The sequence below is a fragment of the Budorcas taxicolor genome, chromosome X, assembly GCF_023091745.1.
Source record: "Budorcas taxicolor isolate Tak-1 chromosome X, Takin1.1, whole genome shotgun sequence".
Taxonomy (NCBI): Eukaryota; Metazoa; Chordata; class Mammalia; order Artiodactyla; family Bovidae; genus Budorcas; species Budorcas taxicolor.
In genome coordinates, this window is record NC_068935.1 from 127994740 (window position 1) to 128283097 (window position 288358).

Genomic DNA, 288358 nt, shown 5'->3' on the forward strand with positions numbered 1-288358 from the left:
TCAAGGAGTTCACGGTTCACGTATTGCTGAAGTCTGGCTTGGAGAATTTTGAGCATTACTTTGCTAGCATGTGAGATGAGCGCAATTGTGCAGTAGTTTGAGCATTCTTTGGCATTGCCTTTCTTTGGGATTGGAATGAAAACTGACCTTTTCCAGTCCTGTGGCCACTGCTGAGTTTTCCAAATTTGCTGGCATATTGAGTGCAGCACTTTCACAGCATCATCTTTCAGGATTTGAAACAGCTCAACTGGAATGCTATCACCTCCACTAGCTTTGTTCGTAGTGATGCTTTCTAAGGCCCACTTGACTGCACATTCCAAGATGTCTAGCTCTAGATTAGTGATCACATCATCATGATTATCTTGGTCGTGAAGATCTTTTTTGTACAGTTCTTCTGTGTATTCTTACCACCTCTTCTTAATATCTACTGCTTCTGTTAGGTCCATACCATTTCTGTCCTTTATCGAGCCCATCTTTGCATGAAATGTTCCCTCTTGACCCAGACTTACCCTTGTCATGCCTCAGCCTCACTGAAGTAGGAGTGAGCGTTCCTTCATCCATATGTGCACAGGCACCGTGCAGCATACTTATGCTCATTCTTGCTCGTGCTCAAACTGAGTCTTTTGTTGTACAGTTAAGATTCAGTTAGTTGGGTATAGAGCAGGATTATAAGCCAGTTACACACAATTTTTGGAGGTCTTGTGAGATAAACAAGGCCAGCGTTTTTGTATGCAAAAACAGACCTTGAGGAGTGAAAGTTTTGAGGCAGGATTTATTTCTGGGGTTCCTATACTTAACAGCTTTCCGTGTGTTAATTGTATGAAATCATGAGGTTAGGTTTTCGTCTGCTCAGATGACTCTGTCACTCCTGTCCGACTGTTTTGTAACCCGTGGACTGCAGCACTTCAGGTTTCCCCGTCTATCATCCATCCATTCTCGGAGCTTACTCATACTCATGCCCTTCGAATCAATGGTGCTATCTAACCGTCTCATTTTCTGTCATCTCCTTCCTCCTCCCACCTTTTGTCCTTCCCAGCATCAGGGTCTTTTCCAGTTAGTCAGTTCTTCATATCAGGTGGCCAAAGTATTGGAGTTTCAGTATCAGCACCAGGTCTTCCAATGAGTATTCAGGACTGATTTCCTTCAGGATGGACTGGTTGGATCTCCTTGCAGTCCAAGGGACTCTCAAGAGTCTCCTCCAACACCACAGGCCAAAAGCATCAATTCTTCAGCGCTCAGCTTTCTTTACAGTCCAACTCTCACATTGTATATGACTACTCGAAAAACCATAGCTTTGACTGGATGGACCTTTGTCAGCAAAGTAATATCTCTGCTTTTTAATATGCTGTCTTGGTTGGTCATAGCTTTTCTTCCAAGTAGCAAATGTCTTTTCATTTCATGGCTGAAGTCACTGTCCTCTGTGATTTTGGAGCACAAGAAAGTAAAGTCTGTCACTGTTTCCATTGTTTCCCCATCTATTTGCCATGAAGTGATGATACCGGATGCCATGATCTTTGTTTTCTGAATGTTTAGTTTTAAGCCAAATTTGTCACTCTCATCTTTGGGATTCATCAAGAGGCTCTTTAGTTCTTTTTTGCTTCCTGCCATAAGGGTAGTGTCATCTGCATTTCGGAGGTTATTGATGTTTCTCCCGGCAGTGTTAATTCCAGCTTGTGCTTCATCCAGCATGGCATTTCACATGATGTACTCTACATATAAATTAAATAAGCAGGGTCACCATCAGAGAATTCCCTCCACATGGTCCTTTACTCTAAATCTGTTGTAGGATTTTCCCCTCATCCAGTGTGATGACATATATTGACCCATCTTGTTCTTTTCTGATAACCATGATGAGCAATGACTATACTTTTTCCAGGCTAAAGCTGAAACGCAGCAAGACTAACCAGCCCCTCTAAGAATTAAGCCTGTTCTCAATAACGCTTTGCGGAGGGGCTGGGGGTGGGTGGGGGTCGCTAATAGAGTGCGTCTGGCAGTGCTCTGTCATGTCCCACTCTTTGCAACCCCATATAGACATTGGATCAATTCATAATAATGGAGGGTTTTGGTGACTACGACTCAAGTATCCACGTTACAATCACAATAATAGTCATTAACGTCATACTATTCTCCACCATTACTGCACTCCAGCAATGCAAAAATCCACATGCAGCAAAAGGGCCACTTCACTGGACAGTTTTCACTCTGTCACGGCGACTTACTGCAGAATAGAAATGTGATGTGAGGACTGAGCTAAATCCTATGCCTCTGCCAAATGAGTGTGGCACAAAAATGCTATGTTGTGCCACTGTGGGCTTCGTTACTCAGATTAACAGAAGACATGCTTATGAAATTAAAGCATGAAAATAGACACTATCCAGAATCTAGACAACACACAAAAGTAACTGCATAACAAGGACACGGGACGGATTCCGGTCCAAATATTACCATGCTGTTATAAATGGGCTAAACCAGTGAGCTGCTTAGCCGAGAACAGTGACTCTGCACTCCAGAACCACTTAAGAGCTTTAAAAATGCTGACGCCCAATCCCCACACACAGAGAGAAAAATTTAATTGGCCCAGGGTGGAGTCCTGGGCATAGGATTTTTAGAAACTGTCCGACTCCTTTGGTGGACCACCACGATTGTGAAGCACTGGGCCCTGAACAAAGAGGCCCCAGGGAAAGTCAGACTTCTTTGGGCAAGATATTCCAGTAGGGGGCGCTCAGCTGATTCCATGTTTCTTAACGTCCATCCGTGTCCCAAGAGTTAACCAATTTTCAGAGAGGCCTTTCTAACATAGATACTACTCTAATTGTTTTCAAAGTTTTACAAAATTTTCTAAAAGCAACGGGAATTCCCTGACGGTCCAGTGGTTGGGACTCCACTGCAGGGGCAGAGGATCAATCCCTGAACGGGGAACTAAGGTCTCCCAAACCCTATAGGGCGGCCAAATAATCATTATAATGATAATAAAATCTACAGTATCTTCACTTCCCTGGTGGCTCAGAGATTAAAGCGTCTGCCTCCAATGCAGGAAACCTGGGTTCGATCCCTGGGTCGGGAAGATCCCCTGGAGAAGGAAATGGCAACCCACTCCGGTATTCTTGCCTGGAGAATCCCATGGACGGAGGAGCTTGGTAGGCTACAGTCCACAGTCTCGCAAAGAGTCGGACACGGCTGAGTGACTTCACTTTCACTTTTCATCTTCGGATTTCAGGTTGAATATGGCAGATTAAATATATCCATTTATCTCTACTCTGTCCACAAAACCCCACTAAATGACAGTAAAAGAATCAAAAGAAAAGATATGTTCTTATTGACAAAACAGGAGAGCAGGTAACAGCAGCCAAGGGGGGACAAGGACATTTTAATGCTTCAGAACCCTGGAAAGGTTCAGGAATTCTAAGCTATCTCTGAAGGTTGAGGAAAAATTGGTATCAGAGTGGGCATCTAGCCTGTCTGCTACATTTTAAACAAACGAAGAAACAGCAGTATAAGCATACTATGAGTTATAGAAGCAAACAGATGAAACCGCTAAGGATGTAAAATGGTTGCTTCTGGGAAGTGGAATCTGGGATGGGAAAAAGCATTTCTGGGTTTTGCTCTTCTGAGAGCCCTGTGTCATTTGGCCTTTAAAATTAAATTCTGAAAGCAATCATCCTTCAATTAAAAAATGAAAATATTAAGTATATACAAAACTTAGATTTTTTTAAAAAGCTGCTTTTGGAATGCATTCAGGAGTAGAGGTATGCAAATACTGTAGATAAGAATGTAAAATTGCAAAATCTTTCCAGGTGACAGGTGGGCAATATGGATCTAAAATTTCAATGTGTGGAACATTTAGTCCAGCATTTTCGCTCTAGGAATTTGTCTTCAGGAAGTAATTGGACAACCACTGCTTTGATTATAAAACAGAAACACTGGAAACTATCTACAAGCCCTACACCAGAATTTTGATTTGAACAAGTGATGGCTCCTCCATACAGTGAAATTATATGTAAATACTTTAAATGATGGTTTGCACACGTCCCAGACGGTCAAAAATTCTAAAAGCCTGAAAACACCAAGAGTTGCTGGGCATGTGAAACCGCGAAATGTTGATATAGTGCCATTGAGTGTGCACTGGTACACTGTCTTTGGAGGAAAAGCAAAAATTGGCAAAACATAACTGAAAATCACGGTGGTGTGATCACTCATCTAGAGCCAGACATCCTGGAATGTGAAGTCAAGTGGGCCTTAGAAAGCATCACTACGAACAAAGCTAGTGGAGGTGATGGATTCCAATTGAGCTATTCCAAATCCTGAAAGATGATGCTGTGAAAGTACTGCACTCAATATGCCAGCAAATTTGGAAAACTCAGCAGTGGCCACAGGACTGGAAAAGGTCAGTTTTCATTCCAATCCCAAAGAAAGGCAATGCCAAAGAATGCTCAAACTACCGCACAATTGTACTCATCTCACACACTAGTAAAGTAATGCTTGAAATTCTCCAAGCCAGGCTTCAGCAATACGTGAACTGTGAACTCTCTGATGTTCAAGCTGGTTTTAGAAAAGGCAGAGGAACCAGAGATCAAATTGCCAACATCCGCTGGATCGTGGAAAAAGCAAGAGAGTTCCAGAAAAACATCTATTTCTGCTTTATTGACTATGCCAAAGCCTTTGACTGTGTGGATCACAATAAACTGTGGAAAATTCTGAAAGAGATGGGAATACCAGACCACCTGACCTGCCTCTTGAGAAAGGAAGCAACAGTTAGAACTGGACATGGAACAACAGACTGGTTCCAAATAGGAAAATGAGTACATCAAGGCTGTATATTGTCACCCTGCTGATTTAACTTCTGTGCAGAGTACATCATGAGAAACACTGGGCTGGAAGAAGCACAAGCTGGAATCAAGTTTGCTGGGAGAAATATCAATAACCTCAGATATGCAGATGACACCACCCTTATGGCAGAAAGTGAGGCGGAACTAAAGAGCCTCTTGATGAAAGTGAAAGAGGAGAGTGAAAAAGTTGGCTTAAAGCTCAACATTCAGAAAACTAAGATCATGGCCTCTGGTCCCATCACTTCATGGGGAATAGATGGGGAAACAGTGGAAATGGTTTCAGACCATTTTGGGGGGCTCCAAAATCACTGCAGATGGTGTCTGCAGCCATGAAATTAAAAGACGCTTACTCCTTGGAAGGAAAGTTATGACCAACCTGGATAGTATATTCAAAAGCAGAGACATTACTTTGCCAACAAAGGATCGTCTAGTCAAGGCTATGGTTTTTCCTGGTCACGTATGGATGTGAGAGTTGGACTGTGAGGAAAGGTGAGTGCCGAAGAATTGATGCTTTTGAACTGTGGTGTTGGAGAAGACTCTCAAGAGTCCCTTGGACTGCAAGGAGATCCAACCAGTCCATCCTAAAGGAGATCAGTCCTGGGTGTTCATTGGAAGGACTGATGCTGAAGCTGAAACTCCAATACTTTGGCCACCTCATGCAAAGAGTTGATTCATTGGAAAAGACCCTGATGCTGGGAGGGATTGGGGGCAGGAGGAGAAGGGGCCGACAGAGGATGAGATGGCTGGATGGCATCACCGACTCGATGGGTATGAGTTTGAGTGAACTCCGGGAGTTGGTGATGGACAGGGAGGCCTGGTGTGCTGTGATTCAAGGAGTCACAAAGAGTCGGACACGAGTGAGCGACTGAACTGAACTGAAAAGTTAAATATACACTTTGATCAGCAATTCTCATAAGGAGTCTAAAATGACTCCCATGATCTATAGAGTGCATGGAATTCTCCAGGCCAGAATACTGGAATGGGTAGTTGTTCTCTTCTCCAGGGGATCTTTGCGACCCAGGAATCAAACTCAGGTCTCCTGCATGGAAGGTTGCTGTTTTACCAGCTGAGCTACCAGGGAAGCCTGAGACTTTCTACGGATTTTTACAAATATTACATCCTGGGGTGGGAGGGGGGAGACGTGAACGAACACACCTACCTACATAGGTTTACGACCTACCTCCGTTAAGTTTATGAACAGAGAAAACGAACCTGTATGAATAATGCAACTATGAAATTTGACTACCACTAAATCCAATAGTAGTAACTGTGAATTGGGATTAAAAAAAAAAAAAACACGAAAAACGTGGCTCACATAGTAAACAATTTGCCAGCAATTCAGGAGACCTGGGTTCGATCTCTGGGTTGGGAAGAGGCAATGGCACCCCACTCCAGTACTCTTGCCTGCAAAATCCCATGGACGGAGGAGCCTGGTAGGCTGCAGTCCATGGGGTCGCGAGGAGTCGGACACGACTGAGCGACTTCACTTTCCCTTTTCACTTTCATGCATTGGAGAAGGAAATGGCAACCCACTCCAGTGTTCTTACTTGGAGAATCCCAGGGACGAGGGAGCCTGGTGGGCTGCCATCTATGTGGTCGCACAGAGTCGGACAAGACTGAAGCGACTGAGCAGCCGCAGCAACCACTCCAGCTTTCTAGCCTGGAAAATTCCATGGACTGCATAGTACATTGGGTCGCAAAAAGTCGGACACGACTAACTGACTTCCATGACCAAACCCGAAAGGGTAAACGCACAAAGCTTCAGAGTCTGAAATAACCGGCCGAAACCAGTTACTTCCCAAGTTCTACTTTTTGACACCAAAATATTGGTCTTGTTTGGTCTCACAAGACCTCCAAAAATTATTGGGTAAAGTAAAATTTTCTTTCTTGGTTCTACTTGACTTAGTCTGCACGGTGGTACCAGAGACTAAGCTCAAGTAGGACCAAGAAAGGGAGCACAGATACCGGACCGGGGCTCGGCGCGGACCGTTGAGAGGAAGTGCACTCCTAATACACTGAGGATGAGAAAAAAAAAACACACACAGTCCCAGTGAAGGGGTTGTAGCAGATCTTTTCACGTTAGTGGACGAAGGCTCATTCTTCGAAATACTATGTTTAAAGGAAATCTACGATAAATTCAAATATTTGCGTGCAGTGCGTTGTCGTTATGCAAATGAACGCTGAGTCCCCGCCCCCGAGATTCACGCCTGTCCCCGCACCGGTTCCCGCGAAGCCAGCTTCCCGTCCCTTGTTCCCAGGCCCCTGACTCCATGTTTTCTCCTCCTCGACACTCTGGGTCTGATTTCTTTTGAATAAGGCTTTTCTCGACGGCTTAAGATAATGCTATATGGGCGCTGCATTTGACACAGAGAAGGTTCACTATAATGTCGAATGAAATAGAGTGCCGAACCTATTCAGTTGTGCTCAGACTATTTGTGACCCCATGGACTGTAGCCCTCCAGGCTCCTCTGTCCATGGAATTCTCCAGGCAACAATACTGCAGTGGGTAGCCATTCCCTGGTAACCATACCCAAATGGGTAGCGTCTCCAAATTCTTCCCCAGGAGTGCACCTGGGTCTCCCATATTGTAAGCGGACTCTTCACTGTCTAAGCCACCAGGGTGACTCTAATCAGTAATTTTAAAAAAAAAATTGTCTACCAATATAGGAGGAGCCAGTTCCATCCCTGGGTCATAAAAATTGTCTAGTTCCTCTGCTCAGTCATCTCCAAACAGTTCTCCTGGGGCTTGTTCAAACACATGACCACCGAGACAATGGGTGCTATATAATGAATGAGTCAATGTCATCCCTTTCATCTCCTCTTTCACTTTCATCAAGAGGCTGTTTAGTTTTTTGCTTTCAGCCATAAGGGTGGTATTATCTGCATGTCTGAGGTTATTGATGTTTCTCCCAGAAATCGTCATTCCAGCTTGTGCTTCATCCAGCATGGCATTTCACATGATATATTCTGCATATAAGTTAAATAAGCAGGGTGACAATACGCAGCCTTTACGTTCTCCTTTCCTGATCTGGAACCAGCCTGGTTTTCAAAGTCCAGTTCTAACTGTTGCTTCTTGACCTGCATACAGATTTCTCAGGGTCAGGTCACGTTGATTGGTCAGTAAGATTGATTGGCCTTTGGTCAGTAAGGTTCTCATAATCGTGAATGGGTTTTCCAGGAGATTTTTCTGGTGCCGGGAAAGATCCAAGACAGGAGGAGAAACGGACGACATTGGGAAAAACGATTAGATAGTATCACCTACTCGGTGGACATGAGTTTGCGCATGCCCCGGAAGTTAGCGACGGTTAGGAAAGCCGGTCGGACAGAACTGAGCAAATGAAGTGGACAGTTTTCACGACCCTGGGATGGAACCTAGCCCTACTATTTTGGCAGTCATTTTTCTTTTCTTCTTCTTCTTTTTTTTAATATTGATTGCTGCTGCTGAGTCACTTCAGTCTTGTCCAACTCTGTGCAACCCCATAGATGGCAGCCCACCAGGATGCCCCGTCCCTGGGATTCTCCAGGCAAGAACACTGGAGTGGGTTGCCATCTCCTTCTCTAATGCATGAAAGTGAAATTGCTCAGTCGTGTCCTACCCTCAGTGACCCCATGGACTGCAGCCTTCCAGGCTCCTCCATCCATGGTATTTTCTGGGCAAGAGTACTGGAGTGGGGTGCCATTGCCTTCTCCAAATATTGATTAGCATCACGGTAAAGAGTCCACTTAAAAAGCGGGAGACCCAGATTAGATCTTGGGGAAGATTCTCCTGAAGAAGGGAATGGCTACCCACTGCAGTATTGTTGCCTGGAGAATTCCATGGACAGAGGAGCCTGGAGGGCTACAGTCCATGGGGTCACAAATAGTCTGAGCACAACTGAATAGGTTCGGCACTCTATTTCATTCGACATTATAGTGAACCTTCTCTGTGTCAAATGCAGCGCCCATATAGCATTATCTTAAGCCGTCGAGAAAAGCCTTATTCAAAAGAAATCAGACCCAGAGTGTCGAGGAGGAGAAAACATGGAGTCAGGGGCCTGGGAACAAGGGACGGGAAGCTGGCTTCGCGGGAACCGGTGCGGGGACAGGCGTGAATCTCGGGGGCGGGGACTCAGCGTTCATTTGCATAACGACAACGCACTGCACGCAAATATTTGAATTTATCGTAGATTTCCTTTAAACATAGTATTTCGAAGAATGAGCCTTCGTCCACTAACGTGAAAAGATCTGCTACAACCCCTTCACTGGGACTGTGTGTGTTTTTTTTTTCTCATCCTCAGTGTATTAGGAGTGCACTTCCTCTCAACGGTCCGCGCCGAGCCCCGGTCCGGTATCTGTGCTCCCTTTCTTGGTCCTACTTGAGCTTAGTCTCTGGTACCACCGTGCAGACTAAGTCAAGTAGAACCAAGAAAGAAAATTTTACTTTACCCAATAATTTTTGGAGGTCTTGTGAGACCAAACAAGACCAATATTTTGGTGTCAAAAAGTAGAACTTGGGAAGTAACTGGTTTCGGCCGGTTATTTCAGACTCTGAAGCTTTGTGCGTTTACCCTTTCGGGTTTGGTCATGGAAGTCAGTTAGTCGTGTCCGACTTTTTGCGACCCAATGTACTATGCAGTCCATGGAATTTTCCAGGCTAGAAAGCTGGAGTGGTTGCTGCGGCTGCTCAGTCGCTTCAGTCTTGTCCGACTCTGTGCGACCACATAGATGGCAGCCCACCAGGCTCCCTCGTCCCTGGGATTCTCCAAGTAAGAACACTGGAGTGGGTTGCCATTTCCTTCTCCAATGCATGAAAGTGAAAAGGGAAAGTGAAGTCGCTCAGTCGTGTCCGACTCCTCGCGACCCCATGGACTGCAGCCTACCAGGCTCCTCCGTCCATGGGATTTTGCAGGCAAGAGTACTGGAGTGGGGTGCCATTGCCTCTTCCCAACCCAGAGATCGAACCCAGGTCTCCTGAATTGCTGGCAAATTGTTTACTATGTGAGCCACGTTTTTCGTGTTTTTTTTTTTTTTAATCCCAATTCACAGTTACTACTATTGGATTTAGTGGTAGTCAAATTTCATAGTTGCATTATTCATACAGGTTCGTTTTCTCTGTTCATAAACTTAACGGAGGTAGGTCGTAAACCTATGTAGGTAGGTGTGTTCGTTCACGTCTCCCCCCTCCCACCCCAGGATGTAATATTTGTAAAAATCTGTAGAAAGTCTCAGGCTTCCCTGGTAGCTCAGCTGGTAAAACAGCAACCTTCCATGCAGGAGACCTGAGTTTGATTCCTGGGTCGCAAAGATCCCCTGGAGAAGAGAACAACTACCCATTCCAGTATTCTGGCCTGGAGAATTCCATGCACTCTATAGATCATGGGAGTCATTTTAGACTCCTTATGAGAATTGCTGATCAAAGTGTATATTTAACTTTTCAGTTCAGTTCAGTCGCTCACTCGTGTCCGACTCTTTGTGACTCCTTGAATCACAGCACACCAGGCCTCCCTGTCCATCACCAACTCCCGGAGTTCACTCAAACTCATACCCATCGAGTCGGTGATGCCATCCAGCCATCTCATCCTCTGTCGGCCCCTTCTCCTCCTGCCCCCAATCCCTCCCAGCATCAGGGTCTTTTCCAATGAATCAACTCTTTGCATGAGGTGGCCAAAGTATTGGAGTTTCAGCTTCAGCATCAGTCCTTCCAATGAACACCCAGGACTGATCTCCTTTAGGATGGACTGGTTGGATCTCCTTGCAGTCCAAGGGACTCTTGAGAGTCTTCTCCAACACCACAGTTCAAAAGCATCAATTCTTCGGCACTCACCTTTCCTCACAGTCCAACTCTCACATCCATACGTGACCAGGAAAAACCATAGCCTTGACTAGACGATCCTTTGTTGGCAAAGTAATGTCTCTGCTTTTGAATATACTATCCAGGTTGGTCATAACTTTCCTTCCAAGGAGTAAGCGTCTTTTAATTTCATGGCTGCAGACACCATCTGCAGTGATTTTGGAGCCCCCCAAAATGGTCTGAAACCATTTCCACTGTTTCCCCATCTATTCCCCATGAAGTGATGGGACCAGAGGCCATGATCTTAGTTTTCTGAATGTTGAGCTTTAAGCCAACTTTTTCACTCTCCTCTTTCACTTTCATCAAGAGGCTCTTTAGTTCCGCCTCACTTTCTGCCATAAGGGTGGTGTCATCTGCATATCTGAGGTTATTGATATTTCTCCCAGCAAACTTGATTCCAGCTTGTGCTTCTTCCAGCCCAGTGTTTCTCATGATGTACTCTGCACAGAAGTTAAATCAGCAGGGTGACAATATACAGCCTTGATGTACTCATTTTCCTATTTGGAACCAGTCTGTTGTTCCATGTCCAGTTCTAACTGTTGCTTCCTTTCTCAAGAGGCAGGTCAGGTGGTCTGGTATTCCCATCTCTTTCAGAATTTTCCACAGTTTATTGTGATCCACACAGTCAAAGGCTTTGGCATAGTCAATAAAGCAGAAATAGATGTTTTTCTGGAACTCTCTTGCTTTTTCCACGATCCAGCGGATGTTGGCAATTTGATCTCTGGTTCCTCTGCCTTTTCTAAAACCAGCTTGAACATCAGAGAGTTCACAGTTCACGTATTGCTGAAGCCTGGCTTGGAGAATTTCAAGCATTACTTTACTAGTGTGTGAGATGAGTACAATTGTGCGGTAGTTTGAGCATTCTTTGGCATTGCCTTTCTTTGGGATTGGAATGAAAACTGACCTTTTCCAGTCCTGTGGCCACTGCTGAGTTTTCCAAATTTGCTGGCATATTGAGTGCAGTACTTTCACAGCATCATCTTTCAGGATTTGGAATAGCTCAATTGGAATCCATCACCTCCACTAGCTTTGTTCGTAGTGATGCTTTCTAAGGCCCACTTGACTTCACATTCCAGGATGTCTGGCTCTAGATGAGTGATCACACCACCGTGATTTTCAGTTATGTTTTGCCAATTTTTGCTTTTCCTCCAAAGACAGTGTACCAGTGCACACTCAATGGCACTATATCAACATTTCGCGGTTTCACATGCCCAGCAACTCTTGGTGTTTTCAGGCTTTTAGAATTTTTGACCGTCTGGGACGTGTGCAAACCATCATTTAAAGTATTTACATATAATTTCACTGTATGGAGGAGCCATCACTTGTTCAAATCAAAATTCTGGTGTAGGGCTTGTAGATAGTTTCCAGTGTTTCTGTTTTATAATCAAAGCAGTGGTTGTCCAATTACTTCCTGAAGACAAATTCCTAGAGCGAAAATGCTGGACTAAATGTTCCACACATTGAAATTTTAGATCCATATTGCCCACCTGTCACCTGGAAAGATTTTGCAATTTTACATTCTTATCTACAGTATTTGCATACCTCTACTCCTGAATGCATTCCAAAAGCAGCTTTTTAAAAAAATCTAAGTTTTGTATATACTTAATATTTTCATTTTTTAATTGAAGGATGATTGCTTTCAGAATTTAATTTTAAAGGCCAAATGACACAGGGCTCTCAGAAGAGCAAAACCCAGAAATGCTTTTTCCCATCCCAGATTCCACTTCCCAGAAGCAACCATTTTACATCCTTAGCGGTTTCATCTGTTTGCTTCTATAACTCATAGTATGCTTATACTGCTGTTTCTTCGTTTGTTTAAAATGTAGCAGACAGGCTAGATGCCCACTCTGATACCAATTTTTCCTCAACCTTCAGAGATAGCTTAGAATTCCTGAACCTTTCCAGGGTTCTGAAGCATTAAAATGTCCTTGTCCCCCCTTGGCTGCTGTTACCTGCTCTCCTGTTTTGTCAATAAGAACATATCTTTTCTTTTGATTCTTTTACTGTCATTTAGTGGGGTTTTGTGGACAGAGTAGAGATAAATGGATATATTTAATCTGCCATATTCAACCTGAAATCCGAAGATGAAAAGTGAAAGTGAAGTCACTCAGCCGTGTCCGACTCTTTGCGAGACTGTGGACTGTAGCCTACCAAGCTCCTCCGTCCATGGGATTCTCCAGGCAAGAATACCGGAGTGGGTTGCCATTTCCTTCTCCAGGGGATCTTCCCGACCCAGGGATCGAACCCAGGTTTCCTGCATTGGAGGCAGACGCTTTAATCTCTGAGCCACCAGGGAAGTGAAGATACTGTAGATTTTATTATCATTATAATGATTATTTGGCCGCCCTATAGGGTTTGGGAGACCTTAGTTCCCCGTTCAGGGATTGATCCTCTGCCCCTGCAGTGGAGTCCCAACCACTGGACCGTCAGGGAATTCCCGTTGCTTTTAGAAAATTTTGTAAAACTTTGAAAACAATTAGAGTAGTATCTATGTTAGAAAGGCCTCTCTGAAAATTGGTTAACTCTTGGGACACGGATGGACGTTAAGAAACATGGAATCAGCTGAGCGCCCCCTACTGGAATATCTTGCCCAAAGAAGTCTGACTTTCCCTGGGGCCTCTTTGTTCAGGGCCCAGTGCTTCACAATCGTGGTGGTCCACCAAAGGAGTCGGACAGTTTCTAAAAATCCTATGCCCAGGACTCCACCCTGGGCCAATTAAATTTTTCTCTCTGTGTGTGGGGATTGGGCGTCAGCATTTTTAAAGCTCTTAAGTGGTTCTGGAGTGCAGAGTCACTGTTCTCGGCTAAGCAGCTCACTGGTTTAGCCCATTTATAACAGCATGGTAATATTTGGACCGGAATCCGTCCCGTGTCCTTGTTATGCAGTTACTTTTGTGTGTTGTCTAGATTCTGGATAGTGTCTATTTTCATGCTTTAATTTCATAAGCATGTCTTCTGTTAATCTGAGTAACGAAGCCCACAGTGGCACAACATAGCATTTTTGTGCCACACTCATTTGGCAGAGGCATAGGATTTAGCTCAGTCCTCACATCACATTTCTATTCTGCAGTAAGTCGCCGTGACAGAGTGAAAACTGTCCAGTGAAGTGGCCCTTTTGCTGCATGTGGATTTTTGCATTGCTGGAGTGCAGTAATGGTGGAGAATAGTATGACGTTAATGACTATTATTGTGATTGTAACGTGGATACTTGAGTCGTAGTCACCAAAACCCTCCATTATTATGAATTGATCCAATGTCTATATGGGGTTGCAAAGAGTGGGACATGACAGAGCACTGCCAGACGCACTCTATTAGCGACCCCCACCCACCCCCAGCCCCTCCGCAAAGCGTTATTGAGAACAGGCTTAATTCTTAGAGGGGCTGGTTAGTCTTGCTGCGTTTCAGCTTTAGCCTGGAAAAAGTATAGTCATTGCTCATCATGGTTATCAGAAAAGAACAAGATGGGTCAATATATGTCATCACACTGGATGAGGGGAAAATCCTACAACAGATTTAGAGTAAAGGACTGTGTGGAAGGAATTCTCTGGTGGTTAGGGTTCCATGCTTTCATTGCCAAGAGAGCGGGTTCAGTCCCTGCTGGGCGTCTAAGATCCTACAAGGTGAGTGAAGCACCCCCCGACCACCCAAAAAGATGGTGACTGGGTTGTAGTGATCTTTTATAATGAAGGACACGTTACTGAATTTGAGAAGTCTACAGTGAAAGTAAAATGTTTTCTTAAGACTATCTAGGGCAGTTGCAATTCTAACAACAGGAGCTGACAGGGTCCTCTATACGAGGAGAGAATTTTTAGTTTTCAGGAAAAACGGTAACATTTAAAGCTTAAAGAAATCAGGATGCACTGAATAAATGCTATAAAATATTGTAGTTTAACAACTGAAATCATAAATGGCTTTATCTGAACAGATCCCTCAGTGTGAAGATCACACAACCAAAGTGATTTGTGAGAAATGCATAACTGCATGAAATTAAAGCTTCATGAATACATGTTATCTGCCATGACTTACTAGTTTTCCAAGCATCTTTGGGGCACTGTAACATGCATTTTGTCATTTTATTTTCTCTTATCAACATAGTTGGATACTTTCATGAACTAATCATTCATTAAAATAGTTGGTCTTCTCCCAATGAAACTGATTGATTATATTAACTAAATAAAAATTTCTACCACATTTTTTTAAAACTCAAAAATAATTTGTTAAAATTGAATGCATCTAATTTCAGAGTTGAAATATCTGTATCTTTACTTTAAAATGGTGGGAACATTTACCAGAAAGAACAACCGACCAAATAATCACACTATAGAAGCACATGCAGAGTCCTATTTTTTAACGCCTAAAGCAGTCAAGAAAGCAAAGAAATAGTTGCAAGTTGGATATAATCTTGATTTCTTTTGGTAAACTTTAAAAATATTCTGTGAATCCAATTCATATTATTTTTTTAATGCTCAAAATTGTAAAAAATATGGGACGCTTCTCCGAATTTGTGTGTCATCCTTGCGCAGGGGCCGTGCTAATCTGTGTATCATTTGAGTTTTAGTATATGTGCTATCAGAGATTCTAGCACTGTAACATTGATTGTGCAAAACCATCTTGGTTATAATGGGGCATCTAAAAGCACAATGAGTACAAATAGCTGCTTTATCTCCTCAAAGATAAGCTTTTTAAATTTTCAGATATGACACATTGGGCCTTGTCACTTGGTGTAAGTTGGCACTTCTGCGTATAGGAGATTCTGCCACTGTGCCGAGTGCATGGTAGCAGCACACAACCTCCTGAGATTGGCAAGGTCAGCTGAGGATTTGACTTACTTGCCATCAATTGATGTAATCGCAAAATAGATGGATATTGTTAATTCTTGTGTGATATTGTCTCCGTGCACCTAAAATAGGCTTTAAAGACTTAGTATCATTCGATGCTCTATTTACCTTTTAAATGATTTTTGTTATTTAGGTTTATTTGCATAAACACATCATCCAGCCTTCACAGCCTTCAGGGTGGGCACATCAGCCTAGATGCTGCCCGAGAACCTCAGAGAAAGCTCGTGAACATGCAACATGGTTCTCAGAAAGCCTTGCCTCTGTGCTTGGTAGAGCGCACACTCTGAAATGTGCTGTGAGAAATATCTGATTTAGCAGGATTATTCATTATTCCCCTGGGAATTTGGATCCTCTTAATTTGGGCCTGTGGCAAAGGGAGTGGGCAATGGGTAACAACTGGAGGCACTTGCAAGTCAGTGTCAGCTGAGGATGCTACAGGAAGAGTAAAAAGCACCAGAAAGTTCTATCACCCTGAGCGCATCAGTGCATTGGTGCAGCGCCGTCAACTGCTGCGTGCTCGCTCAGTCATGTCCAACTCTGCGACCCCACAGACTATAGCCCATCAGGCTCCTCTGTCCATGGGATTTCCCAGGCAAGAACACTGGAGTGGGTTGCCAGTTCCTTCTCTGAGCTTGTGAGGTCCATTCTAATCCCTGGGGGTCTTGGTACCATGCAAGACCCTGAGCCAGGAGGTCTGCGGTGGTGCGGGGGGAGGCCGCCTGAGACCCTGCATATCTAACCCCTTATTTCTGCTTCCTTTTATGAAGCTCTTTTTCGTGAAGCTCATGTATTTTTATGCATAGTTTAACTTGTTGGCTGACCCCCAAGCATATAATAAATACTGAAAAATTTCCCATCAAACAAGTTAAAATTATTATGCCCTTTAAAAGAATACTTCAGGGAATTCCCTGACAACCTAGTGGTTACGATTCTGGGCTTTCACTGCTGTGGCCCCAAGTTTAATCACTGTTCGGGGAAGTGAGATACTGAAAGCCCCACAGTGCAGCCACAAAAAGAAAAGAAAAAAAAAAAAAAAAGAATAACACTTCAGTTACCTGTGTAATTTACAAAAGCAGAACATTTCACCCACGGATGCATCCATAAAACTGTAACCTAACTGTATTTTTATGCTGTGTATAGGAGCTCCAGTGGTGCAATCAGTTAGTGTACTTATACGCTGCATATAAAATCTTATTTTATCCTTTTATTTTCACAGGGGAACATACAATTAAGCATTAAGACTGTCATGTAAAACTAATAGCAACAACTGTAACATTTCTATTTTCATTTTAGGGTTTTTAATTTTTAAAGATATTATTTATTTATTTATTTATGACTGCACTGGATCTTTGTTGCTGCACAGGTTTTTAAAAAATTTATTAGTTTTAATTGGAGGATAATTACAATATTGTGGTGGTTTCTGCCATACATCAACATGAATGGGCCATGGGTATACATGTGTCCCCTCAATCCTGAACCCCCCCCTCCCTCCCCACCTCATCCCCCTAGGTTGTCCCAGAGCACCTGCTTTGGATGCCCTTCATACATCAAACTCCCACTGGCTATCTGTTTTACATATGGTAATGTATCTGTCTCAGTGCTGTTCTTTCAAGTCATTCCACCCTCTCCTTCTCCCACTGAGTCCAAAACTCTGTTCTTTCCTTTTGTGTCTCGTTTGCTGCCCTGTACGTAGGATCCAGGTGGCGCTAGTGGTAAAGAATCTGCCTGCCAAGGCAGGAGACATAGGAGATACAGGTATGATCCCTGGGTCAGGAAGCTCCCCTGGAGGAGGGAATGACGATCCACTCCAGTATTCTTGCCTGGAGAACCCCATGGAGAGAGGAGCCTGGTGGGCTACAGTCCCTAGGGTCACACAGAGACGGATACGACTGAAGCTACTTAGCGTGCATGCTCCTTTGCTGCCCTGCACATCGGATTGTAGGTACCATCTTTCTAGAGTCCATCAGTTCAGTTCAGTTCAGTCGCTCAGTCATGTCCGACTCTGCAACCCTATGAACCGCAGCACGCCAGGCCTCCCTGTCCATCACCAACTCCTGGAGTTCACTCAAACTCATGTCCATCGAGTCGGTGATGCCATCCAGCCATCTCATCCTCTGTCGGCCCCTTCGCCTCCTGCCCCCAATCCCTCTCAGCATCAGGGTCTTTTCCAATGAGTCAACTCTTCACATGAGGTGGCCAAAGTACTGGAGTTTCAGCTTTAGCATCAGTCCTTCCAATGAACACCCAGGACTGATCTCCTTTAGAATGGACTGGTTGGATCTCCTTGCTGTCCAAGGGACTCTCAAGAGTCTTCTCCAACACCACAGTTCAAAAGCATCAATTCTTCGGTGCTCAGCTTTATTCACAGTGCAAGTCTCACATCCATACATGACCACTGGAAAAACCATAGCCTTGACTAGATGGACCTTTGTTGGCAAAGTAATGTCTCTGCTTTTTAATATGCTATCTAGGTTGGTCATAACTTTCCTTCCAAGGAGTAAGGGTCTTTTAATTTCATGTCTGCAATCACCATCTGCAGTGACTTTGGAGCCCCCCCAAAATAAAGTCTGACACTGTTTCCACTGTTTCCCCATCTATTTTCCATCAAGTGCTGGGGCCAGAAGCACAAGCTGGAATCAAGATTGCTGGGAGAAATATCAATAACCTCAGATATGCAATCGACACCACCCTTATGGCAGAAAGTGAAGAGGAACTAAAAAGCCTCTTGATGAAAGTGAAGGAGAGTGAAAACGTTGGCTTAAAGATCAACATTCAGAAAACTAAGATCATGGCATCTGGTCCTGGGTTGTATGGTAGTTTTATTCCTAGTTTTCTAAGGAATCTCCATAGTATTCTCCACAGTGGTTGTATCAGTTTGCATTAACCTTCTTCACACCCTATCCAGCATTCATTGTTAGTAGACTTTTTGATGATGGCCATTCTGACTGGTGTGAGATGATACCTCATGGTGGTTTTGAGTTGCATTTCTCTAATAATGAGCAATGTTGAACATCTTTTCATGTGTTTCTTAGCCATGTGTAGGTCTTCCCTTGGAGAAATGTCTGTTTAGGTCTTCTGCCCAGTGTTTGATTGGGTTGTTCATTTTTCTGGTATGGAGCTGCATGAACTGCTTGTATATTTTGGAGATTGTCAGTTTTGTTGTTTGCTGTTGTTTCCTCCCATTCTGAGGGCTGTCCTCTCACTTGCTTAGTTTCCTTCGTTGCGCAAAAAGCTTTCAAGTTCAGCCAGTTCCCATCTGTTCACCTTGTTTTTACTTCCGTTACTCTGGGAGGTGGATCATAGAGGATCTTGCTGTGATTTATGTCGGAGCGTGCCCTGCGCGGGCTTTCTTTAAGTGCGATGAGTGGGGCTACTCTGGTTGCAGTACGCAGGCTTCTCACTGTGGTGCGCCTCTTGTTGCAGAGCATGGGCTCCAGGACGTGGGCTCAGTAGTTGCGGCACAGGGGCTTAGTTGGTCTACAGCATGTGGGGTCTTCCTGCATCAGGGATCGAACCCGTCTCCTGCATTGGCAGGTGGATTCTTTGCCATTGAGCCACCACGGAAGCCCCAGGTTTTTAACTTTCTCTGAAACCTTTCCTTTTTTATGTTTATTCAACATTCGTCAATAAGAATTTTAGTGCATATACTAAGAGCCAACTACTGTCATATTCTGAGCTGCTTATATCTAGGATTTTTAACTACTTAAAAACATTTAACATTTGTTTCCCTATAGCAAACTCTAAATTCTTAAAAATTTTCCTTTCAACAGGATTGCCTCAGAAGTTGCCAGACACCAGCTCTGAGTAATCAGCAATTGCAGACCCACAAGTGGAAGTCTCTTGATAATGGTTTCATTGAATACAACCCAAGTGATTCTAGCTGAGGAAGTCTGGCTTCTTTGCAGGAGCATATCCCAAACTACAAACTTAAACAGCTAATTCTTGTTGACTATAGACTAGTTTTTATGGGATCAAGAATATAAATAAGTACATGTTTCTTATAAGAACTGTGTTAATTCTCTTCCCCTTTATGAAATAAAGGCTTTCTGAAAAACCTGAAAGGTTCAGGAAGCAAACACTGTGGAGTGTTCTGGTATTCAGCCATCTGTCCTTTTCAAGTAACCACATTCTGTGAACAGTCCTGCTAGTAGAGCAGAATCCAGGCAGGATTGGTCAATAAAGTTCCAAAAGTTGTACTCGGAGAACACAATTTTATAAAGACTGACCCTTTAATTAAGACAAAAAAGCAAAAACATGTATTATATGTGGAGACGATTTAAACAACATGAGACTTTAAGGTGAAGGGGCTTCTGACAGTCATTGATACTTAAAGGATGAAAGACCCTGCTTTCTACAAAAACCATGATGTGAAATTTAGGAAACCATTATTAAATGTGGTATAGATTTTTTTTAAAAGGCCCCAAAGAAAGACAAGTATTTTTACACAGTATTTCTCAGTGTCAAACTGTGTGATGCTTAGTCATTATAATCAACATAATTATTTTATCTTTTGGCTTCCAGATGGAATTTTAGAAAATAATCTGCAAGAAAATAGTTCAGAAAGTGCTTCCTCTCAAGTTCTTTGGTACAATTTGGTCATTTTGATAGTTATTAATCCATTAAGTACTTTAACATATATGTATCAACAAAAATGCAAGAAGTACAAATGTTTAGAAAACCACAATTGAAGAATATATTATATTTTGACCTCACAGAAAACTGCACTCTAAGATTTTGTGTTTCTGAAACATGTCTGTACTGACTACCAGAAAGATATCTGTACTGACTATAAGAACATCTCTAACTAGATTTATATTAAAGGAACATTACCTAAAACATCCCTTTTTGATTATTAGAATAAATGTTCTTGTCCTGTTTTTTTAAGTAGAAGAGGCAAGTTTCAGCTTGAAAAGAGAAGAATTTTGAATTTAATAAAGTTATATTCCTTTGCGCCTTCTGATTCAGTGAGTCTCAACATCTAGAATTTAATGTCAGTTATAGCATGTTAAGGTTTATTTTATTTCAGGAGACAGACAGTTAATTTTCCTCCTTCAGCATTTCCTCTATTTCCTTATCCCAGTTTTCATCTCGTTTTTCTGATTCTGCCACCACTTCATATTCCTGAAGTTCCTGCTGTAGTTCTTTCTCCCAATCTACAGAATCCTCTAAAAGAAACAAATGAGAAAAAAAAAAGATTCTGAATTCATCATGGTGGTCTGAACAATGCAGTCCACTATACTTACCTGTGTTAAGTCCTAACCACAGAAATATTTACTGTCTCAGGCTTTGTTCAGCACTGTGTATGCTAAGAAACTGAACAGGTTTTAGCTGTGACTGAAGAGAAATATGATAAGAAAGATACATTTATTAAATGCAGAAGCAAAGGTATCAGATGTTGTTAGTAAATTTTGCGTGTTATTTTCCTTTACCTAGGCCTCTGATTTTCTTTCTATTTAAATAGATAATTGATAATTAATATTGGCAGCAAAAACAGCTAATGTTTCTAGAGCATTCACTCAGCCAGATGAGGGCTAAGTGCTCTCTGCATATCACTCTTTAACCTTCAGAACAATCCGTGGACTAGAGACACAGTTATACACATTTGACAGATGGGGAAGTGGAGGTTTAGAGGTTAAGTGACTTGTCCAAGATCACAGAGTGTGACAGTGACAGACATACAGATGGAACCTGAGCTACAGGTGGTTCACCTCTGGGAGGCCAGCTTTATCAACAGTGCTTTCTGCACAACGGTGGGAATAGCTGTCTTCCCCGATAGTAAGTCTCTGAAAGCTTCATGAATGATGAAGCCTTTGTTTGTCATCCAACAAGAAGCCAGCAATCTGTCGTGATGTGCCAAAGAAAGCAGCCCCATCATTTGCACTTTTTTCCTACATCACCTTAAATTAATTTGGTTTTTAAAAGGCAGCCTGCTTCTTCCCAGAAGTGATGTGCTCGTGGCACACAGCAGCTGGAAAAAGTCTTGAACCTACAGTATAAACTCCAGCAGGATGCAGCTTTGAAAGCAGAAGGCTGGAGGGCAGCATCTCCACAGGAAGGGCTGGCTTTGGTGCCCACTCCTGGCCATATATCCTCAGGGCTGAGATGCCTCAGAAGAGTCACTTAACCTCTGTGGTCTGTTTCTCCTTTTTACACTTCTGTGCTTAGGGCAGAGGAATGGGAAGTCTGGTCATGTGTACCAGAATCCACCTTCTAGTGTGGAACACAGAGCAGTTTTGATGCAAAAGTTACAACCTAGTTTTGTATATCTGCTCCAAAATAACAAAATTTTCTAAGGTCAGCTTCGGCACTGGGGATGAGAACAGTGCTGTCGTTCGCTTTGTACCTTCCAGTGTGACTGTCCCCTCCTCTTTTTTGTCCAGCACCAGTTGCTCCATTTCCTTCCTCAGATCCTCCTGATCTAAGTTACAGGAATCGAAGGCATCACTGACAAACTCAGAAACACATGGGCTGGTAGAAATCTCCTCTTCGTCCTGAAAGGCAATACATGAGCCCTGAAAACGGCTTTTGAGGTGACATAGAGATTAGAGCTCGAGTTTAGTCATCTACCGACTTACTGCAGCCTCACTTCCATTCCCCTCCTCCACCAGTCGGATGGCCGCTGTGCTCCAACTCCTAACCTGCACACTGGCTTGCTGCCACAGAAGTGACCACCTGAGTCTCTCCACGCACTCATGGTTTGGATCACTCCAGTCATTCTGTCTAGTCCCAGAGGATCGCCTCAGGTCTCAGCTGTAGGTCTTTTACCCTTCATATACCAGATCCCTCTTCTTCAGAACAGATAACACCCGTATGCATAAGCAGTTTTGAAATGGTATCTAAGCTAGTTGACAGAGTTACTTCATTTCCAGACATTAACTACTAGGTAAAAAGTAAGACTATTACCTCTTGAGTTTTAAGCTGAGATTTGATTACAACAGGTGGTGTTTTGGGCCGTACTGCCTCTAAGAAGTGAGAAGAAGAGAGTCAAGAATTGCTTGATTTAATTCTGAATACATATGACGATAACAACTAAATTATTCATGAGCATGATGATACTAAGTAATTTTCAGAAATGAGTTTTTAATGTTATGCTTTCTGTTTTTCTGTAATTATCATAGGAACTACCCAGATGAAGCCATCTCAACCTCTTTCTTTTGGGGATATGTTTAGTATATATCATCATATTCTAATACCCCTTATGTAAGGTTTCCAGCAGGAAACAAATTTTGATTATTAGCAAAATGCATTGAAGAATAATTCTGCTCTTTCAAAATAATGAGAATTAAGTTTTTCTTCTGTCACAAATGCTAGACAGCACAAAGTATCAATAAAATGTAACACTCAGTCACAGCAGCTCTCCTGTTATGCCCATTTTGATACACACACAGTTTTGGGTAAAATGGCATTTTCCAATAAAATTAATAAAGAAGAAATACTAAAGTATGAGAGACAACTGGGATTCATATTAACATCTACATGCAAAGCACCAAATGTTCTTGTGAGAGCAACTTCATTATGTTTCCTGACCCTAAATGCAGTTGTCAGGTGCCTTCCTAGTGGTCCATACAACCGGTGCCTTAGGATGCACTGTTTTACATAATGACTTAAAATTCCATGTATGGATAAGTCTCCAGCTGTAACAGGTACCTATACAGAGCAGGTGTTCATTAAACATTAAAAATATGACACAAGATATATATCTTATTTTAATAATTATTACAGGTATTAAATCAGCGGTCCCCAACCTCTGGCCCATGGACTGGCACCTTCTGTCAGAGCAGCAGCAGCATCAGATTAGAAATAAAGTGCACAGTAAGTGTAATGTGCTTGAAACATCCTGAAACCATCCCACCCCCTCTCTGGTCCTGGGGAAGAATTGTCTCCCACAAAACCGGTCCCTGGTGCCAAAAAGGTTGGGGACCACTTTTGAAATCATTGCTGATATTATAAACCACCTTCCCCAACAACCAGGGTAAAACTGTCACACTAAGGAAGAGTCACATGTGTCACTGACTGAGGTCTGATTTCAGGCTGGCTGGTTGAGCTTAGCTCTACAGACCAGAGAAGGGGACATGAGCAGGCTGAATGGAAGACTGAGAACCAAAGGAAAGTGGGGAACTGAGTCAGCGGAGAACAGAAAGCATGAGAAGGGCAAGGAGAGAGATGGGAAGATGACTGGTGATGGAGGGAGAAATAAAAAGGAAGAAATAAAAAACCTAAAGAATGAGAAAAAGCACAGTAAACGAAAACGGAGGGAAGACAAGTGGGCAGGGTCAGGGAGAGGGCAACAAGAGAAGAATGAATATCTTCTCTGGAAGGAAAAGGATTTTCCCTAAGATAATGATGACATTTCTGGCATGTGCACAATGCAGGATCATGAGAATCTGAGTATTTTTAAAGGAATGTTTGTGACATTTGCCCTGCAGAGCGAAGCCTTCTTGAATATACCTGTCAGCGGCAACTCATTCTGTCTGCCGTGGTTCTTCTCCTCCTTCTCAGCAGCCTGCTGCTGGGCTGCCAGGGCTGTGAGCTGGGCCGACTGCTTAATTAGGGAGACACGGTAGAAGTAGTTCCTCCAAAACACGTCTTCCTTCACACTTTCAAAGACAAACAACAACACACTTGAGAATACACACAAACATGTGTGCAGGGCTTATCTGTTCCAGTGGACATTGGAATAGGTGGTTTTTACAGACAGTTTCGAATCGGAATGAGGCTCAAAGGAAATTCTCACTTGCTTTCGAATTGAAAGCTGAGTAATAGGATAAAAAGAAAACTATCTTCTCCACAGCAGCAAAGTTTATAATGCACCAATGAATCCTCAGTGTTTCTTGGTATTTTAAAGATACTGACACTGCCCTCAGCAGAGGGGAGTGGGGGACTGCTGTCAAAAGTACCATGAGCAGCCTGGGAGACTGGAAGTACAGCAGGTCCCCAACAATTATCTGCTGTTTACCAAAGGATTAAATGCTTTCAAGCAGTGAGAATAAAGGATTGTGGGTGGTTTTCCTTATGAGAGGACATGTTTGGCAGCTTGCATATAACTAGCAATCAGCGACAGTAATGAAGCGGTGACGACTGATAAAAAGACTGAAGTGCAGTTCAACCTGAGAACTCTCAGTGGGTCTCAAACCTGGCTACACACTCGCCACCTGGGGTGAGGTGTCGGCACCCAAGAAGGGCAAGGTGAGTACCCACATGGTGGTGGCCTGGAATGCAGGGACAGGAGGATGTCTAAGCTGGGGAGGTGGTGGTGATAAAGGAAGATTGGTCACTCGCAAGAGGATTGACTGCTTAAATAAAATTACTAACAATAGTGGAAACTGGGTTTCTCACCATCAGAAAAGGGAGTTACAATCGTGGAAAGGAAAAATTCTAGAATGATCCTTGCTGTGGAGTATCACTGTGACCATATGGTTTTTACTCAATAGAGATGCAAACAAATGCATCTGTGTGTATATGAGCACACTAGCTCTTCCACTGAGTGGGCCAAGGAGTAGTGACACCCCAATAACAAAGAGCGTGCCTAATGCACACCACTTTCCACTAAAAGGAACCAGAACCCCTGGGACAAATGGCCAATTCCAGGGTTATAGCAGGGGAAGTACAAGGTGAGCCTGGAGGACTATCTCATACTAGAAAGGAAGGGCTCAATGAGTGAACAGGATGAGTTAAAAAGACATAGAAGCCAGCTTGAATGGGCTTCCCCTGGCAAATAGGTGATGATTTGAGCATCAAAACAAATAATGATAGCAATGGATTATAACCATTGCATAAAACAGGACCTTGAGTCCATACAGATATACATAAATATATGAATACATGGAAAATTTGAGGAGGAATGACATATTTACAGAGTTTCAAAGTACCTCCCCAGAAAATAGTTATTAATTTCAAAGAGGGGAGGAGTAACTTTATAGTCAAGAAGTCTGGCAGACACCACCTTCATCAAGTGGCAGAGACTAAGAGTCGCAGTCCCTGCACTCAGGGACAGCTGGCGCGGCTGAGAACAGGGGCTCCTGGCTGTACTGAAGCCACGGGGCTCAGGCTCGACCCGCTGTTCCGTCTACAGCCAGCCCAGGCTGAGGAGTCTGCTCACGGCTACTGAGCTGCCCCGCCTCAGTGGCCCAGGGGAGCACACAGCCCCAAAGAATGGGTAAGAGAAGCCTCCAGCATGAACCACAGAACCCAAAGTCAAGACGCAGAGAAGGCAGAGTGAGAAGGCTATCTTTAGAAAGCCAGACTTTATGTCCTTAGAGAACAGGAAGATAACCCCATCACACAAGAAGAGAGAGGCATAAAACAGGAACATTCAGCGAACACCAAAGACACTGACGTTAAAAATGGGGCAGATTCAAAAGAAGGTAGAAAAGGTGAGGAAGAACTCACGGTGGCAGAGGAGAAGGGAGGGGGCCTCTGTTGATCGCCACACCACAGAAGACACGATACACGTGCTGGAGCTTAAGGGACAAGCAGGGATTTGTGGAGGGAGAAGCCTTGGATGGGAAGAGAAAGAGGCCACTGCCACAGAGGAGCCTGAGTGGAGAAAAGGCAGCACCATGTTCTCATGTACCTTGGGGATCTTGGTTTTATTCAGGAGGGTGCAGGTGCACGTGTGTTTTTCATAGGAAAATTCTTTCCACCATCTAACTGGGGATAAAAGAGCACATCTCATTTGTACTCCAAAATTCCCCAAAAGTCCACCCTGAGTTTTGATTCTATGGCACCCTGTGTGTGGGGGGTGGGGGTGGGTGGGTACTGCTGAAGAGCCGTAGAGCCCATTTTCATGAAGAATGTCTGAGAACATCCTGGCCCCCAGCCCATGCCTGTTTCCCATCAGGCTTGAGAGCCCAATGCTTACAGTTTAGGAACGAGGTCAAATCTCATCCTGCTCAGGAGCTCGTCCTCTTGGAGCATGACCAGTGCGACGGGGTACATCTGATCAAAGTCAAAGTTAAACTGCACCCCGGCTGGAGGGTCACGAAGGAAGTTCCTCTTGTCCTTGAATAAAAAGAGGAAAAACATGGGGGAAACCATAGACTGCAATGGATAGGTAACAATGCATCAATGATACGACACATTAAATTCCCTAAATGCTTCAGCCACCAAGTGCAATGAGCTGTCATTAACTTGTCTGCCTTAGAGAGAGTGGAGAAGGATCAATCCTTTCATATATTCTTTAATAGTTTCAACTGGAGAGAGCGTCATGGGAGGTCAGGAAATTCAACCTGTTGAATTTGTTGAAATTACATAATTTGAAACCATAGAAAAAGACTTCTGTTTTGGTATGTGAAAACTAGTATAAAAGAACCCAGAGTTGCAGTCAGCTAACCATGGTGGTCTTATCAGAGAAGTAAAACCCATGACCCAAGTCATTTCTTAAGTGTGCACAAACCACACTTTAGTCCCATACCTTCTGATGGAACGTGCGAGCCCACGCTCTGCCTGAAATCTCTGTTAAGCTCTGAAGGTCAGTCCCTGCACTGAGGGCATGAGAATGCAATGGTGGCTGAGACAGACACAGAGCAGCTTCTCCACAGAGAGTGCCAGGCATGGAAAGGCTTGCTGTTGGTTCACTTGGGGAACCTTGGCTGAGCACGTGCTAGGGCCAGGGCCCCCACCCGACACTCCAAATCTCCCTCTTCTGGGGAGAAGCAAGTAGATGTGTGATGTCAATGTCAAGTTTGACTGTAAGGTGGTCATCAAAATACATGGTGTCCACAGTGAGCTTGGAATTGGATCCTCAGGCCTTTAGGGATTTACTAATGGGAAGGAAAAAAATGCCCTGGGGCAGTGGAAGGGAAAGCCCAGCTCTACATTTGTTTTCTAGACCAAGGTTCCCTTTACGACTTCAGTTTAAAAAAAAAGTAGGTTAAAAATAGAGCTTGAAAATCACTGATATAGTGAAAGCCTTATGCTGGGTGCTGAGGACAGAGCTCAAAGCCAGCCTCTGCTGAGAGTTCATAGCCCAGGATAGACAAAGATAAGGAGTGAAGGTCCCATCTGAGAGTATTGGTCTCCATACCTGCGCAGCGGTGATGAAAGCCCCTACCTACCTCACAGACAAACCAGGAGGCTCAAAAGAGATAATGTGTGAGAAAGTACTTTCTGAAACTGTCAGGTGCTACATGATTCTTAGGTGGTAACACTCTAATATTTTGGGGGCAGCATATGGAGTTTTATTTCTTTCAATTTCAGTTTCAGAGAGATATATATAGTAGTTAAAGAGCAAATTTAGAATATGATCATTTCATTTGGAAGAATTAGAATGCTATCTAGAAACTTCTTAATAGCACTCTCAAAAGACTGTCTTAAAAAAAAGATTGTCTTAATAACAAAAAAAATCCTTTTAAGGCTGAAAGAATTATTTTGTGAAATAGACTAGAAAAGCAAATTTAAAGACATTGAAAAAAATAGTGAAAGTTGAGGTGTACATTCCTAACATCTCAAAATATTTTAAAAAACTGTACAGAAGAAAAACATTCTGCTAAGGGTGAAGTCATGATAGGAAGAAAGTATTCTGGTACAAAGTATCACAAGATACTTACAGCTGACAGGGCCAAGATTTGTTGTTGAATTGTTTCTTCATCATTACTATCAACCCATGGTGGCACTGCTACTTCTAAAAGGTTTTTAATGGCAAAGAAATAAAAACAGGTTACAAGGGTTACATTGTGACACCAGAAACTAACACAACATTGTAAAGCAACTATACTACAATTAAAAAAGGTGGGGAGGAGCCACACTGCCATCTGTGGCTTGAAAAAATGAGAAAGTTTCCACATAACCATTTTAGCAATGTACTAATAAGTTCCAAATACGAACATTCATTGTAATCCTCAGAGTTAATGTATGAATCTTATGCACATATGCATTTGGTAAAAAACGGACTTGCATCATACAATGGAAAAGTTGAACAATGTCTTGACTAGGTGACCAAAATCAGCATCACCCAGGAGAGAGAGATGGCCACTGCAGGCCTCCAGATGTGATCTCCTGAGAAGGATTCATCATGTAGGTAGTCTTCTGGCCAAGCATGCATAATCTGAATCTGATCATGAGGAAATATCAGACCAAGCCCAGATGAGGAATGGTCTATTTTAAAAGAAGGAGCACAACAAAAAGTGCAGTACTGCATCCAAGACTGGATGCTGTACTGAGGGGAAAAAATGTAGAAAGGATGTTACTGGGTCAAGTGACAAAATTAGACTATGAATATTATGTCAATGTTACATTTCCTAAAGCTGGTAACTGTACCATTGGTGATTATATAAGAGAATATCCCTAATTCTTAGGAAATGCATACTGAATGGAACAGAAAAATAAAAGTGAACCTGCCTCCAAACCTTTCACTCCCAATCCATCCAGAGTTCCCATCTCAGAGGCAGCAACTAGCCCTGAGCCAGGGTCAACTTTACTGCTTCCCACGAATCACCAGGTCACACTGCCCTGTACAGTAGTTGACTTGTCCCAGAGAGCCGCTTTCCAGTTTGGGGAAGCTGGGGGCAACAATGCCTCACGGGAACTCAGCACAGGACTAACTAGTTATTTTTGAATTCGTGGTACTGCTCAAACCAACTGAAGTATTTTACACTACTTTTGCCAGATTCAAAGATATGAGGCCAGTTTTGTGTCTGAAAACCACCAAACAGTAAAAGCAGGCATTTTGAGATCCTGCAACTGCAAACACTTAAACAAATATTTGTCAGTAAAGAAATGTGTTGAGTAAGTTCTCCAACACCCTGTGATTTTTCACAGCCCTCTGTCACTTCCCTGGAAAGCCCTTCCTTTTTTGCAGGAAGGGAGCCAACATTTGCTAAGTGCCCGCTAGGTATACATCAGAGACTCTGCTGGACATGTGAGAAAGTGAAAAAGAAAAGCCCACTCTCTCTCCTTCAGAGCCAGCTCCCCAGAAGGGTTACCTCACCCACGTCCTAGCCACGGGGAGAGATTTCCTTCAAGTCCTGAAGGCTTGTCCCCACTAGTCCTTGTGCTGCCTGAAAGATGGGGGCCTCACTTGGACATTTTTGTAATTTCATAGCCTTAGTGGGATGTCAAGCACATAAGCAGTGTTCAGTAAATTTGGTAGGCAAGTAAGTCACGTATAAACCTATACCATACCTGACTTTTTTGTATTCTGCTCCTCAACAAATTTTTTCTGTTCCTTATGAAAATCTCCTATAATTGTCTGTTAAAAAATATACAGAGTTAAATTACTTTTAAAAAGCTTATTATTAGATAAGAATTACACTTGAGATTTGTGAAGTTCATTTGGGACATCTTATTCATTTTCCTCAAATAACGAGACAAAAAAGTGGTATGTCTTCCCTTCCCCGATAAGAGGGAATCTTCAACATTTCTGAACTCTAAGTGTTCAACTGCCTTTATGATAGACGATCTTTTCAAATGCAAAAATAAAAGGATTTAAAGACAGAATTTTTATGTTATTCTATAAAACAATGAAAGACAGGTCAAATCTCATTCTAACAAATAGTACACACAATGAAAATATCCAAATAATAATCTGTCTTAAGTTTAATTGATGACCTCCTTAGTTCAAACAGTTACCAACAGAAATGCAATTCCCTAGGCCTGTACCCTACTATTGCAAAAAATGAACAAATTCACTCCCTAGAGTCTTAAAAGGGTTGTTCCTATTGGCTCAGGACTTTTAAAATGATTCAGCTGAATGAACTCAAATGATTCAAAGGCATAAATGTATTCTGAAATGGTTATAGTTGAAAATTAAACTCACAATATGAAAAGCTTAGTATTATCCAAAAGCATCAATGTATTTTAGAATATATTAAAGTAAAAACAAAGGTTATTTAAATCAGGTAACTTAATAGTTACTTATTATACAAAAAGGAGAGGGGAAAGGGAAAAAACAAGAATCTCAACATTTTTATCAGAATATGATACCCTATTTGGGTTAACAAAGTTCATAAAAAGGGATGATTACATTAGCTGCTAATGAATTTCATAAACTTATATTTCCAAAAGATATTTAAATGTACCTTATCAATGATGTCATCTATCTTTCCTTCTTCTACTGATTTCTTTATTGTTTGTGCTGTTTCAGCAACTGATTCAGTTATTTTTTTTGTAGCAGTGGTTGCAAAGTTAAACAGATAGTCTGTAAAGAATAAAAGAGAGTCTATGCTCCATTCAAGTATGATGGTTATTATATTTGTAAATTTCTCCCTTAAATAGTGCTTGTAAGACTTAAAGCGCAAGACACGTTTCTTGTTAACTGGGACTTAAAACTCAAGGAGTGAGAAGCACCAAGAGTACTCCACTTTCTCAGTGGGCAGGCCATCCACACTGGGCCTTTAATTCACTGCTTTTAAAGACTGTTAGCATGCTCCTCAGTTCACCCCAGCAGCTGTTTCAAAATTATCTTGCCCTTCTCCAGCCTCTAGTTCTAATTTATCTCAGCAAGTCATCTCCTCTCCTACTTTACAATAAGATCAAGGCTCCTTCTTACTTTCTTTCCTTTCTAGACCCTAAGTCTCCCATCTTAATGTTCTCCTTTCCTCTTGTTCAAAAAAAGAAGAAAAAAGCCCCTCCTCTTCCTAGATCAACTCATCCCATGATAAATCTGGGGGAGTTTTTAATAAATAGAAATCTCGGCAAGCCCTAATGTAAATACTCTTCACTAATAATAATGAGCAAATATGTGGAAAGAAATTCAAATTGGAACATACAAACTTCACAAGACAAAACGAAAACACAAAATTAACTTTTCTAAAGACCTGAAAACACATTTGTTATCAGGGCTCTTTTTGCACTACGATGTAAAGGCGTACTTGTAGATAAATAACATTTTGAAGTTCACATTCTACAGAATTTGGGCTGCAGGAAGCGACCTCAGGAAGGTCGTGGTGGGGGATGCTCCCAGGCTTTCAAATTTCATCTCACAGAAAATGCTCCAAAATCTAGGGCAGTCTTCCTCTGTGACACGCACCTGCTGAGAGGGCAGGTGGGCTGACTCACAACACTGGCAGGGAGAAGACCCTGATAAAAACACCCCAGGGAGCCCAGCACACCTGATTAAATCCTCACCCTGTGGCTGGTACCATGGAACATCAAGTGACATCTCGCCCACTTACCACCTCCTTTACCACTAAACAGTCTCCCTTTTCTCACTGTATCTGGGGGTGTTCATCTGTTCCCGGTATTAACACCCATTGTGACTATACCTCAGGACACTCCTTGTCCCCGGTCTCTTTCTCTCTCACCATTCTCCCCCTTCATATGACCACAAGAAATTCTTCGGGATCTCCAAGGAAGCCCCAAATGTGTCATTTCTTGGTTTGAAACACTTTTATCGGCCACCCTCCCTTTACCCGGCTAACTCTACACATCCTGTGAACCTCCACTTACACATCACTTCTCAGCAAATGGACCCCGGCTCCTTGGCCAGCATAGGTGTCCCCAAGAGGTGTTCCCTCACTACCTGTGTTGCCAGATCAACAATATCCATGACACTATATCCATTACGTGTTGAAAGTGTCCTCTCAGCTAGACTAAGCCCCACTGGGGCAGGGACTGAGGTTGTTTGACTCAGTGTATCCCCAGAAAGTGAGCAGTAAGTCCTTGCTGAGTGCATGAAAGGGGAGTGACTAAATGCTGAGCTTTAGGGAGATCCCTGATTTCCTTTTGGCTATGACTAGCTTATTTACACAGAGTAGTATGATAAAATGAGAATACAGCCACATTACTTTGTAAAAATATTCTCTGCAGATAGACAAATCCAAACTTCTAAAAGAGCAGGTTCCCTTTAAGATTTTCTCAGGAATACCTTTGGAATTATTGATAGATTTGTCATTTTGGGCTCTTTTTTTGATCTTTGTTCCCTGACCAGGGATGAAACCCAGACCCCTTGCATTAGAAATGCAGAGTCTTAACCACTGGACTGCCAGGGAAGTCCCAAGGATGCACAGTTCTTGCCCTCAAAGGCTGTCTATTGATAAATAAACCAACAAAGAAAGATTGAAAGACAACAAGAGGAGCGAGATTATTCATTAAACAGAGGCTCTCCAAAAGGGAGGGATGTCTCCCAAGAGTTAATTACTGAGAGGTCTGTATTCCTAAGTCAGAAGCGGGGGCAGTGGGAGACAGGACAAGAGGTTCTCAGGAGAGATGCTCACGAAGACAAGAAGTCTGGAATTGTGCAGAGACTGGCTGACACCAAGTTAAAGACAGTAAAATTGAGACGCAGATAAGAGTTAATAGGAAGTAACAAGAGTACTCTGATGCTGGGAGGGATTGGGGGCAGGAGGAGAAGGGAACGACAGAGGATGAGATGGCTGGATGGATGTGAGTTTGAGTGAACTCCGGGAGTTGGTGATGGACAGGGAGGCCTGGCATGCTGCAATTCATGGGGTCGCAAAAAGTTGGACACGACTGAGTGACTGAACTGAACTGAACTGAACTGAACAAGAGTACAATGTCCATTTCAGGGACTTAGGCACAGGAGGGGGTCTGAACTAAAGCAGCGACCAAAGAAAAGATAGTCTAAGTAAAATGTCTGCAAGTGAATAGACACAGCAACTTTCTAGAAAGAGGGGGCAGATCGCTAATATCATATCTTCATTTTCATCATGTCACAAGCATCCCAGGAAGAGTAGGTATAATTAGCCCAGTTTACAGTTAGGAAAGCTGAGGTACAGAAGATAAATGATTTGTCCATGAAGATGGGGAAGACCTTGTTGCCTAGCTGATAGCCTATCCTCTTCCTCCTTGCCAAAGAAACTACAGTTTTGGTGGGTGCTCATGAAACCTGGGGGTGGTCTTGATCCTCTCTGTTAAAGCCTGTTTGTTGGATTTACTGTGATTTGCAAATGACATCAAAATAAAGGCAGTAAGAAGTACAAGGAACTCAAACACAGGCTACCTGCTTCTAAATGGCAAGCTGGTGTCCCAAAGAAACTAATCTACTCAGTGGGAGTCAGGCACAGAGATGTTTAAAGTTTTCAAAACAAAGATGGGTTTTTTTAAAAGAATATACCGCTTAGGATCACTATGTAAAATAAAAAATATTTGATTGTCTCTCATCTTTTTGAGGGGTTGTGTACAAACTAGGACCTTTACATCTTTTTAAAATCAAATGACTTCCCTGGTGGCCCGGTGGTTAAGACCCCTGCAGTGGTCTATCCTAGGTCAGGGAAGTAAGATCCCACAATGCTGCATCACTTGGCTACAAAAAATAAATAAACAAACTTCAGAGCCAAATGAGCTCTAATTTATTTGGAAACTTTGCATTCACAATGTGTGTGTGGGCAGGGAAGTCCTTCATCTAAACCTTAGCCTCCTAAACCTAAAGAAAGTCTGGTGAGGAAAGAAAGAGATGGGAGTATTTAGTTTCAAAGTTTTCATATTGAAAACATACTTCCTAAAAATACATGGAAGTCTTTATTACTAAATATAAACATGAAGCTTCAATAAAGCCCTGAGTTTTAAGAAGTCACTTTTGATACTCTTCTGAAGATAAATGAAAATGGTTTTCTATGTTCTACTGAATCAAGGAAACAAACACACACAGCCTTTCCTAACGTGGTCCCACTTTTATTTATCCCAGCTACTAACATAGCCTCTCTGCTCTAGTCAAATTCATTTTCTCACATCTCTCAAATATTCCAAGCTCATTTTTTCCCCAATTTACCACAGAGGAAATAGCTGTTCCCTCTTAAGTGATTTCATTGCACAGCACTTAGTTTTATTTTTCCTGTGCACTGTTTAGAGGCTTGGGGCTGAAATTGTGTACAGCTACGATGTGAGATGATGCCTGTTCTCCCTGCCACTCCACCCCACAGTAAACTTTTTGAACGCTAGAGCCTTTCCTATTCAAATGTGTGTTTCTCCACTCTCAGGCTCCAGCCTGCCCTATGCTCTTGCCTTTCAGTATCTTGAACTAAATCCTTTAAAACTGTTTGCTAAATTTCTTATCTCTCACTTCTAGTGTTGTCTGTTTTAGGGCCACCTTCTCAAAGACGTTTTGATTATTCAGGCCTGCCAAGGTCTTTCCAGGAGCAAAATTACTACAGCTTGTGTTTATTTTGCATGTTTATTACTTATACCCTCCTCCTGAACTAGACTGTAAGCTGGGAAAGAGTGTGGATTTTGAAATAGACAGTCACAGATTTTAACTGATGAGACATCGTTCACAAAACATCTAGTGCTGAAACTTGGAACAGACAATAGTTGCCAATTAATAACTTCTCCATCTTAAGGAAAAATGTTCAGCTGCACCTAAAAGGACAGAGCCTACTTGTCACAGGCCTTTAGTAACTCTTCCTCAATTTAACTGGGACGACACATTCTGATTTGAGGGCAAAAAGCTCCTCAACGTCCCCTGTCCTCTCTTGCTGGGAGGCCATGGAGGTGAAAGTTGGCGAGTTCAATAAAAAAGATTCCCCGTCAAACGTAAAGATGTCGGGCCCCATTGCTTTATTGCGCCTCTGCTCTCAGTGTTGACACACTGCAAACAGTGACATGTCACTAGCCACTAGGGACTTCAGGCACAGGGTTTGACTACTAGATGAGGCTTCGGTCTTGCCCAGATCCTCACCAACCTCTCCGGTCCTGTGAGGACCGACCAATCGACAGAGACACCTTCCTCTCCCCACCCCACACTCCCGATCATTGGTGGTCCACACCCAGGGGCGGCAGCAGGGATGCGGGCGCTCTCCGAAACCCTGTGGTCCCAGGGGAGACTCACTGCCGAGGCCCTTAGCCTGATGAAGGAGCTCCTGGTTCCTGGCTAGCTGTGGCTCCCCCTCCGCTGACTCCGCCACCGCCTCGGAGCACTGATCGGGTGGAGCGTGTCCCCTGGGCTGTCCGTCTCCCTGGGACTGCCGGCCACCCGCCGCCGGCTGCTCCAAGCCAAACCAGCTGCTCAAACTCCGGAACATCCCGTCAGCGGGGCCGCCACCGCGGTCCGGGTCACGGGAGACCCTTGAAGGTGCCGCCTACTCTCAATTCCACAAGAAGTATCTCCCAGGAAGATAGCAGCAAGGGCGACCCGGAGCCGCGGCTCCGTCCGTCGCCCCGCCTACACGGCAACTCCGCCACCGCCGCGTCGGCGTCACTTCCGGACAAAGGCCCCGCCCTCCCCTTGTTTCGTAACTCGATGACGCCCGTGGAAACCGGACAAAGGGTTTTCCCCACGTCGCCTAACCCCGCCCCTTTTCCTCCGCCCCCGGGATTTTGTAGGTTCCTGATGTAGGGTAGTAAACAGCGTCTTTGTCACTCAGAGCAGCTTGGCTGGTGACTTAGCCTCGCCTTTTCAGGTTCAGCTGGGCTGGCCCCTTGAAAATGGATATCTTTAAGCTCTTACCGAGTGAGTGAGTGAAAGTCTCGTAGTCGTGTCCGACTCTTTGCGACCCCATGGACTGTATAGTCCATGGAATTCTCCAGGCCAGAATACTGGGATGGGTAACCTTTCCCTTCTCCCAGGGGATCAAACCCAGGTCTCCCGCATTGCAGGCGTATTCTTTACCAGCTGAGCCACAAGGGGAGCCCAAGAGTATTGGAATGGATCTTCCCGACCCAGGAATCGAACTTGGGTCTCATTCATTGCAGGCGGATTCTACTAAGTGAAATATCAGGGAAGCCCTAAGCTCTTCCTGAGTCCACATCAAACCTAGCTCAGGATGGAGGAGACTATTATAGGACACGTCAGGATCCTATAATAGGGGCAGAATCTAGGCTGTGAGAAACCACAGGCAGGCGACCTCATTTTTTCAAATAAATTGAAAGGGGACTCTATAGATTAAGAATGGCTTAAGAGAGGGCCCATGGCAACTTGTGGATTTTATTTAGATCCTCAAATACAATGGGGAAAACTTTTTGACGTAAGAATTGGAAATTTGGGCACTGCTTAGTTTATGAGATTAAGAAACTAAGTTCAAAAAATTCTTATTGTGGTTGTTCTTCTAGTCACTAAGTCGTGTCCAGCTGTTTTGCAACCCTATGGACTATAGCCCGCCAGACTCCTCTGTCCATGCGATTCCCAGGCAAGAATAGTGGAGTGGGTTGACACTTCCTTCTCCAGGGGATCTTACTGACCCAGGGATCAAATCTGCATTGGCAGGCAGATGCTTTACCACTGAATCACCAGGGAAGCCCCTAATTGTGGTAGATAAACATAAAATTTACCATTGTAACCAGTTTTTAAGTGTACAATTAAATAGTATTAACTACATACACATTGTTGTGGAACCAGTCTGCACAATTCTTTTTCTGTTGCAAAACTGAAATTCTTTACCCACTAAACATCAACCCTATCTCCCTTTCCCCGAGTCCCTGGTAACAAAGCTACTTTCTGTCTCTGATTTTTGATTACTCCAGTAACTTCACATAAGTGGAATTATACCACAACTGCCTTTGTGACTGGTTCATTTCATTGAGCAAATGTGCCTGAGGTTCATCCATGTTGTAGCATGTGTTAGAATTTCCTTAATATTCTGGCTTAAAAGGCTACTTTGAATACTCCTTGATATAAATTGTAGCAATATTTTTTTTGACCTGTCTTCTAAGGCAAAGGAAACAAAAGCAAAAATAAACAAATGGGACCTAATTAAACTTAGAAGCTTTTGTACAGCAAAGAAAACCATCCACAAAATGAAAAGACAACCTACTGAATGGGAGAATATATTTGCAAGGGACACAACTGATAAGGGGTTAATATTCAAAATACAAAAACAGCTTATACAACTCAATATAAAAAACAAACACACAACTTGATTAAAAAATAGGCAGAAGACTTGAATAGACATTTTTCCAAAGAAGACATACAGATGGCCAACAGGCATATGAAAAGATACTCAGTGTCTTTAATTATCAGAGAAATGTAAATCAAAATCACAATGAGATATCAACTCACACATGTCAGAATGGCTATCATCAAAATGACCACAAATAACAAATGTTGGTGAGGATGTGGAGAAAAGGGAATGCTTGTACACTGTTGTTGGGAATGTAAATTGGTGAAGCCACTGTGGAAAACAGTATGGAGGTTCCTCAAAACACTAAAAAGAGAACTACCCTGTGATCCCGAAATTCCTTTCCTGGGCATATATCCAAAGAAAAGGAAAACAGTAATTCAAAAAGATGCATGGACCCCAATGTTCATGGCAGTATTGTTTACAATTGTCAGGGTATGGCAGCAACCTGTGTGCATCAACATATGAATGAATAAAGATGTGGTATGTATACACGTACACACACACACACACACACACACACACACCCCCACCCACACACCAGAATACTACTCAGCCATAAAAAAGAATGGTATGTATACACGTACACACACACACACACACACACACACACCCTAGAATACTACTCAGCCATAAAAAAGAATGGAATTTTGCTATCTGAGCAACATGGATGGACCTGGAAGATATTGTGCTTACTGAAATAGACCAGATGTGGAAAGACAAATACTGTATGTCATCACTTATATGTGAAATCTAAATATTGAAATCATTGAATATAATGAAAAAAGCGATCTTGAAAAAGGCTGAATAGTATTCCATTGTGTGTATACTCCACATTTTATTAACCCATTCATGTGTGATGAACATATGGATTATTAATTTTTAAATTGTCCTAATTTTATTGTGTGTATGTGTTTAAAAGAGTTGGAGTTTATGTGTTATTGTGGGAAAATTAAATATATAGAAAACCAACCTAAAAGTTGAGCTTCAACAGTTATCAATCCCTGGCCAGGCTTGTATCATCTGTATCCCCACCTATTTCCCCCTATCCTGTATTAATTTGAAGCAAATGCCAGACATCCTGTTACAATTGTCTTGAAGGGTAGAATTCTTCAAAATTAAAGATTATAAAAGAACATGAGCAGTCAACTTAATCAACAGATTTTCTTTTCTTTTTTTTTTTTTTGCCATATGGCTGGTGGGATCTTAGTTGACCAGGGATTGAGCCTGTGTCCCCTGCAGTGGAAGTGTGGAGTCTTAACCACTGAACTGCCAGGGAATTCCTTTTCTCATTAAAAAAATTTTTTTTATCCCCAATGCTATATAAGCACCTGGTGAGGGAAGACACACTCTGATCCCACACAAGTCAGTCAGTCTTACTCGTGTTATCAAATTTGTTTTTCTCCTCAAATCTTTTCCCATTTTGGATTAATGATACTGGAGTTATAATAATCCCTTTGTATTCACAGAGTATCCATCATCTGTTCGCCTTGTAGATTAATAGAATTAAGATGAGGCCTTATATCCTGTGATGAAGAGTCTGGCTTTGTGGGACAGACTTTTTGGTCAGGGCATTTCACATCTCTAAGCCTCAGATTCTGCAGTATAAAAAAGGGGATCTTAATAACTGTCCTGGTTGTAAAAAGGAAATGAAATACTGAAATGTAGAAGGAAGCCTTACATATGTGGCATGAAGTATTAAGTATTACCATCGATGTGAACCTGTTTCACAAGCATCCTTTGTGCTGGGTCTTCTGGAAGACTTGTTTTACAACAAAGTCCTCTGTGCTTCCTGCCTTTTTATAAGGCGTTTCCTCCTTAAAAAAAGAAAAAAAATTGAATTTTGCCAACCATCCCTCTACCTTCCTTGTTGCTGTTATCTACTAGCTTCCTCGTTGCTCCTCCACGTTCACTGAAGATTTGGTTCCTTGGCCTCGATTGACTCCTCCAATTGTTGACATCCTTCTGGGGGTCCTCAATGTCCCCCACACTGGCCTGGTGAGCCCTAGGCCCAATTCCAGTGACGCCCATCTCACTTGACGCCATGTCAGGGTCAGACCCTAAACTGGATCATCTCCTGGAATTTCTTCCCCTTTGACATCACTGACACCCACAGTCTGGTAACAACTCCTCAGTCCTTTCATCCCCACAGGCCCTCATCTTTTGGTCTCTCTCTCTTTTTCTTGGCCGCGATGTGGTACTTTGTGGGATTTCAGTTCCCCAAACAGGGATCAAACCCCCGCCCCTTGCATTGAAAACGTGGAGTCTTAACCACTGGACCACCGGGGAAGTCACCATCTCTCTTCTTAGTTTCAGTCTACCTGCTCCCTGCTCCTCTCCCTTCCTTTCTTCTGGGGACTAGGCCCCTGGTGTGTCACCGTCGTAACATTCTTTCAGTGCCCTTAACTTCCTCGCTCTCATCTTTCTACTCAACCAGCAAACTCTGGTTTTATCACAATATCAGTATTTATATGTCGACCTAGGTGGGGCTCATTGTACAGTAATGGTTTCCAGACTCCACTGGGTCTTCAGTGATGCTCACCTCACTGGGCCCTCTAGTGACTCACCTGGCTGGCCAGTCAAAATTTTCACCAGTTTCCCAGCCCTTCCATCTCACTCCAAACCCTCCTGTTGTCCCTAGTTAGATCCTTTCTCCTTCAGTGGTTTGTGCATGTTCTTCCCTTCGCCTTAACCTCCTGTGTCCTTTCCTGGCACCAAGGCACCAGCCGTCTTCTTTAAAAAGTCACTCGGCGAAGCCCTGATTGTCGTCCCCCTACCCCCTAGAATTTTTAATTTTTTAATTTTAATGTTTGCTACACGCGTCCTGGCCAGGAACCTTTCTGACTCCAACAGGGGTGTAGCCGTCTCCCCATAGCGTGAGCCCCTCACAGGGCCGCACTCCGTCTGAGCGTCGCCCTCCGTTTGGAGCTCCCGCAGTTCCTCTCCGCGACCCAGAAGCCCTTTCCGGCGTCGAGAGCCTGACGCGTGGGCCCGAGCAGGGTCTGGGCGTGCCGAGGGCCGGGGCGCTGGGACGTGGCGTTCACCCGCGTCCCCGAGGTGCCGGTGCTCCGCCAGCCGCGGAGGGGAGGGGCAGTCCCCGGGGCTGAGCCAGGCCTGGGGCCGAGTGCGTCCAGGGCAGAGGGTGACGGGAAGCCGCCGGCGCCAGAGGACTCACTTTGGGGCCGCTTGTTTCGGAGCGTGGCACAAACCCGGGTGCCAACCCCAAGCTCACCGGAGTGAGTCAGCGGGGCCCGCGGCGGCAGGAGAGGGGAAGGTGGGCTAGGAGGGCGCCGCGCACCCCGAGGTCCGCGCGGGAGGCGGGAGGGACCTTGAGGGAGGCTCGGGACACCCCTGGCGGCGGCCTCTGCTTCAGCCGACAGGTGAGCGCGGCCGTCCTCCGCGCCACCGCCGCCGGCTCACAGGTAATCCCCCGCCGGGGCCTCCGCGCCGGGGCCGCCCGCCTGCCCGCGCCCCGGGCCCGGCGCGCACGTGGGGCCGAGCGCCTTTGTCCCCTCCGAGGGCGGCCGCCGCGCGCGTCCCTGCACCCCGCGCGCTCTGCCCGCGGGCCCACAGCGGCCGGGCGGGGCTGAGCCCTGGGAGCCCGCCCTGGGGCGGCCAGCGGCCCTGGCTCCGGAGCGCCGTGGCCCCAGGCGGCGCTTCCGCGCGCGCCTGGCCTCGGAATCGGGCGCAGGGGCCCGCCGCGTGCCCAGCCCGGTTTCTCCCGGGCCCGGGAGCCCCGAGATGGCGTTGGAGGAAGTGCAGCCCAGCGCCGAGGGAGTGGGCCTTTCTGTCCCGTCCTCCGCCCCGCGACTCTCTCGTTTCCCGGTTCCTAGCTGGTTAGGGCGCGCTGAGCCCGAGTCCGCTGCTGCTACAACATAGCTTGCTTTCTTCAACAGTTTCTCCACATATGGTGTCTAATTTGCATTCAATAAAATGCCCCCATTTTAAGTGTGCAGATAAGGGATTTTGACAAATTATACACCCGCGTAACCACTACCCAAACGTAGACCTAGATCATTTCCATCACTCCAGAAAGTTCCCTCGTGCTCTTCTCCAGTCAATCCACAACTGCCCTCACCCCTTGATTTTCATCAGAGCTTAGTGTTGCCGGTTCTAGAATTTCCATAAAGTGGGCTCATTAAGTAAGTATTGTTTTGTTTTTGACTGCTTTCTAAATGGCCGTCATCGAGAAGGTGTCTCTTTTGCCTCTGATTTTTTTTCAGTTATTCTAGTCCTGCGTTGTCCAGTGTGGTAGCCACTCGCAGCATGTGACTCTTGAGAGCAGGAAATGTGGCAAGTGTGTGAACTGAGATGTGCTTTGAGTAGACACACCTAGTTTCGAAAGACAGTAACAACAACAACAAAAAAGGATGTAAATTATCTCACCAAAATATTCTTATATTGATTATGTGTTGAATGATAGTATTTTGGATAAATTGGGTTAAATAAGATATTATTAAAATGACCTTAATCTGTTTCTTTTTACTTTTTTAATATGGCGACTGGAAAATTTAAAACTACACAAATGTTATGTTTTTATTGGATAGCGGACAGCTCTACACACCCCTATTTTACAGACAGTTGGTTCTGCTCACTGCCTGTGAGTCAATGTAAATAATGTAATTCACAAGAGTAAAAAAGTCCTGATTCTAGCAAGAGCGTGAAGAATCTGCTTTTTCTACTGTTTTAAATTTTGCTTCAGACTTACTTGTTTGCTTAAAAGAGATGGAAAGGACTAGGTGTCTCCTTGATATTAAGTTATATTTTCTATTTTTGAGTTACGTTTTCAAAAAGAACCTTGCAAAATATCTGATGTGCTTAAAAAGTTATCTTGTGCTTTTGAAAATGTGGAAAACATACTTACCTACAACCCAACCACCTAAATATATTAAAATGTAGCATTTTAGTGTGACTTGAGCAGTCTTAATTTTAAAAAGCAGTTGAGATAATATAATGTCTTATATAATAGATAATATAATGCTTATAAGCATATTTTACATGAAAGATTCTTAGGCTTTCTGACAACCACATAATGTACCTTCTCATGAATACTCTTCTGTTTTTATGGCATTTTTCCATGTTGCTAACTTTTACAAATGAGAAGTCATTTTAATAGTGTGACAGTGCTGGAATAAGGTAGTTACAGTGCCGATTATTTGCCCCTTCATCCCACAGGAAAGGTGAAAACCAGGAAGGCAGGAACCTTGATTTTATATTCACCCCCATACACACAGGATCTGGGAACACATCAAGCATGTAATTCTCCTTGAGGAAGAAAATTTTCTTCTGTCCTTCTAAGTTCTTCTGAATTAAATTGACATGAGACAGAATCATAGGAGAAAATTTTTAAAAAGTTTAATAATTCTTGAGAGAGACTCAGGAAAACTGAGTCACTTGCCAAAAGGGTTGAAACCCTTGCCTTTCTTAGTATCTTCAGCTCAAGATGAAAGAGGATGTTGGAGGTAGTGTTTTGGGACTTGAAGAGGGAAGAAGGCAATTAATTTAGAGACAGACAGGCAAATATTTCCCTAAACAAATGTGTGCTGGGCCAGGCAGAGACAGTGGGACCCAGAGTAGATTCTGATCTCTAAGAGCTTCTGACATTACATCTAGCTCATAGTCTCTGAAAATATTGGGTTGATCAGAAAGTTTGTTCAGGTTTTTCCATCAAATGTTATAGAAAAACCTGAAGGATTTTTTTTTTTTTTTTGACAACCCATATCTCTGGTGATAGCTCTATTGGGAGCAGGTTCTTTATCTAAATTCCTTAGGTGGCAAGGGGTGGGCAGTAAAAAAGAAAGACTTACTGAGTCCTTGTTTCTTAAAAATAAACTAAATTAATCCTCATGCCAAAGAGGCACATTTTGGGGTGGAAGCTTTTCCTCCCCTACCTAACAGATTTTCAGTAAACATTTGTTAGCTGACTCAATCAGTGCATAGGTGGCTCTGAAAAATAAGAACTAACCTTCACTCAGCACTTGGGCGCTCTGTTTGGAAATGCCTACATAACTCTATAAGGCAGGCACTGGTATTATTTCTGTGTACTTCCCAGATGGAGAAAATAAAAGTTTGCAAAAGTTGGAGAAGGTGCCCAGGGTCATAGCTATGAGTGACAGAGTCAGCACTTGAACTCGGGCTGTCTGACTCCAGAGGAGGGGCATTGATCAAAACAGAAAAAAAATCAACAGTGGGATGAGTACCGGAAGACTGTGATGAAATTCCCACTCTACCAACTACCTGGGCTAGTAGGAGCGGTAGGAGGAAGATTTAGATACATTTTGGATCCATAGAAGGAGCATTCTGTGTTTGGACTGAGAGGCTTGTAGGCTAAATCTAGCTCAGGTTGGGTGGGTGGATGGCCAGGTGGCTAGTAAAGAGGAACGATGCCATTGAATGTGATCAACTGTAGTGTGTAGAGAAAGGCAGGCCCAGAGACTTATGGAAGCCAGTTGGGATGGGACTTGTATATTTTGGATGACTTCAGTCTACTCACCCTGATGGTGATCAAAAAGAACTCACAGCTCTGAGGTGAGATAACTCTACATCTCTTAAGTTAAGCTAGTTTGTTTTGCAAATAGAGGAAACTACAAAATCAGAATGGGCATTTCGTTGGGGACGACAGATATAGGATAAGCAGGGAACTGAAATTATTCCTACCTGATTGCACTTACACTTAATTTCCAGGTATTTAAAAAAATTGTGAGTTGCAATAGAAAGTGGGATTTATAGTTAGTAGTTTTTGTTAGTGACTGTCTTTTCTTATACTTGCAATTTCTAATTAGTTTGAATTTTTAAATTGTAATTAATTTATTTTAAAATTTTATGACTTGCAATTTTATATTAATAGTTTCACTCTGTTGGCAGTTGGCCTGCCAGGACTGTAAGGCTCACCTTCATGTGCGTGGTGAAATGCACAGGTGCACAGCCCCTGGTGATGCTCAAGAGAAAAGCAATAGTACTCAGAGTAGAGAAAACCAAGTAGCTCATGGACTCCCTGTCTGCCTTTAAAACAAAAGGGTTTGAATCAGACAGCAGCGGCAAAGTCAAATAAAATTTCTTTATGACATAATATTTTCTTTTTTTTTCCTGCTTGAATATGAAATAGATGGGCAAGGAACAGATTCAGTGTTCCACATGCTTAGTTAAGGAGGATACATTTATTATTGATAGTGACATTAGTAGCTAACTTTTGGTGCTGGAGAAGACTCCTGAAAGTCCCTTGGACAGCAAGATCAAACCAGTCAATCTTAAGGGAAATCAACCCTGAATACTCATTGGAAGGACTGATGCTGAAGCGGAAGCTCCAGTATTTTGGTCATCTGATGCTAACAGTTGACTCATTGGAAAGTCCTTGATGAACGATTGAGGGCAGAAGGAGAAGAGGGCGTCAGAGGATGAGATGGCTGGATGGCCTCACTGATACAATGGACATGAACTTCGGTAAACTTCAGAAGATGGTGAGGGACAGGGAGGCCTAGCATGCTGCAATGCATGGGGTCACAGAGTCAGACATGACTGGGTGACTGAACAACAATGACAATATGTTAATATAGGAGTCGATTTGACCCCCTCTAAGCCAGATATCAGCAAACATTTTCCATGAAAGATAATATTTCCGGTTTTGTGGGCCAGAGGCCTCTGTTTTCCCAGCTCCTCAACTCTGCTAGTGTAGCCAGAAAGGCACCATAGACAGTATGTAGATGATGGGTGTGGCTGTGTGCTAATGAAACTTGATTTATGGATGCTGAAGTTAGAGTTTCATATAACTTTTTGTTCCATTTAATTTTAATGTGCCATGAAATATTCTTTTGATCATTTCTCAATCATTTAAAATGTAAAAACAGTCTTAGCTTGGGGACCGTACAAAAATGGACAGTGGGCCAGATGTGATCTGTGGGCCCTGCTTTCCTGACCTCTGATCTATACCTTAGCTCATTTAATCCTCACAAGCACCTGCAAGATTTTTTAAAATGTTGGCATATTTGAATATTGATTTTAAAAATAGACTATTTTTTTAAAAGCAATTTTAGGTTCACAGCAAAACTGACCAGAAAGCACTGAGTTCCCATATACCTCCTGTCCCATACCCACGGTGTTCCCTGTTGTCAACATCTTGAACCAGAGAGGAACATTCATTCGTTAGTCAGTGAACCTACACATCATTATCATTCCAAGTCTACAGGTTTCATTAGAATTCACTCTTGGTGTTACACATTCTGTGAGTTTGGACAAATATATAATGACCTGTATCCACCATTATAGTATCATGCAGAATAGTTGCACTGCCCTAACAAAACACTCTGTGCTCCTCCTATTCACCCTTCCCCAATAACCCCTGAAAACCACTCATCTTTTTACTGTCTTCATAGTTTTGTCTTTTCCAGAATGTCATATAGTTGGAATTGTATAGTATGTAGCCTTTTCAGAGTGACTTCTTTCAATTAGTTACATGCATTAAGTTTCCTTCATGTCTTTTTGTGGATTGATATTTCTTTTTAGTGCTGAATAATATTCCAAAGGAATGGTACTTTTTATTTCATTTCACAGATGAAGAAACAGGTACAGCTTGTACAGATCTGACTACAGAGCCTGATCTCTTAAACATTTTACTATGCCTCTGAATCTTAGAGAATTTTGACTTCTTATGATGAAGTTTGTCACATGAAAGTTGGGGTAAATGTAACATCAGGGTAATGAAGTCAGACATTTTGCTTGCAGAAAGTATCCACAGCTTCCTGAATATTGACATGAAAGAAAAACCTAGAGGATAAGACTTTGTTTCAAATACTTAGATAGAAAAGGTGCTGTCGGCTTTTGAAATTTTGGTTCAACATACTCTTTGCTTTACTGGTTTAAGAACATGTTTCTCTTCCCTGACCATTGATTTTATTACCTTTCAGATTATACCTGGGTGCTGGCACCCAGCCACTCCTCTGCCAATGAAGTACATCTTGGTCACTGGTGGGGTCATCTCGGGCATCGGTAAAGGGATCATTGCCAGCAGTATTGGGACGATTCTAAAATCATGTGGACTCCGAGTGACTGCCATCAAAATTGACCCCTATATAAACATCGATGCAGGCACTTTTTCACCTTATGAGCACGGTATGAGGGAGAACCCCTCCCCCCCACTCCATAAAGCACTGGGTCAAATTGCAGTTCTTTCTTGTATCTGGGTAATTTTAAGATAGCGTTCCAGAAGTAGAGTTGTTGGATCATTATGGATCTGTGAAGGTTCTCATGGTTATTGATACATTTTTAAGATTGCTGATGACATTCCAAATTAGTCCACACTTTTGGAAAGCAGTATGTGAGCATACCATTCTCACTGTACCTTTTGTAGTGTGGATTATTGTTATTTTTTTATCATAAAGGTAATATATTTCTCAACATTTCATTAAGAAAAAAAAATGAGACAATATAGACTATATTGACAATATAGAATGACCTAAAGAAAATAAAAATCATCTATTTCCCACCACTTGGAATAATTATTATTAATGTTGAAATTTTTATGTATATATTCATTATTTTTATTTATTTATTGGCCACACTGCACAGCTTGCAGAATCTTAGTTCCCTGACCAGGGATTGAACCTGTACCCCTGCACTGGAAGTATGGAGTCCTAACCACTGCACTGTCAGGGAATTCTCTATACTAATTATTTTTAAAAAGGCACAAGGCCTTACATACTTTCCTTCTAAACTTTTCACATACAAGCAAGAAAGTGTATAAATCATATGTGTACCACTTGATGAAATGAACATACTGTGTTAACAGCCCCCAAATCAAAAAACAGAAACCCCCTTTATGTTCTTTCCAGTTTCTCCCCATCTGAAATGACCAGGGTAACCACTATCCTGTCTTCTAACATCATAGATCAGTTGGCTTATTTTTGAACATTAAATGATCTGAATCTTACAGTCAGACTAGTTTTTAAATTGAAGTATACTTGACTTACAATATTTCAGATGTACATCAAAGTGATTCAGTTATACATTATGGTGGTGGTTTGGTGATTTAGTCACTAAATCATGTCTGACTGTTTTGACCCCATGGACTGTAGTGCACCAGGCTCCTCTATCCGTGGGTTTTCCCAGGCAAGAATACTGGAGTGGGTTGCCATTTTCTTTCTTTATATATATATATGTACACACTTTTTCAGAATCTTTTCCAGTATAGGTTGTTACAAGATATTGAATATAGTTTCCTGTGCTATACAGTAGATCCTTGTTGCTTATTTTATATACAGTAGTGTGTACCTGTTAATCCTGAAGACATTTTAATAGATTCTATACTTCTAAAGGTTGCACAGAATCTGCACAATAATAGGAAATCATTTCCAATTTATTGATATTATAAGCAACACTGTGACAAGAAACTTAAACAATATTTTTAACATAAATGTCTAGATACAGAATTTCTGATTTGGTGGGCAGATACGTTTTTTAGGTTTTTTAGTTTTTTTTTTTTTTAATTTATTTTTACTTTATTTTGCTTTACAATACTGTATTTGTTTTGCCATACATTGACATGAATCAGCCACAGGTGTACATGAGTTCCCAATCCTGAACCCCCCTCCCACCTCCCACCCCATATCATCTCTCTGGATCATCCCCGTGCACCAGCCCCAAGCATCCTGTATCCTGTATCAAAGATAGACTGGTGATTCGTTTCTTACCTGATAGTATACATGTTTCAATGCCATTCTCCCAAATCATCCCACCCTCTCTCTCTCCCACAGAGTCCAAAAGTCTGTTCTATACATCTGTGTGTCTTTTGCTTTCTCACATAGAGGGTTTTCATTACCATCTTTCTAAATTCCATATACTTTTGCTGAATACTATTCTTTTTAAACTTTACTAACCTGAGAGTAAATGAAAAACCAAAAAAGAGTATCTCATTATGTTAATTTAGATTTCTTTGATTTTCATTTTGTTGGTGAAATGGCTTATTGGAGTCTATGGTAAACCATATATTTATTTGAAACCATCACCCAACTTCCTTCTGTGAGTAAACTTCCACACCCCACTGACTTTGGCCTTTGGCTGCATAGGATAATGAACTCTTCCTGGTTTGTTTGGAACTTTCCTGCTTTTGAAATTGAAAGTCCTGAATCCTGGGAATACTTTTACTCCTGGGCAAACCAGAGAGGTCAGTCACCTTATTTGGCCATGTGGTTTGTTTTGCTCTGTAGGGTTTTAGTGAATATGACATATGCCTTGTTGAAGCATATGCGATGGCATAATTTCACTCAGTCCGTCTTGTGTTTCTGCCCTCTGCTGTTCGAGCTGCCTGCCCCATAGAGAGATTTCTCCTTCAACCCAAGTCCTGGAATAAGAAGACACAGGGTAGACTCACAACTGACCCACAACCCCTACATCACATGAGGGAGAAATCAGTAGATGTTTTATAAATTGCTGAGATGTTAAGGTTGTTTGGTAGGCAGCAAAATTGACTAACGCATGTGTTATAACAATTTTCCTTTGGATCTTTAAAAACGATTTTCAGGAATACTTTGTGCAGAGTATATTAACCTATACTTACCACATGAATATATTTCTACCCTGTTTGCAGTTTGTGTTAATATTACCTCTGTTTGCTGCTGATAAATTTCATTTTACTGTTTATGTAACTAAATGTATCCACTGTTTCCTTTATGGTTTCTGCCTTTGATGTCACCTGTTAGCTTCTCTGACCCAGAAATATTTAAATATCTGTATTTTCTTCTGGCATTTTTAGAGTTTCATTTGCTTTTACTTTATTTTTTTCTTCCAGTTTTATTAACATACAGTACTGTATATGCTTAAGGTATATAGCATAATGATTTGATTTATATACATCATGAAATAATTATCACAATAAGTTTAGTGAATATCCATGATCTCATACAGATGCAAGCTTAAAGAAATAGTGAAAAATTGTTTCCTTCGTGATGAAAACTCTTAGGATTTATGCTCTAAAAACTCTCATATAGAACGTAGAGTGGTGTTAATTATATTTATCATGTTTTACATGTATATCTCTGATAGTTATTTATATTATAACTGGAAGTTTGTACCTTTTGATTGCCTTCATCCAATTCTACACAGTCCTACCCCTGCTTCTGGGAACTACAAATCTGATCTCTTTTTCTGTGAGTTTGCTTTTGAAGTATAATTGACTTATAATACTATGTTCCTGGTGCACAACATAGTGATTGGATGTTTTTTACACATTTCAAGGGCTTCCCAGGTGGCACTAGTGGTAAAGAACCTGCCTGCCAATGCAGGAGACATGAGATGCGGGTTCGATCCCTGGGTTGGGAAGATCCCCTTTAGGAGGAAATGGCAACCCATTCCAGTCTTCTTGCCTGGAGAATCCCATGGACAGAGGAGCCTGGCAGGCTACAGTTCATGGGGTCGCACAGAGGTGGACACGACTGAAGCACCTTAGCATGCAACACTCATAGATTTCAAAATGATCACCACCATTTGCTTTTACTTTAATATCGTTAATACATCTGGAATTTAATTTGATGAAAGATGAAGATGAGGTTAGTAACTATTCCTAATCACAGTTATCAAAGATTTCATCCTTTCTCCATTGATTTGAAATACCACCTTTTAATATACACTAAATTTCTCTCTTATTATTCTGTTCTGTTCAGATCTCTTTGTTTATCCCTGACCACCATATTATCTGGAGTAGGAAATGGCAACCCACTCCAGTATTCTTGCCTGGAAAATTCCATTGACAGAGGAGCCTGGTGGGCTACTGTCCATGAAGTTGCAAAAAGTTGGACACAATTGAGCATGCACGCATACGCACACACACCACTTTAATAGCTATAGCTTTTTATTATCAAGTAAGTCAGAACTTTCCCCATTATGCCTTTTTTCCTTTTTTTTTTAACCTCAAAATGTTAGTTGTCTTTAAGACTAACTTCAGAGACCTTTTATCAAACTTGCCCTTTAAATTTATGAATTAATTTGGGGAAGAATTAAATACTGAAATTATTGACTGGCCTATTCAGGAACTTTATAAGTGGCTTTCATTTTATTCATACCTGCTTTTATGTCTCTGAAGTAAAATTTTAAACTTTTCTTCTTATTGGTCCCATACATTTCTTGAAATTTATTTCTGTGTATTTTACCTGCTTTGATTTGTAATGATATCTTTTTTTGTCATATATTAAATTCCTTTATGTAATAGGGACCTTTTGGGTGTATTTTGATTTTGTGTAGAATTTGTTTGTGCTATCTTATTTCATATTTGTATATATTGAAATATATAAATATATATACATATATATTTCAATCTTCCTGTACTCATTGTTATTTTATGAGGGCTTTTATTTTTATTTACTTTTTTTGTGTTTTATTTTGGTAATCACACGTTTTTCTTCACTGTCAAGTTAAAAAAAATCCGTTGGAATTTTTATTATAATTCCATTAAATTTAAAAAAAAAAAGCTTTTTGAAGACATAATCTACAGCTTTTCTTTTTCTTCTGTGTTTATGCTAAGTTGCTTCAATCATGTCTGACTTTTTGTGACCCTATGAACTGTAACCCTCCAGGCTCCTCCGTCCATGGGATTCTCCAGGCAGGAATACCCGAGTGGGTTGCCGTTTCCTCCTCCAGGGGATCTTCCTGACCCAGGGATCCAACCTGCGTCTTTTATGTCTCCTACATTGGCAGGCGGGTTCTTTACCACTAGTGCCACTTGGGAAGCCCTTCTTTTTCTCCTAGGAACATAATAGATACTACTTTTAAAATTTAAGAATCTAAAATTTCAAGACCTTTGCTGTATACCTGTATTATTACCAAACTGGACTTGGCCTGAATTAACTAAGAGATTTCAGAGATCTTCCCCTATTTGTCAGAAGTTAAAATGATGAAAGTACAAAGACTTTCCCATAGATCGGTGATTCCTAATAAATATTGGAAAGTAGAATTTGAACTAGAAATGGAATTTGGGAAATACAAAATATTGGAGTTTCATTATTTTGTTGTTTTGTCTTTAAAATTAGAGATCTTTCAGATCCCACTGGTACCTTATGAGGAATACATAAATGAGAGTATAAAAGGCTTCAGATTAGGTTCAGAAGCTAGCCAACCTTCCTTTTTTTATTTTTTATGCTGTGAACATCTAGAAATAGAAGTAAATGATAGAATTTCATTAATCAGGGAGAGGTTCATTTCTGGCAAGGTGGCATTAGGACATTGTCCTCCAAATTGATGCCCTTAGTAACACTGGAGACCCAGACGCATAACCAGTAGTCAACACAGGTGCCCGTAGTGTGATTAAGTCTTCATCTATATCCTTCTTGACAGTGCTGTTGTGCAGGTGGTGGCTTATTGCTCACTCTCTTTTTGGCCTCAGTTTCACCAAGTCGCCCTGTGGGCTAATGGAGGCTCTGCTTTTCATCCACTGTCTGTTTAATAGTGTCTTTACTCAAGATGGGAGTCAATGAAAATTTTCTTATGCCAATTTCAGAGTCTAGGATACTGATGCTTCGAAGTCAGTTGCTATTTGTGTTTAAAACTGCTGTTTGAAAGTCCCTTTCTCATATGGTATATGATGAGTTTGGAAAAGCTAAATCTTGAAGACAGAATTTCAGTAAGCATTTAAAAACTACCATTATAGAATACTAGAATTTTTCTAATGCATTATCATGGGTAGATTAGAATTACTCAATTTTCCCATTAAAATAAGGAAATAGTGATAAACTATGGCTTATAAATGTCTTTTACCAGCTTTTTAACATATTGTGTTCATCTTTGGAAAATAATCTACTGGAAGCAAATTTTTAAGTTTTACATTGCCTTTTTATCCCAGGTGAAGTGTTTGTCTTAAACGATGGTGGAGAAGTTGATTTAGACCTTGGAAATTATGAAAGGTTCTTGGATATTAATCTTTATAAAGACAACAACATCACTACTGGGAAGATATATCAACATGTGATCAATAAAGAGAGGCGTGGCGATTACCTGGGGAAAACAGTACAAGGTATTATATTCCGCAAACACTAGAGGGCCCTGTTGGCTGAGCACTCACTGCTTAAAATAGACCTAAAGATGAGGAGGTCCCTGTGCTTTACAAGCTTCAGTCCTTCTCAGATCCCTCTGTTCTTTTCTTTCCTTCTTTTTCCCCACCTCCAATTTTATTGAGATATAATTGACGTACAGCACTGTATAAGTTTAGGGTGTATAGCGTAATGATTTGACATCATACAATAACTTTAGTGAATACCCATCATCTCATATAGATGCAAAATTAAAGAAATTTGTGATGAAAGCTCTTAGGATTTACTCTTTTAACTTCTATAACTTAGAACCATGTTAATTATTAATATATATAATTAATATTGGAGAAGGAAATGGCAACCCACTCCAGTGTTCTTGCCTGAAGAATCCCATGAACAGATGAGCCTAGTGGGCTACAGTCCATGGGGTCGCAAAGAATCGAAATGACTGAGCACACACTCACACATCCATTCCCCCCACCCATAACCACAAATCTGATATATTTTTTTCCCTGTTTGTTTTTTAAGTATAACTAACCTACAACTAACCTATGGGGCTTCCCTGATGACTCAGATGGTAAAGAATCCACCTGCAATGTGGGAGACCTGGGTTTGATGCCTGGGTTGGGACAATCCCCTGGAGGAGGGCATGGCAACCCACTCCAGTATTCTTGCCTGGAGAATCCCATGGACAGAGGAGCCTGGGAGGCTACAGTCCATGGTGTTGCAAAGAGTTGGACACGACTGAGCAACTTCACAACCTACAACACTATGTTAGTTCCTGTTATATAGCATAGTGATTTGGTGTTTCTGTACATTTCAAAATGATCACTACGGTGTCTATTACCATGTCACCATGCAAACTTCAAGTTTATCCTCCATGTTCCTGATTATATTTTCATCAGTCTTTTCTTTGTTACTAATGTCATTGTTTCCATTAGCCCCCTTTTCTGCCCTCTTTATCTTTCTCTAGCTTTTATTTATGAAATCCATAGGGAATCTTCATCACATATCTGATTGGGTGTAGATCTGAGTCAATTTTTGTCTGTCCTTAATATGTTCTTTTTCTACTTTTTTCTTGAATCTTTGCATTGATGATGATTACTTCCTTTTGAAGAATAGCAGTGGGAAGGAACATGGGATTGAACAGGAGGGCAACATGATGACTTTTTTCACCAACCTTTTCCACTGGTCACATGTTTCTGTCAGGTTGGTTTACTTCTACAAAATATCAGATTGATTCTAGTGGAAGCACACAGTTCTTTTATTAAGCAGACACTCCCAAGACATGGGAGCAGACCAACAGCAAAGGGGTGGTAACAACTCCCACTTGGCTTACCTTTTTATATTCCCTATCTCCTTCTCTTGGTTCTGCCCTATGCAAAATAGGGCTTGTACCTACCACCAATCAGGAAAGGGAATGCAAATTGGCATACACACAAGGCTGATTGACAGTTGCGAGTTACATAATAACAGGCTGTATTGTGCATGTCCTTCCCGTAATTCAGTCTGTTATAATCAGATGTATGTATGTATAGAATATTTATGAACCCTTAAAGCTGGCTACGGTTACTTGAGGACACAGCTGTGCATCAAGGGCGCATGTGCTGGAGTTGGAGAAGCCACTGTGATTATTTCTGTAGCATATTGTGAGCTCTCCTGGGTGTGTCTGGGTTGGTGTTTAGACATCAGCTTGCATCCTTTTCACCTAGACCACCCCTCTTGTTCATGCCTAACTTCCTACCTAACAATTCTGATTGTTCTCTTTTGTCGTCTGCAACCCTTGCCCCTTGTATTCATAAGTTCCTATGTGGTAGGGAATAGGCTAGCAAAGTAATGCTCAAAATTCTTCAAGCCAGGCTTCAGCAGTGTGTGAACCATGAACTTCCAGATGTTCAAGCTGGATTTAGAAAAGGCAGAGGAACCAGAGAGCAAATTGCCAACATCCGCTGAATCATCAAAAAAGCAAGAGTTCCAGAAAAACATCTACTTTTGCTTTATTGACTACATCAAAGCCTTTGACTGTGTGGATCACAGCAAACTGTGGAAAATTCTTCAAGAGATGGGAGTACCAGACCACCTTACCTGCCTCCTGAGAAATCTATATGCAGGTTAAGAAGCAACAGTTAGAACCAGGCATGAACCAACAGACTGGTTCCAAATTGGGAAAGGAGTATGTCAAGGCTGTATATTGTCACCCTGCTTCTTATATGCAGAGTACATCATGTGAAATGCTGGGCTGGAGAAAGCACAAGCTAGAATCAAGATTGCCAGGAGAAATATCAATAACCTGAGATAGGCAGATGACACCACCCTTATGGCAGAAAGCGAAGAACTAAAGAGCCTCTTGATGAAAGTGAAGGAGGAGAGTGAAAAAGCTAACTTAAAACTCCACATTCAGAAAACTAAGATTATGGCATCCAGTCCCATCACTTCATGGCAAATAGATGGGGAAACAGTGACAGACTTTATTTTCTTGGGCTCCAAAATCACTGCAGATGGTGACTGCAGCCATAAAATTAAAAGACGCTTGCTCCTTGGACGAAAAGCTATGACCAACCTAGGCAGCATATTAGAAAGCAGAGACATTATTTTGTCGTCAAAGGTCCATCTATTCAAAGCTATGGTTTTTCCAATAGTCATGTATGGATGTGAGAGTTGGACCATAAAGAAAGCTGAGCACCAGAGAATTGATGCTTTTGAACTGTGGTGTTGGAGAAGACTCTTGAGAGTCCCTTGGGCTGCAAAGAGATCCAACCAGTCAATCTTTAAGGAAATCAGTCCTGAATATTCATTGGAAGGACTGATGTTGAAGCTGAAACTCCAATACTTTGGTCACCTGATGCGAAGAACTGACTCATTGGAAAAGACCCTGATCCTGGGAAAGACTGAAGACAGGAAGAGAAGGGGATGACAGAGGATGAGATGGTTGGATGGCATCACCGAGTGGATGGACATGAGTTTGAGCAAGTTCCAGGAGTTGGTGATAGACAGGGAAGCCTGGCCTGCTGCAGTCCTCAGGGTCGCAGAGTCGGAAATGACTGAGCGACTAGACTGAACTGCACTGAACTGCATGGTAGGGTAAAGATGCTAGTTTCCCACCCCGTTTAAATCACCTTCAAGTTGAAAAGCAGGTGGGAAGTAGATAAAGAAACTGGACAGATGGAGCTCAAAAGATCAGCTGTGTTACTGCTGACACTGGATGGTGTGGCTTAGATCTCAACTATTAATGCAGTTGTGCTTTCTAATAGTTTTCCTCTATTGGGAAAACCTGCGGGAGGGAGAGTTTGCTGCCTCATACCAGTCACCTCCCCAAATTAGGGAAAGGGCAAGGTCCCAAACATGGACCTGCAGTCTGAGTGCCTGTGCTGCCCACGTGGAGGGAGAGCTGACTTACCCAGTCCTCACAGAAAGGTGTTGGGCTGGGCATGCTGCAATGGGTCGTTCCAAATGCACCAATCAGAGACGACTTCCTCCCGCCTCGAGTGAGGGGAGGGGTGCCTGGGAGCCCCAAGCTGGTGGGGCAGGTGACTGACTTGACAGGCGCTTCTCCGCGTCAGCTTCCCAGAGGCCCCCATTTCTCCTTCTTACGTCGTATTAGGTTAGTTAATTAGAAACAAAAACACTTTTTTTGGTTTCTTTGGCTGAGACCAGCAGCTGCAGGCTTGCTCAGCACTTAGGTAGCCCAGGGCTTCGTGCTCGTGGAGATGCCGCCTTTTAGCCTCTTCAGCTGAGAGTAGCCGCTGCGGGCCTCTGGTCAGCCTGCAGGCCTCCTCTACATCCTCTCAGTGACTGCTCCCCACTGGCTGGTGGGCTGCCCAGGGTTTGCAGGGCTGGGCCACTCTGTGTCCTTCTTCCCCTGGGAATTCGGCATTCAGCACCCTTAGCGGCCCTCCTTGCAGTTTTTAGTTGGCATTTTAGGTGTTTTCTAGTTGCTTCAAAGATGGCACTTCTGCTCTGTGTTTCTCTGGGGTTGGTGGGTTTCAAGAGAGATGGCATAACATTTAAATGACTAAATCTCTGTTGGGTCAGTGATATTAATTTCAGTGACATGGATAGTAACACTAGGCCTGGAGCTTGTCTCATTTGCCAGGTGGCTTTCAGGTTATTTGGGAGGTCAACAGACGCTAATACATTCATTTCTCATAACCGTGACACTGAAATACTCCTTTGTGCTAATTATTCCCTCTTTCTGCAGTTGTCCCTCACATTACTGATGCTGTCCAGGAGTGGGTTATGAATCAAGCCATGGTGCCCGTGGATGGTCATAAGGAAGAGCCCCAAATATGCGTTATTGAGGCAAGCATGGAACTTTATTTCTTTATAAGTTTGTATCCTTATGAGTTTAAAAAAAACTTTTTTATAGAAAAATGGAACTACTGAGATTTTTATTTTATTTGTTAATTTTTTTTGTCTGCACCCTGTGGACGTGTGGGATCTTAGTTCCCCAACCGTGGGTCAGACCTGCGCCCTCTGCCATGGAAGCAGGAAGTCTTAACCCTTAATGGTTGGACTGCCAGGGAAGTCCCTTCCTTAGAGGTTTTAAAGCAGCTGATCTTCCTTCATTCAAGGAATGTGAATAGATGGTATCATGTGTGCTGGACACCCAGCTAGGAGGTGGGATTATAGCATGGAGCGATATAGGTGGTCTTTGCTCTTTTGGTCACAAGTCAGTGGGCAAGCTTGGCTTAAACTGGATGAGTACTCCTGGGGTGGGCATGTGCCAGTCTGTAAGTGGGGACCAAACAGTTGCAGAATGTGTTCTACTCAGTGCTATTTGCAAAATGCTTTGAAAGTAAAGACGGAGTTAGGGAAGTCCAACCGCAGAGGTAGTTTGGAGGTGAGAAGTGAGTATTAGCTGTTTAAAAAAAGAGCATAGTATTTTTACTTGCCACTTGTTCACTGCCTCCCTTCCTCTCAATGTGCAGAATGAGAATAACATCCATGTACTCCTTATCTAAATGTCAGTTGATCTAACTGCCAGGCAGGAGAGGAGAATAATGAACACTTTTTGTTTCTTAGAGGCAGACTGCCCAAGTTCAAATTTCTATCATGGCCCCCAAACAGTGTTTGGCTTAGTGGTTAAGAGTCTGGAGCCAGACTGCTTGGGTTCATAGCCCAGCTGGATCACTTATCAGCATGGCACTGACACACACAAAAAACTCTGTGAGGTGGAAGTGAGAAGGAGTGCTGGAGGGCAGAGAGGGAGAGCACACTCTCATTTAACCCTGCGAGGGTCTATAGATACTGTTAGTAGCTGGCTGAAAAAAGAAGCAAAAGTATCTCAGGTTAGTAACCAGTAGAATCAACAGTTAAGATTGGGATCTGGGGATGGGGTACCAGAAAGCTGTATCCTTATCGGTCACAGCAGGAAGTACACCTACATCCTTGAGCTGGGGTAAGTCGCTTCAGTCGTGTCCGACTATTTGCAACCCTATGGACCGTAGCCCGCCGGGCTCCTGTGTCCATGGGATTTCCCAGGCAAGGATACTGGAGTGGGTAGCCATGCCCTCCTGCGGGGGATCTTCCCAACCCAGGGATCGAACCTGCATCTTTTATGTCTTCTGCATTGGCAGGCAGGTTCTTTACCACTAGTCCCACCTGGGAAGTCCAAGAGGGTGCCTGAAATGGTTAAGTCAAGAAAGAGCCGAGCTGGATGAACTTTGCTTTAGAGATATGGAGGTCACCAGAAGAAATCCCAACAGAGAAGTTAAAGAACTTGTTTTGGGAATCAAACTTGGGAGAGGGAAGAGTGGGGCAGGGAACTCTTGCTTTTTATTGTAAGTTCTGCTGTACAATTTGTTTCTTTAACTATGTGCATGCATTGTTTTAATTTTTGAAAAAGCACAAATTAATGCCAACTGGAAGGTGCCATTTAACAATCTCAGTATCTTAAAGATCAGTCCAAGACTGATTTTATTCAAGCCCAGCAGAGGGATGGACAAGCCCTCACTCCTTTGGTTTACACTGATTATTTGTTGCAGAGTACCACCTTGTCCAGTACGGTAGCCACTCACCACATGGGGCTGTTGAACACGTGAAGGGAGACCATTCAAACTGAGGTGTGCTGTGACTTTAAAATATAACTGGACTTCAAAGACTTAGTATTAAAAAAAAAAGAATGTAAAGCACCAAATAATTTTTAAAAAATTGGCGATATTTTGAAATGATAATATTTTGGATATACTCTGCTATATAAAATGTAGTGTTAAAATTAATTTCTCAAGTTTAATTTTGCTTTTTTAAATATGGCAACTAAAAACTAAACTTATGTGCATAACTCACATTATATTTCTGTTGGACTGTGCTGGTCTAGTGCTTTCACTGATTTTTGCTGTTGTTCAAGCAACAGGAAGGGGAAAGTATCTTCCCAGAATTGGTCCTGGGGTTCAAAAGTAACAACCAAGCCTGAACATTTTTTATAACTTTTCTATTGATTTTTTTCCTCACTTTTAGGTTTTGATAGGTGAAGGAATAGCTCTTTCTTAATCCCAGGAAAAGTTTGAAATGGTCATGTATATGAATGTTTTGCACTTTGTTCCTTGATTCTGCTCTTATAAAATATATATATATATGTTTTAAATAATAATAACAAAAAAGAGAAGAGGAAATGTATTTTTTAAAATGTAGTTGAGCTGCTGCTGAACTTCACCAAAAAATATAAGCCCTATTTGGCCGTGGGAGAAGTCTTCCTAACACTTCCTTTTCATCTTCTTAGCTTTTCTAGCTATTGCTTTTTGAGAATCCTCTTTGAACAAAGCTTTTATACTGTGCCAAGTTGTCCTCAGCAAAATCCCTTCTCTAATCAACCTTGTTTATATTTGCTTATTGGACACAAATCAGGTATCCTTTTGGGTTCATTTTAAGTTGTGCTCAACAGTTGTGCTTGTGCACAATGTAAGATTTTAAAGAAGGACCACGAAAGCTGATTTTTAGTTTTAAACATGTAGAAGCTGTTGAAATGTCTCCAAAGCCTTTTTTTTTTTTGGCAGATGAGCCCTTTGCTTCTTAGACCAGTGGAACTGACAGACTTTATTCCTATCACTGCAGGTCATCCAAGCATGAGCCTGGAATAGTTTACACCTGACTTAAAGGAATAAAAGATTTCTTCCTTTCCCCTCAAAAGGACTCCTTTACTTTTTTTTTTTTTATTTTAAAAGTTGTCTTAGGGGGATTCCCTGGTGGTCCAGTGGTTAAGACTCTGAGCATGGAGGGAGCATAGGTTTGAGCCCTGGTTGGGGAACTAAGATCCCACATGCTTGTGTCCAATAAATAAAATAAAACAAATTTTTAAAAAGTTGTCTTAATCTTCTTGTATATGTATATTTAATTTTATTGAAGTATAGTTGATTTCCAATGTTGTATTAATTTCTGCTGTACAGCAGATTCAGTTATACATGTATGTAAGGACTCCTTTAGTTTCATTTTTATGTTTTAATTAAAAATTTATGCAGCTTTATTGAGATATAACTGACATATAACATTGTATTCATTTTAGGTATACAACATAATGATTTGATACATGTATATATTGTGAGTAGATGACCATAATAAATTTAGTCAACATCCATCATCTCACATAGTTAAACAAACTTTTTTTCTTGTGATGAGAATTTTTAAGATTTATTCTCAGCAACTTTCAGAGAAAGATTCCTTTCCTTAAAGGTGAAGTGGACATGGCACATCTCATAGATTTTCTTGCTGCTGCTTCAGTTTCGGCTTTGCATAGATCTTAAAATGTTGTTATGGGTGATATTTTCCCTGTTGTATGGGAAGAGAATTAATTTAGGACTACTGTAGTAATAATACTGAACGTTTCTGATCACAGTGAAGATAATGGTGAACCAAAGGAGAGGTAATGGTACTTTCCAAATGGGCAGAGAGAATGCAGTACCAGTATAGGCCATGTGGGGGCAAAAGCAGATAATGTTTACAGTTTTTGCTTCCTTTTCTGGATTCCCTGCTTGTTCCCAGAATACCGCCCCCATCAAAAACCAGAAAATGTCTCTTTACGGTTTAAAGTGCAGACCTCTTTTTTTTTTCCCTAATTTTTTTCCCCATTAGCTTCTGATACATTATAGTTAGGGAGCACTTACACCCCTCACCGACCCCAGCACCCCCGCGACCAGTTTCCTGATTGCACGTTTTATTTCTTGGATTTTCATAATTAAGTTTGTCATTCACTTATAGAATGACCATATATTTCTGTCTGTTCCATAGCCAGGAGAGTTGAATTTTAACTTTGTTTTGTTATCTTAGTTAAAGTTAGTAAAGAATAATTTCTTCTGTAACAATGAAATCCTTGTACATCTTAGTTTGATCCTGTTGTACTTATGGTAACAGGTACTAGAATGCTGTGACCTAGGGCTTATATTAAATTTCGAGACCTTCTGTCCTGTCCTATTAATCTAAATTCTCAGCGCTGCCTGCAGGGCTCTGGGCTAGTGCTGGAGATACGGCAGGCAAGTTCCTGCCCTCAAAGACATTACAGCCTAGTGGGGTAGAGAGTTAGGAGTGGTGGTTTAGTCGCTAAGCTGTGTCTGACTCTTGCAACCCCATGGACTGTAGCCTGCCAGGCTCCTCTGTCCATGGGATTCTCCAGGCAAGAATACTGGAGTGGGTTGCCATTTCCTTCTTCAGGGGATCTTCCTGACCCAGGAATCAAACCTGGGTCTCCTGCATTGCAGGCAGATTCTTTACCCACTGAGCTACGAGGGAAGCCCGAGAGATAGGAGATGAGAACTCAAATAAAATAATGGCACTCTGTGCTGTGTTACCAGGAAGGGCACAGACAGGGTGCTTTAGGTGTGTGGTCAAGGTTGCACTCTCTGAGGGGCATACAGCTCTCTGGGCTGAAGGATAAAAGGGAAGCAGGTGTATATGAAGAAGGTGAGTAGGAGGGCCTACGGGGCAGGAAGGAGGAGCATGGCCTGTCTGAGGACTTGAAAGGCCAGTGAGATTGAAGTGCAGAGGTGGAGGTGGGAGAGTAGGGGGATGGGAAAAGGGCAGGTGGGAGTGGGGACATGAGATGAGATTAGAGACATGTGCAAGGGCAAGATCATTCAGGTCCTTTTGTTAGCTGCCTAAAGGAGTTTAGATTTTATTTTTAGTGAAGCAGTGAGCTGCTGAAAGATATAAGCATGGAAGAGATGTATTCTGAATTTTAAAAGGTCACTCTGCTGCTATATGACAAACAGTTGGTAGGACAGGAGAGGGTGGAAGCTAGGAGGCCATTAAAATTGGGGGCAGCCAACTTTGTAAAGGGCTAGTATGTTTAGTTTTGCAGGTGAGAGAGTCTCTGTCACAACTACTCCACTTTGCCTTTGTAGTGCCCAGGCAGTCTTAGGCGATGTGTGAGTGGGTGGGGCTGTGTGCTGGTACAGCTTCTTGTGTAAAACCAGGCAGCAGGCCATCTCAGCCACCCTGGGCTTAGATGATTGCAGTAATCCCTGCAAAAGGTCATGTTGGCCTGGGTGTCTAGGGTGATAGCAGTGGAGAGGTTTGCAAGCATATTTTGGAGGTACAGCTCACTGGATGGGGTTGGATAAGGAAAAGCAGGTGCATTGAGAATGATTTCCAGACCTCTAGCTTGAACCAGTTACTGGGAAGAGATGCTGTTGCTGAAATGAGGGAGGAAGCACCGAGATAAGCAGGCCCAGGGCTGTGGGGATCAGTTCAGTGTGGGACATGGTAAGTTTGAATACTTGCTGACCCATCTGAGACATCAAGGACAAGTTGGCTTCAAAGCCCAGTGGAAAGAGATGTCAGGGCTACAAGTAGATTTTGGACCCAGTCAAGTACTCGAAGCCAGGGAAGGTGGTGAATTCTGGGCTTGGGTCCACCAAGATCTCTTCTTTCTCAACATCCAGATCATTCCACTTAGTGCTCCAGTTTTATTCTTGCTTATTGTTCTTTGGCTCTGCCTTATTTTCCTCGCTCACTTCTGAGCTCCTCAGGAGCAAGCAGGTTGTCCTAAATTCTTCCTGGGGGCTTCTTTATAGTGTTGAGCCTGTAGTAGATACTCAAATGCTAAAGAATTAATTTAAAAATCTATGTGATAATCTTTGAGTATTTAAATGTGGTGAGGATGAATGGGTTAAAGTGAATTTTATCTTCGTCTAAAGTAAAATGCTTAAGTAACTTTATTGGCAGTACAATGTAAATTAAGTTAACATTTATCAAAGGATTACACTGTCAGGAATATTCTCAGGGCTTTTGGTACTATTTGTTTCAGAGAGCCAGCATGTTTTAATAGTAGTGATTTAATTCTGGTAGTACTACCATTACAGGGAGGCTGTTCTGCTACATAGAAGGGTATGTGTGGGTGTGTGTGTGGGTTCATGCAGAGATAGAGAGAGAATGCTATTTCACACTGGGCAGAGCCAGATGGTTCTCTCCTTTCTCATATTGTCACTGGATTTGAAATCTCCCTTCCAGTGGGACCACTGGTAGAAGCTAACTGATCTTACTCCTGGTGGTGTGTATTCTGAGTCTTTTTATCTGCTTAGAAATTCCCTTCTCTTTTCTTAAAGTGCTCCTTTTCTTTAAAAAAGTTTGTTTCAGTCTTGGTGAGATGAAGGGTTGATAGCCTTTTAGTGATCCCCCATTTTCAGGGGACTTTAGTTCTTATGCTTAGTGTATTAAGAATTGTTCTATTAGGCTGTATACCATGGAATCTATATGATCTCTTGTGTCTTTTTTTCCCATTCCCAGCTGGGTGGCACCATTGGAGACATTGAAGGAATGCCATTTGTGGAAGCGTTCAGACAATTCCAGTTTAAAGCAAAAAGAGAGAATTTCTGTAATATTCATGTTAGCCTTGTCCCACAGGTGAGTTTTCCAGATAAGTATGTAGACAGCAACTCCTGTAGGTTTTCCTGTGATGCTCTGTTTATTCCACCTTTTAAATCAGGGAGCCATTCATTATCCAGAAGAGCCAGATGTCCAGCATACTGACAGTGACCCACTTCTTTTCAGCCCAGTGCTACCGGAGAACAAAAAACCAAACCCACACAAAACAGTGTCCGTGCACTGAGGGGATTAGGCCTGTCTCCCGATCTGGTGAGTTAAGGAGAGTGGGTAAGTTTTGTGCACTAGGACCTCCATTTCCTGACCTGTAGCATCATCTGAATCCTAGCTCTCAAATGGTTTCAGTGACTGAACTTTTTGTACCTGGGACCTGGGGAAGGTTTATTCCGTCATCATCAACTATTGCTTCACACATTTCTAAACTGACCATCTGTTCTTCTCCAGGCCCTCATTTGATTGGCCACACTGACATCTGGGCAAGTGCAGTGTCCTGTCATTTGTGTGGTCCCTGGGTCCTTTGGAGAGAGTTGGGACCTGGGAGATTTCCCTCTGAGCCTGCTAGGTCGGGTTAGCCCTTTTCTTGTTTATAGCAGTAATCCAATTATGGCCAGTAGTCTAGATTAGGGTGAGCAAGTAAGGGCTTGCAAGCCTGCTGCCTGTAAAGGAAGTTGTGCTGTGACACTCTGCTACTCATTGTCCACATTTGGTTATAGCTGCCTGTGCACCATGGCAGAACCATTGAGGAGTCAGGGCAGCAACTGCATGGCTGCAGAAGCTAAAGCTTTTGCCATTTGGCCCTTTAGGGAAGCGTTTGCCTGGCTGGCTTTCTTCTTGTAGTCTTAGGAAGTAATATTTGTGAGCCTCATGTCTGTTCACCACATATGCTGTGACATTTCTTACCAGTGGATTTGTGGTGAATTTGGTTACACTTGCTCGTATTAGTGCTCAGACCAATTTCTAGTAACTCAGTGGGATGCCAAGGATGGAGAAGTCAAGTCTCCATAAAGTCAAGTCAAGACTCGGTCAAGTCTCTCGGAGCAAGATTAACATAGCTTCCTCCTGAAAACCAATGGCAGTGTAAACAGCTCAATAATTCTCGCCTGCTAACCTGTGCATGACTGACTTTGACAGATTGTCTGCCGGAGTTCAACGCCCATCGAAATGGCTGTGAAGGAAAAGATTTCTATGTTTTGTCACGTGAACCCTGAACAGGTTAGTGCTGCTCTTTAGATTTGATTGCCTTGCAGGCACTTCTGCTGATGCCAGTGTTTTACACCTCTTAAATTATCGTATTACTTTTCACAACATTTATAAAAGCTTTGGGGGACTCATATGCAACTATGGCTCCCTTGCTCTTAAGTGAACAGTCTTGACTACAGACTCCTTAAATAGATTGTGTATTTTACTTCTTAAATTTTAATTATAGGTACAAAACCAGGCAGATTTTTTTTTTTTTAACTTGCAGTCCAGCCTCTGGAAAGAGAACCATTTGAAGCCTGCTTATCGTCTCTTTATCTTGTCTTTTCAGGACACTTACAGCTTTTACTTCAATTTCTCTTTTGTACTTGTTACAGCTTAGCTCACCCCAAACCACACATTACAGTGACATTCACACTGTCACTTCTGATTACATCAATGGCCTCAGTTCAATTCGTTGCTACAAAAACTACTGTGATGTAGGTTCAGGTCCTCTGTTCTGTAGGACTTTCCACCTGTGTATCTGAGAACTGGCTTTTCTTTTATCCACTTATCTCTGTCTCTTGTTTGTAATAAGCTCAAGCACAAGGGATTGGAGTTTAAAAGGTGATTTGATGGATGCTCAGGAAAAGGGTGAGGTTTGGCAAAAACCTTTTGTTTCCTTCAGATTATATCGAGGTTTTCTGAAGCCTAAAAACCACCTACTCAGATTTCTTGAGTCTCAGGAGTCAGGCTGATATATTCACTGGCGGATGCTTCAGGGTCAGTGCACAAGTCTGAATGCCTTTGAAAAATGTGATGGCAGATTTAAAGCACTCGTCTGTATCTGTATGTCATCAAGCCATTTTTTTTTTTTTTGTAAATAGTACTTGGTATGGATATCACACACATTTTACCTGGTTTCTGAAATAGGAGGAGGATACAGCTTTTAGAGTTGGGTTGCCAAGACCTCTGAAAACAGATGATACAGTCCAAACTTTCAACCATGTGGAATTTCTTTTCTTTCTTTATTTTTTTTTTGGCTGCGCTGCATGGCTTGCAGGATTTTAGTTCCCTGACCAGGGATTGAACCTCAGCCACTGCAGTGAAAGCACCAGGTCCTAACCACTGGACCACCAGGGAATTCCTGAGTTTATTTTCTTTATAGATTCTGAAGAATGTTATATCTTGTCAGTCCACAGGCTAGCTTATTAGTCATTTTTTTAGCACATTGCTTAAAAAATTTTTTTTATTGAAGTACAGTTGAGTTACAATGTTGTGTTAGCTTCAGGTGTACAGCAAAGTGAATCAGTTATATATATACATATATCCACTATTTTTTAGATTCTTTCTCTATATAGGTCATTACAAAGTATTGAATGGAGTTTCCTGTCTATACAGTAGGTTCTTATTATTATCTATTTTATATTTGGTTGTGTGTATATGTCAATCCCAGTTTTCCAATTTATCTCTCTTCCTTGCCCCCACCCTTGCCTTACCTTCTAGTAACCATAAGTTTGCTGTCTACATCTGTCAGCACATTGCCTTTTTTAACATGAGTTAATTCTCCCATTTCTTAGTTCCTCGTGAACTTGCATTTAGAGCTCTTCTCACTTGGATTGCCGAGGAGGGAATGGAAGGTCACAGGCATCTCTGTGATGTGCTCTGTTACCATGATATTTGAAAAAATGTCTCTGGCCTGGTGGATAGATGAGTAAATAGCTCCACACCCCATGCCTTCCACTTCTGGGAGTTGGGGCTGTCCACAGATTTAATTTTAATTAATAATTGGGATGGAGCCTCATATCAGTGACATCTTGGCACTTTGAATTGCATCAGGGAATGCACAGATGAGACACAGTTGTCTTAAAGATCAAGTTGTCGATGTCCAAACAGCTTAAGAACCCTTCGTTGGATAGCTATGGATTTGGAAAGACTGAACACAAAGAGTTTGCAGAACATTTCTTGGCCTTTATTTAGGATGCGGCAGACCCTTAAATGCCTGCCAGTAGCCCTTTATCTGTACTTGAGAGGATGGTGAAAACTCATTAGGGTGTGAAAAACAACCGTACCACCTGGTATTTAAAAGAGCCTTTCTCCCCTCATAGGTGTAAGTAATTTGACTGTGTTCAATGTGTGCTTATAAATTTACCCAAATGAAGGGCAGACAAAAAAGCAACTATAGTAGCAGCTACAACAAAAAATGAGTGAACGAACAAACCACATACCCATACTTGGAGGACAAGGTGTATATGTTCTAAGTCTACTGTCTAAACCTAGACTTAGGAGATGGTGCCTTGGGCCATGTGTCTTGGATACTGACATATAAAGCATCCATGTTCCAACACCAAATCTCTGACAGCCCTGGGGTTCCTGCACTTCAACTCAGATGCTCAGTACCTAGAGTGAGCATCAGACTCTGTAGGCCTTTATAACACTGCCCTGCACTTCAGACACCAGCCACAGGTTTCCATTGTTCCAAGCCACCCCACTTCTGCCTGGCTGACTACAAAGTTGAAGCTTCTCGTAACCACTTCAGATTTGATAATTCTCTAGAATGACTCACAACTCAGAAAAGTGCTCTGCTTATTACTATTTTATTATAAAAGGTGTAAGTGAACAGCCAGATGAAGAGACACATAGGGCAAGGTCTAGAAGAGTCCCAGGCACAAGAGCTTTTGTTCCTGTGGAGTTAGAGGGCACCACCTTTCCATTACATTTGTATATTCACAGACGAGGATGCTCCCCTGAGGCCTGGTGTTCACCATTTTTATTGGGGTTTCATTTCATGGGCATGACTGAGTAAATCACTGGTCACCTGACTGAACTCGGTCTCTAGCTCCCATCCCCTCCCTGGTGGTCAGGTGGCTGAAAGTTCCAGCCTTCTAATGACTAGCTTGCTTTTTCTTGTGACCCCTATAATCCTAAAGTCATCTCAGTGCCAGCCTTCTTAACCTAACAAACTTATTCCTGTAACTTAAGAAATTTCAAACGTTTAAAATATGTGTGTGTATGTGTGTGTGTATTCTTTGTTCCTAGTTCCTGGCACAGGAGATATATATATATATTCTACCGTAGCATCCATGGTTCCAGGTGTAGAATAATGACTTCAGTGTTTTGTAATTAGATGAAACTAACCTTGTGTTAATTCTGACTCCTGTTTAGGTTGCTGGGTTCTTGGTTTTCTTCTGTCAGTATAAATAAACTGCCATCTCTCTTGAGTTTTGGCTCATTCTTGTGTATGTTTTTGTGGCATATTTGAGTCATTCCATTAAATATGGTGTTTTATCATCATTAATCAGGTCATATGTATCCATGATGTTTCTTCCACCTACCGAGTGCCTGTGCTTTTGGAGGAACAAGGCATCGTTAAATATTTTAAAGAGAGATTGGATCTACCCATTGGGGATTCTGCAAGTAGTTTGCTTTCCAAGTGGAGAAATATGGCTGACAGGTACTGTGAAAGGAATTACTAATGTAATCTTTCTTAACTCTTGGCTTTGGGGGTAGGACTGAGGTCTACCTTAGAAGATGACTATGTAGCAGTCTGCTTTATTTGGGCATGTTTGGTTTGGGAAATATCTAAAGCTCTAGCATATTGTCAGGGTGTTTTGCTGTACTCTGAAGATTTGCAGGGCCTTTGATTTTGCTCTACTTAAAGAAAAGTGAATTGAAAGAACTTGGATTCCAGAATTTAAAAAAGTTTTGGAAGCATTTTGATTTATTATTTAGTCTCTGAATATTTTAAACAGTTTAAAATGCTATAGGCTTTGTTTTGTTTTGCTTATTTTTAAGATTTGGCTAACATTCCTTGAAGGAAATCCTTCTGAATAGGAAGTTTTGGCTGCAGCATTGTTGTTCTCTCCTGCAGTTCCGAACTATCAGTGTTGGTATTAAAAACCCCTGATAGGTTTTAGCTTTAAGACAATCATATTAATTTCAGCAAGGTTTGTCTAATTTGATGTTGTATACAGAGGAAATCCCCATCGCCTATTTTCTTATACTAAATGTTGATGAGCCATGACTCCATAGACTCCTGGCTGCTTCACTTCTCATGTAGCTGAGGTAGAGGCAGTTGGCTCAGTAGTTACAAATGCAGGCTCAGTGTTGCTGAGGAGTGGATCTTAAAAGTTCTCATCATAAGAAAAACATTTATAACTTTGTGTGGTGATGGATGTTAACTAGAATTCTTGTGGTTACCATTTTGTAATATATTGAATTATCATGTGTGACTGGAACTAATTAATGTTATATATCACTTATATCTCAATTTTAAAAAATGTAAGCTCTGGTGTCGGGCACCATAGATTCAGACCCTAGCTTCTCCTTTCACTAGCTGTGTGAGTTTACGCAGATTACTTAATCTGTTTGGGCTTGTTCTCCCATCTGTATATAACTAGGGGATGCTAGTACCATGCTGTGGCAATTTTGAGAGAAAATACTGTGGGCCTTAACTTCACATCAGGCACTATTGGCTACTGATGTCTGTTACAATAATCAAAATATTTGGGGTGGGGGGAGCTTCCCTGATAGCTCAGTTGGTAAACAATCCACCTGCAGTACAGGAGACCCTGGTTCGATTCCTGGGTTGGGAAGATCTGCTGAAGAAAAGATGGACTACTCATTCCAGTATTCTCGGGCTTCCTTTTTGGCTCAGCTGGTAAAGAATCAGCCTGCAGTGCAGGAGATGCCGGAGACTAGGGTTTGATTCCTGGGTCAGGAAGATCCCCTGGAGGAGGAAATGGCAACCCATTCCAGTATTCTGGCCTGGAGAATTCCATGGACTGTATAGTCCATGGGGTCGCAAAGAGTTAGACACGACTGAGTGACTTTCACTTTCCATTTCCCTGGTGGCTCAGTATTAAGGAATCTGCCTGCAGTGCAGGAGATGCAGGAGACTAGGGTTTGATCCCTGGGTCAGGAAGGTCCCCTGGAGGAGGAAATGACAACCCACTCCAGTATTCTTGCTGAGAAAAATCCCCTGGACGGAGGAGCCTGGCAGGCTACAGTCCATAGTGTCAAAAAGAGTCAGCCACGACTGAGTAACCGAGAGCATTGACTGGTTAGAAATGGGACAATTTGAGCTTCCAAACATAATAGTTTTGATTTATCGAAACCCATGAAATGTGTTTAAATGAGCAAATTCATAATAAAACAAGTGATTTGATGGTGACAAAATCATTGACCTTTGATAGGTAACTAGTAGATTGAAAGTTCTTTTGCCCTTTCATTTTAAAATTTAAAAAGCGTTTTAGAGTTTGTGGGGTAAGTAGAACCAGGAATGAAGTGCATTTTCTGAACTTAGGTGCTCCAGTGACTGGTGATACAGTTAAGCCCCTGTCCTCCAGAATGCTTAAGGAATCAGTCACTTTGTGGGAATTTTCTAGGTACCTGGGGCTGATCCTTTTTAAGCATGAGAAACTTTAATATTTTAACTCTGTATTAAAACTAGTTCTAAACTATACTCTATGCCTCTGTGCTTTTTAAAGCCAGAGTTTTGTTTCTGTACTAGTTTCCTGTGGCTGCTATAACAAGTTACCACAGAATGGGTGGCTTAAACCAACAGGAATTTGTTCTCTCACAGTTGTGGAGTCTGGAAATAGGAAATCAAGGTGTGAGCAGGGTTGGTTCCTTTCGGGGCTATGAGGTAGAATTTGCCCTATGTGTTTCTCCTGGCCTCTGTGGGCTAGCTTCCTTGGTGTTCTTGGCTTACGGCCGTGTCACTCCATTCTCTCTCTTTCTTGCCACGTGTCCTTCTCCTTTGTGTCCTCTTCCTTGCTCTTTTATAAGGTTGCTTGTCTTTGCAGTCAGGGCCCATTCTAATTCAGAATGATCTCATCTGGAGATCCTTAACTTAATTGTGTCTGCAAAGTGTTCCCCCCTACCCAGATATGGACACATTCATAGGTTCTGGGGGACATATGTTTTTTTGAGCCACCATTGAGCTTAGGATTCAAGCAAGGGGAATATTGAGCAATAGTCTCTCTGCGTCATGTTGGCTGTGATGTTGGTTCATTGGTCATAAAGGTGTGAAGTGTCCATTCTTTAGACCCCATCCCCTCAGGACAGGCTCTAGAGAGATAGATACAAAAAGGCAAACAGAAGTTAAAGGGGCAGCCTTGATCGTGGAGGTCCAGTGCTGCTCAGAGGCCTCATACCCGGCTGATGGCTGAATGGGGAGCACGAGGGGAGGGAGGCGCTAGACTGCAGGTTCAAGAGTGCAGGAGGGCACAGGGGTGTAGGCTTAGCTTATCTCCCCGGACGTTGGGCTGCCCAGTGGCCTCCCCTGTCCCACCCGGCTGCTGCGTGACTCCTCATTCCCTGGGAAAACAAGCCACAAGTGAGTGGAGAGAGGGGTGTGTGGAAGGAGGGACTGGCCATGCTGACTGCAGCCCTGCATCCCTCTGGCAGTGGAGGTGTGAGAGTGGGCTGAAGCCTCAGCCAGACTGCTGTGCTCACCTGGGCCAAACTCTGGGACAGGATGTGCTCCCCCATCACGTCATCTTGGAATGTTGCCTTGGTACCAACTTGCTTTGTTACCTACGTCCTTTGTATAGCTGAGGTGAAGCGCAGGCAGGCAGTCTCCAGAGCAACATAAAATTAAGTGGCAAGTTAAAGGTTTAGCAGCGTTCTCTGACGTTCTTCAGTCGCCTGCCTAGAAAGTCACCTCTGCTGTCAGTTTTGACTTCTTACTCTTCGTGCGTTTTCCTCCTCCTACCCTGTTTCCGTCATGCTTCTCTTTCACTCTTTGCAGATATAGATATAAAAGAGGAATGTTCCTCATCCCAGTAACATTTTTCTAAGGTGTTTGGGGGAAGAGTTTGCTTCAGAGCCTTAAAAGATCTTCAAGCCCTGAGTGACATTTCCACATACTTAGTACTAGACCACATGTTTTTCATGTACTTTGAACAGATCTCCTGACAGAAGCAACAGTAAAGATTGTATCTCTAATGGCAAATTGTGATTGAGCATCTTATGTAGAATGGAATTTTCTCATAAAAATGATGTAAGTGGCTTATAGTATTTTAAATAGTTCTCTCAGCACCATTCTTCAGGAATGTCATAAATAACTTGGCTTTTGTGGGTCAGCTGGGAATGTAACAATTTTTAATGTAGACACTTTGAATGCATTTTCTCATATGATGTCACCTTACAAAGTTAATATTGTACTGTCTCCTATTGAGAGTACATTTTCTTATACAGTGTCACCTTATAAGTGAATTTAAGGACAGCTCATGTTGATGAGATGGGGAGACTTTTTAATTTCTTATTTGTAATGCTTTTAACTTTTTCTCCTTGGATTTATGTCTGTGCTTGCTCATATAAGCCAATGTTGGGCTTTCTCATGATTTTCAAATATCTTGGAATACAGATTTTTATTCTTTGGGGGTAGGGTGGGAAATTTGAGTCAAGTACATCAAATTCAAGGCACGTCTGTTCCTCAGGTTTTAAAAAGTGCCTTGGGATAAGAACAGTGGCTGTCATTACGCTTGTGATGTGATGTTACATGCATATAACCTTTAAGCTTGTTTTCCTTCCCAGGTATGAAAGGTTACAGAAAACATGTTCCATTGCCCTGGTTGGCAAATACACCAAGCTCAGGGACTGCTATGCCTCCGTGTTCAAAGCCCTGGAACACTCAGCCTTGGCCATCAACCACAAGTTGAATCTGATGGTGAGCCCCTGCTGGTCTTCTGCATGTTTCAGCCATTTATTGTGAAATCTCGTGTTGTGCAGAGGCAGGTTGTGTTGAAGGACCCCCAAGTTCAGTGATTCATCAGGACTCAGAGGACTGAGCGTACAGCTGTACTCATGAGTATAACTTATTTTAGTGATAGGATACAGAGCCAGATCAGCAGAGGAGAAGGCTAGTCAGATGAAGTCTCGGGGAAACCACCTTTAAGCTTCCAAGGGTCCTCCTCCAGTGAAATCACAGAGGATGTGCTTGAATCCCCCAGGAACAAGCTGTAGCAGCATTGGTGAAGTGCTGACTGCCAGGGAAGCTCATTAGAGGCTTGGCACCCAAGGTTTTTCCTGAGGGCTGGTCACATAGGTCCCCTCTACCTCCAGAGTGTCAAAATTCCAGACTCCCAGGAGGAAAGCGGGTGCTCTACGTAAGTCATATCATTTCTTCCAACACTGTAGGCACAGCGAGCCACTCTTATCACATCTTGTTAATAGTGAGCATGTGTGCATGCTCTCATCATTTCTAACTGCGAACTCATGGACTGTAGCCTGCCAGGCTCCTCTGTCCATGAGATATTCCAGGCAAAAATATTGGAGTGGGTTGCCATTTCCTCCTCTAGGGGATCTTACCATCCCAGGTATCAAACCTCTATCTCCCACATCTTCTGCATTGCAGGCAAATTCTTTACTGCTAACCCACCAGGGAAGCCTGATTATGGCGGGAACTCTCCCCAAATCCAAGTTTCCAGATGCCAGACAAGGGCCAACCTTGTAAGCAGGCCTTTCCAAGGATAACAGTCAGGTCTGCCATGCCAACTTTTTTTCTGCATGCAGGTTTAAGGCACAGTTTCTGAAATTAGGCTTTGCACATTCAGGGACATATATACTCCATGCTCATTTAAGTATTTTGTGTTTACTTAATAGAAAAATGGGGCTTCCCTGGTGGCTTAGCGGTAAAGAATCTGCCTGTAATGCAGGAGCTTCAGGAGATGCAGGTTCAGTCCCTGGTTTGGGAAGATCCCCTGGAGGAGGGCATGGCCACCCACTCCAATATTCTTGCCTAGAGAATCCCCATGGACAGAGGAGCCTGGCGGGCTACAGTCCACGGGGTGGCTAGCAGAGGTGAAGTTATATGTATATAGCTTGAGTACACTCTTTGTCTTTGTTAGATACAGAAGTAGTATATGCTCAGCGTATAAAATTTAAGCAAAGCATAATGCAAAATCCAGAAAGCAGAAGATTCTTCCTCCCAGAAATCCTTCTCTTGCTGCACCTGTCGTTCCCAGTTTGATGCATATCTTTCCAGACTTTTCTCTCTATATATAAATGTGTATATTTAATGATAGTCTCTCTAGGTATATCACAATTTAGGAAGGCCTTATTATCTTGATGTAAATGGTAAAACCTTTATATAATGAACCAAAAGATACACTTACTTGTTCAAGAAATTGAGTAATTTCCAGCTTAGGACCTATCTGATTTTCTCTCATCTCTTTGTAGCTTCTTTCTCTAAACACTTTTTGTTTTTGACTTTCAAAGGAATTGTTCCCTTCCTATTCTTCCTATTCATTCAGCTCCCCCAGGCCCTCATAGAAAAAAGAAAGCAATAATAGAAAATCTGTTATAATACAAATTTTATAAAGTAAAATTTTGTATCTTAAGATATATTCAGATAGTAATTTGTATAACAGAAATACTAAAATAACAGGTATATAGGGGCTGTTATGTACACAGGAATTGTCATAACTGTTTTTCTTGTAATAGAATTCATTGACGGTGGCCTCTCCTAAGTCTTGTTTGAATCATGGGCCTGTGCTGTGTTTATCTTGCCTGACTTTGGCAGCAGTTTCCCAGCTGGTTTTCAGTCTTCCCTCCATTTCCTTCACTGAATGTTTCTAAACTCACTCTCTGTTCCTTCAGACCTTTCAGTCGCTTCAAGTGTTCTGTCGCTGCATGGAACTTCTCTGGGCGTCACCAGAGTGGTCACCACTTCTGTCTTTTGTCTGCAGTTTCATACAAGCTCTTCTTTCACCACCACCCCTCTCTACCCCTCCACCCTGCATACCTTACCACCTGTATACCTTCCCACCTGCCTCCCAACTACACACACACAGACACACATACACACACACACACGCTCAGCTTGCATCTGCTCCAGGGCTTAGCTTCTTGGACATCCCCTCCCCCAAAAGCTTCCATGAAGGTGTTCCTTCCCTGCTTCTCTCCAGCTCACCTCTAGCTCTGGTGTGGGTCCTGCTTTCTTCCGCAGTGTTCTCTTCTTTGCCCATGGTAACTCTTATCTTCCTGTGCTGTGGGTGCCTATTTAGCTGGTTTTGTAATCTTTCTAAAAGATTGTAAGAGCCACAAGACTTCTATGCTAAGTGACCTGTACAGTGTTTGCATAAGTAGTTACTGAATAATTGTGTGTTAGATGGTTCTAGTATTTTCCAGTTTTTATTTTTCTGAAATTTTTACATTTGTTGGATGTTTTTAGTATATAGATTCCATTGATCTGGAGCAGACTACTGAAATTGAAGACCCTGTGAAATTCCATGAAGCTTGGCAGAAGCTCTGCAAAGCTGAGTAAGTACCAAGGACTGTCTACACCAGTTAGGAGAATGCTACTGTGATTTTTCCATAATGATTCAACTTACCCCAGTTACTAATTTTTGTACACTTGAAAGATAGTTTGGAGTACTTGTGATTCTGGGTGCTTGTGCTACATTCACGTTGCATTTACTTTGAAACATGCCATGTTAGTATTAGTGGCGCATGCAATGGAGATGGTTTTATTCTGGATAAACACTCTCATTTGAAAACATGAGAGCTCAAGAGAAAACTGGAAGGTCATGTTACCCTTCATGGCACAAAACAATGCCACCCCCAAGAGTTATATTGATTACTTAAAAAAATAAAACCTTGAATCAAAAGATGTGGAAAAGAAAACAAAACCAAAAGAGGAGGGAAGATTGTCATTCTTGCATTGTAACTTTGTACATGTAAGGTCTGTCTCTGTATTTTTCCATAGCATCAACTCACTTTCTCCTTCCCAGAATAAAACCATCTCCACTGCACGTGCCACTAACACTAACATGGCATGTTTCAAAGTAAACTGGTGAAATGCTGCTGCTGCTGCTGCTAAGTCACTTCAGTTGTGTCCAACTCTGTGCAACGCCATAGATGGCAGCCCACCAGGCTCCCCTGTCCCTGGGATTCTCCAGGCAAGAACACTGGAGTGGGTTGCCATTTCCTTCTCCAATGCATGAAAGTGAAAAGTGAAAGTGAAGTCGCTCAGTCGTGTCTGACCCCATGAACTGCAGCCCACCTTTGCAACCCCATGAACTGCAGCCCACCAGGCTCCTCCGTAAACTGGTGAAATAGGCCTCACTAATTACTAACTAAGTTGTAGCACAGCAAAATTTCCTGGCTAGGAGCTGCTTTAGAGACTTGAAGCCACTGCAAGGCCTGAAGGAACAGAGAGTGATTTTAGAATCACTCTGGCTCAGTGAAGGAAAATGAGGGAAGTTTTTACCATATTGATGGGAAAGTGAGTTGATGCTACAGAAAGATGCAGAGACAGACTTTCCATATACAGTTATAGTGCAAGAATGACAATCTTCCCTCCTCTCGTTTTTTTCTTTTCCACATCTTTTGATTTAAGGTTTTATTTTGTAAGTAATCAATAAAACTCGGGGGTGGCATTGTATTGTGAGGGTAACATTACCCTCCAGTTTTCTCTTGAACTGTTATGTTTTCAAATGAAAGTGTTTATCCAGAAAGTCTCTGAAGTGGCTCCTAGCCAGGAAATTTTCCTGTGCCACAACTTGATTAGCAATCAAAAAGGTATATTTCACCAGTTTAACTCTTTCTGATTATGTAAGAGGTCTTAAAACATTTTTATAACAGTACTTTTAAAAGAACCTTAACCTGTTTTTATTCAGATAATTCTTTCAGTGTCATTTTTAACTGAATTGAGTCTCTTAGTTACTATGCTCATGTGCTGTATAGACCTATCAGAAAATATATATCAAGGTCAGTTGTGAGAAATTCACAACTGCTTTATAACATTGGGAGGATTTCAAGAAGAAAGTTCAGGATGTGAAATTGTGTAATCAATTTTGAAAATAGACTCCAAGCATATTCTCTAGCAGTTGTGCCAAGTGTTGAATTTGGGATCAATAAACATGATCTGAAAACAAGAATTTCACAAATAAAAATAATGTCAAATTTCCCCTCCTCTTGTGTTGATTGCAGTGGTGTTCTTGTGCCAGGAGGCTTTGGAATCAGAGGAACGTTGGGAAAACTCCAGGCAATTTCTTGGGCACGGTCAAGGAAGATTCCTTTTCTGGGTAAAACTGACGTTTATGAATCCTGAGTATGAGGTTTTTTTAGATTTTTGATACCTATTTGGGATAACACATAATAGGGTTTGTTAATGTGAAAAGTGTGATTTCGAATTTCAACATTCAGGTGCCAAATAGTTTGCTACAGGGTCTGGAAACTATATTCTACAAGTCTTACCTGGTTCACAGCGTTTTTGTAAATAAAGTTTTATTGGAATACAGCCACACAGATTTGTTTACATATTGTCTGTGGCTGTTTTTCCAATACAGTGGCAGAGATTGAGACCCTACAGCATGCAAAGCCTGAAAACTTTACTCTCTGGCCCTTTACCAAAAAAATTTGTCAACCTACAAGAACTTACCACTGGTCTGGTTGTATAGCAAGAGCCTGGGAAGAGTTCAGTTCAGTCGCTCAGTCGTGTCCGACTCTTTGCGACTCCATGAATCGCAGCACGCCAGGAAGAACCTGTGTTCAAACCTGCCCTTACCTTTTCTGATTCCCACCTGATTCCATCTTTTACCAGTTCAAGCAGAGAACATCTCAATAGGATGCCACAGTGTTATTTCTAATCAGAAAATGCTTAAATTGAAATGTATATACTCCTTCTAGAAAAGATAATACAGAAAAATCATCTAACATTACAGAGACAGCTCTGTCAAGAACTAGAGCTGGGTGTTTTCAATGCTTTTGTTCAAATTAGAAAGCATGGCTTCCTTAGCAATGAAACTGGATGTAGTAGAACACTGATGGGACAAAAGGCAGCTCTGCAACTGGGGGTCCAGAAGGAAGAGGGAGTGGGGAGAGGCCATGTTTCATGCTGTGCTTGCATGGGCTGCTGGGTTTATGAACTGAGTGGACCGGCTTTGGTACCGTTTACTTAATATCAACAGGTTCATTTCCCCCACTTGCCTGTTCTTTGATTAACTTCCTAGACACTCTCCACTAGGGATCCATTTTCAAAAGAGAAGCTAGGAGTAGTTTACCTTGGTACCTTGCTTTGTTTTATCCATGTAAGCTCACCTGGGCCACTGTTTTCTTTCTTTTTTTTTTTTTCACTGTTTTCTTTTGAAGTAATCTTGTTTAGTTTCTGTCTAAACATAATTAGCATTCTTCAGACAGTCTTCACTGTACAGAAATAGTTTGTAGCTCTTTAGCTTTCTCTTTAACACACTGTCTCTATGTCCTAGCTTTGTGGGACTTTCTGAAGTTCCTCCAAAGCACTCAGCTGTTTCACGCTTATTGACTTTTGTTCTGGCATGCTTGGTATATTGATTGCTCTCTCCTTTGAATCCCTGTGTATCTTGGATATATCTGTAAAAGCATCTGGAATGCTGCTTGGCATTTGTTTATTGGAGAGTATTGGTGGGCCACAGTGAATGTGGAGATGGGCGAGGGGTACATCCCTGTGGCAACAGGCCTGGGCCTATGCAGGTCCCTTTCTCTCCTCTCTCTGCTCAGTTCCATTTGGCTTCTCCATTATGCTCCAGCCTGCAGTGGAGGTACCAGCTCCCCCAGCTGCTGCTGTTTCCTTGCAGTGAAGGTTTGGCCTGTTCTGGGCTCAGCAGCTGGGCACAGACCTCCCACTCCCCTGCCTGCCTGTGGGCGCTCCTTGGATCCCAGCCTGCTGCCAGGCAGGGGCTGCCTGCAAACAGAACCCACATTTAAGGCCATGAAACTATCTAGAGAAGAGAGAGTGTGAAGACTCAGCCCACAGAGACTCCCTTGTGAATTGAGGTGTTGTTAGACATTCTCTGAAGGAGTTGGGTGCTCTGGGGCAGCCCTGCAGGCCACACGTACACCTCGATCTAGAGATACATATGGAGGTAGGCAGGTTTGTCTTTTGGACCTTGCCTTCTCATTTCCTGCCCTTTTCCAACTTCACATTTATTTATTCCTACTTCAGTTTGGGTCGTCCAAACCCCTTCCCTGCCCCTGCCATGCCTGTTCTGAGGGCAGAAGCTACAGCAGCAAACATACTGTCTCGGAGCTTGCATTCTAGATGGAGAAGATAGCAAACGAACAGAAAATATGACACAGTACAAAATAGTTTCATTTGTTTTGTATATGTGCTTTTAAAAATAGGAGTTTGCCTTGGGATGCAGCTGGCAGTCATAGAGTTTGCACGAAACTGCCTTAACTTGAAAGGTAAGTCTGAGATTTTCTAAAAACCTCTTAGTGAAAAGCATTCTTATTACTTAAAGAATTTTTCAGCTACTGGTGAGTTACTGAACTCATTTCTTTATCTTCAGATGCTGATTCCACAGAATTTGAGCCAAATGCCCATGTTCCTGTGGTAAGTGGATTGTTTATCTTTTTGGGTTGGGTCATTATTTTGCTTCTGGTTCTAGCCTGTGCTCATAAGGGGCTATTATTATTTTTTTTTCATTATGACATCAGGACATTTTAATTATATATGATTTTGCTTATTCTTATTACTCTTATTAGTTTATATCAAACTACTTTATTCTCCATTGTCCATTTTGTCAGCTGTGTCTTGCAGGAAGAAACGGTCCTAGACTGGTTTCTCTGCAGTAGTTTTCAAGCTGAACATTCAGGAAAAGATTGAGTTGACTTTGACAACAATGTATCAGAGCTGACGTAAACACACAGGCTGTCCTGTCTCTAGACCCATCCTTGGCTGTTCTTTTGCTGCTCCTCAGCGTTTATCAGTTCCTTTTCCCAGAAAATAGTCCAAGGATTTGGCCAGGAGCGAAGGCTACTGTGCTCTGTCACCTGCCGCCCTGCTAACTCATCCCGTGGCATCCTGTCCCTCCACACTTGGAGGTTTAGAGTTGGACAATCTGAATGATATTCCCTACGCCTGAGATCTCTCCTGTCCTACAGCCTCTCTACCCCTGGAATCTCAAAACCAGTGAAGAATTTAATTCCAAAAATAAACCCAATCTGATTACTGATGACTTCCTATTCATCCTGGGAAGCCTTTCCTGACCTCTGCCTTCTATGCCTCGCACCACCTCTATCAGAGTATACACCTCATCATTGTGATTCGTTTTTATTAAGTTTTATTGAGATGTAATTCACATACCATAAAATTTAGCCATTGAAAGTATATAATGCAAATGACTCAGCACATTCACAAATTTCTATAATCATCACCACAGTCAATTTTGGACCATTTTGATTACTCTAAAAAGAAATCCCACACCCTTTGCTGACACCCCCAAGCTGCCTATGCTCCCAGCTGTGGGCAGTCATTCATCTGTTTTCTGTCTCTATATATTTGCCTATTCTGGCCATTTCATATACAGTCAACCTTTGAATAATGCAGGCGTTAGGTGTGACTCTTCGTGCAGTCACATATCTGCCTATAACTGCTAATCACCTCTCCATATATGTATTCCTCCATATCTGCAGATTCAACCAACCATGGATCATGTAGTACTGTAGTATTTGCTATGAAAAGAAAGGCTTGTTTAAGTGGACCTGTACATCTCAGACTGTGTTGATCCACTGCAAGTGGAATCATGCTGTATGTGGCCTTTTGTGACTGGCGTCTTTCATTTAGCATAGTGTTGTCAAGGTCTGTCTATGTTGTAGTGTCTATCAGTACTTTGCTTCTTTTCATTGCCAAATAATATTTAATTATATGGATAGATTACATTTTATTTATCCGTTCATACTTTGATGAACATTTGTTGTTTCCACCTTTTGGCTACTGTGAATAATGCTGCTATGAACATTTGTTTACAAGTTTCTGTGTGGACATATTTTTTCATTTCACTTGGGTCTATACTTAGGAGTGGAGTTGTGGGTCATATAGTTACTGTATGTTTAATTTTTTGAGGAACTGTCAGACTGTTTTCTAAAGTGGTTGCAGCATCCTGCCAGCAGTGTATGAGGGTTCCAATTTCTTCATATTCTCAACACTTGTTATTATCTTTTTTATTACAGTTGACTTTTTTTTTTAAACTTCAGTTTATTTTTCTAGAGAAAACAGCGGTTCTTATACTTTAGTTTGCATTAGAAACACTTGAGGAAACTTTTCCCCCTTTCTGTGTTCATTTACTCAGCACATATTAACTGCAAATATACTGTGAGCCACATATATTCTTTCCTTGGGAAATGATTACAGTTGACTCTTGAACAACATGGATTTGAGCTACACAGGTCCACATATACATGGATTTTTTTTTTGTAACTCTCTTTTAATTAATTTATTTTTTATTGAAGGATAATTGCTTTACAGAATTTTGCTGTTTTCTGTCAAACCTCACTATGAATCAGCCATAGGTATACATATATCCCCTCCCTTTTGAAACTTCCTCCCATCTCCCTCCCCATCCCACCCCTCTAGGTTGTTACAGAGCCCCTGTTTGAGTTCCCTGACTCATACAGCAAATTCCCGTTGGCTGTCTATTTTACATATGGTAATGTAAGTTTCCATGTTACTCTTTCCGTACATCTCACCCTCTCCTCCCCTCACCCCATGTCCATAAGTCTGTTCTCCATGTCTGTTTCTCCACTGTTGCCCTGTAAATAAATTCTTCAGTACCATTTTCTGGATTCCATATATATGTGTTAGAATATGGTATTTATCTTTCTCTTTCTGACTCACTTCACTCTGTATAGTAGGTTCTAAGTTCATCCACCTCATTGTGTGTGTGTGTTAGTTGGTCAGTCATGTCTGACTCTTTGCCACCCCATGGACTGTAGCCCACCAGACTTCTCTGTCCATGGAATTCTCTAGGCAAGAATACTGGAATGGATTGCCATTCCCTTCTCCAGAAGAACTTCCCAACCTAGGGATCGAACCCTGGTCTCCTGCATCGCAGGCAGATTCTTTACTGTTTGAGCTACAGGGAAGTCTGTGGATTTATCCACCTCATTAGAACTGACTCAAATGTGTTCCTTTTTATGGCTGTGTAATATTCCATTGTGTATATATACTACAACTTCTCTATCCATACATCTGTTGGTGGACATCTAGGTTGCTTCCATGTTCTAGCTGTTGTAAATAGTGCTGCAATGAATATTAGGATACATGTGTCTTTTTCAATTTTGGTGTTTTTTTTTTCAATAAATATATACCACAATACTATACTCTTGACAGTAGGTTGAATTTGTGGGTGTGGAACTGTGGATATGGAGGGCCGACTGTAAAGTTATATTTGATTTTTTGACTACTTGAGGGGTCAGTACCCCTAAGCCTTGTGTTGTTAAAGGGTCAGTTGTATAGCCATTCTAGTGGGAGTGAAGTTGTAGCTTACTGTGGCTTTGATTCACATTTCCTTGATGTCTAAGGTTGTTAAACATCTTTTCGTATGCTTATTGACCACTTGTATATCATGTTTGGAGAACTGTCTATTCAGATCCTTTGCCTACTTTAAATTGCGTTATTTGTCATCTTATTAAGTTGGAAGTGTTTTTTAATATATTCTAGGTATAAGTTCCTTATTAGATACATTATTGACATTTGGGGCCAGATAGTTGTCCTGTTTATTGTAGGATGTTCAGTAGCATCCCTGGCCTCTACCATCTATATATCTGTTGTATTTTCCTCCCAACCCCCAACTGTGACACTAAAAATATCTCCAGACATTGCAGAACATACCCTGGGGACACAGGCAAAATAGCCTCCTTTGAGAAGCACTGATTTAGAGAAATCTAGGGGTTTTTTTGTAACTTTTTATTTTATATGGGGTATAGCCGATTAACACTTGTGATAGTTTCAGGTGAACAGCAAAGGGACTCAGCCATACATATACATGTATCCATTCTCCCCCAAACTCCTCTCCCATCCAGGCTGCCATATGACATTGAGCAGAGTTCCACGTGCTATGCAGTAGGCCCTTGTTGGTTATCCATTTTAAATATAGCAGTGTGGACATGTCCATCCCAAACTCCCTAATTATCCTTTGCCCCTAACTTTCCCACCAATAAGTGTAAGTTCGTTCTGTAAGTCTGTGAGTTTGTTTCCATTTTGTAAGTAAGTTCATTTGTATTATTTCTTTTTAGATTTCGCATATAAGGGATGTCATATGATAGAGAAATCTAGTTCTTTTCCTCTCCCCTCAGAACAGTCCCTTCCTTTCCTTATGGCAACCATTAATTCTTTTTCTTTAAAGAGTTATCTTTCCACTAAAAAACATACAAGTAAACACATATATTTGTAAGCCCCTACCCTTCTTAGATAAATGACAGCAGACTCTGCATATTTTTTCTGCCTGGCTTTTTTTCACTCAACATTCTCTGCTGGAGTGGCGATCACTCTGTGGAAGGATATAGAGATATTCTCCACTCGTTTTTATAGCTTGCAATTCAGACTATAATGAACCATAACTTCCCAGCCAGATGGTACTTTTAAGTCTTATGCTCAGAAGACTTAATACGAATGAAGAGTTCCTTATAAGGCTTTAATAGAAACATATTTCCTGACTAATGGCTGAAATGGCTGTGCCAGGCAAACATTGGGATTTCTTCTCTTAGAGAATACTTTGGGGTAGGAACTGACTTTACCAGTAGGTGCCACTGTTAGATAGCTTTAGCAAGGCTTATTCCTTGCCTATCCTTTACTGTGTGTGTGTGTATTTTTAAAATATTTATACACAGGATAAAAAAGTAAAGCCCTAAAGAAAAGGTATAAAACTGCTTTTTACATGCCCCTACCTCACCTCAGTTCCCTTACCCAGAGGTGACTACCTTCATTCATTTCTTTTGTTATTCTGCTAAAGATTGTGTGTGTGTGTATACAAACGCCTACCTGCTTACATATGTGGATATATGTTCCTTTAAAAATACATATGCTGGCATACCTAAGACATCATTCCCCTTGCATTGTACTCATCACTCCACTTCAGTGCACAGGGGATCTTCCAAATGCTTGCCTTGCTGTTAATATATGCATCATTCTTTATTTAAACAGTCTTATATTGATGAATATTTAGGTTGTATCCATTATTTGCTGCTTTAAATCATGCTGCAAATTAGTATCTGTACATATGTCCTTCTAGCCACACATACACACTTCTATAGGATAAATTCTTAGAAGAGGAATTGAGAAGTTGGAGGAAATGTACATTTACATTTTACATTTTGATAGCTTCTATACTCATGAGTGAGATGAGAACAATAAAACCTAATTGCTACTGAACATCTTTATGGCCTACAATCAGTTTGTTGGAGAAAAATAGCCTTAAGAGCCAGCATTTGTGAGGATGGGGAGAAGTCTTATTAAAGAAAAAGACTAAGGTAATAGAATCACCAGGCAGCAAACACCAGGAAGCCTCAGGAATCTCTTAAACTTGAGCAAATAACAGTGACTTACAGAAGGTAATAGCCATTCTACCCCTTCTCACTAAAAAAGTAAATAATTTGGAAACCAGGAGCCTCCTTTAGGATATATTTGCAGCTGAAATCTGTTTCATGGATATGGGAGAGAAAAAATAATTTTCCCTCTACCTTTCTAGGTTTTTGGCTGAGACCCCTGTAACAAAAGGCAGATTAACGGCGGGGATGGTGGGGCGGGGAGTGGTGAACAAGCAGAAGCTTAGTAACATGGATACCTCCAGTGTACCCAGGAAACCCTGAGTAACTCCCCAGAATGGCCCAAGCCACCATCTTAAGTACCATCTCCAGCTAAAGAGTAAAGAAGATGTTGTTATTTATGGGAGGTTTTCAAGGCAAAAGCACAGTAAACAAGGGTAAGGTTGTCATGCAGATTTAAGTCCATGCCTTCTCCATTGTTAAGAGTTTCTAGAGATCTGGAGTTATCTTTCTCTTCCTGGTACAGTGAGGGAGTGAAAGTGAAGTTGCTCAGTCGTGTCTGACTCTTTGCGACCCCATGGACTGTAGCCTACCAGGCTCCTCTGTCCATGGATTTCTCCAGGCAAGAATACTGGAGTGGGTTGCCATTTCCTTCTCCAGGGGATCTTCCCAACCCAGGGATCGAACCTGGGTCTCCTGCATTGTAGGCAGACGATTTTACCATCTGAGCCAGCAGGGAAATCCTGGTACAGTGACACCTTTACAAATGGAAAGTCAAAGTCTCTCAGTCATGTGCCACTCTTTGCGACCCCATGGACTACAGTCCACGGAATTCTCCAGGCCAGAATACTGGAGTGGGTAGCCTTTCCCTTCTCCAGGGGATCTTCCCAACCCAGGGATTGAATCCAGGTCTCCCACATTGCAGGCAGATTCTGTACCAGCTGAGCCACAAGGAAAGCCCTTACATATGGAGGTTTCCTTTATAAATGCAAATGTCTCTGACAAAGGGTAACTTCAACTCTGTTTTTATTTTTATTTTTAATGTTATTTGGTTTGGTTTTGCCTCAGGGCATGTGGGATGTGGGACCCTAGTTCCCTGCAGTGGGAGCGCAGAGTCTTAATCACTGGACTGCCAGGAAAGTTCCCACTAGGTTGTTAGAGCTTCTCCTCTGTCTGCTGTTTCTTAAAAAGAATCAGCCCACTATAATCTTTATGCCAAAGAGACATATTTTGAGGTAGCGAATTCTGCTCCCCTTCACGGGCCATTGTGACCTTCCTTTGGCGTGCATGATTAGTCTTATGGTTGCTTACTAAATCAACAGAGACGCTGGCATACAGGATATCTAAGAGGCATCTCATACACATCAAATGAGAAATGGTTTACTAAGAATGAAGGTAGACTCTGAGTCTGGAAGTCCCAGGAGAGAATGAGTAAAATTTATTTCATTGTGTCATTCCTCTGCTTAATCCACAGGGTGAAATAGAAGGCTCTGGGACTTTGCGGAATATTTAGGTTCTATTATAGCAAGTCTGACTTGTTGTTGAGTTGCTCATTCCTGTCCGACTGTTTGTGACCCCCATGGAATGCAGCACACCAAGATTCCCTGTCCTTCACTATCTCCTGGAGTTTGCTCAAACTCATGTCCATTGAATTGGTGATGCCATCCAACCATCTTATCCTCTGTCACCCCCTTCTCTTCCTGTCTTCAATCTTTCCCAGCATCAGGGTCTTTTCCAGTGAGTTGGCTCTTCACATAAGGTGGCCAAGGTATTGAAGCTTCAACTTCAGCATCAGTCATTCCAATGAATATTCAGGGTTTATTTCTTTTAGAATTGACTGGTTTGATCTCCTTGCTGTCTAATGAACTCTCAAGAGTTTTCTCCAGCACCACAGTTTGAAGGCATCAGTTCTTTGGCAATCAGCCTTTTTTATGGTCAAGCTCTCACATCCGCACATGACTACTGGAAAAACCATATCTTTGACTATAACAGACCTTTGTAGGCAAAGTAATGGCTCTGTTTTTTAATACTCTATTTAGGTTTGTCATTGCTTTTCTTTCCAGTAGCTTCACCTGCCTTCTAGATGATGCGTAACAGGAAAATAGCTGTAGCTGATTTGTATTCTGACTCTGTCTCAATCACATGGATGCTGCTGACACCCTTGACTTTGAATTTGCCTTCAGATCTCTCCAGTTCATGTAGAAGATAGCTTGTGGCATTGTAGAGTTTTTATTTAGAATATTTTTTACTTTTGAGATCTATATAGGAAGAATGATCTCAATCTGATGTTTAGGGATGTGGATATGCATACTTTTTAGCATTTCTTTTCTATTTATTGAAAATAGTAACTGTAAACACTTGAATTTATGTTAGCGATGGAAAGAGAATCTGAAAACAGAATCCGCATTCAAACACATCAACACAGACTTGTGTCAACTAAAAGAAAATTCAGGAGATTTCAAATAAGAATTTCTTTGGAATCTTAAGAATTGCAGTTCAGGAGAATTCCCTGCCAGTGGTTAGGACTCCACACTTCCACTGCTGGGGGCCTAGGTTCCATCCCATGTTGGGAAACTAAGATTCCACAAGCTGTGCGGTGTGGCCAAAAAAAAATTTCCAATTTGGGAGACACAGATTTGGGTAACCCTAAAATTGTGTGGCAATGGCACCCCACTCCAGTACTCTTGCCTGGAAAATCCCATGGACGGAGGAGCCTAGTAGGCTGCAGTCCATGGGGTCGCTAAGAGTCAGACATGACTGAGTGACTTCACTTTCACTTTTCACTTTCATGCATTGGAGAAGGAAATGGCAACCCACTCCAGTGTTCTTGCCTGGAGAATCCCAGGGATGGGGGAACCTGGGGGCTGCTGTCTGTGGGGTCGCACAGAGTTGGACACGACTGAAGCGACTCAGCAGCAGCAGCAGCAGCAGCAGCAAAAGTGTGTTATAAGGAAGAGAAAGAGTCAGGGCTTATAAAGACAAAAAGCCAAGATGTTAAAAGTTTCCTGGTAAGAATTGTGATGTCCTCTGATGTGAATCAGATAATATTTGCCCTTGAGGAATCATAAGTTGTTTTAGGGTAGGGGTCCAATACGTTCTGGCAGGTGTTCTGAGGCTGAATCCAGCCTTTGTACCCCAACACTGAATTAAATCTTGGAGACAGAGTTTTGGGCAAAGTAGAAAAGAATAGCTTTATTGGTTTGCCACGCAAAAGGGGACACAGTGGGCTGATGCCCTCAAAACTGTGTTCTAATCTAGGGGGAGTAGTGAGGTAAGAAGTTTTACAGTAATGGTTCAAAGACGGGGTAGTCAGCTCGTGGGCAGTCTTCTGATTGGTTGGTGGTGAGGTAAGTGGGAGTTAGCATCATCAGTCTTCTGGTTCCATCAGGTCTGGGGTCTAGTGCTTGTGGGCAACACTCAATTAACTTCTCCCAACTGGTGGGGGTTTCCATGTCTGTAAAACAACTCAAAAATATTGTTCTGTGTATCCCTGGAGGGGGGACCAGGACCCTGCCCAAGGCTGCACTATTGTTTCTTTTGACTCTTTCTCCCTTCTCTCTGCATCCCCTCCCTTCCCTAATTAGCATCTGTTTGAACCTGCTCACTGAAACTCAGGGAAGGTCATGGAGACTGAATGAAGCCTATTTCCTGTAATCAAGAAAGGAGAACACAGAAAAGGAGCCCGAAAGGGTCCTGTTCAGTATCAGTTCTGATGACTTCATCAGGTCAAAAGGTCAGATTCCATCCAAGCTGACATGTGCATAAGTCATACTTCCTTAACGGCCTCCTAGCTCCCTTTTAGAGAGTTCTCTCTGTAGTACTGACTCCGTGTTGATTTTCCTTTCATACATGTACCCTTGGATGGTAGTCTTGGTGAGGAAAAGTGAGAAATGTGAATCATTTTAAGCAGATGCAAATGGAGACTTGAGATTGTGGCATTTGATATTATTTCAGTTTTATTTATCATTGATTTGACTTCTTTTACCCCTTTTTGATCCAAGGATTTTCAAAGTCAAAATTAATATTATATCTGACACAGTAGATGTGTGATAGAGTCACATATAATAAAAAATGGATTCAGGTGTGTTATATATTAAGCATAATTGATGCATAACATTTTCCTACCTTTAGTTGTAGCCCTGTTTGAATTATTTTCTACTTTCATTTATTTTTCAACAATTTCATATGGAAAGCAAATTAAGAGGGTTAAAAAACCCAGACAGCCACTTAGAGTAACCTTCCAGGTAACTTTTATAACTTTGAAGACTGCTTTAATTTCGAACATATTATAATGAGCATCTCCCAGCTAACAAAGCAATCCTAAAGAAGTCGTTTGGAGCTTAGTTTGGGCTAAAGAAGTTTTTTCCTATAAAAGTAGCTGTCAGGAAGACAGCTATACTATGGGTAAAATATCTTTTTATGGATCAGTCTGGGAGCCTAATAGTCATTTAATCCTGTCTCTGTGGGGACTATAGGTTCAGAGTTGATATCAGGCTGTTGGTTGGCCATAGTAACTATTTTCGATCTGGGAAAGAAAATTCTTCCAGGCATGATGGCTGCTGCTTAATGGCTAAGGCTTCTTGGGAGTAAGCCCGCATTAGTGAATCAACAAGGGTAGTCCATAATTTTAACAATGGCCAAATGACTAAATGAGTACTTCAAAGCTAATGCATTTTAAAGCTTTTGTACCTTTAGCTCAATGGGAAATGACTTGGGAATAGATATTTCAACAACTTGAAAGATATTTTTTTTGCAGTAGAAATAACTGGATTCTAGTGAAAAGAGATTATTAAGAAGAAAAAAACTCACTGTGCATTTGGCGCTCATCCACTTAAGTACCGTCCTAAATATAGTGCATTACAAATGAGCAGCTGCCACAACCCTACTTGCAGTTTAGTTGGAGACACAAGACGTAAACTTGTGAAATGTAGAAACAAATGTGTGGACAGAATGTGAGTACACCCTCAGTGCTACGAGCCCTGACAACCAGGACTTCTGCCGTGAGAGTGTTCTGGATCTGTGCCATCCTTTATGGCAGCCACTAGCCACACTGGGCTATGGAGCATTTGAAATTTAGCTAGAGTGGCCAAGGAACTGAATTTTAAGTTTTTAAAATTGATTTAAATGTCAATAGCCACTTAATCTAGTGGCCACAGTATTGCACAGCACAGGTAGGCCTTGAATAGTTAAGAATTCAGGGTTTGCGGGGGAAATACTGTGGGTTAAAGTAAGAAGGTAAGATTGTCAAATGCTAGGAGACTTCATTGAAAGGAGGGGAGGCATATGTAGGCTGGAATGTCTAAGATCTGGCCGTAAAAGAGCATGAGCAAAGCACATTGCTCCTGGCGGGAAGTGGAAGGAAATAAAGGAGATTGGTGCTAATTTGTGGAGGTCCTTGAGTATTAGTGTCAGGATTAGTCCTGAAGGCAACAGGGAATGAGTAAGAATAATGCCTATCAGCTGTGACGTATCTTCCAAATACTGAACTCTTGCTGAAGCCTTTCCAATAGAAATGGGTGCTTTAGGAAGATTCAACTAGTGGAAAACAGAGGGATGAGAGGGAAGAAAAGACTCCAGGCAGGGCATAAATCTGCATCACAATCTTACCCTGTTGACTGTGCTTTTCTTGGTCACCGCCCATAACTGACTCTCCCCACCTTCAACATCCTCTTGTCTGTAGTTGAAGTTGGTATTTAAGGTGAGGGTTTTGGACATTTTGGTGAGTCACTCAGTTTTCCTGGGTCTCTCCCATGTATTCACATTATTAAACTTTTGCTTGATTTTCTCCTGTTAATCTGTCTCATGTCAGTGTAACTCTTAGACCAGCCAGAAGATCTTAGAAGGGCAGACAAAAATGGCCTCCTTCTTAACAACTTGATGTTGATTTGATGTGTTTTCTCTCTTTTTCAACTTCCCTGCAAGTTCTCTTTAACGTAGCTCCTACAAATCCCAGTTGAAATACTACTTCTTAGGTTAAGCCTTTCCCTGGCATAATTCCAGAATCATTGACTTAGGATCTCAGAGGTCTGGAAATTTGTATATCTTATGGCATCTTGTATAATGCCTTGCCTATAGTAGGTGCTTTACGTATGTTGGAGTTGAAAGACATAGTGTGTATTTACTATGTGAGGGGCTGATTGAGATTGAAAACATAGACAAAAATGGGAAGCTAGCATGACCTAAATATTAGAACTCAACAAAGCATGTGCAACAAAAAATAAAACTCCAAGCTATAGACTAATGTTGGTTATTAATAAAGATGTAAAAACCTTAAATAAAATGTCAAAGTGTCTATCCCTTAACAGCATTTAAGGGATAATCAGTCATGACTGGATAGTGTGTTTATCCTGGGAATTAAATTGATTAATGCATCATATTGATCAAACAAAAGAGTGAACCCCCATATCATCACAAACACTAAATAGGCAGTGTATAGTATCTATACCCTAGTAGTCACAATCTCATAACAAACTTGAAACGGTACTTCAAATGAGAGAAAGAATATCTTTTAACAAAACAGTACCCAACCATAAACTCAGTGGGGAAATAAAGATCTTCCTCGACTTATGCTGGGGTTATGCCCTGAGTATTGGAAGCTGAAAATGCTTTTAATACACGTAACCTATTGAACATCATAGTTTAGCCTTAAATGTGTTCAGAACACTTACATTAGCTTACAGTTGGAAAAACCATCTCACACAAAGCCTATCTCATAATAAAGTGTTGAAAATCTCATTAAATTGTTACTGAACCAAACTTGGATCCACCTGCTTGATGCACAGCACAGCCAGTCTACTGACACCAGGTTGTGCTGAAGGATGGGAGAGCATTTATTTGCAGGCCTCCAAGCAAGGAGAATGGGCAGCTTGTGCTCAAAAGACCCAAACTCCCTGGTGACTTTTAGGCAAGGGTTTTTAAAGCTAATATTATGGGTGAGGGTCATAGGGTGCCTGATCAGCTCACGGACATTCTTCTGATTGGTTGGTGGTAAAGTAACAGGATGGTGTTTGGGAATCTCAGTCATCAGTCTTCTGGTTCCAACCAGTCTGAGGTCTACATGCTTTTGTGGTCAGCATGTACTCAACATCAGCAACTTAGTTTCTGCAGAACAGCTCAAAGATATGGATCAGATTGTTATCTGTACCCTTCAGGGGGAACTAGGAGTCCTGTGACTATTGTTTAAGCTATTATTACCTTCCTTGCTTGACTGCTTTCTCTTTCTGCATTTTCCACTTCTTTAATCATTGACTGGATCTTCTCTTTGAAATCTGAGGAAGGCCTAGGAGATGAAAGCTTTTTATACAAACAAACAGGGGACACAGAGGGGCTTGTACCCAGGAGGCCCTTTCAGAGTCCTGCTTGGTTTCACAATGTATTTAATACTGTACTGAAAGTGAAAAACAACGGTTGTCTGGTTGCAGAATGGTTGTCAGTGTGTCAATTGTTTCCCCTCTTGATGGTGTGGGTGACTGGAAGCTGTGACTGCTGCCACCCAGCATCACGAGAGAATCATACTGCATATTGTAAGCCCAGGAAAAGATCAAAATTCAAAAATTGAAGTACAGTTTCTACTGAATGCACATTGCTTTTGTGCCATTTTAGGGTTGAAAAATGGAAAGCTGAACCATGGTAATTTGGGTACCATCTGTAGTTGGGAGATTCCTATAAAAACCATAGATGAATAAAAGATGTACACTGTTGCAACTAATGAAGCAGGTAAAATGAAGCTGATGAATGCTGTCTGAGGAGTGAAGCTGGCACTCTCCTACCTGTTTGTGGAAATATGAATCAATACAACTTTTTGGGAATTAACTAGTGAAAGTGAAAGTGAAGTCACTCAGTCGTGTCCGACTCTTTGCGACCCTGGGGACTGTAGCCCACCAGGCTTCTCCGTCCATGGGATTCTCCAGGCAAGAATACTGGAGTGGGTTGCCATTTCCTTCTCCAGGGGATCTTCCCAATCCAGGGATCGAACCCATGTCTTCCGCATTGCAGGCAGACGCTTTAACCTCTGAGCCACTAGATGGTCTCACAAACCATAAAAATATTCATTCTGTCTGGTCAGACATTTACTTCTCAGAAATTCTCCTAAGAAAACCTGATATATTGACAAAGAAGTGAACAGGTATTCACTATAACATTAGTTAGAAGAATCAAAAATGACAGTAATCCTAATGGCCCACAGTGGGGAAATAGTTGAGACCATTAAGGGGTATCCCTACAGTGGAGTATAATTAATCATTAGAACTGTTTAAGGCTTTTGATGCTATGAGAATGCTCTTGTGTTGGATTAGAATGATACAAATTGTGTTTAAACATTCCCTCATGGTGTATAAAAATCTTTGTTTCTTGGTGGAAGGGTTATAACTTGTTTTTCTTTTTCTCTGGTTAAATTTCTGAGTTTTGAAATAGCTTCTGATGCATTTCCCAGAATTTAGATAGTTGTATGTTCTGACTATTCAAAATAAAAAGGAGGATGCAAAGAAGTTCATTGTGAAAAGCAGCAATATGGTATTTTACAAAAGTTGTCTTTTTATTAAAAATTTTCTTTAATTCTTTTTGATGGGCTTCCCAGGTGGCACTAGTGGTAAAGAATACCCCTGCCAATGCAGGATACGTAAGAGACGTGGGTTTGATTCCTGGGTCAGAAAGATCCCCTGGAAAAGGAAATGGCAACCCACTCTGGTATTCTTGCCTGGAGAATCCCATGGACAGAGGAGCCTGGCATGCTATATCCATGGGGTCACAAAAAGTCACATGTGGGTTTGATCCCTGAGTTGGACACACATTCTTTTTGATGGGACACACATCCACAGGGTTGAAAAATCAAAAATGTATAATAAAATATGAAATCAGAAGTGGTTCTCACACCTCTGTCCCTCATCTGCCCAGTCCTTTCCTTCAAACCAAGCAAGGGCTTGTGTGCTGTCTGCACAGAAAGCCAAACTCTGACAGTAAGTATTTGCTGTGAGTTCAGCTCAGTTCAGTCACTCAGTTGTGTCTGACTCTGCGACCCCATGAACCGCAGGCCTCCCTGTCCATCACCAACTCCCGGAGTCCACCCAAACCCATGTTGGTGATGCCCTCCAACCATCTCATCTTCTGTTGTCCCCTTCTCCTTCTGCCCTTAATCTTTCTCAGCATCAGGGTCTTTTCAAATGAGTCAGCTCTTCGCATCAGGTGGCCAAAGTATTGGAGTTTTAGCTTCAATATCAGTCCTTCCAATGAACGCCCAGGACTGATCTCCTTTAGGATGGACTGGTTGGATCTCCTTGCAGTCCAAGGGACTCTCAAGAGTCTTCTCCAACACCACAGTTCAAAAACATCAATTCTTTGGCACTCAGTTTTCTTTATAGTCCAACTCTCACATCCATACAGGACCACAGGAAAAACCATAGCCTTGACTAGACGAACCTTTGTTGACAAAGTAATGTCTCTACTTTTTAATATGCTGTCTAGGTTGGTCACAACTTTCCTTTCAAGGAGTAAGCGTCTTTTAATTTCATGGCTGCAGACACCATCTGCAGTGATTTTGGAGCCCCCAAAAATAAAGTCAGCCACTGTTTCCACTGTTTCCCCATCTATTTGGCATGAAGTGATGGGACCAGATGCCATGATCTTAGTTTTCTGAATGTTGAGCTTTAAGCCAACTTTTTCACTCTCCTCTTTCACTTTCATCAAGAGGCTCTTTAGTTCCTCTTCACTTTCTGCCATAAGGGTGGTGTCATCTGCATATCTGAGGTTATTGATATTTCTCCCGGCAATCTTGATTCCAGCTTGTGCTTCTTCCAGCCCAGCGTTTCTCATGATGTACTCTGCATAGAAGTTAAATAAGCAGGGTGACAATATACAGCCTTGGTGTACTCCTTTTCCTATTTGTAACCAGTCTGTTGTTCCATGTCCAGTTCTAACTGTTGCTTCCTGACCTGCATACAGGTTTCTCAAGAGCAAGGGTTTATTGCAGGTGCCAGGAAAGGGAGTGGGAGACAAACCTCAGATCCTCTCCAACTTGGTCTTCCTTTTAAAAGGCAAGAACAAAGAGGCTGGGGTTAGGGCCTTCCCTAGTGCTCCAGTGCGTGCTTTCACTACACCGGGTTTGGGTTCAATCCTTGTTTGAGAACTAAGATCCCACATGCCATTTGGTGTGGCCAAAAAATAAATACTGGGGTTAATCATTGTCTCGTGACATTTGTTAATCACAGTTTCAGAAGTCAAGATGTCTAAGGTTTCTGAGTCTTTGGCCAGCTGATCCTGAGGAGGGGATGATCTGTTAGCTCATCTTGCCCTGGAGAAACCACCTGAATGCTTTAAGGATGCTATCCACAGGAGCACTTGCAGTCCTCTGACTCTGGTTGATTAGTGTTCAGATAGCACAGGATTGAGCTCAGAAGGGATGAGAAAGGGAAAAAAGATTTTTTTTTAATGTTCTACCACTGTTAAGATTTATGTCTGCTTTATCTTTACTTACTTATTTTAAATTTTTTGGCCACACTGCTCAGCATGTGGGATCTTAGTTCCTCAACCAGGGATTGAACCTTCACCCTGTGCAGTGGAAGTGCAAAGTGTTAAACCACTCAATTACCAGGGAATCCCTGGGAAAAAAGAGATTTTAATAGGTTAGTCATAAACTCAGCAGGGGAATTCAGTTTTAGGGGGACTAAACATGTAAACCATGACCTGCCTGTCTTGGGTTGCCCCGAGGGCATGGCTTAGTTTCATTGAGTTAGACAAGGCTGTGGTCCTAGTGTGATTAGATTGACTAGATTTCTATGAGTATGGTTTCAGTGTGTCTGCCCTCTGATGCCCTCTTGCAACACCTACCATTTTACTTGGGTTTCTCTTACCTTGGGCGTGGGGTATCTCTTCACGGCTGCTCCAGCAAAGCACAGCTGCTGCTCCTTACCTTGGATGAGGGGTATCTCCTCCCGCCACCCTTCTGACCTTCAGCGTGGGATGGCTCCTCTAGGCCCTCCTGCGCCCGGGCAGCCACCACTCCTTGGACGTGGGGTTGCTCCTTACTCCTTGGAAGAAAAGTTATGACCAACCTAGATAACATATTCAAAAGCAGAGACATTACTTTGCCGACTAAGGTCCATCTAGTCAAGGCTATGGTTTTTTCTGTGGTCATGTATGGATGTGAGAGTTGAATTATGAAGAAGGCTGAGTGACGAAGAATTGATGGTTTTGAACTGTGGTGTTGGAGACGACTCTTGAGAGTCCCTTGGACTGCAAGGAGATCCAACCAGTCCATTCTGAAGGAGATCAGCCCTGGGTGTTCTTTGGAAGGAATGATGCTAAAGCTGAAACTCAGCACTTTGGCCACCTCATGTGAAGAGTTGACTCATTGGAAAAGACTTTGATGCTGGGAGGGATTGGGGGCAGGAGAAGAAGGGGACGACAGAGGATGAGATGGCTGGATGGCATCACGGACTCGATGGACACGAGTCTGAGTGAACTCCGGGAGTTGGTGATGGACAGGGAGGCCTGGGGTGCTGCGATTCATGGGGTCACAAAGAGTCGGACACGACTGAGTGACTGAACTGAACTGAACTGAAACATGTTAACACTAACTAACTAACATATAAACACTGATACTCGTTTTTGTGTGTGTGTGTCCTTTCAGAGAATTTTTTTTAGCTCGTGTTCATTGGAAGGGTGATTGGGAAAAAAAATGTGTAATGAGGCTCATTAGGAGGGTGATAATGAACAGAAAGGTCAAGATGCTGATCAAAGAGAATGTGTGCAGCACTGATGATTTGCTGGTGTTTCTGAGCAGAGGAGAGTGGGGGTCAGGATAAAAACCTGGCTTCCATGGCACCACTGTCGTGGGCTCTCATGGCCAGCTTGTACTCATATGGCTTTGTCATTTTAACTGTCAGGTGGGGGGCAGAAGAAAGTTAGTCTCCTCCCATGTTCCCCACTCTCTCCCTCCCTCCCCTGAACTAGACTCAGCTTGTGGAACTGAGAGGGTAACAGGCAGAAAGGCCAGGGGTCTCCAAACGGAGAAAATAGCCTGCAAGTGTCAGACATTTTTATCTCTCTTAAGTGGCAGGAGGAAACAAACTAGCGATATTTTTTCCTTCTCTATACATATTTTAAAGGAGGTTTCTCTTAAAATACCCTGTTGCCATAATGACACCTGGTTTCACCTGAAGTTAACTATTCTCAAACCTAGAGATAACCAATGCCTTTTTCTTATGGAAATGTTTATCTTAAGCTATGCTAATGTACTATGCATTTACCCCAAACTCTGTCTTCAAGTTGGTTCCGCCTTTTGGCTCAGAACTTACTTGATAAACCAGTATGTTATACTCAGATATTGTCCCTCTCATCTATGTAAATAAAACTATTTGTATGGTGATCTGTCCTTCTTCAAGATTGAAGTTAATCATTTTATGGCCCAGGATGAACCATTTGGTGCCAAGATTATCCCAAAATGCATCTTATGGGTGAGGGGCCTGGTGCCATTCTGAGTTTTAAGACATTCCTTTCTTTCATTAGCAGACTGCTAGTGACTATATTCCTGGGTTGGGAAGTTCCCTGGAGAAGGAAACGGCAACCCACTCCAGTACTCTTGCCTAGAAAATCCCATGGATGGAGGAGCCTGGTGTCCATGGGGTCGCAAAGAGTTGGACACGACTGAGCGACTTCACTAGTGACTATATAACCTCCAGCTGAAGACTAGCAGGGGGGTACTTTTTCTGCCCCCTTCTGATGCCTATGTCAGAAGCTTTCTCTATCTCCTCTATATTGTAATAAAACTTTATTACACAAAAGCTCTGAGTGGGCAAGCCTCGTCTCTGGCCCTGGATTAAATTCTTCTCCTTCGGGGCCGAGAATCCCGGTGTCGTGATTCAACAACAACCTTTCAGAACTTGAGGGCTAGCTGCTTATCAGATACCCAGAATCCCAGCAGCATAGGATGCCAGATCTGGAGGGCCCTGCTTTCCTGTCCTTTTTATTTTTCACATCACATACCAGAACCAAGGCCACCTGTTTGGTCATGGAGTAAAGCTGACTCTCTGGACCTATGTTCCTTCTGCTCCCCCAGAGGATCAGTGATTGAAAAGGCACAGCTGGTGCTAGGAGATGACTTTAAAGACAAGTGTCTGTTCTGTGAAGTCTGTTTCTTACTAGCCATTGACTAGAGTGAAATGGGAGTCGATGCTGGGAATGATGTGATCCCCTGCATGGCTGCAGGGTGAGAGCAGGGAGAGGGTTATTCTGGCGGACAAGTGGAGGAAGGGAGTTGGTTTGACTCATCAGAATTCTTTCCAAGTCTCTGCCACCGTTTTTGTGGTTTTGGTCAAGATCATGGAACTATTCTGGGCCCTCCCCCCCCCCTTTTTTTCACTTTATAAATCTGTACATTAGATAAAGGTTACATCAAATTAAGGTTACTTTCAAATCTAGTAAGCTCCAGGAGTCAGTACTTGACAAGGTGAGACATATTTAAGGATTTTTTAATTCAGTAATTAGACCTCAGTGTTGGATCTTTACAATTGTAAAGAATTAAGTGGCGACATTGATGGTTTCGTACAAAGTAGGACCACATCCCAGGCACTCTTCTTCCAGTACTGAGAATGATATTTTATTCTTTCCTTCACTGGGATATCTTTTTCACCAACACCTGGAATTCTTCGAAACTAACTTCTCCATCTCCATTCTTGTCTAGTTCTTCAAAAAGCTCATCGAGGGTGCTTGGACCCTGGTTTTAGACAAAAAGGAGGGAACAGAAAAGGGGGAGAAACAAGTCAGTTACTGCTGCACATTAAATTAGAGACACCGCGTCTATGTTCCAAGAAGGCAACTGAGGTTTTAGTCACGTTACTGACAGTGAGAGATGAAAAAAAAAACCTTAGTTGTAGCATTGGTTCATGTCACAGAGCTGGCTACCCCCCCATTAAAAAAACAACAACCAACTATATCACATTTATTATTTGGAAATTAATAATGTATATTTTAAAATATTTGGTTTCCTTTGTAATCTAAATCATTCTTTTGAGAAGTCCCAGGGCTTCATTTGGCTGCCGAGGGGCCCTGCTCTAAGGTTTCCCTGGGAGCTAGTTCAGCATCCAGCTCCAGGGCTGAGCCAGCATATGACCAGGGGCTTGCTGTGGGCCAGCTCTGTGACAAAGCTTTTCCTTGGCCTGTGTAATTCTCCCAGCTGCCTTGTGGGGGAGATCCACATTACAGATGAGGAAACAGGCTTTGAGACGACTTGCCCAGGGCTCCCAGCTGGTAAGAAGGGGATTGGGGTTCAAACATTGACTCTAGAGCTCAACCCCTTGATTAGTAACCATCCCATTTTTTTCCCCAAATCATGTGTTGCAGCCCACTTCTATGCAAGGTTGACTTTGGCTCAGTGGTTCTTACACCAGGTAAGTAGGCTTGCTGACCTTAGTAAACCCAAGGTGATTGGGGGTTTTACTCCCAGAGCTTCCAGTTCACTAGGCTTGGAGTCAGATCTGAGAATCTATATTTCCAACAAGTTCCTGGGCAGTGCTGATCCTGAGAACCAACCACTCAGAGAACCACTGCTTGTTATCAAAACATCAGATCATGTTCAGCCCAACTCCCTTTTGACTAATGGTATTGCTGTAGTGACTTAAGCAGACTTAATTTTGTCTGTGCTGTAGGGGTGGAAAAATTTCCCTCCTTCCCTTCTGGGTTCTTTGGCTAGTCTATTAATTAAATCAACACAGACAGATTAACAGGAGAACAAGTTTAATTACATACGTATGGGGTACCCCATAAAAATTTGAGACCCAAAGGGCAACCAGGTAACTGAGGCTTATATAACATCCTGAGCTAAGGATACAAAGGGAAGGAAGGCCATTCATAGGAAGGCAGAGATGTTTGGAAAACAAAAGTTTAGCCTGTTATACAAATATATTTCTAAGGAAAAAAGGAATCTAAAGCAAGAGCTCTCTTCCTGGGACAGGCTCCCCTTTCCAATGTAAATTTAGGCAGTTGAGTGGGAGGTAAAGAGCTTTCCCTGAATCTTCTGGGTTTTGATTCCTTTTAGTTCAAAATAATCTCCATGCTTAAGTGGCATATTTCGGGGAGACTTGTTCTGAGCCCCTTCACTACCATAAAACTCTAATTGTAAAGCCATTACAACTCTGAATTTAAGGTAAGGAGTCTCTTTGGCAAAATGGTATCCAGGAAACCTATTGAAATAGCAGTTTAGTTTGTAAGTCAGCTTCAAAAAACTTTTTTGAATTCTGGTAAAAAACACATACGATAAAATTCCCCATCTTAACTATTTTTAAGTATACAGTTCAGTAATGTTAAGTATGTTCACACTGTTGTGCAGCAGATCTCTACATCAAGGTATGTTTTAACCCTTAAGATTCCTACAAAGACATTTGACACTTAGCTACGCTCACAAGACCGCACTGTAAGTTAGCTATTCAACATCTGTTTTACAAAAAGTCTGTATGAAAATACAGTCAGTACATGACTTCATATGTAGATTTTTCATAACTTACCACTAGTCATTCTACCTTTATCCAAATTAGAAAAGTCATATGTGCTTTTTATAGGAAATACATAAAATACAGAAAAATACAGAAAAGTTCACCAATCTTACCTTTAAAAACAACTTGACTAGATTGCCTAGGCTTTCCTGTCAGATTATTATTTTTCTTCTTTTTCTTATTTTTTTATTATTCCTATTATTATTTTTCTTCCTTTTGGAAAAATTTAAGAGTTTTTTAAAAAGTTAAATCTTTCTTAGAAATGTTGGTTTTTAATTAGAAAATCTCTTTTTCTGCTAGTGCCTTTAACTTTTTAAAAGTTGTTTCACATTTTAACTGTGAGAAAATTGATTATAAGGTCATCAAATTCAGCTACTTCGCTTTTTAGTACTAGAAACAGAAACCTCAACAACTGAAACTATAAACCTCATATGTCATATTGGCAAAAGGGACATTTCTGGTTAAAATACGAGAACCAGATTCTGAAGTAAGAGCTAAATAGGGACCAAGTCAAATGTAACAGTTAGTTGCACAGTTGCTTCCATTTTGAAGATGATTTTTAGTTCCAAGGGAAAGAAAGGGTATAGGAGCAAAGAGAATCAGTTTTTCCCTGTTGCTTATTGCCTCTAGATGCATTTTGATTTTGACAACTCTGGGATGGTTTTGATGAGAAACTTTATGGCTGGGGAAATGTAATCCTTTCCTGAAAGTTGTTTAGAAATATATTGTTGCTCATTAACACAAACTTAGGTGCTTAACACAAATGTAAATGCTTTTGAAATAGAAATAGGTGTCGCAGGAGGGCAATTTATCAGCATGAAGCCAGTTTCCTTAACAGATTGCCAAGTAAGTGTTGGTCTAGTTGAGAGATCCTACCTATAACAGAGAAGCACATCCAAGTCCAACTTCTATAATTGTACAGGTCTCTTTGTTTTCCTAAAGCTTGACACAGAGGTGCCGAACCCAGACTGAAGGACTTAGTATGTTTGCTTGGCGACCTAGGGGTCTTCCAAACCTATCTTGGTAAAAGTACAATCGTGGCTTCTGTTTACTATGACTGGGCACCTCGGGAACTGTGTGTCAAGGCTGGGGGCGATAGACGGCAAAGCCCGTTCTTTCTAGGAGCTTGCCATCTGAAATGTAGCCTACCCCAGAGGAGGAAGGCATGCATTCAAGTGTCCTCTTTCAGGTGATGCCCACATCTTGGCTGCTGGGTGCTCTGCTCCAAATGGAGCTCTGATCAGTGTCATTGAGGACCTTAGCCTCTCCCTGAGTCCTCCCTTCTCCCTGTCCTTCCCACCATCCCTGCCCTGTCAGTGGACTCTGTGGTGGTGCACTCACCTTCAGCAAACTGGGGAATTCCGTCTGAAGCAATAGCTTGAGCTCCTCCTTGGACAGTTGGTTTGGATCACCTTCTTTGGCTGCATATTTTTCAAAAATGCCCTTCAGTTCTTCTGGAGACTTTTTGGCACTCATTTTGGTGTCCTGTAAATTGGGAAAACAATGAACTTAACAGAAAGCCAGAGTATTTTATACTGATGATAGCCAGCAGGAGTTGAGTGCTTTTGGGCAAGGTGAGAGAGAACAAAAGGGGAGGGGAGGAGATAAAAAGGAGGAGGAGGAGAGAGGAGGGTAGGAACTGTGGAAATGGCAATGTACCAGTGATTGCTAATGAATGTGTTTTTAAAATAATCATCTTAGATAGTATGTGAAATGTCTGTTCTTAGAGTACATCTGTTAGAAGATGGGCTTTGAAGTTAAATACTTTTACTAGTAATTATGACATTCTTCACTTGTACCTGATCTGCACACTGTAGGCTGTGGTCTTGAAGAAACCTGACCATAGCTTCTAGCCTCTTAAGTTACTGGTAATATCTTTAGATGGCACAAATCCACTTTTTCTCTAGACTATGATCTTTCACACCATTCTGAAAGGAAGCAGAAGGAGCTACTAAAAGTACTAAAAGCACACTTACCTGGCCGTTCAGCAGTGAGGCAGCTAGAAGAACCAAACAGGAGTGTGAGGAGCTGAGCCGGATCTTGTGACTTTTATAGTCTTAACAGACACACCACCCTGATTGTGAAATTTTCCTTTTGTTTGCCATTTAAGGGTAATTATTAATGGTTTTTGAAACCCAATCTTAAGACTGCATGAACTTCATAATTAAGGGCAAGATCCAATAAAGGGCCACCTTGATGGTTACTTAATGGTTCAGAGTCCCAAGGGTACGCTTGGATTCTTTACTCCTTAGATTATATTTTCTCTCCAAAGTGGAATTAGGATATTTTCTCACTGTTCATATTTCAGAAAGCTCAAATATGAAGGGTTGGGTTTTTTAAAATTTAGTTTCCTATTTAGTTTTGAAAAACATAATTTTGTGCACATCAAGAAAAAAATGCTGAAATAAAAGATCAAATACTAAATAGTTTGGAAAAATTATGTACAGCCTTTAAAGTCCCTTTGTGCATATTAGGTGCTTAAATTGTTTATTATTTATTATTTATTTATTTGTTTATTTTTTACAAAGTTTATTCTTTCTTTCTTTATTTTTTACAAAGTTTATTCTTAAATGTTTCCAAGACAGCACTTCATTTTAGCTATAGATGGCAACAGATGTTATGGCAAGGAGTCCACATGTTTACACAGAAATGGAACTAAGGGTCATCATTGCCTCAGACGCAAGGGATAGCTTATTTTTTTCCAGATTTCTTAATTCTACCTGTGACCAGGGAGCCTTTCCCCGAGGCCTTAGCTTTTAGCTCTTATTTTTAGTTTCTTCTACTCCACCTTCTGTTTCTGTTTGAATGCCTTATCTCATCCATCTCCTTGTCTTGCTTCTTGGGCTGCTTCAGGGGCTTCTTGCCTCCTTTGGGACGCTGACATGGCACCTGCCGCCCCTTCCCCAGACCCTGCCACCCGAAGCGGCTTATATTTTTGAATAATAATGAGTAAAGTATCATCAAGAAGCAGGTTTAAGAAGTGGGGTAGGGGGGAGATACACAATAATTTGTGATTTCATTTGGCAAAGCAATATTGCCGAGTAGCATGGTCTTTTTTTCAACTTTTTCATTATTTGTTGTTCCCATATGTGCTTTTTATTTCTTCATTGTTTTTCCTTGCCAAATCTATTTTGTTAACCACTCTAAAAACTTGTGAAAACAGTTGACTTACTTTTATTCAATTGGAATTCCTTAAAACTTTTGGAACTGCCAGGATTTAAAATTGGAGACTAATTTTATTTCTCTTGGAAAGAGTTTCATGAAAGAATTAGGACATTTCCCAGGAGCATTATTCCAATACTGATTGTAACTCATAAGAAGGGGTTCTAGATCAACTTTAAAAGCACTTGCAAGCATTTAAATACTTGTATACATCCATACTTTTATGGACCTTTTCTATTTTTTATTTATTTTTCTCTGACCCTTTGTTATATTATGTACAGATTCAGGATTGAAATATTGCACTATATTTCTCTCTATGCTTTTCAGTTCTAAAATTCTAAGGCCTTATTTACCTTGAAGAACAAATGTGAAATCTTATGTATAGAATTTCTTGAAAGCTCCCACCAATCCTGAGCCTTGATCATTCCATGCATTTTAGCTGTCTTGTGTATGTTATTCTAGCCTTTATTACAGATTATTTGACTATGGTATGCATCAGTGGGGTCCCCTGTGGCTCAGATGGTAAAGCATCTGCCTGCAATGCAGGAGACGTGGGTTCGATGCCTGGATTGGGAGGATCCCCTGGAGAAAGGCATGGCAACCTACTCCAGTATTCTTGCCAGGAGAATTCCATGGACAAGAGAGCCTGGCAGACTACAAACATGGGGTTGCAGAGTTGGACATGACTGAGTGACTGAGACACTTCAATGCATGGTAACTGACTGTGTGTTCACTCACTTGTTAAAGACAGGCATTTTGCTTTTACTTGTAAAATATAAAAAAATAGTGTTCTGATTTTGGTAATATATTTTAATCAAGATTTTAGAGAATTTCTCAGGTTTTTATACTTATGCTCTGTTTTACCTGGGAGGAAGGAGGCTGTTGTTGAATGGTTATGAAAAGAAACATGTATTTCATATAACACATTTTTTTAAAAGATTCAAATCTACAGAAAATTTTTAGGAAAAGTCAGTGAATACCAACCCAACTTTTGCTCAGATTTACTAATTACTAACATTTCCACATTTGCTTTCTTTTTCTATGGACAACCCTTCCTGCCTCAACCATTTGAGAATCAGTTACAGACATCCAGACAGCCACTAAATACCTCAGCATCTTATTTACTAAGGGCAAAAACATCCTCCTGCACAACCACAGTGCATTCATTATCACAGCCTTTATTCACATCTCGTTAATTGTTGATATAGCATCTTAAATCATCTCTTAAATCATCTTAAAGCATCTCAAATTAGCACTTGTGAGCTAAAATCAACATGGTAATTGTTTTATTTCTTGAGTCTATATTGAAGAAATGATTTTTTTAAATATTTACTTCATTCCCCTTGTGGCATTTGGGATCTTTTCCTTGTGGCGCGTGGGATCTGTTTCCCTGACCAGGGATCGAACCCGGGCCCTCTGCATTGGGAGCACAGAGTCTTAGCCCCTGTACCACCAGGGACGTCCCAAAGAAATGATTTAATAATTATATATGATCTTAATAACAGTATATCTATATGATTTTAACAAGTATATATTGTATGACATAATACATATATCTATAACACATGACATATTGTATATATGACACATGTGTGAGCATGTGTGTATATAAAAGTAACTGTAAGAAAAACATTTGAAACAATATTGGTTAACAATCTTTTAGGCTTCATATCTCTAGTTTCAAGGGAGGACCTCTGATTAAAACAGGCCCAGGGCTGCTTGTTGTCAGAAGTTAGGCTTGTAGTAAACGCTAACAGAGAGCTTGGCTTCTCTGGTGGCTCAGTGGTAAAGAATCCTCCTGCCAATGCAAGAGATGTGGGTTTGATCCCTGGGTCGAGAAGATTCCTTAGAGAAGGAAATGGCAACCCAGTCCAGTGTTCTTGCCTGGAAAATCCCATGGACAGAGGAGCCTGGGGCTATAGTCCATAGGGTTGCAAAAGAGTCCGTTGCGACTTAGTGACTGAACAACCACAGCAAACGCTAACAGAACTGGAAAAACACCCCATTGATCCTCTTGTATTGTTACTTGCTCACCTCTGCCAGTGACCTCTCTTGTCTCTTATTTTTCTCATCACCTGTAGACTCAAGCATGGGGGTAAACCTGAAGTGGGAAACATGAAATCCACCAATAGATATTCTTATGAAACATTAACTAAAAATGTATGGAGATGGGTGATAAATACAGGGTGTGTTCAAAAGAGTGCATTTTTAAACCAGAGAAAGCGGAAAAAATGACAGGCACAAGATGGGTAATGGAAAAATGGAGAGGCAAAGGTTATTTCACCTGACTGTTCAATTGCTTGATCTTTGGACAGACTTCAGTTTTTCCTAGGAAAGCTGGGAGTAACTTATTTTACAAGCTTGGGCTACCACAGGCTTTGGTGGCCAGGTTACTCTACTCAAAGGCCACAACAGCAGTGCCTCAGAAAGCACCTCTGGGCTCCGCATAGCAAAATGGGTATGAAGTGCTGTCTCTGGGTTCGTGTTGTCTTTGATGCTGAGGTCTGGAAGAGATCCTGACTTCAAAGTGCTGCTGTCCCTAAAAGGGAGCCCTCTACATGCCTCCATGATGGCATTCACCTTCCACTTCCAGCCTCTGCCCTGGGTTCCTCCTAACCCAATGACTATTGAAGGCTGCTTTTTTTTTTTTTTTTTTAACTGGGCTTCCCTGGTGGCTCAACTGGTAAAGAACCCGGCTGCAATGCAGGAGACCTGGGTTCGATCTGTGGGTTGGGAAGATTCCCTGGAGAAGGGAACGGCTTACCCAATCCAGTATTCTGGCCTAGAGAATTCCATGGACTGTACAGTCCATGGGGTTGCAAAGAGTCAGACATGATTGAGCAACTTTCACTTTTTTTTTAAGTTAAAAAAATTATTTAGTTAGTTTATTTTTGGTTCTACTGAATCTTTGTTGCTGCACTGGCTTTTCTGTAATTGCGATGAGTGGGGGGCTACTCTCTGGTTGCGGTGCTCAAACATCTCATTGCAGTGGCTTTTCTTGTTGTTGAGCACGGGCTCTAGGCTCGTGGGCTTCAGTAGTTGTGGCTCTAGAGCACAGGCTCAGTAGTTGTGTCACAGGGGCTTAGTTGCTCCACGGCATGTAGGATCTTCCTGGACCAGGGATTGAACCCGTGTCTCATGCATTGGCAGGTGGATTCTTTACCACTGAGCCACCAGGGAAGCTGCCTCCACACATGACCTGTTAGCTCCAGAAGTTCTACAGCATCCCTATGAAGTGGATGCTCATGTATGGAGATGGGCAAGGACCCAGTCAAGGTCGCACATCACCGGGAACTGGCAGAGTTGGAATTCAAGTCCGAGGTCAGGCTGCACTCTCAGCTACCATGCCACCTGCCCGGTCCCAGGAGTAGGTTTCTGTGAGGAGAGCTGGTCAACAATGTTAGTGTGAGGCCCAGAGGTAGGACTTAGACTTGTGTCATAATCACACCTGAAGGTATGAGTCTTCTTTTCCTGGTGTAAATAACAGACCTTCTTTACTGATGGAAAAAACCAGATTTCAAAGGCTGGAAAATATGTACATATTTCTGAGACTGCTTAATACTTTCACCTTTGTAGATTCCATCCTCATGCTGCCCTGAGGCTGCAGGGAAGTGCTGGCCCTGTATCACGTGTATCAGGTGAGAGTTGGGCTTGGGCCCAGTGTGCCTCAGCCTCAGAACAGGCCACTGCCCCTCCCCTTCTGTCTGCAACTTGATCTCAGAGACTCTCTATTCCATGTGGGCTCACTGACCAGTCCCTGGGCCTCCTCTGTTAATTTTTAATTAAAATCCAGGGAGGTTTAATGATGGAGTGCTTGATCCGAACCTGGCACTGTGCTGAATTCTGGTGGAGCTAAAGAAGAAAATTTAGTCCTTGTGTGTGAGAACGCCATACCTTAGTTTCTGAGAGGAGATGCATATATGAAATGATTGAAGAGGTTAAAGTTGTATACAGTAAAGGACTGTATTAGATTCCTATCACTGCTGTAACAGATTACCACCAACGTAGTGACAACTTTCCTTTTTTTTTACAGGTCTGGAGCTCAGAAGTGGGTTGGTAGAGCTGCATTTCTTCTGGTGGCTCTAGGGGAAAATCTATTTCTTTGCCTTTTCCAGCTTCTAGAGACTGCCTGCTCATGGCCCTTTCCTCCATTTTTAAAGCCAGCCAGGTGGCCTCTTCCAATCTCCCTCTCTCCCTTTCACTCTGACCTCTGTTTTATTGTTACCTGTCCATCTCTGATTCTGACCCTCCTGCTTCCTCTTATGAAAACTCTGTAGTTACATTGGGCCTACCCAGATAACCTCAGATAGTCTTCCCATCTCAAAAGCCTTAATTTAAGCAGGCTTGCAAAATCCCTTTTGCCACGGAAGGCAACATATTCATAGTTTCTGGGGACTAGGACTTGGACATCTTTGGAAAGCCATTATTCAGCCTACCACTTACTTGAAATGAATTAACAATGTGTAGGTCATTTCTTTGATAGGGTGAGCACAACATTGGTATTAAGTATGGCGTGATAAGGAGAACTGGAGGGTGCCCCTAAAGCAGGAGCCCATGTGGGATGGTGGGGAGAAGCCATCTCAGGGGAAGTAGTGAAGAGGCGATATGTATGTAGTGGAGTTGTGGGGAGGGAAGCAGAGGTGCCATTGCCCATGGACTTGTCCAAGCTGAGGTAGAAACCACAGGTTAGAATATGTAGGAAGAGCATATGTGGTTCCTGAATGAGGTGGAACCTGAGTGTCACATGGGAGGGTTATATTTGATCTGCAATGATGGAGGCTATTATAGCTGGCTAGCTACTGGAGACAATCTGCTGGGAGATAGCCTCCCTGAGTGTCCCCAGATGAAATGTCCAGAGGCCAGGAACATGGGAGAAGCTGGGCTTACCAGGGCTCTGTCGGGTAGGTCAGAAGGCTTGTACTCTTTCTCACACTGCCATTTAAGAACTCCATCTTTGGGATTTCCTTGGCAGTCCAGTGATTAGGACTCTGTGCTTTCACTGCTGAGGGCCTGGGTTCAACCCCTGATTGAGGAACTAAGATCCACAAGCCATGCATTGTGGCCAAAAAAAAAAAAAAAAGGAATTTCATTTTTGATAAGGGAGCCTGACTTCCCTAGACTTTCTTGTGTAAGGCACCCAGGACTCGTGAAGTCTTAAAACCATTACACTTTTATCGTGGGCTGCAGAAACTTTGGTAAAGGTTAATTAGGGCCATGTTTATCCTTACATGACACTTTTACATCTCCTAAAGCTTTATCACCACCAATATTCGTTACTTATTGATCCTTTTTTATTTTTCTTCTAGTCTATGGCTTGGTTCCAAGAAAGGATGGATCTTTAGTGGGGATCATGTGACAGCTTGTATTTAGACATGCTCAGAATGGGCAAAGGCGACCCTTTTTGCAACGGTAGAGACCTTTTCCTCTTAGATGCAAAATCTAGGGTATTTTGGAAATGTTGGGGATTAAAACTAAAGGATTTCTGAGATTCTTTTCTTTAACCACTCCAGTAATGATAAAAGATATGTTTTGAAACTGTGATGTTCTCCTGTTTCTCAGCTTTTTGTGGAAGGAATGCCAGGAACAGAGATGATTTCCTTAATTTTGTTGCTGAATCAGGTCACCTGTAACCTGAGAGGCAGTCTTATTGTCATCTTTAGATCTGGTAGAATGGCCTGACACCTTTGCAAGGCAGATGGTTGGGCCAGGCATGGCCAGAGGTGCCCTGTGTTCTCTGCCGTCCCCAGCTGTCCCCTTCTGGTGTGTTTGTGTTCCCCCCAGCTGGTGCCTGGCCTGGACGTTCTTCTACTGAGTGTGTGATGGGCATCCACTGGATGTGGCTTTCTGTCGGTTCTCGCTCTGCTTTTCTTCTTTCAGTGCTGTTCAGAGCATCATTCAGAGTTGGAAAGCTACTTCCATCTACTACCCTATCTTTTCTCTAACATTTTCTGGGCCTCTCTGATGGTTTCTATGGTAGCATATTTTAATTGGAGGGTCACCATGGCAGTTACACCTTGGGATTTCTTTCTGTGCTATCATTTCAGGAGAAGGTCTTACTTATTGCTATGAAAACAGTGGGGATAATGTGAACAAGTACCCTAGTAGAAGGAAGGCCTACATGATATATTTCACCATTTGGGACTTCAATTTGTATTTTCATTAAAGTAATGCTGTGTTCAAAGTTGAAAGAGCCAACAGTTGCAAAAAGTCTATAAGGAAAAAATTCAGTAATCCTCACCTTCTCTCTACCACCCTCCACTCTTATAGCTGTTTCTCTTGATATTTACCTTCATGTATCTAAATAATATTCTTATATTGCTCTTTCAGGAATTCCCAGACTTCCCCCTATGTTGGAGGAATATTTAAGACCCTTAGGCAGCCCTGTGCCCACTACATTTAGCTTTTGGAAATACCTCTTTTGGAAGTGTTTTCTGGCCTTGTGTTTGTCAGATTCATCCCAAGTAAGTAAGCAGTAAGGCAGGATTCCTGTTCTTAGTTGGGTCATTTGACTCCATTCTCAGTGGTTTATACCAGAACAGTCCTTGAATTCCAAGCATGCTAATAATAAGTGAAAAAGCCACTCTTCCTGAGTGGAAAAACCCAGTACAGTAAGTAAGGGTGACTTGAAGCATCACATTACACTTACAAGAAGAAACCAGGGGAGTTTATTGCTGTAGTCTTCCTAAAGGGTTCAGATTGTCTTCAACTGAAATGGAAATTGAAGCTGTGAATCAGTCTAGGGCTTCTTATGAGTCTGTGGCAGGTAGTATAGTCTTATCTGCTCTTTTGTAGAAAATACCCAAAGGGCTGGGCATTTATTAACAGCTCAGCTTTCTGAACTGGAAGCTAATGCCCTCTCTCACCTCACTCCCATAATACTTAATCTAGCTGTAATTAGCTGACCCAGGAAGATAGGAAAGACATGCCAAGGCCAAGAGCACTTCAGAACTGAGCACTTCATCTGCCAAGGCATGTCGTCAAGTTTTCTTCTCCACCCCTTCCCCTCAATGACTCTTACTGGGGCCACAGGGTTCAGGTGGCTCAGAAAGTCCTGGGGCATTGATAAGATCAGACAGGTTCTTGGAAAATTCCAGTTGTCAAGGTTTCCTGTAGAGCATTAAGTGGTAGTTAAGGTATAGAAAAAAACAAGGACAGAAAGGTTTTATGAGAGGAAACTTGAGCAATTCCATTAGAGCAGGTTAAATCACCCAACTATAGTCTCTTTTAACAACTTTTAAAAGGTGAAGTAAAACCATAAGATTGTAGTGAACAGAACTGAGAAAATAGACCAATGATGAACCAGAACAGGCTTTTCATAAAAAATCACGTGTTTCTGGATTTCTGTGAATTAATCCTAAAGATAAATCTGAAATTATTTGTTCTGAGTTCATTCCGTCCTCCATGCATCCATTCAGTGCACACCAGCTGCCAGCTCCATGTGTGCTAGGGGCTGGGAATGCAATGGTAAAAGCGAAAAGCAGCCCAGCTCTTAGAGATTCACAGTCTAGTACACAAAGCACTCTTCACACAAACTGAAGGGGACACAGTGACAGGGAACATGTTGCTAGAGGACCCCAACTAGGCTGTGATGCCTGGGAGGATCAGCTCCCGGGAAGCTCGTATTGAACTAAGACCTTAAAGTTAAGGATGGATTAATTTAGGAAAAGAAAGTAGGGGAGTGAGAGATGTTCGAAGTCCTCCTGGTGGCAGGAAAGAAGATGCACTTGAACTGAAGGAGGGTTTGGTGACCAGCTCAAGGTGGGAGGGTAAAGTCATGGGAAGTGAGGCCGAAGGGCTCGGCTGGGCCAGTACCACGTAGTCACGGATTTCAAGCAGGAGAAATCCCATGACTACTCTGCCTGCAGTGTGCAGGGTAGTGAGGGGTGTGTAAATGTGGGGTGTGGCAAGTTGGTGAGCTCTGGCTGCAGCCTGGGTGAAAGGCTCTGGTAATGGGTGTAGTAGGAACTATAGATGGATGCAGGAAGCCTGGAGTGGATAAGTGGATAGGACTCGACATGTTGGGTGTGAGGGATGAAGGAGAGGGAGATCCAGGGTGATGCTTAGGTGTCTGAGCTATGGGATATGCTAGAATAGATGATATATATTTTTAATAAAAGGAATCTTTCTAGAAGACTTCCCTGGAAGTCTAGTGGTGAAACACTCTGTGCTTCCACTGCAGGAGACACAGGTTTGATTCCTGGTCGGGGAACTAAGATCCTGCATGCCGCAGCGCGGGCCAAAAAAAAAAAAAAGAAATCCTTCTAAAGATTTTCTGCAGATTAGTACAGTCGGCTCTCCACGTCCATGGGTTCGGCATCTGCACATAACAGTAGCTGACTGTATTAATGCCATTTGCTTTTAGAAAATCTTTAGGAAATGGAGTGGGCAGCAGGAGAGGGTTATTATTATGAGGGACATGAAGACCAACGTGGAAGGTCCCAGAAGGCCAGAACTTGAAGTGTGAACATTGACCAAAACTGAGTTTGAATAATGACAGGAGGGAGGTCATGAAGATGTTCCCAGTAAATTTTGTACCTGTGATTTGAATGAAAGATGAGAAGCAGAGATGAGAAGGCAGCATACTGTGAGGAGTGTATAAAAGCATAACCGTGTTTGAATAGGAAAATTGGAAGGAATGATCGAATTTTATTTTTTTAGGGAACATCCTTACTCGGTGAGCATCCGCTAAAAGTAAAGCTTGAAATTTGGAAAATAATGTTTTTGCAAGATCCAAAACTGGGCTTGTTTTGTTTTCTAAGGTGATTGATATGCCGGAGCACAACCCTGGCAATTTGGGAGGAACGATGAGGCTGGGAATAAGAAGAACTGTTTTCAAAACTGAAAATTCAATATTAAGTAAGTTTCTCAGATTATTTGTTTTCTAACTCGGCAGGCATCATTTGCACAGCTGTGCCGGGCCACAGCCCTCCTGGAGCTCTCCCCGTCCACCCCCTCTCCCCTTCCCTGCCTCTGGCCTCCCGGCTTCTCCTGCGTCCCCATCCTCTCCCTGGAAGGGTTGGTAGAACACGCGTGCCTGCCCCTTCTCATTTCCTCTCCCCCACACCCTGGCCAGGGGGCTGCTGTGTGTTTTACCCACGCTCCTAGAGATGACCTTGCACCGGGGCAGTCCTGGTTCCAGCTCAATTCTGGTGAATCCACTGTTCTCGCCACTACATGGAAACTGGCTCCCTGTTTAACTGTTTCATGTCTGACTGCTTTGAGCCACTAATTTCCAAACTTCTTGAGAAGGGGCAGTTATGTCTCAGAAGTCTATTTCTCTGTTCCCTGAGTAGCTCCAGCATGGGATGAGGAAAATATGATGTGCCTCAGTATCTGATATTTGCTGATCTTCTATACCCAATAAGGTTATTCAAACTTCTGTGGAACTTTTCCCTGTAAATTAAAATGATTTGAGAATAACTTGATGTAACCCCAAGCTCTTGATTCAACTTGATAAATGTATCTCGGTGCCTACTCTGTACCATGTGCACCGCGCTCAGTTATGGAGAATTGAGTGGTGGCCAGGACAGACCACCGCTGCTCGCCTACCTCCCACTCCACCCCACCACCCCTGGGCCGGATACCGAGGCAGGAACCCAGATATCTCGAGCATCCAGCATTGTTCTGTGAAGTTATAAGAATACCTTAGGAAAATGCCTTCTTCACCTGAAGCGTAATAAGACTAGAAATATGAGTTTCTCCTTTAAGGCTAATAAACAACTTCTAAGAAATATAAAGCTTCCTAGCAAGAAAGAAATTTTGAAAAGGACAAGTTTCAAAGTGTACACATTTCCCTTCTCTCTCTGAATAAGAAGCCGGTGTTGTAAGAAATTTTTCTCTTCGTAGGTATTAGCAGCGATTCTTTGGCTTTCACGTGTTTCCAGATACTCTGAAACTTTGCTCAAATAGTGGTCTAAGAGGCAAAGATGCTTAGTGGGAAATTGTGTCTTTTAAAATTGTATTTGCTGTAAAAGATCAGTTATAATTGTACTGAGCTTTTTGAAAAGAGCATTGTGTTCAGTATACTTAAAAATTTTAGCTGTCTTGATGGAAATAAGACTGATTTAGGATTTGTTTTTCTTTACAGTAGACATAAAAATAGCATTGATGATTTTATGAATCTTAAGCACACCACCAAAACTTGTTGCTTAATTAACATCTTTTGCCTGCCTTGAAAAAATTTTAAACAGCTTTATTAAGATATTTATATACCATACAGTTCATCTTTTAAAATGTACAATTCACTGTTTTTCTTAAATTGTATTCACAGAGTTACGTAACCATCATTGCAGTCAAGTTTTGACCATTTTTATCACCTCAGAAAGAAACTTTGTTCCCTTTAGCTATCCCTACCCTTCCCCCTCTGGCCGATCTCTATAGATCTGCCTGTTCTGGATATTTCATATAAATGGAATGCGATTTTCTGACTTCTTTCATTTAGCATAATGTTGTAAGATACATGTACACTGAAGCATGTGTCAGTACTCCATTCCTTTTTATGGGGGAATAATAGTCTGTTGTATGGATAGACCACATTTTGTTTATCCAGTCATCTGTTGATGGACATTTGGGTTGCTTTCAGACCTGCCTTAAATTTAAATTATGCTTCATAGTTTGCAAAAGGCATGTGAGTATATGAACTTGTGGTCCCCAGGACCACAAGTTTTGCCTTCCCACCTGTGTGAGGCTTTCCACAGGTCTCCAAAAAGGTTGTGTTGGAGATATGACCATGGCTCTGTTGATTGTGGTAAAAATATAAAAATAAATATCACCATAGTGTTTTTTTCCCCTATTGGCATATTTCGTTTGTAGGAGTTGTGGTTTTTTTTTAAACCAAGCTGGCGTATTTCTTTTGAAGGACTTTTTCCCCCCTCTGCTGCTGCTAAGTCCCTTCAGTCGTGTCCGACTCTGTGCGACCCCATAGACGGCAGCTCACCAGGCTCCCCCATCCCTGGGATTCTCCAGGCAAGGACACTGGAGTGGGTTGCCATTTCCTTCTCCAATGCATGAAAGTGAAAGTGAAGTCACTCAGTCGTGTCCGACTTCTAGCGATCCCATGGACTGCAGCCTCCCAGGCTCCTCCGCCCATGGGATTCTCCAGGCAAGAGGACTGGAGTAGGGTGCCACTGCCTTCTTTCCCCCTCTAGTCAGCTCATTTATTTGTAGGCTTTTGTTTTCCCTAATTAACACATTTCTGTAAGAATGGTACGAATAGGACTTCCTTGGTGGCTCAATGGTGAAGAATTCACCTGCCAATGCAGGGGACACGAGTTGGATCCCTGGTCTGGGAAGATCCTGCATGCTGTGGAGCAGCTAGGCCCATGTGTCACAACTTCTGAGCCTGTGCTCTAGAGCCTGGGAGCTGCAACTGCTGAGCCCACACCCCTAGAGCTTGTGCTCTGTAACATGAGAAGTCTCCTCAAGGAGAAGCCCATGCACCACAACTAGAGGGTAGCCCTCCTCACTGCAACCAGAGAAAAGGCCATGTAGCAACAAAGACCCAGCACAGCCAAAAAGAAATAAATAAAAAATACATTTGCCTATATTGCCTATGAGAATATAGTTTGGATGGAAAGCGTTTTGATGCCAATCATTCATTTTTAAAATACATTTATTTAGTTTTGGCTGTGCTACATGGTTTGTGGGACCTTAGTTCCCTGACCAGGTATTGAACCTGGGCTCCTAGCAGTGGAAGCCCAGACTCCTAACCACTGCACTGCCAGGGAATTCCTGATGCTATTCATTCTTTGTTTAAATTTGATTTATAGGCCAGTGATTGAAATGCTGTGGATTAAATGGAAAAACAGAAAGGTAAAGTTTTTTTTAGTAAAAGAAGTCCTACTTAGGACATCTGAAAGAAGTATTTGAAGTAGGACCAAAGCCTAACAATATCAATAGACTGGATTAGCTAGATTCCTAATCCAGGAATGGTTGGATTACTAAAGTGATTCCAATTTTTATTTTTTAAATTTATTTGTCTGTTTATTTATTTACTTTTGGTTGCACTAGGTCTTCTTTCATTGCTGCGCTCGGGCTTTCTCTAGTCGCAGTGAGCTGGAGCTAACTCTGTTGTGGTCCGCAGGCTTCTCATTGCGATGGCTTCTCTTGTGGAGCAAGGCTCCAGATGCACAGGTTTCGGTAGTGGCGGCTCCCAGGCTCATAGTTGTGGCTCGCGGGCTTAGTTACTCCAAGACACGCGGAATCTTCCTGGACCAGAGATTGAACCTATATCCCCTCCATTGACAGGCAGATTCTTATCCACTGTACCACCAGGGAAGTCTAATAATTCTCATTTTTATATTCATCAAGACCAATTCCTTGTTCTTCCTTAGTCACATGTTAGTTCCTTAAGCGTTGTGGAAACTATGAACTTGATTTTTCTTTTTTTAAACCATTTGATTGAGGTATGATTGACATACAGAAAAGCTGTACATATTTTATGTATGCACTTAATGAGTTGAACTTGAGTTTTCTAAAGTGGAGGTTATAGGAGTCAATTGGTTTGAACAAATATACTACTAATTATCATTTACTCTTGTTTATAAGAAATGTGTTCCCAGAGGATCACTCCTGCCCTGTATTCTGCATATATGTGTTGTCTTTGTCTGCAAAGGCTTTTTCTTATTAAGGGACTAATGACAGTGTGTAGGGAATTGCCCATTGCTGGTTCAAGGGTTTTTAGAAATAAGAGTTCCTGGAAATCTATACTGAAGTCTCTGCTTAAACATGGGAAGAGAGAGTGATACCAGCCTGTAGTCTATTACCTAGATGGTCTAAAGCAAGGGTTGTTAAACTTTTTCTGTAAAGGCCCAGATAGTAAATATTTTCAATTTGGAGTCATGTGGTCTTTGATGCAACTACTCAACTCTTTTGTACTGTGAAACCAGCCATAGGCAAATATGCAAATGAGTGAGCTTGACTGTATTCCAATGAGCCTTTATTTATGGCACCTGAAATGTGAATTTCATGAAATTTTCATGCATTATAAAATATTATTTTTCTTTTGGCTTTTTTCAACCATTTGCAAATGTAAAACCCATTCTTAGAAGGCTGAACAAAGTCAGGGGATTCCTGTTCTGCCTCGGGGTTTGCCATGGCTTACAGAAACCTGATCTAAACAAAAGAAGCACAGGCTAACTGAAGCGGGAGGCCTAGGCCTCAAGGCTGCTGCCCTGCTCAGGAGCATTCAAGGACAGCTCCCTGCTTGTCTGTTTGCCTGTCTACATATCCTATTTAGTGACAGAATAAGTCCAAGAGGGCTTTCCGAAGCCATTTGGTCCAGTCTTTGTATTGATCCCTGAGGAAGCAGAGGGCCCAGAGGTGAAACAGCTCACTGTGGGTGAGTGGGGTGGAAGGCCCCGACTGCTCTTCTCATACCATTTCTAGTCTTCTACTGGAACACACGGCCCTGGCTCTACAACCCACCATTATGATCCCTCTCCAAAAATGTAACTCTTTAAATACGTATTTCAGGATTGTTACACTTGTCAGACACTTTAGATCTGTATATTTTATTTAAACATTTTAGACCTGTATATTATATTTTAACTGAGGTATAAATTACACCTCACTTAAAAAAACCACACATATTCTATCTGGTAGGACTTGTCTGCTTATAGTGAAACATTACTTGGTTGATTAACTCATTAGATGACTTTTGAAAAGTAGGGGGATACAGTGCAGAGCCGTTAAGTGTTAAATGGGGTGCTTTGGAGAGTGAGAAATGTAGAATGAGGTGTGGCTAGAGAGGAGTCAGGCTCAGGTAAGAGGAGAGCCAGAGAGAGCACTCTCTGATATGAGAGGGTTTTAAGATTTCAGAAATAAACTGTATCATTTTGCTTGTGACTCTCAATTGAGTGTGAGAGCTGGGGACATAGTAAAGTACAAAGCAATTCAGACAGTGTTCAGAGCTCTTTCAGGGGACAGCTGACAACTTGTTGGATAGTGTCTCCAAAATATTATAGGCCTCGGCTTAATTTTTTTGGTCAGATCCCAGACCTGTTGCTAAGACATCCAGGAAAGGAAGCCTGTTTTGTCAAGGTCAAGTGTGGTCTTTAAACCAAACTGCCACCCAGCAGAAAGAAAGAAAGTGGAGTCACTCAGTTGTGTCCGACTCTTTGCAATCCCATGGACTGTAGCCTACCAGGCTCCTCTGTCCATGGGATTTTCCAGGCAATAGTACTGGAGTGGGCTGCCATTTCCTTCTCCAGGGGATCTTCCCGACCCAGGGATTGAACCTGGGTGTCCTGCGTTATAGACAGACGCTTTACCGTCTGAGCCACCAGCGGGGAAGCCACCTAGCAGAAAATACTCATTATTTCAACCATTCACATAGGATGTTTAAAAACTGCACAATCTGGTGTGGGTGTGTGATGCTAGGGGCGCTAGAGTAAACCCAGTTTAAAGCAGTCCCAAATGGTGTATGCAGTCCATGTAACTCTGCCCTCCAAGACAGTACCTTGGCTTTTAGAATCAGGAATGCACAGGGCTGGAAGCAGGGAGGGTGCTGAGGAGGCACTCTGGAGGCAGAGGAGGGAGAGAGCCAGCTATTGAGCACTGTGTGTGTGGGGCTGTGGAGTTGTTAAAATCCAGTGGATGCTATTTTGCCCTCCAGAGGTGTCCAGTCCTGTGCTGGACGCAGCACGACGTATTGGAAGGAATTAGGAGCAGTGCAGTGCCTGCAACTGGAGACCAGATCCTGGTGGTTTCCCAGCAGAGTTCTAACATGACCCTCGTCCTCAGGACAGACAACATGGGGACGATGCTGGCAGACGTCAGCTGGCAGAGGAGACTGGGGAGATCCCCCTAGAGTGACCCTAGCCGCTAGCCAGTGCAGCAGAGTCTAGGCTGAGGAGGCCAGGGAAGCTGTCTGGACACAGCAGGTGGAAATTGAATAGTTTAGGAAAAGATGTAATTCCTTCTGAGGACCTTGTCTGTATTTCCTCATAATAAGGAGGACGACTTCACTGAAAGGCTTTCTTCTGCTTTACTGTAAGAGAAAGAGATTTTTGTTTTGAGAGAACATAGGCGAGAGGCCAGTTAGGAAGGTACTGAGTGAGTCCCTGTACTAAGGATCTGGGTAAAATTCATGGCATTAGAGATGCAGAGTGGTTCAATCTCAAATTGGAAAAAATTGAAAGAGATGGGGGTAAGGGGAAGAAATTTTCAGCCCAGAAAAACCGCTCTAGCTTTCTTATCTCTTTTCCCAGTGTTGATAGAGAAAAACAGCTTCCAGTTCGTGGTGTGATTAGATTGTTAGGAAGTTTGAGAAAAAACCACGCTACACAAAAAACCTTGGCTGGGTTAATGAGGTGATTTAAAAAGCAGTTTGAAAAAAGTCACCAGGGATTTAGGGACCTGGAAAGGCTGTGCTGGGGTAAAATATTGTACTGAGTATTGTATTGAGACAGGAGTTTGAAAGGAGCATGGTGGGCTTTGGAAGAGGGGTGGGCCAGCCTACCTGCTTACCCCATGGATAGCACACACTCAGTTCAGTTCAGTTCAGTTGCTCAGTCGTGTCTGACTCTTTGCGACCCCATGAATCGCAGCACGCCAGGCCTCCCTGTCCATCACCAACTCCCAGAGTTCACTCAGACTTACATCTTTCGAGTCAGTGATGCCATCCAGCCATCTCATCCTCTGTCATCCCCTTCTCCTCCTGCCCCCAATCCCTGCCAGCATCAGAGTCTTTTCCAACGAGTCAACTCTTTGCATGAGGTGGCCAAAGTACTGGAGTTTCAGCTTCAGCATCATTCCCTCTAAAGAAATCCCAAGGCTGATCTCCTTCAGAATGGACTGGTTGGATCTCCTTGTAGTCCAAGCACACACTAGGAGTGCTGTGTGTCTTAGCACACACTAGGAGTCCCTTTTTTCTCTGGCTGCTTCTTGCCGATTGCTGGGGCTTTCCCAGCGAAGTGTGTTTGTGGATAGGGGGGTTCACAGGGCTGGGACATGGCTCCGTTAATCTAAGGGATGAAAGCATTTATGTCTCCCTTACTGGCCCAGCTCTTTCTTGAGCACTTTACCTGTGGGAACTCCGGGAGTGGTTATAGCCCAGCCCCTGGAGCACACCACCCCATCAGAGCCCCCTCCAGCCCCAGCTCTCAGTCACTGGCTGTGGCTGCTTACCCTCAGTTCTGCATGTAGAAAATCGACATCAGAAGAGCTGCTGCCTCGTAGGGGGCCTTGTGAGAGCTAACTCAGTTATATCTGTGGGTCCTTAGAAGAGCGCCTGGCACAGGAAACACTATTCAAGTGTGTTGTTAGGATTGCTAATGGGGAGAGATTATTGTATTGACCTATGATTCTCTCAGAGCTCGGGGTAAACTTCAGCGAGTGGCTTGCATTAAGAATGAACTCCCACGGGGACGGTGGGAGGGAAAGAGAGGCCAGCCGAGGAGTTGTGGGCAGGCAGCCCCTTCATCTTGCGGGTTCTCTCCAGGCCCCCTGTTCTGGTTTCCTGGCTCCCAACCTGCTATTATGGTCTAGCAGAAGAATGCAGAAAATCTAAGAAAGAGTTTTGAAAATATTAAACTACAAAATTTGCATTTTCATAATAGAAAACTGAGATAAGATAATGAAAAATAAAATTAGATGTTTTCTAAAAATTAAAGGACTGATTTGCTAAAATCCGAAAGTGAAAAATGGAGAAGGAGAAAGATAGCAGCTGGCCCAGACTGTGCACTTTTTAAGCACGAGTCACTAGGACACGATGGGCATCTTTTTCATTTATCCCTCTCGATACCCCTGGGATCCAGCTGCATTCTGCACAAGAGAACAGCATCACACCACAGTGAAGTCACCTGTTAGAAAGTGACTGAGCTGATTTAAGAGCCTGAACTCTTGACCACCTTATTTTGCCAAATGGATAGACCTTAATCAAAGAGGGGATGGAAACCCCTGAACAGCTCCCAGAGCTGAGCCTCCTCATGCCCAGAGCCCCAAAACAGGCTTCCTCAGGTTTCATGGGGAGCATCTTATGGAGGAGAACTGGAGGTTCAAGGAGTGAAGACTCCATCCCTGGCTTCTGAAACCCGATTGAAACCAGGTGGTTGGCTTGAGAGGGACACTGATTCAACCTTGGATTGAGCAGCTGGGCCAGTAGGTCCAGGTAGGGAATGTGAATGCGTCACACGGCCAAGTGTAGGAAATGCCATGCCTTAAGCTCAACAATCAGTGGCTGTTACAGTGGGCCTCAGAGTTGGAAAGGTCATAGGGAGTGGTCAGGCCTGGGACAAGATGACAAGCACTTGACCCATCAAAAGAGTAACTGCTACAGCTGATAGTCACATGAAGAGCTGTGGATTCACTGTTGCCAGCCTTCTAAATTTTCAAGAGAATCTGGAAATCCAGAGTTTCTGAGAAATCTTCCTGATTTTTAAATGTTGGCAACTTATTTAAAAAATAAAAACACTATGGGCAGCCTCTTGGGGGTCTCTGAATTAGACAAACAGTGGCAAATTCTTGCATAGACATAGAAAGCTCTAGCTCCTATAATGTCTAATTAGTACAGGACCAGGTTCTGGGAAGTCTTAAAAATGAGTCAAGTTAAGATATCACTACAGCAGTTGAGAGATGTTTGTGCAAAAGCATGGCAAGTCTACCAAGAGAGAGAGGTAATGAAGCTCATCAGGTAGTGATTTTAGCTTTTGCACATTATGGGTGCAAAGCAAGGAGATCAAACCAGTCAATCCTAAAAGAAATCAACCCTGAATATTCATTGAAAGGACTGATGCTGAAGCTGAAGTTCCAATACTTTGGCCACCTGATGCAAAGAGCTGATTCATTGGAAAAGACCCAGATGCTGGGAAAGATTGAAGGCAGGAGGAGAAGGGGATGACAGAGAATGAGATGGTTGGATGGCACCACCAACTCAGTGGACATGAGTTTGAGCAAACTCCGGGAGATGGTGAAGAACAGGGAAGCCTGGCGCGCTGCAGTCCATGGGGTTGCAAAGTGTCAGACATGACTGAGCAACTGAACAACAACAACATGCTAGGGGGATTTCTTTCAGCCCTCTGAAAATAGGGAATGTGCAGGCCAGGTGAAAGGTAAGGATCAGGAGGTATAGAAAAGGAGCATACGACTGACAGACTGACAGCTTCCTGGGGTAGTGAAGGTGGGAGAGGAAGGGAGGGTGGATGCAGATCAGGTAGGCGGGGCAAGGGGAGTCCAGAGAGGAGCAGAGATCACAGATGGGGGATGGGGCCATTACTCGGGTCCCCACTGAGGACAGATCTGCTGTTCATTAAAATGACAGAAACGGAAGCTGGGTTGCAAAGGGTCGGGATGAGGGGTTTGGATAAAGGATGTCTCAGAAGAAGTGGGAATGGTGGGGGCAAGAATGAGGATGTATACCTTTTACTTTAAAATTTTTAATTGTAGTACAATACACATAACAGAAAACTTGCTGTGTTAACTGTTTCTATGTGTACAATCCAGTATAGTCACACTGGTGTGCAACCCATCTGCAGAACTTTTTCAACTTGCAAAACTGAAACGTTTTACCCATTAAACAACTCCTGATTCCTCTTGCCCCCAACCCCTGCAACCACCATTCTGCTTTCTCTCTCTGACAATTTTATGACTCTGTGTGCCTTGTAGACGTGGAGTCATCTAGCATTTGCTTTTTGTAGCTGACTTATTTCACTTAGCTTTAAGTCCTCAGGGTTCATCCATGTGGTAGCGTGTCAAGATTTCCTTCCTTTTTAAGGTTGCATAATATTCCATTCTATGTATATACCATTTTTGTTTATCCATTCGTCTGTCCATGGACATTTGGATTGTTCCCACCTTTCAGCTTGTATAGCTTTTGGGAGGGGGGAAGTTTTCGCTCTGAAAAGGAAAGAGAAAGGTTCAGGTTCAGATGCTAGGATTACTAACAGGAGGGTGGGGATTTGCAGGACTGTTAGTGGTTAAGTATATTTTATATACAAGCCAGAATCTACCCAGTAGTGAATTAGAGAAGGAGATGATGTCATTTGGCAGTTTTTGTTTCTGATGATGCTGTTACATGCATTGTTGGGGGTCTTGCTGCCTACATTGAGAGGATTTTGTAGGTCCTAAGACTTTATCAGGTTTCTTTCTCTAAAATTTTGCTGCTACTTGCTTCTTCTTTTTTTTTTTTATTGGAGTATAGTTGCTTTACAATGTTATATTAGTTTCTGCTGTACAGCAAAGTGAATCAGCTATATGTATACATATATCCCCTCTTATTTGGATTTCCTTCCTCTTTTAGGTCACCACAGAGCACTGAGTAGAGTTTCCTGTGCTATGCAGTAGGTTCTCATTAGTTATTTTATACACAGTAGTGAATATATGTTAATCCCAATCTCCCAATTCATCCCACCTTCCCTTCCCCCCTTGGTATCCATACGTTTGTTCTCTACATCTGTGTCTCTATTTCTGCTTTGCAAATAAATTAATCTATACCATTTTTCTAGATTCCTGAGAGCCACCAAATCGGAATCTTAGTTTTTGATTTTAAGGTGTTTTCACCTGGTAACATTCTGAGCTGATTTTCAACACACTGTTTCTTTTTTTATAGATATGACAAGGGATTAATTTCATCAATTCATTCTTAATAGATTTGTCAGTGATTAAGATTTCACGTGCACAAAACAACATTTCCAAAGTTCTGAAAACATTCTATCAGGTACCATATACACCCTCCCATATATATGTTTCATTCATTAAACAAATATGTATCGAGTGCCTGCCTATGTGCTAGACACTAGTCTCAAGAATTGAGGGGATGGGTCCCTGTATCGTCTGTTATCTTGTATAACTTAGGTTCTGGCTTCTATTCTTTCTGTTTAGATTTTATAGTCTAGAGATAACGATAGCAATCACATGGTTTACTTACTGTTTTAGGTGCATCACATGTTTCGATTTATTCATTCCTCACAACAACGCCATGAAGTAAAGACTATCATTACCCCTATTTTATAGATGAGGAAGCTGAGGCAGAGAGGTGAAGTAATTTGCCCAAGGCACACTTCCATTACATGGTATCATGGACTTTAAAGCCAGGCAGTCTGGCTCCAGAGTCACTATACCTCCCCTCTTCCTATCACCTCTGTGATTTCATAGCAAACAAAAGTTTGCCTTAAGCACACTTTAGGCACACTTAGGCAGCAGGCACAAGCCACACAGGTTCAAAAGTTTGCACCATATCCTGCTAGTCGCAGTGACTCAAGGATAACTCAACGTAATTCCTTATCTTTGGAGGGTTTTCCATTTTCTTCACCACCTGTTAGTATTGGCTAACTCTGTTACTGGATTTGCTTAGTCATCTGTTCTAATGAAGGAAGCAGAGAAGACATTTTGAACTAGAAGGAGAAGATCAAAGACAAAATCAGAGGTCAGAGGAGAATCAGAATCCTCCCAAAGTTAGGTTCAGATCTTTCAGCTGCTTTTTCTTGTAACTTCATGATATATGTCTCCATTTTTTCCAACTGGGCATTATGGTGCTACTGTCTTCCAATTTTTCTTTCATTTTTATGAACAAATAGTTTGAGTACAAAGGCTCTGTCTCAAATGACCCCTTGGCAAAGGCATGTTGGAGTTTTCCCAAAGGAGTTCCTTGCTCCTACTGTTGCCCATTTTTCTTCTAAAGCACATACCTTCAGTACTCACTGTCATTAACATCATCACCAGGGAGCTCAGTCTATATGCACAGAATTGCAAGTGGAAGTTCAGGAATGATAATTGATCATACCAAGTCATAGAGAATACAGCCAGTTTGCGTTTTCTTTAACCAGGTCAAAAGCTCAAATGGGATGTGAGGCATTGGGTCTTTCTTGGTTGAAACATCCTGTTCCGTGGCCTGATGACATCTTGGAGAGTCTGGTAATTGCCTGCCTGTGGAGTGGAGACCTGCTCCTGATTCTGCTGGGGTTAGGCCACGCGTTCCAGCACCGTCACGGGGTCTTCCTGTTCCCTGGCTGTGAGCCTGGGCTCTGCATGCTGAGGGCTAGTGCTGCTACAGCGGCTCCGGTGCTGTGACCCCCTTGGCCATCCTGCTTCTCCACGTGCCCACTGGGGCCTGTTCTTGAGAGAGAGATGTCTGGTGACAGACCCTGCTCCTGGCTACTTTACACTGGGTCACTGGGCATCCCGTTGACCCCTGTGTCCATCCCAGACAGGTATTCGCGGGTTGCTGCCTTGGGCTGTGGCCGCCACTGCAACATAGGCCTGTCTAGGCAGCCCCTTGTGTGATTCTCCACTACACAGCCCTGGGTGAGAACTGTGCGTGGCCCTGTGCCCTCATCCGTGCCGGCAGCCCTCTGGCCCTGAGGCGGCACTGCTTCCCGATTATCCCCTGCTAGGAACACAGTAGGTCACATCTTCGTGGTTACCTCTGTGTCCTCATTTCCGTTTTCTGGGGTAGATTCGTAGAGATCAAATTTTAGTCAAAGAGTAGGCATATTTTTAAAGTGGGATATAAGCCAGTGTGGCCAGCACCATGTGAAAGCAGAGGTGGCTGGCATAGTGGAGAAAGCGTTGGGCCAGGAGTAAGGAGGTCTGGGCTCCGGACAGGACTGTGTAGCCAGCGAGCCTTGGCTTTGCACAAGTCCTTTGGTTTCTTTTCCCTTCCCTTGGTTTCATTTTCTTCTTTTATAAAAGGAGCCCTGTTAGGAATCTGCTCAGACACTATGGTGCAGATGTTACTGGGACTTTCAGCCCTGCAGGCAGGCGTGTGAAAGGAGGGTCTTTGCTGCAGTCCATAGCAGGCTTCCCTTTGCACACTGGTAATGCTTGAGAATTGCTTCAGAGTTTCAAAGAAGCTATCACTGTCCTATAAGAAAAGAAAATTGAGATTACTATCTAAAGTCTAGTTCATTTTTAGGCCTTTGATAGACAGACAGAGATCAAAGAGATTTCTCCCACACAGATGCCATGGATGCGGTTCCAAAGGTGATTACTCCAGTATTAATTTCACTTTCATATCTTTACAGGGAAACTTTATGGTGATGTACCTTTCATAGAAGAAAGACACAGACATCGGTATGAGGTACATCTTTCACACTAAATCACTGTGGAGTAAGGGGTCGTCCCCGGTTGCTCAGCGGTAAAGAATCCACCTGCAATGCAGGAGACGTGGGTTCAATCCCTGGGTCAGGAAGATCCCATGGAGAAGGGAATGACAACTCACTCCAGTATTCTCGCCTGGAGAATCCCATGACAGAGGAGTCTGGCGGGTCACAGAGAGTCAAACATGACTGAAGTGACTGAGCTTGCACACATGTATGCATATGGGGTTAAGATTGAGAAGAACAGGTGGGACCCTACTATGATTTTAGATGAGGAAACACTTTCTGTGAAGGAGAGGCTGAAAAGTTTGGGAAAGGGCCACTGATGACATGAATGAGGGAAGGGGCTGTGAACCAGGTCATCAAGTTGTCATCTATAACCAGTGTTTTGGTAAAAAACTTGTTCCAAACTTCTCTTTAGAGTGCTTATGTAACTATATATAAAAAAAGATTTTGGTTTAGTCACATGAGAAATAAGATAGTTTCAATCCTCAAGAAGATTTGTCATTTGGAGAGAGATAGTTTATTACACGTCATTCAAGGGAAGAAGCAAGTAGGGGGATGTCTATAAAAAGCTAGTCTCAAGGTTTCAAGAAAGTCTAGTTACCATCCATCATCATGCAGTTGATCCCCTTCACCCATTTTGCCTACCCTCCAAGCCTCTTCCCAGCTGGCCACCACTAATCTGTTCTCTGTGAATTGTTTTTGTTTTATTTTGTTTGTTCGTTGGTTTTGTTTTCTTTTAGATCCAACATGCGAATGAAATCATATTTGTCTTTCTTTGATTTATTTCACTTAGCATAATAGCCTCAAGGTCCATCCATATTGTTTTGCAAAAAGCATGTTTTTATTCTCTTTTGTGGCTGGGCAGTATTCTATTTTATATATATATATTCATTCTCACATCTTCTTTATCCTTCAGTGGACACTTATGTTGTCTCCATGTCTTGGCTATTGTAAACAATACTCCAGTGAACACAGTGTGCATATATCTTTTTGAATTTGTGTTTTCATGTTCTTTGAATAAGTACCCAGAAGTGGAATAGCTAAGTCATATGGTAGTTTTAGTCTTAGTTCTTTGGAACGTGTCCATCCTGTTTTCCATAGTGACTGGACCAATTTACAGTCCGACCGCCATTGTGGGACTTTTCTTTACATCCTTTCTTACATTTGTTATTCCCTTTTTAACGATAAACTTTCTAGCAGGTGTGAGGTGATAACTCATTGTGGTTCTGATTTGCATTTACCTGATAATTAGTGATGTTAAACATCTTTTCATGTACTTTTTGGCCACCAGTATGTCTTCTTTGGAAAAATGTCTGTTCAGATCCTCTGCCCATTTAAAAATTTTTCTTTTTTCGTGTTGAAGGGTATGAGTTCTTTATATATTTTGGATATTAACCCTTTATCAGATGTGTAATTTGCAAATACCTTCTTCCATTTAGTAGGTTGCCTTGTTTTGTTTTGTTTGTTAGTTTGTCTTTTGGCCTCACCATGGGCTTGAGGGATCTTAGTTCCCTAACCACGAACTGAACCCAGGCACCCTGCAGTAGAAGTTCGGAGTTGTAACCACTGAACTGCCAGGAAATTCCCTGCCTCTTTGTTTTGATGATGGTTTTCTTCACATGTAGAAACTTTCTAGTTTGATGTAATCTTAGAGTCCTACTTTTTGAAACTTATCTTTGGGCAACGGAAGATGGGCCTCCCAGATTTAAGGGCTGTGATTAAACTACTTCTCAGGTTCATTATGAGTTTAAAAATAGGCTTTGAGGTTTGACTATAAATAGAAATTAACTACTAGTTAGAGCATCACCAAAATGGAAAATCATTTTCATAAGCTGATATGTCTGCATTGCTCTGCTGTCCAAAGACAGTTAATTTCTTGTTTTTCCAGGTGAATCCTAGCCTGATCAGCCAACTTGAGCAGAAAGACTTAAGTTTTGTAGGTCAGGATGTTGATGGAGAGAGGATGGAAATCATTGAACTGGCAAGTAAGTGGTGTTCTTCATTTTTGAAAATTTTTGTTGTGAGCTAATGTCTGTTTGTCAACTGTAAGCATACAACGATATAACTTGAGACCCATTATGTTTGTTCTTTTCTCCTCTCTCTTTTGAAATAAATATGTGATTAAATAGAAATAATATACACTAAATATAAAGTGTATGAAAAAACAGATCGCTTATAATACTAATTATTTTGGGCTCTGTTTATGTGAACTGCCATAAAATGATGTAGTGTTCAGAGCCTACCAGTTCTTTCAGTAGTGTGCTTCCTTAGCATCCTTGCCCCCTTCCTGGGGTGTCTCTTGTTCCTAGCCTCTGGGTTCAACGGTCTGGAAAAGGCAGGCAGCCCACTGTTGAGGAGCACTCTGCTCTCTCCCACCTCTGAGGAAGAATGGCCTGATGTTCTCCTCACTACTGGTAACTGACTGTGCAGTACATGTGACAATAATCTGTTGGATAAACTGCCCTCATTTATCGAATGCTTAGTGTGTACAGGATGCTCTAAAAATGGTAGCATCATTTTCTAGAGCCTACCTTTCCAATCTGTATACTTGGGCTCCAGATAACCTGGACTGCTTACTCTTCTAACTTTTCTACTTCTTTTTCCATCTTAACCCATGTCACTGTTCTTCTACTTCAGATTCCTTTTCTCTGTCCCTTTCGTTTTCTGTCTCTAAACTGTTCAGGTACTTCAGAGTTCCAAGCAGGGAGGACACTTGAAGTTGGGAAAGGCTTCTTTGACCACAGTGGCATGTTACCTGGACCCAGAAAGAAGGCAAGCAGTGGACATTGAGCATGCACTCACTGGATGCTTCTCACCAGACCCCTTGCTAGGGACTCCGTGTGCCTATGTAACTTACAAGGCAGGTGATGTTATTCCTACTTTAGAGAGGAGACTGGAGTTCAGAGGTTAAGAAACCTGCCAGGGCCATCCAGCTAGTCACTGGAGGGGCTGGATCTAAAGCAGGCCATAGCCGCCTTCTGCCCCCACTTTTGTGGGACTCTATTGTTCTTCTTGTTTTCAGTGAACATTACACCTAAGATTATCGATCCATGCCTGAAGTTTTAAATTAGAATATGAGGATATATTTTCTGTAGTCCTTTTGATAGAAATGTCCATCATTTACAATTTTTATAGTATGGATCACTGTTTGGTGTTGAAGTCTCTTAAGTCTGGTATGTGAGAGGGCAAAGAAGTTTCTTAAGCAAATTATTGTTTATTTACTTTGTTCAAGTACATTATTCTCTTTAATTCTCCTGGCTCTCATTATTATCAGCAAACACTTAGAAGCTTCTTTCATTGTAAGGATTTCATTTCCTATTGACACTTTCAAATTTCATGTGGGTTGGAAAGGAAATGAGACCCGCTATAAAACCTTGAAATTTTAAAAAAGCTGACTGCAAGGGAGTTCATTTTATTAAGGAAAACTTCCCAGAAGACTTTGATCTTAGCTACTCTTACCATATCCCTGAATCTCTATATTCCTGAAGGAGTTCTAAAAGGAACAACAAAGCTTGTGGTTAGTATAATGTCAGAATATGTTTCAAAGCAATTAAGAGTATTATTTAAAAGACAGTTTGACTGGTAGAATGTCATTAAAATAAAAACTTTTCGGTCTCTTTCCTCATTTTGGTATAGGGGATTTTTTGAATAAAGTGATTCAGAGCAATGGTCCATTCATTCAAATATTCTTTCCCTGGCTATGACATGATCCATTGCTCAGCTTCTGTCTGTAGTGGTACAAAAACACAATTATTGTCAGCTTCTTTCAGAGACATCCCTAGATGCTGTGCTGCAGGATTCATCACATCTTTAATTTAAAAGCTGCATTGGTTTCTTTTCTAAGGACAGATGGTTTCTCTTCTTTTCTTGAGGGGACACTTTCCTGAGAGGAGACGGCGTTCCTCTCACCAAGCTTTCACACTTGCTGCTGCTGCTGCTGCTAAGTCACTTCAGTCGTGTGCGACCCCATAGAAGGTAGCCCACCAGGCTCCCCCGTCCCTGGGATTCTCCAGGCAAGAACACTGGAGTGGGTTGCCATTTCCTTCTCCAAATATGAAAGTGAAAAGGGAAAGTGAAGTCGCTCAGTCATGTCTGACCCTTAGCACCCCATGGACTGCAGTCCACCAGGCTCCTCCATCTATAGGATTTTCCAGGCAAGAGTGTCCCTCTAATTCAAGGAGGCTTCTTCCTAGATATGCTATAGTGGGTTTCTACACTGGAATTTTCTGAATTCAGAGCTGTTCAGTAGAACCTGCTGCAATGATGGAGTATTCTGCCTTGTTCAGTATGGTAGCCACTAGCTGTTTGGGGCTATTTAGCTCTTAAAATGTGCTCAGTTAATTTGAATGAATTTAAATGGTCACCTGTGGCCAAGGGCTACCATTTTGTATAGCAAAGCTTAATTTTTTTGGGGGGGTGGATTTCCAACTTTTGTTTAGTTAATAAGAAATAAAAATGAAAACGGGCTTCCTGGGTGTGTCTCAGTGAGTGAGGAATCCCCCTGCCAATGCAGGAGAAACAGGAGATGCAGTTTCGATTCTTGGGTCAGGAAGATCTCCTGGAGAAGGAAATGGTAACCTGCTCCAGTATTCTTGCTTGGAAAATTTCATGGACAGAGGATCCTGGCAGGCTACAATCCACGGGGTCACAGAGTTGGACGCAACTTAGCGACTGAGCAGAGCACAGCAAAAATGAAAACAAACACAAAAACTACTATCTGATTCTGCCACTGTGTTATAAAGAAGACTCAAAATAAGAGAAGGATCATCATCTGAAAACTGAAAGATCAATCCTTGCAGAAGAGAACAAATGGTGACCTTGCATCAAGGCTTTTGAAGCGAGTAGTGAGTGCCCCAGGACACACCTGGCCCCACAGGTGCAAAGGGAAGCGTCAGCTAATAATCAGATGATGAAAGCTAAAACCTCAGCTAGCTGACCAGAACAAAGCATCTCCAGGCTTTTGCATCTATACCTGGACATTTACCCTACTTCTGAAGTCCTTTCCTATTCTAAAGCTTTATAACCATTAGATGAGAACAGTCTGCTAGACTATTATCTGTTTCATTACAATAAGGACTAAGCTTTAAATGATAACCTTAGGAGAGTGGATATTGCCATTCAACCAGGATTTCCTCACTACTGAGCAGTAGTTTGGGGTCTTCAGTGGTAAGTGATGGGGGTTTGTGATTTTGAATTCCACACTAGACTTTCAGATCATTTGATAGAGCATCCCATTGAAAGATTTAAAATTATATTTACTTCTTCTTATAAGAGTTATATTTTATCATCTTCATTATATATATATATATATATGGCCATTAAAATGATTTTTAAAGTAAGGACTACATATCAACCATGCTTTTACTATGGGAATTATGGGAATAGAGAGTTGCCCAATCTCTAATTAGGAGTTGCTTCCTAATCTGGGAATAAACATAGTTTTTGAGAATTTTGAGTGGGGAGAGGAATTTGTAATCCTAGAAAATTTTTACCCAGATTTGAAAATGTTGCCGATTAATTTTTACCATTCACAAACAGGGGATTCCAGATACCTGAGAAAAACTATTTTTCTGTTCCTATTACATCTAGGAGAACTTAAGTTGCTCATATAGGGGTTTCTTACAACTCTCAGCTTTATTTGCCCTCAGTCGTGACCGACTCTTTGTGACCCCATGAACTATACAGTCCGTGGAATTCTCCAGGCCAGAATACTGAAGTGGGTAGCTTTCCCTTCTCCAGGGGATCTTCCCAACCTACGGATTCAACCCAGGTCTCCTGAATTTCAGGCGGATTCTTTATCAGCTGAGCCACAAGGGAAGCCCAAGAAAACTGGAGTGGGTAGCGTATCCCTTCTCCAGCCAATCTTCCCACCCAGGAATCAAACCTGGGTCTCCTTCATTGAAGGTGATTCTTTACCAACTGAGCCATCAGGGAAGCGCAATGTAAGAGATTCACTGTAAAGGTTCACATGATACAAAGAATTATAATGAAGAAAATAAAAATATATTGAACTTTTGCCACCTTGAGCCATAACCACTATTAACATATTGAAAAGCCATCCTTTTTTCACTTGGAGACTCTTCATCACAGGAGATAAGTTGTTGTTGTTCAGTCGCTAAGTCATGTCCGACTCTTTGTGACCCCATGGACTGCAGCATGCCAGACTCCTCTGTCCTCCACTATCTCCTGGAGTTTGCTCAAATTCATGTCCATTGAATCAATGATGCTATCTAACCATCTCATCCTCTGCCTCCGTCTTCTACTTTTGCCTTCAGTCTTTCCCAGCATCAAGGTCTTTTCCAGTGAGTCAGCTCTTCACATCAGGTGGCCAAAGTATTGAAGCTTCAGCTTCAGCATCACTTCTTCCAATGAATATTCAAGGTTGAGTTCCTTTAAGATTAACTGGTTTGATCTTGCAGTGCAAGAGATTCTGAAGAATCTTCTCCAGCACCACAATTCGAAAGCATCAATTCTTCGGTGCTCAGCCTTCTTTATGGTCCATCTCTCACATCTGTACATGACCACTGGAAAAACCATAGCTTTGACTATACAGACCTTTGTCAGCCAAGTGATATCTCTGCTTTTTAATGCGCTGTCTAGGTTTGTTATAGCTTTCCTTCCAAAGAGCAAGCATCTTTTAATTTCATGGCTGCAGTCACTGTCCATAGTGATTTTAGAACCCAAGAAAATACAGTCTGTCACTGCTTCTACTTTTCTCCCTTCCATTTGCCATGAAGTGATAGGATCGAATGCCATGATCATATTTTTTTGAATGTTGAATTTCAAGCCAGCTTTTCACTGTCTTCTTTGACCTTCATCAAGAGGCTCGTTAGTTCCTCTTTGCTTTCTGCCATAAGGGTGGTATCATCTGCATATTTGAGGTTATTGATATTTCTCTCCTGGCAATCTTGATTCCAGCTTATGCTTCATCCAGCCTGGCATTTCGCATGATGTACTCTGCATGTAAGTTAAATAAGCAGGGTGACAATATACAGCTTTGACATGCTCCTTTCCCAATTTTGAACCAGTCCATTGTTCTATGTCCAGTTCTAACTGTTGCTTCTTGACCTGTGTACAGGTTTCTCAGGAGGCAGGTCAGGTGGTCTGGTATTCCCATCTCTTTAAGAATTTTCCACAGTTTGTTGTGATCCATACAGTCAAAGACTTTAGTGTAGTCAATGAAGCAGAAGTAGATGTTTTTCTGGAATTCTCTTGCTTTTTCTATGATCTGATGAATGTTGACCATTTGATCTCTGATTCCTCTGCCTTTTCTAAACCCAGCTTGTACATCTGGAAGTTCTCAGTTCATATACTGCTGAAGCCTAGCTTGAAAGATTTTGAGCATAACTTTACTAGCATGTGAAATGAGCACAATTGTACTGTAGTTTAAACATTCTTTGGCTTTGCCTTTCTTTGGAATTGGAAAGGAAACTGACCATTTCCAGTCTGGTGGCCACTGCTGAGTTTTCCAAATTTGCTGGCATATTGAGTGCAGCACTTAAAAAGCATCATCTTTCAGAATTTGAAACAGCTCAACTGGAATTCCATCACCTCCACTAGCTTTGTTCATAGTGATGCTTCCTAAGGCCCACTTGACTTCGGACTCTAGGGTGTCTGGCTCTAGGTGAATGATCACACCATCGTGGTTATCTGAGTCATTAACATCTTTTTTGTACAGTTATTCTGTGTATTCTTGCCACTTCTTTTTTATAAATTTATTTATTTTTTAATTGAAGGTTAAATGCTTTACAGAATTTTGTTGTTTTCTGTCAAACATCAACATGAATCAGCCATAGATGTCCCTTCCGTCCTGAACCTCCCTCCCTTCTCTCTCCCCATCCCATCCCTCTAGGTTGATACAGAACCCCTGTTTGAGTTCCCTGAGACATGCAGTAAATTCCCATTGGCTATCTATTTTACATATGGTAATGTAAGTTTCCATGTTACTCTTTCCATACATTTCACCCTCTCCTCCCCTCTCCCTGTGTCCATAAGTCTGTTCTCTATGTCTGTTTCTCCATTCAGTTCAGTTCAGTCACTCAGTCGTGTCTGACTCTTTGCAACCCCATGAACTGCAGCACACCAGGCCTCCCTGTCCATCACCAACTCCCGGAGTCCACCCAAACCATGTCCATCGAGTCAATGATGCCATCCAGCCATCTCATCCTCTGTCGTCCCCTTCTCCTCCTGCCCTTAATCTTTCCAGCATCAGGGTCTTTTCAAATGAGTCAGTTCTTCGCATCAGTTCGCCAAAGTATTGGAGTTTCAGCTTCAACATCAGTCCTTCCAATGAATATTCAGGACTGATCTCCTTTAGAATGGACTGGTTGGATCTCCTTGCAGTCCAAGGGGCTCTCAAGAGTCTTCTCCAACACCACAGTTCAAAAGCATCAGTTCTTTGGTGCTCAGCTTTCTTCATAGTCTAACTCTCACATCCATGCATGTCATCTGAATTAAATTTGCCTATTCCCATCCATTTTAGTTCATGGATTCCTAAGATGTCGATATTCACTCTTGCCATCTCCTACTTGACTGTGTCCAATTTACCTTGATTCGTGGACCTAACATTCCAGGTTCCTATGTAATATTGTTCTTTACAGCATCATAGTTTACTTTCACCACCAGATACATCCACAACTGAGCACTGTTTCTGCTTTGGCGCAACCACTTCATTCTTTCTGGAGCTACTAGTGATTGCCCTCCACTCTTCCTCAGTAGCATACTGGACATCTTCTGGCCTGGGGTGGGTGCCATCTTGAGGTGTCATATCTTTTTACTTTTTCATACTATTCATGGGCTTCTTGTGGCAAGAATACTGGAGTGGTTTGCCATTTCCTTCTCTAGTGGACCACATTTTGTCAGAACTCTTGACTATGACCTGTTGTCTTAGGTGGCCCTACAGGGCATGGCTCATAGCTTCATTGAGTTAGGCAAGCTCCTTTGCCACGACAAGGCTGTGATTCATGAAGGGGAAGATAAATTGACATAGCTGAAATATGAGTGCCTGATCAGCTTCATGGTGCTGTCTGTGATTAATATCCAGCCCAGAGCTGTGACTAGAAAAGCAGTTATACCTGCTTCTTTCCCAGGGGACCCATCCCTTGGGAAGGGAGAACTTGTAGGAAATGGCCTGAAGCCATCTGAAAGTGACACAGTTAGCCTGACGTATGAGGATATCAGGCTGTTGAGAGAGGGGACCTTTCCCCCTCTACCCTCTTGAGTTCTTGTGACTGGACTAATAATAAAATTGATGCAAGACAGATCAACAGGAGAAAAAGAAAAAATTATACAAACGGAGGTTTCTTAGAAATGGAACCTAAAAAGTGGAGAAAGTAGGTAGGTTTTGTATTTTTTAGACACAGAAACAATAAATATATGAGGAATTAACAGGACAAAGAAACCTGGGCTTTGAGTGCTTAATTAGTGAAGAATCTAAATGAAATTTGAGCTTGGGTAGTAAGTTAAAGAAGTCACAAAATGTGTTTATATAGGCTTCTCTGCCCAGATTCCGTGTCTCTAGTGATAAGGATGTCCTTGCACCTCCATATGCTGAGAGTATACCTTTCACGTGAGAGGTTTATTTCCTGCTTTTAGGGAGACTGGGTGGAGTGTGTGTCAAAGTGTCCCTCAATCTTAAGTAATTTTAATTCAAAATAATCAGTATGTCGTTAAGACATACTTTGGGGTAGCCTGCCCTGGACCCCACCCATGGAAATAGAACCATTGCAAGTCTTGGAAGGGCCTAGATAGCAGATCATCTTCCCATTCAAAAACTTTTGCTTAACTTTGCTCGATCTAATACCTTCCACAAATAAAGTGCTGAATCTCTTGTTAGTGAGATGTGTTTTACAATTTGAAATTCTACTACCAACTTGGATCATGAAAATATCTGGCTATGATATAGGTAACAAGTTAAATCTTATTATTTAATGAGTTTTCTTATTTAAGGATAAGATTTTAAGGCTGTTCTCAGATTTATCAGCTTCAGTTGCATTCTAATTATTCTCATTTCAGATCACCCCTATTTTGTTGGTGTCCAGTTCCATCCCGAGTTTTCTTCTAGGCCAATGAAGCCTTCCCCTCCATACCTGGGGCTGTTACTTGCGGCAACTGGGAATCTGAATGCCTACCTCCTACAGGGATGCAAGCTGTCTTCAAGGTAACCAGCTTACTGTGTCCTTAGCAGTGACTCAAGATACAATTATCAACATTGTAGGCTTCTCATAAAATTTAATATCATTGTAGGATTCATTTTTTAAAGTGGAGAGTCATTTTTCCCCCTCTTAATAAGCATAGATTTTTCTCTGAATGAAAGTGATTTAATCACATCTGCAAGAGTAATATGTCAGTTTTCCAAATCATGCCGATGCTGAGTAGTATTTTACAGATATTTGTCATTTTGGTAGGTGAAAAAAGGGATTTTCTTTTGTTGGCTTTCTGAGTAATACATGTACATGAATGTTTTATATGTTTATTGGCTTTTTTGTTTTATTAATACCCTGTTCATATCCTTTGCCCTAATTTTCCTTTGGCTATTATCCTTTTTCTTGATGATTAGTAAGCTCTTTATATATAAAGGACATTAATCCTTTGTTTAATTACACATACTTTTTCAGAGTGGTTTTGTTTTTAAGTTGTTAATGGTTTTCATTAGTTTCTGTTAGGTTTATCTTAGTTTTTATTTTCACTAAAGAACTTTAAATAAAGACTTTATGTAGTCCTTATTTATGTTTTTTTTTTTAACGTGGTCAGATCTTTTAGTTTGGTGGATTATGTCTTTAGTATCATGCCTAAACTCTTTCCCTGTCAAAAGATTATTATATAATTACCTGTTTGTTTTCCACTAGCACTTTTATAGTTTCAGAGGAAAAAATTTTAAAGTATAGTTGATTTACAGTGTTGTGCTGATTTCTGCTGTACAGCTAAGTGACTCAGTTATACATATATATATATATATATTCTTTTTAAAATATTCTTTTCCATTATGGTTTGTCCCAGGAAATTGGATATAGTTCCCTGTGCTATACATTAGGCCCTTGTTGTTTATCTACTCTAAATGTAATATTTTGTGTCTACTAATCCCAAACTCCCAGTCTATCCCTCTCCCTTTCCTCCTCACCCTTGGCAACCATAAGTCCATTCTCTGTGTCTATGAGTCTGTTTCTGTTTTGGAGATAGGGTCGTTTGTGGCATATTTTAGATTGTACGTATAAGTGATATCATATTGTATTTGTGCTTCTCTTTCTGACTTACTTCACTTAGTATGATAATCTCTAGGTCTGCTGCAATCTCCATGTTGCTGCAAATGGCATAATTTCATTCTTTTTTATGACTGAGTAGTATTCCATTGTATGTAAGTACCACATCTTCTTTATCCATTCATCTGTTGATGGACATTTAGGTTGTATCCATATCTTGGCTATTGGGAACAATGCTGCTGTGAACATTGGTGTGCAGGTATCTTTTTGAATTATAGTTTTGCCTAGGTATATATGCCCAGGAGTGGGATTGCTGGATCATATGGAAGTTCTATTCTTAGTTTTCTAAGGAGCCTCCATACCGTTATCCATAGTGGCTGTACAAATTTACATTTCCACCAGCAGTGTAGGAGGGTTCCCTTTCCCCCACACCCTCTCTAGCATTTGTTGTTTATAGACTTTTTAATGATGGCCACTCTGACTGGTGTGAGGCGATAACTCATTGTAGTTTTGACTTGCATTTCTCTAATAATCAGTGATGTTGAACATCATTTCATGTACCTGTTGACCATCTGTAGGTCTTATTTGGAGAAATGTCTATTAAGGTCTTTTGCCCATTTTTCAGTTGGTTTTCGTTGTTGTTGCATGAGCTGTTTGTATATTTTGGAGATTAAGCCCTTGTCTTTCACATCATTTGCAAATATTTTCTCCCATTCTGTAGCTTGTCTTTTCTTTCTTTTTTTAAAAAATAATTTCCTTTGCTGTGCAAAAGCTTGTAAGTTTGATTAGGTCCCATTTATTTATTTTTGTTTTTATTTCTATTGCCTTGGGAGACTGCTACAGTTTCAGTTTTATAGTTTCAATGTATAATATATATGGACTTTATTTTTGGTGTGGTATATGAGGTAGGGATCTCCGTCCCCTTGACACCACTCCACCCTCACTAATTAAGTAATTTAGATTTGTTTCATGGATTTCTGTTTTGTTCCACTGGTGATTTCATCTCTTTTTTCTGAATCCTTGCCACCCTTTTCATTGTGATAGCATTACTGTAAGTTGAGCCCTTATTTACCCTACTCTTATTATTATTTAATATTTTTAAAAATGTGTTTACCTCTTCTTCTGGAGGACCTGTACAATGATTTTTAAAGTCTAATTTCAATTTAAAAATCCCTCAGGGATTTTCATTAAAATTCATTAAAATTTAATTTTCATTAAATTTCATTAAAATTTCTTTACAGTTTAAATACTAGTTTGGTGAGAATTTATATCTTTACTTTTTCTCATCTAAGAATATTGTATGTAATAACTTTAAATATGAAAGGAACTGGCCAGAATCATGTGCTTAGGTAGGGGTTACTACCACAATAACCAGATATATATTGTTTAGAAATTACCATTATGGACCCTCAATGTAGCAAATGAGTCTTGTGATACTGCATTTGAAGACTTCCAGGACTGTGGAAAATTCTTAAAGAGATGGGAATACCAGACCATCTTACTTGTCTGCTGAGGAATCTGTATGCAGGTCAAGAAGCAACAGTTAGAACTGGACATGGAACAACAGACTGGTTCAAAATTGGAAAAGGAGTATGGCAGGGCTCTATATTGTCAACCTGCTTATTTAACTTACATGTGAAGTACATCATGCAAAATACTGGGCTAGATGAATCCCAAGTCAGGAGAAATATCAGTAACTTCAATATGCAGATGACACCACCCTTACAGCAGAAAGTTAAGAGGAACTAAAGAGCCTTTTGAAGAAGGTGAAAGAGAAGAGTGAAAAAGCTGGCTTAAAACTCAACATTCAGAAAACTAAGATCATGGCATTCAATCCCATCACTTCATGGCAAATAGATGGGGAAAAATGGAAACAGTGACAGACTTTATTTTCTTGGGCTCCAAAATCACTGTGGATGGTGACTGAAGCCATATGCATGGCTTAAAAGATGCTTGCTCCTTGGAAGAAAAGCTATGACAAACCTAGACAGCATATTAAAAAGCAGAGACTTCACTTTTCAAACAAAGGTCTGTATCGTTAAAGCTATGGTTTTTCTAGTAGTCATGTATGGATGTGAGAGTTGGATCATAAAGAAGGCTGAGTGCTGAAGAATTGATGCTTTCGAATTGTAGTGCTAGAGAAGACTCTTGAGAGTTCCTTGGACAGCAAGGAGATGCAACCAGTCAATCCTAAAGGAACTGAATCCTGAATATTCATTGGAAGGACTAATGCTGAAGCTGAAGCTGAACCTCCAATACTTTGGCCACCTGATGTGAAGAGCCGATTCATTGGAAAAGACCCAGATGCTGGGAAAGATTGAGGGCAGGAGGAGAAGGAGGTGACAAGGAATGAGATGGCTGGATGGTATCATCGACTCAATGGACATGAGTTTGAGCAAACTCCAGAAAATAGTGAAGGATAGGGACACCTGGTGTGCTGCAGTCCATGGGATCACAAAGAATCGGACACAACTTAGTGACTGAACAAAGGATTGTGGCATGGTGTGTCTGTGTGTACTTTGTTACATGAGCCTGCTCCTTTGCAGTATTACCTGCTATGAGAGCCTCACAGTTCCCTAGAATTTCCTTTAACTGTGTGTTCAGATGGGAACAGCTTTACATATTTTGAATGTTGGACCTGTTAATGAATTAATGATCACTCCCTGCACTCTTGAACCAGTGCAGTGATTTTCACACTGTGCCCTGTGGAGCTGGAATCCAGGCTGCTCTGAGGAGTGGACTGGGGTGGGTGGTTCCAGGCGCTTCCCTGCTTCAATGAAGCTTCAGCTCCACTTGTCCTAGCTCCCATGGCTTGGTTCTGCATGAGATTGTATATGAAGATGGGTTTCTTGTGCTGTGATACTGCACAGATTAAACAGCAGATTGGATATTCCAGTGTGGTCCCTGTTGCATATATGCTCTGACCCGTCCCTGCCACTCTGATTTCTCCATTGTTTCAGGTGCTTACACGTGAAAGGAGGATGACAGTAGAACAAGTTAGATGGCCGGGAGAAATAACATGTGCATAATTGTTCACATATAACTATATGGTTATTTGCAAGTATCAACTAATATGTAAATGACATCTGCTTTGTGTGGCTTGCCCACCTCTGTACTGGCTGGCCCGTCAATTCCCACCTGGGGGCTGGTTGTCTCTGGGTAAAGTTCACTGGTAGTTTCTAAGAAAAGTGACTGCTTGCTAGCAACTCCTGAGCAAGACACTGTGTCTCTTAACAAGACTCTGATGCTGAGATTGGAATCACAGCTGACTAGCAGGCTTCCACGGTGATCAGAGAATTCCTGTGTATCAGCCACCAATTGGTGCATTCCTTAAGAGAAGCCAGCATGTTATTTATCTTCGTCTCTCTGGCTCCCCAGTATGCAGTGGTTGTTTACTACCCATTACAGTACTAAATGTAGGGGAGGATATATCCCCTACTATACTAAATATACCCCGGGAGGATACAGTCTTGTCTAATCTTGACACCTTGCAGGGGGCTTTCCAACTAAGAATGGTGCCCATGACTTAATCCAGTGGCAGACACTAGGATTCCAGAGGAACCTTGCACTTCAGCTCCTCCCTGCCCAGATCCATGGTGTTAGTGAGCAATGAAAAGCAGTAACTGCTTTGGTATCCAGGCTCTAGTGTGAGCAGAGTTGGGACTGTATTTCTGTCAAACAAGATTACTGTCTGTAATCAATCCTAAACAAATGTGACAAGAAATTTGAACACTAGAATAATGGCTTCCTTTCCCAGAAATTGGCTGATATTATTTAAATGTATGGCATATGTGCCGCCCATGTATTGAAAAACCCACAATGTAAAAATCCTTGGCTTTGAGAAAATACACCTGGGCTCTAACTTTTGCTTTCTGCCATGTGGAGAACCTTTATGTTTTACTGTGTTTATATTTTACTGCAATAAGAATACTACTTTGGGATCTCGAGCTGGTGAGCTGAACTCTTAGCTACTCTGGCATCTTCTAGAATGGTAGCCGTTATGAAGACCAGGTCCACCTGGTTTTAGACTTGTGGGGGTCTGTTCAAGAGGCATAATAGTTTTAGGATATTATTTTTTTAGGTTTGTATAAGCTACTCAAAAGTACTTGCAAAATCAAACTAAATCTTATTTGGAGGATTCTCTAAGACCACCCACACATTTAATAATTGATTAGGAGGAATCTGAATATAGCTGTGGTGCTGGAGAAGACTCTTGGGAGTCCCTTGGACTGCAAGGAGATCCAACCAGTCTATCCTAAAGGAGACCAGTCCTGGGTATTCATTGGAAGGACTGATGCTGAGGCTGAAACTCCAATACTTTGGCCACCTCATGCAAAGAGTTGACTCATTGGAAAAGACCCTGATGCTGGGAGGGATTGGGGGCAGGAGGAGAAGGGGACGACAGAGGATGAGATGGCTGGATGGCATCACTGACTCGATGCACATGAGCTTGGGTGGACTCTAGGAGTTGGTGATGGACAGGGAGGCCTGGCGTGCTGCGATTCGTGGGGTCGCAAAGAGTCAGACACGACTGAGCAACTGAACTGAACTGAACTGAATATATTTGTACTCATGGCTAAAATTCATTTCAGTGACAGAATAAGCATACACAGCTTGCTCAGGCAGGGAAAGACGTGTAAGTAGAGCCTGGAGAAATCTATCTGCAGCTTTTCTATGCTCTTTCCCTCCTGTGAGAGGTCACACAGAGCTCACCCTCCCTCCAGCAGTACAAATGCAGTGTGTGATGTTTACGCCCAGAGAAGCCCATTTGACACTCAGGCTTTAGAGTTTCTATAGGAGGCTGGTCACATGGGCATTCCCTGCCTAGCAACCACCCAAATTCCAGGCTCCCAGGAGGAAAGCAAGTGTTCACCACAATCACATTGCCTGTACAAACAGCCTAGGCCCCCAAAGATGACCTTATCAGTTAGTAATGGAGAAAACATTCCGAAAGCCAAGTTCCCCAGCAACAGGCCCTTCTAAAGATGTCAGCCTCAGGCCTATTGTGTTGACTCTTTTGCACAAGTCAAGTAAACCATTTTTAGAATAAAGAAATCCAATGGGAAATTATGGTCCATTAAATAAATCATTGTAATTATTTGCTGATATCTCTCCCCTAGTGTCTTAAGTATAATTTGTCCCATATTTAAACAGTAACTACAAATTTGCATGGTTTTGCTGGTGTACGATGTAATGGAATGAGACTGCTTCATGTAATTGTAATAAAAAATTGTAGGAGATTTATATGAAATAGAATATCCAAAGATTCTTATAATTGCGAGTTCTTCAGTGTGTAGGAAAAAAGCACATGATTTATGTCCAGAATTCCACTTTTTAAAAAAATTGAAGTATAGTTGATTTACAGTGTTGTGTTAGTTTCAGTTTCTGGTATATAGCAAAATGGTTCAGTTTTATATATATCTTCTTTTTTATTATGGTTTATTAAAGGATATTGAATATAGTTCCCTGTGCTATACAGTAGGTCCTTGCAGTTTCAGAATTCCATTTTTAAGCAACTGGAAAGAGAAGAGGGATAAGAGTCTAAAGTCATAGGTTGTTTCTCAGCCTGTATGTCTCTGGGGCTGCCCTACAAGGCCCTGAGGGGCAGTCACTCCACACTGAGGTCAGGAATGACTTCCAGTTTTGGTGATGCTGGCATTTATCATGCTCCTCTGTCAGGTCAGAGTAAAACTCTCTTGCTTAGATAGTGCTTGTTCTATGTCAGAAAGCAAGAACCGAGATGGAGTTCAGTTCACAGAAATACAGCTGTTTGGAAAAACATGTTTTTAAAATATAAAAGCAGAATCTTAAGGCATGTGAGTAGCATTTTATTCTAGGTTTTAGGATCTTAAATTCCATGTCTCCACCCAACACAATCTATCTCTTGTGCAAAGAAATTGTCTATTTGAGTTGAAAGGGAAGGCAGGCTGGTATAGAAATGGGAGGAAAGTTAACTCCATGGTGCACTGTATTTGCCTGATTGTTTCAGACCAAACTCAAGAGTTGAAACTACTTTCTAATCAGAGGGTCTTAAAGGAAGTACAGAGTTGCAGTCAGTGCTTTCTATTTCCTGATTCTTTGTGTGCTCCTAGGATTGAGTCCCTTCTCTCCTGCAAGCTCAGGCTTCCCTCTTCACTTTTCTCTTTGAATCTCTGCAGTCAGGGAGCGAAGGCACTCTGCCATTGTCTCTGGTCTCTGTCCTGTGACGACTGGGCTTTTCCTTTGAAGTGATATGCTGTCTTCAAGCCTGGGAAAGCTTTGTTTTCTGTTGACTTCTAGCTGAGGCATTAGAAAAAATTTGGAAAATAGGAAAAAGGATCCATAAACCTGTAAACCTAACTAGGTCACTGTCCTCTCTTTTGAGTCTTTCCTTCCAGTCTTTAGTTTATACTCGTATATGACTCCTTTCATGGTTGTAATCAGAATAGTGAGTGTGTGTGTGTGTTTTTCCCAATTCTTTTTTTTTAAATTCTCTTATTCTTTCAAGCCTATAGAAAAGATGAAGGAATAGTGCAGTGAGTACTTGTATACCTTTCACCGAGATTCATCAATTGTTGCCTTTTTACCATGTTTTGCTTCTCTCTCTTTCTCACTATATAAACTTATTTCAGAAGCACTTATAAGTTGCAAACATCATAGCACTTCACTCCTAAATACTTTATCATTCATTTCCTAAAATTGAAGACATTGTTTCACATAACTGCAGTATCATGATCACACCTAAGAAAATTAACATTAATTCCAGGACATCATTTAATATCCAGTTCATATTAAAATTTCTCCATTTATCCCCAAATGTCTCTTTAGCTTTTTTTGAAATTAAAAAATTTAATCAGTGATGAATTTGAGGTTCATTTGGCTATGTTTCCTAGTCTCTTTTAATCTGGGTAATCACCGTCTTTTTTTCAGTTCTTCATAACAATGACTTTTTAAAAAAATTAATTTATTTTAATTGGAGGATAATTACTTTACAATATTGTGACTTTTAAAATAAAGAGGCCAGGCCAGTTGTAGCAATGACCAGAATTTGATTCATATTTTGTCTTGATTCGGTTCAGGTTAGGCATTTTTGGAAGAATAGTTCATTGGGGATGTTTGGACTTCATAAGGACACATCAGGAGGCATGTGAGGCACGTAATATTCCCTCTTTAGTCACACAGTGAATGGTGCTGAGTTTAACACCTGGTTAAGATAGTGACTGTCTGGAGGTCTCTTTTGTAAAGAAACATTTTTCTCCATTTTAGTTTCTAAAATACCACCCCCCACTGAAATGAACTAGGGCTCCTGGAAGAAATGGTTGGTTTCAAGTCTGGGACAAGAAAAGTACAGGATGAGGCCAGAAGGTGTTGCTGGACTTAAAGGAAAGAAGAGTTTAAAAACCAAGGGGAAGATTTTATATAAGGACAAAGAAGCTAGCTTGAAAGGATTCCTGCTGGCCTCATTTGGACAGTTTGAACATCAAAAACAGTAATGACAAAATTGGATTATAACACATTATATGTTTTTAAAATTACATAATAATACTCAGAAAAAAAGGCCATTTTAAAAAATGTAGATGCCACCCCTGATGTAATAACTGAGTCAAATAAGGATCATAAGTGGATGCCAAAACCACTAGATGAAAAGTTTTGGAAAATGGGATATTCATATGTTCTCAAAGTATCACGTCAGTTTTTATTAATTACAGAAGCTTGTCTTTTGAACTGAACACCTCATACCCAATTTTCCAAGTTGCATGATGCTCCTACTGTTGATGGCTGCACACTTTAGCATCTACTCAACGCGCCACATGTGCTGGAGCTCACACCACCCCAGCAATGGTGCTGGGCACAAGAGAATCAAGGACTAGTCCAATAAGAACACATGCCCTGTTCTGGGGGACTTATCGGGTAGCTTAATGCTTCTCTACATTTTGAGGCTGACGGATCACCTTCCAAGAAAGTGATGAAAGCTGTGGACCCACTTCCTGTAAAAGGGCACACACATAGCGATTGGAACATCATTTCCCAGTATTCATATTCCAGAAACCTCCCATCCATCAATATTCTTCTAAGAGTCTCCTCAGATACAGACCCTCAGCTAAGATGGTTTTTATAAAAAGGGGATGGCAATAGTACCCACTTCACAAGGTATTAACGAAGAGTGCATTTTTTTTCTAAATGGAAAGCACTTAGCACAGTGCCTGGTCTATGGTAGGAAATTAAATGGGAATTATTATTGTGCTATTATTATTATTATTAATCTCTTGCTGCTGAAAAGCCTCCTAACTGGTCTCCATGCCTCCACCTTTCCTCTTCTCAATCCACCTTCTGCTGGCAATCTGGTGGAAGGCAGTCTGTAGCCTGTTAGGATGCTGCTGCTGCTGCTGCTGCTGCTGCTGCTGCTGCTGCTGCTAAGTTGCTTCAATTGTGTCCAACTCTGTGCGATTCCATAGATGGCAGCCCACTAGGCTCCTCTGTCCCTGGGATTCTCCAGGCAAGATGCTGGTTCCCCAAATGGTTACTGATGACGGCCATTAGAGGTGGGCGTGGCCTCTCCGCTGATTAGATGTACATTTCTCCCTCTAAGGCATCCTTATCCCACTTGGGGTGATTCTTTCTCTTTGACTAGGAGAATAAGATACTCCTTTTCTCCTGTGTGAATCTAATGTGCATTTTCCAGCACTGTTTTAAACTTGGAATCACCTTGCTTTTTATTTTAACTTTTGGTCTGCATGGTTGATGTTGCCAGGGACCATTCTTGCCATATAAGGTGCAAATATTTTATTTTTGTGGGGATAGTATGGACAAACAGAGCAGGTGCTATGGGTTTATTTTCTGGATATGCCACTTCCTGGGTAATTTTTTTCCAAGTCCCCGCTCCTAAACCTCAGGATCTTCATCCTTTAGGGTTGCTGTGAAGAACAGTTGAGATGGTGCTTTGTAAACTTTCAACTGATAGAAAAATGCTGTTTTTCCCCCATGTTACATTTCAAGCAAAAGTGAACTGGAAAAGAAGATTCTTTTTTGCTTTCTTTTTCAAACATCTTAAAAAACAGCTCCCCTGCTTATTGTTGGATTCCAAAACCGTACCTTGAGACTGTTTCTTGTAAAGTACTGCTGATAAGCAACATTTGAGTATGCCTTCCCTAAGGGATTAAATGTTGCTGAAAAGGTGCTCTTTATTGATCGTGATCCACTGCCCGCTGATAATGCGGTGTCAGCCAGGGGTGGAGTTAATACTGATAGAGACTACTGTGCTTTTAATGTCCTGCCAGGGTTGTGCTCTACCATTTACTATTCAATGCAAGACTCATTCAAAACATATTAAGTTATTCATTCTGTTGCTCTTATATTTTATGGCTTCCAGGGGCTCTTTGAGAAGGAAGTAAGTATAGTGATAACAACGCTTTGGGGAAAACTGTGTGCATGGCAACCTGTTTTAAAACATGCTTTCTCTACATGAAATAGATTTTGATATAAAGTATTATAGGAATTTATGCATGCTGGGGATCTTAAGTATGCTATTAGAATATTTTAATTCCAACTACCTCTTTTTGTTAATGGAGAAGAAATGGTCTAACAGCCACCTCAGGGTAGCAAAGAAGGTGGACTATGTGAGGCAGTGCTCTACCGTTGCCCTGGTGCCTCGGAATATGTTTTTTTCTATTAGGATTTTATTAGGAACCAGGAGTCTTTGACAAACAAACTTGACTATGACAAGCCTTTCGTTTGTCAAAGAACAACATGGCAGTAGACCATGGCAGTCAAGTCTTGTAAGTTGAGCCAGTGTTGAAGGATGGCAAGTCCTGTGTGTTGCCGCTGGTGATTTTGATTTTGTCTTGGAAATAGTACAGTAAACAGCTTTTTAAAAAAGAGTACTTCCATTATTTGGAGGGTACTTGCATGCATGAAGGAGATTTGCTGTGATTTTGACTGTATATAGCCAGACCTTACAAAAACCTTTCTTAGTGAGTGACAAGATGAACCATTGCATGGTGATTATGGTTTGTTTTTGCTAAAATCATTATTCATTTGTTCTAAATCAGTGCTATCCAATAGAACTTTTTTTGCAGTGGTGAAAATGTTCTATAATCTGCACTGTCCTTATGATTATGTCAATTTTAATCTCTATTTTAATTCTAGCATTGGCAAAGTTTTTATATATTTGTGTGCTAAGTTGCCTCAGTCATGTCCAACTCTTTGTGACCCTATGGACTGTAGTCTGCCAGGCTCCTGTGTCCATGGGATTCTCCAGGCAAGAATACTGCAGTGGGTTGCCATGCCCTCCTCCAGGGGATCTTCCTGATCCAGGGATCGAACCCATGTCTCTTATGTCTCCTGCATTGCAGGCGGATTCTTTACCACTGAGCCACTGGGGAAGCCCGATGTATATATATAGGTTTCTTATATTATACGTAGAAGTGTAATATTTGAAACTAGGAATAAAGAATGCTTTTACCTTAAAAGGAAAATCTGCACTGTCCAGTATCACAGTCACCAACTACACATGCCTGTTGAGCACTTGAAGTATGGCTCGGTGTATACACATGAGGAGTGGAATTTTAAATTTTATTTGGTTTTAGTTGATTTAAATTCAGATGGCTACTGTGGCTTGTGGCTGCCATATTGGACAGTGCAGGTTTAAAACTGTTTGCTCCTCAAATGTAACAAGACTCACATGAACAGTTCCGTATTCTGTGGCCTTTCAAAAAATTTAACATGTAAGAGCCTAATATCTAATAACTCTCCCCACTGAGAAGTGTGTGTGTGTATACAGAGATTATTTAAAGAGATAGGTTAGTCTTAAGATAGAGCTGAGATGTCTTGAACTAAGTGAAAATATCCCCAGAGAAGTATATCTTATGACTTAAGTCTACTCTGTTTGAAACAGAAATGAAGCCCTAAGTCTTACACGGCACAGATTTTATTACATTTGCAGGAGCTGTTGCTGTTTTGCATGCAGAATTGTGTTTCTAGCACTTGTGTTTTGCTGGCACATGACTTGCCATAAAATCAGCACGCTTAGCAGTATTGCATATTTTGAGAATTTTGTTCTTGAGTGTTGTGGTTTATTTGGTTGTTCTATCTCCGCCCCTGAACACATATGAAAAAACGAGTGAGCCCAGTCATTTGCCTTGGAGCTTCCCTTTGTTAGGCTTACCCTGTGCCATATTGATGCATTGGCAGAGTTTAGGGCTGATAGCCAGCAGACAGGAAATGAGAGCCATTAGGTTAGACCCATCCAAGTCCACTTGCTAAAGTGGGTAGGGAATTACTCTTGGTACAGGAAAATCATGCACTTGGCCGTTTTCACTGCTTCTTTATATTTCCATAACTTTTTGAGAAATATCATGTTATAAACATATAACCCTCATACCAGCAATGGCTTATATTTTTGTGTAGCTTCAGAGTACATTTGTGCAGTCTCTTTTGGCCCTCATAACATTTTGGTGAGGTGGTGTAGGTATCCTTACTAATTTTTTCTGGACTCTCAAGGGGTCAAGTGACCAGTCTGAAGGTACATAGCTAATAACTAGTACAACCAAGAAAGTGAGGGGTGAGATGCGGGCCCACCCCACTCTTTCCCGAGTTTAGCAGCAGGGAAGGAAGCTTGAACTACTTGAGAAAATGGAGTTCGTTTGGCCCTTTGGACCTCTCACTTGTGGCATCAGGGTATACACCTTGTGGGCCCACTGTAGCACACAGCTGAGACTTGAACTTGTGGCCTGGGTTAGCATGATATGGGGATTCTGGCCCCACCTCGAACAAGCTGTGTGCTTGGTGAATCACTTGAACATCTTTGACTTTCATTTCTTCTCACATAGGAAGTTGAGTGCATCTTCCAAATCCCCTTTTGTTGCCGAGAACCAGAAGGGACTCTGTTTGTCTAGTGAGAGTGCATGGATAAGGATATATCAACTTTTCTGGGTTCTTTTTTTGAAAAAATATTCTTTGGTTTTTATGTGTTTTCTTTATTGAAAACCCTTTGATAACAGTAGAAGTGGTTTTCCTGTATTAAAATCTAACTAGGAGATATTTTCTACTTGATTGTTCATCTAACAAATCTTGTCTTTTCTGCCATTCTTGAGCTTTTTCTTTGTCTTCTCCATACTGTAGCCCCACCCTCCCCCTTTCCAGTATTTTGTCCAGAAGTCAGGGAGGAGAGTGAGGTTGTCTGTTATGATTTTGTTTATGTATTTATTGATATTTACTCAATATGCTTAGTGTAAATCTTTGTTTTCTAGCCTGTCAGCATAAGGTTTCTCCAATTGCTTCCTCTCCTTTCTTTTAAAAAAAGTGAATTTTGAACTATTATGGAATTCAAACTTCTGTTGCTAGAAGTCAGCAAAACCTTGGCCAAGGCTAGGAGTAGCTCAGGCATAAAACACTTAGGTCCTGGCAAAGCCATCTTCATAGATCAGTAGAGCTCTTGAGGTTGATCAGCCTGCTGGTTTACTTGGAACCAAGCAAGAACCTTGAAGTTCTTGTTTGTTTTATAGACAAGTTGTCAAAGTGAGCCTGTGGCTTCAAGTCAAAATACAATTGTAGGCCTATCTCGTGGAGAAGCTTTATTTCTACAGAAACCCAAGATGGCGGCATCTATGTCAAGACTGAATATTACATGTAACTCGACGTAGTTGGAGCAACACATAAAGTTTCTAATTTGAAAACAGCAAAATTGTACAAATTATTTCTCAAACCCTTGGACCTATGAGAATGCTTATTGAAATGGAAAACTTCCATGCTGTTGGCCTATTTAGTGGTCTTCAGAAGGTTATACATTTCAGTCTAAATTGAAATGCTTTTATAATTTTTCTAAGTAAAGTACTTCCAATTTAAAATAAAAGCAAAAATCAATTCCTCTGACAAAAGAAGGAGACCATTGGTTATGGTTGAATTAATGTCTTCCTGGAGTGACTAAGTAGTAGTATTAGAATATTCCTTAGCATTTTCTCTGAGTGGGGGGTAATTATGGAAAGTGTTTGGGATCATAAATAGAATAATTGTGCAAAATTTTTTACATTTTGCTGAATCAGTTCATCTTTTGCTCTAGTGACAGATACAGTGATGCCAGTGATGACAGCTTTTCGGAGCCAAGGTTAGCTGAGTTGGAAATCAGCTGAAACTGACCCATGACTTGGAATCACCAGGACAACCTGAGAGGGTGAGGTGGATCCTTGAAGTTCTTGTTTGTTTTATAGACAAGTTGTCATCTTGGTGTAGAAGGGCGCATCACAGGACTCATCTCACAGGATCCCGGGATGCTCCTGTTTGACTGGCATAGTGAGCAGAACAAACTTGACAGCTGATTATGCTTCTGGTATCTGGAACACCCCTGAGAAAGCTAGTAGTTAGGAATGTGCACAAGGCCAGGAATAAGTATATCTGAGCACCTATAAATGGATACATGGAGACTGTGGTGGTTAGAGTTATAAGAGTGTAGCTGAGGGGTCAGCAAACTTGTACTGTAAAGGGCCAGACAGAAACTGTTTTCAGCTTTTCAGGCCCTGCAGTGCCTTGGAGATGGAGAGCAGGCTTGGACATCCACACATAAATAGGCAGGGCTATGTCCCAATAAAACTTTATTTCCAAACACAGTGTGTTGATCCATGATCTAGGTCACTCATGAAACAGCAGATTTCCTTAAATTTGTAGAAAATAAAATAGTGTTTTCTTTCTTTGTAGGGAGATGTCAGAGACTGGCTTAGCTTCTAAGGGCAGCTTATATCCCTCACAGCTCCTGAAGGTTTTATTAGAGAAGGTAGCAGCCTGGCTGGCTTTATTCCATTCACACTCACAGGCTGATGCTGCTTGGACATCCCTAGGGGTAGGACAGGACTTAAATTGTTCCTGCTCTTTAGTAGTTCAGTTCAGTTCAGTTGTTCAGTTGTGTCCAACTCTTAGTGACCCCATGGACTGCAGCACAGCAGGCCTCCCTGTCCATCACCAACTCCTGGCACTTGCTCAAACTCATGTCCATCGAGTCAGTGATGCCGTCCAACCGTCTCATCCTCTGTCATCCCCTTCTCCTCCCGCCTTCAATCTTCCACAGCATCAGGGTCTTTTCCAATCAGTCAGTTCTTCGCATCAGGTTGCCAAAGTATTGGAGTTTCAGCTTCAGCATCAGTCCTTTTAATGAATATTCAGGACTGATTTCCTTTAGGATGGACTGGTTTGATCTCCTTGCAGTCCAAGAGACTCTCAAGAGTCTTTTCCAGCACCATAGCTCTTTAGTAGGGACAGCAGCTTTTGGAAAATTTGTACAGAGTCAGTCGCTCCAGTAGGATTTCTCTTCTTATGTCACTTAGGGGCAGAACATTGCTGTTCACCAGGGAAGGCACATCCAGGTTTGTTTAGGTTTACCTCAAACATGAAGCCTTTCAGAAGCAAACCAAAATGATATAAAGATGAGTTGGAGGTACTTTAAAGACTTACATTATTGAGCTTCTGATGTGGCTAATATGTATATTCTTTTTTTTTTTTTCAAGGCTCTGAAGTAACTGAAGCCAAGATGAAGGAATTATCGGATGAAATCACCACACGTAGAATCACTCTGTTCTCCACCAAACATGGGATGTCCAGCCTCAAGGGGAATCTAATAATACGTATAATACGTACTTCAATAAACCAGAATCAAAGGGGTGGTTTTCTTTTTCCTCCAGAGCCGACCTTTGGTTCTTGCAAATTTCTTCAGCCGATTAAACATTTCCCAACCATCTCAATGGACAGAAAGTGTTTTGTTGTTTTGTCTGGCATATGATGACGTCCAGGTGGTAAGGAAGGATCCAGGTAACTGAGGCTTTTCCAGGCTATATGGGAAGGCTGGCAGGGCACAGACAATGACTAGTTTTGAGTCAAAAATGAGTCTTTCTGTTACCTGGAATTCAGCCACAGATTTATACGTGGCCCAAGCTTATTTCAATTTCTCACTGTTTATTTCTACTAAAAAGTGAAATGAAACAGGTCCAAGACTAGGGTTGGTAAGTAAGGCCCTGGCCTCAGGTATTGAATTTAAGGGAGCATAAAAAAATTCAGGAGTCAAGATCAGTAACACACACACACACACACACACACACACACACACACACACACACACATTTAATTGAGCTGAAATTCTCATGACATAAAATTAACCATTTCAAAGTGAACAATGCAATAGCGTTAGGTACATTCACAATGTTGTGCAACCACCACCTTTATCTGGTTCCAAAACATTTCCATTCCTCCAAAATAAATCCCCACACCCATTAGCAGTCACTGTCCATTCCTCCCTCCCAGCCCTCCGCAACTCCTTTCTATTTCTGTGGATTTGCCTATTCTGGATATTTCATATTAGTAGAATCATACAATATGTGGCCTTTTGTGTCTGGCCTCTTTCACTGAGCTTGATGTTTTTAAAGTTCATCCACAATGTAGCCTATGTCAGTTCTTTCTTCCTTTTTATGGCTGAATAGAATTTCCTAGTATGGATTAGACTACAATTTGTTTATCCAGTCATCCATTGATGGGCATTTGGGTTGTTTCTACCTTTTGTCTTTTGTGGATAGTGCTTCTGTGAATAGTCCTGTGTAAATAATTGTATTTGTTGTTGTTTTTGCCACACCGTGAGGTTTGTGGAATCGTAGTTCCTTGACAAGGGATCCAACCCAGGTCCTCGACAGTGAGCTCAGAGTCCTAACCACTGGACCACCACGGAAGTTCTGTAAATAATTGAATATCTGTTTGTTTGGCTTTTTCTAAAGCTCTTTTGGTAAACAGTTATACCTAGGAGTGGAATTACATATGGTAATTCTATTTGACTTTTGGAGGAAGCATCAGTAGTATTTTAATGTAAGATTTTTTAAAAACCAAAACTCATTTTAAAAAATTCACAAAGAGCAAAATACCAGATTTTAAAACAAAGATAGGATCTAGCCCTGCATCTCCCTCACCTGCCCCAGTCTCCAGCCGGCTGTACAACGTTCTTATCCAGTATGCTTCCTGATTTCCCTGTTGAATGTGCTTGCAATGACTTAGTTGTTGCTTCCATTTGAGCCTTCTGAAACGAATATAAATATTTTAACTGCTCACTTGAATTTTTTTTGTGGTTGTCTTTGGCCTTTAACTTTTTTCTCTTAATGCTGTAAAACATTATTTTGTGAACTGCTACAGAAAATTCATCTACCAAACATGCAGAAATGAAATGAATACTTCTGGTAAACAAAAATATTAAAGAGCTTTAGGGCGCCACTTGTGAAAATTACAGCTTGAAGATCACAAGAGGCTCCAAAGGAAAAGCCCACATGGAAGGTTAAAAGCTGGAATAGGCCTCCTAGAGAGAGGTACGTAAGCACTGAGGGGATTCTTGAACAGCACAAGGGGTAGTCGGGCTTCAATGGGAGTTTACAATTGTAATGATTATGACTTCTAAAATAACTTATAATAGAGTGCTTACGCTTTGGGCTAATGATGCATATAAATAGGACTGGAAGAAAGGGCACTTAAAAACAACAAACCAGCCTCTTTGTTGTTGCTACAGGAGATTTTCTCTTGGAGACAGTCGTTGAACTTGGAATCCAGTGAAGCGCAGAAAGGTGGTAGCATGCCTGCTTAGAATAGTGGAGCAGCTGTGGCCGTGAACACGTAGGATGTTATTATAACTCACTCATTTGGCAAATGAGTCCCCAGGATGAGTAACACCTGGTGTAGGCGCTGGGGGAAGTGAGGGGAAACAGAATCTGCCCCCTGCGTATGTCTCTTTAGCAAAAGGATTATTTTAGGCTGACTTTAAAGAAACAGCAGACAAGGAAAAGCTTTGAAAACTGAATAGAAGTTGCCCTTTTAAAGAGACATTTATGTTTATAAGGGAAACCTCCATGACTCTAAATCTCTGGAACCTCTTCTCAGTGGAGAAGGCAGTGACTTCAATCTGCATAACAACCTCACCCTGGATTCCTGGGCTTTGCCTCGTCACCTCCCCTAAGTGGCCTCTGCCACAACATCTTTTCTCTTTATCTGGAGATGGTAGCAAAGGTGATGGTTTGGGCTGTTTAGAAGTTACTCAGTTTTCCTGGGTCTCTTCCATGTCTACAGCAAGTATGTATGCTATTAAACTGAAACCAAGCAGGACCCTCCTGGATACCAAAGACTTTCCATGTCCTGTTTCTTGTTGTGGAAAAAGGCTTCAGTGTCCTATGCTTTCCCTGGGTTCCAAAGAGTAGACTCGGCAGTTGCTAATTAGGAAAGTGAGAGGATGCAGAAACAAAGGACAGGCAGTTGGGCAACAGTCAGTTCAGTCCAGTCGCTCAGTCGTGTCTGACTCTTTGTGACCCCATGGACTGCAGCACGCCAGGCTTTCCTGTCCTTCACCAATTCCCGGAGCTTACTCAAACTCATGTCCACCAAGTCAGTGATGCTGTCCAGCCATCTCATCCTCTGTCATCCCTTTCTCCTCCTACCTTCAATCTTTCCCAGCATCAGGGTCTTTTCAAATGAGTCAGTTCTTTGCATCAGGTGGCCAAAGTATTGGAGTTTCAGCTTCAACATCAGTCCTTCCAATGAACATTCAGGACTGATTTCCTTTAGGATGGACTGGTTGGATCTCCTTGCAGTCCAAGGGACTCTCAAGAGTCTTCTCCAACACCACAGTTCAAAAGCATCAATTCTTCGGCACTCAGCTTTCTTTATAGTCCAACTCTCACATCCATACATGACTACTAGAAAAACCATAGCCTTGACTAGATGGACCTTTGTTGGCAAAGTAATGTCTCTGCTTTTGAATATGCTATCTAGATTGGCCATAGCTTTTCTTCCAAGGAGCAAGCATCTTTTAATTTCATGGCTGCAGTCACCATCTGCAGTGATTTTGGAGCCCCCCAAAATAAATATTGGGCAGCAATAGTTCAGTGATAATACAGAGCCCTAGTTCCTCTTCCAGGGATACATGACAATCTGATGCTTATCTTTGAATTGTTCTGCAGGAACTGAGGGCTTCCCTTGTGGCTCAGATGGTAAAGAATCCGCCTGCAATGCAGGAGACCTGGATTCGATCCCTGTGTCAGGAAAAACTAAGACCCTCACCCTAGTGATGGATGGTGACTAATTGTTGAGCAGAAGCAGATCGATTGTTGAGCACCCCAGATAGATTGAAACCAGGTTGATGATGTTGACTCCCAAAACATTACCCTGTCGCTGCCTCACAAACCAATCAGAGAACTGTGCATGAGCTGATCACGCATGCTTTTACCCCCTTTTGCCTTTGAAGACCTTACACCCTGGCCAGCCAGTAAGATGGATCTGAGATTAGCCTACATCTCCCGTCTTCTCTGCTGGTGGCCTCTCAATCAATAAAGCTTTCTCTGCTCCAAACTCCAACGTTTCAGTTTGTTTGGCCTCAGGAGACGTATGCACACAGTCTTTGGTTCAACAACAGAATTTGTTTTTCTCCTGTTAATCTGTTACTACAGAAAGTTCTCAGTCAAGAACCTAGAAGGGTAGAGGCAAAATTATTTTTCTTCTCCTGCAGAAGCAACCTACCCTCTTGCACCAGACCTTTTCTTCGGGGAAGGCAGGCTTTACACAAATCTATAGGAAAATAAGCATTTAATTATAATTGTGATATGTTCAGGGAGCTATGAATGTTAAAGAATAAAGACAAAGACACTTATGGGAGAGTGTAAAATGGGACCCTCTGACAAACTAGTGAGCCAAGAAAGGCCTTTTGAGCAAAGCAGGTAAATGTTTTACACAAATTTGTGCTCATGGTCTTACAGTGCAAAAATAGTGGGCAGAGAGCTGCAAGATCCAGTGGGGGTGTGGTTTCCCAGACTGGCAGGCAGTTGGGTCAGCAGTAATAGTGTTTCACTGGTGTGGAACACCAGTGATCACCTGCTTGGTATCAGACCACACTTTTCCTTTATTGAAATTTGGATTGAACTGAAGCTGAAGGGACTCAGCTTCTTTGTTTTCTCCATAAGTTCTCTAGCTCCATTCCTAATTGTCAACGTTGGTTGCTGTATTTCTTACTTGGACTTTCTGTTTTGTTGTAAAAAGTACCAGTTGTATGCACATCTGTGCTCTGTTAAGGTCAGTGCCAGACATCGACACTCATCACAGTTTCCCCATAGAGTTGAAGTTCTGCACCCTGAAGATGCCATACAAAATGAGGGGAGGTACACAGAGACAGCCCCAGAAATCCAGAGTTAGTGAAATGTTGCCTGTGGGTTCTGTGTTAGTGTTTTGGGGGTTTGGTTGAATTTCTTGAATGGAGCAAGAAAGAGCTCAAGATCATATAGCAGCATTGTGTCTGGATCACTTTCTCCCTAGGCTGCCAAACCTTCTGAGAGTCTCCCTTCTAACTCTTTCACTTGTGGATGGGAAGATGTAGGATTCTTTGAATCTGCAAAATAGAATCAAACTTGTACTCTTAGGGTCAGTGGTAAGGAAGTAGGCTCTATACTCATAATTAATCGAGTAGCATAGTCAGTACTAGCCAGAAAGTTAGCTCTGGGCAAGTAACCAGCCTCTCAGTTCTGAGGTAGGCTTTTCTTGAGTGATACCATTATTTCATTTGTGTTTACATTTGAATATGGGTTTATTAATAAGCCAAATATAATGAGCTTCTATTTTGAATATATCTCACTTCTTCTATTATCAATAATAATAGGTGAGCCATTTGGAAAAACAGCTCATGTGATTGTGACTCATACTGCCCTTGAACAAAGCAACTGGATTTCCATCTTAATTTGAATTTTGTTAAACATCAAGGTTTTTCACTGGTCTAGTAGACATCCTACCCTATTCCTACATAGGCTTTCCATGTGGGACATACGGACACTGATGGAAATACAAATTGAACTTTTTGAGCTGCTTTTTGCTATGCAGCTTTTGGTCTTTTAGGTTTATGCCCATGAATATCTCTAAAAGATAGTGGCAGATTCTATGGGGCCCACTTTCTATCCCTAAAACTTGTTTGGTATTACCTGCTTACTCTGAGAATACCAGTGCAAAGCTGGGGAATCTAGTTGGCACTGTTTGGTTATATAGTTCATTTATAGCCTTAATGCTAAGTTTTAAACTTCCCTTCTTTTTCTTGAACAGAAATTGTTTTAAAAATAGAATATTGCTTTAATTTTTTTCTGGGAGAGACTAGGATTTCAGATAATATGCTGGGAGTATTCTGAAGAGTTAGATAAAAGCCTAGAACCTGGGGTTTGGGGCCAATGTCCCAGTAAACTAAACTTTTCCACACTGAATCACCCTTTCAGGGAGATCCTTTGAATTAGAGAATTCTCGTCATGTGCCACAGGCCAGGATGATGAAACTACTTGTTATAGTGGTCACTTCTGTAGAGAATTTAATGGTAAGCAGTCAATATGTAGTTAATTTAGATTATCTGCATTTCTGGAATAGCAATTTCTAAATTTACTTGCACAAGTATATATTATTTTAGTGTCCAGTTTAAGAAGTATGGAGACTCAGAAGTAATTTTTAACCCAGAATATGACTTCTTTGTTGCCACCATTGATTCTTACCTGGAGGATTTCTGATAGGAGAGAGTTATTTGTCGCTTTTGAAACACTGTTACTTTCCTGGGTGAGTATCACAACTCTGATTTTATATAATAAACTAAATGTTTTTCTTCTGTTCCCCATTGTCTTTATCTTTTTGTTCCAACATTCCTAGCATAATTCTTAACTTGAGTTGGAGGGAGATTTGTTTTAACCTATTTAAGAATGAAAAAGTAAAGAATATGATTACACATTCTGTATTGTTCAAAGGAGACACTATCTAAAGCAGGTTTGTGGTGGGGGGGTGGTAAACTGGCTAAATTCCACCTATTTTTTAAATTAATGTTTTATTTACATGTAGTCATTCACCTTCCTTTACATATTATCTATGGTTGTTTTCAAGCTACTACAGCAGAGTTGAGTGGTTGCCACAGAGACCCACAAGCCTACAATATTTACTATCTGGCACTTTACAGAAAAAGTTTGTTGACTACTGATCTAAAAGGTACAAAGCAAGAAAAATTATTTACAAGTCTCCAGCGAAACCTAAACTTAAAAAATCCTTTTTCTACATAACGAAGATATTCTCTTAAAAAGATTATAAAAAAAATTCTTGTTCCCTTCCCTGGAGACCATATTATCAAATGGTTCTGGGTTCTTTCAGAGGCATATCACGCAAAAATTCTTGTTTTACTATAATATTTAAGCAGCATTCTTATTTCAGATGTGGTTATATTTCTCTAGTGAAAAAAATGAGTACAAAAAAGTGTACAAGGGAAAGGTCAATTTTTAGTTCAGTTTGTCACAGATACTGTGCACGCATTGTGTGCCCAACCCTGAATTCATGTGGCTGAGAATATGGAAAAACCTGTGATCTAGCTGGGTACTTGAACCAAATCCTGATGCATGACTAGGAGTTGAGTAGATGCATCTTTTTTTTTTTTTTTTTTACTTTATTTTACTTTACAATACTGTATTGGTTTTGCCATACATTGACATGAATCCACCACGGGTCTGTAGATGCATCTTCGTATTAGAAATACTGGCAAGGCTGAAAGCTTCCCTAACCTGGGAAAGGAAACAGATACCCAGGTTCAAGAATCACAGAGAGCCGCAAACAAGAGGAAACTAAGAGAGCCACACCAAAAGACACATGATACTAAAATGACAAAAATTAAAGATGGAGAATCTTAAAAGTGGTAAGTGAAAAGCAACCGGTTACGTATAAGGGAACTCCCATAAGAACTTTAGCTGACTTTTCAGCAGAAACTGCAGGCCAGAAGGGAGTGGAACAATATATTCAAAGTGATACAAGGAAAAAACCTACAATCAAGAGTACTCTACCTGTCAAGGCTTTCATTCAGATTTGAAGGAGAGAGAGAGTTTCACAGTTAAGCAAAAGCTAAAAGGCTTCAGCACCACTGAATCAGCCTTACAAGATATTTTAAAGGGACCTCTCTAAGCAGAAAAGACCGCAGTAGAAATTTGAAAACCATGAAAGGAAAAATTCATAGGTAGAGGCAAACATGCTTTAAAAGTAGTTAACCAACCACTTATAAATGTAGTAGGAAGGTTAATAAGTAGTGAAATCATCTATATCCACAATAAGTAGTTAAGGGATATACAAAACAAAAAGATATAAAATATGATGATAAAACTTTAAAGGTGGCTGGGGGGAGTAAAAATGTGGAGTTGTTAGAATGTATTTACACTTAAGAGATAATCAACTTATAATAATCGTATATGTGTATGTATATATATATGTGTGTATATATACATGTGTTGTTATATGTAAATCTTATGGTAACCACAAATCAAAAACCTATGATACACATACACAGACAAAAATAGAAATCAAAACATGAAACTAAAGATTGTCATCAAATTACAAAGAGCACAAAACAAGAAAGGAAAAAGAACTACGTAAACAACCAGAAAATAATTAACAAAATAGCATATAAGTACATACCTATCAATAATTAGTTTAAATATCAATGGACTAAATGTTCCAATCAAAAGACATAGACTGGCTGAATGGATACAAATACAAAAACCCATACATATGCTGCCTACAGGAAACTCACTTCAGATCTAAAGACACATGTAGACTAAAAGTGAGGGGATGCAAAAAGCTATCCCATACAAATGGAAATGAAAGGAAAGCTGGAATAGCAGAACTCATATCAGACAAAATAGACTTTAAAACAAAGACTATAATAGGAGACAAAGACATTTCATAATAATAAAGGGATAAATCAAAGCAAGGATATAACAATCGTAAATATATATGCACTCAACATAGGAGCACATAAATACATTAAGCAAATATTAGCAAGTGCTATCCAAAAAATAAAATGTGAGCCATATGTAGTATTTGAAAATTTGTAGTAGCCATATTACAAAGTGAAAAGAAACAGGTGAAATTAATTTTAGTAATATATTTTGCTACTATATATGTAAAATATAATTTCAACATGTAGTCAATATATTTTAATGAGATATTTCACATTCTTTTTGTTATATTAAGTCTTTGAAGTTTGGTGTGGATTTTATATTTACAAACACATCTTAATTCAAACTAGCCACATTTTGAGTGCTCAATAGCTGCATGAGGGAGTTGCTGTGGTGTTGGACAGCACAGCTCTAGATTCTGTATAAAGGGGATGTGTACATCCACCACTTGCTCATGGAGGAACCCCTGGGTGTAATTCAGAGAGCATAAGTACAATATTAAAATCATAAAGTATCTCCTATTTGCTTATGCATATTTTTGTGTTTGAGGTGAAACCAGTATAGTATAGCCACTTGTGAGACTTGCTGTTGGGTTTGGCAGTCTGTCATCTGACTGGTTTCTTCTGGTGGCCCCCAGGTACCTGAGCCCTACCTCTGCCTCTGTTTTTTGAGAAAGTGCTTGCTTCACTCTTCCTTAGAACTCTGCAGATACTGAACAGTGTTTTTAAAAGAGAGGAAAGACACAGGTTACTTTGTTTTACTTTTCTAGGGTTTCTCACTCTGTACCCAGGACCATCATAGGGGAAATTTACTTGGCAGGTTCTTTTACATTCCCCTTAATAACATTTGCAAGTAATGAGTATTTTCTGCATTCAAAGGAAAACAAACATTTACAGCAAAATCTACTGATTGTCCTTGTCATATTTCTACATTTTGGCCTTGATTTGGGTATAGTCTAGAAAATAACCAGACCACCTGTCAAAGCTTCAGGTGGAAGCTACTGTTGGTCAGCAAAATTGGCCCTTCTAATCAGGACTGAAGAAAATGGAATTCTTAAAAAAGAAAGGTTGAGACACATGGATAATTCAATTCATCAAACATTTTTGAGTCAACTTTGCCAGTAGGGTGCTAGACAGTAGACTTTGAGTCCTACGTTCAGATAATTCATCTGATGTTAGGGCAGATCAGAAGAGATTCACACATGAGTAACATCTGAGTCTTTCAAGAGTTCTTTAATGGAGAGAGAGAATTATGTCATGGCATCTTACCTCGGAGGTGATGACATGTATGTGAGACTTTCTCCTCTACTGAGAGAAGCTGTACACACATGTGCAAGGATTTCCTCCAACCTAGGGTAGAATTGGGTAGATTTATGGGATTGTGACGTGTTTCATGAAGGGCTTTATAATAATAATGGGGCTTTCAGCTGTTGAATGATGAACAGTTGGAAATGCAGTCATGTTCTGCAGTTGGGAATTTATTAAATTTGCAAATTACACTCAAACCCCTTTCCATGGCTCTCATGATTCCTGCCTGTTTCTGGCTTGATAATAAATAATTGCATATTAGTATACTTCTTTTCTAATCTGAAACAGAATGAAGGCAACCTAGGAAACCTGTAGCAGGAAAGGTGCCCCTAACGCTGATGACCCAATCAAAGTTGTTTAAAAATGACAGTTAATAAAGGAAAGCCATGACTATGAACTAGAAAATTTCTTCAAGTGGCTACGTAAATGATGTCTAATTTAGGAGTGAGATTTCATGTTTATTGGGCATTTGTTTTAAATTTAGTATACAGTCTGGAGCTATTGATCTTGACAGCACACCTCAGTGCAGACTAGTCACCTTTCCAGTGCTCAGCAGTGGTTCTCTGTGGTATGTCAAACTCTGTGGCCAACCATACAACAGAGAAAATGTGGCTTCCCTAGTGGGTCAGTGGTAAAGAATCTGCCTGCCAGTGCAGGAGATGCAGGTTCAATCCCTGGGTCGGGAAGATCCCTGTAGGAGGAAATGGCAACCTACTCCAGTATTCTTGCCTGGGAAATCCCATGGACAGAGGAGTCTGGTGGGCTACAGTCCATGGGGTCGCAAAGAGTCAGACACGACTAAACACACATGCACAGGAAATAGGCACACCTAACTGAGTCACAACCAGCCAGGTTGCCTGTCTACATTTCTATCAGCAGATCAGGAATGGGCCAGATCCCCCACACCACCTGCTAAGTCTTACTCACTTTTCTAATTTTTGTCTGATGGGTGCAAAATGGTATCTTCTTGTTTTAACATTTCTCTGATTGCTGGTAATATTAGCCATTCTGATCTCTACCTTTGTGAATTGCCTTTTCTTAATCTTTGTTTCTCTTTGATTTCCTGACTTAAAAAATTTATGTCTATACTAGCTTTATTGAGATAGAATTCACATACCATACAATTTACCCACATAAAAAGCATTCACGGATTTGCAGTGCATTCACAATTTTGTGCAACCATCATCACAGTCTATTTTAGAACCTTTTCATCAGCCCACAAAGTGGCTGTTCCTTGAGCTCCAGGAGACACGTTTACGCTGGGCATTCCCTGTGACCTTGCCGATCTCACAGGCCTGGGTGAAAGGTCCATGCACTCTGGTCACTGAGACCCTGATTTCTGCCTTTCACAGCTTGGTTGTTCAGCTTGTTTTGGAGTGTGTGTTCTTCCGATGGATTCTCCCACAGCCCACTCCCTCAGTCTGTGCTTATTGCCAGCATTGGTTTCTGTTTGCTTGCAACCGGGAGAAAACTAAGGCATAAATTTGTACCTTGAGGAGGGATTTTTGCAAGGAACAGATCCTAGAATGTGAAGCTGATTGAGTTGTAGTGAATGGCTGAGCCCTCCCTCTTTTCTATAATAAGGGGCAGCAAAACTGCTGATCAGACTATGGTTCTGTTTTCCTGGGAATGTGCACCTACACCTGTAAAATGTCTAGATGTTTCCCAGGGTGGGCTACTTTTCTGCCTTTCTCAAGGTGCTTCAAGAGAGCACTAAGTTTTGGTGTATGGTGTCATGAGGAAAGCACACACCCTGGCTGGCGATCCAGTGTACCCAGGGTCTGTCGGTCACGCTCCCTTAGGAAGCAGGCTGCTAAGATGGTGCCATGCGTGGTAGGGGAAGCTCCCACCACCTCACTCAGGTGGGGCCTTGGAAGACACTGGGTGAAGGAAATTCAGTGAACACAATCCGAGTTGATCAACGACTTCTCTCTGCTGCCAGGGAGGCCAATTGACAAGTAGACACTTTACTAAAGATGTTCCAGGGAGGATCATGTCCATGCTTGACATGTTGCTTTTCTTTTTTCCTTTTTATTGAACACTTTTGTCCCCTCTCTGTTCACATCATATAATGGATATCATTCAGGCCACACATTGCAAGACCATGAGATGTCACATCTCATTCTGCTTGAGTCATGGGTATCACCAAGAGATCTCTGACTTGGGAGCTGGATGGGGTGACTGACTTTGAGTTGCTTCCTATTGGGGATGGGGGGGTCAGTTCTTTTTTGGTTGTATGTGGATTAGCTGTAGTAGGTGGTAATATTTAAAAAATATGCACAGGAATAAAGGAGTATGTGTGTGTGTACAAACAATAAGCTACCAAGGATAGACTGTGCTATATACACTTGTTATTTTGTCTTCCTAGGGAAGAAACCTGTAGTCAGGTTTCTGCTGTGATAATGCTACATAACAACTAAGCACCCTGCTTCCAATCTCAGTGGCTTACAAAAGCAAGCAAGCACTTATTTCTTACCCATGGGTCTGCAAGTGGTTGTGGCTTTGCAGCACTTGGCTCTGGCTGCAGGTTGGTTTCTGATCTGTTCGATATATCCCTAGTGGCTACTCAAGGCCTGTTCTCATGGCCAATGGTAGAAGTGCCAAAGAGACCAACCCAAACCCTGCAAGCACAACTGAAACCTTTAATTCCATTGGCTAAATCAGTGAGGATTGGGATTTATTCTTGGCCCACAGTAAACCTGGGTAAACGAAGGGAAGGAAGGAAGAATTGAGGATAAATAACACATTCTTATACACTCCCCTTTCTTTTGAGCAATCAACTACGTAGTTTAAATGTGTTTTCTCTCTCTGCAGATTGCATCATATATTCAGTTGCTCATGTCAGAAGCCTAGGGCATAACAGAAAGTCCAGGTTGGGAAGGGAGGAGCATTTGTTCAGTTTTAGATATGCTGAATTTGAGCTGACTCTGGGATAGTCAGAGAGATGAGACTGTTGGAGATACAGATCCAGAGGCAAACTATTGTGATTGCTTATTTTCTCACTCAAGCTCCTACAGGTTTTACGAGCGGGGCTGATGACACGTGTTACTAGTTTCTTAGAGTCCTGGTCACTAAGCTGTCCTTATGATGTAACTCTTATGAAGTTATTCTGGATTCTGAACCAAGACTGGTCCTGTTACCTTTCATATAGAACTGTGAGTTATTAAATGTCAATATCAGGGTTCTCTGTGTGAAATTCCCATGCAGTTTTTTTTTTGCTTTAGAGAAGTCACATGACTGGAGGACATTAGCAGGTCATATTTTTCCATCTAGACCTGCTTTAGTGCACCATTTGTAAAGATTCTCCTGAAAAAGGATTTTCTGTTTGTGTAAATACACTTGAGTCATCATATTTCATGCAAATTGTTTGTATTGATGAATGGTCTCTTGTTTGCTTCCTTTTGCTTGTTGTATTTATAGCTCACATTACTTATAATTGTTGGACAACAATATCGACCAGATGGCTTCATTATTCTGTGTTTCACATTTTGAATTTTAAATATCATGTTGGATTGCTTGTTAGTGGCCAGCTGTGTCCTAGAGGAGATGAGGCCAGACCATAGTTCAAAGATCCTGGGTCAGATACCATGGACAGTCAGTGCTGTCTGGGTGTTAGCATTTGAGGTTTCCTCTGGTCCTTGGCTGCACTTGGAAATTCACACCATAAGGCCAAGGAGAGAGAGAAACTGGGCATCAAAGGCCTTCTGAACCACTCAGCTGGCCTATGATCTCAATGTGTTTGAAAAACCCTTTAGCAGTAAGCTTGCAGAATCTATATGTTAGAAATTTTAACCACATTAACTAATATTTAAGAGTATCATTACTTCAGTAATGGCCTTTTAGTAAGGGGCCAAGAGGAAATATCAACAACCTCAAATATGCAGGTGATACTAGTCTAATGGCAGAAAGTGAAGAGGAACTAAAGAGTCTCTTGGTGAGGGTGAAAGCAGAGAGTGAAAAGGCTGGCTTGAAACTCAGCATTCAAACAACTAAGATCATGGCCTCTGGTCCCATGAGTTCAGTTCAGTTCAGTTGCTCAGTTGTGTCTGACTCTTTGCAGCCCCATGAATCGCAGCACGCCAGGCCTCCCTGTCCATCACCATCTCCTGGAGTTCACCCAGACTCACGTCCATCGAGTCCGTGATGCCATCCAGCCATCTCATCCTCTGTCGTCCCCTTCTCCTCCTGCCCCCAATCCCTCCCAGCATCAGAGTCTTTTCCAATGAGTCAACTCTTCACATGAGGGGGCCAAAGTACTGGAGTTTCAGCTTCAGCATCATTCCCTCCAAAGAAATCCCAGGGCTGATCTCCTTCAGAATGGATTGGTTGGATCTCTTTGCAGTCCAAGGGACTCTCAAGAGTCTTCTCCAGCATCATAGTTCAAAAGCATCAATTCTTCACTGCTCAGCTTTCCTTATAGTCCAACTCTCACATCCATACATGACCACTGGAAAAACCATAGCCTTGACTAGATGGACCTTTGTTGGCAAAGTAGCGTCTCTGCTTTTGAATATGCTATCTAGGTTGGTCATAATTTTTCTTCCAAGGAGTAAGCGTCTTTTAATTTCATGGCTGCAGTCGCCATCTGCAGTGATTCGGGAGCCCCCAAAAATAAAGTCTGACACTGTTTCCATTGTTTCCCCATCTATTTCCCATGGAGTGATGGGACCGGATGCCATGATCTTCGTTTTCTGAATGTTGAGCTTCAAGCCAACTTTTTCGCTCTCCTCTTTCACTTTCATCAAGAGGCTTTTTAGTTCTTCTTCACTTTCTGCCATAAGGATGGTGTCATCTGCATATCTGAGGTTATTGATATTTCTCCCGGCAATCTTGATTCCAGCTTGTGCTTCTTCCAGTCCAGCATTTCTCATGATATACTCTGCATACAAGTTAAATAGGCAGGGTGACAATATACAGCCTTGATGTGCTCCTTTTCCTATTTGGAACCAGTCTGTTGTTCCATGTCCAGTGCTAACTGTTGCTTCCTGACCTGCATACAGATTTCTCAAGAGGCAGGTTAGGTGGTCTGGTATTCCCATCTCTTTCAGAATTTTCCACAGTTTCTTGTGATCCACACAGTCAAAGGCTTTGGCACAGTCAATAAAGCAGAAATAGATGTTTTTCTGGAACTCTCTTGCTTTTTCCATGATCCAGCAGATGTTGGCAATTTGATCTCTGGTTCCTCTGCCTTTTCTAAAACCAGCTTGAACATCAGGGAGTTCATGGTTCACATATGGCTGAAGCCTGGCTTGGAGAATTTTGAGCATTACTTTACTAGCGTGTGAGATGAGTGCAATTGTGCAGTAGTTTGAGCATTCTTTGGCATTTCCTTTCTTTGGAATTGGAATGAAAACTGACCTTTTCCAGTCCTGTGGTCACTGCTGAGTTTTCCAAATTTGCTGGCATATAGAGTGCAGCACTTTCACAGCATCATCTTTCAGGATTTGAAACAGCTCAACTGGAATTCCATCACCTCCACTAGCTTGTTCGTAGTGATGCTTTCCAGGGCCCACTTGACTTCACATTCCAAGATGTCTGGCTCTAGATTAGTGATCACATCATCATGATTATCTGGGTCGCGATCTTTTTTGTACAGTTCTTCCATGTATTGGCAAATAGATGGGGAAACAATGGAAACAGTGACAGACTTTATTATCTTGGGCTCCAAAATCACTGTGGATGGTGACAGGAGCCATGAAATGAAACGATGCTTGCTCTTTGGATGGAAAGCTATGACAAACCTAGAGAGCATATTAAAAAGCAGATACATCATTTACTGACAAAGGTCCATATACTCAAAGCTATGGTTTTTCCAGTAGCCATGTACAGATGTAAGTAAGAGTTGGACCATAGAGAAGGCTGAGGGCCAAAGAATTGATACTTTCAAATTGTAGTGCTGGAGAAAACTCTTGAGAGATCCTTGGACTGTAAGGAGATGAAACCAGTCAATCCTAAAGGAAATCAACCCTAGATATTCATTGGAAAGGCTGATGTTGAAGCTCCAATACTTTGGCCACCTGATGTGAAGGGCTGACTCATTGGAAAAGACCCTGATGGTAGGAAGGGTTGAGGGCAGAAGGAGAAGTGGGTGACACAGGATGAGATGGTTGGATGGCATCACTGACTCAATGCACATGAGTTTGAACAAATTCCAGGAGTTAGTGCAGGACAGGGAAGCCTGGCATGCTGCAGTCCATGGGGTCACAAGGAGTCAGACACGACTTAGCGACTGAACAACAATACTAATATTTAAAAATATGAGTATCAGTTGGGGATCAAGAAGAAGACAGATGATATACTCAAATAGGATAAATTGAGAAATGGTTACTTAAGGGACTATTTATAATAGCTTTGGTTAAGGAAAACAAGGTACAGTGAAGCAGCTACAGCTATAGGAAAGGATGACTGGGCCATAGAATAGCCAGACATTTGGCCTCTCTAATGTGGGTGGGTACCATCCACTCTATTGAAGGCCTGAATAGAATAAAAGGGGGAACTGCCAATTCTTAGGCTCAGTGGGAAAGAACCCACCTCCCAATGCAAGAGATATGAGTTCCATCCCTGGGTCGTGAGGATCCCCTGGAGGAGGAAATGGCAACCCATTCCAGTATTCTTGCCTGGGAAATCCCATGGATAGAGGAGCCTGGCGGGCTGCAGTCCCTGGGGTCTCAAAAAGTTGGACAAGACTGAGTGACTAAACAACAAGAGGGAGCTCCTTCTGTCTGACTGCTGAGCTGGGACAACAGTCTTTTCTGGCCTTGGACTTGGCCTAACGCATCAGCTCTCCCTGGGACTTGAGCCTATTGGCTTTTGGACTGGAACTTACGTCATTGGCTCTCCTTGTTCTCAGGCCTTCAGACTGAGACTGCAGCTACTCATTATCTCTCCTGGCTCTCCAGCTTAACTCACCCTGCAACTTCTCAGCCCCATGATCATGTGAGCCAATTCAGTATAACAAAGCTGTGTCTCTCTCTAACACACACACACACACACACACACACACGCACCATTTTTGTTCTGTTTCTCTGGAGAACCCTGACTAATACAAAGGGCAAGGCAACAGGTGCCTTCCTAGAGGGGCACATAGACAGTCCTAGCCAATGGGCAGGGAAGGAGCTGAAGGAATAAATACTTAAGTCTCACTCTTTTCCCTGATGCCTCCAACTGGTTGAACTCACCTGGAAATTATAGAGCAAAAGAGACAGTAGCAACAGAATTTAAAGAGTCTGAGATACAAAGCAGGATGGAGAAGGATGAAAAGTGGGGCTGATGGAGCCTTTCCAGATAACCTATCTAAAAGAACTATTGTTACTGCTTTCTTATATAGCCTGACAGAGGTATGCTATGCATACAGAAGCATATATGTTGATCTTCGTAATTTCCATGATATTTCAAACTCCTCCAAAAATATCACTTTAATGGGTGCCTAATATTAAAAGGGCTTCCCTTATAGCTCAGTTGGTAAAGAATCCACCTGCAGTGCAGGAGTCCCCGATTCGATTCCTGGGTCGGGAAGATCTGCTGGAGAAGGGATAGGCTACCCACTCCAGTATTCTTGGGCTTCCCTTATGGCTCAGATGGTAAAGAATCCGCCTGCAATGCGGGAGACCTGGGTTGGATCCCTGGGTTGGGAAGATCCCCTGGAGAAGGGAAAGGCTACCCACTCCAGTATTCTGGCCTGGAGAATTCCATGGACTGTATAGTCCATGGGGTCGCAAAGAGTCAGACACGACTGAGCAACTTTCACTTTAATATTAAAAAGCCTTTGATTATAAAATAGACATATAGATGGTACATTTATATAATATAAAAGTCATAATAAATGAAACTCTTTTGTATACCTTCATCCTGCTTAAGAACTAGAACATTACCAAAACTTCAGGACACTGAGGGTACCTTCCCAATTGAATTCCTTCCCAGGAAGGATAACCATTATTTTAAACTTTATTATCATTTCTTTGTGATTACAATTTCATTATTTTTGAATATATACAGTGTAACAGTGTATTGTCAAACTTAGTATGATTTTGGCATTGATATAGTTTCAACTGTATTTGCATAGTTTGCATATAGACTTCTGAGAATTGATTTTATACTTGACATTATAATTTTGTGATTCATCCAAATTGATGTATATTATTGAATTTATGGTGCCATATATTGTTCCAGTGTGTGTATATGCTAGAAATTGTTTATTTTACTGTCAATGGACATTTGTCATTTTTACCTTTTTATAGTATTGCTATCCAATTTCTGTGTGCATTTGTGCTGGAGATTCTCTGGGACAGATACCTGGGAGAAAAAAAAATCTGGGTGACAGGGATTATCTTCAACTTTACAAGGTAATACCATATTATATTCCAAAGTTGTTGTTCTAATATTTACCCCCATTGCTAGTTTATTAGTTTTGTTGCTCCATATTTAAACAAAACACCTTTAATCATGAAAACATAACATTAATAGAGTGAAAAAGGAAGACATGTAAGGAAAAATTTTCAACACAAATATTGAATAAAAGACTGATATCAGTTTATTAAAAATTCTTTCACATCAGTGAGAGAAATATAGACATCTCAGTTTTTAAAAATGGGCAGAAGACTTGAATAGGTACTTCATAGAAAAGGGTTTCTGAGATACCAAATAAGCATATCAAAAGGTGCTTGGCTCAGTTCTTCAGGGAAATGCAAATTTGGGAACGCATGTACACCCGTGGTGGATTCATGTCAATGTATGGCAAAACCAATACAGTATTGTAAAGTAAAATAAAGTAAAAATAAAAATAAAATTAAAAAAAGACACAATGAGAAGCCACTTTGTGCTCCCCAAATCCTAGCACTAGGAAAATGGGTCATGCTAAGTGTTGGCAATGAGGTGGTAGTGCCCAAAACTGTTGTCTCTACTTGTGGTCATGTATCTCAGTACCACCATACTGGAAAATTGGTAGTCTCTACTCTGCATCTAGGCATAGCTATAACACATAACTCAATTTCCAATAGAAATTGCTACAAAATGTTAGTAATAGCATTATCAATCAGAGTCAAACACTGAAAAACAGCCCAAATGTCCATCAAGACTTGTATATACATGCAACAAAATGGACCCATCTCACAACTATGGGAAGAATGAAAGTCAGTACAAAAGAGAACATTCTATATTTCTATAAAATCTCAAAATGGACAGAACTAACTGATTGATGGTGATAGAAGTAAGGATAATTAGTTACCTTTGGGGAACCTGATGACTTGAAGTGGACATACTGTGTGCTTCTGGAACTAATAACATTCTTTATCTTGTTCTGAGAATGAGTACGTGGGTAAATTCATTTTGTAGAAGTTCATTGAGGTGTGTACTTTTTGGTACTTATGTGACATTTCAATAAGAATCATCTTGGAAATGCCATATGTTTGGAAATTAACACAAATCTAAATGATCATGAGTGAGAAAAGAAACCAAGATGGAAATATAACTTTATAATAATGACAAAACTGCATACCCAAACTTTCAAGTTAAGTTGTACTGTAGGGGAAATTTATACTCTTAGATTGGAAAAGAAGAAAGACTAATAAATATGTATCATATCCAAAGATAACAATAAAACCTTTTTTAAAAAAAGATACAGAAAGCAATAACAAAAATAAATGAAATAGAAAACAAATACAATTTTAAAAACTTAACAAAGACCAAAAATTGACTTAAGGAAACAAAAAAAGAGAAAAACACAAATAAACAAATGTAAGGATGAAAAAGGAGGACATAGCTACAGGAGGTCCAACCATGTTCAGCTGTACAGATTTTGTTTCCCAAAGATTATCCTACTTGGGGAATGTTATTATAGAGGAACGTGAATGAATGCAGGCAGAGTAGTTAAGACTTTATTGCTGTAATCCAGGTATTACAGATGTGATGATTAAAGATCTAATGGTAGCTTTTATTTGTTAGAGAGGACATTCACCTTCTAAGGTTATCCATTTACTGTCTTAAGTTTTCTTCTAATATTTTTAATGTTTTATTTTCATTCTTAAAACTATAATCTTTGGAATTTTAAAAGAATACAGTATGAGGTAGAGCTATGATGTTTATTTTCAGATGGAAACCCATTTAACCTAATACAACTCACTTAAAAATAAATGGCAATACTACTCTTGTTGTAAATTAAGTTTCTGCCTTTACTTGAATTTGTTTCTGAATTCTCTACTTTGTTCTACCATGAATTTGTCTCTTCCTATGCAGATACTATTCAGCAGATTTTACAGTAAGTTTTAATATGTGGAAAGATAAATTACTCTCCTCAAAATTTTCTTTAATTTCTCCTTGGTTTTATTTTCTTACATTTATTCTTCTATATAAGTTTAAAAATTTTTCACCTTTTTAAAAATCCTTATTTTCATGCTGATTGGAATGGCATTTGTATATTATTTTTAGAAGAATTGACACTTGTCTTCCCTTCCAGAAACATGTTCTAACTTTCCATTTATTCAGGTTACCTTTGCCACGAGTATAGATAATCAAAACTTGACAGCAATTATGTTCAGTATTTTATGTCTTTTATTTGATTATTTGAAAGTAATATTCATTTTACATTATGCAATTTAATAAGCAAATAGTGCTCATTTAGTTAATCACTTAATAGTCTAAGCATTTCCAACATTTCAAGTTGTCATGTTGAATATGGAAATTCTTCTTGCTCTGAGAATTACTGAAAACCTTTGATTTGTGATTAGGTTGAAGAGAAGGAAAAGTATTAAACTTAATCAGTCTGGGAGAGATAAATTGGGAGATTTGGATTGACATATAGACACTATTATATATGAATATAAAATAGATAACCAACAAGGACCTACTGTATAGCACAGGGAATTCTATTCAATACTCTGTAAAGACCTATATGGGAAAATAATCTAAAAAAGAGTGGATATATGTATGTTTATAATTGATTCACTTTGCTGTATACCTGAAACTAAAGCAACATTATAAATCAACTGTACATCAATACAAATTATTAAAAACAATAAAATTAGATTAATTAGTTTAATATAACTTAGCCGACACAGGTAACTTTCAAATATGTTATACACCATTGTCTCTTTTCAGCTTTTGATTTCATCATGTAGCAAAGACATAGGGGATCAGGTCTGGGGTTTGAATCAAATTATCTTCATAGTTTCTGGGTGAGTCAGGTTTAGAAGTTCATCCAGAATTATTCAACAGTCTGTAAAGAAGGTACATGTACATCTAACATCTTCTCTGGAATCACTACCTCTGGAACCACTACCATGATGCTTAGAGAGGAAAGAGACTATTTTCAAATACCAGGACTCCCAGTGAGTGGGAATAATCTAAAAGTGGTTATCAACACGAGAATTGTTTTTTGATTAATGTTTCAGTGAGATTTTCATTTAGCAGAGTAAGTTGACAGATGCAGCCTCTATTTATTATTTGGGTTTTCCTATAGAAATAGTTGGAAACACCAACAGGCTTGTATTCTTACATGAGGCAGAGGATCTTTGGAGATAGACATAGAAGGTAAGTGAAGGGGGAAGAAGAGAGTGTTGTTTTGTTCCCTCTGTCTCCAGTCTGGGTCAAGAGTCCTTTATAGCTCCCTTATAGCTCCTTTGTTTTGTTTCAACCTCTCCTTACTCTTGCCAAACACAGAAGTGAAAAGTGAAAGTGAAGTCACTCAGTCGTGTCTGACTCTTTGCGACCCCATGGACTATAGCCTACCAGGCTCCTCTGTCTATGGGATTTTCCAGGCAATAGTACTGGAGTGGGTTGCCATTTCCTTCTCCAGGGGATCTTCCTGACCCAGGGATTGAACCCCAGTCTCCCGCATTGCAGGCAGACGCTTTACTGTCTGAGCCACCTCTGCAGCGGAAGCATGGAGTCTTAACCACTGGTGTGTCCGTGTGTACTTATTTGCTAAATTGTGTCCTACTGTTTTGCAACCCCATGGACTGTAGCCTGCTAGGTTCCTCTGTCCATGGGGTTTCCCAGGCAATAATACTGGAGTGGGTTGTCATGTCCTCCTCCAGGGGATCTTCTTGATCAGGGATTGAACCCCTGTCTCTGCATTGGCAGGTGGATTCTTTACCACTGTGTCACCTGGGAAGCCCCTTAACCACTGGACTGCCAGGGGCTCCCAAATCCATTTTTATTTAGTGAAGACAGTACCCAAACCAGAAACTGCAAAACTGTGAGAGGGAACTATTTTGGGAAAATACTTTTTTTCATACCTTTATCTAAAATGAAGCAGATATGAGAATGCGAGGGGGAAATCTAAATATGGTATGTTTGAGGGAAGGGATGATAGGGTTGCTGCTGCTGCTGCTAAGTCGCTTCAGTCGTGTCTGACTCTGTGCGACCCCATAGATGGCAGCCCACCAGGCTCCCCCGTTCCTGGGATTTTCCAGGCAAGAACACTGGAGTGGGTTGCCATTTCCTTCTCCAATGCATGAAAGTGAAAAGTGAAAGTGAAGTTGCTCAGTCGTGTCTGACTTAGTGACCCCATGGACTGCAGCCTACCAGGCTCCTCCATCCATGGGGTTTTCCAGGCAAGAGTACTGGAGTGGGTTGCCATTGCCTTCTCTGGATGATAGGGTTACTTTTCAGTATATTGTAGTTCAAGCAAGATGTGAGTTGATTCTAGTCACACAGGTGGAGTAGGGCTCATTTGTGGCAGTGGAACTCAACCCAGGCTACACATTACAATCACCTGGGATGATACGGAAACTGCTAGTGCCTCAGTCCAGCCCTCAACAAGTTCTTACTCATTTGGCCTAGGATTGGCCATGGGCCTGGGTCTTTTTTAAGACTCCCAGTAAGTCCTAATGTGGAGTCAATGAGAACGCTGTTTTGGAGAAATTACCAAAGGTTTGGGAGGATCTTTGTTTTGTTTGTTTGTTTGTTTTTAAACAATTTGTGAAACAAAAATCACAGCCAAATTTGGCAGGAGATTCCAAAGTGACATGCCAATAGAAAGTAGTAGATCTCCATTTTAGCTTATTTATTCTTACGGAACAACCAGTGTCCTGCTAGTTAACTTTAGGGGGCTATTCTTTATAAGTTGGACTTTTCATACTGAAATAATATTTCTATCAAATGATCATCATTTCCTCACATTTGTCATTGAAGTCATATCTTGACCTTCTAAGATATAACTATATTCCTCCAAAATGCCTTTAAAATTTCCTTTGAATTCTTTAACTGTTACACCTTCCTAGAACAGAAGACTGGCTTAAATGGTTTTTGTAATGTTCTCTGGTTTGATTTATGAGTGTAAAAGTGAAACTGCACAACTTGGGTGGGGCTTGAATCCGCTGTCTTCCCCCCCCCCCACTGTCTTTTAATTGAAATCACACACCTGGTGTCAGGACTTAATGAAGCTCAGGTTCTTTATATTTCAGTATAGAAGGAATTCAGCAAGAGGCAATGTGATAGGTAAGAAGTAGATAAGTAGATTTATTTAGAAAGACACACATTCCATAGACAGAATGTGGCCTGCCTCAAGAGGTGAGAGCAGCCCTGGGAGAAGCACACTCCACAGAGTGTGGGCCATCTCAGAAGGTGAGAGGCCCCCCAATATGGGATAGTTTTAAGAGCTGGATAATTTCATAGGCTAATGAATGGGAGTATTCCAACTATTCTGGAGAAATTTCAAGGAATTAGGCCACCACCCACTTTTTGCCCTTTTATGTTAGGCCTTGGAACAGTCATGGCACCTGTGGGTATGTCATTTGGCATGCTGATGTGTTAAAGTGAGCAAATATCGAGGTCCAAGGTTCACTGGAAGTTGAATCTTCCACCATCTTGGACCTAGTTGGTTCTAACCAGTTATGTCATAGCCTCAATGGCTATGTCATTCTTTAAGGGTTGTGCCCTGCCCCGCTTCCCTCCTGTTTCAAAAGGAGCCTGAAATTGTGCAGTTGTTAATTACTTGAAAAATGTTCTTGATTCTAATAGGCAAGGCTTTAGCTGACTAGGGGTTCTGTTTTCAGCATCTTATCTAGCAACTGCCTAAGTCTAGTTTAACTTCTGTATAATTGTTAAATATTCATTTTCTGCCTGTATCTGAAATTCATGAGTCATATTGTTCTGCATGCCCATGATTAATCCTTGTTTTCATCCTGAAGAGTTTTTTTTCTTTCTTGTTTTTAATTTCCCAAGAGCCTTCTTAGAATTCAATTTTTATCTACCCTTGATATCCCAGCAATTTATGCTGGTCCTGTAAGACCATTGCTATAGGACTCAATGGTGTTCTCTATCTGTTGGTATTGTTTTTGCTTGATTTGATTTTGGATTCCTAAAAAAAAAAAAGCATTTATGTTTAGATATTTGGAGATTTTTTGATGCTGCTTCATGGCTGATTCTCCCCAGACATAGAGTAGGGAAAGTCCCAAGTGCATCGTCCTACAGGATTTCCCAACCCCTGTCACCCATGGCTGGAGAAAGCAGGCTTTTCCTAGGGTTCCCTCTGTCTGTGCCTTCTCCGGCTCTCAATCCTGAGTTATGGGTGACCCCAGAGCTTGAGCTGCGATGTATAGAAGGAAAAACACCTAGAACCTCAATTCCAGGTCCTCATTTAAGACCTGGGTTCCTTACCCAGTCCCACTGCTTTTTCTCCACTGTAGTAGGTAGAATAACACCTCCCCACACCCCATCCGCAAACCCTACACAAGAAGACGTCAATGTTCTAATTCCTGGCCCCTGTGAGTATGTTATCTTACATGGCAAAAGGGCTTTTGCAAGCCTAGTTAATTTAATGATGTTGCAATGAGATTAACCTGGGTTACCTGGATGGGCCAATGAAATCATCAGGCCTTGATAAGAAACAGCCGAGAGAGACTGAGCAGAGATGTGATAACAGAAGGCGGAGTGATGCGAGGCAGGACCGTGAGTTCCGGAATGCCGGCCGCTTCTGGAAGGAACAACTCCCTGCAGACACATTTCACGTTTCCGACCTCTAGAACCATAAGATAACATATTTGTGTTGTTTGATTTTATTATTTTTTGGCTGTGCCACATGGCTTGCAGTATCTCAGTTCCCCAGCCAGGGATAGAATCCCGGCGCTCAGCAGCAAAAGTGCAAGGCCTAACCACTCGACTGCCGGGTAGTTCCCAATTTGTGTTGTTTTAAACCACTAAATTTGTGATTATTTATTTACACAGCAAAAGAAAACTAATTCATTCACCTTTCAAAGTCCTCTGGGAGTTGCTTTTTGGATCTTGTCTAGGGTTTTTTGTTACAGTCCGAGGGAGAGATGTGTTACCAGGCCCTTTCCAGATCCTTGGGCAGCATAACCATAGAAGTGAATATCGCTTTCCCAAGACTATTAGGCAAACAAAGCTTTTTCTTAAAAGAGATAGCTTGTGCACAGGGGAGAAGGCAGCAAAAAAGTGCCAGCTTCCCAAGTAGAAGGGGTGAGTTGCTTTTATAACAAAAGGGAGGGTTTGTCTCATCATCACTGATAATTTCCAGAAATCATGAAACTTCTTTGATCCGCAGCAGGTGGCTCTGGGGTGACTATCAGGAATAGGGAGTGCTGCTGTGAAGGGGAGGGAGTTCCTGAGTATTTTTTGCAATAAATCACAGTAACAGATACTTATAGTCGCGCTTTGACTTCACTTTTCTTGTCTTGTAGCAACTAGGTATACTCGTTAGTATAACAGTTAATTTTTTATCCGCATCAGCTTGATTTTTGTTTCTGCTGGCCTTTGTTCTGTAGCTTGCACGGCCTGTTCTGCCTAAGGCCGTCCTTTAGTCCTTTTCCAAAATGGCTATACTCTTCTTGTCTCAGATGGCATGGAATCTGAGTTCCATTTTGAGTGGAACTAGAGCCCATTATTTAAAAAAAAAATTTTTTTTTTAATTGAGGTATGGTTGATTTACAATGTTGTGCCAATCTCTGCTTTACAGTAAAGTGACTCAGTTGCACAAATATATATATTCTTTTTGATACTCTTTCCCCTTATGGTTCATCACAGGATATTGAGTATAGTTCCCTGTGCTATGCATGAAGACCTTGTGGTTTATCCAGTCTAAATATAATAGTTTGCATCTACCAACCTCAAACTCCCAGTCCATCCCTCCCCTCCCCTCTCCCCCTCGACAACCACAAGTTTCTTCTCTGTCTGTGAGTCTGTTTCTCTTCTGTTGATAGGTTCATTTGTGCCATATTTTAGATTCCACATAAAGTGATATCCTTGATATGTCCTTCTGACTTCATTTAGTATGATAATCTCTAGTTGCATCCATGTTGCTGCAAATAGCATTATTTTGTCCTTTTTATGGCTGAGTAGCATTCCATTGTTTATATGTATCACATCTTTACTCATCTGTTGATGAACATTTAGGCTGCTTCCATGTTTTGGCTATTGTGAATAGTGCTGCTGGGAACATAGGGGTACATGAATCTTTTGAATTATAATTTTGTTCAGGAATATTCCCAAGAGTGAGATTGCTGGATCATATGGTAATTCTCTTTTTTTTGTTGTTTTCTGGGGAGCATCCATGCTGTTTTCCACAGTGGCTGTACCAATTTACCTTCCCACCAACAGCATAAGAGAATGCCTTTTTCTCTATACCCTCTCCAGCATTTGTTGTTGGTAGACTTTTAATGATGGCCATTCTGACTGGTGTGAGGTGGTACCTCATTATAGGTTTGATTTGCATTTCTAATAATTAGTGATGTTGAGCATCTTTTCACGTGCCTATTGGCCATCTGTATTTCTTCTCTGAAGAAATGTCTTTTAAGGTCTTCTGCCCATTTTTCAATTGGCTTTTTCTTCTTCTTTTGGTTATTGAGTTGTATGAGTTGTTTGTATATTTTGGAGATTAAACCTTTGTTGCATTATTTACAAATATCTTCTCCCATTCCATAGGTTGTCTTTTTTTTTTCTTTTTTAAAAATACGATTTCTTTTGCTGTGCAAAAGTTTGTAAGTTTGAATAGGTCCCATTTGCTTCTTTTTGCTTTTATTTCTATTGCCTTAGGAGACCCAAGAAAACACTGGTATGATTTATGTCAGAGAATGTTTTGCCTGTGATCTCTTCTAGGAATTTGTGTTTTGTTTTAAGCCATTTTGAGTTCATTTTTGTGTATGGTGTGAGGATGTGTTCTAGCTTCACTGACTTACATGTAACTGTCCAACTTTCCCAGCACCACTTGCTGAAGAGATTTTTTTCTCATTTTACATTCTTGCCTCCTTCATCGAAGATTGATTGGCACAGGTGTATGAGTTTATTTCTGGCAGAGCCCATTATTCTTAATTTTCAAATTTTGATGACTTTGGACAGTAGGAGCTCACTTCGGTGTCTAGTGGACCCCTCCTATTAATCTTTGAAAACATACTTTCTGACTTAACATGACATCTTGTCCTTTTCCTGCTTCAGATCTAGAAACAGCCATTTCTCTGAGGCAAGTGTTTAAATTATTGGGAAAAAGTTACATTAAAATGTATTATTGAAAAAAAATGTGTTATTGAATTCTTAGTAAGTCATCATTGAAATCCAGCCCTGACCTGGTCCTATTTTCCTTATAACCACGGGGTAATGTGGGCCTCCACCATCCATGTCACAGAGACACCTCCCTCCCTCTGCTTAGATACTAGCTGAAGGGATTCTGGGGCTCTCCCCCAAGAGTCACCCCTACCCCAGGTGTATCCATACTCTGTGAGGCTCAGTGAAAGCTCCCTTGGGCAGTAGTGCCCAGAGTAGGAAGCAGAGACAAAGCCTGTCCTGAGGTCTCCAGCATTGCTCTGACCCAGTATAATACCTGGCTCACAGGAAGGGGGAAATGCACAGGTCTTTGATCAAAGTTAACAATTCACAACCAGCTATTCAAAAGTACACAGATAATCCATAGTGGAGACTGAATACATGTAAGTAAGCAAAAAGGCTTGAATGAGCAAACCCAGTGAAGTAACCATGGTAAACATGTAGCTCTTACACAACGGCTCTCACTGGCTTCACACCCTGCCCACTGAGGTGTTACACAGCCTGTGCAGTGGGAGCAGCAAAGCATGGTGGGAATAATGTTAGCATTGGCTGAAGTGGCTGTTTCACATTCTATGTGTCAGGGTGCAAAGAAAGATTGGGAAAACATTTTGAGAGGATTTTTGGTTATGCAAATAAAGGCCCAGAGCTGAATCTGGTGAGAGAGATTGAGATAATGGGGAACTAAATTACTCCTTAGAAGTCTGTCTCATGAAAGAAAAGCTTGTGTCTATGAAAAACAAATTTGGGGGGATGTGAATTTGTTGCTGAGGCTAGAAACATGAGTTCTTAGGGGACTGAAACTAGGGATAAAGGAAACTGGAAAAAGATGGTCTGACCAAGAGTGCAGAAGCATGAAGGCAGTTCAGAGTGACAGCCGGGAAAGACATTCCCTGAGAATATTCAGGAATATTCTGGAGATACCTAAACCTCCACTCCTGGAAAGATGATAAATTCCCCAGTCCCAGCATGCCCTCCACATAAAGATGGACAAAGAAAATGATGGAGGAGGAGTCATGGCAGCATCTAACTCAGTGCTGTTGAAAAATATACTGTGAGCTACATATGTATTTTTAGATATTCTATTACTCTCATTTAGTAAATAAAAAGAAACAGGTAAAATCAATTTTAGTACTATATTTAACCAATATTTCCAAACTATTATTTCAGTGTTTCTTCAACATAAAATTTGATTAATAAGACATTTTACATTTTTGCATATAAATCTTTGAAATCCAATGATATGATTTATATTTAAAGCACATCTCAACCCAGCTTTAGCAACCAGGTAAAATGCTCAATTGCCACACGTGGTTAATGGCTTCCAGAGTGGACCATGCAGGTCTCTTTATATTCTGTGATTACTAAAATAATTTCGAAGCCATTTAGAAAAACAAACAAATAGAACTTTTTGTAAGAGCCTGCTTATCTCAATAATTACATTTATCTTTGCAGTAAAAAAAAACCCACACAAAAATGCATTCAAGCACACAGTCTCAGTTTCAGCAGACTATCTTTGCAAAAGGCTCATGAACTGCTTATGGCCATTGGTGACTTCTGAGTGGGTGGACAGAATATAAGCCCATTAAAAAGATGAAAAATAGATTGATGTAATCACCAATGAATTGAAAAATGAAAGTATTAACAGCCATGTCAGTATAATGGTCACTTAGGTGGGAAGTCTCTGCAGGAACTGGCTTAGAATGCAACTCCTACTTAATATATTTTCAGGAGCCTTCTGAGAAAATGCCATGTTGCAGGAAAATAGGTATTAATTTATTGGAATGAAAGGAAAAGGTGCTTTTTAATTGATTGGAATGACTGTATCTGATTCATCAGCCTCTTTGTCTCTGCTGTTTATATAACCCAAGCATCCAAGCCACACCAGCCTGGAGTTTGTATAGGTCAAAACAACAGGGACAAAGTTCCTACAGCTGTATGATTAAAAACCCATGTAATTCAGATAAATACATATTCTAGTAGGAACATTATTTCCGTTTAATGACAAAGGTGGCTGTGCTATGTGACAATAGGATAAACTCAATATGAAAATCACTTGGTCATGCAGCTGTGGAATTATGAGATTCTTAAATTTTAAAAACTATGGATGAGTTATTTCACATATAAAATGAGACTTCATTAATCTTCTCACACTGCAATATTTTTAATCTGCTTAAAACAAATTGGCAGAAGATGAGAAAACCCTTGTATTCCCATGTTCAGCCTCTACTTCTAGCACTCTGTTTGAACTCTGGTCCCCCCAGTTACTTCCAGATGGTCACAGGAGTCTCATGAAGGCTCCAGGAATGAGGTCCCTTGGCCACCCTGAGGCACCAATGCTTTTCCCCCTCTCCTGCTCCAGACCCTTGTGGAAAGGGCATTGTTAATGCCCCAGATAGCAGTCGGTTCACTCCCTTTGGTGGTTTTCAAAGATGAGGCCAGAGCCAATATTTGTCCTGAGGCTTCCCAAGCCCCATGCTGAGGGCACGGATGTCTGCGTGGAGGGCACTGTCTTCCTTTGCTGCAGGAGCTGTGGGCAGTAGGTCCTGTTGCCTATGAATGAAACTGCCACGTTTGACACCTGGTGACTCAGTTCCTGTGGATTTTGCTTACTTCCTGGTTCTGGGACTGCATCATCAAGCCAGATGATCTGGATGACCAACTTTCTTCTTTGACCTTGTCTGCTGTCCTGCTGCCCAAATTGTTGTTAAGATTCTTTTCCCTTAAAATGAGTTTCTTTAAATGGCACATTTCTCTACATGCATTAGTATCTCATATTCTACCTCCCAAGCCTCTTAAGTATACCTGATTTCTCTGCTGAACAAAATTTAGATTCAAGCAGAGTTCCCTGCTATACTTAAGGAGAATAGTCTAAATTACATTTTTCCTTTATTTCCATCATCTTTAGTATAGTTCTGAGTTACCAGTGAGTAGTGGCTGTTTCAGTTTTACTTTAATAATCAGCTCCCAGAATAAAGGCAGGCACACTATAGGTATTCAAGGAGTATTTGTCGAGTGAATGAGAGTTTTTATTTGTGAGGAAATCTTTTTGAGAACAAGACTGAGGGTTGTTTTTTTTCTGGTACTCTAATCAAGGTCAAATTTCAAACTTTGTTCAGAGCATCTGTTTCCTTTTGGCATTGGTGTGAGATGTCTGAATAGGAGCAGGACACATGCCAATGTAGCAGAATAGATAAGAGTCAGACAAACCTGAGGCAGGATCGTGCAAGTTAGTTAACCTTTCTGATCCTCTTTCCTCACCATATGAAAGGCATAACATCTAAGCATAGGCTTGTGAGAAGATTAAATGAGGCAATGAGTCTTTAGCATTATTCCTGTCACATAATGTTTGCCCAAAAGATGGTAGTTATTAAAACTGCTGCTAAGTCGCTTCAGTCGTGTCTGACTCTGTGAGACCCCATAGATGGCAGCCCACCAGGCTCCCCTGTCCCTGGGATTCTCCAGGCAAGAACACTGGAGTGGGTTGCCATTTCCTTCTCCAAGTTATTAAAACTACTATTGATATTTTTAGAGAGACCAAGGGATCCCAAGTATTTGACTGTCATTTGAATTTGTCACTCTTTTTAAATTATTGAAGTATAGTTGATTTACAATGTTGTGCCGACCTCTGTTGTACAGCAAAGTGACTCTATTATACACACATATATGTTATTTTTTTAAATATTCTTTTACATTATGGTTTATCACAGGACATTGATATAGTTCCCTGGGCTATACGGTAGGACTTTACTGTTCATCCATTCTATATATACTAGTTTGCACCTGCTAATCTCAAACTGCCAATCCATCCCTCTCCCACCTCCACCCCCTTTTCAACTACCAGTCTATTCTCTATGTCCCAGATTGTTTCTGTTTCATAGACAGGGTTCATTTGTGTCATATTTTAGATTCCACATATAAGTGGTATGGTATTTGTCTTTCTCTGAGTTACTTCACTGAGTCTGATAATCTTCAGGTCCATCCATGTTGCTGTAATGGCATTATTTCATTCTTTTTTATGGCTGAGTAATATGAGTTTGGGTGAACTCCGGGAGTTGGTGATGGACAGGGAGGCCTGGCGTGCTGCGATTCATGGGGTCGCAAAGAGTCGGACATGACTGAGCAACTGAACTGAACTGAATAGTCCATAATGGACTTCCCTGGTGGCTCAGTGGTAAAGAATCTGCCTGCCAATGCAGGAGATGCAGGTTTGATCCCTGCTCCGTGAAATCTGCTGGAGAAGGAAATGGCAATCCACTCCAGTATTCTTGCCAGGGAAACCCCATGGACAGAGGAGCCTGGCAGGCTATAGTCCATGTGGTTACAAAAAGTCAAACACTACTTAGCAACTAAACAACAATATTCCATTATACATATATGTAAAATATACATATGTGTGTGTATGTATATAGAATCTTTATCCATTCATCTGTTGCTGGGACATTCAGGTTGAGTCCATGTCTAGACTATCATAAATAGTGCTGCTGTGAACATAGGGGTACATGTATCTTTTTGAATTAGAATTTTGTCTGGATATATTCCCAGGAGTGAGATTGCTGTATCATAAGGTAATTCTATTTTTTAGTTTTCTGAGGAACCTCCATACTGTTTTCCACAGTGGCTACACCATCTTACATTCCCACCAACAGTGTAAGAGGGTTCCCTTTTCTCCACACCCACTCCAGCATTTGTTATTTGTAGACTTTTTAGTTATAGCCATTCTAACTGGTGTAAGATGGTATCTCATTGTAGTTTTGATTTGCATTTCTCTAATAATTATCAATGATGAGCATCTTTCCATGTGCCTATTGGCCATTTGTATTTCTTCTATGGAGAAATGTCTGTTTAGGTCTTCTACTCATTTTTCAATTGGTTTTTTTTGTTGTTGTTGTTATTGAGTTGCATGAAAATGAAAGTTTGCACAGTCATCTCCAACTCTCCGTGACCCTATGGACTGTTCACCCCATGGAATTCTCTAGGTCAGAATACTGGAGTGGGTGGCTGTTGCCTTCTCCAGGGGATCTTCCCAACCGAGGGATCGAACCCAGATCTCCTGCATTGCAGGTTGATTCTTTACCAGCTGAGCTACCAGGGAAGCTCAATTGCATGAGCTGTTTGTATATTTTTGGAAATTAAGCCTTTGTCAGTCACATCATTTGCAAATATTCTCTCCTATTCTCTAGGTCTTTTTGTTTATGGTTCCCTTTGCTGTGCAGAAGCTTGTAAGTTTGTTTAGGTCCCATTTGTTTATTTTTGTTTTTATTTCTATTGCCTGGGGAGATGGACCTAAGAAAATGCTGGTATGATTTATGTCCAAGAATATTTTGTCTATGATCTCTTCTAGGAGTTTTATGGTGTCTTGTCTTATTTTAAGTCTTTAAGCCATTTGGAGTTTATTTTTGTGCATGGTGAGAGGGTATGCTCTATCCTCACTAATTTACATGCTTTCACTGATTTTTACATGTCCAGCTTTCCCACACCACTTACTGAAGAGACTGTCTCTTTTCCATTGTATATTCTTGCTTCCTTTGTCAAAGATTAATTGACCATAGGTGTATGGGTTTATTTCTGGGTGAGTTTGTCACTCTTGTCTCTGAGTTTAGAGCTTGAAAAGCCATCTTGAAAAGGCATGACCCTTCATATCTTAAGCAAAGGCAGTAAAAATGCTCCTGAATTCCTGTGGTTTATATATATGGATGGGAGTAATATTGCAATAAAATAGTTTGTAGCTGTATGTGTAGGAGGCTTTTTATAATCATCAATATTTATGTTGTTATTAGCTGTCTGTGTTCCTGGGGTCAAAGGCTATTTGATTTTTTTTTTAAGGCTTTCTTGATTACTATGCAGGCATGCCTTGTTTTATCGCATGTTGCTTTGCTGTACTGCACAGATTTTGCTTTTTATAAATTGAAGTTTTGTGGGAACTCTGAGCTGAGCAGGTCTATCAGATCAGTGTCATTTTTCCGACAAGAATTGCTCACTTGTGGCTCTGTGTCACATTTTGGTAATTCAGACAATATTTCAAACTTTTAAATTATTATTTTATTTGTTATGGTGATCTGTGGTTAGTCATCTTTGATGTTACTACTTTAACTCACTGGAGGCTCAGATAATTGTTAGCATTTTTTAACAATAGAGGATTTAAAAAATTTGAAGTATAGTTGATTTACAATGTTGTGTTAGTTTCAGGCATAAAGAATAGTGATTCAGTTCAGTCAGTCAGTTCAGTTCAGTCGCTCAGTTGTGTCCGACTCTTTGCGACCCCATGAATCACAGCACGCCAGGCCTCCCTGTCCATCACCAACTCCCGGAGTTCACTCAAACTCACGTCCATCGAGTGGGTGATGCCATCCAGCCATCTCATCCTCTGTCATCCCCTTTTCCTCCTGCCCCCAATCCCTCCCAGCATCAGAGTCTTTTCCAATGAATCAACTCTTCGCATGAGGTGGCCAAAGTATTGGAGTTTCAGCTTCAGCATCAGTCCTTCTGATGAACACCCAGGACTGATCTCCTTTAGGATGGACTGGTTGGATCTCCTTGCAGTCCAAGGGACTCTCAAGAGTCTTCTCCAGCATCATAGTTCAAAAGCATCAATTCTTCACTGCTCAGCTTTCTTCACAGTCCAACTCTCACATCCATACATGACCACTGGAAAAACCATAGCCTTGACTAGATGGACCTTTGTTGGCAAAGTACCGTCTCTGATTTTTAATATGCTGTCTAGGTTGGTCATAACTTGCCTTCCAAGGAGTAAGCGTCTTTTAATTTCATGGCTGCGGTCACCATCTGCAGTGATTTTGGAGCCCCTCAAAATAAAGTCTGACACTGTTTCCTCTGTTTCCCCATCTTATTTCCCATGAAGTGATGGGACCAGATGCCATGATCTTCGTTTTCCAAATGTTGAGCTTTAAGCCAACTTTTTCACTCTCCTCTTTCACTTTCATCGAGAGGATTTTTAGTTCCTCTTCACTTTCTGCCATAAGGGTGGTGTCATCAGCATATCTGAGGTTATTGATATTTCTCTCGGCAATCTTGATTCCAGCTTCTGCTTCTTCCAGCCCAGCGTTTCTCATGATGTACTCTGTATATAAGTTAAATAAGCAGGGTGACAATATATAGCCTTGGCATACTCCTTTTCCTATTTGGAACCAGTTATACACATATATATACTTTTTCAGTTTTTTTCCTTTATAGGTTATTACAAAATATTGAGTAAAGTTCCCTATGCTATACAGTAGGTCCTTGTTGGTTATCTGTTTTATTTATAGCAGTGTGTACATGTTAATCCCAAACTGGTTTAGTCCCCTCCTTTCCATTTTTGTAACCATAAGTTTATTTAATTTAGTCCCCTCCTTTCCATTTTTGTAACCATAAGTTTATTTTCTATGCCTGTGAGTCTGTTTCTATTTTGTAAATAAGTTCATTTGTATCGTTTTTTAGATTCCACATGTAATTATATCACATGATATTTGTCTTTCTTTGTCTAACTTCATGTAGTATGATCATCTTTAGGTCCATCAATGGCAATAGAATATTTTTAAATTAAGGTATGTACATTGTTTTTAGACACAATGCTATTGCACACTTACTAGACTGCAGTATACTCTATGCACTGGGAAAGCAAAAAGATTTGTGTGACTCACTTTTTTGCAGTATTAATTTTATTGCAGTAATATGGAACTTAATCTGCAATCTCTGAGGTCTGCCTGTACTAAGTGTATGAATACAATGCCAGGAACTTAATACATGCCTGGGCGATGATTGCAGCAAAGAACTCCATTTCTGAAACATTGATTGTAGATGAAGAACAAAATCAAAGTCACTGCAAAATTACTGTCTAGGTGAAACAATAGTTTGGGAGTTGTATTATATAAAAACTGCTCAGCGATAGTTATTTTTTAGAAGTTAGTTAACACTAATATTTAAGTGTCAGAAAACTATATTATTTTAGTATGTTATATGGTGACTAAAAATAACCAGAAAACCTGAAGTTATAGTTGGACCAGATTAATGAGATGGTTTAGTACAAGGGAGTACAAGCCTATGAGGGTGGGTCAGAGCCTAGGGATGCAGAGAAGGCAATGGCAACCCACTCCTGGAGAATCCCAGGAACGGCAGAGCCTAGTTGGCTGCCATCTATGGGGTCACACAGAGTTGGACATGACTGAAGCGACTTAGCAGCAGCAGCAGAGCCTAGGGATGGGAGAGGCCCTGGGTATTTGTCTACTGCCATCCAGCACTGCCGACTGGGGTGGCATCTTCCCAGTTGAGGACTGAGCCTTCTCTGGCTGAAAGGACACGTCAAAATGAGTGCTGGTTCATGGGAGTTGTGGAGTGCTAGCTGGAAGGCCAGTAGGCACCAAGTGTCCAGGAAGTGCCCACGTGGGACTCCCCAGACCTGGGTGGTCCTGTCAGTGTGGGAGGGAGAACTCCAGGAGGTCAGGGCAGGAGCTCTTTTGCAGTTGCCATGGGAGCACTTCTGAATTTAATAACCCAATTTTGAGATCTTCCTGATAAATCTGGTTGTTTGGTGGAATTCCTTATCTTTGCTAGGCGATATCACTTATAACAAGGAGCAAACAAACTGACAGATAATGCATAGATTTCATCACAAGGGTAGAGCTAAAAAAAATTTACATCAGGTGGCAACATAGCCCAGTGGGTCTCATAGTCCTTATGTCTTTGGATTAGTTTACACTGGTCTCTTTGTTTTTTTTCTTTGACAGTTTGACATACATCCTCACTCCCAAGTTGCTTTGCTCCCACTGAAGATGAAAATTCACTCACCGAGAGCAAAATTGCCCATTAAGCAAGATAAATTGTAATTGCCAGCATAAGTGTATCTCATTTAGTGTTAGCCTTCAAGGTAGGTGTTCGTGAAAAATTGTCTACAAAATTAATTTGTGGAAAGAGATAAATTTCTTTCAGCTGATGATGTTTGGAGGGAACATTTTGGAAAATGAGATCAGGACTCTGTGAGTACTCGGTAAAAAAGACTTTGCTCCAGACAAAATATGCTGCCGTAAAAGAGTTCCTAGTTTCAGACAGGCAAGGTCACATAGTGTTGCTTCTCCTCCACTGTGAGATGAACTAACTGATGTGGGATAATGGATGTGACTTTCAGCTCTCCAAGTCATTTCTTTTTTGGACGTGGAATTGTCTATCCCCTGAGGTTTCTACCTGCTGAGCAGTTATTTACGTTTTCAATACATCACAGCTCCAAGAGTCATGCCACAATGTGGGAGGCACAGAAGGGCCCTGGACTGAGAGCCACAACCCTTTGTCTCTAGGCCTGGCTCTGCCAGCAGATAACTGTCGGTGCTTGAGGTCTTTGTGTCTGAACAAGAGTCAAAGTGACCTTGTCCACCTAGTTCATGTGCTCTCTTAACCTGCCTGGGCTTTCTGGTTTATTTAGCACAAGATTCCCAAGTTAAAAGCCTGCAAAATATTTGATGTACAAAATCACTGCATGCCAGATGTATTCTTTACTGTGGGGGAGGCGAACATCCAAGGTAACAGCCAAGCTGGTGTTCTGGTGTCCCAGAGGACTGGACGTGAACCCCACACACAGGAGCTAAAGTTTAACATCCACAATGTAGAAAAATACCTAGGGCCACCAGAGGCTAGTCTATTCACTTAAAGAGAGGTGTCCTTGGGTCTCTGTTGAGGTGGGGAGGGGGAATTGGAATCCCAGACTAAAGCTGTCCCCCAGGAAAGGCTGCCCTGTGTGGAAGGGTAACTAGAACACTCTACCCATAGATCTAAGAGAGAAGCAGTCCTGTCCCAGTTGTGGTTTGGAGTGAGGAAAAATAAATATTTTGTGAGAAACTGAACCCCCAAACCTGCATTATATAAGGTGTGGAGAGCAAATATATAGTCTCCACAGATGTGGAGATCCCTGGTGGAAGAATTAATATAAGCCCAACTGTAGCCAGTGGCAGAAGGCAAGCAAAAGAAATGATGTGCAACTTTTATAAAGGAAGAAACAAAACTCATTACTTCTAGGTTCTATGATTGTGTATCTACAAAATCCACAAGAATCCTCAAATTATTAGGAAAAATTTGTAGATTTTCTGAGGTCGTGCATATTTATATAAAGAACAAAAACAAATTGAGCTAAAATCTTTGCCTCGTGCCTCAAACCCACTGTCCACCCCGTCATGCACCAAGGGGACCTGGTCCCATGCTCCACAGAGGAAAGAGAGGCTCTGAGCTGTGAGCTTCCACAACTGCCTCACTGTGCGACCTCAGACTTACTTCAGTCAGTCTTCACCCTTGTCTCCTTTCTTCTGTTCATAGGGGGCATCCTTTTCTCTTCTCCTTTTACAAACAAACCCTTTTCTCTATGCTTTTGAGTCTCTTTCCTCGCATCTCCACTAGAAGAAAGCTATGGCTTCCTCTGATATTTCCTTGTCTTATGTGTTCAACCTGGCTCTTTCCCTATAGCTTTTAAAGATGCTCGAGTTGCTGTTATCTTAAAAAGACTATAACAAGCCTTGGCAGAGCCCTCCAAATCACCTCTAGCTCTCACATTTTCGAAAGAACAGACTAAACTTTCTGTGTCCATTTTTGACTTCTCAAAGATTCTCAAGCCTATTGCAAACAGATTTCCCTTCCTATTACTCCTCGGGAATAGCTTTTATCAAAGTGACCAAATGACGACCTTGACTGCTCAATCCACTGGACTCTTTCAAGTCTTCTGGCACCACCACTGAATTGTTCATTTAGCTCAAGACCTTTACCTACACCTTGACTATGAACTTCTGGGTCCTTGTGTAAAGTCTGGCTGGTTCCTTAACTCTGTCCTTTATATTCAGTCTTGCCTCAGTTCCCGACAAGTGTTGTCTACATGCTGCATGATATGGCAACAAGGGCTTAGGAATTTGGATATTTTCCTAGGTGTGAATGTGGAGTCAGGGCAGCAAAGGGCTGAGATGGAACATGTGAGCTAGAAAAAAGATTATGGTGCTGTCACTGAGGCAGCTTCTAGGGGCAAAGTGAGTTTCCCCTAGCCCTTATTAACTCACTGATGAACGTGTGCATCCCAGGAGGTAGGAAATAATTGTAACTCATGGATCACTAGACTTTTCAGCTATAACTGCCTCAGACTAATGATTGATGACTGATTTGGAAGTGGGACATTTTACAACCCAGGGGGAAGGGAAGGGAGGTGGGCTTAAATGATTCAGATTGGATTTCCTGCCACTCAGGTGGAACTAGGGCTCAGAGTCCAATTTAGTTTGACCTCAAGACAACAAAGAAATGTGGCCTTTCTTGCACAGTTATGTTTGTTAGCCGAGATCCACAACTGTCTCCTATTAAAAAACGTCCAATATATTGTAGCTTTTAGTGTGGGGACTGTCCATAATGATCCAGCTCCCTGAATCTGGCATTGTGTGCGGAGGGACTCAGCTGTTGAAGCAGAAATGGCCAAATGCTCAGGATTTCCAGGATGAATGTGACCACTACTGACTGTAGAGCAAGCAGAGAGATAAAGATCCTGTGGCAAGAAGGCATGCTTGTAGGGTTATTTGACCTAAGAAGGGCATGGCGAGACTTGTGATTTTGCAATGGGCAGAGGCTAAGAAAGACAGACGTGGCTATTAGAAGCACTGAAGGAAATGTGTTCTAAGCAACTTTTCTGCCCGAATGCATTAATAAATGCAAGAATAAAATTTGAAATTTCAGCTCATTCTCGTTCTAGTTTTGGCTGCATGGTTTTCCCTGAGGCTTTTAATTCTTTCCTTAGAGTCTTCTATGTAAACTTTGGATCTTTGATGTATTTTCAAATATTGGCTTAAAGCATCATAGGTTATTATTTAAGTGGGTAACTTGGCTATCTAGATGTATTCTATTTAATATACACATGTGTATTTTCACTCAAGTAAAACAGACTTCTGTAGGAAGCTGTTCATGATATAAGGTGTCATAAGAAAGTCATGCATATTTACTTTCTCTCTGAGTTCTGGCTTCTTGATTATATTATTGTTAAATCATTTGCTTATGCCACTACCTCATTAGTAGTGGGACAAAGTGTCCTGAAGCATTCCTTTTCTTATTTTCCTTATCTGCTTTCCAAATTCCCTTCCGCTGGACCCCTTGAGATTTTATTATATTGAACAACCTTCCCTTATTTTCAGGCAATGGCAGGACTGAAAGCGTGGAAGTTACCTTAAAACCTTGCTGCTCAAAGTACAGATCCTTTTGCTCTATCTCTGTTAATAACTTTGAATCTCCATTTCTAGTCTGAATCAGCTGTGCCCTCAATGTGCCAGGTATGATTCTGCAATTGCTTTTTGGATATCTCTGTGCAGATGTTAGCTAGTATATCAGAGCCGGTGAGTTGTAAATCAGAGCACACAGAGACATGGCAACACAGAGTCAACTCACCATTGCCCCCTTTATGTGCTTCCCTCTTCTGAAGACCATTTTTTATGAACAACATTGCTGTCTTCTTGGTCCCCTCAAGTGGACATGGAAAGCACATTATAATATCTTTCTCTCTGAGTAGTACTTCCTCTGCCCCTCATCCCAATCTGATCAGCCCATAAATCATGTCAGTTAAATTTCTCTCAGGCCCTGGGCCTAGATCCCTTCTTCTCTACTCATCATTACTGTTTGTGATTCACATTTTTATCATCTCTGGCCTTGCCTAATGCCATCTCTCCTAACGTAGCTCTTTGCTTTTCCCACTCTCTCTTCTCTCTAGGCCATTTGTAATTATCTATTGCTGCAGAGCAAACCCCCCCAAAACTTGGCTTCAGATTCCCACTTGCTATAGGTCAGAAGCCCAGAAGCATCTTTGTTGGGTGGTTCTGGATCAGGAGAACTCTTGAGAGGCTGTGATCAAGGTGTTACCCAGGGTCACAGTCATCTGAGGTTTGGCTGGGGAAAGATCTGCTTCCAAGTTGACTCATAGTGTGTTTAGCAGGCCTCAGTTTCTCACTACATGGACCTCTCCCCCAGGCTGCTTAGCACGCAGCACATGGAATCTGGCTTCTCCCAGAGAGCCATTGGAAAGAGTGAGAGTTCTCCTTAGATGGCAGTTGCAGTCTTTTTGTAACCTAACATTGAAAGTGATGTTCATCACTTCTTCCATATTGGTTAGAAGAGAGTCACTAAGTACAGCCCACAGTCCAGGGGAGGGAATTAAGTTTTACCTCTTGGGAAGAGGAGTATTGAAGAATCTGTAGATGTATCTTTAAAGCCATCACAAATTGTCCTCTGGCCACTAATTATTTATCTTCCTCCCACATGCAAAATTCATATCAAAGAATTTATGGACATGTACCTATCTTTAAAACTACCATACCACTTTCATGTCACAGAAACTGTTATCTCAAGATATGTTTGTTCTGAATATTTTCACTGACTCCACTTTATATTTGCAGAAGAGATCAAACTCCTCAGGAGAACAGATGCACATATATGTATGGCTGAGTCCCTTTGCTGTCCACCTGAAACTATTGCAACATTGTTAATCAGCTATACTCCAACATAAAATAAAAAGTAAAAAACAAAAACAAAAAAAAAACTCCAGATGCTCCATCATATGACCCTAATGAATATTTTCATCATTTGCTTATGAATCCTACATGCAATCAAACCAAATGATTCACCATTTCCTAATCATACCCTAAATCTGTCATCTTCTGCACCTTCATGAATGCTGTTTCCCAGGTTGGAAGGTCCTCCCTCAGCTCTTTCTTTTCAAATTCTATTCAAAATTCCAGCCTTGCCTTCTTTATAAAGTGTGGCAGCCTCTCTAAAATAGGATGTATCTACTTTCTTTGATGGTAAATTCCTAGTGGACAAGAACTTGTTCCTTCTTCATCTCTACATCCCTCAAAATAAAAAACGGATTTCCTTGTATCCAACAGATGTTCAAGAAACATAGAGTTAAATTGTATGAAGATAGCACTTAACCATTTAGGTGGGGGAAAAAACCACTTTGAGTTGTTTGTATCCATGTGGTATACACCAACACCACGAGAGCATTTTGTTTGTTGTGTACACTTTGTCTTTCAAAGACACAAAGCCAAAATTGCTATACATGGGATAACCTGAAAGAATTGGTGGTAGAATGTCCAGATTATATTGACATCGTCAAGGTACCAGTCTTCTACTGCTGTGCTGGAGGGCCAAGAAAAGTTCATTTACCAATACACTGATGTTCCACCTATATCCCACACAGTGGGAATGATGGAGTTGTACAGCTAGGCTTTCCTTAGCTATGGTCGAGTAGGACTCTCCTGTTTAATTTCTGAGCAATTTTCTTCCTCCCACCTGCTTTCTATTCCTCCTTTCTCTTTCTCCCTCCTTTTCTTTGTATGTATTCACTTTCTCATCTGACCTCTCCTTATTATTTTCTCCCACCTCTCTGTGAGGTTGTTACCTGGGCATTTTGATGGAATTACTGCTCCTTAAATTTAGCCAAATGGAAATTATTTCTTTGTTAATAGTTTTATTGAGGTATAATTTACACACCATAAACTCCATTCATTTTAAGCGTATAATCCAATGATTTTTAGTAAATTTATAGTGTTGTGTAACTATCACCACAATGTAATTTTAGAGGATTTCCATGACCCCAAAAGATCTCTTGGCTAACTGAATTACTCAAAAATTTTCATACCTTGTATTTTTTTTGCATGTGTGTGTCTGAAAAGTATTTTTCCAGATAATTTAGAAAATACAGAAAAGCAGAAGAAAATAAAAATTCTCATCATTCCACAACCTACAGAAATTCATTGCTATTCTGGTATATAGTTAGTCCTTCTGTCTATTTATCTGCCTGTTTATCCATATCTTAGAAGGGAAGTTACAAGTAAGGGATGCTGACAAGTTGATTAGGTCTAGGGACAGAGCAGCTACATATTAATAATTTAAAAATAGTAGAAATCTCTTTTTATTTTATTGATTTTTAAAGAACTTGACTGAATTTTTGACTTTTGAACTACCACATTAGATACCTATTTATGTGTAAGGCTAGGAAGCCAAGTAAAGCAATAAATAGGCCTTTACATACTGGGATTGCGATGTGGGTTTTACTTTCCCCATGTGTGTGGGGGGAGGTGAGGATTATGAAGAGGGAAGGGTGCTACCTGAAGATTTCATGTGCTGCTATTGCTACCGCTTCTGCTAAGTCGCTTCAGTCGTGTCCGACTCTGTGCGACCCCATAGACGGCAGCCCATCAGGGCCCCCTGTCCCTGGGATTCTCCAGGCAAGAAGACTGGAGTGGGTTGCCATTTCCTTCTCCAACATGTGAAAGTGAAAAGTGAAAGTGAAGTCGCTCAGTTGTGCCTGACTTGTAGTGACCCCATGGACTGCTGCCTACCAGGCTCCTCTGTCCATGGGATTTTCCAGGCAAGAGTACTGGAGTGGCTTGCCATTGCATGGAGGACCTTAAATAAGCGGTCTCCAATCTTTTTGGCCCCGGGGTCAGTTTCATGGAAGACAATTTTTCCACAGACTGGGTCAAGTTGGGGGCGGGGGGGTCGGGGAATGGATGGTTACAGGATGATTCAAGCGCATTACATTGATTGTGCACTTTATTTCTATTATTATTACATCAGCTCCAGGTCAGATCATCAGGCATTCGATCCAGAGCTTGGGGACCTCTGCCCTAAATGCAGATCTGTGATGGAGTGGTGAGAGGGATGTGAACATGGGAAAATCAGAAGAAATCTTGCAAGGAAAAAGTAAGTTGGGCTGAAAGAGCCTGTTCCCAAATTGAGGGCACTTGGGGCTCCCCCAAATTTCTTTGAAATGGGAAAATGGGAATGTTGAATTGAAACAGGAACTATTTGTGGTAAATTAGCATGTCAAGTGGTTTCTATTTAGCCCTATTGAGTACCTAACCCAGAGTAAGAGTCCACGTACACATCAGTAAATGGAGACCATGAGTGACAGAGTCTCCAAGTGGAATTGGATGATGAAAAAGAATGTGAGCTGTGGAGAGTCTCTACCCCTGACTAGGAAGTTGGCAGTTTCAGTGTTGCGTTAGCAAAGCAGTTGGTTTAATTGTTGCCCATGGCATCTTGGGACTCGGCTCTTCTATGTGCGGAGGCTGAAGATTAGGGGAAATTGGTAGGGAAACAAGTCAGGGGGCTGGAATATGCAGGTGCTTTTGTGTGGTCTCCAATGGTTCTTACAAGAAAGAGAAAAGCATCTCAACTTGGGGCTGTTTTCAGAACTTTACTATTAGAGGTCTTTCTGCCTGCAGCCAGCAATTGCACTTGTCTGAGAGTCGGTGTATCATGACCCCATGCAAGATTGGAAAAGGTAAATTTTCTGATTGAGGCTAAAGTGGAAATAGAGGCAGGAAATGGTAGGTAATGAAATTGGGGCCTGGGAAACACACCACATTCTTGCCCCTCCTGGGCATCTTCTGCAATGTGTTTCCCGCCTGACAAAGGTTTAGAACAGGCAGTCTGGGGATCCAGGGGACCTGTGCCTTCCAAATCCTGCTACTGTTTTATGTTTTCCTGAATCAGATATCAAGATGGAGGTCATTAAGCTGGAGGCTAGGCAGGGCACTGAGATTTATTACTGAAAGATAGTCATTCTTAGGTTAGGGTCTAAATTAATGGGCTCTGACTTGATAAGGTCTCTCACTTATGTTCTTAGTAAGTGAATCAGTCAGAGAATTGAGTGGATGAGTATAAGTAAAAATCTAGTTGAGCTTTTAAGAAGGTTATATTGCAGGTGAAACCCTAATTTTCTGAGCAAAAAACTGTGATCTCCTGTTTGGCCTGAAACATCATGTTCAGTCTCCCAAACGTGCAACAATGGGGATCAAACTGCTAAAGGTGCAGCCCCTTAAAAGGAGACTTTACCATCAAAGCCCCCATTTCAGATGCATATATGGAAGACCGTGAATAAGGGGGGTTTTTCCAGAGAGCAAAACCCTCTACAGAAGGGAGTTGTTGAGATCCCTCTCAAGTAGAATGTATTACTCATAATTATTGTGGTTTTTTCCTCCTTTCCTTTTTTTTTTCCCCAAATGGGAGTTATTTTTCTAACAGTGGTCCTGTTTTCTACTCTGATCTCCCCCAATCCTTTGTATATTGGGTCTATTGGGGTGGTTAAATATTCTCTACATAGACTTACAGATGACAAGGCGATACGTGTGGCATCTTGAGTGTAATAACGTAATGAGACTTAACATTGGGCTATATTCTTTTAGGAAGGGAGTGACTACATTTTTGGTGGGTCATTAAATAGTTGCATAATGTTGGAAGGATACATTTTAAAATTAGGTGTGTAAAGAAAGGTGATCAGTCCTGGGTGTTCTTTGGAAGGAATGATGCTAAAGCTGTAACTCCAGTACTTTGGCCACCTCATGTGAAGAGTTGACTCATTGGAAAAGACTCTGATGCTGGGAGGGATGGGGGGCAGGAGGAAAAGGGGACGACAGAGGATGAGATGGCTGGATGGCATCACGGACTCGAATGACGTGAATCTGAGTGAACTCCGGGAGTTGGTGATGGATAGGGAGGCCTGGCGTGCTGCGATTCATGGGGTCGCAAAGAGTCGGACACGACTGAGTGACTGAACTGAACTGAAAGAAAGGTGTGTATAGATATTAGCAAGTCAAGGCATGGACTATAGTGAGTCCTGCTGTTATTTTTTTTATACAACTGTGGCTGAAACTAGAATTCCTTCCCTCTACTTTTCAGTTAAGTCAATAATGTTCCTTTTCAATATAAACGAGCTTGAGTTGGCTTTATTATCACTTGTGGTGAGAAATGTTCTTATTGAAACAGCATATATATATATTTAATAAATATAATTTTGTAGGGTAGGAAAAGTCATTTTCCTTCTACCTTTCCAGGTTCTTGGCTGAAAAGTGAAAGTGAAAGTCGCTCAGTCATATCTGACTCTCTGCGACACCATGGACTGTATAGTCCATGGAATTCTCCAGGCCAGATACTGGAGTGGGTAGCCTTTCCCTTCTCCAGGGGATCTTCCCAACCCAGGTCTCCCGCATTTCAGGCAGATTCTTTACCAGCTGAGCCATAAGGGAAGAAACTTCTCTGTAATAAAAGAATAACAGGAGAAAAACAAACAGAAGTTTGACATGTATACCTGCTAGATAGACAGGAGAGACCCAGAGGAACTGAGTAACTCCCTGGCATGGCCCAAGCTATTATAAACACCATCTCCAACTAAAGACAAAAGGAGATGTTGGGAGAAGGGAGCCAGTTATGGGAGGATGTTAGGAACATACAGCAAACACGAGTAAGGCTGTTAATACAGATTGACCTCCAAGCCTTCTCCATTAATAAGTTCCTAGAGTTTTAGTCATCCTCCGTTTCCTGGTACAGAGAGGGAAATGCCCTTAACAAATGGAGGTTTCCCTTATAAATGTAAATGTCTCTAACAAAACAGTAACTTCTGCTCTGTTTTCAGAGCTGCTTCTGTGTGTCTGCTGTTCCTTAAAAATAATCAGCCTCAAGATAATTTTTATACCAAAGAGGCATATTTTGAGCTGGCACATTCTGCTCCACTTCCATTTTGAAGTCTTATCTGTAGACTTACCCAGGATGATGGTGTTAGCTACTGAGAAAGTAGGCATATATTTATAAGTAGACCCAATTTATTTTCTAGACTATAAACTACTTTTACAAATTCATGAAAGAAGGGAAGATTTCTTGCCGTCGAAAAACCTGATTGTTAATTCATAGGTAATATATTGCTCATATTTTAGTGGCCACTAGGGATTTTAAACATAAGGGGATCAGATAATTCATTATGCTATTTAAAAAATCATCTTTCCAATGGATGTACAATAAACTTACTGTGGTAATCACTTCATGATGTATGTAAGTCAGATCATTTTGCTAGTTACATTAAGCACCTTAAACTTATATGGTGTATATGTCAATTATATCTCAAAAGTGGAAAATAAAAAATTATATTTCATTATTGGCAAATACATTTGGGGGCTGCAACCTAATCTTTCTGATCATTTAAACTTGCTGAAATAGTAGCTTATATCTTTGGCTACCCTGATGGCTAAGCGGGTAGAGAATCTGCCAGCAATGCAGGAGACACAGGAGATGCAGGTTTGATCCCTGGGTCGGGAAGATACCTTGGAGAAGTAAATGGCAACCCACTCCACTATTCTTGCCTGGGACATCTCATGGACAGAGGAGCCTTGGGGGCTGCAGTCCATGGGGACACAAGGAGTTGGACATGACTGAACAACTCAGCAAGCAAGCAAAGGACATTTTAAATAGTTCCCTAAGCTGGAAAAGACTCTGATGCTGGAAGGGACTGGGGGCAGGAGGAGAAGGGGACGACAGAGGATGAGATGGCTGGATGGCATCACTGACTCGATGGACGTGAGTCTGAGTGAACTCCGGGAGTTGGTGATGGACAGGGAGGCCTGGCATGCTGCGATTCATGGGGTCGCAAAGAGTCGGACACAACCGAGCGACTGAACTGAACTGAAGCTGTGAACTTTGCTTATGCAGTCACAGACATCTAAAGATGTTTAAATGATGTATTGATGCTGACAAAAAGATAATTACTTTCACTCATTATTAAATTAACATTTTCTGATAAGGCATTAAATATTACTTTTCCATTGAGGCATCAAAAACTTTGCTTCACACCATAGACCATATCACTGTGAATGAAATCAGAAATGGAAAAATTTAGTTACTTAGCCTATCCACTCAAATTCACTCTGAAGAGTAGTATTTTTAAAGAGGTCCTCCAGTACCTTGCTTGGCCAACTTTCAAAAATTTATTTTCTCTTCTCCTTTCCCCATACTTATCAAAAAGGGATTTTTTTAAAAGTTTAGTGTAATTTGGTGGAAGGAACAAAATTAGATATGTATTTAATCTGTCACTTGGAAGGTACCAATATATATGTTTCAATAACTTGGCTCAGAATAAGTATGAAATAAATGGTCCCTGTTATTGCAGGAGGTGGAGCAGTAGGAATTCGTGTATTTCATCCCTTCCAATGTATGAAGGACCTTTGATAAATTTGGATGAGCCTATGCTCTTTGGTGGCTTCCCTGGTAGCTCAGTCAGTAAAGAATCTGCCTGCAGTTCAGGAGACCTGGGTTCAATCCCTGTATCGGGAAGATCCCATGGAGGAAGAAACAGCAGACCACTCCAGTATCCTTGCCTGGAAAATCCTACGGATGGAGGAGTCTGGTGGGCTGCAGTCCATGGGGTCGTGAAGAGTTGGGCATGACTGAGCAACTTTCACTTCATTCTCTTTGGTACATGCAAAATACACACATTTCTTATGCTTTAATGAATTTTTAGATTATTTGTTTCCTCTTAGTTTTGTAATGAGTATCCAGTTTGAAGATTCTGGCTTGTGAGAAATACAAGGAAACAGGATCCCCTCAAGCATTGCTGGGATTGGTAGAGGGATCTTGGTGGCATCAGTTGGTCCTTTCCGTTACTTGGGTTTAGTGTCAGTAAATCCTTCATCCTAGTCCTACATTTGCATATTATTTCAAACTTCATTCCTATCTACTTCTGTTATACTGAATTAATTTCATCATTGTAGCATCATGCTATGATAAAAATATTCCCTATGGACCTGGAGGAGGCCTCAGTTTTGGTGAACACTAAATCATGTCAAATTCTGTGGACATTTATTGTCAGTTCAGTTCAGTCACTCAGTCGTGTCTGACTCTTTGCAACCCCATGAACTGCAGCACCCCAGGCCTTCCTGTCTATCACCAACTGCCGGAGTTCACTCAAACTCATGTCCATTGAGTCAGTGATGCCATCCAATCATCTCATCCTCTGTCGGCCCCTTCTCCTCCTGCCCCCAATCCCTCCCAGCATCAGGGTCTTTTCCAATGAGTCAACTCTTCGCATGAGGTAGCCAAAGTATTGGAGTTTCAGCTTCAGCATCAGTCCTTCCAATGAATACCCAGGACTGATCTTCTTTAGGATGGACCAGTTGGATCTCCTTGCATTCCAAGGGACTCTCAAGAGTCTTCTCCAACACCACAGTTCAAAAGCATCAATTCTTCAGTGCTCAGCTTTCCTCACAGTCCAACTCTCACATCCATACCTGACCACTGGAAAAACCATAGCCTTGACTAGACAGACCTTTGTTGGCAAAGTAATGTCTCTACTTTTTAATATGCTATATGGGTTGGTCATAACTACCCTTCCAAGGAGTAAGTGTCTTTTAATTTCATGGCTGCAATCACCATCTGCAGTGATTTATTGTCAAGCATCTTGCAAATGCAAGAGAAATGTTAATATGAAGATGTTATTTCTGTCCTCTGACATCTAAAATCTAGTAGAAAGATAAAGACAAATGTTCAGGTCATGAAAAATAAAACAGAAGATAGCAAAATAAGTACCGTATAAATAGTGCTTACTCTGCGAGCTACCCTTTTAAGCACTTTAAAAATAGTTAATTCATTAGGACTATATCTTCATTTTCATATGAGGAAACTGAAGCACATAGAGGTCAAGTAATTCATCCAAGTCACAGATTTGATCCCAGAGAGTCTGATTTCAGAATCAGATGCTACCCTGTCCATGTTGAGCTAAGCGCTATGTGCCTATTCAAGGGAGCGAGTGGTCTCTTGTGCACGTGCATGACTACGGGTGTGTGTGTGTGTGAAGGGAACAGAGTGGGATTTACAGAGGATGTGGCATTCGAGCATCTTTCAGATTTCATGTGTTTCTATGTTTAATTTGTTACCTCTTGATCTTTTCTTAATACTCCAATTATACTCTGCTTGAAATACTTTAGAACTCCTGGACCTCTGTTTTTTCCTGTCAGCTACTCAAATCTAATCAGGTAAGAACTTTATGACTTTGGACCAATAGTCTTTGCAAAATTTCCAGGGCAAAGTAAAGGTACATTATGTTGTTTAGAAAAGGTTATAGAATTTCAGACAACAGAATGAAAAGTGACTGAGTCTGTGACCACACATTATAGAGTTGGTTTTATGATGGGAATTATCAGACCAATTCATCACTGTGTCCAATTGATTCCAGGCCCAAAGTCATTTTAGCTCTGATTTTTGAGATGGACTGAGTGAAGATAGAGAGTGTCGATGATATGTATGTGTCTGTGTTAGACAATAAATGAAGTGTGAATCCCTGCTGAGGCCCAAGCTGTGAGCAGTCCTGCAATTCATATATTTCTGGGAAGAGATAACTAATGAGGCACCCAAGGACTATAGGCAGAGGAGTTTGCGGAACAATAAGATCAAGGGAGCTGAGGGATGATTATGGGAAAAGACTTTAGAGAGAGCAGCATGATCCAGTGTTGGAGATGCTCTCTGTAATGGCCCCAAGGGATCATGATTGAGGTCACTGCTTGAAGGGGCTGCAGGCAGCAGATGCCAGAGGGACATTTTCACAAAGAGCTTACATGACTCAGGAACACAATACCATGTAGGTGCCCAAGTGACAAAAGTGTGACTTAGGACAGGGGGCATTCTTCTCCCTTCCTATGGAGCTCAGTGTAACCTCAGTGTGATAAGAACTCCAGGGAAGGGATGGTGATCCTTTCTTTTTAATTTAGTTTTATTTTTAAAAAAATTTTATTGAAGTACACTTGATTTACACTCCATTAATTTAAGCTGTGCTAATTTGAGCAAAGTGATTCACTTATACATATATATTCTTTTTCATATTTTTTTCCAGTATGGTTTATCAAAGGATATTGACTATAGTTCCCTGTGCTATACAGTTGGACCTACCTTGTTGTTTATCTACCCTACATATAATAGTTTGAATCTACTAATCCCACACTCCCAGTCCTTCCCTCTCCCCTCCTACTTCGTACCTACAAGTCTGTTCTCTCTGAGTCTTTCTGTTCCGTAGCTATGTTCATTTGTGTTATTTTTTTAGATTCCACATATAAGTGATAGCATTTGTATCTGTCTTTCTCTTTTTGACTTATTTCACCTAGTATGATAATCTCTAGTTGCACCCATGTTCTGAAAATGGCATTATTTCATTTTTTCTCCTGGCTGAGTCACACTGCATTGTATATGTATGGTATCTTTATCCAGTCATCTGTCAATGGACATTTAGATTGTCTCCATGTCTTGGCTATTGTAAATAGTGCTGCTGTGAACTTAGGGGTGCACATATTTTTTCAAATTATAGTTTTGTCTAGATAGGTGCCAGGAGTAGATTTCCTGGATCATAAGGCAACTCTATTTTTAGTTTTTTAGAGGAAACTCCACACCATTTTCCACAGTGGCTGTACTGATTTATATTCCCACCAACAGTATAAGAGGGTTCCCTTTGCTCCATACCCTCTCCAGCATTTATTTTTTGCAAACTTTTTTATGATGGCCATTCTGACTGGTAAGAGGTGGTACCTCATTGTAGATTTGATTTCAGTTCAGTTCAGTCGCTCAGTCATGTTTGACTCTTTGCGACCCCATGAACTGAAGCACACCAGGCCTCCCTGTCCATCACCAACTCCCGGAGTTTACTCAAACTCATGTCCATTGAGTCGGTGATGCCATCCAACCATCTCATCCTCTGTCATCCCCTTCTTCTCCTGCCCTCAATCTTTCCCAGCATCAGGGTCTTTTCAAATGAGTCAGCTCTTCGCATCACGTGGCCAAAGTATTGGAGTTTCAGCTTCAGCATCAGTCTTCCAGTGAATATTCAGGACTGATTTCCTTAAGGATGGACTTGTTGGATCTCCTTGCAGTCCAAGGGACTCTCAAGAGTCTTCTCCAACACCACAGTTCAAAAGCATCAATTCTTCAGTGCTCAGCTTTCTTTATAGTCCAACTCTCACATCCATACATGACCACTGGAAAAACCATAGCCTTGATTAGACGGACCTTTGTTGGCAAAGTAATGTCTCTGCTTTTGAATATGCTATCTAGGTCGGTCATAACTTTCCTTCCAAGGTGTAAGTGTCTTTTTGTTTCATGGCTGCAGTGATTTTAGAGCCCCCCAAAATAAAGTCTGCCACTGTTTCCATGTTTCTCCATCTATTTACCATGAAGTGATGGGACCGGATGCCATGATCTTCGTTTTCTGAATGTTGAGCTTTAAGCCAACTTTTTCACTCTCCTCTTTCACTTTCATCAAGAGGCTCTCTAGTTCTTCACTTTCCACCATGAGAGTGGTGTCATCTGCGTATCTGAGGTTATTGATATTTCTCCCAGCAAACTTGATTCCAGTTTGTGCTTCATGCAGCCCAGCATTTCTCATGATGTACTCTGCATATAAGTTAAATAAGCAGGGTGACAATATACAGCCTTGACGTACTACTTTCCCTATTTGGAACCAGTCTATTATTCCATGTTCAATTCTAACTGTTGCTTCCTGACCTGCATACAGATTTCTCAAGAGGCAGGTCAGGTGGACTAGTATTCCCATCTCTTTCAGAATTTTCCACAGTTTGTGGTGATCCACACAGTCAAAGGCTTTGGCACAGTCAATAAAGCAGAAATAGATGTTTTTCTGGAACTCTCTTGCTTTTTCCATGATCCAGCAGATGTTGGCAATTTGATCTCTGCCTTTTCTAAAACCAGCTTGAACATCTTGAAGGTCATGGTTCATGTATTGTTGGAGCCTGGCTTGAAGAATTTTGAGCATTACTTTGCTAGCGTGAGATGAGTGCAAATGTGTGGTAGTTTGAGCATTCTTTGGCATTACCTTTCTTTGAAATTGGAATGAAAACTGACCTTTTCCAGTCCTGTGGTCACTGCTGAGTTTTCCAAATTTGCTGATATATTGAGTGCAGCACTTTCACGGCATCATCTTTTAGGATTTGAAATAGCTCAACTGGAATTCCATCACCTCCACTAGCTTTGTTCTTAGTGATACTTTCTAAGGCCCACTTGACTTCACATTCCAGGATGTCTGGCTCTAGGTGAGTGATCACACCATCGTGATTATCTGGGTTATGAAGATCTTTTTTGGTTTGTGACATTGTACGGGAGACAGGGAGCAAGACCATCCCCTAGAAAAAGAAATGCAAAAAAGCAAAATGGCTGTTTGAGGAGGCCTTACAAATAGCTGTAAAAAGAAGAGAAGCGAAAAGCAAAGGAGGAAAGGAAAGATATAAGCATCTGAATGAAGAGTTCCAAAGAATAGCAAGGACAGATAAGAAAGCCTTCCTCGGTGATCAATGCAAAGAAATAGAGGAAAACAATAGAATGGGAAAGGCAGAGATCTCTTCAAGAAAATTAGAGATACCAAGGGAACATTTCATGCAAAGATGGGCTCAATAAAGGACAGAAATGGTATGGACCTAACAGAAGCAGAAGATATTGAGAAGAGGTGGTGGCAAGAATACATAGAACTGTACAAAAAAAAGATTTGATTTGCATTTCTCTAATAATTAGCAATGATGAGCATCTTTTCTTGTGCCTATTGGCCATCTGTGTGTCTTCTTTGAGAATGTCTCCCTAGGTCTTTTGCCCATTTTTCAAATGGGTTGTTTGTATTGTTGTTGTGGAGTTGTACGAGCTGTTTGTATATTTTGGAAATTAAGCCCTTGTTGGTTACATCATTTGCAAATATTTTCTCCCAGTCCATAGGTTGTGTTTTTGTTTTGTTTATGGTTTTCTTTGCTGTGCAAAAGCTTCTAAGTTTGATTAACTCCCATTTGTTTATTTTGGCTTTTATTTCTATTGCCTTACGAGACTGATCTAAGAAAACATTGGTACGGTTTATGTCAGAGAACGTTTTGCCTATATTTTCTTCCAGGAGTTTCATAGTGTCTTATACTTAAGTCTTTAAGCCATTTTGAGTTTATTTTTGTGTATGGTGTGAGAGTGTGTTCTAACTTCGTTGGTATACATGTGGCTGTCCTACTTTCCCAGCACCACTTGCTGAAGAAACTGTCTTCTCTCCATTGTATATTCTTGCCTCTTTTGGGATGGTGACCCCTTACTGAGGGCATTGGGCAGGGGATAGAGCCAGCTTCAGTGGCAGGGTCCTGACTGGTTTATTTGCAGCATACATGAGACACATTCAGAGATTCCTGGAAATAACTTAGTGGGGCATGGCCTGGAATATAGGGATGAGAGAGGGTGAGATACAGGTCACATTTTGCAGATTTTCCACTAGCTAGTACAGCTCAGGAAGTGGGTGATATAGAAACTAATCTTTTCCAGACTAGTTCTTTTTTTTAAATTTTAATTGAAGCATAATTGCTATACAGTATTGTGTTGGTTTCTGCCAAACATCAACATATATACCTATGGCTGATCCATTGTTGATGTTTGGCAGACTAGTTCTTGAATGAATTCTATTACATGAATTTATTGGAATTAGACGACACCAATACAGGTTTGTCACCATTCTAGTTTCATCGGATAGGCTGTTTTCTTAGTATCAGTCCCCTCAAGAAGATCATTTTGAGACCCAAACTCCATGCAAATAGTTCATTAGTGAGTTAACTCTAAGAAACACTGCTGGGGAGTGGGGAGGTGAGCTGGAGAAAAGAAGGTAACAAATACAGGGTGGATTATGCTAGCTACGACTGTGGTCAACCTGTGTGCAGTATCACTGGGGAAATCCTGGGAAACCAGTATAGAACACACACCTCCGTGTCAGCCCTCCTGAGAGGTATGGGAGTTGGCATATTCATTCATTCATTCACTCTTGTTATTCCCAGGGCGATGCTAATCCCTCAGCACCTCCACTGGAAAGGGCTGCTCTGGCAGCCAAAGAAGGTCCATGGAAGGGAATTGCAGGCACGGGCATTGGAAGCCAGATTAGTGTGCATGGAAGTGGTAAGTACAGGGATATGGGTGGGTTGCAGATGGCATCTGCTACACCGATGGTGTGGAAGTTCTTCTAGCTTTGTCTGCTGTTTGACATTGTTTGATGGATTTTCTTGCTGACAAACCTGAAAACCTCTATTGCCTGCTCTGTTCCCATTTCCATTCTCCTTGATTTTCCACTTCACTCTTAGGCTATGTGCCTCATTTTTGTAATGTCTTAAATAAGAATAATATATTTTTATTTTTATTTATTTTTGACTATGCTGGATATTCGTTGCTGCATGTGGGCTTTCTCTATTTGTAGTAAGTGGGGGCTACTCTTTTCGTTGTGGTGTGTGGGCTTCTCATTGCAGTGGCTTCTCTTCTTGTGGAGCACAGGCTCTAGGTGTGGGCTCAGTAGTTGTGGTTCCTGGGCTCCAGAGCACAGGCTCAGTAGTTGTTGTTCATGGGCTTAGTTTCCCCATGGCATGTAGAATCTTCCTGGACCAGGGATCAGACCCATGTCTCCTGCAATGGCAGGCAAATTCTTTATTACTGAGCCACCAGGGAGCCTCAGAATAATGTCTTTTTAACACTATTCTATGTACAGGCATACCTGTTATAATGTACTTTGCAAATAATATGTATTTTACAATTAGAAGGTTTATGGCAATCCTTTGTTGAGCAAGTCTGTTGGCAGCATTTTTTCCAATAGCATTTGTTCACTTTGTGTCTTTGTGTTACATTTTGGTAATTCTTGAAATATTTCAAACATTTTCATTATTATTTGTTATGGTGATCTGTGATCAGTGATCTTTGTTACTGTTGGAATTGTTTGGGGCACCATGAATTGTGCCTACGTAAGATAGCCAGCAGATAAATTGTTCATGAAAGGAGGAGTCAATCTAGGTGGCAAATTTCATTGTTGTCTTATTTTAAGAAATTGCCACAGCCATCCCAGTCTTCATCAGACACTGCCTTGATGAGGCAGCAGCCATCCACATTAAGGCAAGACCCTCTACCAGCAAAAGATTAAAATTAGCTGAAGGTCCAGATGATGGTTGGCATTTTTAGCAGTGAAGTATTTTGTAATGGAGATATGTATTGAATATAGTGTTTTTAAGATATCATACTATTGCACACTCAGTAGACTATAGCATAGCTTAAACATAACTTTTACATGATTGGGAAACCAAAAAACAGGTGTGACTCGGTTTATTGAGGTATTTGATTTGTTGTGGTGGTCTGAAACTGAACCCACAGTATCTCCAAGGTGTGGCAAGTTGCCTGTATTGAGGAACAAATTAACATTTGAAAAAGAATATGTCATCATGATCATGACCTGCCTCTTGAGAAATCTGTATGCAGGTCAGGAAGCAGCAGTTAGAACTGGACATGGAATAACAGACTGGTTCCAAATCAGGAAAGGAGTACGTCAAGGCTGTATACTGTCACCCTGCTTATTTAACTTATATGCAGAGAACATCATGAAAAACACTGGACTGGATGAAACACAAGCTGGAATCAAGACTGCTGGGAGATATATCAATAACCTCAGATATGCAAATGACACCACCCTTATGGCAGAAAGCGAAGAAGAACTAAAGAGCCTCTTGATGAAAGTGAAAGAGGAGAGTGAGAAAGCTGGCTTAAAGCTCAACATTCAGAAAACAAAGATCATGGCATCCGGTCCCATCACTTCATGGGAAATAGATGGGGAAACAATGGAAACAGTGACAGAACTTATTTTTCTGGGCTCCAAAATCACTGCAGATGGTGAATGCAGCCATGAAATTAAAATACACTCCTCAGAAGAAAAGTTATGACCAACCTAGACAGCATATTAAAAAGCAGAGACATTACTTTGCCAACAAAGGTCTGTCTAGTCAAGGCTATGGTTTTTCCAGTGGTCATGCATGGATGTGAGAGGTGGACTATAAAGTGCCGGGAGCCAACACGGGAGATCCTACCCATGACAAGGTCATGCGGAGAGACCTGATGGGCAAGGCGAGTCAGGTCTCACGGGGTCCTCTGTCTGAGCATCTACCCCGAAACCAAAATCTGTCTGTTTACTGTCTGCTATACTATACTCTTCTGACATTACCACCGTTTCTCTGGAAAGAGTTAACTCAGAGCTCCAGTTAATAGTCTCCTGCATATAAAAAGAATGTCTCGGCTTAAAACCTTTTGATGGCTTTCTAACTTACGTGACAGGTCTGCCCGGACTTTTACAACTTGTGAATTGTTTACAGCCCCCCAACCGAGAGAGGCATGCATCTTAAAGCATCTTAAAGATATAGAGCCTTTTAGAGTTAAGAATTAGTTTGGTGAAGAGTTTGTTGAGTTAATGTTTGCCGCCATGCCTCCATATCCTTTATCTTTTAGGCACCTGGGAGGATATTAATCAATGTAAACGGGATGCAAAAATAGAAATATAGTAGTTTTGATGTTAGCAACACTAGACTTTTGAGTTAATTAATTTTCTCTTTGTTATAAATTACTGTACTCCTTTTCCTTGTTATAAATTGTTGTGTCCTTGCTATGTACGAATGTAACTTTATTTAGTGCTTTCTGAGAGTGGCACCAGACTTTGGGAAGAACAACACTATTACCCTTATCAGAAAAGGGCTGTAAAATGCTAATTGGCCTTCTGGCCAGAAGATGATGTAAATCACCTAAGACTTGTGTATACAACTAGGTATGCAGAGAGAAAGCCTGGTCTCGATAAGAGTCAGGGCTGCTGATGCTGCATAATTTTGTATTATCCATTGATCTCTATGTACAAAAAAAGGTATAAAAGGCCTTTCCGGACAATAGAGGATGGGCCAGTCACTGGAAAGACTGGTTTCCCCCGTGTCTTCTTTACTCTATTTTCAGGCTGAATTCCCATCTTGGGCATGGAGGCTCTCCGAGTCTACTTACTTGCCCTGGCTTTTAAGACCCACGAGAGAGGGAGCCTAAGGTGGGGCACCCTCCGCTATTCAAGTGGGTGCTGGTGGCCTAACGTAGATGGTGCAAATTCCTTGTCTTGGGACTTTATTAGTTCTCCACATAAACCAAGTTATTCAGCCTCTTTTCTCCACTAAATTTTCCTACTACACTATTTCTTCCTAATCTCTCTTTATATTTCTAAATAAATAAGTTTTTCCTTGCCACGCTGTCCCTGCTTCAAATTACCCTGGATCTACCAGGGCTGGACCCTGGCAATAAAGAAAGCTGAGCACAGAAGAATTGATGCTTTTGAACTGTGGTGTTGAAGAAGACTCTTGAGAGTCCCTTGGACTGCAAGGAGATCCAACCAGTCCATCCTAAAGGAAATCAGTCCTGAATATTCATTAGAAGGACTGATGTTGCAGCTGAAACTCCAATACTTTGGCCACCTGATGGGAAGAACTGACTTATTTGAAAAGACCCTGATGCTGGGCAAGATTGAAGGCAGGAGGAGAAGGGGACGACAGAGGATGAGATGGTTGGATGGCATCACCAACTCCATGGACATGAGTTTGAGTAAACTCCGGGAGTTGGTGATGGACAGGGAGGCCTGGTAAGCTGCAGTCCCTGGGGTCCCAAAGAGTCGGACATGACTGAGCGACTGAACTGAACTAATGTCATGATCTGTGTGCAAGAAGGGCTTTCTCTTTATATGGTCATACTTGTTTTGCCCTTGGCAAAGCAAAAACTTGGGGATCTTCTCTTTCTGGGACATTTGAAAGCTGAGACTTGATTTAATAGATAAAGGCTGGTTTTGTCCTCTAAAGAAGTGTATGTTTTACAATTTTTCTAATATTTTATCTGAGTTACTTTGATTATGTTAAAATTTGATGATATAACAATGTAAAACATACTTCATTGATATCTAATCATATTACATTTATTTTACTATCTTTCATCACTTAGCTTATCCCACAAATAGTTAGGGCAGAACATAGGGACTTTATGTTCCCCATGTTTATGCACAACTTTAAATTCCCCAAATTTATGCAGCCATAGTCACGACCTGAACTCAGGCCAATCTCAGAGCTGTTTGTTACCTCAGGAGACTGATCTTTTATATTCCTGGCATTTTGTGTCCTGTGCTGTCTGTGTTGGCTGTTGATTCAGTGAATTACTTCCTTTTGCTCTGAATTATTTAGGATGGAGATAGGGAGAGGGAAAAGGGAGGAAGAAGAAGGAGAGCTGCTCTTGTTGGCTTCTGAGTAACTGGTAATTATTGTAACGCCACTTTCCTATATATGCTCAAGCTGCACATGGTTGAAAAGTCCTTTTACAGACATTTAAAAATTTAATCTTCATAACTAGGGCATAAAATGAGCAGGAAGAAAAGGACCTATTCAGAACAGGTTTGCACTAATACTTTGGAGGAGGTAAAGAAGAGGAGACTCAGAGAAATAGGATGCATGTAATGAGGCAGTAAAGTCATGCTATTTGTTGCTTAGAGAAGAAAGGACATGCCTAGTGGGGTTTATGTGATGGTTTTCATGCTTTATATGTAGGTGTGGTGAAGGGTGGCTGTACTTAGAGTTGAGCCAGTCTTGGCTGTGGCAGTTCTGAGAGGAGTCATTTTGAGAAAGGCCTTGGCTCACCCTGAGCCCTTGTTTCTTCATTCTGCTGTTTGTAAGAATTAACAAGATGCATGTAAAAGTACTGTGCAAGCTTTAAAGTGCTGTATGTGATTCTATAGCTGATACTTCCCTGATGGTAAAGAGATGGTCTTGTAGAATCAGGATAGGAACAAACATACTGAGAGTTGATTTCTTAACAAGCATTGTTGGGGATCCAAAGTTTACTTATTTGCACGTTGAAGATTTGTCTGGTAGAAAATTGTTTGATTGTTTTTAGAAGTAAGATGACAACACTGGTTTATATCTGTTCAGTACCTTTGTTGACAGTGGTGGGATAATATTGAATATTTTGAAAGTACCTTCATCCAGATATTTTGGATAAAGCAGTGCTTATGCATTATAGAATTGTTAGAAGATTTCCAGGTAATGGCAGGAAATTCCACTGTGTTGGGTTTTGAAAAATCCAGGATAGTGTCTATGTTCAGCTCCTTATTAGCTATGTGATCCAGGACTGGCTAGTCTGGTTTTTCATTTGTAAAAAAGGCTAAAAGTTCTCCTAGGGATCATTGTGAAGACTGAATTGAGACAATAGGTGAGGAAATTCTCTGAAAACTATAGATAGCCCCATACAGTTGCATACACTAATAAAAAATTATTATTTTTTTAAATAATAATAAAATTATTTCTCATGTTTAAAAAAAATGAAACCAACAAGTAAATATTCAGTGATACAAGTTAGAATCAAACCAGAAATTAAGGAGATGTAGTTCAATATGGAGACACAGATTGCTGCTTTTTTAAAAAAATTTATTTTTTAAACTCACAGATTGCTTTGTGATAATGATTTCTTTCCATATGGTTTTGGTATGGGATGCTTACAGGTGATAAATGGGGAACTGTGCCAATGTGATGTATGTGCACAAGTTTATCTCAAGATTCATAACTTGCCTTTCTGGCAAGATATAAACTAAGAGTTTCATTTGAACCTGTTCGGCCTATTGTCTCTTTCAGACTTAGAAGACTATAAATAAGTCTGATTTACTCTTCAGTAACTCCATTAAAAATGTCATAGGGTTAACTGAACCCCAGGTGGCAGAGGGTAGTGTAGGAGTTGAAAGTCTGCAGTCCAGGTTCCCTGGGCAGGGCTGGGTGGCTCTCCAGGCTGGGTTTCTGTAGATGTATATGTGGTGGATTTGCCACAACACATGTCTGGAGGTCAGCATTGTAGCATAGGAAATCCAAGTTTATCAACTTACAGAGTATCTATCTTTCTCTCTGGAGTGGACTTCCATCATCCCTACTCATCACCTGACATCTAAGACTTAAATACCAAGTCATCAATTTTCGGGGAGAATATAGTTACCAAGAAAACCAAAGTTTTCTAGTTAACATTTGAGAAGCCAAATTTCAATCAGAAAATTGCTTGATGACCTTGATATCCAAACCAGTATCACCAGTCATCTGATTGGAATATCAAAGGGTTCGTTAGTTGAGTTTCTTGAGTATATGCAACAAAATTCTCTTTTGGCTACCTAAGCAGAAAAATAGTTTATTAGGAGTTCTCAGGTAGTTCATAAGAAATGATGGGCAGGCTGGAGAACCAGGCTCAGAAGAATGAAACCAAGAGAGGCTATGAGTGGCGGCCCATGGCAGGGCATGCTGTCATCTGTTGAGTGTGTTGCTGTTGTCCCAACTCTGAGCAGCTGATGCAGCCAGTATCTACAGACCCACACTGCTGATACTCCTGCTGGTCTTCTGAAAATGCTCACATCACCGTGTGCAGCTTCTCAACTGTCCCCAAATCTTTGTTTCTCTCCTTCAAGATCCAAAGACCCAGGTTGGAGCATCTGGTTGCAGAATTTAGGTCATGTGCATCTACCCAGCTGGCATGACACTAAGAGAGGAAATGCATGTCCCCAGATCCATGCTTCTTAAAGTATAGTCTGCAGACTGGTGCCAAGTTATGGACTGTTTTTATTTTGTGATGAGACAAAGGACTTGGGCTCAAATAGAAATCAATTTAGTGCTTTCTCTGTTGAGAAAATTTATCTCTGGAAAAAGGGTCAGCTTTACAGGGCAGCACTTCTCTAGACTCCATGGTAGGAGGATCTGCCATCAGAGGGCTTCCCCCAAAGGAAGTGTACTTGGAAGCTGTGTGGTCAAAAAAGAACAAGTGTTCACCATGTGTGAGATCAGGCTGAGAAAGCCTGCTGCCTCTTACTCTACCATGGAGAAGGACCTGCCATCAGGAATGTGTGACTCCTGTGGATCGGAATGCACCTGGCTGGTGCTTGTTGGTGGTGATGATACTGATTCTGGTGTTGCTTTCTTTTCTGCAGGGTGAGTATCTAGCTACCCTCTTGGGAAGAGAGAGGTGGAGGAGACAGTCTTCTGTCCATCTAAGTTGGCTTGTTGTGATTCCTCAGGGTGGTGAGGAACCCTTGCTGAGATGACTATGGAGTGGCATCATCATCTGTCCATTCCAGGTCCTGTTCTTTCTGTCTTCACCAAAACAAATACTCCCAGCACCCCCATGGAGGTGTGAACAGTTCTTAATTCTGTAGTTCAGGAAATGATCCCAGTGCACAAAGTTGGGGGATGGTGTGAGAAGAGGAGGCATTGAGATCAAGTACGGGACTGACTGTTTGTCACTGGATCACAAGAAACTGTGGAAAATTCTTCAAGAGATGGTAATACCAGACCACCTGACCTGCCTCTTGAGAAATCTGTATGCAGGTCAGGAAGCAACAGTTAGAACTGGACATGGAACAACAGACTGGTTCCAAATCGGGAAAGAAGTATGTCAAGGCTGTATATTGTCACTCTGCTTAGTTAACTTATATGCACAGTACATCATGAGAAATGCTGGGCTGGAGGAAGCACAAGCTGGAATCAAGATTGCCAGGAGAAATATGAATAACCTCAGATATGCAGATGACACCACCCTTATGGCAGAAAGCAAAGAAGAACTAAAGAGCCTCTTGATGAAAGTGAAAGAGAAGAGTGAAAAAGTTGGCTTAAACTCAACATTCAGAAAACTAAGATCATGGCATCCAGTCCATGAAATAGATGGGGAAACAGTGGAAATAGTGACAGACTATTTTTTGGGGCTCCAAAATCACTGCAGATGGTGAGTGCAGCCATGAAATTAAAAGACGCTCCTTGGGAGAAAAGTTATGACCAACCTAGACAGCATATTCAAAAGCAGAGACATTACTTTGCCAACAAAGGTCTGGCTACTCAAGGCTATGGTTTTTCCAGTAGTCATGTATGGATGTGAGAGTTGGACTATAAAGAAAGCTGAGCGCCGAAGAATTGATGCTTTTGAATTGTGGTGTTGGAAAAGACTCTTGAGAGTCCCTTGGACTGCAAGGAGATCCAACCGGTCCATCCTAAAGGAGACCAGTCCTGGGTGTTCATTGGAAGGACTGATGCTAAAGCTGAAACTCCAATACTTTGGCCACCTGATGCAAAGAACTGATTCATTTGAAAAGACCCTGATGCTGGGAAAGATCAAAGGCAGGAGGAGAAGGGGATGACAGAGGATGAGATAGTTGGATGGCATCACCAACTCGATGGACATGAGTTTGGGTAAACTCCAGGAGTTGGTGATGGACAGGGAGGCCTGGCGTGCTGCAGTCCATGGGGTTGCAAAGAGTCAGATATGACTGAGCGACTGAACTGAACTGTATTGTGACTGAGGCTTGCTCGGTCCTTTGTATTATACATAGAGGCAAAGTGCTCACTGTCCAAGCCATTGGAGTACATGAATGTCCTCTTGTTCTCTAGCTGTTCTACCTCTCAAGTCTTCTCTCTTTAAGAGCATCTCCATTGAAGGCCTCCTTTCTGGCACATGCCTGGGGATTGCTAACCCTCCTTGTAGAATAATAAAGCCCCTATCTCTTCTTGGGACTTTTAAAAAATTAATTTATTATTATTATTTTTACTTTACAATATTGCATTGGTTTTGCCACACCTCAACATGAATCCGCCACGGGTGTACACGTGTTCCCAGTCCCAAACCCTCCTCCCACCTCCCCCCAACACCATCCCTCCGAGTCATCCCAGTGCACCAGCCCCAAGCATCCTGCACCCTGCATCGAACCTAGACTGGTGATTCATTTCTTATATTATACATGTTTCAATGCCATTCTCCCAAATCATCCCACCCTCTCCCTCTCCCACAGAGACTTCCCAGTAGTGTACTGGATGTGAGGAGCTTTTCTGTCCACTTCAGCTGGTACTACAGTGTGGGAAGCTCTGGTCCTGTGAATGGGGTGGGCAAAAAAATGGCAAACTGCAGATGATTTCCCTGTTAGGTTCCTAAAAATTGAACACCATTCTTCACCTAGGGCCCTAATCACCTTCCAAAGATGATTTGAAAATTGCTCAGTAATAGCAACATGTTGTTATTCAGTCGCTCAGTCATGTCCAACTCTTAGTGACCCCATGGATTGCAGCACGCCAGGCTTCCCTGTCCTTCACCATCTCCCAGCTCAAGTTCATTTCCATGAAGTTGGTGATGCCATCCAACCATCTTGTCCTCTGAAATAGCTCAGCTGGAATTTCCTCCATAACAACATGGCTTTAGAGCTATTCCTTAACATGCTAGTGCTATGTTCAGTGCTTATCCATCTTGAACTTCGGGGTGCAACCTTTCCATGACAGTGATGATGAATGACGCTACAGTGAAGTTCTCTAAAGTTCAGTATTCTTCCTACCTCTAACCCTGATAATGAAGGCAGGGAGTGAGGGGAAGTTTCAGTTCAATCTACCTTAACTTCCCACTCCCTTTACAGACATCAGCACTCCATTTCACATAGATATGTTTACCCTTAATCAGATTATAGATGAATCTCATGGTCTGTGAGCAATTCTATGCCACTGAGATAACCTATTTGTTGTTGTTTAGTCCCTAAGTCATGTCTGACTGTTTTGCAACCTCATGGAATGTAGTCCACCAGACTCCTCTGTCCATGGGATTTTCCAGGCAAGACTATTAGAGTGGGTTGCCATTTCCTTCTCCAGGGGATCTTCCCCACACAGGGATGAAACCCACGTCTCCTGCATTGGCACATAGATTCTTTATCACTGAGCCACCAGGGAAGCCCAGGAAAACCTATAATATTTTGATATTACAGATTAATCTGAGCTGCTTACCATGTACTCCATCCAGGTAGTACACATTTGTTCATTGCAATTTGAAAAGCTCTGAAAAATGCATGTTTAATGCTGTGGGCTTGAAAAAAAGGAAGAAGGGGAGGGAAAAAAAGAAGAGGTAAGAAGGAAAGAAAGACAAGAATCACTTAACTCTAGAGAATAAAAAATTATTCCTGTACCTTTATCAAGTGTTAAGTGGTGAGTAGCTTAAACTAACTGAAATTTTCTGGTGTAATTACTTGCTTCCCTGGTGGCTAGATGGTAAAGCATCTTCCTGCAATCTGGGAGACCCAGGTTCTATCCCTGGGTTGGGAAGATCCCCTGGAGAAGGAAATGACAAACCACTCCAGTATCCTTGCTTGGAAAATCCCATGGATGGAGGAGCCTGGTAGGCTACAGTCTGTGGGGTCACAAAGAGTCAGGCACGACGGGGCGACTTCACTTTCCTTCCCACTTTACTTGCCATAAAATGGTTAACATCCTGTGTCTGCTGATGGACTCGTGCCGTAATGATTCATTTTCCTATGAGGAAAAGGACTGGAGGCCTGTCAACTTTAGTCCCAATAGTGCAGCCTCCTTCCAAAGGGATCTGCTTTGGTGAAGGGAAAATTTTTTTCCTGAGGCATTCTGAATGTGTTCTGGGCATTCACTGATCCTATTAAAAAGTGATCTTCTTTAGCTTATGTGTCCCATAACTCCAGATTCAGTAGGCTGGATTTCACTGAGTTGATGGGTTTTAGTGTTAGAGAAGGAAATGGCAACCCACTCCAGTGTTCTTGCCTGGAGAATCCCAGGGACAGAGGAGTCTGGTGGGCTGCCGTCTATGGGGTTGCACAGAGTTGGACACGACTGAAGCAACTTAGCAGCAGCAGCAGCATTATGAAAAGGAAAGTGTGGTAAGTGACTCTAGGAGAAAGGGATGCTGAAGGAGAGTGAGGATGGTTGAGGGAAGAAGAGCATATGAGGGAGGAAAGGAGGACATGCATCATCCTCACATCTTATGGTAGGAAAGGAGCAGGGGGGGACTCCATCATCACAAGGTGCAAAATGTCTCTTTCACATTTATGGGACAAAAATCAATGAGTCAATAGGCAAACATTTAAAGGAATATTGTGCATAGAGCAACAGTGGTGGTGGGGAGTTGGAGATGTTAAAATAGACACATGGAAAATTGCAGCCAAATATTCTCTATGGTAAATGGTAAAGGCTAAGTAGAAATAAGAAGTGTTAGGAGCTCTACGGGGTTAGTAAGTCAAATTGGAGGAGTCGAACCTTCCTTAGATGTTGAAGGATGGGATGATAATATCAAGAACTGTAGAGGAGCTGGGAGTTTACCTTCCTAACAAGCTAGCCTACACATAGTTCTGAGAATGCTGGCAGAAGATATAAGACCCCCAGATCAGAGGCAAGGAACTTCATGGCTCACAGCAAACAAGCAGAATGAATCAAGATTTTTTTTTCTTATTTTAAAAAGGAAACTTAAAGAAGGAATAATAGCAGGAAATAAAGAGACCGGGAAGTACAACTTGTTCCTGACACAGTAGAAAGTAGGAATCCAAATTGGGGTTTGACACAGCAGATGTGGCCCAGACAGTGGGGCTGCCTACACACACAATTATCTCTCAGAGGAGGGTTGGCTTCTGGCTCATTCCTTATTCCTCTTCCATGGCTTACTCCTGCTTGTCTTGGTATCTGATTGCTGAGAGCCTCGGTTGAGCTGCTACATGAAATGTTGTGTATGAGAGGTTATTATCTAAGGGCCTGTTCTTTTTCGGGGTCACCTTCCCTTAGGCCAGCAACATCCAGTAATATAGCCACGAACTTCATGTGGCTATTGAGCATTTGAACTGTGCCTAGTTTGGATTGAAATGTGTTGTAAATGCAAAATACACACAAGGTTTCAAAGACTTAGGAAAAGAAAGGAAAAGATTGCAATAGTAATTTTTATATGGACTACATGTTGAAATAATATTTTGGATATATTATTTAAATGAAACACAAAATTAAAATTATTTTCACCTTAAATTTTTTTAAAATTTCATATGTTAACAAGAAACATTAAATTCCATCTGTGGCTTGCATTTGAGGTACACATTCTTTTCTGTTGGGCAGTGCTGCTCAGGTGCATTTGAGAAATAGGGGAGGCTCCCTTGGTCCCTTCTTGTTATCCTCTAAGTGCTGTGTGACTGGCTGTGCCATTGTGAACAATAGCTGAGCATGACCTGAACTGCAGATCTGTATTAAAATGCAGTCCTCCTGAATATACCCACACTGCTGCCTCCAACCAGAGTGTCCTCAGAAGGGAAGAGGGCTGTGGTGAGGACTCACCTCCATTCATGATCCTGTCCCTCATTGCCCTCCACAGCACCCCCTCACAAGTAGATTTGCAGGTGAATCAGGCTTTCCTGAATGGTCAAAGAGTACTAAAGGGAATTACAACCTGTGAAGGAAGGACCTTTAAACCAGAAGGCTGTGATTCAGATTCCAGAAACATCACCCTGTTACTTTACCATCAACCAATCAAAAGAAATGCCATGAGCTGCAACCCTCACCCCAAATGTTGCCTTTAAAAACCCTTTCCTGAAAGCCATTGAGGAGTTCAGATCTTTTGAGCATAAGCTGCCCATTCTCCTTGCTTGGCCCTGCAATAAATGCTGTACTTTCTTTCACCACAGCCTGGTGTCAGTAGATTGGCTTTGCTGGGCTGCAGGAGAGGACCCAAGTTTGGTTTGGTAACAACCACACATACACACACACACACACACGCACACACACACACACACACACACACACACACACACACATGGATATAGACATTTTCTGGCTTAGCTTGGGTTCCCCCCACAAACAGACCCCCAAGGCAAGGATTAGGGTGCAGATGGTTTGTTTTGGAGTTGATTCCAGGAAGAAAGGAAGGGTGGAAAGGCAATCAAAAGATGCATGGATGAGCGAGAAACCACTATGGGCAACAGAGGCCCAAGCCCTCTGAGGCTTTGAGAGAGGCTGTGGTGCAGTGTCCTGAGGAGTAGGAAGTTGGAGTCTTTTATCTACCCACTCCCATCCTGGCACCTCCAGGATATGCAGGTGAGAGCAGTCCTTTAGTGGCCATTGGGACAGTCCTTTAGCTTATAAGGGAATTCTCTGTAGGGCACCTTTGATATCTGCTACATTGCCCAATGGTACTGGACCCCTAGCAGGTGCTTAATCAATATTGATTGAATGACTGAATGAATGAATGAGTAAACACACATCATTTAAGGACAAGCCTTAGTTCCTAGATTACAGTCAAAACTTGGTGATGAGGAAGAGAGACTTTTCTTTACTGCCTCATAATTGTAAAGCTGCTCCTCTTTATTTATAATAGAGTTAGCACCTCATTTTATTATGCATCCACCCCTTGCTTCTTTATGCCTTAAACCTGCCAAGAATGAGAAAAGGCTGAATCACCGATCCTCTTAATGACAACTCCTTTAGCTTCATGAAGACTGGAAATTAACTTACAAAGGCACAATGAAGTTCTTAGATGGGAAATTGTACCATCCTCCCATGCCTGCTAGTGATGACTGGGAAGTTGGGCAGTGGGCTGACTGGTGTGTTATTCAATTATAGAATTGCTTATTTTGATATTTTTTTCTCCCTGGTTTTGGTGCATTTTTACTGAGACTGAAAATAATGGAGTTCATGTGTAGAATGCAAGTCCTCAAATCACATGAATTGAGGCCAGATCTGCTGTGTGTGGGATATTCTTGGTGAAAGGCAGTGCCAAAAACACAGACCTGATTTAGGAAGAAACAAACTGTACATCGGGAACTTCTCTGATGATAGATATGACTCCCAGATATGTAGTAAAAGAGAAAAAAAAGATTATTTAACAAAAATTTATTGAGCATCAATTGTATATTAGCTATTGTGCTAACATTATGGCCAGCTATGACACAATAAAAGGGCTTACCTGGTGGCTCAGTGGTTAAGAATCCATGTATAATACAGGAGACTCAAGTTAGATCCCTGGGTCGAGAAGATCCTCTGGAGAAGGAAATGGCAACCCATTCCAGTATTCTTGCTGGAGAAATTCCATGGGCAGAGGAGCCAGGTGGGCTACAGTCCATGGGGTCACAAAAGAGTCAGACATGACCTAGAGACTAAACAACAACAAATAGTGCATAGAGCTGTAAAATATCTCAAAGACAATGAAAGGCACAAGCCTGTATAGAATCAGATAACCTGGAAAGATGTACCGGGGCCACACTCAGAAAATAATTTTTTTTGGTCCATTTCAAAGTTTTTCACAAGTTTTCCTGACAGAAGTAAAGAAATATTATCTGAGCAGTCTATCAGGAAGCAGAATGTAGATTGCAGACTGGCCAAGTCTTCTAAATCGAAAGAAAAATGGTTTCTTGTGGCAATGCTGCTTGCCACTTGAGAGATAAATGAGTCATTTGGGATTGCGTTGTTTAACTACAAGAGTACTGATCTCAATGGGGGAAAGAACAAATGAAGGGAAATTTGATGAAATTAGCACTGGGGAGAGGAATAGGATCAATTTAGCAGCCACTTCAGTTACAAAATGTTCAGCTAAAGATGAAAACTATTAAGGGGAAAAAAAGGAAGTTCATAAACCTTTCCTAATTCTTATTTCCTAATTTAGATTTTATAATGAATTTTGACATGAGATGGGATAAAGATTATTTTAATTTTTTATTTTTTAACAGCTGGATTGAGATACAATTCACATACCACACAATTCACCTAAAGTGTATAATTCATTTTTTGCTTATATTCCCAGGATGTGCAACCATAATCACAATCTAGTTTTCATTCCCTCTAGAAGAAATCTGGGTTGTACTAATAGTCACTTCCCATTACTCACCCCATCTGTCCTTCCCGGCACTAAATCACTAATTTGCTTTCTGTCTCTAGGTTTGCCTATTTGGGACATTTCATATAAATGGAATTGTGTAGTATGTGGTATTTTCTGAGTGGATTTTTCATTAGCCCTTGCATGTTTCTGCTATTCAGTATTTCATTCTTTTTATTACTGAATTATATTCCACTGCATGGATATGATATCCTGAGTTATGAGAACTATGTATTTGGTCTTCAGCTGTTTTCTTGCACAGAGCTCTTAAGACCCTTGACATTTCCTAACTGATGAGAGTAGCAAAGGGTCTTTGTGATGTTAATGGAATGACTTTTGGAAAGCACCTAAAGATGGGAGCTGGTTCCAGCGGAGCCAACTACTTGATTAGAGATGGAACTTTCAGTCTCACCCCTGATCTCTTGGGAAGGGAGTAGGGCTGGAGGCTGAATCAATTGCCAATGGTCAATGATTAGTTAAATCTTTTAGTTAATGGTTTCCTGCCTATGTAATGAAGCCTCCTTAAAACCCCAAAAGGATTGGGTTTGAAGAGCGTCTGGGTTGGTAAACACATGGAGATCTGGGGAGAGGAGGAGGACACTTGGAGCGGGCAGGGAAGCTCCGTGCCCTTTCTTCGTCCCTCACCCTATGCAACTCTTCCATCTGGCTACTCCTGAATTCTATCCTTTTATAATGTCCTGGTGCTTTAGTAAATAAAACGTTTCTCAATTCTGTGAGCCACTCTACCAAAGTAATTGAATCCAAGGAGGGAGTCATGGAGACCTCTGATTTATAGTCAGTTGCTCAGAAGCGCAGATAACCTGGGGTTGCAGATGGTGTTTGGAGTGGAAGACAGGAGCATTCTTGTAGGACTGAACCTCTAACCTGAAGACTCTGAGGGTGTCTCTGAGCAGATAGTGATGGAATTGAGTTGAGTTTTCAAGCACACTGCTGGTGCTCAAGAATTGTGTGGTGTTGTGTGGGAAACCGACACATTTAGAATTGGGTCCAAGAACACTGAAAATATGGATGCACCAAATTTTTAACCATTCATCAGGTGATGGACATTTAGAGTGTTTCCACTTTTTGCTTATTTTGATATAGTGTTGTTATGAACATTTGTGTGCAAGTTTTTATGTGGAAATATGTTTTCATTTTTGTTGGGTATATACCCAAGAATAAAATCACTGGGTCATATTGTAACACAATGTTTAACTCTTTGAAGGACTGTAAAACTGTTTTCCAAAGCATTCCCATTGTGCATTCCCACCAGCACTGTGAGAAAGTTCTGGTTTTTCTACATCCTCTACAATACTTGTCATTGTCCATCTTTTTGATTATAACCATCCTAGTGGGTATGAAGTGATATCTTACTGTGGTTTTGGTTTACATTTCCCTGATGACTAATGATGTTGAACATCTTGTCATGTGCTTACTGCTTATTTGTATGTCTCCATTGGAGAAATGTCTATTCAAGTCCTTTGTCCATGTTTTAGGTAAGTTACTACTAGTCTTTCTATTATTGAGTGGTAAGAGATTTTTACATATTTTAGATAACAGATATGTGATTTGCAAATGTTTTTCTCCCATTTTGTGGGTTGTTTCACTTTTTTAATGGTCTCCTTTGAAGCACAAAATTATTAATCTTCATGATGTCCAATTTGCTACTTTTTTCTTTTGTCATTTGTGTTTTTAGTGTCATATATGAGAAATCATTTAGAACCCAAAGTCATGAAGATGTACTCCTATGATCTCCTCTAAGTGTTTTACGGTTTTATTTCTTCAGTTCAGTTCAGTCGCTCAGTCGTGTCCGACTCTTTGTGACCCCATGAATCGCAGCACCCCAGGCCTCCCTGTCCATCACCAACTCCCAGAGTTCACTCAAACTCACGTCCATCGAGTCAGTGATGCCATCCAGCCATCTCATCCTCTGTCGTCCCCTTTTCCTCCTGCCCCCAATCCCTCCCAGCATCAGAGTCTTTTCCAGTGAGTCAACTCTTCACATGAGCTGGCCAAAGTACTGGAGTTTCAGCTTCATCTTCAGTTCTTCCAATGACTATTCAGGACTGATTTCCTTTAGGATGGACTGGTTGGATCTCCTTGCAGTCCAAGGGACTCTCAAGAGTCTTCTCCAACACCACAGTTCAAAAGCATCAATTCTTCAGCGCTCAGCTTTCTTCACCGTCCAACTCTCACATCCATACATGACCACTGGAAAAACCATAGCCTTGACTAGATGGACCTTTGTTGGCAAAGTAATGTCTCTGCTTTTCAATGTGCTATCTAGGTTGGTCATAACTTTCCTTCCAAGGAGCAAGCGTCTTTTAATTTCATGGCTGCGGTCACCATCTGGAGTGATTTTGGAGCCCCCCAAAATAAAGTCTGACACTGTTTCCACTTTTTCCCCATCTATTTCCCATGAAGTGATGGGACCGGATGCCATGATCTTCGTTTTCTGAATGTTGAGCTTTAAGCCAACCTTTTCACTCTCCACTTTCACTTTCATCAAGAGGCTTTTTAGTTCCTCTTCACTTTCTGCCATAAGGGTGGTGTCATCGGCATATCTGAGGTTATTGATATTTCTCCCGGCAATCTTGATTCCAGCTTGTGTTTTTTCCAGCCCAGCGTTTCTCATGATGTACTCTGCATATAAGTTAAATAAGCAGGGTGACAATATACAGCCTTGACGTACTCCTTTTCCTATTTGGAACCAGTCTGTTATTCCATGTCCAGTTCTAACTGTTACTTCCTGACCTGCATACAGATTTCTCAAGAGGCAGGTCAGGTGGTCTGTTATTCCCATCTCTTGAAGAAATTTCCACAGTTTATTGTGATCCACACAGCTCTTAGGGATCCATTTTAAGTTAATTTTTCTGTGTAGTGTGAGGTAGGGGTCCAACTTCATTCTTTTGCATATTGTCTTGGAACCCTTATAAAAAATCAATTGACCATAAATGTAAGGGCATATATCTAGGCTCTAAGTTGTATTCCATTAATCTATATATCTGCCCTTATGCCAGTACCATGCTATCTTGATTACTGTAACTTTGCAGTAAAATTTGAAATTGGGAAATGTGAGTTCTTCAGCTTTGTTTTCTTTTCTGATTGTTTTGATTATTATGGGTCCCTTGCATTTCCATATGAATTTTAAGATCAGTTGGTTAATTTCTGCAAAAAAAAGCAAAAATAAAAGGCAGCTAGAATTTTGATAGGGATTGTGTTAAATTTATAAATCCAAAGGTTACTTTCAGGCTTAAGTAAAAAGATTTGCCAGACTGAATTATTTTTTTCTGATGTTTGAGCGTTATCTGTTCTCTTATAAACTATTAATACATTTATTAAGTAAAGTACATATGTTAAGACCTTTGCTGATAGCACACTGGCATTGATTTATTTATAATCCACATTTCACAAGTGTTAAATCTCTCCTCCCTGCTGCTGCTAAGCTGCTATGTCACTTCAGTCATGTCCAACTCTGTGCGACCCCATAGACGGCAGCCCACCAGGCTCCCCCGTCACTGGGATTCTCCAGGCAAGAACATTGGAGTGGGTTGCATTTCCTTCTCCAATGCATGAAAGTGAAAAGGGAAAGTGAAGTCACTGACTCGTGTCTGATCCTCAGTGACCTCATGGACTGCAGCCTTCCAGGCTCCTCTGTCCATGGGATTTTCCAGGCAAGAGTACTGGAGTGGGGTGCCATTGCCTTCTCCAGTAATAGCATAGTTTTATAAATTATATACAGAAAGACAAAGGATGGGTAGAGGGCGGTAAGATTTGTTATAGAAATAATGTAACACAGCCTAGTAATTAAAAAAACCTGTCTTTTGACTGTATATTCATGTTTTAATGTGCTTCATCAAGCAGAAGATGTTAAATAGATTGGTGGTTTTCATTGAGCTTTTGCTATAATTATGTAAATAGATATAATGAATTTTAATGCCAAAAATTGTTTTCAGGGAAATTAAATTGCTTTTTTATTCAGATGTTATGAAATGGGAAGTGCTGTATTAACAGAATATTTTGAATGAACCCACTATAATCACCCCAAACTCCAGAAAGGCAAATGTTTTTGAATGAAAAAAAAAATAGTTACTTTTTAGAGTCTAGAAAGATAAACCCAGGGGACATTTCATATATATCTGAGATTGTGCTTAATTTCATAAAGAAATTGCCAGATCAAATAATTATTTAAGATGTTATTAATTAGTCTTGAATAGAAAAGCAGTTATTACAGACACAAATGTTAAAAATGTTGTTCACAAAACTGTCAGTCATGATCCTTCTGTCAGGCGAGTGTATGCTCCTCAGTTCTGTCTCGTCACAACAAAGATTTGGAGTGGCGGACATTAAAGCCCTTGGCGTGTCACAGCTTTCAGGTCTTAGACAAACCATGTTATAGCTCTTAGACAAATCAATGTTACAGCTCTATTTTATTTAGAAGCTAGAAAGAGAATCCATCCTTGAAGCGTGAGGGCATGCCACCCCAAAGACGTGAAGACAAGGGAGTGGAGGGGCATGTGGAAGAGAGAGAGAGAGAGAGAGAAAGTGCACGCACGTGGGGCAGAGAGAGAGAGAAAGCGCTTTGGCTCCTCCTTTTATATGTTTTTTCCTCCCCCTGGGCCTGCCCTGTGCAAATTTGGCTTAGCCAGGAGTGCTGTTTGTTCTACCTGAGGTCTTCACTCCAGTCCTCAGACCTTCCTTTGACCTTCCTTTGTTCTATTTTCATGGGCTTTTCCCTTCCTTGTCTTTTAGCCACCGCCATTTTGGACTCCTTTTCCCTATTCTAACAACCTAACACTTCCAAGAAAGTGAAAGACATTTAGGCTAGCAAGACAAACTCAAAATATCTGTGACCCAGATTGGTTTGGGTTTGAAACAGGTGGGTCTTCCAGGAACCTACAGAGAGAGGAAGAGGGGCATTATGAACCAGGAAGGACATGGGTTTGTTTATGTGACCCAAAAGGAAAGAGGGATTAACATCTGCAACATGGTACATTAAAAAGGACATAGATTTGAACTGAGTTGTCATTAAACTGCTTAAAACTGGCTGGACTTCTGTAATCAGGAAAAAAGAACAACCCTTGTTTTCCATAAGATAGAGGCATTTGATATTATACAACTGTGAACTACAAGAATACCTTGGGAGCATGGCAGCATAAATGACTGGGAAGAGGTGTCATTCCTGTAATTAGGAAGGTGATGTGTTTTGCTCAGAAAGGAGCTTGGATTCAGTAGGGGTCAGGCACTGAGGCAATGGGTCCGTCATGCAGCCTGTTCAAAGGTATTCTGTCAGTCATGGTGCGTGTGAGGGCTAAGTCGCTTCAGTCATGTCTGACTCTTTGCAACCCCATGGACTATAGCCTGCCAGGCTCCTCTGTCCATGGAATTCTCCAGGCAAGAATACTGGAGTCGGTTGTCATGCCCTCCTCCAGGGGATCTCCCCCAACCCAGGGATCGAACCCACATCTTTTAAGTCTCCTCCATTGGTAGGTTGGTTCTTTACCACTAGTGCCACTTGGCAAGCCCATGTAAGGAAGGCTATGTGTCAGGGCATGTAGAGGCTAAGATCTTCCCACACATATGTGACCGGTGGTGGCTCATTTGGTTCCTACTCCTCCTGCTTGTGGTAACAAGGTTCCTCATGAAGTCTTACCTTGAACATGACTAGATGGTGCTGAAAGTATTGGCACATTTGGTTGGCTTAGACAGGGATGATATTTCTTATTGGGTTAATAGTATCGAGTGGAAACATTGTTCATTCAGTTATTAATAGAAAAGAAACATGGGGCACTACAATATATTAGATCATATGTTAGAATTTGGAGATGTAGGGATGAATGGGTCTTAGGGTTTCTGGTCTGGTGGGGGAGACCCACATTTGTGGGGGAATAAAATTTGCTACCCCCAAATATCTCTTTGGCATGTGGATCATTTTGAGTTGAAAACAATCAAGGCTCAAAAGACTCAGGAGGAACTTTTGCCCTTCCCTCTAGCTACCTAAAGATGATAGATAGTTTCCTTCCTGGAACAAGTCCTCTATCTGCATAGATAACTATAGTATGAACCAGGTATGTAGACAGGGAGGAATGCAGCAAAATCTAGTAAAATTCTTCTCTCTGTCCCAATGTCTCTGCATGGCCTAACAAACCTTTGTTTATAAAATGTTTGCTTTTCCATCTCCATGTCAATTGCCTTTCTCCCCTTTGATGTCCAAAACGCCTACCCTCAACATCTTCTTTTATCTTTAGCTGAAGATAGCACATAATTTAAGGGTTTCAGCCATTTTGATGAGGTGCTCAGTTTTCCTGGGTCTCTCCCATGTATAAATGCTATTAAACTTCTGTTTGATTTTCTCCTTTTAATCTGCCTCATGTCAATTTAGTTCTTAGACCAGTCAGAAGAACCTAGAAAGGTAGAGGGGAATTTTTTTCCTTCCTGACACCAGATTTCTGGAAGAATACTGCTATCATTCATTGAGTGAAGGATTAAGGGAGGAAGGATAAGTTTTGGGGGATAATGAATTCCATTTTGGAGATGGTGAGTTTATGAAGCCTGTAGAGCAGTTGGAATGATATCTGAATCTAAGGAGAGAAGTCCAAGTGGAAAGTCTAGATTTGTGCGTCATCATTTTACAAATGCTAGTTTAAGTCATTGACATTGATAAAGCCACGCTGAGATTCTATAGTGTAAGGAAGAGAGAAGGACTAGAGTTGAATCCCTAGAGAATCTTTTCATTTCACTGGTGACATCTGATGAATGCTATTGTCTGAATACACGTTTGCTCTCACATCATTGAATTTGCATTTGAAAAGCATGAATAAACTTGCAAAACCCATTCAAGAGGAAATTATCACAGCAAATGTAGGCACAGGACGCTTTGAAAGTAAAATTTAAAATCCAGTTCAATAATAAAATCCAAAGTATCTTTGGAATCGAAGAGGAAGTTAGAGGATTATATTAAAGGAGTAATATAGATAAAATGGTCAGAGCTTGTGAACTCAGAGTAAGCTCTAATAACTTTGACTGTTCTTATGGAAACAATGGGGCATAATATTTGAAACTGAAACTCTTTGGAATGCATCAGTACAGTTGCTCAGTTGTGTCTGACTCTTTGCGACCCCGTACACTGCAGCACGCCCGGCTTCCCGCGTGGTTGAGATCAATATAGAACAGTCCAGGCAAGAGTACTGGAGTGGGGTGCCCTTGCCTTCTCCGCCAATAACAAAATGACAGTTCAAACATAAAAACTAGGAACACTAAGAGGTTATCTGGGATCCAGATATGTTGGTATCCTTGACTGAAGTGGGTTGTATTGATAAACAGATCTCAGTTTTCTATGGCAGTATAATAGATTCCCTCAAAACTTAATGGCTGGAGACCACAGCAATTTAGTATTTCTCATGGGTTTTCTGAGTTGCTTGAGCTCTGCTGGGTAGTTCTTCTGCTAGATACAGTGTTCCTGTATTCAGCTAGAGTGGTTGGGGGATGAATAGCTGGGCCTCTTTCTTCTCTTTTAGTGGCCTAGCCTGAGATTTTTAACCTGTTGACTGATTCCCCAAAAGGCAAAAGCCGAAATTACAACTCTTCTTAAGGGGTTAAAGTTCTTGTAGTTCTGAGGAGTACTAGAAGTCACTTCTGCCTCATTCTACTGGCCAAAGCAAATTACAAGATCAGTCCAAGAGAAAATGGGTCCACCTCTTGATGGGAGGAGTGGCATGTGTGTACAAGAATAAGGGAATTTTTGGTGGCCAAATTTGGAAATGATCCACAAGAATGGATTTCTCTTTTCAACTAGGCCACAAGTACTTACAGTCTTCCACAGACACTCAAGCAGGACATTATGCTTGGTCCTCACTTCCGGGTGAATACTAAGAGTTCTTGAGGGAATTGTACTCATAGAACTTTTAATATATTTTGCCAAATAAGTCTACTGAAAAGGAAGTTCGTGAACACTTTTAGGGCCTTTTAAAAACAGACCTTTGCCACTAGTTGTTACCTAATTTTCTGTCTTTTTCCTTCTTAATATTTGTCAGCTTTCTTTCGGAATTTATCTTAGTCTTCTAATAAAGTTAAGAAAGTGTTATATTGTGAAATTGTATGAGAACATCTTTTCCAGGTACATGCTGAGAGTGGGGAAGCTGGAAGTAGAGGAAGAGAATTAGGCCGAGAGGGTCATTTCAAGGATGGCAGACCAAGTAGTTTTATGGACATGATTCATGTTGTTTACCAGGTGTTCTTCTTTGGGTGTGAAGTAAGTATGTACCTCTGTCAGGAACCTGGAGCTTAGCAACAGGCCTCAAGAAGATAAAGGAAGCTTGAAAAAGAATAAGGTTGGATTTGTGAATATTGACAGTTTTCCTGGGTGCTGAAGAACATGCAGAGCTTGATGACCACAGAGCTTAGGGTCAGACAAGGAATTGGAAGAATGGTTTCAGATGAAAGTGTGACATTTAGGCCTAGCCTTTGGCCTTTTCTTGCCTACAACAGAGTTTGTAGCACAGACTTTGTGATATTTGGTGTGGTGGAGTGATACATGGGATGGGTTATGGAAAAGAGAAATAGTCAAAGGGAGAAGGATGGAGGGAGTGCAGAGCACAGATGACAGAGTAACTTCCCAGGTTCAATAGGGAAAGCTCCTGGGAGTCTGGGGATGCTGAGAATTGGAGAGGAGAGAGGGGTTTAGTGAGAGTTGTATGCTATATGCCCAGTCACATCAGTCCTGTCTAACTCTCCGTTGCCCAATGGATGGTAGCCCGCCAGGCTCCTCTGTCCATGGGGACTCTCCAGGCAAGAATACTGGAGTGGGTTGCCATGCCCTCCTCCAGGGGATCTTCCCAACTCAGGGATTGACCCTGCATCTCCTACACCTCCTTCATTGCAGGTGGATTCTTTACCACTGAGCCAACTGGGAAGCCCTGTATGCTCTGTATTGAATCGAATTCCCTTATGTAGGGATCAAAGTTCCTGTATGGAAGATGCTTCTTGAACAGTAGGACACTTCAGGCATACTGCTTCAGTGACATTATCTAGCTTAGGTAATTCTGGACTCCAAATCCTTACTTGGGAAAATTGACTTTTTGTGTTATTCTTACCTTTTTTGTTTGATTTATCTTAGTGATTGCTAATGTAATTTCGCGAAATGTCTGTCTCCACTCTGCCATGGAAATACAAAGAAAAAGACTCTGAGTTGTTTTCAGCTAAAGAAGATGAGGGAGAAGCTTCAGAGGCCATCAGAATGAGGGAACAGAAGGTGAATGCAAAGCCCAGGGGTGAGCAGGTTAATTTCTTATCACAGTTAGCAAGTTTTTCTGTGCCTTTGAGAGTTCTATCTGAGTGCTGTGTTCTTATAGCAATAGTGTGCAGCTGCAGTGAAGGGACACTGTGTATAGTTTGAAAGAGTTCCATGTGTGATGCTGACATTCTCCTCCTCCCACCCCCGTTCATATCCAGCTGCAATACAGATTCTCCACCAACTCAGAATAACATTTAAACTCAGGCAGCAAACATTTGCGAACCTTCTTAATGTGACCATAGATGGCCCTGCCTCCCAGCTGAACTCATTACTGTGGCCAGGTTAGGGTCTCTTGAATACTAGGCCCCTCAGACTCCTTCTCAGCCCCACTGCTCAGCAAAAATGTGCTTGACTCTTCTCCTTCATATACTGCCTACCGAAGGTTTGCCGATTCTTTAAGGCCCCACTCAGGTCCTTCTTGTTTTGTGGAGCTGTCCATAAATGCTCCAGCCACACTGGTTGATTGGACTTTGTTTCTGAATGGTTGAATGGGACCTAAGTGGAGCCAGTAGTGGGGAGAGAAGGCTGGGAGTACAGAGAAAGAAACAAATCACCTGTTGACAAGAAAACCTGTTGACAACTTCCTAGAGTTTAGTTAGTCTACTGACGTCAATGCTTTGGACATAGATTCCTAGTGATTTGAACAAGCCCCCCACCCCACCCCGTAATTCCCAAATGGCTTCTGAAATCCTCTCCCGCCACAAGTTTTGAAGTTTCTTAATGAAGGGAATATTATGTAAACTGGCCATGTGACTATTAGACCCAGTTTTCACTGTAGCATATCAGTGCGAATTTGAAAATGATTATTGGTCCCAACAACCTTGGAGAAGTCCATTTCAAAAAATGTTGTGGACTGTAACTGTAGTCATTATAGGTAGACTACAGATTTGGCTTTACTTTGACGTCTCTGGCATTGCTGAGTATTGTTGAAAATCTATACCTCCTAAGGCATCTTATCTTAGACCCTCTCAGTAGGGTGCACTATTGTACATCTCTAAGACCTCAGTTTTGAAGGAGCGATTGACATCATTAGATGTCACAATAGTTCTTTGACTAAATTTTGAATGACTTACCATCCCACAATCCATTCATGCTTTTAACAGATAATTATTGAACATACCATATAATCAACACTGTGCTATTGGTTGTAGACACAAAGATTAAAAAGGGCATAGCCTCTGCCTTTAAGGATCCTCCACTCTAATGGTGGTATTGTGAGATGTGCACAAATAGCCATAATATATATGTGGAAAGGAATATAAAGTGAAAAGGTGCTATAAAAATGTTTAGCTAAAGTTTGGGGGCTGACAAATCACCACTGTTTGGAAAGATTATGGAAGACTTCTGGCACTCAGTTTAGAGACACCACTCTTGTGGTTTTGCTGGTCTCTCTAACCACGTTTTCCTCTGCCTCTGCAGTTGCATTTTCCATCTGATATTGGAGTTCCTTAAGACTCAGTTCAGACCCTCCTCTCTTCTCACTATATCCTTTCCTCCTAGACAGTCTCATGTATGCCCATGACTTCAGTAACTATAAGCCCATAATGGGAGGGCCAAACTTAACCAAACTTGTGATCTTCAGTCCTGAACCTCATCTTCTAATGAATGACACTGCTGTCCATCCAATTCCACAAGCCAGAAACCCAGGAGTCATCCTGGCCATTCCTTCCCTTCATTTTCCATTCTGGTCTATTATCAAACCATACTAACTGTATCCTTTACATACCTCTCAGATCTGTCTCCTTCTATCTGCACAGCCAGCTTCCTTGATCAAGCTAGAACTATCACCCAGATCAATGTCCTAGACTCATAACTGGTCTCCCAGTGGCTTTCCAGTGTTCTTTCCAATGCAGCCTCTGCTTTGAAGCCAGTAAGATCTTTTCAGGGTTCAAGTTTGATGACATCGCCTTTCTACTTCTCAACTTTCAAGTCCTTCAGTAACTGCCCATTGCTCTGTTAAATATACACCAGGAAGTCTTATATAGTTGCAGTGTCGTCTACTTCTCTACTTTGTTTCAAAGTATTTCCTTATTATTCCCTATTTTGTGGCCACACTGACCTATTTTCAGTTCTCTGAAAACACCATGCATTTCCTGTAACAGGACCCTTGCACATATTGCTCCCCCTGCTGTCTACCCCCACTGCTTTATAAATCTTACTTTTTCTTTAGGTCTGAGCTCGTGTCACTTCCCCAGGGAAGACATCCCTAGATTACTGTCTTTTACATCTGTTGCTTTACCAGAAAATAATCCCCTATACACAAACCTTCGAGTTGGAAACTCTCAAAGATGTGAACTTGGGTTCACATGTCCAGTCACATCAGAAGTAACTGACATTGCACCTTGCCCTCTGTCTCCTGTTGCTGACAATCCCTCAGCTCTACCATCTCCCACCTCCTCTCCCTCCTCCAGTCAGGAACTCTTCTTTCCTGTTCACTTGATGCCAGCCCCTGTATGCCAGCTGTTGTACTGTACAGAACTTTTCAAGGTAAGATAAATATTTTCTCTAGTTTTTGTGTTTGTTTTTGATGTATTATTGGTGTGAAAAGTATTCTAAATCTATTACAGCACAGTACTATATAGCCAGTTGTGTTAGATGGGTTCAGTTCAGTTCAGTTCAGTGGCTCGGTTGTGCCCGACTCTTTGCGACCCCATGAATCGCAGCACACCAGGCCTCCCTGTCCATCACCAACTCCCAGAGTCCACCCAAACCCATGTCCATTCTGTCGGTGATGCCATCCAGCCATCTCATCCTCTGTCGTCCCCTTCTCCTCCTGCCCTCAATCTTTCCCAGCATCAGGGTTAGATGGGTACCTAGGCGAATTTTGACTTACAAAACAAACTGGACTTACAAATACTCTTGAAAGGAGACTCATTCATATGTAGGGTACTTACTGTACTTCACAGCACTCATTTCAGATGTAACTATATATTTATTTGTGTAATTATTTGACCATGAGCCCCATGAGAGCAAGTGCCAACTGGCACAGTGCACAATAAGTGCTTGTTGATGCGTGTGTGGCACTTGGTTTTGGAGATGGGGAGATTGGCAGGGAAGGGAGAGAAAAGGTATCTCATCCAGGAAACAGAGGACCATTAAAGATCCAGAGACAGGAAAGTGGGTGGGATCATGTATGTAAAAGCAAATCATGCTAAAAGGCTATTCTTAGTAACTCAAATGATATCAATCACTATTCAAATAGTTGCATGATATTTCACTGTATGTATATATATATATATATCAGTCAGTTCAGTTCAGTCGCTCAGCCGTGTCTGACTCTTTGTGACCCCATGAATCGCAGCACCCCAGGCCTCCCTGTCCATCACCAACTCCCGGAGTTCACTCAAACTCACGTCCATCGAGTCGGTGATGCCATCCAGCCATCTCATCCTCTGTCGTCCCCTTCGTCTCCTGCCCCCAATCCGTCCCAGCATCAGTCTTTTCCAATGAGTCAACTCTTCGCATGAGGTGGCCAAAGTACTGCGGTTTCATCTTTAGCATCATTCCTTCCAAAGAAATCCCAGGGCTGATCTCCTTCAGAATGGACTGGTTGGATCTCCTTGCAGTCCAAGGGACTCTCAAGAGTCTTCTCCAACACCACAGTTCAAAAGCATCAATTCTTCGGCGCTCAGCTTTCTTCACAGTTGAACTCTCACATCCACACATGACCACTGGAAAAACCATAGCCTTGACTAGATGGACCTTTGTTGGCATATACACACACACAAATACGTAATTCCACCCCCCCCCCCATTCCCCTGTTGGACAATTAGATTGTTTCTAGTGTTTTCAATAGCATAAAGAGCACTACAGTGAAGGCATGTATATATTTATATGCTATTTTCTATAGTTCATGCTTTTCTCTGCTTGATTCCATGAGTACAAGCAAGCTATTCAGGACTTCTTTAGGGCCACATTTGCTTTAAAAAAAAAAAGTCTGTATAGTGCCATAAAACCATAAATACAGTGGTTGATCAGTAAAAATTGCCAACTTGATTGATTGATAAGGATTTATCACACTTAAACAGCCATCTCATTGTAAGTCTACCAAGTGTCAACATTTTGAAAATGTGCCAGCTGTATTTCAAGAAGTCAACTTGAAACTACTGGGCTAAAGCAGGAGACTATGTGGGAAGGACGAGAAATAGCTGAGTAGGTGGAAAGAGTCAGAATGAGAGAACGAAGTAGACAAAGGGCAATGGTTAATAGTAATTAGTAAATATCAAAAGCAAATAAGGATAAGACATAATGATGGTGCTAGAGGTAAGGTGGACAAAGTGAAAGTAAATAATCCAGTGATTATTCAAGAGCTGTTTGATCAAGTTGACTGGAAAATATGACAACAGTTTGTTCTATAAACTAAATCATAAAGATGAGGGTTAAAGATTGAAAGCTGTGTTTAACATCCCCATCACTTGCGTGACTAGTAGATACTGAGTGATCAAGTGAACAACCATCCCAGTAAAAACCATTAGCTATTAACCTTATTAAACAATGAGGTGGACACCTTTAGCAAGCTGCTTTTCCAAAAGTAAAATCAACCCTACATGGCCACTTATTAACAGTCGACTTATTAATAGTCGAGCAGTGCTTGACTTTTCTCATAGTTGCAAGACAAAATTCATGGAAAATGGAGGAAAGCTTACTCCACTGTATATCAGTCCAATAGCCATTTATTATGAAATATGTGATATGAGAGCCTTGGACTGTTCAAGTCTTTAAAACCTCAGGAGATCATACTGGAGTGGCTATCTGTTTGTGCTTAGTCGCTCAGTCGTGTCCAACTCTCTGTTGCCCCATGGACTGTAGCCCACCAGGCTCCTCTGTCCATGGAATTTTCCAGGCAAGAATACTGAAGCAGGTTGCCATTTCCTACTCTAGGGGATCTTCCTGGCCTAGGGATCAAATCTGCCTCTCTTGAGTCTCCTGCGTTGGCAGACGGATTCTTTACCACTAGCGCCACCAAGTGGTTAGATATACCTATTTGTTCAGTCTCCTTTCAGAATTTCTGGAGTCATCAGATAAGTGCAACATTTTTCCATAATACATTTTTTCCAAAATAATATGTATTTTTCCTAATTATATAAACTTCACCTGATTATTGAAAAAAAAAAGCGAAAAGGATAACAAACTTCAAAGAAGTAGGATCATCCTATACCCCACCATAATAAATCTAGTCATCCAAGGGCCATTTTTGGGGTCTTCCTACTATATTTTAAAATGCATATGTAGAACACAGTTGAGATTGTACAACATAGAACATCTGTTTTCTTTATAAAGTAACTTTAATTTATCCACCAAAGAGCAAGGATATATTAAGAAAACCATGATCTAAACCAAATAAATGCTTTGACAAAATCAGGCCAGTAACTCCTGTTTTGTCTAAGTTCCTTTCCTTTCTCATCCTGTTTTATTAAGCCTTGAATATCCTTGACTCCCTTCTTTCCTTCCACATCTCCTCGTCCTCAACTATGCCTATCTGTATTGATTTCTTGCTTCTCTATTATCCACTAAATTCAATAATTCATTTATATAATTATTTATCTTATCTCACCTTACTCATTAAGGGCAGAGGAAATCCATTACACAATTTTTATATTTGCCCTAGTGAGCAATGAACAGCCAGCACATAGTAGGTGCTAAATAAGTATCTAGAGTTAATGCCAAAAGTGTTTTAGCAAATAGTTGCATGGGAAGATGTGATAGTTAAACCATCCAGACCTATGCAGACAAAGAAAAACTATAGCTGCGCCATCCAATATGGTTGCCACTAACCATAATGGGCTATTGAGCACTGGAATTGTGGCTAGTGTGCATTGAGATGTGCTGTACTTGTAAAATACTGCACACTAGATCTTGAAGACTTAGTGTAAAAAAGAATATAAAATATATCTGGATTTTAAAAGTTGATTACTTGTTGAAATGATAATGTTTTGGATATATTGACTTAAAATATATTAAAATGAATTTTGCCTCTTACCTTTTTAAATGTGCTACTAGAAAATGTAAAATTAGATACATGGCTTGTTTTACATATAGATAGATATAGTGCTATCCTATATGGCAACAAAACGTAATGTTTGAGATTATTCTTTCTATGGGATAGAAATTCATTATATTTCTACTAGACAAAATTAACTGGCATTTCAGTGGAGAGCAATTAATTTCCATTATTTACAGTTTTCTACAAATTCTACCCTTGCAGAGTTGTAAAATAGCCCAGTCAATGTAATAACAGGCAGTCAAAGGTGCGCACTCCTATTGAATTAAATTAAATAATCCTGGAAAGGTTGGCTGGAAAATACTCAACATTCCCTCCATTGAAAGGACACTCAGTTATCTTTCGCCCATTTCCAAGTCTTTGACAAGTTTTCCTAAGAGCATGTTTGTATATTCTTTTGTTATTGTTCTAAGTGATTGTAGTAGGATTATTTTTCTTTTCTAGTTAATATGAACAAAATATATTTGCAAAATGTATACTTAAGTCAGAAACTAATGCTTTAGGAATTATGAAGTTCCCAATAATAGCTAAAGTGTTGAGAGTAAGACAAGACTTTTGGAAATGTATAGAATAGAATTGAACACATTTGGAATGACTGAAAATATTAGAATTAAGTAATAGCATTTTGTCATGATCTCTTAGCTTATCACACTTTTGTTGAAAGGAATATAAGTATAATGGAATGAAAACCAGATTCTTTTCTACTTTTTAATTAGCTGGAAAAAAGCTTGACTATTGGTTGACTGGGTTTAGTATGACTTTTTCATTCCTTAGTTTTTAAAATTTGTTTTTAATTGGGGGATAATTGCTTTACAATGCTGTATTGGTTTCTGCCATACATCAATACAAATCAGCTGTAGGTATATGTATGTTCCCTCCCTCTTGAGCCTCCTTCCCACCCCATCCCACTCCTCTAGGTTATCACAGAGCACTGGGTTGAGCTCTCTGCATCATACAGCAAATTCCCATATTTTGCATATGGCAATGTAGATGTTTCCATGCTGCTCTTTCAATTCATCCCACCCTCTCCTTCTCCTGCTGTGTCCACAAATCTGGTCTCTATGTCTGCGTCTCTATCGCTGCCGTGCAAATAGGTTCATCAGTACCATCTCTCTAGATTCCCTACATATGTGTTAATATACGATATTTGTTTTTCTCTTTCTGACTTACTTCATTCTGTATAACAGGATCTAGGTTCATCTACCTCACTGGAACTGACTCACATTTGTTTATCATGGCTGAGTAATATTCCATTGTGTATATGTACCACAGCTTCTTTATTCATTCCTCTGTTGATGGACATCTATGTTGCTTCCATGTCCTGCCTATTGTAAATAGTGCTGCAGTGACACTGGGGTACATGAGTCTTTTAGAACTGTGGTTTTCTCTGAGTATATGCCCAGTAGTGGGATTGCTGGGTCATATGGTGGTTTTATTACTAGATTAAAAAAAAAAGAAATCTCCATACTGTTCTCCCTGTATCAGTTTACATTCCCACCAACAGTGTAAGAGGGTTCCCTTTTCTCCACATCCTCTTCAACATTTATTGTTTATAGATTTTTTGATCATGGCCATTCTAACTGGTATAAGATGACACCTCATTGTAGTTTTGATTTGCATTTCTCTAATAATAAGCAATGTTGAGCATTTTTTCATATGTTTATTAGTCATCTGTATATATTCTTTAGAGGAATGTCTGTTTGGGTCTTCTGTCCATTTTTTGATTGGGTTGTTTGTTTTTCTGATATTGAGCTGCCTGAACTGCTTGCATAATTTGGAGATTAATCCTTTGTCAGTTGTTTCACTTGCAATTACTTTCTCCCATTTTGACATTCCTTATTTTTGATTATTCAAAGTGTTATTTCTTTTTAAAGGAAATAAATTCTTTTTCTGTTTAAATCAAGGGACTTTGGAGACAGACTCGGTAAAATCAAGAGAGTGCTCTTTTTTACAATTCTGTATTTATTCACTTTGCTATGGAGGTTGATAAAAATTAATTGTTGGATGCCTGTTGCAAACCCACAACCTATAAAGTGGGTAGGAAAAGTTGAAATTTTGATATTATCATTTCTGACATTAAAAAATAGATATATAAAGAAAAATTTTAAATATCAGTTTAAACCTATCTTAGTCCAAAAAGGATTACAGATGGCTAAGAAGGGATCCCAGGTGGTAACTTTAATTTCAAATATTTTAAAAAACATCCAAAATTTAAAGTAGATGATTGTTCCCCAAAGTTGGCTCCTCCAATCATGATTTAATATTGGGGTGCATTTCCCTTCCTGCTTTGGCCCAGATCCATGCCATTCACAGAGGTTTGGTGGCAGTGGTGTAGGGGAAGGGAGAGATAGGCAGGTCCTACTCCTGCCTACCGCAGGCCACCCTTTCTCTGTATCCGGGACTCTGGCTCAGTTCCTCTGAATTGGAATGGCCTTGGAATTGAAGACAGGTATTTGTGTTAGTAATTACGGGCCATAGGACTAAAGCATCTTGAGGCTTTGCTTTCCCACTTACCTTTTCAGTGTCAAACTTTCCTGCAGAAGTTGCCCTGAAAGTTCCCCACTGTGTTTTTATATCTGTAATGATTTTAAAAAATTAAATTCTTAAAGCTTACTTTGATTAATGTTATGACTGAATGTCCATTGAACAATTCTGTAGAGATTAGAATTACATATAATCTAATCACTATTAAAACTGTATAACATTGGTGGGGATAAACCATTATAAGGGTTTTCCTAAAGGTATTCACTTAATGCATTCTCTCAGTAGTCCTTTTTCTTGTCAGTCCCTTTCCCTATTTATTTATTTGGGAGAATTTAATAATTGCTTTTTAACATAAAATTAATAGTATTGACAGTCATTATTATTGAAGTATTTCACTCTTACACTAGGAAATACTTATTTGTACACTTTCAAGAAATGTCTATTTGAATCCTTTTCCCACTTTAAAATTGACATATTTGCCTTTTTATTCTTGAGTTGTGACTGTTCTTTACATATTCTACATAACAGTCCATTGTTAGATACATGATTTGTAAAAAGTATTTTCCAGTTCTGTGGGTTGTCTTCTGACCTTCTTGATGTGCAGCACAAAAGTTTTAAATTTGATTAAAGCCCAATTTATCAGTTTTTTTCTTTTGTTATTCTTTTGGAGTCAGATCTTAAAAGCCATTGCCTATGAGTAATTAGCTTTAAATGTCTCCTAAAGGACCATAGAAGAGGCTGAGACAGCACTTGCAATAATGATGTAACTGTGTGTGTGTTTTAAGTAGATTTTATTTTTTAAACTGGTTTTAGGTTCACAGCAACACTGAGAGAAGAGTACAGAGATTTCCCATACACCCCTTTCCCCACACACGCCCAGCCTCCCCTACTTTCAACATCCCCCACCAGAGAGGTATGTTTGTTACAATCACTGAACTGCGCTGACACATCATCATCACCCGAAGTCCGTGGTTTACATCGCGGTTCACTCTTGGTGTGGTACATTCTATGGATTTTGACAACATGCATCCATTGTTGTAATATCATGCAGGGTATTTTCACAGCCCTAAAAATTTTCTGTGTTCCACCTATTCATCCTTTCCCCTTGCCCCCAGCTCCTGGCAGCCACTCATATTTTTACTATCTCCACAGTTTTGCCTTTTTTCAGAATATAATATAGTTGGAGTCATATAGTATGTAGCCTTTTCAGACTGGCATCCTTCACTTAGTAATATGCATTTAAGCTTCCTCCATATCTTTTCTTTGCTTAACAGCTCATTTCTTTTTAGTGCTAAATAATATTCCACTGTTTGGATTTTCCACAGTTTATCCATTCACCTACTGAAGGACATCTTGGCTTCTTCTGAGTTTGGGCAATTATAAATAAAGTTGCTATGAATATCTGTATTCAGGTTTTTGGATGGACATAAGATATGTCTGGACATAAGTCCTTGGGTAAATACCAAAGACTATTGTTGAATTATTTGGAGAGTATGTTTAGTTTTATAAGAAACTGCCAAACTGTCTGCAAAGTGGCTGTATCATTTTGTAAGTCCACCAGCAATAAATGAGAGTTCCTTTGGCTTCATTTCCTCACCAGCATTTGGTGTGGTTGGTATTCTGGATTTTGGCCATTGGAAAAGACTCTGATGCTGGGAGGGATTGGGGGCAGGAGGAAAAGGGGACGACAGAGGATGAGATGGCTGGATGGCATCACCGACTCAATGAATGTGAGTTTGAGTGAACTCCTGGAGTTGGTGATGGGCAAGGAGGCCTGGCGTGCTGTGATTCATGGGGTCACAAAGAGTCGGACACGACTGAGTGACTGAACTGAACTGAACTGAATAGGTATATAGTGGTATCTCACTGTTATTTTAATTTTCAATTCCCTGAACACATAGGATGTTGAGCATCTTTTCATATGCTTGTTTACCATCTGCCTATCTTCTTTTATGAGGTGTCTGTTCAGATCTAGTGCCCATTTTTTAACTGGATTGTTTGTTTTCTTGTTGTTGGGTTTTAAGAGATCTTTGTATATTTTGGGTGACAGTCTTTATCAGAGGTATCTTTTGCAAATATTTTCTCCCAGTCTGTGGCTTGTCTTCTCATTGTCTTGATGTGACTGTTGTTTTGCTGAATCATTTACATCACATTCATTTATTAAGCATCTACTATGGTCCAGGTTCTCCACAAGGCTGTGGGAATATAACAGTGATTTAGGCATAATCTTGCTGTTAGGTACTCTTAGCCTAGTGGAAGAGAAGGACACATATCAATAAATAGGTGATTAGAACATCCTTCTAAGATAAACGGTCTCAGGCTTTTTGAAGAGGTTGTTGAGACATAAAGAAGGAAAAGGATTTGACAAGAGGCAAAAGTGAACAGAGACATGAACAGATGGCAAAAAAGCAGAGACATTACTTTACCAACAAAGGTTCATCTAGTCAAGGCTATGGTTTTTCCAGTGGTCATGTATGGATGTGAGAGTTGGACTGTGAAGAAAGCTGAGTGCCAAAGAATTGATGCTTTTGAACTGTGGTGTTGGAGAAGACTCTTGAGAGTCCCTTGGACTGCAGGGAGATCCGACCAGCCCATTCTGAAGGAGATCAGCCCTGGGATTTCTTTGGAAAGAATGATGCTAAAGCTGAAACTCCAGTACTTTGGCCACCTCATGCGAAGAGTTGACTCATTGGAAAAGACTCTGATGCTGGGAGGGATTGGGGGCAGGAGGAGAAGGGGCCGACAGAGGATGAGATGGCTGAATGGCATCACCAACTCGATGGACGTGAGTCTGAGTGGACTCCGGGAGTTGGTGATGGACAGGGAGGCCTGGTGTGCTGCGATTCATGGGGTCGCAAAGAGTCGGACACGACTGAGCAACTGAACTGAACTGAAACGTGAGCAGGGCCTGCTGATGCAGAGAACACTTCATCCCTATGACATAGTAAGTTGTCAATATGATCATTAGCTACTACTTTTATGCCAGTAGTTTGTCTATGCCAAAGGTAGGCAAACTATGGCAGTGGGCCAGATCTGGTGTGCCACTTGCCTTTATAAATAAAGTTTTATTGGGACACACTCATGCTCATTCATTCACAGAGCATCTGTGGCTACTTTTGTGTAACAATGGCAGAGTAGTTGTAACAGGCAGTCTGATCCACAAAGCCTCAAATATTTTCTTAGTATTAGGCCCTTTACAGAAAAAGTTTGCTCACACTTGTTCTAGGCAGAAATTCATTGGAAAAAGTTTATACCCAGTCTCTTTCTCTTGTTTTTTTAAATCATTGCTAATTTGGGTGCACCTGGCAACTATTTATATGTCTGCAAGTAATTTTGTCTGCTTTTCAGAATTTTCTCATGATTTATGCTTTTAAAATCTCAGCTAATTTTCATCTGACAATTCTGCCTAATTGATTTAAACTATAAATGATAATAATCCACTCAATCCCTGAAAATAAATTTAAATATTTGTTCTTTTTCTTTTAAAGTTTTATTGTTTCTTTCCTGGTTTATGTTTCTCTTTGTTAAAATTAAATAAATTCAGGTTTATTTCAGGAAATTATTAGATATTATAGGCAAGCAAAAGATTATTAACCTGTAATACAACCTAGTCTCCTTGGAAAAAACCTTTTTGGAGCCTTAGTATGGAAGGTCCTTTCAGGTCCTTTTCTGTACATACATATATATTTTATTGCAACTGTTCACATAAATGAAACCATGCTGTGCTATCACCAAGTATCCTTAACAAGCATAGACTTTCCTCATTCTTTGGTATCCCCATGATTCATGTGGTCAGGGCTGGTCTACTCCTGAAAGATACCAAGAATGCTTAACCTACAGAGTTACTGACAGGTTTGCATCCTTTTCAGGGACAGAGGGAAGATGCTACAAGAAGTGGATTGGTTGGCTGCCCCATGAAACTGTTGAGTGGTCAGGTATTATGAAGCTGTCTTTGGCTTTCTAGACTCTCCTTCAACAGAGTGGAGCCAAAAAGCTAGGACTCTGTATCGGTTATCTACTACTCCAGTAATGCTGTGTGACAAACAAACCTTAGTCTTTGAGCAATAACAAGAGCTATTGCTAGCATATTTGGGGTGGTTTGGTAGGTGGCTCTCCTGTTCTTGGCTGGCCTTCTCATACCTCTGTGGCTTGGCTGGCTGTAGGTTCCTGTAGGCTGGGCTTGGCTGATCATGACCTGACTCACTTATATGTCTCAGAGCTCTGGAGCTTGCTTTCTTGTCAGGGGGTCAGCTGGCTATTGGCTGATTTAGACTGACCTCAGCCAGGTTGACTGTGGCTGTGTTCGATGTATCTTTCACCCTCCAGCAGGTTATCAGGGGTATGTTCTCATGGCAGTTGCAGAGCAAGTGGGAACATGCAAGGCCTCCTATGGTCTAGGCTTCATCTACTGGCCAAAGCCCTTGGGTGAGCTCAGATTGAAGGGAGCGAAGAAATAGACTCTGCATCATTAGTGAGGTGAACTACAAAAATCTCATGACAAAAGTCATGGAGACAGGAACAGGTGGAGAACTGGTGCAGTCAGACTCTAATCATGTGGCTGACAGCACTACAGGTGAAATGTACCTTTCAGAAGGAGCAAGAGTTTCCTTTGTGCCTGGTCTAAGCTAACGTGTGTCAAACGACAATAGCTTTCTTCTCATTTTCCATCTCTAAGAGGAACTACTCTGTAGAGGGTTCCCAGCAAGCTACTTCCACATTTTTTTTTATTTTCTCTTTTCAAAAAAAGTAATCAGATTCCATATCCATTTTTTTCTGATTGTCCTAGAGTACTTTGAGCTGAGAGTGGAGGACATGGCTTGTGAGACTTAAAGACAGATCTATTTTCACTAACAAAGCTGGAGGACTTTTTGAGCTCTTCTAGTTTGTAAGTTTATTGTAACTGCAGACTTTCCTTTCAGATAAAGTTCGGGAGGATACCTCAATTTCTTTGTGAGATATTACACCTCTGAAAATCCTGTCTACAGAGTTCACATTGTGATGCCTGCTTTTTAGGAGTTGTCTATTGGCATCACATTTTCTCATTTCTCCCTTCTTATCTGTATGCTAATATATATCTCCCAGGCTTGAAGTGAAAAGATCAGTTTGAGCCCTACCTCACCTCTTCCCTTCATTTAATTACATGAACTTTGGCAAGACACTTATGTTCCCTAAGCCTCAATTTCCTCTTCTGTAAAATAGGAATAACAGATCATACTAACTATCCATCATACCTTATCCAGGGTTGCTCCCAGGATCAGATGTCCAAGTATAAACTAGAAATGCAAGGTTTTATTAGACAGGAAGAACTATTGTTTCTGCTCTGACACCATTCACTGTGTGTGTCCAAAGAGTTAGAGTTTTAGAATGGCTTACTAACTGAGCCTAATAACTTCAGTATATAAATAAACTTATTTGATAATATAATTAGTTAGTTAATATTTCATATAAACACTGAAATAATAATAATAAAACAAGGACAAGCTTTACCTTCAGTGGAGTAGGTAATGACTTATATGCCATAAAAGGAGAAGTACTGGGAAAATTCCCAATATAAACATAATATATCTTCTGACATCTACAGTTCAATTACTAGAGTTTTCCCTTTGGGTTAAGCATTGCCCCTCTTCCCATGTTTCACTTTAAAAGTCAATAACCTTGGAAAGAAAAATGTTTAAATGTACTAACATGTCAGCATAAATGCGTTTATCAGACAGTACTTTCCTGATAGGAGGTGGCAAGCCCAAAAGGCCTCTGGGCCCAGGAACTGGTGGGAATTGCAGGGGGGTGCGGTGGGGAAGAAATGAGTTTGGGAGCAGAAAGCAGGATGGTGGGGCTGGTTAAAAGATAAACCAAGGGAAAACTGAAAGTCCCCTAAAAGCCTATCAACCTCAGATTTCACAACCTCACAACCCTGGCCTAGTCTGCACTTTCCTGCCTCCACTAAAGTGTTTCAAACTGGGTTGCCCTGCCTGAGAATCAAGTGGAACAAATGTCTTGCTTTTAGAAGAACCTGGCTGGATTGGCCAGTGGCAGTTCAGTCAGCGGGGTCAGACTTGCCTCAGTAACCACTTTGCCCCCTGCTGGTGAGATGGGTGTGGGCTGCCTTTCTTCCAAAGTGGGAGCCTTGCAGGTATTGTACCTCCCTCTTAGGGCTTCTCTGATAGCTGATTTGGTAAAGAATCTGCCCTGCAATGCAGGAGACCCTGGTTCGATTCCTGGGTTGAGAAGATCCCCTGGAGAAGGGATAGCTGATTTGGTAAAGAATCTGCCTGCAATGCAGGAGACCCTGGTTCGATTCCTGGGTTGAGAAGATCCCCTGGAGAAAGGGATAGGCTATTCTTGGGCTTTTCTTGTGGCTCAGCTGGTAAAGAATCTGCCTGCAATGCAGGAGATCTAAGTTCAATCTGTGGGTTGGGAAGATCCCCTGGAAAAGGGAAAGGCTACCCACTCCAGTATCCTGGCCTAGAGAATTCCATGGACTACAGTCCATGGGGTTGCAAAGAGTCGGACTTGACTGAGCCACTTTCACTTCTTTCACGGGGGCTTATCGGCTTCCCTGGTAAAGAATCCTGCAATGCAGGGACATGGGTTTGGTCCCTGGCTTGGGAAGATCCCTTGGAGGAGGGCATGACAATCCACTCCAGTACTCTTGCCTGGAGAATCCCCATGGACAGAGGAGCCTGGTGGGCTGCAGTCCATGGAGTTGCAAAGAGTCGGACAGGACTGAGCGACAAAGCATGCAGCTAGGGCTTATGGGCTTCCCTGTTGGCTTAGATGGTAAAGAATCTGCCTGCAATTCAGGAGACCCAGGTTTGATCCCTGGATTGGGAAGATCCTCTGGAGGAGGGCATGGCAACTCACTCCAGTATTCTTGCCTGGAGAATCCCATGGACAGAGGAGCCTGGCGGGCTACAGTCCATGGGGTTGCAAATAGTTGGACATGACCGAGCATGCATGCCCACTAGGCTTATAAAGGAACAAGGATTCTTCTTTTAAACAAAAAACAACCAGGCCTCAGTGCTGCCCTTAGACTATGATACGAGGGGCCCTTGCTCTGGGCCCCACACATTACAAGCAATGAAAGGTGACATTTAGAATTCTTTGAACTCATAAAGTTTGAAAGTTTAAACAAGTTTTACGAATTTGCAGTTTTCAAAACAATCTAAAAACTATAGTAACTTTTTCTGAGAATTATGGGAGAGATGTACTAGATGACCTAGGCTCCCCAGAAAGAGCCCCCCCACCCCACATCACATCCAGAGAACGATTGGCTAAAAGCCTGTAAGTTTGTGTGGGTGGTGGGAAGCACTGCCTCTGCCCCAGGAAACCCAAAAAAGAGTGGCTGCTTTAATTAAAACTTGACTGCCCCAGTCATTCTAAAAGAGTGATTAGGCAAACAGGGTTTTGCAGATAACTGCATTCCCTCCTTCCCTTCTGCTCACCTGGTGGAGTTTCATAAAATTCTTACAACTTCCCCCTGGCTCCTCAGGGACCTGGTTGAATTGGGGCAGGTCCAGTTAGCCCTGGGTCTTGCTTCCACTGCACCCTGCCAAGTGAGAACCATTCTGTTGTCTGGACTCAACCGTACGGCTGCTGCTGGAGGAGCCTCAGCTCTGTGAGCCTCTCCAAGGTAACTGTGGCCTCCGGGCTGTGGGGTGTTAGGTGGGATCGTGGGCCAGGCTGTGGCTCTAGCTTGGTTTGTAAGTGCTATTTTTTTTAGGATTATGGAATGTGGGCTTCCATTTGTATTCTTGCTTTAAGCTTTGTAAATATTATTTTGCAAAGTCCTTGCAGTAACTTCAGTTCAGTTCAGTTGCTCAGTTGTGTCCGACTCTTTGTGACCCCATGGACTGCAGCATGCCAGGATTCTCTGTCCATCACCAACTCCCAGAGCTTTCTCAAACTCATGTCCATCAAGTTGGTGATGCCATCCAACCATCTCATCCTCTGTTGTCCCCTTCTCTTCCTGCCTTCAATCTTTCCCAGCATCAGGGTCTTTTCAAATGAATCAGTTCTTTGCATCAAGTGGCCAAAGTATTGAAGTTTCAGATTCAGCATCAGTCCTTCCAATGAATATTCAGGACTGATTTCCTTTAGGATTGACTGGTTGGATCTCCTTCCAGTCCAAGGGACTCTCAAGAGTCTTCTCCAACACCACAGTTCAAAAGCATCAATTCTTCGGTGCTCAGCTTTCTTTATAGTCCAACTCTCACATCCATATATAACTGCTGAAAAAACCATAGCTTTGACTAGACGGACTTTTGTTGGCAAAGTAATGCCACTGCTTTTAATTATGCTGTCTAGGTCAGTCATAGCTTTTCTTCCAAGAAGCAAGCGTCTTTTAAGTTCATGGCTGCGGTCACCATCTGCAGTGGTTTTGGAGCCCAAGAAAATAAAGTCTCTCACTGTTTCCATTGTTTCCCCATCTATTTGCCATGAAGTGATGGAACCAGATGCCCTGATATTTGTTTTCTGAATGTTGAGCTTTAAGCCAACTTTTTCACTCTCCTCTTTCACTTTCATCAAGAGGCTTTTTAGTTCTTCTTTGCTTTCTGCCATAAGGGTGGTGTCATCTGTATATCTGAGGTTATTGCTTGTGCTTCCTCCAGCCCAGCATTTCTCGTGATGTACTCTGCATGTAAGTTAAATAAGCAGGGTGACAATATACAGCCTTGACGTATCCTATCCTGATTTAGAACCAGTCTGTTGTTCCATGTCCAGTTCTAACTGTTGCTTCCTGACCTCCATACAGATTTCTCAAGAGGCAGGTCAGGTGGTCTGGTATTCCTATCTCTTGAAGAATTTCCACGGTTTGTGGTGATCCACACAGTCAAAGGCTTTAGCATAGTCAGTAAAGCAGAAGTAGATGTTTTTCTGGAACTCTCTTCCTTTTTTGATGATCCAGCAGATATTGGCAATTTGATCTCTGGTTCCTCTGCCTTTTCTAAATCCAGCTTGAACACCTGAAAGTTCACGGTTCATGCACTGTTGAAGCCTGACTTGGAGAACTTGAGCATTACTTTGCTAGTGTGTGAGATGAGTGTGGTAGTTTGAACATTCTTTGGCATTGCCTTTCTTTGGGGTTGGAATGAAAACTGACCTTCTCCAGTCTTGTGGCCACTGCTGAGTTTTCCAAATTTGCTGGTATATTGAGTGCAGCACCTTCACAGTAGCTTCGAGGGTTTTATGATCATTCAACTTTGTTTTGAACCCCTTCTCTGGAGTACCTTCTGAGTTGAATTGTGAGTCCTAATCCCTGGTACCTGGGAATATGAGGAAATAGGGTTTGGAATGTGTGGACAGAGGGTCTTCAGTGATATAACGAAGTTAAGAGGAGGTCACTAGGGCAGGCCCCAATCCATTAGGACCAGCATCCTTATAAGGAGAGGAAAATGGAGAGTGAAGAACTAAGACCTCCAGGGAGAAGATGGCCAGGTGAAGATGGAGACAGAGACTGGAGTGTTGCTGCCGTTAGCCATGGAACACCTGGGGCCATGGGAAAGTGGATGAGACGAGGAAGGATTCTCTCCTGCAGACTTTGGAGGGAGCATGGCCGTGCTAACATCTTGATCTTGGACTTCCAGCCTCCGGAACTGGAAGAGAATAAATTTCCTCTGTTTAAAGCCATCAGGTTTGTGGTACTCTTTTACAGAAATCCTAGAAAACAATACATGTTTCAAAGGTGGTTTTTAAGCCACCTAAAGAAAATCAGCCTCATTTTTTAGATGTATCCTCTCTTAAATCCTCTGTCAATGATAGACACAGTCCTGACCAGGTTGCAAACTGGTTTCCAAGGAAGAACCCTCGAATGACTTGAAGAAACATCACTGGGATGAGAGTATTATTCTCATGCAGTGTCTCATTCTAATGTCACAGAGAGAAACACCAAGAACAGCATGTATTCTAGTGTCGCCTGGGTTAAAATGACTGCAGCATTCTGTCTGTGTAGAGACATTTGACACATTGTTTCCAAGACAGAACTGAAACAGATGTGATCGCTAATAAAAACCCAAGGAGTTTTTCTTTATTCTTGTGGGTTAACAAATTAATTCACTTTTATAGAAATATGCCTTTCTAAGGGGAAGCCAGTAAATTGTTTTGGGTGAACAAATTTCTTTAGCATAGAAGGTCGCAGGTTGAAGTTAGAAACACTGAGAGTATAACCTAAGGCAATGTGTCTCTGAGTTTGCATCTGTTACTTCCAGAACATAGGAAGGTTTAAAAGATATTTTAAAAAAATCCAATTTGGCCCCTCCAAAGTCATTTTTGGTCCTATGAAGTGAAAATGAAGCTTATACCTGTATTTCACTAATGACTGATATAATGTAATATGTATAAAATAATCATAGGGAGTGAGAGGAAAGAGTGGATCTTTGCATTAAAATAAAATCAGCCTGGAAGTCACTCTTTTCAGGGTCTACCTTTTAGAACCCCATTTAGCTTTTAAATAGACTCCTCTTTCCTGACTTGCTTTGATGAACCACTCTCATCTCAGTGATTACTCCTGACATTTAGTTGCTTGTGCAATTATCTGGGGCTCTTTTTTTCTCTTTGAGAAGAACTATATGCAGCTAATACACATTTGTCAAGTATTTCCTTGACTTGGGAGAGGTGCTGTTGGTAGGCAGTTAAGAAGATGCCAGGAGTAGTTTCAAGTTTGTGATGGAGAACCCAGCCACTCACTCGTAGCAGAGCTGTGAGTGGTTATTGGCACATGTCCACTCTGTCTCCCTTCTCTTCTCATTAAAAGTCGTGAGTTCCCAGCTAAGCTGGTATTTCTTATTTCAGGGAATAAAAAAGGAAATCCAATAAGCCGCTCTAAGGATTGAGAACTACATACATCACCACTTCAGGGGACTGCATTTTTGGCAAGATGTTAAAAAATAAAAAATAGAGAAATGACTCAGAAAAAAAATTGAATTTTCTGTGATGGGATTTTAATATCCAGGTAGAAGACATTTTCCCCCTTGGTATGATAGGGCTTAAGTCTGACCCAACAGATAGAACAGGCAGAGCTGAGTAGATGAATGAGACTTGACTGGAGAAAAATGGCTCCCTACTTCAGATTCAGCACCCCTTTGTAGCAAAGAGCTTTTGTTGGGACTACATTTCCCAGAGTGCTTTGTATCTTTGTGGGGCTGCATAACATTTTACCATGTGGTTTGTGAGTGGGAAGAATGTGGCCACTTTTGGTTGGAGGTGATTGAGATACAAGTGTACCTGCTCCTCTGTTACTGTCCTCATTGGCTGCTCATCTTTAGAGGATTCTGAGACCCTTTAGAGGTAGAGGCAGGAGAACCAGAAGATGAAAAGAGCCTTTCTCTGAAACCCCACACAGAGAAAAGCTGCCCTGGATTGCTCCGAGAGCCAGAAGTGAAGTTTGATTGATTAAACTCACTGCTTTGTTCTATCTCCTTAGCTCTTATTGCTGCCTAATATTCTACATATTGTTGTTTCTCCTTCACAAGTATCTAAATCCCATGAGGGCAGAAGTTTTTACCTGTTGTGCTTATTGCTGTATCCTTACTGCCTAGAACATTGCCTGGCACATAGTAAGTGCTTGATAATATTTGCTGAATGAATATTCCTTCATTCATGGGAATAAATGCAAGGAATGTAGTTGTGATATAATAGATTTTGGAGATCTTAATCCTGGTTTCACCAGATATCATGACCAGAGAATTGTATTCAAGGGTATTTCTGTATGTGTTAAGGGCTTCCCAGATGCTGCAGTGGTAAAGAATCCACCTACCTGTGCAGGAGATGCAGGGGACGCAGGTTTGATCCCCGGGTCAGGGAGATTCCCTGGAGAAGGAAATGGCAACCCACTCCACTATTCTTGCCTAGAAACTTCCATGGACAGAGGAGTCTGATGGGCTACAGTCCATGGGGTCACAAAGAGTCAGATACAACTGAGCACACATGCATGCACACTATCTGTGTGTGTGCGTGTTTAAAAATGAGATGGAATCCTAGAGTTCAGAATCATTTCCTCAGAATTATATTACTTTGCTGACAAAGATCCATATAATCAACACTATGATTTTTCCAGTAGTCATGTATGGATGTGAGACTTGGATTATAAAGAAGGCTGAGCACCAAAGAATTGATGCTTTTGAACTGTGGTGTTGGAGAAGACTCTTGAGAGTCCATTGGACTACAAGGAGATCAAACCAGTCAATCCTAAAGGAGATCAGTCCTGGGTGTTCATTGGAAGGACTGATGCTGAAGCTCCAATACTTTTGGCATCTGTTGTGAAGAGCTGACTCATTGGAAAAGACCCTGATGCTGGGAAAGATTGAGGGCACGAGAAGAAGGGGGTGACAGAGGATGAGATGGTTGGATGGCATCATTGACTCAATGGACATGGGTTTGAGTAAGCTTCAGGATATAGTGAAGGACTGGGAAGCCTGGTGTGCTGCAGTTCATGGGGTCACAAAGAATCAGACACAACTTAGCAACTGAACAACAACAACAGCATTTGGAAAGTTTTAGTTATCTATTGCTATGTAACACATTGCTTCAAAATTTAATGACTTAAAATGAAAATGTATCATCACGTAGTTTCTGAGGGTTAGGAATATGGGAGTAGTTTGGCCAGTGGTTCTGGCTCAGGGTCTCTCACGAGGTCGTAGCCAAGCTATCACCAAGGCTTCAGTCATTTGATGACTTGACTGAAGCTGGAGGATTTGCTTCCAAGATGGCCCACTCATGTGGAGTGGTCAGGAGGTCTCAGATACTCATGGCTTTTGGTCAGAAGCCTCCATCAGTTCCTGACATCAGTCTTTGCATAGGCCAGCTTACAATATGGCAGCTGGCTTCTCCCAGAGCAAATAACCCAAGAGAGTGCTCAGATCCTCTACATTCGGTATAGATAATCTGAATCTTTCTGGTAGCTTGAATTGTCACTTATGTGCCCTTAACAAAAGAGGACGTACTGGCTTAAATCTGCATATCAATGCTTACTCTTATTCGCTGTATTTTCCCATTACTTCCCCATAACTGGCTTCCCACACACACCCTTCTCTCTCTTGTCTTTAGTCGAAGATGATATTTAAGCCTGATTTTTTTTTTTTTGTCTAATTGAAGTATAGCTGATTTAAGCCTGTGTTCACGCCTGAATTCTAAGCCAGCTCTGCGAGTTACTCACTTTCCCCTAGATCTCTCCCATGTATGCATGTTAACGAACCTGTTCATTTTCTCTTGCTAATCTGTCTTTGGTTAATGGGGCCCCAGACGAAAATATGAAAGGGTAGAGGAAAAATTATATTTCCCTATCTTGTTCAAAAGAGGGGTGGAACTGGGTTTTGAACACAAGAATGAACGATGTAGCGGCTCTCCCCCCACCAGCCCGCCTATGCTTACCTTCCCCCTAGCTGCAATCTGCCCCTTCCAGTATGCAGATAATAAACAGTGTTTTCATTTATACTCATTCCTTTTTGTGTTTCTAGTTCCCTCAGGAACCCCAAAATGGAAAATGGAGTGAGTGGTCAGGCAGGATTATAGCATTCAAAGGCCCCTGACCCTAATGCCATCAATTCCAGCTTTTAAATCCCATCCTCTTTCCATTGCACCATCAAGGGGTAATTTAGAGCCAATTCTGGGTGAGCAGGAGGTGTTGGGAAATACAGCAATGGCCAAATGGCATTCAGGGGATATTTTTAGTTACCTAAATAAACTGTATTTCCACAGTCTGCAGAACTTATGGTTTTTGTGCAGTAAATAAAGCAATGGAAATGCCACGAAGGAGCCCAGCAAGATGACTCCATTTGTGTGCATTCTGTTCCAGAGGAATCCCTTCAATAGCAGACAGGCTCCATGTGATTCTGCGAAGGCACACAAGCTGCTCGCCAGCAATGCCGCTTCACTCCTGTTCTGGGTATTGTGCGCCAGTCTCCCCATACCACACCCACAGTTTACCGGGGAGGATTCTGCAGGGTGTCAGTTATCAGGAGAAACATAGTTGTGATCAAACGAGTTTTGGAAATGCTATGTGGAGCAGAGTTCAATAGGGCTCTTCCTCATGCCTCAGTGCGGCTAAAATGCTAATGTGTATTTTAAGGGTAGCATATTAAGCAGTGTTTTCTAAACTCACTTGAATATGAACTTTTTTCTTTGAAGAACAACCATCAAGATCTGTGCCTATTACCAATCAGCTCCAAATCTACTCTTTGCTGCCCTGGTTTTGGTCCTGGAATGTTGTTCCATTGTCAGCTGGCCCTGGGTTAAGCTTTGTGGGTAGAGGGTCCTGGGGAGAATCTGGAGGAGGAAGGGACTTCTTTTCCTGGTTTGTGTGTACTTCACTTCTTCTTGTTCCTGCAGTATTGGGCTGGCCTGTGGGACCCCTGTGGAGCTCACCCCAGTGACCTTCAATGGCGCCCCTGCAAGCAGCTGCATGGCAAGTTTTGCAGGTGCCCCAGGCATGGGGCTCAGGGGCAGCCCCTCCATGGAAGGACTGGTTTTCCCATGAGCTCAGCAGCATCTCCTGTGGGTAGCACCCTTGTGACTTTCTGGAGAGTCCAGCCAGTGCCCTTGCCAGCTTCCTACAAATTTGACAGCACCCCCAAGGGCAGCTTTCCAATGAATTTCATCAGCACCCAGTGGCCAGTTTTCTTCCCACCATCTTGTCCTGCTGGCTCCTTGTGGGGGGATTTTCAGCTTATCCGCCCTGGCCCACAGCTCCTGGCCATGGCTCTTGGCTTGTTTCAGAAATCAGCTCTGGCCCAGGGCAACCTGGCCAATTTCTCTACCACCCAGTGGGCTACAGCCAGACTCTCTCCAGTGAGGGCTGAATCTCAGCCTTGAAAAGCCATCTTCCCACCCGATTCCAAGTTTTTTTTTTCCTTGGTATTGCCTCTTATTGCTAGGGTTTCCTTCTTGAAATACGATATGTAATTCACATACCATAAAACTCACCTTTTCACAGTTTACAGTTCAGTGGATTTTAGTATATTCACAAAGTTATCAACTATCACCACAGTCTAATCCAGATGTTTTCATCACCCACAAAGAAACGCTACACCCATTAGCAGTCACTCCCCATTCCCCACCCCTATCTCCCCAGCTCCTAATCTACTTTTTGCCTCTAAAGATTTGCCTTTTCTGAAAATTTCCTATAAGCATAGTTATAGGCATGTGGTCTTTGGTGTCTGGCTTCTTTCACTTAGCATAATATTTTTGAAATTCACCCATATTGTGGCATGTATCCAAATTTTCTTCCTTTCTATGGCAGAATAGTAGTCCATTGTATGGAAACGCTGCATTTTGTTTATCCATTTATCAGTTGATGGACATTTGGGTTGTCTCCACTGCTGGACTCTTATAAATAATTCTGGAAATAATATTCACGTATGAGTTTTTGTGTGAACTTACATTTTCACTCCTCTTGGGTATATACCTCAGAGTAGAACTGCTGGGTCATATGGTGACTTGTTTAACTTTGAATTTGACCAACAGAGAGAGGTGACCAACTGACTTATTAAAAGATTTATCCCATTCTTACTCTAACTAGTAAGCATTATTGTGAAGCACAAATAATGTGGCCTTAGAGCCACTCTAGCCCACGTCAAATCCCACCTCCACCATTTTCACCTGATACGTGGGCCACTCTGCAAGGCAGAAAAACAGAGCATGATGTTCCCTGCTCAGAAGTGATGTGCTAGGGTCAAATCCTTTTCTACCATGGCTGGCTGAGATGTGGGACATTCTATAAGGGAAAGAACAGAGTGTGATCTTCCCTGCCTGGGGCTGGAATCAGACTAATTATTTTTCTGCGACTTGATGTACTAGATGTACTATGTTAAATGTGAAAATGGGGTCTTCTGGTTTAATTGCACATTCTGACAGAATCTACCACAGGTAGATTGCTTTTGAAAATAATTAGATGACAGAAAACACATACTTGAGACTAAAAGTCCAGCAACAGCTCTTTGTGATCATTTGAAGTGGATTTCCAGAAATCAGTGATGATGTTGACAGTTACACTTGAGGAAGCAGGAAGCAGGGCCACTCAATGCTGAGTAATGAGATGACAGTTCAGCTGAGGCGGAGCTGAGAGATGGTTTCTCAGCCACTCCAAGACCAGGCAAATGTGCACCTGGGTGTCTGTATTTGTGACTTTAAGGTAATCTAAATGGGTTCCTATATTGTCTTGTCAAAATACATTTTAATAAATTGTGTATTTGTGCATGGGACCCACTGTACAGCCGTTTATTACTTGTGATTCAAAGCAAATTGGTATAATGTTTAGGAGTAGCTCTGAAGATCATTCTGCCTTTGTAAATTCTCAGCAATTTTCTACCCTTCCATCAAAGGACTTTTCAGTGGTGAAGCATTTCATATAGTAAATGCATTAAAATGCTTCCTCTGATTTTACTATTCTAGTTAATGATTCCATTTTCTTCACAGGCTTATTGACTGAAACAAGAGTGACTGTGATGCAGGAGGCATGATTACACACTTAATTTCTGAGGCGTGTCAGCAGCTCAGCTCAGTTCAGCATTGCGTCCTCTGAACTGGCAAGCTCCCAAGACCACAGCAAGTCTGGAAGTGACGCAGGTCCGGACCTCGCTGCAGTTTCTCTGGCTGTTTCTGGCAATTTCTAGGACTTATCAATGTCCCATGGATAATGAGTCTCTGAGAAAGCTTGCGTCAACCATGCAGATAATAGAGAAAGATATCACTCATTCTAATTCACCTGGGGCGGAAGTGCATTGCCATAATTACTCATAAACACTCAGGCCGTGCTATCAGTGGATCATGTTGCATGATATTAGCGATTCAGATTATTCCAATATGGAAACCATCTAGGGACAATTGAGTGGGGCAGATACTCTTACAAGTGTCTTCCTGTATATCCTTCATACCTAAAGTTTCAGTGAAATAAGTTCATTTCAAGGCTCATTTCCCATGGATCATTGATCATAATAAGCTTTAGAGACATCTTCAGGGTGGGATCCAGAAACACCCACGAGACCATGCAACAGCAGGGCTGTCTGCCTCACATATAGAGCTTGCCTAGTATATACCGTGTGTGTGTGTGTGTGTGTGTATGTGTTAGTCCCTCAGTCGTGTCTGACTCTTTGCAACCCCATGGACTGTAGCCCGCCAGGCTACTCTGTCCATGGAATTCTCCAGGCAAGAATACTGGAGTGGGTAGCCATTCGCTTCTCCAGAAGATCTTCCCAACCCAGGGATCGAACCCGTGTCCCCTGTGTCTCCTGCACTGCAGGTGAATTCTTTTCCATTGAGCCACCAGGGAAGCCTCATATACCATATGGTATATTCTAAATAGTACGTGTTGTATATCAAATATGTGTTATATATTATAAGCTTAGGTTTTTATAGCTTATAGATTTAGAGAATGGAGTAGGAAGCTTGGCTGCACGCAGTCTGCTGAGATAGAAAATATGTGCTGCTGCTGCTAAGTCACTTCAGTTGTGTCCGACTCTGTGCGACCCCATAGACGGCAGCCCACCAGGCTCCCCTGTCCCTGGGATTCTCCAGGCAAGAACACTGGAGTGGGTTTCCATTTCCTTCTCCAATGCATGAAGGTGAAAAGTGAAAGTGAGGTCGCTTAGTCATGTCCAACTCTTCGTGACCCCATGGACTGCAGCCCACCAGGCTCCTCCGTCCATGGGATTTTCCAGGCAAGAGCACTGGAGTGGGGTGCCATTGTCTTCTCCAGAAAATATGTAAACCTGTATAAAATTCATACTCATTCTGGTCAGTAACCACCTGTTAATGAGAATTACCAAATGCAATCATAGGCAATGTTAGGTTTTCTACTATATACAATCATACAACAGAATAAAACTTATTGCTTTTCATCTTTAGAGTATTGATAGGTGATATTGGCAAAATATTGGTAGTTTTTCTCAGTTATGGGAAGTAGTAATGGGTCCAGGACCATAATAGGTAGGAAGGTCCAATATTAAAAACAAATAATGGTGCCTTGATTTTCCAAGAGAAAGGCCATAAATTCCTCAAACTGTTTGTTGTTGTTGTTCAATCGCTAAGTCTTACCCAACTCTTTGTGACCCCATGGACTGAAGCACACCAGGCTTTCCTGTCCTTCACCATCTCCCAGAGTTTGCTCAAACTCTTGTCCTTTGAGTCAGTGATTCCATCCAACCATATCATCCTCTGTCATTCCCTTCTCCTCCTGCCTTCAATCATTCCTAACATCAGGGTCTTTTCCAAAGAGTCAGCTCTCTGCTTCAGGTGGATAAAGTATTGGATCCTTAGCTTCAGCATCAGTCCTTCCAATGATTATTCAGGGTTGATCTCCTTTAAGATTGACTAATTTGACCTCCTTGCTGTCCAAGGGACTCTCAAGAGTCTTCTCTAGCACCACAGTTTGAAAGCATCAATTCTTCAGTACTCAGCCTTTTTCATTTGAGGGCTGGACCATAAAGAGCCGGACCATGGTCCAGCTCTCACATAAAGAAGGCTGAGTGCTGAAGAATTGATGCTTTCAAATTGTGGTCCTGGAGAAGACTCTTGAGAGTGCCTTGTTTTTCCAAGAGCAAAGCCGTAAATTCCTCAAACTCTAGACTGAATTTGATATTGGTTTTCAGCTAGGGGCCAGCAAACTTTATCTCTAAAGGGCCAGGTAGTAAATATTTTAGGTTTTACCAGCCACATAGTCTCCATCACAACTACTTCACTCTGCTCCTGAAGGGCAAAAGCAGCCATAGACAATGTGTACATGAAGGAGTGTGGTTGTGGTCCAACTAAACTGTATTGTTTAAAATGGGTAAAGAGCCAGATAGCTCTTAAATGAGCTTTAAACATTTTTTTCAAGCTCTTTAAAAGAGATATGTTGATCCCCAGGGGTTTGCATAAGTGCAGTGGCCCTCAGCCCTGGCTACACAAAAGAATTATTTGGAGGAGCTTTGAAAAATTCTGGTGCCCAGCCTCCACCCCAGAATCTCTGAGATGGGCTTCCAGGAATCCATCTTTTATTGAGGCGTCCCAAGTGATTCTAACATGAAGCCAAGGCTGAGAACCATTGCATGTAGCCATGAAAATAGTGCCAAGTTAACCTCGTTTCTTCCTTCTCCTCTGCCTTGTCCTCCTCTCTCTTCTCCCCCTTCTTCTGTGGGACAAAGTAGCCAGAGAGCTTTACTGGGGCAGAATAGAAGCTGCAGTTCACCTGGATTTATGTTGGTCATTTGCCAAAGCCTTTCATTTTTGTCCTCATGGACAAAGGAGAACAATGTGGTGGATGAGAGAGTCAGCTTCTGATGAGTGGAGTAGATAACACCTAGAATTCTTTAAGGGTCCCACCTCTCTCCAGTGGTGACTGCACAGCAGGCATCCGATAAATCTTTCCTGGGGGAACTCATGATCTACTGTATAAGAAACGGCTGAATGAACCAAGGATTTAAACTTGGAAAGGAAAAGAGTTGTGGTGGTACATGATAGTTGTCTTAAAAAATGTGCCAGGCCATCATAGTGAAGAAAAACAGACTTTTGAGTTTTGCAGAGTAGAAATAGAATCATTGGGAGCCACTGGGAGGCGCTCATTCATTTAACAAGTTTTTGTTAAGTGACAGCTCTGTGCCAGGTACTGCTTAGTCACTGGAGCTGTATCAGTGAACAACTCAGGCTCTGTAAGACTTACCATCTCGACACTTACTTTAATAGGTTTGATGACTAAAGCAGTAAGAAAATAGAATGGGTTGCTTCAGAAGGCATTGATCATAGGTTGGATGATGACATATTTGAGGTCATTATGAGCCAACCAGAATCTCCAGCCCCAAGTTTTTCTGAGTCTAAGAAAGTAGACCCTAAGCTCCCTTGCTTCTCTTTGCAGCCAACTTTCCTTCCACATCACTGTCTTACTCCCACCATTCATTTCCAAGGTAACAGAGTCAGACGTTTACAGGTGGATCTGGAAATGCTAAGATTCTGAGCAGGAGAGTCACAGAGTGTGGATAAAGCTGTGGACAGACTGTCCATCTCTCGCGTGACAAGGCCAGTGGAGGGGAGAAGGACTTGCCTCCTGCTTTGTGTGTCTGGGACTCCTTTCAAGCATATGCCATCCTGCACATTCCATATGATGGCAAGTTGACAAGCTAGTGTTTGGGCCTGTCAGAGTTTCAGTTATCTCTGGAGCTCTGAGGTCTCAAAAACCGCAGGCTGGCTGAATGATGCAGGGCGCTGGAGTGAGGAGTCCTGTTCGGGTTGCGTGAGCATGCTTATTCCTTTTAACTCTTTGTCACAGCTACACACTAGGAATGGGCTGAGATAATAGGGAAGCTGGGGGGAGGATCCTCTATTTTCTTTCACTGATTCATAGTAATACACATATATATCCATACACACAAATATAGATATATACATGTACCTACTTTTGTATCTAGAAATATATCTTTTATTTGTTCTGAGGCTGGTGGGCAAGAGAATGAGAGTGCCAGTGACAAAGTGGTCCCACAGGGTGAGGCACAGCCCTATTTCAAATGCCCAGAGCTGACCTCCTAAGAAGAACAGAGCAAGAACGTTGCCCCATTTGGGGAGAATGGAGTTGAATTTGAGGGCAAGAGACCCAGGGGTGAGCCCATGCTCACAGCAGGCTGAGGAGAGAGGACAGGCCCGTGTGGTGGGTGTTTGGGGTGTGGCTTGAGTGGTTGGAGGAGTGTGACAGAAATAAGGGTTTGAGGGTCTTGGAATCTAGGGATAAGGAGGGCCACAAAGATTTGTTTTCCTCTTAGTCTTGGGGCCCAGGAGGTTTACTTACATGACCAGGCTAGTTTTTATTATATATTACGGAGGAGGTGATTGTGCAGCATTGAACACTCTGCAGACTTACATTCTGGATGTAAAGACTCTGTTGTCCTTTTTCAATAACTGGATTCGTGTTGCAGAAATATCTGGAAGCCATAAAGACTAAATGTTCTAGAAAGAGAAAGTTACCCTATCAGGAATAAAATATAATATTATCTGAAGATTTCAGTTATTTTTAATTACAAGAGCTGTATCATCTCTGGTCTCCAGCTTTCTTTGTCACCTATAGTATTGAGCTAAAGCGAGCCTGACAAATTGTTTCAATTTTATTGTTTGAGGCTGTGTTTGTTCACTGATCTTTACCCTGAATCTCCCTGAGAATTCATTTTGGGAGCTTGGTTCCAAAGTCAGGAGTGGTTGGTACAAAAATCAGTGTTAAAACATAGCCATTCTGAGATGTCTTTTCTGTCTTTAAAATCTATTGAGAAGAAGTGATTTAATAGTAGTTTAAATTAAGTCAGAGGACAACAGGATTTCTCTGCAGAATTACAGATAAAATAGATTTTTTTCTCTAGAAGTAAGAGAGTGTTGCAGGAGAGTTTAACTGATTCTCCTCACTGCTGTGTGATGCTCGGAATACCAGAAAGATTCTGCATGTCTAGCTGGCCGTAGAAATGTGGCTGGCTCCTCACAGAGGCAGCGTGTGTGGCTAAGGTTCCCTTCTTCTTGAGGGGGCAGGTATCCTGGTCCTCTTGGGCGTCCCAGCCCCAGGCCTCTGCATGGTGCCCAGGTTCTCTGAAGCTGGCATCCTTCTTTGCCCTGGCCAACCTTCTCAAGAACTGGTGCACTGACCTGGCTCCTGAATCCCCTGCAGCTGACCTAGGAAGATCCCCTTTTATGCTGGGAGAGCAAGACGCAGCAGTGCTTTCAACCCTGGCCACATATCAGAATCAGAATACCGACGTCTGGCCCAACCCTTGAGGTCCTGAATTAATTGACCTGGAGGGAGCACTGGGGATTCTGATGAATAGCCAGGATTGAAGACAGAGCTTGAATCAGTTGTAATTTTGGTTCCAACCCTTTGAATATTCACCAGAAGTTAGGATAAACTTTCAGGAAAATCGTGTAGTGGGGAGTGTGTGACTGGATCAGGGCAACAGGTTTGTGAATATTTAAGTGGCATTACAGTGGTCTAACGATAGAAGTTTCAGAATGATTCCTTCCAAAGGGGATTTTAGGCTCCTTTTAATAACATATGGATATTTCTGGGATGATACAGTGCATAACCCTTTGATTGTTAGGTTATGATAGGCTTTGTAAAACAATAATATCTTTATTGCCTTAAATTTTGTCACCTCTGGCTCTGAATTTTTGGAAGCTGCATTGACTTGGCATGTAGATGAGCAGGGCAGGATCACAAGCTATAAAATAGTATGAAAAAGGAATGAATTATGACACATTGCCACTCTCACTCAAGCTCTGGGAAAATGCTGACACATGAGAGATACTGAGCCAGAGATCCTAAGTGACTGATCCCCTTCCATTGTAAAATTCCTGTTGGCAGAGAGAAGCCAGTGAAGTTTTTTGAGTAGAGGTATGAAAACTGTGGTTAAGGATTACTTAGATAACATTCAATAATATATTGTATGGATGGCAGGATGGGGAGAACCCAAAGAAAGCAGCTCAACAGTACAAATTATACCTGTAAGTTGAGAGAAGGAAAGAGCTGCTGTGGCCAGAAATTCTGAGAATTCTTGGGTGGAATGGAAATTTATCTGAATCTTGAAAAGTGCAAAGAAGACTGAAAGAGGGATGAAAGGGTCATTCTGGGTGGGAGACATTTATGAATCGTTATCTTGTCATGTTAAAAATTTTAGATTGAAAAAATATTTTTGTTCTGATTTCAGAACATGCCCTGCTGCCACCTGTACGTAAGCCCTCACAGCTCACAGTAGGGCAGTTGCCCTTCTACCGCCCCTCCTTCTCTGTCAAATCCGCACTCCATGCCAGGGCTTGTGTACGCTTATGGCTCTCAAAAACTCGATTAATAGCTCAGCCATTTAGCCTAGACACCACCAGCCACCCCACTTAGGGCTCCAGGCTACTCACTCCTCCACTTCTCTCCTTTCTTCTGCTGTCCAGGCATCTTTCTCCAGTCTTGTTTGTGCCCACCCAGCAGTATTCCTCAGACATGGGGAAGCCGTTTTACTGAGGATAAGGCATTTGGGGTGCCTCCAGCTCTTCACATCCACCCACCATCAGCCTGCTGTTTTGGAGAGAATGGAAGATTTTTTTTCTTTTTCTTTTTTTTTTTTTTAATAAAAGTGCTTTTGGTTGTGCTACTTCAGTATAAAACACTGACTTCAAGAAGCTTACAGTCTCAGTATTGGATGGGAAACACAACATGGAAGAGAGAAACCAGGACAGGGGTAAAATCTTCACACAAGTAAGGTGGGTAGTGGTAACCAAGATGGAAGAAGACGACGGTGGAATTACATGGCTCAGAGAGGAGATGTGGGGAGAGTTATTTATAGGAACAAAAACCAAATATTTTTAGGACAATACTGTATGCTATGCAGTGGAATCAATCTCCTGTGGAGATGATCAGTAAAATTTTCACAAATTCTTTGGTCAGATGGATCCTTCATGGTATCTGCAGAGATTTGCTCAGTCCTGTTTGTGTTGAGAGAACAGAGGCTGCAATCTGTGATGGTCAGCATAGGGACTTTCTTGCCCTTCTGTTTCCTCTTGGCCCTGCATGACATGGGACACAGACTAGATGCTCAATAAATCCTCCTGATTTGAATGTATTTTCATTGTGACAACTTCTCTTTGAGACCCATAATTTCATCCCCATTTTCCAGATAAAATAAATGGAAGTCTGAAGTATCACACTCTTGTTTCCCAGATTCTTACAGGAGAGGCATTAGAGGATTTATGTCACATACCATCTTCTACTTTCTATCAGAATGCACAGGTCACATTTCATCCATACAGCCTTCACTTCTGTGTCCCATTTTTACTTTTCAGCCCAAAGATTATATATTATAATCTTTAATATTTGGGTGATAAAATAGGGGGCAATATTTGCCTCAAAGAAAGTAAAGTTCAGTCTGTCTATATTGAAATTTTATCTCTTTCCCTCTTTGGTTCAACAGAAGACTGATGCCTAACAATGCAATGGTAAATAAGAGAAGTGTATTTCATATAAGCTTGGTTAAGGGTTCAAGCCAGTGGGTGCTCAAGGAATTTTGAAATATTTGAACCTATCAAGAATTCTGTTGACACTATATCAATATTTGCTGGATTAAATGGTTTGTGATGGTTCCCTCTGCTCTTTGAAATAGAGTGGCATTTGGAAAAGGGGCTCATGTAAAACAGAACACTGTGCTTAAATGTTGTAGCTACTTTAGAGTTCAGGAAATTGTTTCTTAAACCAATGCAGAATGCTCATGATGAAAGGAACCCTGATGACGAGGAAGCTGAAACCCCCAGTAGACACTGAGTTTGGTCCAGAGCCCAGATTCCTTGAGGTTTAGCTTGATGTTCATTTCAGCAGACATTCTGCTTGCATTTGCTGGGGTATAAGGTGTAATTGACACAGAGAATTTAATTTTTCATCTGGGAATATTGATTAAATAGCCTCTAAGAACTTATGACCTGGAACAGGAAATGGCAACCCACTCCAGTGTTCTAGCTGGGAGAATCCCATGGACAGAGGAGTCTGGGGAGGGACAACAGTCCATGGGGTCACAAAGAATCAGACACAACTGAGTGACTAAGCGCAAGACCTTATGAAAGTCCATATTCCATGAAAACACATGAGGATGTTTAGTTCCCCTTTAACTGAATCTGTTGAAATTTTATAGCACTTATCTTTCCATCAGGAAATATCCTTTTGAAAATCATGTAGAAAAATACGATATTGTAAAGTAATTAACCTCCGATTAAAATAAATACATTTAAAACAAAAAAAGAGAAAATAATTGAGAACTTAATTTTTGACTTATTTTCTTGAACTTGAGATTCACCAAGACAGAAATGAACATACTTTCCGCCCTTCTCAGGGTGGAAAAGGAAGAGTTTACTGGGAGGTGTGAAGTCTGCCCTGAATACAACCTGTAACTGGGTTGGCTATCAAAGAATGTGAGGAGGTGGAGGGTAGAGACTTCTGTTTAGAGATTTAAAGAGGGGAGAATCTTTTGTTTTTTGCTCTTCCTCACTTGCACAAATTTTTTGTCTTTTTTGTTGAAGTGTAGTTGATTTACAACATTGTGCTAGTTTCAGGTGTATAGCAAAATGATAAAGGTATCTATATACACATATATATGAAAGTGAAAGTCACTCAGTCATGTTCGACTCTTTGCAACCCCATGAACTATACAGTCCATAGAATTCTCCAGGCTAGAATACTGGAGTGGGTAGCCTTTCCATTCTCTGGGGGATCTTCCCAACCCAGGGATTGAACCCAGGTCTCCTGCATTGCAGTGGATTCTTTACCAGCTGAGCCACAAGGGAAGCCCAAGAATACTGGAGTGGGTAGCCTATCCCTTCTCCAGGGGAGCTTCCCGACCCAGGAATCAAACTGGGGTCTCCTGCCTTGCAGGTGGATTCTTTACCAACTGAGCTATGAGGGAAGCCCCACACATGTATATAGTTTTCTATATATATATCCAGATTATTTTCCACTATAGGTTATTACAAGATATTAAACATTGTTCCCTGTGCTATACAGTAACTCCATGTTGCTTATCTATTTTATATTACAGTGATGTGTATCTGTTAAATAATTAGGATACTCCTAATCTTTCCTTCTCCCCTCTCCCTTTCCCCTTTAGTAACCATAAGTTTCTTTTCTGTTTGTGTCTGTTTATGATTTGCTAATAGATTCATTTGTATTATTTTTTATATCCACACATAAATGATATCCTATAATACTTGTCTTTATCTGACTTCTTTACTTAATGCGATGTTCTCTAGATCCATCTATGTTACTGCAAATGGCAATATTTCCTTCTTTTCATGGCTGAGTAATAGTCCATTGTGTATATATGAACCACATTTTCTTTATCCATTTATCTGTCAATGGACATTTAGGTTATTTCCATGTCTTGGCTATTGTAAGTAGTACTGCTATGAATATCGGGATGCATGTATCTTTTCAAATTAGCATTTTTATCTTTTCTGGATATATACCCAGGAGTGGAATTGCTGGATCATATGATAGTTCTATTTCTTGTTTTTTAAGAAACCTCCATATTGTCTTCCATAATGTCTATATCCATTTACATTCTCATCAACATTGTAGGAGGGTTCCATTTTCTGCACACCCTCTCTAGTATTTATTATTTGTAGACTTTTTGATGATGGCCATTCTGACTGGTGGGAGGTGATACCTCATTGTGATTTTGATTTGCATTTCTCTAATAATTATCTATGTTGAGCAATTTTCATGTAGCTATTTGCCATCTGTATGTCTTTTTTGGAGAAATGTCTATTTAGGTATTCCATCCATTTTTTGATTGGATTGGTTTTTCTTTTTTTGATATTGAGTTGTGTGAGGTGTTTATATATTTTGGAAATCAACCAAGAGGGGAGAATCTTGATCCTGGGTGCTGTGAATCCTCAGAATAAGGAAGAGCAACCAGGCTTGCATGTTCCATAACTGGAAGGGAGCCAAGTGAATAGGCATGTAGCACTTCAGATGTGGGAGGACCACAGAGAATGTCTTGTAGATGGTTGAAGTGATCATGGTTAATAGCCACAATTGCAGTCTGCCCAGATCAGTGGTGCTCAACCAGTGCTAAGGGACCCTGCTTTACCAGAAGCCTCAAGATTGAGCAAGGAGAAATAGCTTGGTGCTGCTCCAGCACTGGGGGCCTGAGAAGGGACACTAAGAAACTGATGCTTTACTCTATGCTGGTACCGATTCAGGGCAGTGAGTGCTTGAGACAGATTTTCTTTGTCTTAGACCAAGTCATGCTGTTGGAGTTGTTTCCTGAGTGTCAATACCTGTTTTATTAATAATAATTTAGTGGTAATAACAGCTACCATTTACTTAATACCTACTGCTTACTGTTATGTACTGAATGTTTGTCTCCCCAAAATACATATGAAGCCCAAACCCCCAAAGTGATAGTGTTTAGGGAGGGGTCTTTGTGAGATAATTAGGGTTAGATTAGACTATGAGTGGACTTCCCTGGTGGCTCAGATGGTAAAATGCATCTGCCTACAATGCGGGAGACCCAGGTTCAATCCCTGGGTCAGGAAGATCCCCTGAAGAAAATGGCAACCCACTCTAGTACGCTTGCCTGGAAAATCCCATGGACGGATGGAGGAGACTGGTAGGCTACAGTCCATAGGGTCACAAAGAGTCAGAGACGACTTCATTTTCACTTGCACTTTAGACTATGAGGGTAGGAGCCTCATGATGGGATTAGTGGCTTTATAAGAGAGGAAGAAAGAGAGCTCTTTCTTTCTGCACACATGCACTGAAGAGAGGCTATGTGAGGACACAATGAGGAGCTGAAGACCTGCAGCTCAGTAAGAGAGCTCTCCCCAGGAACTACATCAGCCAGGACTGGACCTCCTAGTTTCCAGAACCATGAGAACCCAGTCCATGGTATTTTGTTACAGCAGCTTGAGCTAAGATAGCTTCCACATGCCAGGAACTTTCCACATACTGTTTCAAGTAGTTCTCAAAGCAACTTTGCAAGGTAGCTATCTCTATCTGGTAAAGCAAACAGAAACAGAGAAATTAACTACCTTGCCCAAAGTCACACAGCCTTTGGGGGCGAGGAATATATATATATATAGTCCTTAGTGCAGTGTCTAGTACAGAATAGACACTTAGTAAAGAAACTTATGACTCAAAAGCCCATGTTTTTTTTCAGTGTGCATTCAGACCTTTTATCCCAGCATGTCAGCTGTCTCTGTGCCTTACACTCCATAGTTACCACTCAATGCAGATTCTGACTCCATTATGACATAATGGAGATTAATGGTGTTCAACCAAAGGTGGTTCCCGGCCTGGATGGAGAGCCCAGCTTCGCAGTCCCTTAAAGTTTCTCCCCTGAAGTGAGAGGACTTTGGCATAAGAACCAGTAACGGTGGGATCTTCATCAGGAACCCACAGGGGAACTTTGCTTGAGAGACTCCTCCACCAAGGCCTGGTCCTGGACATCACTTCCTGCTGCTCCGAGGCTTACCTGGAGAAGTCGAGGCAATCACAGTAGAAGCCAGCTTAGAGGATGTGGCCCACATGGGAAGCTGGGCTCACCATGCAAGGGGCTAGGGAAGGACGCTTGGCTCTTCCTTGGATGAGTCTAAATCCCAAGACTGGCCTGGCCTCCCGAGAATAAAGGGCTTTTTGTTCCAAATCCTGTTTTGAACTTCACCAGAAACCCAGTGGGGTGTGGAGGGGATCTATGTACCTTCCCCCAACACAGATCATATCTCCACATCATGCCTGAGATTCCTGTTAGTCCAGGGGCTCTGGGGTCCAGAGGCAGGGGTGAGGGAAACAGGAGGAAGAAGAGGAGAGGGAGATGCAGGGCAGGCGGAGGAGGGTGTTGAGAAGCGTCGGGTCCTGGGAAGAAGTGAAGAAAGAAAGAAAAGGTTTAAAGTGAATCAAAGAGCAGCTGGAGCCACGGACCCTCACTGCCTTCTTCCTGTCCCTGCTTCTCTCTTGAATGAGGAGCTCCGGGGAATGAGCGAGGAGGATGTTTCTAGCTACTAGCACACAGGAGTCGAAGAAAGTGAACAGGCAAGATACGAAGTCCAGGGTTAATAAAAAGCACCTTTACTCTAGAATTCTTCTGTGAAAACCAGAAGTAAATTTCCAGGGTAAATTTTAGTTTATCTTTCATGGTGGGGAAATGTCAGGGCCTCTCTTTCTAATTAGCATTGCTAAAATGCCATAGTGAGATGGGTGACTAGAATCAAGGCTTTCATTTCCTGTCACTTTTGTATGTGGAGCTGCCAAAGCAATCAATGTCTGTGTAGTTCTATTCCCTCGATTCTTGGTGTTCTCTCTGACAGCAAGAAATTCTCTTCCTCCACGAAACGCGTATCATTTTGTTAAAACTGAATGCTTGTCATCTATTCCTTGCAACTCATGTGCATTTTATCAAAAGGTTTGAATCGTTCACACAGAAGTCCCACAATGCTCTTCTCCATAGGAAGCCATTTTTCTTTCCTGAGGCTATTAAGTGGCTCACAATAAAAACCTCTAAGCACTCCTCTTTTTTTTTTGAGAAAATTACTCGCAGAATCAGTAGCATTGAGCATAGATAATAGAAAGAGACAATCAGATCATGTTGCATGTAACCTACTTCCCATTTAGATCTTAGTTTGTCAGTCTAACCTAGGGAATTATGGTGCCCAGCGAACCGTTCCTGAGATTTAAGTTGCACAGAGAATTTAGCACTGTTGCTTAGACATTGATTCTTCTCAGAGTGGGTAATGGATCCAGCCATGTAACAGTCCTGGGCAGGACAGTGGGCGCATCCTTAGGATGAAGAAGAGCTCCCTTTGAGCCTAGGCATGGTTTCTCAAACGTGAAATGAAAGTGAAAGTGGCTCAGCCGTGTCCGACTCTTTGCGACCCCAAGGACTGCACAGTCCATGGAACTCTCCAGGCCAGAATACTGGAGTGGGTATAGCCGTTGCCTTCTCCAGGGGACCTTCCCAACCCAGGGATCGAACCCAGGTCTCCCACATTGTAGGCAGATTCTTTACCAGCTGAGCCACGAGGGAAGCCCAAGAATACTGGAGTGGGTAGCCTATCCCTTCACCAGTGGATCTTCCCAACCCAGGGTCTCCTGCATTGCAGGCAGATTCTTTACCAGTTGTGGCTATTGACATTTTGAACTGAATAATTCTTTACTGTGGGGGCTGTCCTGTGCATTATAGGATATTTAGCAGCATTCCTGACCTCTACCCACTAGGATGCCAGCACCCTTCCTCCAGTGGTGACAACCAAAAATGTCTCGACAGTGCCAAGTATCCCATGAGTAAAATATCTCCCCCTATTGGAAAATACTGACCTAAAACACACACAATTGTTTCTTCCAGTGCCCTTTTCTTCAAAGAGCTGCAGAACTTTAGGGAACCACTAGAAGGTGAGCGTGGGCTTCCCTGGTGGCTCAGACAGTAAAGTGTCTGTCTGGAATGCAGGAGACCTGGGTTCGATCCCTGGGTTGGGAAGGTCTGCTGGAGAAGAAAATGGCAGCCCACCCCAGTATTCTTGCCTGGAAAATCCCCGGGATGGTGGAGCCTGGTAGGCTACTGTCCATGGGGTCGCGAAGAGTCAGACACGACTGAGCAATTTCACTTTCAATGAGAGGGTGAGCAGGGATGCTAATTGGAGCAGCTTTAGAGACATGTCCCTGATGGACACCACAGAAGCTGTAGAGAAGGGAAGGTCCCTTGGGAAGCTTGATGGAACCATGGATGAGAACGAGGCCTGGGATTCTAAGAGCTTTAGGGAAGCAGCCCCCCAGGAAGAAAACACCCCTCACCTCGCAAGCTGAGAAGATCCTGCATTGGGAGCTGGCTGTCAAGTGCTAGCCTCCTCTATCCAGGGCGAGGTGTTCCTCTGTGAGAAGGTGTCAGTCAGCCTCTTCCACCTGCATGATCTGGTGTCTTTTGTGTAGAGAAGGGGGAGGTTGTTGGTCTTCTTTTGTTTTTTTTATGAAAGAGAGATAGCATTCAGTTTAATAAGTATTCATTTTGTGTCTACTCTTTACTAGATTCTGTGTCTGGTTATGGAGATATTAGTAGATTGCATAAATGGCCACAGATGAGTTACCCCTCTGCCTCCATGCCTTTGAGTGGTCCCTTCTCACACTGACTCTGGCCTTGGCCATGTGATTTGCTTTGGATAATAGGTCAATAGCAAATGTGATGCAAGCAGAGACTTGAAAAACTCTTGCTCAGTGAGCCTTATCCACTCTTGAGACTCTTGGTACCCTGCCACTGCTCCCATGTGAGGAAGCCCAGACCAAACTGCTGCATGATCAGACACCTATGGCCAGGGGGTCTTACTGCCCCATCTGACAGCCTGCCAATTTCCAGAGGCAGAGACATCTAGCTGACCAGCAGTTAACTGGCATGGCTCAACTAAGCATGGCAGAAGACCAGCAAAAAAAGGTCCAGCCCAAATGCCAACCCAATTATGAGTGAAATTGATGGTTGTGGTTTTTAAGTACTTAAGTTTTTGGGTTGTTTGGTATGCAGCAAAAGCTAACTGGTACAGAAAACCAGATGAATTACACATTACTTTTGCCTTCAGGATTCCACAGTCTAATAGACCACTGGTTTCTCCCAAGGGAGCCTGCTTGTGTAATTGGACTCTTAAAGCCATGGTAGATGGTAGTACCAGTAAATCACAGTCTTCCCCTCTGGACTACTATTTGAAAGCATGACTTCAACACCAAAGTGCTTAGGTTCGAATCCCAGTTCCATCGCTTACTAGTTGTGTGACTCTGGATAGATTACTTCATCTTTGTGCCTCCATTTCCTCATCTGTGAAAAGGAGAGAAATAATAATACCTACTTCATAGAGTTTTCAAGGACACAATATATAAAAGTTTTTCTAATAGGATCTCCTACTTAGTATTTTGAAAGTATTACCTACATATGGTTGGTCTAAAATAGAATAAGCATAAAAGTTTTTTCTTTTCCTTTTCTTTTTTGTTTAAACTCTTTTCCCTAATGTAATAGAAGTATGTGTTCTTTGTGGAAAATTGGGGAAAAAATTACAAAAAAAGCTTAAAGGTGAGAACAAATGCCATCCTTTCGATTTTGTGCTGACCTAGCAATAGCACACTTTATTTTAAAGCAAATTACTATGATCAGCTGTTGCAGAACATTTGAGACACTCAGGGAATAAACGTGTAGAGCGCTGAGCCAGGTGGTGCCCTTTATGCAGACTTCATTCCGTGTACATTTCTCCAGTTGGATTGAAGGGTATCAAGTGGTTCTTTGTTCTACAGCAGCTGTGGGATAATTTACAGATCCCAATGGACTAACTGAGACATTAGGGCAAAGTGCAAAAGAAAACCAGCAAGGAAGGCAGTGATTAGCAATTCTGGACTGATGGAACATTTTAAATTAAAGAGCACATTCTCATACTCTGCCTCTTTTGATGTGCAGGGTTGCTCAGTAAGTTTGAATGGGCAGTTATTAAACTTGCAGAAGCTGAGGCCACACCTTAGAACTATATACTAGGTACCTTCCAGGGATCACCTGGTAATGATGGGTGAGGCTGGGCTTGTGCTCAGGGCCACTGACCTAAAATCCAGTGTTTTCTCACTTTCCTGTGATATCTCACACAACTTGGAAACAGTGCCTGCTGAGTGGGGAAGACTTGCGGCCAACACTCATTTCAGGGGTTTCCATTGAAGTTCGTATGACCTCATCTCACATGCTAGCAAAGTAATGCTCAAAATTCTCCAAGCCAGGCTTCAACAGTACATGAACCGTGAACTTCCAGATGTTCAAGCTGGATTTAGAAAAGGCAGAGGACCCAGAGATCAAATTGCCAACATCCATTGGATTATCGAAAAAGCAAGAGAGTTCCAGAAAAACATCTACTTCTGCTTTATTGACTATACTAAAGCCTTTGACTTTGTGGCACAACAAACTGGAAAATTCTTCAAGAGATAGGAATACCAGACCACCTGACCTGCCTCCTGAGAAATCTATATGCAGGTCAAGAAACAACAGTTAGAACTAGACATGAAACAACAGACTGGTTCCAAATTGGGAAAGGAGTGCGTCAAGGCTGTATATTGTCACCCTGCTTATTTAACTTATATACAGAGTACATCATGAGAAATGCTGGGCTGGGTGAAGCACAAGCTGGAATCAAGATTGCCAGGAGAAATATGAATAACCTCAGATATGCAGATGACACCACCTTTATGGCAGAAAGTGAAGAGGAGCTAAAAAGCCTCTTGATGAAAGTGAAAGAGGAGAGTGAAAAAGTTGGCTTAAAACTCAACATTCAAAAAACTAAGATCATGGCATCCGGTCCCATCACTTCATGGCAAATAGATGGGGAAACAATAGAAACAGTGAGAGAGACTATTTTCTTGGGCTCCAAAATCACTGCAGATGGTGACTGCAGCCATGAAATTAAAAGGTGCTTGCTCCTTGGAATAAAGCTACGACCAACGTAGACAGCATATTAAAAAGCAGAGCCATTACTTTACCAACAAAGGTCAGTCTAGTCAAAGCTATGGTTTTTCCAGTGGTCATGTATGGATGTGAGAGTTGGACTATAAGGAAAGCTGAGCATCGAAGAATTGATGCTTTGAACTGTGGCATTGGAGAAGACTCTTGAGAGTTCTTTGGACTGCTAGGAGATCCAACCAGTCAATCCTAAAGGATATCAGTCCTGAATATTCATTGGAAGGACTGATGCTGAAGCTGAAACTCCAATACTTTGGCCACCTGATGCGAAGAACTAAGTCACTGGAAAAGACCCTGATGCTGGGAGGGATGGGGGGCAGGAGGAGAAGGGGACGACAGAGGATGAGATGGTTGGATGGTATCACCGACTTGATGGACATGAGTTTGAGCAAGCTTCTGGAGTTGGTGATGGACAGGGAAGCCTGGTGTGCTGTAGTCCATGGGGTTGCAAAGAGTCGGACACGACTGAGTGACTGAACTGAATTTACTGATGACTGCATTAGGACAAGAATGCTAAGAATCAGAACATAGTATGGTTTCTAAGACACTCTGAAGCCTACAGGGCTGCTGCTAACCGAACTGTGGGCCTGCGAATTGGAGTTGATGAGATTGGATGGTGTTCTCCAAATTCTGTTCTTGACAGACTTTAAAGTCCATGTAAATGAACTGAGTATTTTAAGTACAGGTAGGAGTAGGGGGAGTCTAGATGGTTGAAGTGTGAGTCCAAGGGCGAGAATCACAACTATGCACATTGTGGGTATTTGTCATGTTTCTACCAGCAATGCCCAACGCATTCAAAAGATTGAAAGCCATATCTGTCAAAATAGGGAAACATTCAGTTTTAACCAGGACCCAACTCTTAGGCTTACAGTGCAAGGAATTATGAAGTTAAAATGCAACACATATATTTATCTGGGGCTTTCCCTGGTGGCTCAGGTGGTAAAGAATCTGCTTGCAATGTGGGAGACCTGGGTTCAGTCCCTGGGTCAGGAAGATCCCTTCGAGAAGGGAATGGCAACTCACTCCAGTATTCTTGCCTGGAGAAATCCATGGATAGAGGAGCCTGGAATGAGCAGCAGTTAAGTTGCTTTATGTGTCAGGTGTGGTTTAGGCATGGATGAAAAAAGCTTAGATAAGGCAGCACCCTTGGGACTTCAGCATCTGAGAATAGAGAGCTTTAGAGAAAAAAGTATACTGAGACACAGAGGCCTTTAACAGGAGTAGGTACAGAGTACAAAGAGGTGTGACAGAGCAAAGAGGTATTTGGTTTGAGGATTTGGAAGGGGATAGGAAGGTCTTTACAGAGGGATTATCTTTGAGCTTAGTTTTTTTTCCCCCAGTTTTATTGAGAAATTGACATAGAGACATCACATTATAAGTTTAAAGTATATAGCGTGATGGTTTGATTTACATACGTTGCATTTTTTTTTTAAAAAAATACCTTTACTGCTGCTTAATTTACATACCATACTATTAGAGCCACTTGCTTTAAGTGTATGATTCAATGAATTTCAGTCAGTTTACAGTTGCAGTTACCACCACAACCCAATTTTATAATGGCTCCATTACCCCATAAGATCTCTAGTGCCCGCAGCTCCAGGCAACCATAACTCAATTTTCTGAAGTTTTGCAAATACAGTAGGTGCCCAGCTGTCAGGGAAGGGAGAGGAAGTTCAGGAGAGGAGGGCATAGAGGAATGGATGGACATGATATGTTTGGGGAAATGTCAGCCATTTAATAAGCCTGGAGCCCAGGGTTTGTGGGGATGGAATTAGAGGGGCAGTTTCGGGAGGGCAGTGGGCAACTTTCTGAGAAGTGAGTTTGGAGTGGCATGCAGTGACCAGGTCATGGAAAATATTGCACTTCCTACTAAAGAACTAGGAGGCTTTATTACTTTTTACTAGTGGTATTCAGATTTTTTAATTGATATATAATTTGTATGCAACATGCACTGATTTTAAGTGTGCACTTTGAATTTTGACAAATGTACACCCATAAGGCAAAGGAGAAAAAGAAAGATATACCCATTTGAATGCAGAGTTTCAAAGAATAGCAAGGAGAGAGAAGAAAGCCTTCCTCGGTGATCAATGCAAAGAAATAGAGGAAAACAATAGAATGGGAAAGACTAGAGATCTCTTCAAGAAAATTAGAGATACCAAGGAAACATTTCATGCAAAGATGGGCACAATAAAGGACAGAAATGGTATGGACCTAACAGAAGCAGAAGATATTAAGAAGAGGTGGCAAGAATACACAGAAGAACTATACAAAAAAGATCTTCATGACCTAGATAACCATGATGGTGTGATCACTCACTTAGAGCCAGACATCCTGGAATGTGAAATCAAATGGGCCTTAGGAAGCATCACTATGAACACAGCTAGTGGAGGTGATGGAATTCCAGTTGAGCTATTTCAAATCCTGCAAGATGATGCTGTGAAAGTGCTGCATTCAATATGCTAGCGAATTTGGAAAACTCAGCAGTGGCCACAGGACTGGAAAAGGTCAGTTTTCATTCCAGTTCCAAAGAAAAGCAATGCCAAAGATGCTCAAATTACTGCACAATTGCACTCATCTCACACGCTAGTAAAGTAATGCTCAAAATTCTCCAAACCAGGCTTCAGCAATACGTGAACCATGAATTTTCAGATGTTCAAACTGAGGAACCAGAGATCAAATTGCCAACATCCGCTGGATCATCGAAAAAGCAAGAGAGTTCCAGAAAAACTTTTGCTTTATTGACTACACTAAAGCCTTTGACTGTGTGGATCACACAATAAACTGTGGAAAATTCTTCAAGAGATGGGAATACCAGACCACCTGACCTGCCTCCTGAGAAACCTGTATGCAGGTCACGAAGCAACAGTTAGAACTGTACATGGAACAACAGACTGGTTCCAGATTGGGAAAGGAATACATCAAGGCTGTATATGGTCACCCTGCTTATTTAACTTATATGCAGAGTATATCATGTGAAATGCCAGGCTGGATGAAGCACAGGCTGGAATCAAGATTGGCGGGAGAAATGTCAATAACCTCAGATATGCAGATAACACCAGCCTTATGGCAGAAAGTGAAGAAGAACTAAAGGGCCTCTCAATGAAAGTGAAAGCGGACAGTGAAAAAGCTGGCTTAAAACTCGACATTCAGAAAACTAAGATCATGGCATCCAGTCCCATTCAGTTCAGTTCAGTCACTCAGTCATGTCTGACTCTTTGCGACCCCATGAACTGCAGCATGCCAGGCCTCCCTGTCCATCACCAACTCCCAGAGTCTACCCAAACCCATGTCCATCGAGTCGGTGATGCCATCCAACCATCTCATGCTCTGTCATCCCCTTCTCCTCCTGCCCTCAATCTTTCCCAGCACCAGGGTCTTTTCAAATGAGTCAGCTCTTTGCAACAGGTGGCCAAAGTATTGGAGCTTCAGCTTCAACATCAGTCTCTCCAATGAACACCCAGGACCAATCTCCCTTAGGATGAACTGGCTGGATCTCCTTGCAGTCCAAGGGACTCTCAAGAGTCTTCTCCAACACCACAGTTCAAAAGCATCAATTCTTCGGTGCTCAGCTTTCTTCACAGTCCAACTGTCACATCCGTACATGACCACTGGAAAAACCATAGCCTTCACTAGATGGACCTTTGTTGGCAAAAGTCTCTGCTTTTTAGTATGCTGTCTAGGTTGTTCATAACTTTCCTTCCAAGGAATAAGCATCTTTTAATTTAATGGCTGCAGTCACCATTTGCAGTGATTCTGAAGCCTCCCAAAATAAAGTCAGCCATTGTTTGCACTGTTTCCCCATCTATTTGCCATGAAGTGATGGGACCGGATGCCATGATCTTAGTTATCTGAATGTTGAGTTTTAAGCCAACTTTTCCACTCTCCTCTTTCACTTTCATCAAGAGGCTCTTTAGTTCTTCTTCACTTTCTGCCATAAGGGTGGTGTCATCTGCATATCTGAGGTTATTGATATTTCTCCCAGGAATCTTGGCTCCAGCTTGTGCTTCCTCCAGACCAGCATTTCTCATGATGTACTCTGCATAAGCCTTGACATACTCCTTTTCCTATTTGGAACCAGTCTGTTGTTCCATGTCCAGTTCTAACTGTTGCTTCCTGACCTGAATACAGGTTTCTCAAGAGGCAGGTCAGGTGGTTTGGTATTCCCATCTCTTTCAGAATTTTCCACAGTTTATTGTGATCCACACAGTCAAAGGCTTTGGCATAGTCAATAAAGCAGAAATAGATGTTTTTCTGGAACTCTCTTGCTTTTTCGATGATCGAGCTACTTCATGGCAAATAAGATGGGGAAACAACAGAAACAGTGACAGACTTTATTTTCTTGGGCTCCAAAATCACTGCAGATGGTAAGTGCAGCCATGAAATTAAAAGACACTTGCTCCTTGAAAGAAAATTTATGACCAACCTAGACAGCATATTAAAAAGCAGAGACATTACTTTACCAACAAAGGTCCACCTAGTCAGAGCTATGGTTTTTCCAGTAGTCATGTATGGATGTGAGAAAGCTGAGCGCTGAAGAATTGATGCTTTTGAACTGTGGTGTTGGAGAAGACTCTTGAGAAGTCCCTTGGACTGCAAGGAGATCAACCTGTCAATCTGAAAGGAAATCAGTCCTGAATAGTTGTTGTAAGGACTGATGCTAAAGCTGAAACTCTAATACTTTGGCCACCTCATGTGAAGAACTGACTCATTTGAAAAGACCCTGATGCTGGGAAAGATTGAAGTCTTGAGGAGAGGGGGACGACAGAGGATGAGATCGTTGGATGGCATGACCGCTGCGATGGACATGAGTTTGAGTAAACTTCAGGAGTTGGTGATGGACAGGGAAACCTGGCGTGCTGCAGTCCATGGGGTCACAAAGAGTCGGACATGACTGAGCGACTAAACTGAACACCTATATAACTGCCATCACCTTTGAGAGTTCTCTTGTACCCCTTCCCACTTAGTGCCTGTCCCCTGCTCTCCCAGGAAACCACTATTCAGAATATGTAGTTTTCACTGTTCTAGAATTTTATAAACGGAATCATATAATATAGTAGTCAGTGGTTTCTGGCTTCTTTCATAATGTTCATCCATGTTGTTGAGTGTGTTTTATTGCTGAGTAGGATTTTTAAGAACTTTAAGTGTCTATGATTTTTTTTTTTTAATTCCCTGGTGGCTCAGATGGTAAAGCGTCTGCCTATAATGCAGGAGACCCGGGTTCAGTCCCTGGGTTGGGAGGATCTCCTGGAGAAGGAAATGGCAACCCACTCCAGTATTCTTGCCTGGAAAATCCCATGGATGGAGGAGCCTGGTAGGCTACAGTCCATGGGGTCGTAAAGAGTTGGACACGACTGAGCGACTTCACTTCAAGCAATTTATTCAGTATATTCAACAGCTGTTTGAGCCCCTGCTCTGTGAAAGGCATAGTGTGGATGGTGGGGCTACAACCAGGAGCAAGGCATGAATGGTTCTTCCCTGCGTGCAACTTATGATCTGTTGGGAGGAGGCTGGGACTATAAAAGGTATGAAAATGTTACAGCAGGATGTAAACATTCAAGTGTTTTTTTTGTTTTGTTTTGTTTTGCTACAAAAAGCTTTATTGTTTCTACTTGGTGAAAGGCTTAGGCAAGTCTCCAGGGTGGTTAACAAGCTGCCTAGGAGCTGTAGAAAGGGGCTTCAGGCAGAAGCCCTGACACCAGGGGGGCTTCCTGTCATTCGGAAAGTCGAGAAGGTGGGGGCTGTGCTGGCAGACCCCCGGGCCTGCAGGTCCATGAAGGCCGATTTCAGGTACTTTTCCCTGAGCTCAATGGCTTCCACGCGTCCTGGGTTTTACCCTGCTCCTTTTGGGTTAGGGTTAAGCATGAGGGAGTGAAAACTAGAAACAGGCTGCCTTACTGGCTGCCTGCCGGGAGTGCGCTGGCCTCTCAAGTGGAATGAGGGCGGGGACAGGCCCAGGGATGCTGAGTACAGGGATCGGGTGCAGTACCTTGTTTTTGCTCCCAACATCCTGTTTTTGCTTCTAATTCTTGAGAAGTAGCAGTTGGGTTTTCAGTCTTTTTCTCTTATTGTTCATAATTTGTCCCAACTATACATGCATGCAATTATTTTTAGTTCCTTACAGTTTCTTTGTATTTTGTTGCTCCAGAAGAGGAGAGGTTTGTCCAGGTGGTAGCACTGCAGCAAAGAGTCCCAGGGACCAGTTTCCAGCCTGTTTCAAATTCCTTGAGAAGGTGGCACATGCATTCCAGAGCCACAGCATCATGGTGGAAATAAGCCCAGAAAGGTGGGTGTAGGAGGTGTGCAGATACATGTTGAGTTGGCCTCTACCTGGGTGGCATCATTCTGATGAGTCTGGGAGCTCATGGTTGATCAGTAAGGAGCCAAGCTCAAAAGAAGGTGTTGGCTGGTCTGGAGGCCCAGGATATTGGAGGGTGGACAGGCGTTGGAGGAAGGGGCATCCCTGCATCTGTTCCATTCAAACACTGTGGAAGCAAGAGACAGCCTCAGAACTGCCCAATGTACTACCTCAGATTTATTTTTTAATTTCTTGTGAGTATTTTACTTAAAATAATTTTATTGAGATAAATATTTTATGTCATAAAATTCACTCATTTTATGTGTGCTAAATTGCTTCAGTCATGTCCGACTCTGTGTGACCCTATGCATTGAGCCCACCAGGTTCCTCTGTCCATGGGGCTCTCCAGGCAAGAATACTGGAGTGGGTTGCCACGCCCTCCTCCAGGGGATCTCCTCCAATCCAAGGGACCAAACCCACATCTCTAACATCTCCTGTGTTGGCAGCCTGGTTCTTTACCACTAGCACCACCTGATTTTTGATAATTTTATATAGTTGTGCCACCATCACCATAACCCAGTTTTAGAATGGTTCCCTTATTCCCAAAAAGTCCCTGTGCCCATTTGCAGTAATTCTCCATCCTCATGCCCCCTAGGCAATTATTTATTTACTCTCTATCTCTGTGTTGTGGTTTAGTCACTAGGTCGTGTCCAACTCTTGTGACCCCATGGACTATATGTAGCCTGCCAATATACTGCCTGCCAATATGCTGGAGATGTAAGAGACTAATATAGTGGTAAAAATTCCATATACCAGTGCAGGGGAAATAAGACTCAGATTTGATTCCTGGGTTGCAAAGAATCCCTGGAGTAAGCAAATGGTAACCCAGGTTATAGCCTGGGGGGAAGGGTCACAAAGTATTGGACTCTGCTAAAGGAACTAAGCACACAAACATGCACAGACATACACACACATGCACACACACAAAATACTTTACCCTTTTACTTGTTGACGGACATTTAGGGTTTGTCAGGTTAGTTTATTCCCCTCTCTCTTGTCCTATGAGGCCTTGAATAACAGACTAATTATAGCTCTGACAGGACATCTCAACTCATATATCATAATTGCAGTGATTAAAAAAAAAAAACACTGGTTACAGTCCTAGTGAACAAGTCTTCGTTAAATAAGCACTCCCAAAACATGTGAGTAGGTCTTGGCTTTCCTTTTCATACTTCCTGTCTTCCTCTCTTGGTTCTGCCCTGTGAAAAATGCAAATGAGCATACACTCAAGGCCAGTCAGGGAAGGGGGTGTGTCTGGGCACATGCAAAATAGGGTTTTTACATTTTCATTTATGTGGGTGTGGACTGAGGGTTTTGATGGACAGTTGCAAGTTACATAACAAGAGGCTCTATTGCGCATGTCTTTCCCATAATTCAGTCTGTTGTAATCAGATGTATGTATGTATAGAATATTTATGAACCCTACAGAATGGAAAAGACTAGAGATCTCTTCAAGAAAATTAGAGATACCAAGGGAACATTTCATGCAAAGATTGGCTCGATAAAGGACATAAATGGTATGGACCTAACAGAAGCAGAAGATACTAAGAATAGGTGGCAAGAATACACAGAAGAACTATACAGAAAATATCTCCACAACCAGGATAATCACGATGGTGTGATCACTCACCTAGAGCCAGACATCCTGGAATGTGAAGTCAAGTGGGCCTTAAGAAAGCATCACTATGAACAAAGCTAGTGGAGGTGATGGAATTCCCATTGAGCTATTTCAAATCCTGAAAGCGATGCTGTGAAAGTGCTGCACTCAATATGCCAGCAAATTTGGAAAACTCAGCAGTGGCCACAGGACTGGAAAAGGTCAGTTTTCAGTCCAATCCCAAAGAAAGGCAATGCCAAAGAATGCTCAAACCACAGCACAATTGCACTCATCTCACACGCTAGTAAACTAATGCTCAAAATTCTCCAAGCCAGGCTTCAGCAATACGTGAACCGTGAACTTCCTGATGTTCAAGCTGGTTTTAGAAAAGGCAGAGGAACCAGAGATCGAATTGCCAACATTGGCTGGATCATCGAAAAAGCAAGAGAGTTCCAGAAAAACATCTATTTCTGCTTTATTGACTATGCCAAAGCCTTTGACTCTGTGGATCACAAGAAACTGTGGAAAATTCTTCAAGAGATAGGAATACCAGACCACCTGAGCTGCCTCCTGAGAAATCTGTATGCAGGTCAGGAAGCAACAGTTAGAACTGGACATGGAACAACAGACTGGTTCCAAATAGGAAAAGGAGTACGTCAAGGCTGTATATTGTCACCCTGCTTATTTAACTTATATGCAGAGTACATCATGAGAAACGCTGGGCTGGAAGAAGTGGAAGCTGGAACCAAGATTGCAGGGAGAAATATCAATAACCTCAGATATGCAGATGATACCACCCTTATGGCAGAAAATGAAGAGGAACTAAAAAGCCTCTTGATGAAAGTGAAAGAGGAGAGTGAAAAAGTTGGCTTAAAGCTCAACATTCAGAAAACTAATATCATGGCATCTTGTCCCATCACTTCATGGGAAATAGATGGGGAAACAGTGGAAACAGTGTCAGACTTTATTTTTGGGGGCTCCAAAATCACTGCAGGTGGTGATTGCAGCCATGAAATTAAAAGACGCTTGCTCCTTGGAAGAAAAGTTATGTCCAACCTAGATAGCATATTCAAAAGCAGAGATGTTACTTTGCCAACAAAGGTCCGTCTAGTCAAGGCTATGGTTTTTCCTGTGGTCATGTATGGATGTGAGAGTTGGACTATAAAGAAAGCTGAACACCGAAGAATTGATGCTTTCTAACTGTGCTGCTGGAGAAGACTCTTGAGAGTCCCTTGGACTGCAAGGAGATCCAACCAGTCCATTCTAAAGGAGATCAGTCCTGAGTGTTCATTGGAAGGACTGATGCTAAAGCTGAAACTCCAGTACTTTGGCCACCTCATGCAAAGAATTGACTCATTGGAAAATACTCTGGTGCTGGGAGGGATTGGGGGCAGGAGGAGAAGGGGATGACAGAGAATGAGATGGCTGGATGGCATCACCGACTCAATGGACGTGAGTCTCAGTGAACTCCGGGAGTTGGTGATGGACAGGGAGGCCTGGCGTGCTGCGATTCATGGGGTTGCAAAGAGTCGGACACTACTGAGCGACTGAGCTGAACTGAATGGGCTCCTAGCTGCCTAAGGTTACTTGAGAACACAGCTGTGCATCACCGGCACATGTGCTGGAGTTGGAGAAGCCCCTGTGGTTAGTTTGTATCCACTGTGTGCTTATGGTGCATGTGCAGGAGCTGGAAAAGTCTCTGGTTATTTTTGCAGCATATCTGTGAGCTTTCCTGGGCATGTCTGGGATGGAATCTAGAGATCAGTTTGCATCCTTTTCGGCTAGGCCAGCCCTCTTTCTTGTGCCTAACTTCTGACTTAACAGAAGTCAGTTTGTCTGTATGGACATGTGTCCTATGTAGACATATATCTTCATTTACTTCTCTTAGGTAAATATTTGGAAGTGGAATTGTAGGGTCTTATGGTGACTCTTGCCTGGAGAATCCCATGGAGGGAGGAGCCTGGTAGGCTACAGTCCGTGGGGTCGCAAAGAGTCAGACACGACTGAGCGACTTCATTCATTCACATGGTGACTATATTCAACATTTTAAGGAACTGTCAGACTGTTTCCCAAAGCAAGCACAACATTGTACAATCCTATCAGCAGTATATGAAAGTCCTAGCTTCTTCACATTCTCGTCTATACTTGTTATTGTCTATTTTTTAATCATAATCATTCTAATAGATGTGAAGTGGTATCTCATCTTGATTTTGATTTTGAATTTTCCTAATGACTGTTGAGTATCTTTCACTTGCTTATTGGCCATTTGTGTATTTCCATTGGTGAAATGTCATTCAAATGTTATGCCCATTAAAAAAAGTTTGATTGTGTTCTTTCAAATTTTTTGTTGTATGAAAACTCAACATGTATAAACGACTAGGAAAATTAAAAGAATTGTATTTTGAGGACCTGAAGGTTAAATTGGTCCACAGCCTGAGAAGACTGAGTGTGTTTGTCACTCAGTATTGTCTGACTCTTTGCAACCTCATGGACTATAACTGCCAGGCTCCTCTGTCCATGGAATTTTCCAGGCAAGAATACTAGAGTGGGTAGCCATTCCTTTCTCTAGGGGATCTTCCTGACCCAGGGGTCGAACCCAGGTCTCCTGAATTGCAGGCAGATTCTTTACCATCTGAGCCACCAGGGAAACCCTGGCATAGTGTTAATCTCGTAGAGCTCCATTGTCCAATATTGCAGCCCCTAGCCACTTGAGGCTGTGGAGCATGTGAAATATGGCTTGTCCAATTTGAGATGCACTGTAGAGTAAAATACACATTGGACTTCAAACATTTAGTATGAAAACCTGAATGTAATATATTTCAATAATTTTTAATGTTTTCCTCAGGTTTGAAATATAACTGATAAATAACATCATGCAAATTTAAGGTGTACTGTGCAATGATTTGAAACATGTATATGTGTCAAAATGATTACCACAATAAGGTTCATTAACACATTCATCACCTCACATAACTATATTTTTATAGTGGTAGCATTTAAAATATACTTGAATTATTGATTACATATTGAGATGATCATATTTTAGACTGACTAAAATTGAATATAGTATTAAAATTATTTTTACCATGTTTAAACTTTCTGAAAACACATGGCTGCTATAAAATTTAAAATTCAATACATGGTTTGCAATATATTTCCATTGTATAGTACTGTTTTTGAACCTTGACCATCAGGGGGCTTTCCTGGTGATCCAGTGGTTAGGGCTCTGCCCTTCCACGGCAGGGGGCGTAAAGGTTCAATCCCTGGTCGAGGACCTGAGCTCTTGCATTTGCAGTGTAAAACAAACAAACAAACAAAAACCCAAAACAAAACTCTTGACCATCAGGAATTTAATTCTTCATTTGTAGAGAAATGGGAAGACATTGGTAAATTTTAAACATGGAAAAGTTATGACTATTTTTTAGAAAAAAAAAAAAGAATGCAGTGAGGAGAACAAATTAAATAGGCAGAATTATTAATAATAATTAAGTGGGCAGTTTAGCAATAGTCCAGATGAAAGATGATAGTCACTTGATAATGATTGGGAAAAACAGTTTTCTGCTCAGAATCTAACATAATTATAATTCTGAAGAAAACATTTTTTAAAAAAATCTATGTGTGAGAGTGTATGTTAAGGCAAATATCAAATGAATGTCCTTCACAAGGGAGCTAAGATTCTAGATTCTTCGGTGTCTAAAGTGAAGATGAAAGATTACTTGGGGCACAAACACTTGTTCAGGGAAGAGCCACTTAAGTGGCAACTCGAGACCATGCCAGGTATGCACGAGAGCAGGATAAAGATTAGGCTTTGACCCTGACTGAGGGAAACCATTGGAGTGTTTTGAGCACAGGAGTGATGTGGCCATTGTCATTGCACTAAAATGTTGTTGGTGTTGAGGTATAATTGACATATAACATTATATTAGTTTCAGATTTACAACATTATGATCCAATATTTGTATCTTTTGCAAAACGATTGCTACAGTCAGTCAAGCATTCAAGTCATTGCATTTTAATTAGAAGATGATGCTGGTTGCTGTGCTCGAAATAGACTGGAGGGGGTGAGAGTAGGAGAAGAAAGACCATTTAAGTAAACAATTCTTCACTCGTAAGCATTTTATCATTTCTAATTTTCTCTAATTTTAAAGACAGAATAATTAATGTTGTGCAATAATAAAATTATTTATTTAAAATGATAAGAATAGTGAAGTTTATTACATCATTCCTTTATTTTCTTAAGATAAATTCTAAGAAATATAAGTCTTGGTCAATGAGGTCATCTTTTAGGACATCTTTGACACACACACATATATATATATATTGCCAAATTCCCTTCCAGAAAGTTGGACCCAGTTTATGATGCTGCTCTCCTCTATTTGTACTGGCCCTTGGTGGTCTTCCTCCTTCTTAAACTTAATCAAGCAGGAGCTCAAAGTATACCTTTAATAATTTTTCTAAAATTAGATCATTATTTTCTTCCATGAAACATCTCTTCCCAGCATGTCCTAGTTCAGCTATTCCATTCAACTTTGGACAAATTATATAGTCTTTTCTGGTTGTTGTTTAGTGGCTAAAATCCAACTTTTCGTAACCCCATGGACTGTATCACACCAGGCTTTCCTGTGCATCACCAACTCCCAGAGCTTAATCAAACTCATGTCCATCCAGTCAGTGATGCCATCCAACCATCTCATCCTCTGTCATCCCCTTCTCCTCTTGCCCTCAATCCCTCCCAGCATCAGGATCTATTCCAATGAGTCAGTTCTTCACATCAGGTGGCCAAAGTATTGGAGTTTCAGCTTCAGCATCAATCCTTACAATGAAAATTCAGGACTGATTTCCTTTAGGATTGACTGGTTGGGTCTCCTAGCAGTCCAAGGGACTCTCAAGAGTCTTCTCCAACACCACAATTCAAAAGCATCAATTCTTCAGTGCTCAGCTTTCTTTATGGTCCAACTCTCACATCCATACATGACCACTAGAAAAACCATAGCTTTGATTAGAGAGACCATTGTTGGCAAAGTAACGTCTCTGCTTTTTAAGATGCTGTCCAGGTTGGTCATAACCTTCCTTCCAAGGAGCAAGCGTCTTTTAATTTCATGGCTGCAATCACCACCTGCAGTGATTTTGGAGCCCCCCAAAATAATCTGTCACTGTTTCCATTGTATCCCCATCTATTTGCCATAAAGCGATTGGATCAGATGTCATGATCTTAATTTTCTGAATGTTGAGTTTAAGCCAGCTTTTTCACTCTCCTTTTTCACTTTCATCAAGAGGCTCTTTAATTCTTCTTCCCTTTCTGCCATAAGGGTGTTGTCATCTACGTATCTGAGGTTATTGATATTTCTCCTGGCAATCTTGATTCCAGCTTGTGCTTCCTCCAGCCTGGCATTTCGCGTGATGTACTCTGCATATAAGTTAAATAAGCAGGGTGACAATATACAGCCTTGACGTACTCCTTTCCCTATTTGGAACCAGTCTGTTGTTCCATGTCCGGTTCTAACTGATGCTTCTTGACCTGTATACAGATTCTCAGGAGGCAGCTCAGGTGGTCTGGTATTCCCATCTCTTGAAGAATTTTCCACAGTTTGTTGTGATCCACACAGTCAAAGGCTTTGGCATAGTCAATAAAGCAGATGTTTTTCTGGAACTCTCTTGCTTTTACGATAATCCAGTGGATGTTGGCAATTTGAACTCTGATTCCTCTGTCTTTTCTAAATCCAGCTTGAACATCTGGAAGTTCATGGTTCACGTACTGTTGAAGCCTGGCTTGGAGAATTTTGAGCATTACTTTGCTAGTGTGTGAGATGAGTGCAATTGTGCAGTAGTTTGAACATTCTCTGTCATTGCCTTTGTTTGGGATTGGACTGAAAACTGACCTTTTCCAGTCCTGTGGCCACTGCTGAGTTTTCCAGATTTGCTGGCATACTGAGTGCAGCACTTTCACAGCATCATCTTTTAGGATTTGAAATAGCTCAGCTAGAATTCCATCACGTCCTCTAGCTTTCTTCATAGTGATGCTTCCTAAGGCCCACTTGACTTCACATTCCAGGATGTCTGGCTCTAGGTGAGTGATCACACCATCATGATTATCTGGGTCATGAAGATCTTGTTTGTATAGTTCTTCTGTGTATTCTTGCCACCTCTTCTTAATATCTTCTGCTTCTGTTAGGTCCATTCCATTTCTGTCCTTTATTGTGCCCATCTTTGCATGAAATGTTTCCTTGGTATCTCTGATTTTCTTGAAGAGATCTCTAGTCTTTCCCATTCTATTGTTTTCCTCTATTTCTTTGCATTGATCGCTGAGGGTGGCTTTCTTCTCTCTCCTTGCTATTCTTTGGAACTCTGCATTCAAATGAGTATATCTTTCGTTTTCTCCTTTGCTTTTAGCTTCTCTTCTTTTCTCAGCTATTTGTAAGGCCTCCTCAGACAACCATTTTGCCTTTTGCATTTCTTTTTCTTGGGGATGGGCTTGATCCCTGCCTCATGTACAATGTCATGAACCTCTGTCCATAGTTCTTCAAGCACTCTGTCTATCAGATCTAATGCCTTGAATCTATTTGTCATTTCCACTGTGTAATCGTAAGGGATTCGATTTAGGTCATACCATATAGTCTAGTGGTTTTCCCTCCTTTCTTCAATTTAAGTCTTAATTTTGTAATAAGGAATTCATGATCTGAGCCACAGCCAGCTCCTGGTCTTGTGTTTTTTGCTGACTGTATAGAGCTTCTCCATCCTCGGCTGCAAAGATCAATCTGATTTTGATATTAACCATCTGGTGATGTCCATGTGTAGAGTCTTCTCTTGTGTTGTTGGAAGAGGGTGTTTGCTATGACCAGTGCATTCTCTTAGAAAAACTCTATTAGCCTTTGCCCTGCTTCATTTTGTACTCCTAGGCCTAATTTGCCCATTACTCCAGCTATCTCTTGACTTCTTACTTTTACATTCCAGTGCTCTATGATGAAAAGGACATTGTTTTTGGGTGTTACTTCTAGAAGGTCTTATAGGTCTTCATAGAACTGTTCAACTTCAGCTTCTTCAGCATTACTGGTTGGGGCATAGACTTGGATTACTGTGATATTGAATGGCTTCCCTTGGAAACGAACAGAGATCATTGTGTCGTTTTTGAGACTGCACCCAAGTACTGCATTTTGGACTCTTTTGTTGACTATGAGGGCTACTCCATTTCATCTAAGGGATTCTTGCCCACAGTAGTAGATATAATGGTATCTGAATTAAATTCACCCATTCCAGTCCATTTTACTTCACTGATTCCTAAAATGTCGATGTTTACTCTTGCCATTTCCTGTTTGACCACTTCCAGTTTACCTTGATTCTGAGATACTGAGAACCCCATGAACAGTGTCTCCTGGAGTTTGCTCAAATTCATGTCCATTGAATCAGTGATACTATCTAACCATCTCATCCTCTGCCACCCCCTTCTCCTTTTGCCTTCAATCTTTTTCAGCATCAGAGTCTTTTCCAATGAGTCAATTTTTCGCATCAATTGGTCAAAGTATTAGAACAGTGTAAAGAATTTGCTTGCTAGTGCAGGAGATACAAGAGACACAGGTTCGATTTCTGGGTCGGGAAGATCCCCTGGAGTAGGATATGACAACCCACTCCAGTATTCTTGACTGGAAAATTCCATGGACAGAGGAGACTGGTGGGCTACAATTCATGGTTCACAGTCAGGCGTGACTGAGCAGTGCATGCACGCACGCATTTCCTTTTCTGGTTAATGCTAACAATTTGTTAAGTTTTTCTTGTTCCTAAAGATGTAGGAACCTTGTCAAATTGGTACATTATTGATTTCCACTTTAACATTTTTTAAGTGGAATTGAATAACAAACCCAAAATAAGTTTAGGACAGGAAATCTGGGTAATTTTTTGAAGTTATTGTTGGATATTAACCTTTTGGTGAATTTTTAATCAATAATTAGAGGATTGCTAAAACCCAAAAGAAAACTCATTACAAGTTGGCACAATTATGAGGGCAGAGTAAATGTTACACTTTTTGGTGAAGGATTTTTCAGAAATACTTCAAGATTAGACACTAGCCCTCCAGTTTTTCAGAATGAAGCCTCTTTTACAAAGACTTTTTTTAACCTGAGAAGCCTTAATGAGAAATCTGGAAATATTTGTTGGTAGGAAAAAAAAAAAGATAAACTACAGTATGTTTATAAGTATGCATGCATATATTTAAGTATAATTTCTCTTTCTCTCTGTTCCCTGGAGAATAACTGGGTGGAATTAATTTTAAGAGACCATTGGCCAGGCCCCTCAAAGGTTAAATTAAATTGAGGAATGCTACTGCAATTTGATTATGTTTTCATCTTTTCAAATTTGTCATCTAGTATAGATTTTAGTCCTATTTTCATATGTCTGTATAGGTCACCTAAAAGCCTTGTTCAAAATTGTATTTTTTTTCTCTCATGAATAATTTCTCTCACTAGGTAACCTTTGTCTTCTATGGACATAATAGAGGTGTTTATTTAGAAATAGCAAAGGAGAATGGACTCTATTTTGTGACATATTGAGTCATAAGATAGAATTACGCTTGTGTACTCAGCAGCTGACCTTTTCTTTTTCCCAACTTACAGGCTGAGAAGAGGATTGACCTGCTGTTGTTGTTGTGTGGAGTGTAAAGAACCTGGGCTCCCAGACAGATAGAAGGAGAGGGTGACCACAGACAGGGTGAGACTTAAAGCTAGTCAGTAAGCAAGAAAAATAAATTTCTATCACAGACTTGCCCCTAATGTCTCCCATTTCTGAGCACATTCCTTATGTTAAATTGCTCTTTACTGATTCTTCCAGAATTTTATTCCTTCCTCCTCCAACACTCCAGCTTTGCATCAGACGTTACCACCTGCTACCCCGTTGTTGTGCTTGACTCCAGATGCATGGTTCACTCTTTCTCGACAAAAATGTATCTTCAGGCTGCCTGTCATTCTTCCCAGTTCTATTCCTGCATCATTTTGGTGATTTAAATACCGCTGATTCTCATTCTTTGTGGTTCCGTAAAGTCCCCATAAAGTGCTGCACTCAATATGCCAGCAAATTTGGAAAACTCAGCGGTGCTCACAGGACTGGAAAAGGTCAGTTTTCGTTCCAATCCCAAAAAAGGCAATGCCAAAGAATATTCAAACTGCTGCACAATTGCACTCATCTCACATGCTAGCAAGTAATGCTCTAAATTCTCCAAGCCAGGTTTCAACAGTACGTGAGCTATGAACTTCCAGATGTTCAAGCTGGATTTAGAAAAGGCAGAGGAACCAGAGATCAAATTGCCAACATCGGCTAGATCATCGAAAAAGCAAGAGAGTTCCAGAAAAACATCTATTTTATTGACTACACCAAAACCTTTGACTGTGTGGATCACAATAAACTGTGGAAAACTCTGAAAGAGATGGGAATACCAGACCACCTGACCTACCTCCTGAGAAATCTGGATGCAGGTCAAGAAGCAACAGTTAGAATTGGACATGGAACAACAGACCGTTTCCAAATTGGGAAAGGAGTACGTCAAGGTATATATTGTCACCCCGCTTATTTAACTTGTATGCAGAATACATCATATGAAATCCCGGGCTGGATGAAGCACAAGGTGGAATCAAGATTGCCAGGAGAAATGTCAGTAACCTCAGATATACAACAGAGAAGGCAATGACACCCCACTCCAGTACTCTTGCCTGGAAAATCCCATGGACGGAGGAGCCTGGAAGGCTGAAGTCCATGGGGTCGCTGAGGGTCGGACACGACTGAGCGAATTCACTTTCACTTTTCACTTTCATACATTGGAGAAGGAAATGGCAACCCACTCCAGTGTTCTTGCCTGGGGAATCCCGGGGACGGGAGAGCCTGGTGGGCTGCCGTCTATGGGGTCGCACAGAGTCAGACACGACTGAAGTGACTTAGTAGCAGCAGCAGATATACAGATGACACCATGCTTACGGTAGAAAGGGAAGAGGAACTAAAGAGCCCCTTGATGAAAGTGAAAGAGGACAGTGAAAAAGCTAGCCTAAAACTCAACATTCAGAAAACTAAGATCATGGCATCTGATCCCATCACTTCATGGCATATAGATGGGGAAACAATGAAAACAGTGACAGATTTTAATTTTTGGGCTCCAAAATCACTGCAGATGCTGAGTGCAGCCATGAAATTAAAAGACACTTGCTCCTTGGAAGAAAAGTTATGACCAACCTGGACAGCATCTTAAAAAACAGAGACATTACTTTGCCAACAATGGTCTGTCTTATCAAAGCTATGGTTTTTCCAGGGGTCATGTATGGATGTGAGAGTTGGACTAAAGAAAGCTGAGCACTGAAGAATTGATGCTTTTGAATTGTGGTGTTGGAGAAGACTCTTGAGAGTCCCTTGGACTGCAAGGAGATCCAACCAGTCCATCCTAAAGGAAATCAGTCCTGAATAGTCATTGGAAGAACTGAAGCTGAAGCTGAAACTCCAGTACTTTGGCCACCTGTTGGGAAGAACTGACTCATTAGAAAAGACCCTGATGCTGGGAAAGATTGAAGGCAAGTGGAGAAGGGGACAAGAGAGGATGAGATAGTTGGATGGCATCACCGACTCGATGGATATGAGTTTGAGCAAGCTCCGGGAGTTGGTAATGGACAGGGAAGGCTGGTGAGGTGCAGTCCATGGGGTCGCAAAGAGTCAAACATGACTGAGCGACTGAACTGAACACTGAATTAGTGAGCACTGAAATAGTGATGTGTCCTTCTGCACTGTTTGGGTCCAGGGAAAGCAAGTCCCCTGTCTTTGATGTCTGCGGTAAGGGTACCCTATGTTCCAGGTTCGAACAACCTGAAATGTAGTAAATATCATGACATTGGGATCATAACTTTGAGGAAATGTTCATTTTAGCCCTGAGTTGATCCAGGTCTGCCTGTCAGAAGGACTTCAGAGTCCTGTGTCCCTACAGACTGCAGTGATCAATGAATGTGGGATGTTGTGTCTGTTTCATTTGTCATGAGGCCTTGGTCTGGGGGAACTGCTCCTGACTGGGGCTGCTGGGCACTGGTGTGCACGAATGGGGCTTTCATCACAGGCACCATATGAAAAGTTGTTGGGAAGCTGTGTGTGTGGTGTCTTTGTGTTCAGGTGACCTATCCACATCTTGGATGTTGTTCTGAGGCAGCTTTGCATTTCCTACATGGGTGTGGGGGCAATATAAGCTGTGCAGCTGGGTACCTGATGAGTGTCATGTGAGTTTCCTATCACTGTTGTACCAAATGACTATAAACTTAGTACCTTAAAACAATGTAAACGTATTACTGTAAAGTTTTATAGGATATAGAAGTCTATCATGGATCTCATGGAGCTAGGATCAAGGTGTCAGTAGGTCTCTCTTCCTTTCTAGGCTTTAGGGGAGGATCCATTTCCTAGCCTCCTACATTCCTTGGCTTGTTGTCTCTCCATCTTTAAAGTCAACAACAGTGGATTGAGTCCATCTCACAGTGCATCACTCTAATCTCTTTTGCCTCCCTCTTCTACTTTTAAGGATTCCTGTGATTGCTTTAGGCCCATCTGGACAATCCAGAATAATCTCCCTAT

General features: G+C 41.6%; 3 protein-coding genes and 2 non-coding genes across 10 annotated transcripts; 1 reads left to right on the forward strand and 4 right to left on the reverse strand.

The window, feature by feature from the left end:
• Positions 1–15133: 15133 nt before the first annotated feature.
• LOC128070734 (U6 spliceosomal RNA) lies at positions 15134–15241 on the reverse strand. Its single transcript, XR_008201703.1, has one exon. It is a non-coding gene; the product is annotated as a U6 spliceosomal RNA (small nuclear RNA).
• A 5124-nt stretch (positions 15242–20365) lies between these two features.
• SYAP1 (synapse associated protein 1) lies at positions 20366–35569 on the reverse strand. The gene is made up of 9 exons (XM_052663466.1): positions 35218–35569; positions 30512–30630; positions 29616–29682; positions 28043–28116; positions 26356–26495; positions 23943–24091; positions 22398–22456; positions 21838–21985; positions 20366–20659 (listed from the first exon to the last, which is right to left on the reverse strand). The coding sequence occupies exons 1-9, from the start codon at positions 35408–35410 to the stop codon at positions 20532–20534; spliced, it is 1077 nt and encodes a 358-aa protein (XP_052519426.1). The 5' UTR covers positions 35411–35569; the 3' UTR covers positions 20366–20531.
• Positions 35570–40328: 4759 nt separating this feature from the next.
• Positions 40329–150043, forward strand: CTPS2 (CTP synthase 2). 6 transcript variants are annotated; one of them, XM_052663060.1, is made up of 21 exons: positions 40329–40458; positions 46123–46327; positions 52044–52214; positions 56429–56529; positions 62944–63060; positions 63208–63291; positions 64171–64251; positions 67518–67669; positions 71758–71890; positions 74396–74484; positions 76156–76250; positions 78328–78390; positions 78495–78538; positions 110873–110969; positions 124073–124128; positions 126042–126138; positions 126463–126567; positions 134168–134312; positions 144701–144718; positions 148388–148498; positions 149823–150043. In XM_052663060.1, exons 2-20 carry the CDS (start codon positions 46162–46164, stop codon positions 148455–148457), a joined length of 1884 nt encoding a protein of 627 aa, XP_052519020.1. In that variant the 5' UTR covers positions 40329–40458; positions 46123–46161; the 3' UTR covers positions 148458–148498; positions 149823–150043. The 6 variants fall into 6 exon arrangements, with proteins under 6 accessions (XP_052519020.1, XP_052519023.1, XP_052519024.1 ...); XM_052663061.1 differs by lacking the exon at positions 40329–40458 and adding an exon at positions 44554–44662; XM_052663063.1 differs by lacking the exon at positions 144701–144718.
• TRNAC-ACA (transfer RNA cysteine (anticodon ACA)) lies at positions 84136–84208 on the reverse strand. The gene has a single exon. It is a non-coding gene; the product is annotated as a tRNA-Cys (tRNA).
• Positions 97073–100427, reverse strand: S100G (S100 calcium binding protein G). The gene is made up of 2 exons (XM_052663067.1): positions 100293–100427; positions 97073–97177 (listed from the first exon to the last, which is right to left on the reverse strand). The coding sequence occupies exons 1-2, from the start codon at positions 100425–100427 to the stop codon at positions 97073–97075; spliced, it is 240 nt and encodes a 79-aa protein (XP_052519027.1).
• Positions 150044–288358: the final 138315 nt, after the last annotated feature.

Coding starts and splice junctions, on each gene's coding strand:
- SYAP1 (XM_052663466.1), bottom strand. CDS start 35,410: ATGTTCCGGAGTTTGAGCAGCTGGTTTGGCTTGGAGCAGCCGGCGGCG. Junction 24,092..26,355: donor TTTGACCTCGTTCCTAAACT/GTAAGCATTGGG, acceptor TGTCTTTGAAAG/TGTGAAGGAAGACGTGTTTT. Junction 20,660..21,837: donor GGGGACAGTCACACTGGAAG/GTACAAAGCGAA, acceptor TGTTTCTTTTAG/AGGATTCTGTAGATTGGGAG.
- CTPS2 (XM_052663060.1), top strand. CDS start 46,162: ATGAAGTACATCTTGGTCACTGGTGGGGTCATCTCGGGCATCGGTAAA. Junction 56,530..62,943: donor CCCAAATATGCGTTATTGAG/GCAAGCATGGAA, acceptor TCCCATTCCCAG/CTGGGTGGCACCATTGGAGA. Junction 74,485..76,155: donor CAGAAGCTCTGCAAAGCTGA/GTAAGTACCAAG, acceptor TGTTGATTGCAG/TGGTGTTCTTGTGCCAGGAG.
- S100G (XM_052663067.1), bottom strand. CDS start 100,427: ATGAGTGCCAAAAAGTCTCCAGAAGAACTGAAGGGCATTTTTGAAAAA. Junction 97,178..100,292: donor AATTCCCCAGTTTGCTGAAG/GTGAGTGCACCA, acceptor GTCTAAAACCAG/GGTCCAAGCACCCTCGATGA.